Source organism: Dermacentor silvarum, chromosome 6 (assembly GCF_013339745.2).
Source record: "Dermacentor silvarum isolate Dsil-2018 chromosome 6, BIME_Dsil_1.4, whole genome shotgun sequence".
NCBI classification, from domain to species: domain Eukaryota; kingdom Metazoa; phylum Arthropoda; class Arachnida; order Ixodida; family Ixodidae; genus Dermacentor; species Dermacentor silvarum.
In genome coordinates, this window is record NC_051159.1 from 62,212,605 (window position 1) to 62,500,962 (window position 288,358).

At 47.2% G+C, this 288,358-nt stretch overlaps 1 protein-coding gene across 2 annotated transcripts; it reads right to left on the reverse strand.

Moving 5' to 3' along the window:
• Positions 1–83,751: 83,751 nt before the first annotated feature.
• LOC119455525 (uncharacterized) lies at positions 83,752–215,101 on the reverse strand. Of its 2 annotated transcripts, none has more exons than XM_037716925.2 (6): positions 214,496–215,101; positions 117,970–118,119; positions 98,457–98,523; positions 95,627–95,710; positions 91,943–92,051; positions 83,752–87,527 (listed from the first exon to the last, which is right to left on the reverse strand). In XM_037716925.2, exons 1-6 carry the CDS (start codon positions 214,734–214,736, stop codon positions 87,228–87,230), a joined length of 951 nt encoding a protein of 316 aa, XP_037572853.1. In that variant the 5' UTR covers positions 214,737–215,101; the 3' UTR covers positions 83,752–87,227. The 2 variants fall into 2 exon arrangements, with proteins under 2 accessions (XP_037572853.1, XP_037572855.1); XM_037716927.2 differs by lacking the exon at positions 214,496–215,101 and adding an exon at positions 126,848–127,273.
• Between the last annotated feature and the right edge of the window lie 73,257 nt (positions 215,102–288,358).

Consider the following 288,358-nt stretch of genomic DNA (forward strand, 5'->3'; position numbering starts at 1 on the left):
CATTACTCCGTATAGCTCTCTACAAATTTGCTATCGCAATTGATGCTTCGCCTTTGAGGTGAAACTGCGCCAACTTTTTTTTTAACACAGCAATGTCAGGACATTGGACTCTTTTAAAAAATGTGGTTGATCCCTCTTATATAGGAATCGGTATAGAACACGAAAGTGAAACGTGTCTTCACAGAAGTAGTGTAATGTTTATTGCACATTGATATATAATGTCTATTGGTGTTTTGTGGCTAAAGCGCCCTTAGGCGTTGATGCACCCACGCTGACGCCTGGTGGCACGTCTCCTCCATCACGACTACCAACGTCGATGACCATGAGCAACCGTCGTGCATATGGAAGCTGCACTACGCTGCACACGCTAGCACAACGCGAAAGACGAAGCACGTAACTGACACACTAATACAACGCGCAAGACAAAGCACGTAACTGAATCGTCACCGAGTCAAATCAGCGCGTACAGCGCGTCGTAATTGCAGCCTCCGCGATCAACTTCAGAAACATTTTCAGAGCTAATTGCGGAGGCCACGCTCCGCTGTGCTGAGTACGGTGAACGCCACCTAGTAGTGCTTCTGCGAGAACGCGTTGGTAGTGCTTCTTGATGCCAGCGTCCCTTCGAATGCTGGCATCGAGGCGTCGTAGTGCTGAGACCACCGAAGCGTTCACTGTCGGTGCGCGTTAGTGTCATAATGCAGTACTTCTCTTTTCTGCTCGTAGGCGGCGGCACCGCCCCGAGCAAGAGCGCGGGTACACGGAGTAGTGTTAGATATATAAGGCGCGTCTGTGTAGCTCTCTGCAAATGCGTTTGTGGCGCAATGGGTTAAACGCTCGGCAATCTATCGTCGCGGACCAAGAGGTCGTGGGTTCGATTTCCAAATTTTGCATGTTTGTGGAACTTTTTCTTCTGGTTTCTTTCTTTGTATTATGTTCGTGTATGTTCGTGTGACGTATTTCCGTGACGGAAATACGTCAGTGAAGTCTTGGTGGACCCCGGCATAAAACACTTTCGTGTTAAAAGTTGTCGCAGTTTCACCCGAAAGGCGAAGCATCAATTGCGATAGCAACTTAGTAGATAGCTATACGGAGTAAGGATAGTAGTTTTATCCGCTGTACAAACTTGGACATGCAGCAGCACCGGCAACATACAACACACAGGGCCGTCTGCTGTGCCTCAACAACCTCGTCGAGAGTGTTGTGGACTCCCAGTACGTGGCCACCGCGCATCGCTGGCACGGATACGAGAGGGCAAAGCTGGAAGCGCTGATGCGCAAGAGCATCAAAAAGGTGCTCGGCATCTCCATGGCCGCCAGCACGGAGAAGCTCATGCTTGCACAGCTTTCGTAAAAAATTGTCGCAATTTCACCCGAAAGGCAAAGCATCAAATGCGATAGCAAATAAGTAGAGAGCTATACGGAGTAAGGATAGTAGTTTTATTAGCTGTATAAACTTCGACATGCAGCAGCACCAGCAACGCGCAGAACTGTTGTCGACGCTGTCGGCGTTTTGCCCGCGTTCGCACCGAACGCGAGCGGCGTTGGTGACTGTTGTCGGTACCTCTGGGGGCGGCTCGGAGGTTTTCGACGAGATCAGAATGGGACACTCGTCGAGCAGCGTCGGAAATCTTACCCACCTTCTCGCCTCGCAACGTTTTTATATAAATACGCATTTGGTGCTGCAGCTAAACGTCGCCTCTCCTCCCTCCCTCCCGCCCGCCCGTCCCCCCACGGCCTTTCGGGCGACGGAAGAAGTCGCGTTTGCTCTCTCTCTCTCTCTCTCTCTCTATATATATATATATATGGTGATTGTAAAGGAGGAAAGAGACGCTTAATTCTGCAGCCCTTCAGGGAGCACAGCGCAGAACGCGCGTTTGCTCTCCGACGTGCGTTCGCTCCCCGTGAAAGCGCGCGTCCTTCGCCCCCTTTCACTCGCACATACAGCGTCCGGAGCGCGGCGACGATTTCATCGCCGTCGACGTCATACGGAACCTCACGTCGACGGCGACGACGACGACGACGCCGGCAAAAATCCGCTTTGTAGTGTCCATATTGACACAATGATGTGGGGCTCACGCACAGCGGGACGGCGCGCGCAAAGGTCGGCGCCATGAAAGACGACGAAGCGCGTAGGCTGCACGTTCTTCTGCTGGCCCGCCATTAAAGAGAAGCATCTATTTTTCAAGACTCCGTCTTCGATCTACGTTACAATATAATTGCTATCGCAATAAAAGATACGTCGCAGGTACGCTGGCTTGTCCAAACAGGCTTGTCTACGTTAATTTTTGGCCCACAAACCTATCAAAGCTCTTTGTACATTGTATTCTGCAAAAGTAGGTTAAAAGGTGGAAGTCAACGAAGAAGTTCTTATAAGTTCTGCATGCTCCGCTTAATTTTCACATTTGTCGACAATATAATTGCAGAATTGTAACAATATACTCTTGAGAGATGAGCAAAGCTGTGAAAGATATCTAATGCAGAGAAGCAGAAGGCACGCTGTTTCTTTTTTATTTCCATCATCTTTTGAATTTTTGTTTCGTTTACACAGTGGGAGCATACCTTTAATTCGCACCCAACTCCGATGTCGCCTATTCAAAGTGATGTAAAACGCAGGAACGCTTTTCTGAGATAACCACTGGGCCGATTTTAATGAAATTTGTTGTATTTGCGAGAGACAGTGAAATTCTGGTGACTGTTTGAGGGTAATTTCACTTTAGGGCCTGAATTCTTTAAAAACACCAATTTTCAAAAATTGGTTAATTTCAAAGAATAGAAGCAGGAAGTTTACAAATTCGCACCTATGCACTATAACCTGGATCTATTGCATGAAGTTTTGCATGAAGTTCTGCGTGAAGTTCTGCGTGAAGTTCTGCAACCTCCATGAAGTTCTGTAACCTGCATCCATTGGATCATATTCAAAGCGGACAAATTTGATATATCAATTTATATCTTACGTGAATTTGTTACATTGGCTACAAGAAATTTGAAAAAGTCCTACTCACATGTTAGTGGCGTATGTAAGAGCCTTATATATTGCATCAATTTTGCCCGCTTTATATTTACTATTAGATGCAGTTCACAAATTTGTGATATCATCTTTAAATGCTGAGTAAGAGAGTTGTGAACTTGGTAGTTTTGTTTTCTGAATTTTTGCGATTTTCAGCAATTTATGTTAAACAATTAGTGGCCTATATCGAAGATATGTTTCCAACAGTCACTAGAGTATAACGTTGTATTTTTAATATAACAAACCTCACCAAACTTGCAGCAGGGGTTGTCTAGAAAAACGATTTAATTCTCCTTTCCCATGTGTTTAGATAGAAGCGCCCGAGCTAAAACTTCCTCTTAATAGTGTCATTTTGCTTCGAAAGTTTCTTATCCTCATTTGTTGAAATATTTGACACAGAAGCTGTTAAAGTGGAGGCCCACAACGGTTTTCGTGCAGCGACGATAAAGGCCGACGGCGGTGAAAGACAACGGGGGTATCAAATGTCGATCAAACATCAGCCAGCAGTGAAACCAGCGTCGTAGGAAAGCCACCTGGATAGCAGAAAGCTTGTGCAGTTTTCTTTATGACTGGATACTACTAAGGCCAACTGCCATAGAATTTAGTGGTAATGTTGCCGTTTAAGCCGCGATGACATGCCTTCACAACTTTGTCCCGCCGGGCTTGGCAAAGGAAAGTTCAGCTCTAGGATCATTACTTCATAAAGCAGATGCTTACGCGCCTTGGGGTCGTAGCCCCGAAGCTGGCGTATGACCAGGGCGTCGGTGACAATAATGCTCAGCCGGATGCCGGCGTTGATCAGCACTCAGAACGCCTAGCAACGCAGCCCTAGAAGGCCGTCGGAACGCGCAGTAAGACGCCGCTGCCGGAAAAGCCGGCGCAGTACACAGTAAAATGCGCTGGATATAACGCAGACTATAGAAGTATTGAGCTCTGGTACAGTGAAGCATGTGAAAATTCTCGGATACAGCGAAACAATTATCTCGTTCCAACAGCAAATAGCCCTTTAATACGATTGGCGCTTGCTTCACGTAGTGTAGCACATTTGTGCGAGAGCGTAGTTCAGTGCATAGTTCAGGTCATAGCTCAGGGTCTCAAGCGTTCTGAGTTAGGGGGAAGAGAGAGAGGGAGACGTTCTTTAACGGGGTGTTTGGCGATAACTCTAGCATGGCTACCCCAGAGCCCCATATATCCCTTGCAGTCATGGTGCACACATTTGTGTATATGCGACTTTTAAAACGAAGTCTATTCCACCCAGACTCACGACGTTCTGTACTTAGCATAATACAAAGGCAAGGAAAAAGTTCCACAACATGCAAAATTGGAAATCGCCACGTCTTCACCGCCGAAAAGCGACAGCATTTGACGAGATTTATATATCTAAAACTCCTCCGTGGACCCGCGCTACCCGCGCTCTTGCTCGGGGCGTGCCGCCGCTAGCGTTTGCGCGCTAAGAAAAGAGAAGTTACAAGACAGCTGGTAGCGAAATTCGAAGGGACGCTAGTACCAACGCCACTTAGGTGGCGTTTATCTTCACCATACTCAGGCCGTGTAAATCTGAAAATGTTCGTAAATCAGCTGCAATTACGACGCTACGCGATGAACTACGATTCAGTTAGTGCTTTGTGCTTTGGTCTGCGCGTTGTATTAGTGTGTCAGTTAGTGCTCGTCTTTGCGTTGTGCTAGCGTTCTATTTCATTTCTGTCTTGCGGCAAGGAAAAAAAGTCGCAGTTTCACCCGAAAAGCGAAGCATGAATTGTGTTAGCAAATTACAAGACAGCTGTACGAAATTAGTAGTTTTATCGGCCGTGTAAATTCGTAAACAATCACCTACTAACTAAACTGACAAGCATGGTGTCACGCGCGCACAAGCAAACATGAACACATCTCACTCGATGACCGCGGAAACTCGCTGTCAAAACGCTGGAGTGAGGAAGCGCTGCAGCAGCAGCAGCAGCAGCGAGTGAATTGACGTTCGTGCTGCGTCTCGCATCAACGCAACTAAGCCGCGAAAAGACAGCGCACAGCGGACTGTGTCCCCGACGCAGATCGCTTTCAAGATAGAGGCCGCGCGGCCGCGCCTTAGGCAGCAGCCGCAGAGTAGAATGCCAGCCCCTTCCCTCCCCTCCCCCCGCTGCCTTGCGCGCGACGGAAAACGGCACGCTTCCTGCTCGCTCTCCTCCCTTGCGCGCGCGAGATTGAGCCATCGTCGACTCACCCTCGCACGCTTTCACTCGCACATACAGCATACGGCGCCCGGCGACGATGTTATCGCCCTTGGACTTTATACGAAACATCGGAACTGTGTCCATATACGGAACTATGTCCATATAATTGCTATCGCAATAAAATACACTGACATTATTAAGCTTCGTATAAATTGAACCCTCTGCTTACCTGTGGTGGTTCCATTTCACTTCATTGTGGTGGTGAGTACTGGTACGTGCTACCGTTTTAACGAAGCCACTACCATGTTTGACGTGCTGTTTGACGTACCGCGATTCGTCACCAATTGCGGAAGGTTGTTTTTCTTTTTTCCTCGCAATTGCAACAGCCAATAATTAACTTGTGCACATCTGCTTCGCGACGGATAATCGAATTACGCAACTTCGAGGCATTTATCGACATTCAGTCACAGTTCGTTACTAAAGCGGACATCATATCATTGGTTTTCAGTGCTTTTCAGTGAAAAACGCGCCTGCGTGTGCAGCCGTTCGGTTATAGTTCACTCAGCGTCGCGACGTTAATTGCAACTTTGTGCGAATCGTTTCTATTTAGGATAACACCGGATCCTGCAAATCTCAACTGCAATATTTTGTCTTGTGAAACAGGCAGCTAAATCAGATGCGCCCTAGCTGAGTAAAAATTCCTATTATCAGTCTTTTTTTTTTTTTTTTTTTGCTCTATCTGATACCTATTGACCCCGTAACTATAGTATCATGGCAGAATTTCTTGAACGCGCGAGAAATCACCTTAAATATCCCCTTTTAATGTAACCATTCCAAACATGCGCGCCAAATAGAGCGCGGCTTTTTGGCATAGTATTTGTTTACAAAACATGTCTGCTAAAAAAAAGGAAATTGGAAATGGCGGTCACAAGCCGCTGACGCTCGTGCCCGCCGGCCTAGGTCCAGTGCTCGCAAGTCACACAATTACCGTGCCTAGCCAAAAGCTGGACGCTCGCCGCACAAACCATTCTTTCCTCTTTCACTTTCCTTTCCGCTCCTCATTCTACAAGGAATAATGAGCGTAGTCGGCTGTTCTCGATTCTGTCAAAATACTTCCCGTCCTTCGTACTTTTCACATTCTCTAACCTGTTATCCCTTCGTCTCAGGCGTTTGGGCAAGGGGATCACAATGCAGCTTCCACTAGTGCACCAACCAACGCATCAGCAATACCACGTGACCCCTATCACCAATTCTCGTGGCACATAGATGCCTCGTATAAACGAATCCTAAGCCAAGAAATGTGGCGCTCGTTTTCCAATTTGTCACATTAAAGGATGTTGTAGTTCCCGATTTGTTACATGTTCGAAGAGTTGAAATGTCATACTGTGATTCAGGATTTGGCAGCTATCTAACAGGGCAAGAAGATGCGGGACATAAATGTTATGTCAGTTGTCCTGCGACTATTCTTTTCCTTAATTAATAAGCTCGAAGAGCCACTTACTGGACATAACAAAGTGTCGAAACCGTTGTATTCATTAATAAATTGCGAATAAAATTGAAAAGCAGGGAACCAAGTCCTGCAATTAATTTTCTATGACACCGCTCCGTCTTGAAGCAGTGACTTAAGTTGGTTCCAATTTTTTCAATGAACTCTTCGCATATTGCGTAGAACTTTAATCAAGTTGCATGCGTTACTACTCACTTTCATTTCACGTCGTTGCTTTCATTTCCCGTTTCATTGTTTTCCGTTGAACTCTTCGGTTGGAGTTTGATGTATTCATTTTATTGCAGCTGGTTCTTTGTCAACATGTCGCTCTGTGTACCTTTTTGCATCTTCTTTGACATTTCCCTTCGACCTTTGACAAGATGAGTGTAGGCTGATCGCAAAATTGAAGCTCGAAATGCTTGACCCATTTTCTGATAAATTTGTGCGCAGGCGCGCTTAACCTTGTGCAAGGAGGTGAGATTTCGTTACCACAATTACAACTGCGGTTATCATTAATCACCATTAGTGCACAAAGTAACAAGTCACATATTACCCCTATTCTTACGTATTTCTCTTACAAATAAAAGTACCTGACAAATAGTCAGTACTTCCTTATGTTAACAGCGTAGCTAATCAACGTGAGAAATTTCAAGCATCAGGTATTGGTTAACCTGCACACTTGTCATGATGTCACACGGGACCATGCACACAATGGGTCAGCCGATTCGGCGGTCAACCACATTCCCGTAGGAGACGGCTGACAATGTCGCGTCATCTGGTTGCGACAAATGAGAACATGATCCACTCGTCATGGCCTACGAGATTGCCAGCGCTTCGCAGGTATGCGAGCGCCTTAGATCTCGAAGTCCGTGCGCTCGTACTCCTATTCTCCGGCGATGGCGCTCTGCAATTTCAGATTTTAGCTTGCATGTAGGGTGTAGGCTCCCTATCAGATTTCATAGCGCTGGAGAGTGAATTAAAGCTAGTTGCGAAAGCGTCAAGGAACTTGACCAAAGGTGACGTCAGCGCTGCCGCTACACCACAGCTGCTATCAAGCAAATTTTGTAATATTTCTTTTAGAATTTTAACAATCCAATACCATCATATCTAAGGCTCATTTTGTTGCTCCCCGTTTTAGAAGTACGCCGACTATAACGGTCACGTTTTCTTCTCTACCGGAACGTCATTTTGAGTTCACCGAGAGTTGAATTGCACATAGGTCCGCCGTTATGTTCCAACTATGCAGTGAAGCCACTCCTCGCGCGCGCAGGAGCCAAATGTCGTGCGGAGTTGGTTCGTTTTTCTCTCTGATGGTCGCGAGCTACAAGCGGAAATTGTTCGCAAGCGCTGAGCAAGATGGCACTATTTAATGCAGGCTGCGCTCGAACCATTGGCGTAGCCGGAGGGGGGTAGGGTTCCAACCCCCCGAAATTTTTAGTTTGTATGTACTTATATACATGCACATATACAAACATACGCACGAACGTACATATAAGAGGTAGGACTCCCCCCCCCCCCCCCCCCCCCGCCCCTAATATAAAATTCTGACTACACCCGTGACTCGAACAGCCCAAAAGTTCGCGTGCAAATGCGCAGTACCTTGCCACAAAAAGCGGGGCAATGCTTTTCAGCATGTACATGAAGTTTTCTCGTCCTGGCCGGAAGGCAAGAAATGTAAGGTGGACAATTATGTAAGCGCATTTTGGCTGCCGAAACCAGCCGATTAATGATCGTCGCCAAGAGAACTATCGTGTCTGCAGCTATGTCAGTGACCGTTAACACAGCGTCATTTATCACTAATCGTCGTTCACAGCAGCTGCATGTTACGATATATGCGGTGCAGACAGGTAGATTTAAAGGCATTTCAAATGTTCCATTGTACACATTTTATGCAAAGCTTACTTTTACGATTCATTGATACCGCAGACTTAAACAGCTGCTTCGTAGCAGCAAATCTGCAAGTAGAGAAATATTCAAGATGAAAGAACTTCTAGAAAAAATTATTTCGTACAAGGGAATGGATGACCACTGTCTGCTGGCAGCAGGGCCAAAGGGCTGGTTCTTGTAGCCTAGGGTAGCATAAATCAAAGGAACTAGAAATGTAACAAGCTATTAAGAGTAACAAGAGCTTTTTTTTATTCCACTAATAGCATCATGATGGCAAACTTGCAAATTATTCACACATTGCAGACCATAATATGACAACACATTTTTCTTGATCTCTTCGTACTAGTCAGAGCAGAGGAACCAGTATTTGAAGACACTGTATCAAGTCAATAACATCACTAAAGCAGAGAGAGAGAGATAAGTGTAATGATATGAAATCCAGAGAGGTCGGCCTGAGGTATATTCCTCTAGCCAGCTACTCAGCGTTGGGGGTAGGAGAAGAGGGAAAGAAAGAGGGAAGAAAGAGGTGCATGATGGGTGACGATGACGACAGGTAGGAACACGTAAAACATATTGCAAGCAATCTGGTATACTCAAAGCCTACAGTCCACGCCCGTACGTCTAGTAACGCCTGGATGGCCTTAAAACTCGATTGAGCGTCTGGCCAAGGGCCTAAAATAACGTCCTCCGACAACAGTGGGCCGTCGAGACGCGTAAGGGCATTGTTCAACTTTAGACGCTCTTCCACGTACTTTGGGCAGTAACAAAGCACGTGACCTATAGTCTCATTGACATTGCACAACTCACAGTCTGGAGAGTCGGTGCGTCGCATGAGGTGCACGTATCCGCGCGTAAATGCTACTCCCAGCCTTAGTCTGTGCAGAAGACTGGCACAGCTGCGTTGAATTTTAAGTTTTGGCCTAAATTTCATGGTAGTCCAATCTCTGCAGTCGTCTGTGTCGATTATCCGGATTATCCGGATTATCCGATTATCCCAGTGCTTTTCTGTCGATTTTCGGATGACACTGGAGAGAAGGCAGATGGCGTCCACTCTTTTGACAAAGAAATTGCAAGCAGTGACTCTGGTTCTTCGAGTGCTATCTTCACTTCGGTATCGGCCAGTTCGTTGCTGTGTATACCACAGTGATTGGGAAGCCACTGAAATGTGATGTGGTGGCCGTTCTCTTGTGCTAAAGTGTATAGCTCAGTCGTTTGAAGAGCCAAGACTCTGTAAGCGCTTTCTTTCAATACCCCTCTAAGCAGTTGCATAGCCGATTTTGCGTCACTGAAGACTGTCCATACTTGAGGAGGCTGTTGCGAAATATATTGAACGGCCTCTCTGATTGCCACTAGTTTCGTAGATGTTGTAGTCGTCTTCTTACACAGCTGAAACCGTCGAATGACTTGATGCGCAGCCACGACGAAAGCCGACGAAAGCAGGCACGACGACACTTTCACCGAGGAGCTATATTTTTTCGACGTATATTCAAGTGTTAAATGTCTGCATGAGGCCGATGGTAGGTATTCGCGATTTTTTAGAAAATCCGGGAATAGATAGACGTACCCGTATTTTGGACATTACCCATGAGGGCATACGGGGAAGGTCAGCAGGGACAAAGTATAATGGTATGGCGCATTGTTGGCATTTGATGGCTCTTGAAAAAGTGAAGTCCGGCCGTATGTCGGGAAGCATCGATAAGGGGTGGCGTCCATGACGGCACAGCAGTCGCAGGAATGCTCGAAGAGGTTTCGCATCGTAGATAGACAGATAAAGAGGTGACGCGAGCCTCCTGAATTGTTTCATAGGTTGAGGTGCAAAGTGGAACGCCTAAACATGTTTTGAGCATCTGTGCAGGGCACTTTCCAGCGTACGCAAACATGACCGGTTCATACTGGATAAAATTGGCAGGATATACCGAATGTAGCTGACGTAGAGAGCCTGGTACAGCCGCAGTAGCGAATGCTCAGATGGACCCCACTTCATACCACCCAGAAAGCGAAAAACTTGAGCAAGTCCAGTTATTTTTTTTTCTTTAACATTGCCACATGCTTACACCATGAAACACCGTGGTCAATGACAACGCCGAGGTATCTGTGGTGGGTAACATATGGAATAGCATTGCCATTGATCATAATTGGATACCAACACATAAGTTTCCGTGTGAACGCTATCACAGTGCACTCATCTGAGGCCAGTTTCAGTCCTTGGCATTGCAGGTACTGATACGTTAAAGAAACAGCTTGCTGCAACCTTGCACGAATTTGTGGTCGCGTGACTGCGGACGCCCATATGCATATGTCATCGGCGTAGGTAGTGATGCGTACTCTGTCAGGAATAATTTCCGCAAGGCCAATAAGGGCAACATTGAAAAAAGTCGGGCTGAGCACTCTTCCTTGAGGCACTCCACGGACCACAACGTGTCTTCTCATTTCGCTATCATTTATGGACATGAAGACTGTGCGACCATCTAGGTAATTTTCAATACAAATGTAGAGACGGCCGCCGATGCCCAAATTACTGAGGGCATCACGAATGCTTCGTGCAGTACATTGTCATAGGCTCCTTTTATGTCTAAGAAAACTGCTCCTACAAGTCGGTGTCGCCTTTTTTCGTGTTCGATCGTGGACACGAGATCAATGACCCTATTTATTGCAGAACGTCCACGTCTAAATCCGGTCATCATTTCATGATAAAGCTCACTCTTTTCCATGGACCATTCTAGTCTAGTGACCACCATCAGTTCCATCACCTTACCGACACAGCTAGCTAAAGCTACTGGCCGGTAAGATGACATTTCGTAAGGCGATTTTCCTGGCTTTAGGAGGGCCACCAAACGGCTGGTTGTTCACTGCTTCGGGACGGTACTGGATAACCACGTGGCGTTATAGTACGACAGCAGGACTTTCGACCTTCCACACCAAGGTGGCACAGAGCAGTATATGAAATACCGTCAGGTCCAGGTGCAGAGGATCGTCTCGAAGCAGCAAGTGCAGCGTCCAATTGCAGCATCGTGAAAGGAATGTCAAGACGAGCATCATTAGGAGGGGGCGCGGGTCGATCCAATGTTAGACATGTTGAAATATCGGTACGGGTGACTTTCTTACAGAAGTCTTCGGCGACCTGCATTTCCGTCAGAGATTGGTGAAGTGCTAGAGCACGGAAAGGATGTTTTTGCTGAGGAGGGCCACGAAGGCTTCGTACAATCTGCCAGATCCTAGAAAGTGGCTTTCGAGGATCCAGAGACGAACCGAAGGCCCTCCACCGTTGTTTTCCCATTTTATGAAGGTGACACCGTATTTTTCGTTGAACTCGTTGATATAAGACAAGATCTAATGAAGATTTAGTTCGCCTAACCTTCCTTTCCGCTCTACGAAGAATCGCGCGGAGCCGTTCATATTCAATATCAATCGCCGTTGGGGATGTAGGTGCACTGATAAACTTTGTTGTCTTCTGCAGTGACGATACGATAATGTATTCTATATCAGATGGTGAAGTGATGTCTCCGCAATACTCTTCGACACATGTAGAGAATGTGGACCAATCAGTGTAGCGTACAGCAGATCCAGTTGATCGCACAAACCACTTCATCTGCACATATGTTGGTATATGATTGCTCCCACGCGTTCCTGTGTCCCAGCACTAACTGACAGAGGGCAGGAGGCTCTGAGATACAATGTTGAGGTCTAAGCAACTTGCGTAGGAAGTACCGCGGATCTAAGTGGGAGACCCATCATTGATGACAGTCCGACCTTCATGTCTATGAATTCCATCAAGTTCACACCCCGACAGTTCATTGCTGCACTTCCCCAGTAATGATGGTGAGCATTGAAGTCTCCAATAACAACATGAGGGCCTGGGGAACCTTGTAACACAGTGGATAGGTTAGGAGAGGTGAAGTCTTTGTCTAGGAGGTATGTAGACGCCGATGATCGAAAGCGCATGCAGCTTACGTTTTAGTGTCACACACAGATATACATTGCTGTCATGTGGAGTGGTCGTGTGCCGAACAAACGTCATGTCGCTGCGTATACATATTAACACTTTGCTGTTGTGTCCATCTTCACGTGACCAGAGCTTAATGCATCCGGAAAGGCGAAATTCCGACGTGAGATCTGGCTTGCATATTACGATCACTGGGAAGCCGTATTTGAAAACCCGTTGCCTAAAATCAGACATGCGGCCGCTTAGACCTCGAGCATTCCATTGCTTCATAACCGAATGATGCATCTTCTGTTCCAATGTCCAGTGTCTTATCGTGAGAGCCATGATTGCCACACTTAAGGATACCGCCACGGCACTCGCCTTGTCAGGAGGGCGCCGAGGTTCTCCGTCCCCCATTCCGGAGGACGACGTCTTCGGAGAAGCTCCTTATATCCAGAAGTCGCAGAACTTTGAAGAACCTCAGAACAAGGACGTTCTTTCCGCACTTCTTCGTCTTCTACATTAAACTCCACTAAATCAGGGTTTCGCCACAAAGCTTTGCGACCTGTCGCATCAGAGACAAGGAAGATTTACGCTATTCAACAATGCATACAGTCAACTCCTGCCCACAGAAAGTAGCTTGGTTTGGTTTGGTTTGGTGCCTGTAGATATAGCACAACCCACTACGGGGGATTGGCCATGAATCGGGCGGCAGTGGGAAGAAAAATGAAGGATACCTAAATGGGATTTTATTACTTAAGAATGGAGGTAATCAATGAATTATAATCGTTAATATTAATTTTCATGCTATAGCATCTTAAAATTTGAAGCAAATATTTTTGTTGTCTTTAAAAAAAATTAGCATGGCAGTCTCTTTGTTTCCTTTACAAAATTAAATATGGCATCACATACGTTCCTATTACAGTGTCCTAGTGCCGACGCCCCCAGAGATAGAATGATAGGTAACGTAATGTTCAATCCAAGTTGGCGAAGGGGACCTTCTAGAAGTCGTTTTCTATGCATGATGAACCTACGACACTCTATAAAGAAATGATCCATAGTTTCGGGTTCATTGCAATAAAAGCATTGAGGGGAAGGCGCCAAACCAGACCTATGGGTATAGAAATTAAGCCTTGGTATTCGGCAACGCATTCTAGTAAACGACACCTCAAATTTTCTTGTTGAACACCATCTGCTGTGCCAAGGAAACCTAAGGTGCTGAAAATCGGTGTTATTGAGTACACATGATTTGGCCTGTTCTTCTTGGACAGAAAATTTTTTAAATCTCGCAGAAGTGACGTATGCCGAAGGTCTTAGGATCCTCAGTACCGGGCCGTTAAGAGATGCCGCTGCTAGTGCGTCTGCAGATTCGTTTAAAGTGAGCCCCACGTGCCCAGGCACCCATACCAGATGGATAAGGCGTAAATGGTGGGGGATGGATGAGTGAAATTCACGGAGAATGATAGATGAATTGGGCACTGATAAAGGGAGCAAACAGACAAGGAGTCGGTTAAGATTACGGCTGAAGTAATAGATGTGGGAAGTTTTCGTAGAGCTAGGATGAGCGCTAATAACTCCGCCTGAAATATTGGCGTAAAGTCGGGTAATCGAAGGGAGAAAGACCAATTTAAGGATGCCGAAAAAATTCCCACACCTGCCTTCTCTTCACTGACAGAAGCATCTGTGGCTATTACTGCATTTATTTGGAGGTTCTCGAGGTGGTCATCTAGCAAACTTTTCAGGTATCGAATAGGCAGGAGTTTAGCGTTATTAGGAAATATATCATCGAATTCAACGCTTACTGTCGCAGTAGGGAAATTTTGAAAATCCACATCACGGATTGATATTTCTAATGGCTCTAATAGTTTCTGCACAAAAACTACCTGGGGGCAATGCAGTCTGGACCATTGATTCTCAAAGAATGCAGCCGGTTCTCTAATGAACATATAGAAGGAGCGTCTCTGGGGAGAAGCATATATGTTCAGTAACGTTTGGACTGTCAGTATACGAAAACGAGTTTGAAGAGAAGGCAGGTGAGTTTCATGATAAAGAATATTATTCGCTACATATTTTGGAAGGCCGAGACATAGACGTAGTGATTCGCGTTCTAAAAGAACCAGAGGGCGTAATTTATAAATAGGACCTCCAGAAAATAACACGCATCCAAACTCTAGAATGGGGCGGACATACATACAATAAATCATCAGCAAGGTCTCTCTGCGCATTCCAAAACGATTGCTGCTGACTCGTCTTAATAAACCAACTGCGCGTGCTCCTTTAGATGCGATGTATTCTATGTGTGTCTTCCAATTAAGCTTTTATGTAAATCATTCCCAAATATTTTAAAGATTGCACCTGTGGAATAATCTCCTGGCCATACGACAGTGTTATTCGGATAGTAAAAGTTAAGGGAAAAACAATGATTGCACTTTTGCTGACATTTAGCGACATTTGTATTCCTTTTAGCCAAATTTCAATCTGATTCAAATACAATTGCAAGGTTTTACATAAGCTATGAATATCATTTGATACTGAGAAAAATGCGATATCATCAGCGTATACGTATACCTGTACGTCATGATGTGTCGGGATGTGATTTAGTAAAATATTAAATAATACGGGGGAAAGTACTGCACCTTGAGGAACGCCCCTTGTCTGTTTGTAAATGCGAGAAGACACACCGTTTTGATAGCAATAAAATGTGCGTCCGCTTAGAAAATTTTGAATCCATGCAATTATGTACTGTGGGAGACTCACACTTTCGAGTCTGTTGATTAAGATACTGTGATCGACACTGTCATACGCCTTCGCAATTTCTAATGTGACTAAGGCAGCGTACTGGTTGTTGCGGCGAGCGAGTTGAATTCGACTCTCCAAGTCAACATGAGCACACCAAATTGAGCAGCCGGGCCTGAATCCTATTTGAGAATCACTTAATATTTGGTTCTCGCCTATCCACCTATCGATGTGACCATACAGAACTCTCTCGATTAACTTTACGAGATTTGAGGTCAGAGAAATAGGTCTAATGTTATCTATTGTATATCCATCACCCGGTTTTTTGAGTAATGGAATTATTTTGACAACCTTCCAGTTTGGATGAATCCATGCATTTTTAATCGAGAAATTTATAAGATTAAGCAAATCCTGGGGTGATAATTCGAATAATAGTTTTATCATTGCTGTAGTTATGCCATCAGGACCTGGGGCTGAAGCTGGCAGCATGTTTACCACTCTCATTAATTCTTCTAATGTGACTGCTATGTAATCATTAGCTGTTTCAGACGCCGGTATATGATAGGGGCGAAGTGATGTGAATCGACGCTCTAAGCCTTTTGCAATCTCCTCCAGTGATTGTACCAATTCAGTGGAAGTTAAACTAACAGACTCTACATTTATTGGGGCTGAAACAATCTTTTTAGACCGTACAAACCTAAATAGGGCTTTTAGGTAGCGTTCGGCTTCAGACGCTTCTCTTTCTTTTTTTTTCTTTTTTATTGCAGGCCATGCTCATCTGGTATTTTGTGAATTGGTCCTGCGTAAAAGCAGTTTCAGTGAAAAGTAAGTACAGCCGCAGAAACATGTGTAATATTCAACAGCTGTGCTTTGTCTGATACCTTGCAGAATCCCGCGAGTCTTGTAAATATAAAACGAACGAAGTAGTACTGATGACAACCATCTCTATGTCTATGCATGACCCTCCATCCCAACATGAAAATGCTGGACATTAAAGTCAATTTACTATAACACAGCGCTTATGAAACATACAGGCAGCATTTTACATTCCTCATTTCAAGTAAGGCCGATCGAACAAGCAAGATATTGCGGGCGGTAAATGCTGTAGCTATCACAGCATTCTCATAAGCGCGAGTTCCGAGGATTTCACTTACTACAAAACAATGAACACTAGTACATCAATCAGCGTTACATTGAAAATCAACACCGACAAAAAATAAAATAACGAGAGGAGAGAAAAACGAAGGTGCAGCGGGCAAATTGTATCTGCTAGTATTTACTCTGTTTTTAACACACTGTTTTCTAGATCCGCATAGTCAGAACAATCGTACACGCAACACAGCGAATTGGGAAAGTTGGTAGGTGAACATTCTAGGCCTATATGTGCAGTGCGACATATACGTGTCGTTCATTCTTTGTCCCGTGCCTGATATTATTTTATATTAGTTTCGAGACATTATTTCCCAAAGTGCAGGCCAAAATACAAATGACGTTCCAGTTACTCTTGCGCTTCAATGTATAAAAAAGCATTTTGGTAAAAAAGTAAGTGGAACAACAGTGCATTTTTACGGCGAGTTTGACGGCGCATATCTCCAAACTGGTGTCATCCTGGAAATTCATTCTAAGTGGATACGTCTGACAAGCTCACCGGCTACAATGCGTAAATTGCAATATTGGTCGTAAAGTAGTTAACGAAGAAGTTAATTACTGAGTTTTTGTTAATTATTTGAAGATGTGTTTCGATTTCTCGTGCTACTAATGTCCACCTCAACGAATAACCCAGCTCATTGATAAGAATTATTCTACCCGCCACAGGCGATTTCTAAAAGTTCCGTAAAACTTAAAAATGAACACCCTGTATACTCGCATGCTAAGGGACCTTGTTGGACCAAATTGTACGGCAAAGGTAAATGCATTCGCACCGGTGGAAAAATATCCGCACATGCAATGGATCAGATCACTGATTTTCCCATGGGAGCAACAAAGATTTCGTTCTCTTATTGCTTATACACTAGAGTTGATTAGACCTCGAGAAGGTGAGGTTGACACATGCAGTACAATCATTAACTGAAAAAATTTATCTATTACAGCGATGATGTATATGGCTAGCGATTCGTTCGTCCGTCGCCTGTACGAACGAAACTATCATCAGCAGCAATGGCTCGAGCATCGTTACCTTATGAGCCATTGCTTAAGGCGATATGAGCCATTCATTGTCTTACATAACGGACAAATTTCAGTTTGAAGCAACTTAATTTTGAATAATCACAAGCGGCAATGCGACAACGGCGGACTGCGGGCATACCGTCAGTGACGTCATTTTCTGCGTCGCTGCCGAAGGTGTGTGTAACCTCATTAAGAAACACAAAGACGTTACCAATAATTGAGAAAGTCTTTAATGTACCATCGGGAGTAACCCAGTGATAAACACTGGGGCCGCATGTTTTAGCTTCACTGGTTAACCATCTTCACGGAGTGCTTGGGCGGTGACTTTTAGTTACAGGCCGGGCCTGGTCATGTACCCGCGGGCCCTAGCTAAGCTTAGTAAAGAACGCCCGGGCCGAGCCCGGGCCCGGGCTGGACTAGGTCATGTACGTCCGGGCCGGACCCGGACTTGGTACCACGAGCCCGGGCTGGGCTCGGGCCTCATAAAGCGGGCCCAGGCCGAAAAACTAGGCCCGTGCATAGCTCTATCCCAAACTGGGTTCTGAAAACGGTATTTTCACCCGCCGCAGTGGCTTAGCAGCTGTGGTGCTGCACTGCTAAGCACGAGGTCGTGGGGTTCCAATCCCGGCTTCATGTCGATGGCAGCGACATGCAAAAACGCCTGTTTCCTATGCGTTGATTCGGGGCACGTTAAAGATCCCCTGGTGATCAAAATTAGTTCCCCACTACGGCTTGCCTTATACTAAAATCGTGGTTTTGGCACGTAGGCCCACAGAATTCTATTCGAATTTCAACGGCATGTTATTCCTCCACGGGGGCGGGGGCTAAAACTAATTCCAGCCCATCACCCCTTTGGATGATTTTTACATTAGAGTTCAAATTAAAAAAAATAACATGACCACATCCTGACTTCGTATGTTCACTTCATTAATCGTGCTATGGATTGTCGCTACAATCATCGCGAGACGGTGGAGAAGCAGATCTCTTAGGAAAAAGAAATAATGGAAGGAGGGGGGGGGGGCTTTGGGAAGGCAGATAGAGTTTCCCAAAAACAGATAGTTTGGGAACCCCTGGCTTAGAGTATGCAAGCTGCTGGCGTGTGCGATTTGTACAGTTTTCTACCTATGCCTGGTAAATCGGACATATGGCACTCATACATTTGTGTAGTTAGTTTAACAGACGCCCGTTTTCTGTCCGTGATGACTGCAATCTAGATAGTTCCGCAAAAGGCATTGTGTGCTGGGCATTATTGGCTCAGGCGCTTAAACCAGCACCAAAAGGCGCGATTCACGTGCCAACGAACGAACATACGCGTATATGTTCGTTCGTTCGTGACGAGCTGTTGTTGAGCGTAACCTGGATAGCGAATCCACGAATACACTTATGGAAATTATAGTCGTCTTCATGCCGCTTCGTCGAGGATCGTCTCGCTCGGGTGACCATAGTACCAACTTCCCTGCATTGCCTTGTACTGCGTCTTCCCTGCATCACTGCTGGTTATACAGTGAAGACGCAAAGCGAGGGAAGGTTTTTGGGGATAGCACTTAGGAACTAATAGGCAGAACCTGTCGGTTCGTTCGTCCCTTCTCAGCAAGCCACAATTCAGCGTATATACTATACATAGTGTATCCGGATTGAATGCGAGGAGGTTAAACAAGCAGGAGCCACCTCGCCAATGCTCCTGTCGCTAGAGTTCATCTCTCCATCTCCTCAGCATTGCTCCGTACGGCGTCTTACCTGCATCATTTCAGTCTAGGTAGTGAAGACATGTGTGACAAAAGGTGGGATGCTTCCATGGACAGCAGTAGAGTCAGGGAGACGGCCCCGAATGTATTGGTTAGGTGGTCCGCTCGCAACAATCACGACTTCTTGGAAGATGCTGTACTCTGTGCGCATGCGCGTATTCTCGGTAATATCAACGCTCAGCGCCGTCGTAAATTACAACTTGTAAGGCGGCGAGACATTGAAAAGTCGATGCTCATGCGATACTGTTATAGACCAGATTTTGTTTTGTTTTGTTTTTTTACTCTGGCCCACCCGTTTAGAGCTAGCTCACTTAATCGCGATCCCCATCGTCATCTGTCGGCGAAGCCCGCGCTGCACTGCAGGTTTAATGACGTCGCCACTGACGACAAAGCAATGGCGAGCGAACACGAGAGACAAGCATGAGATAAATAAATACTCAGTGCTATAGGGGCTCTTATTTTATTCTTCCGCACCTTGCCGCTGTCCCTGGCCAAATATGGTTCCCCGTATAGAATCGCTGCAAATTTCGGTCTGTAGTATTCGAAGGCTGCCAGAAGTTCGCCCGTGGCATGAATAAAGCCGCAGTTAGAGCCGGATCTCGTCTTTTCAGTGGGGCTTTACCGCCGTGCCCATATAATTCCGTCGCTTTAATATGCCCAATCTATATATTAAATAATACATCGTTCGATTATCAAACTTTCCAGATGGTTATGAGAGGCACCGTAGTGATGGTGGGGAAAGGAGGAGGGGAGAGTGCGCTCCGGATCAATTTTGACCACCTGGGGTTCTTCAACGTCCACCAGATTCAAGCTACAAGAGCGTTGCCTCTTGTAGGCGGGCAAGATTGCACTCGGTCATGCAAACCTTAGGCACAGCGAAAGTGTCAATCCTCAAGTCTTACTGGCTGCTATGGCTAGGTATTAACTTTGTTTACCTTAACTACACATGTGGGGAAGTTATTCTCAAGCGATCGTTTTCGGAGGTACCTTCCCTTTCGTGACATTTCACGTGACTAGCGCTCGACGCGTCGGCGCCTACGAGCGACAGCGTTCTTGGCATGCCATAAACGCAGACAGGCAGGCAGGAGCCGTGTCTGTGTCGGGCGTAGCGAGCGCGCACCTCTAGGCAACGCGAGGAGACATCATCACTAGTGCTTCGGCGCATGCGCGGCTAGGCAACGCGGGTGCGCTGCCTCGTTGGTGCTGCTACAATTTCTTTCTCTCTCTATCTCGCTCTCATTTTCTCTTTCCCTCTCCCGAGCATTGCGCGCGCCGCATGCATCCTCTCATTTCCTCTCCTTAATGTCCCATGTCAAGGCAACAGGTGCACGGCACGGAGAGGAAGCGTGGCACACGCCGCTCCGCGAGGTGGTTGCTAGGCAACGCAGTGACGTCATAACTCGGCGAAGTTTTGCAACACTAGGCGCCACTTTTTACGGTTAGCTAGAACAGCTTCGCTGTTAAAAAGGGGGCGGAGAGGGAGGGGGGTTGCCAGTTTCGCCCGAAGGGTGAATCAATGATCACGATAAAAAGGTTTAGAGTAGCGCATGAACTCCTTAGACGGTATTCACACTTTACGCGGGCGTGACAAGGGAAGGTGCGACGTGTTGGCGTGACGCAACATGCAGAGCAACTCCCTGATGAGCATAAGAAACAGTGCCCTGGTAGTGGCCAGGCCTCTCATAACGCCGGTAAGGTGAGCGCCGCCACCGCCTGTTGCGTTACAGACGTCGCACCTCGAAAGCCACTTGCGCCCGGCCAACGCAACCTATATAACTTCTTCAGGCCTTCCTCCAAGCGACCTGACATGAGCACGTCGCGGCATGCTGGCGGCCCGCTTGCTTCAGCCATCTTCTTAACGCAGGAAATTTATAGGCCGTTGAGCGCGATATGTAGAAATTCTGATAAAGCGTTTTTTTTTAGAGCGCAGCTTTTATGCGCCCGTTCCTCCGTCGATGTCGGCGGCGTAAACGAGCGAACGAGCACAACAGCGAATGACGAAACAGCGAACACGGAGCGCAGCGGGGAATGAAAGGCGGTGATAGCGGAGAAAGCCCGAAGAGGAAAGTGGAGAGGAGGGTGCACCGGAACCAAGAGGCGGAAAGCGGAGGAGGCGGGCATGGCGAAAGCGTGAGAAGAAAAGTGTAGTATCGCGCAAGACGTGTCAGCGACGATTGCTGAGATGGCGCCAAAGTAACACGCATCGTCTGTTCACTTCTTTATTTATTTATTTATTTATTTATTTATTTATTATTTATTTATTTATTTATTTATTTACCAGAGTACCCACAGCGCCTTCAATAGGCATTACAGGGAGGGGGGGGGGTTACATAAAAGAAAAAAGAACATAATATAGACAACATAGGATAAAACACCACAACATGTTCATGACTATGCTATTACATCATGAAGCGACTGTACGAACATATCTTTTGAAGTAATTTTCACAACATCACGTGGTAACGCATTCCATTCTCGAGTTGTATTGGTGAAAAAGGACTTACGAAACACGTTAAGTTTACATTAAGTTTCTTTCACTTTGAGTTCGTGATCAGCTCTCATAGAAACGTTGTCGGCCATTTGTAAATAGTTCAAGCGATCGATAGCAGTTTTTGAATGAAAAATATAATAGAACAGTCTTAATCTATGAATTAAACGTCGTTCTTGCAGCATGTCCCCACCCAATTTTCTTTTCGGCCTCTGTTACACTAAAATGTGTTATTTAATTTTTAAATATAAAGCGTACAGCCCGTGTGGGAACTAAAACAAGGAAGCGATGAGCAGGCACCCGGATTTTTTTTGCCGCACATTCGCATTGGACACTGATCTCGAACCCAGCTGCAAGCGTTAGACGGCGCTGCCTTGCTCCACAAAGCCCCGGCGGCGCGTTCTAGACAAGGCTGCTCACCTCTGTACGGCTCAAAGTTCACAATGTACACACACAATAGGTAACTGTAAAACGTATTGTATAATTCCCATTGTCGCAAGGACGAACGTGCACAAATCCAAATAAGAGCTAAGCGCTGTGCAAAATCTTGGATAAAATGCACGTAGTACCCCAGAGTTCAAAACAGAATAACAAAAGACCAGTCTTCAACAAGAGCGCTCGATCACTGGCCTTTTGTTCGAGCTTTCACTTCAAACACAACGTTCAAGCTCATTATTTTCTTTGCACAAGCTGTTCAAGCTTCCATTCATTCGCACGTGTGACATTTCAGCAAAACATGGTACGACGTATGTGCTACCAGTTTAACTAGTTTTCCTTGGTTCTTTACCTTAACGAAATTCACGCGCAGTCTGCCTGCAGTATATTTTTGAGAACCACATCCTCTTATATAAACCAAAATGACCACAAACTGAGAGACATATTTTGTACAACCGAGCTTTCAATTCGTAATTATTAGCGAGCGTCATCGTGAAGCACGGCATCTATATTATGTAACAACTAAGACTTCTTTACGTGGCGTTAACGTACCATGCGTACAACTTCCGCTGAAACGTGCGATGACGGGCAATGTAAATCAAGCGCGTCAGGATGTAACGATTCGCAAATCACTGCACTATACGCCGTCTTTCAGTAAGAACGTCAAGCCATAGAATGCAAAGCTACAGCGCACGCACGCATGCGAACTGCCAGTTAGGACCACTGTCATGGCCGTTACGCTTTTAATATGACGCTTGCGTTTTAAAGCACCACGTTTCGGACACTGTAATTAAATCGAGCAACACGATAGAGTACTGGAATTACTATTTGACTGAAGAAAGACTCTTACCTTCGTGCACTGTCCGACGTAAGCACCAAGTTCTTTCGAAGAACAGAGCAGATCCTGTTGCCTCTTGTGCTCTTGTGTTTCGCAGATCAAGGAAAAACTGCACCCCCTTCTGAGCCCGGTTATGTAGAGAACAGTCTGGCACCCACAAATTGCTCGGCGCCGCGCGTTTCGATCTTCTATGGCACATAGAAATCGTTCCATCACACTATATAATATCGACCGTGGAAAGCCATTTTGAAAACGCAGCAAGCGAAACGCGGGTGTGGCACTGTCGGGCTCCAGCCGCGAACTGACAATCGGTAGGAAGTGACGTGAACATTCAGTACGCATGCTCGAAACGTTATCAAGGAATCGTTGTCTGAGTGCAGAACGTGTTGGGATGATAGCAGCATGGCGGCAGCGCTTGTGCGCGACGTTTTGAGAAGTGTGTTCATTTCCAACTTAAAGTGTCTGTATAACTTCCGAAGGATACTAGACCATCTAACTAGCACTAGCACGCGTGATTAATATTATGGCACAGTATGCAACTTAGCGTCATTAAGTGTGTTCCGTAAGCTCTCTGCTGTTTGTGTACACAGAATCATGCTATTTATGGGGGCCTGTGGCTGCGTCAAGCTGTCGATTTCGGCAACCTTATCTTTTGCCGGTCTCCAGCATCATGCATGTTGATCATGACGCAAAATAAAATTATTATTATTAATAGTAGTAGTAGTAGTAGTAGTAGTAGTAGTAGTAGTAGTAGTAGTAGTAGTAGTAGCAGTAATTATTATGCGCTACCTTAAAGCACACGAGCTGCAGTAGGAAACAAAAATTATTCATTCAAGATATTCATTCAAATTATTCATTCAAATTATTCATAAAAAATTCAATTTTGAAAGCGCACTCACTGCGCTTTCGGAACGCAAGTTTACCGTAACACCGAATGCGCGCGCACTTTTGAAACGTCCTTCTGGGGGCCCTTGGATGACAAAGCGGATCTTGAAACGTTTAAAGCCAAAAAATATTGGGGTCATAAGTGGAGGGATGGCAGATTCAATAAATGCTATTTAGAACAGTTCAAAATACAGTGGAATAAATGTGCCGCTATTATTAGATCACGTAAAAGATAATTATAAACGCAGCTAATTATGCACATATATTATACAGTTATAGGGAAACAACGTAAACGAATCGTCTTTCCCGGCAATATTAACAAAGACACAGTAGAACAATTTTGTTCTATTTTGTTTACATATTTTGTTACGCACTTATTTTGTTTACTTTTTGTCTTTACCGGCCAAGTTTAGTGACAGTGACAATATATCTTTCTTTCAGAGTCCTGTATCCTAACACTTTTGCCATGTATACTTTGACCTTGAGTACCTTGTGGCGACAGTAAGTAATATGTTAACGTCTAAACCCTCCGGAGAAGCTGGTATTACTGCTTCACCTGATTAAGAGAACTTGGATATTTTAGGGACGCTTTTATGTAACTTGCTTAATAATTCTTGGAACTGCTCTAGATATCCGTCCCCGCTAAATGTTGCTTGGGTTGTCCCTATTTTCAAGGACGCAGATCGCACTAACCCTTGTAACTACAGACCAATATCCGGGCTCAATATCAGTAATGCAATTTCCGAAAAGATTCTCGCCAATCAATTCTATCGACCCTTTTCGCGACGATCCCGTGGGCGCTGCCATGTTTGATCACGTGGTGACGCGTCCATTGCTTGCCTCAACTGCCTCCGTTGCCTCCTTGTTTACAATGGAAGTGTATGACGCCGGCGCGGCTTAGAAAACCTCTGTTTTCGGAGATATCGTCGATGGTGACTAGGTGGACGACACGAAGCTTTGATCACAGCTTCAGAGAACATGCAAAAGCGCTTTCGGAGCTGATTAATCTATGTCCAAACGGCGCAAGCAGCGTATATGGTGCTTGTTCTAAAAGCGGGGCTAAATATGTATTACAAGCTATCCAAACATTCCGCTCATGAATTGAATCAGGATTAGTGTGTTTTGCTCGTTGTACTTTATTTGGCAAATATTTTGAAGCAGCGGCTTGTCAGTTTCTGACTCAGTGAAGTTCCTCGGTGCGACCAATATCTGATTATTTTCTGCCTAATCGCTCGCGGGTGTGCTCAGTTCCGATAGATTTGTTCTTGCTGCGCACAAGGCTTGAAACATAGCTGTTTTGTACATTGTAATACCTTATAGCAAATATATATTACAGCTAGTAACTCGCTTACTCTTGTGGACCATCACGAAACATTCAGCTTCGACCATTCGTGCGCCATCGGTGTAGTCCGTCATTTATTGTGCGTATACAGTGTGCACATATTCAAGTGTGCGCTCATTCACTTATTCTTAATACGTCGGTGATAGAGTGAGCGTAAGTTTTCCTGCCATTTGGGACAGATGTGTATAGATAACGTGCGCGAAACTTACTATGACAGGAAGCGGCGCTACTCCCTTTGTCATTGTTTAACGAGTGGTACTCACTCTTGCCGACGTTCTGGGGATGAAGCCCTTTCTTTGAAGGTTAGCCATACAAAGCTAGCGGATGAGCAAATTTCTGTATCCTCAAGGAAAGCCGTACGTACATCACGGAGTACCGGTAGCACGTTCGGACAGTTGCAGCAGCGGTCCGCGAACTTGGCCACGCAGATTCATTCTATTCCTTAACATGCCAGTCACTATTTCTGCAGCCAAGTATTGCGCACGTCTTCAATCCACATGATGCAATCTAGCATGATTGGAGCACAGCGTGTTAGCGAAAACTCAGTTGAATTTCCGACAGCTGATCGCACAGAAGCAAGGTAGAAGCGGTAATGGTTTCGTATTCGTGCGCAGTCGCTGAGGAGAGGTATGGCGCCGCCGTGAGCGCCATCTCGTTTCTCTAAAACAAACTGCTCCGCGAAAAGGGTCAATAAATTTATTGATAAGTATCAGGTTATGTGCCCGCAGCAATATGGCTTTCTTCCGTGTTATTCTACTTCGAAAGCAGTGTTAACCTTAACTTCCATAATTAATGCTTCTTTGCAAAATAATAGGCCTGTTGGAGTCATTATTTTGGAGTTAAATAACGCCTTCGACATGGTTCATCACACTATAAATCTTAATAAATTAAAGCATTGTGGTTTCCTTGGGACCGCGTTTGATATTCTGACCAGTTACCTATGCAACCACGTACAAGTAGTCAGTATGAACAATATTGCATCACCCAAGAACCTGAGCACTGGGGTCCCGCGAGGATCTGTCATCGGGCCAGTATTAATTTCTTTGTATATTAACGAATTATTGGTAATACTAAGGTCAAGTAAAGCCCTTGAGTATCCCGATGATACTTCCATTGTAGTTACAGCCGACAACGTCTAAGATGTAGAAGCTAAGGCAAACGGAGAGTTTAAAATGTCTATCAATAGTTTTTTAATCAACAGACTTACACTTAACGTTAAAAAGACTAAATATGTTGTATATCGCACAAGTAGCAAGTCCCTGCCTGCAAAATCTTTACAGTTTATTACACAACATTCCATTATATGAAGTTGCTTCATTTCTATACCTCGGGATGTTCTTTGATAACAACCTGTACTGAAGAAAGCAAATAAGCGCAGTCTGTACAAATCTGGCATTGGTTTGCTAATCACTCTCGCAAACATGGCATTATTTTTATATAAACACTCTGCATACTTTATATTTTGGATTCTTCCACGGTCATCTAACGTATTGTAAGGAATCTGGAGGTGCGCCTTACAAAGCTGATCTTGAACAAATCCGCCAACTAAAGGAACGAGCGTTGAGAATAATAATTAACTCAATGTTTAATGAACCTAGTCGTGCTTTGTTTAGTAGAATGAATGTATTGCCTTATGATATGATACGATAGCTTTTTTTTTTCTTTTTATTCGCTTGGGTTGCCACTTGGCATCACTTCGGGATGAAAATAAATATAAGCATCGAGGCCCGTTTCATGCAGATACTGCAGTAGTGACTTATAGAATGTGTTGCCCATAATCCACCGCTCACAGTCTTCAGGTTGGCAACTGCTCATTTTCACCTCTCATTCCCCCGTGTGTCTGCTCCCTTCGCCACAATCTATCTCGCGGGGTGAAAGTTTCTCTCAGAAGACTTCGGGCCGGTGCGACCCTTGCACCAGCCATGACTTGCTCTTGAGGTCAACTTGCTCTTGAGGTAATGTGAACATAATATCCAGCTGTCCGAAGTGCTCCACTCCTGCGTCTGCAGCAGACACCCGCCAGCTACTTTGGACGTGCCCTGGGAGAAAGACAACTCGTGATAATACCCCCGCCGCGGTGGCATAACCGCTATGGTTTTGCGCTGCTACTCACGAGGTCGCGGGATCAAATCCCGGCCGTTGCAACCGCATTTCGATGGGGGCGAAATGCAAAAACGCCTGTGTTTCGTGCATCTTTAAGATGCCCTTGTGGCTAAAAAAAAATTAATCCGCAGTCCCCCACTATGGCGTGCCTCATAATCACATCGTGGTTTTAACGTGTAAAACTCCAGAAATTCAATTCACCTCGTGAAAGTGTACTTAGAGGTGTGATACACGAATTAAAATGGCCTCATGTGTTTTTAGTGTTGCCAAAACTACCCTGCCGTTTCATCTTTTTACTCATGCTCTCGTACGACCAGAAACCGAACGTTCAGAAATTTTAACGTTCCTCCTACTAAGAATGTTTACGGTCAGCGTATGACTTCAATTTACTGGGTCTAAGGTTTGGAGTAAACTACCGGTAAAAATAATACTGGCGAAGAACTTTTCTTCAGTGCCTAAAAAATACTTTCTTGGGCTAAATAAACTTCCTAATGTTATTGCTCATGATGCTTCTATTGTAATTTAAACACGTTAACCATTAAACGTTTTAAAAACGCACACTGTAATTCGTAGGAATGAAAACGTACTCATAAGACTTTCTTACTACTGCTAATGAAATGATTACATTGACCGGTAATATGATGCTTTGATATTTTAAGAGCTATCTCCAAGTGATATTTTATCTTCGCTTGTTTAACGCGTACCTACGAATTACCTAAAATGTGACATAACTTTCGTTGCATTTCTTTACCATTCGACCAGTTTCAACGTGAAGTGAAAGTAACACGTGTATGCACGTGGTGTATTTACTTGTCATGCAATTATCATGTAACCATATTGCGTAACTTTAGTACCAGCATTTTCCCGACCGTTACGCTACCACTGCACCCACAACTAGGCTTTGGCTACGGGTCCAATCAGTTTTAGAAATTTTGAATGTTTTAAGTCTCCAAAGTAAAAAAGAAAAGAAACAAAGAAAGAAAAAAACTTGGCACAAGTAAATCATCTTACACCACATCACAATAAAGAAAAAATACTCAACAGCACAATAAACCGAGACGGCATGTAATCACAAGGACAAGTGAAATAATTTAAAGCGAACAACGCATTTACTCGCGCCTATAAAATTGCGCGCTCCATGGTTGGAACTGCGTCATTCTCACCACGAAAATGTGCAGACAATTAACTCTTAAATATCCGCTCCTACACAGGTAAGGCGTCATATTTGCAATACATACAGTGATTTTCACTAGTTCTGCCTAGTGAAAAACTAGTCATAGCACACAGGCCCACGCGTCAGGTTCACAGTAAAGTGAACGCAGCTATAGTTCCACTCGGCATGCAAAACATTGTCTCATAACAAGCTCCAAAACGCAGAAGAATAGGAAACACGAAGTTCACAAAAAACGCGAAGTTCGCTGATGTGAGGCCACAGTTCGTAGAACCCACGAAAATAAAGAATAAGACAATATTTCAAAATCATATACGATTCTTATTGCATCCGGCACCAGCGCCCAATTTCTGAACGCCACACAAATGCACTAAAACGTTCAGTACTCGGTTCGCGTTTTACAGATTTCCGCGCTTGTAGTTGGGAGCGTCTTTTGAGCGCAGTAATAATTGCAAGAAAAAATGACGTAACAAAAAAAAAAAAAGAAGTCAACGCGTTTCCCGTTTTGCAAGCAGCATCGTCCGTTGAACACACAAGCCCGATTAAGCCGTCAAATTGTGTAACCGTGGTTGTCGCCGAAATAAACGCAGCGCTGGCTCGGGTTCATCGTCGAATCTCGGGGACAGGCGAAGGCGTTCGCAAATTGGGGAGAGTTCCTGAACAGCGCGTTGCAGTCGACCGAGCCGGGGGGCTTGGAACCGGGCGCCCGGCACATCATGCGGCACGCGGTGAGGAAGAAGACGCTCTCCTCACTGTGCCTCCGGCTAATCGGTCGTCTTCGCTCCTGCACCTCGCTGGCAGCGTCCTCGGCGAACGCCGAGTAGGCCACGTTGAGCGCCGCGAAGTAGGTAGCCCGGGTGTCGTTCCTCAGCACCGCGAAGCAGCGGCGATCGGTGCGGTTACCGCTGGCCTCCGGTGCGTCAAGCGTGGCGCTAGCCTTGGCCAGGACTGCGACGTGAGCTCGGCCCAGAGCCTTGAGCGTCTCCGCCACGAAAAGGAAGCCCAGGCCGCCGTAGAACATGGCCGGCGTGCCGTGGGGATAGTACAGCGGGTGGGCCAGGGCGCTGACGGCGACGGCGAGCTCGTTCGCGACGGGGTCGTAGGTGACGGGCGAGGACGACAGCAGCCGGTGCATGCCGCTCGACTTCGCGGTGGAAAGGCGTGTCCGCGACGCGACGCAGGCAGCGGTGGCACTCGGTCCATTGCCGGACGAACGAGTCGCTCCTCCTGGGACAGCAGCGGTAGGCGTCCTCGACCTCGTCCTCGCTGTAGTACCGACCGGGAGGCCAGATCCGGACCTGCATGGACTGGTACCTGGCCAGCGCAGCGCGCTTCGTCCCAGGCTCGAGCTGCGAGGCGTTGAGCGCCGACACGACTTTCTCCATCAGGCTGCCAAGGGCGAAGTTGAGGCGGCTGATGTCGCTCGGAGATATGGCGAGCTCGATGTGAACGGCAGCTAGCAGCGGCCTGTGTGCCAGGTTACGTGTCTCAGTATTTAGTGTCAAAGCCATAAAATCAACATTGCAAAGTACGACGTACACATTCTGGCATATATGCTATTATGTAAGCTTATGTAAGGAATCGCACATAAGTAGTGCGATTCCTACGATAGTCCAATGTTAGGTGTTCCATGGTAACATGGCACCGCTTGTAACGGTTCAGACGGTCAGAGTCGCTTATTGTCTAGATCATATGAACTGCGTTACAAGTGTTTTGACATCTGTTGGCATGATATTGGCGCTCAATAATGAGGAAGTCTCCGAATGTATATCCTCCTCAATCAAGTCGCATTTCATATTTACTAGATACTGCTACGTGCTACATGTAATTTGGTAGAGATCAGAATCAGAGCCCCGGGCTGCACCGCTTGAGAGGGGTGCCTCAGCCGTCCTTCATTTATTCTGTCAGGCAGGGAATACGCTTATTAATGCTTCACGTGTAAACCAAGTACTTGAATCATGCTGTTATTTACATACCGTTGCGTCTTTGTAAGCGTGATAGTAACAGGACGTTCTGTCGGTACGCTATATCAGATTGTTTATATTTTTTTCAGCAGACTGAGTTGTAAGTCAGTGTTCGTGTGCTCCTTTTTTTACCTTCTGTTCCATCTCGTAGCACAGTTAGTATCAATGCGTCCTTACCAACTCGCCCACCTATCAACCCTATTAGCGAACAATATAGTTTCTGAACAGATATGCACAGTTGATGTTTTTAATAATAGCATTAAATATACGCAAAATTTACACAGAGCGTAAGACGTGAGCCAAGGATCCTACCTGTAGACCTCCTCCACGTACATGGCGCAGTAAACGGGCACATAAGCCGCAGAGTACGTCTTGCCCCAGTGGACGATCTGCAATGGCGTCCTTTCGAGCACCAAGAAGTACATCTGGACAAACTGCCAGGAAAAGTGGTGAATGAGCTGCTGGTCGTCGTATGTGTTGAAAAGCAGACTGATGGCGTCGAGCAGGGAGCTGTCGCTAAAGACTTGTTCACTGTAGGACTGGAAGGACTCTCCGGACAGGTATTTCTTGAGGTGTCGCAGCCACTCGGACGACGTTATTCTCCCCCTGTGGTTCCCGACTCGCCCGATGGGAAGGACCGTAGCGAACTGCGCGTTTTTCGTCCGGACGTCAGTGAGCACCTTGATTATGTACGTCTGCTGGGCGGCGCTTGCTCGTACTTGCGACGAGGGCGGAACAGACGTGGTGTCTCCGTAAAGAGCCCTGTAGTGACTCATCCAGTATTCGACGTAGCTGTCCCGTTGCATCACGTAGCGGTGGTTCATGGCGAACAGCGACAGCACGTCACCGTCACCGGTCTCGATGTAGAGCCTCGCACCTCGAGACGCATCCTTCCTGATCTGGAAGCTGAGCCAGAAGGTCATCTGCCACCTAAAGGCCAGATCGACAAGGACTCCCAGCGCGCTGACCCGGCTCGGAGATCTTTCGGGCCAACCTAGGTTCAGCTCTTTGAGGAAGGCCACGAACAGGGTAGCATCGAGCACCGTGGCATTGTCGCGTTCTTTCACGCAGGCTTCGTACATCAGCAGCGGTCTCTCGGCCACCTTGTCCTCGTCGACCGCGCGTCGCAGGAGGGGTGGCAAGTTGCCGATCCAGTTGACCGCCATCTCGCCGAGAGCCGTGGCGCCCAGTTCGGCGTACGTCTGCGACGGCGTCCAGCTGGAGCAAACGTGGCCGTTGAAGTCCTTGCACGGGCTGAAGGCGTCGTTTAAGTTGTAGTCGAGGTAGAGCGCGTGCAGGCGGCAGTCGTCCGTGACGCAAAGCAGACTCCTCGCCCGGCGACTGGGAGGCGTCGAGCGAAAAGCGTGGAAGAGCGCAAGCAGGGTCACGACCGCGGCCAGGACCACGCACGCAGTCACGGTAGCCCGCTTCAGCCTCGACGAGACGACGTCGTCTAGGTACGAGTCACGGCTGATTGGGTTCTTATCCTGCAGAAAAGCAGTAACACCTTCTCAGAGATCCCTTCGTCTTAGTATTATACGAGTGGCTACTACTGTGTCATGTGGGTTTATATTTTCATTTTTTTTTCTTTTTATTTAATGCATACACATCAGACCCTCCAAGGGTACATACTGGATAGCGTAATTTTCTTGTTTCGATGCATATACCTTCGACAAACATCATTCCCATGACCGGATGTGATCGTGATTTCGCTATGATAAACAAAGTTCCACTAAAGAACAGTTTGATTACCTTAAATCACGTGCTGCAATTTGTGGACTGAAGCAAACTACCATTGAAGTACTTTTTTTTTCAACGGCGAGAAACAGACGCCCCACAAAGAATGGTCTCCCACACAAGTGCTATGTGAGGGCGGTTTCGTGTCGTCGAAAAGAATGTACAGCAAGCCATACCAACTCTGGCTATAACGCTACCAACTTCGGCTAACGCTAAAACCGTACCAACGCTACAGCCTTGTGGCACAGCGGGAGCTCTCGGAGGCATCGAAAGGCTTTACAACAAGATCTTTGACAGTATTACGTTCGGCCAGTTGGGTTTGAACCTATTATACACTACAACCATACTGCAAGGTTCGCGCACTCAAACCAGAGTTCGCAATGGTTATAGTGTGCGATACATCTTCTTATTCTCTGGTTTTTGACATTTGTTTACTACGACTTCTTGTGGAAGTCAGAAGTGAGATTATGCCGGGATCCGGTACTTGAACAGTAACTAATTGTGGGTTAAAGATGCACGTACGATACTTCCTACGTTTCGGCCAGGGTCCAGCCTGCGTCAGGAAATTCCCTGATGAAAGCCGGAGATGTGTGTGTGTGTGTGTGTGCGTGCGTGCGTGCGTGCGTGCGTGTGTGCGTGTGCGCGTGTGCGTGTGTGTGTGTGTGTGTGTGTGTGTGTGTGTGTGTGTGTGTGTGTGTGTGTGTGTGTGTGTGTGTGTGTGTGTGTGTGTGTGTGTGTGTGTGTGTGTGTGTGTGAAGGAAGTATTTCTTCGGATCCGGTGTTTACTAAATCAAAACAATTGCAGGCGCACGTAGCAAAGCAAAACCATTGCTTCGACAATGCTGCCGGGGTCCAGCCTTCATCACTGTTGATGAAGGACGAACCCCGACCGAAACGTCGACATTAATTAAGTGTTTGTTTTTCTACGAGCGCCGGCATTTCTTTTAATATATATATATATATATATATATATATATATATATATACAGAGAGAGAGAGAGAGCTTTGTCGATGCCTGTCATACACCCTCACTGTGTCACTTTTTCACTTGTTTTAGTGCTGTGACCAAGCATCACACTGACCTTTCTTTGCCGAGTATTAGGAAGTTTATCACAACTTTATCATGGGTGCTCACGATGGGAAGCGCTGTGTCGTGTGGATAACTAGCGGCAATGGCTTTGGGCGAAGCAGCAAACATTAGACAGTTTGTTTATATACCTTAGTGGACGCCTAACATTTATTTGTGTCGTATTCTGTGCACTGTGAGCAGCAACGGTGACATATACACTGTAAGCTTCATACTTTAATGCTGAGGCCTGCTGAGGCTTTGCGCTGTCTCATGAGTACTCTTCCTACACCCTTGTAAGCGACCGACCGGTGCCTCCTTGGTGTAATCGAAGCAGAGTGGGCTCACGAAGTATAAAAAGTAGAACGTTGACAGTATACACTTAAGCAAAAAAAAACTTTAAATAATTTTTCCACGGATCACAAAATCATCTTCTTCTGCATAAAACGAGCAGCCTTTGAAATGAAGCATGCATTCTCAAGAGAAAAAAATGCAGATTCTTACGTACTGGAGCCCTTGCTAGTTATTTCTTCATGCGTATCCTGGTTATGACCGCGGTCCATGTTTATCACCTATACCGAGATAGTCCAGTATTTGGACGCCAACCCATCTAGCGAGGAAGGCACACGATTTATATGTGGGGCGTGCTTGTGTTCATTTTATTTAGGTTTATTCCTTGCCAGACCCAAGTGCGGCGAGCACTAGCTACTTCTTAACACATGAGCAATGCGATAGAATACCTGCCTACTACGGGAATCAAGAATTTCACAGCTACCTTGGTTCTCCACAAGTAGAAAGTTACCTATCAAGAAAGGGGTCAGGCAGGGAGACACAATCTCGCCAATGCTATTCCCTGCATGCTTAGAAGAAGTATTCAAGCTCTTAGACTGGGAAGGCTTAGGGGTGAGGATCAACGGCGAATATCTCAGCAACCTTCGGTTTGCAGATGACACTGTCCTATTCAGCAACAATGGAGACGAATTACAGTAAATTATTGAGGACCTTAATAGAGAAAGTGTAAGAATTGGGTTGAAGATGAATATGCACAAGACAAAGATAATGCTCAATAGCCTGGCAAGGGAACAATTCAGGATCGCCAGTCAGCCTCTAGAGTCTGTAAAGGAGTACGTTTATCTAGGTCAATTACTCACAGGGGACCCTGATCACGAGAAAGAAATTTACAGAAGAATAAAATTGGGTTGGAGTGCATACGGCAGGCATTGCCAAATCCTGATTGGGAGCTTACCACTGTCGTTGAAAAGAAAAATGTACAATCATTGCATTTTACCGGTGCTAACATATGGGGCAGAAACTTGGAGGTTGACAAAGAAGTTAAGGACCGCACAAAGAGCGATGGAACGAAAAATCTTAGGACTAACGTTAAGAGACAGGAAGAGAGCGGCGTGGATCAGAGAACAAACGGGGATAGCCGATATTTTAGTTGACATTAAGCGGAAGAAATGGAGCTGGGCAGGCCATGTAATGCGTAGGATGGATAACCGGTGGACCATTAGGGTTACAGAATGGATACCAAGAGAAGGGAAGCACAGTCGAGGTCGGCAGAAAACCAGATGGGATGATGAAGTTAGGAAATTTCCAAAAATTTGCAATTTTAAAAGTTTGGAATACGCTAGCACAAGACAGGGATGATTGGAGATCACAGGGAGAGGCCTTAGTCCTGCAGTGGACATAAAATATAGGCTGATGATGATGATGACGGGATTCGAGCGTTGAAATACAGGTTAAACACTACGTGTCTGCTTTCTGTGCCATTCCAGCTTGCGCTCCTGCTATAGCAACGCTATATAAGGAAGACAAGAAAACATTCGTGCCCAACTTGCCTTCATTCTCGCCATACTCGTCGACGAGCCAGCCGGGCGCCCAGAAAGTCCAGGGTAGGGGAACGCCATCTTCATGCCTTTGGGAAGGAAGAACTTCTTCCTGAAGGCCTCCCTGCTGAGCCGCTCCCTACGGGGCGGATGCTCGGACATCACGAGCGTGTTGTAGAGGTTCTGAAGCTGGTCGCGAGTGGGCGTCAGCGCGCCCCTGCGCTCCCGCGAGCCGGCCAACTTGCGCAGGGACTCCGAACTGTAGCTCGGAAATGCCACCGGGTACCGGGGCCTGGACGTCCTCGCCCTTCTGACCGGACACATCTCCGGCAGCTGCGAATCCTGCGACTCCCGCGCGGGGCTGAGCACAGACCGGCTTGAGTGAACTGAAGGCGGCTCGACGTCGTTTTCTAAATCGTTGGGCGGGAAGTGCGCGTCCTCACTGTTGCACTTGTGAGACTCCACCAGCTCCACCACTGCTCCCTGGACCCGTGCAGGTGGACGCACTTCAGCGGGAACGTCGGATGGCGCTGATGTCGCAGCGTCCGCCGCTGTGCAGAGTGCCGCGTTGTCCTGGACTTGCTGTCCTGGGTCCTTGCGAGTAACGCCCTCTGCTCCGCTGCTGCGTCGGCTATGCTCCCGCAGTTTTCCGTCAAAGGCGGATAGCGGCTGCTCATGCGGCGACGCCGAATCTGACGCGGGAAGGGCCGCACCTCTGTTCGCGCCTTCATCGCCGCTGTTCCGCGCGCCGTTCTGCGAATCCCGTCGGTCACGCCCGGACGGCAGCTTTGGGAGCGGCAGCTCGGACGGAAAGTCGAACTCCGACGACGAGAACGTTCGTTCCCTCCATGCTTTGGAGTTCTTGCCGCGACGACGCGGGACGTCCGCAGCGGGACGGGACGCGAGAGGCGAAGGAACAGCCGCCGCCACTTCTCTTTCCACTTCGCATGGGCGCTTTTCGGGGAGGTCCCGCACGTATGCCACGATTGGCTTAAGTCGGCGAAGACTGACGGCGGCCCGCGTTTCCTTAACTGCGCTTCCGCCAGGCTGCGGCTCAGCGATGTCCTTGGGAGATGGGTGGACCTGTGTCCCGACGATGGGCGCCTCTTCCCGAGATTTCCTTGCGCCTTGGTGCTGGCGTTCTAAGGGCCCGACACTTGGTTTTCCGGCAGAAACAGGTGCACTGGCCTTGCGTTCCATATCACGTTCTCTTTCGTGATGGATCTCCGCGTCCGGTTGGGCGTCCGAACCCAGCGAGAGATCTTCTTCTTTCTCACTATATTGCTCGGGCTCCTGAGGGAGCTCGCGCTGGTCCTGATGCTGAATACAGCAGGAAATCAATTTGCAGACATCAGTTACTTGATTGTCGATAATACCGCTCATTGAATTCTAATGAAAGGAAAATAAGTTTGTGCTAGTCGGAACAATAGAGCAGCAGCGCACCAGGCAGCCTGTAGAAAATCTAGAAGTTTAAAACGAAGGAAGGCGCTACGATGAGGGCCATAGAAAAGAAAGAAAAAAGATAATGAGCGGAAGCGGGACGTCAGAAGTAACTTATTTTGTGCTCATGGCTCTCTCTCTCTCTCTCTCTCTCTTGCATGTGTTCTTGTTTTCCACAGCTCTAAACCCATCCAGAGGCGAACACAAAGGACAGCACTAAAGATTGTATTGCTCACTAATCGAGAAACATGCACCCTGAATACAACAGAGAAAGGAGGCGAGCGAGAGTGCAAGCTCTACGTAAGGCCTACGAAGGACCAAAACAAGAAGTCAGATACACCGACGCGGCAAAGTACAATAACAGAGCGGCCAACGCTATCAGCGTGATCAACGGCCAAGGACAAGAAGTAGCAGCGGCCTCGGTAATCACTCCAGACATCGACTGCGCGGAAGAAACGGCGATTGCCCTGGCGGCCACTACGGGCAAGCGAGAGGAAGATCACCTCACAGTCATCATGGCTCACAAACAGCATGTAGAAATTACCAAAAGCGCCGCATTTCCAAACAAGCCCTGAGCATCCTAGAAAAACTGGACAATTTTCAAGAACTGTACATTGTCTGGGCCCTGGGACACGAGTCCCTGGCGGTAATGTAGTGGCTAACGCCGCTCCCTGAGATCACATTCTCCGGGCTATCCCACCGGGTTCACGACCCCGGTAGACCATCATGATAGCGTCCCGAAAAGATACGCCGATATGCTGAGTCATTACAGACTGGGTTGGAGGATCTACCCACCCCCGCATCCCAAGCTGACAAGAGAAGAGGCGGTGATCTTCCGAAATATACAGACCGGCACATTCCCGCATGGCACCCTGCTACACGGCATGTATCCTACGAGCTATACTCACAAATGCGCCTTCTGCCCTGTGCCCAATACCCTCCACCACATGGTATAGGAATGTCAACAAAACCCATCGATACCACCCATCACCGGACCAACCGTCGAGCAGTGGGAGGCCCAGCTGAAAAGCCCGAGTCCTGAAGACCAGCATCACCTGGTGAGCAGGGCCAAGCTATCGGCTCAGGCCCACGGCATCCTGGACTAGGGACGCCGCCCACCTCGGACGATTCCACGGTCTGCTCATTTCTCTAAATAAAGTTTCTTCCTCCTCCTCCTCACTAATCGGTTCTGCTGGCCCAAATAACACATACTACTGGAATTCCGGTTGTGCAGTCTCGTTAAGCAATACCTTACTGCTCTCTGGTCTTACGTCAGCGTGGTAAATATTATCTCATTCTTCTAAGCATTCAAACCTCTCCCCCTACCCCTCCCCCCTCCCGACAGAAAAAGAAAAGAACCTATGTGAACCACAAGCCACCCTTCTCCTGCTGCTTTTTTTAGATATTATCATTTAATAATAATTTAGTCTTTTGAGTTTTATTATAGCTATTTTCGTCAATTTCGTGCCCGGCATCACATTCCGGGAGTCGTTTTAACTTGTCCTTTGTGCAGATAGGTTTTTTTTTTTTTTTTTTTTTTTTTGGGGGGGGGGGGGGGGGGGCTCACGAGGATTTCGACGGGAATTTATGGCGCAGGCTTCTTTCCCAAGCGTATAACCGCTGAAGGAAGCCGAGTGCCAGGCCGAGGTACACTTTTGCCCATTTGAACAAGTGGATGCGCGGCGACGGTGGGAATCGAACCCACCACCTCCCGTAGCCGAGGTGGCCGCTCTACAACAAGGCCATGGCCTGAAGTAAGAGCTAATAGCCGGTATGTGACCTTTCATGGTAGAAATAGGAGTTGTCTTCTTTGCTACAGCGGGGTCCTGGGAGAACGCTTCGCCGCTCTGATTGCCATCATATGGTAAAGTTTAAAAATACATGTAGCAGAAACCATCGAAGATGATTGTCAAAGTCAGCAATAGCTTTCTTGTGTAACCTGCTCTGGCATATCCCCAAGCCATCCATAAATTCATCATCCTCACCAGCCATCTTTATGTCCACTGCAGGACGAAGACCTCTTCCAGCGGTCTCCAATTAACCCTATTTTGCGCTAGCTTATTCCAAGTTACATCTGCAACTTTCCCGATTTCATCACACCACAGAATTCTCTGGGGATCATCGACTGCACTTACCCTCCCTTGACCTCTGTTCTGTAACTTCATTAAACCACCGGTTATCAGTCTGCTCTATAACTCTAATAAACCACCGGTTATCTGCCTTGTGCATAACATCGCCTACCGATTTCAATTTATCGCTCTTAAAGTCAACTACTGGGTGTACCAAAATAAACCGACCCCAAAGCAAGGGACGAACACTTGAACTGTGAGGTGATATTATTACGCGAAACATCGTTCGTCTGGCGTCATTTGCTCAACTTCAGTTGTTCAGTATGTCCAGTAGTACGAGTAGAGACCTGCAAGAGACAGAGGAACCCACTTAAGAAGACTGTCATCTTTTATCTAAACTACTTGTCATCTTACAGTTCATTTGTTCTTCCCTTGCTTTGAGTTTGGTTTATCTCGGGCCGCCCTTTAGAATAACGGGTATACTCCATTTCCATCTTTAATCCAGACCTCTGTCTTCCTTTCTTTAAACGCTACGCCTAACATATTTCGTTCCATCACTCGAGCGTGGTCCTTAACTTCCTTTCAAGTTTCTTGGTTAACGTACTGTGATCCCAAATTCTGCTCCATATGTTAGTACCGGTGGACTGCAATGATTGTAATATTTTCTTGTCAAAGATAGCGGTAAGCTGCCTGTCATGATTAGGTAATGCCTGCCGTAGGCACCTCAACTAATTTTTTAGTCTTCCGTAAATATCCTTCTCACGATCAGGGTCACCTGCTAGTAATTGACCTAGGTAAACATACTCTTCCACAGACTCTAGAGGCCGTGAATCCAAGAATCACGAAACCTTATCGGCACATCAGCAGATACACGAAGTGACAATCTCGCTGCAAGCCACAGTCTCAATTGATAGCACGACATGCGCAGTATATCTAGTAATCAGAGCACCCCAGTTGAAACTACTTATTAGACTTATTAATGCGTCAGCATTCTTAGGGTACGTCACGCACTTTTAGGACGCTATCTATCTATTTATCTATCAATCTATCTATCCATCTATCTATCTATCTATCTATCTATCTCTCTATCTATCTATCTATCTTTGTATCAAACAGTTTTCCGGCCAACGTGGCTCACTCTGGAGTCAATGGTCGAATGGTAAGAGCATTGGGCTGCTGTGCTGAGTGCGCATGGTTCCCTTATCAGCATTCATTTATTATTTTCATAAGGGAACAGGATTCAAAACCATCCTTTCGAGCCAACTTAAATCGCCGAGTATATGTCAATGCGTAAATATGTGCTACTCTACAACAAACCTATTACCCGCCGACATGGGCCACTGTAGATGCGGGATAGGATATTCGCCGCTCTTTAATTAAACTCTTTGACGACGACTTGGAGCACTCGGTATGTGCCAGCCGGTCTGTGCTGGTCTTCAATTTACCTCTTTGATGCCAACTTGTGTCACAGGGTATGTGGCAGTCAGTGTGTGCCGCTCTACAATAACAGAAGAGATACACTATATAGTCTACATTTATCCGATGCTGTGCGGAATCGAAACCGCGTCACACGGTTTCCTCAAGGAGAGCAACCCGACGCTTTGGCAGGCACTTTGGCTTTGGCACTTGCGTTCGACGACGTCAGTTTAAATATAAGTTAGCTAAGTCGTTTCATGGCCTATAGTTGGTGAGGCATCTTCTAGTGTGTTTCAAGGATATGAAGGAAGCTCCAAGAATACAACTATTAGATCTTTAAGGTATAGTTGCCGAGAATGTTTGCTATACTATATGCCGGGTAAATCTGCAGCCTAAGCAGAGCAAGCGGGGGAGGTTTTTAAAGATGAGGTACGTTAGTATATAGTTCCTTCGTACGTTTGGTTTCAGTGACTGTTACCCGATACGACATTTCGCTCTAATGTTTCAATGCAGTTATGCGGCCCGTTTCATTGCATTGCGATAGCAATTATGGGAAGACGACACTAGATGCTTTCGCGATATTTTGCTTAGGGTGCCTTCATACGAATGACTACGAACAGCGCTCGGGCGCGCGTGTAGGAATGTTCCCTGGAAGTCCAGTCACGATATCGACGGCGAATGCGCGGCCCCCGTGGGGAAGATTAGAAGGTGTCCGGAGACGCGAGAGACCTGCAGTGCGTTTTGCTGCAAAGACGACAAAGCCGAGTGGACGCACCGTCACGCTATGCCAACCAGTTCTGCATTGGAGCCACGGTAGCCTTCCACAACTGGCATAGAGCCACGACTGCTCTGAGGCGCGAGTCTGGTATCCAGACGCCAGACGCGAGCTTCTGATAGGCTGTGTACAAGCGTCGTGACTGTAAAAATTGTGCAGATGCGACGCAACGTGGGAATCGATGGTATGCAAAGGATTTCGCAGGTACCATTGCTCTCAACGTAAGGATCGTAACAGCGCAAACAAGACACGGACAAAAGGAAAGAAAATTGATAACACGGCGCCGTGTTGTCGATTTTTCTTCCTTTTGTCCGTTCTTGTTTACGCTGTTACGATCATTACGATGAATTCCAGCCAACTAGCCCAACTTGCCGTCTTGTTCCATTGCTCTCCATATGAGCTGCAACACGACTAACACCCGTTAGTTCTTTGAATAATAAAGATGACACGTGTCACTTTTCTTGTAAGCAGGGTGCTACTAGTAATCGGAACGACGTTCTGCAATTTTTTTTTTTTTTTTTTTTGTGTGTGTGTAGGCACTGCCATGCGGCTACTGTATGGCGGCATGGCTGCGCCTACACAAAATCAAAACGGACTCTCGTGCTGCAACTCATATTGAGCGAGACAGTACCTGACTATCCAGCATTGTTTGGGGTTCCGCAAAGCGAGACCAGGTTGACCACACACCGTATTTGTGCAAATTGAGTTCTTGTGTCTGAGTCGCAAGCGTACGCTTGTGTAACGACAGCAGCCCGACGACGACCACATCGAGGGCGATTGTCACACGGCAACAGCATGGTTTCTACGCCGTCCGTTCGACGCGAGCATACGAGTGACTGCTGGGTTCTAAGTAGCTAGTGGACGAGCGTATACAAGCGACAGAAAGATTAATTGTGACGACATCAGTGACTAGATTCTTTAAATATGGCTGCGGCTTAGCTCATTTAACCCTGGATATGCAAAGCGAAAGCTTGGTTTATAGCCTGGCTAAGTCTTGCTTTCGCTTAGTTAACCTTTGATTTAGCTGTAATTATTATACTGAGGTATACACTCATCGTTAAGCCAGGTATAAATTATAAGCTGACAAGTCGAAGCGTTCTGCGAGCGGAACGGCTCGCTCTTCCTCAGTCTCCGACGCTAGCTTCGTGCGCTTGGCATTCCGGACCCTCTTCAGTGAAGCAGCCTGCCGGGCGATATCCGCGGGGTGGTCAGACGCCACTTGCAGACGACGGCTCAAAGCCAACCGCTCCCGCGCAACGCTCAGAGAAGACGGCCCGGCCTCACTCTCATCCATGGCCAAGCTCGCACTGGCTATGCGAGCGCGGCGCTCCTCTTAGCCAGGCGCGCTGCGAGTCACGTGGTCAGGTGGCAACCCATCTGCCGAGAGGGCATGCGCCAAGCCAGCGGCAGCGGCGGCGGAGATCGGCGTGGCGAGTCACGTGATGCGTTGCCAAGGCTACGGCGCAGACTCTGCGGTCAATGAAGGTCAATTTGCTGGAGACGGCTAAGACGGCGAAACTCGGCTCGACTAGGTTACTAAAGCATTCGCTTTAAAATTGTAGGTAAGGCTATGCCCTGTGGTGAAAAGTTAAAACGACGACGGCATTTGTACTCCCCGAACGTTTTACGTTGGGGGATTATGAAGTCGGTACAACGTCGCACAGTTTCTACGTAGCAAAAGCTGCTAGGAGGCAGGTACTGGTGAAGGTGGCCCGGCCTTATAGATAGTGCAGTCTAACACGCCGCCTCAAAGCGCGCACTTTCACAAGGAAATAGACGAGAAAGTGGGCCGAGGTGCCCGCGCCGAGTGCTTCAAAGAGCTAATGATGGAGGCCAGAAGTCATAGCGCACCCGAAACAAGACGAAAGGTCAACTTCAAAGAGCTAGCTGGCTTTAGAACAAACGACGTATGCTTGCGATCGTGGCACTATCATTTGCCACCATCATTTACACAGGCGCACATGGAATTGATTCCAGTCAGATGACCCGTCCAAGCTTATTTCTGTCCCTGCGTACCGACCAATCAGTTTGACGAATGTTCATTATAAAATATATACAATGACACTCGCTGGAAAGTTACGAAGCGTAATCACGGATATTCGGGGGTCACACTAAACTTGCAGAATTAAGGGTCGCACAATAGGCACCTAAATACATGTCACTCGCAGCGTGCTTGAGTGTTGCCACGCTTTCCGAGATAGGGTGGCAATGCTGCGGCTCGACTCGGAAGCGACCTTCGGCTGAGATTCGCACCATTATTATTATTTTTTTGAGCTTCTCAAGCACGTTTACGTGGCCTCCGTTCTCGCGTTTGAATCGCGAGACACACGCTCTAGACTAGCCGTGGACAGGGCTGACCCCTCTCACCGTTACTCTTCGTGATGTATCCTGTACCTGTCTGCTTGAAATTGGTGGCTAATTATTCGTCACGTAACGAAGCAATACGAGGTTTTCGGTTACAGGCGTGTGCGATTAATGTCCTATCCTATCCAGATGACGTCAAGGTATTCTGCAGAAACCAGGAAAGCCCGAGCCATGTTGTCAAGGTTCCGGCGTCGTCTTTCCCACAATCTGGCAGCGTTATCAACTGGGCCAAGTGCGAAGGCAAGTGGCAAGCTTGCTGTTTCCGATAGCATAAAGTGGACAGCTGAGCCCAACGAGTATTTGCGGGTGCCGTTGCAACGTTACCCGCCTAAGCTTTCCGCTTTCCATCCTTAAATCTCCATTAAAGGTGGATACACACGCGAGGGCAAAATCCAGCCTGCTCCGCAAGCCAAACAGTCACGTGATCACTTGAATCCGGCGCAGCCGAGTTAGGTCGCATTCCCACAGCCGGAGCGCCGTTTGCGGAATCCGCGTGCTTACTCTCGACTCCAACGCTTATTAGCAGCTGCGCGTTTGCATACTCGGCGTGCTCTATATTCCATAGCGCTGTGAATCCCCCAACAAGAGCCAAAAAATTGACGGTTGCCTCGTCTATTAGCGTTTTCTTGTGCACTTCACTCATGTTGAGGTCACGCAGGCTGCGCGGTCTGAGTAAATAGAAATGCGCGCGCAACCATGACTCGCATTTCTCGCTGCACTACAGCAAAAGCACGTGCGGTCACTGCTGCGCAACAACACAAGTGGCTTCAACCCGACAACATGCCATCGTAGCCACGCCAATCTGTCCAATGTGGACAGATTTGACGCTGACTACGCTAAATTGACGTCAGACGACCGCCAAACGGACGGATGGAAATACCGGCGAGCATTTTCAATCCGGAGCGCGAGCGGAGGAAGCCGGACTATAGGCGAGAGCGGCACGTTTTACTGACGCGCGCGTCACGTGATACACCATCCGCTGCGAAAATTCCTCCTCCGCCCGGTCGTGTGAATGCACCTTAAAGGACTACCTATTTGAATAAAAAAAGTGACTGCTAAATAATTTGACATCGTCTATGAATGTTGGCGCCTACTTCTTCAAATTTATCACGATGACATGTTATACCGTGGTATTAATTTTTTTTAGCGAAGCTTTATTGGCTCACTGCGTGTCGGGGTCGGCGTACGCGGAAAACTATCAGCATTGGCTCGAGCGTCGTCGTCTTCCGCAGCTGGCTTGTTGGTGCCCCTCGGGTTGCGCTCGTGCTCATGCCCGGCTGCTCCCGTGTTCGTCGTCGTCGTCTTCTTCCGCAGCTGGCTCCGTAGCCGCTCATCAGTCCAGCGTAGAATTTCACTTCTCTTCTGTCGTCGTAATAGGGAGGCCGCGTTTACGGGGGTATGAGCCGTTGCTTAAGGGGGTATGAGCCATGCATTGTCTTACGTGACGGGCAGATTTAATTTTGAAGCAATTTAATTTCGAATAATCGCAAGCGGCATTGGTGGGCGAGTACTGCTAGCCATGCACGTCGCTGAGCAAACTCGAGACATCGAACACAAGCGACAACAGCGACGAGCAGTGAATCGTACGACGCAACGGAATGAAAAGTTGCACGAAAGGGAAACAAAAGTAGAAGGAAAGGGAAGGACAAGTAGTAGGAAAGGTAGTACTTGTCAAAGTAGTAGGTCAGGTACACGCACGACAAGTTCCGATTACCCCAATTTTCTCGACAGGGGAAGGGCTAGTGATTTTTTTTTAATTTTGTGTGTTTTATTTTGTATTTTTTGTACTCCATTTATTTTGTAACTTGTTTTTATTATATGAGTATGCATAAAATCAGTGTACTCATTTTGTTTTTCATCTGCTTATTAATTTTTCACTTATGCATTGTTAGGTTCGCTTTATTTCTCGATTTGCAATTTATCGTAAGGGGTCCCACCTGCAGTTTTAGTTTGGGACCCCTTCCTGTATACAACTGTTTCTGTACTAATTTACTTATCAATCAAATTAAATTGAATTGAATTGAATTGCAGCAAGGATTACTGGAATGAGGAAACTGAAAAGGCTAAAGATCACATGTTCGTGAGAGCGACGCTGTGCAGCCTGTTCCTGGTAACTAGGTTTTGCAGATGCTGTGTATGTCGCGGTTTTAATCTACAGTAAACCCGCCTTGTACTCTCGGCTTTTATATGGGCTTCGGTTTGGGAGCGCACCAGTAACAGTTACCTGTTCAAGAGTGCCAAGGCAGGTCGGTTGGGACTCCCCAATTTGTGGGTGAAAGAAAGTAGTGAGAAAACACCAAGACAAAGGAGAACTACACAGGACAAGGGCTGGGCTTCTACTTTGTCTTCGTGTTTTTCCGCTGGTTTCTTTCACCCAATGATATGAACCAACTCGCCCGGCAAACAACGTTACTGAAATTGCCAATTTAATTAATCAAATTGCCTCTCGCTGACTCTTCCTAAGGAGCCAAAACAACGCATTTTTGCGAACAGGTATGCAGATGCGACTGCAAAACACGTCGCAAGAGTTCATTATCTCGTCATGCGATACAATGGCCAGAAATGTCACTGGGTATTTACATGAAATTGTGCCCTCTTTTCACGTTCTCAAAATGCTTTTGCAAAACCTAGCGTCGGTGTACCACTAGCGCCTGCATAAAGATCTCGTTGTTGGGCTATTGCCAGCATCGCTGTATACATATCTATTCTACACTGTGAATGTCGAGGACACGACGTTTTAAACGAGTAAAGCAAATGGCACTCAAATCAATGACAAAGAACTTTTTCTTTAAATTACGTACCGGTACGCTTCTAGTCAAAGCTTGGATGCAGATTAAGGGCTCCTTTGCGCCTTGGACAGTCAAGTGCATCATGCGCAATAAACTGGGAACAATAGAACACGCATTCATAGATTTCTGGATGCAATATTTTATTGGGACAATCTTCAGCGCACACTTAAAAAAATCACCGCCCAAGCACGCCGTACAGATGGTTAACCAGTGAAGCTAAAACGTGCGGTCCCAGTGTTTATCACTGGGTTAATCCTGACGGTACAATAAAGTCTTTCTCAATTATTGGTTACGTGTTTGTGTTTCTTAATGAGGTTACACACACATTCAGCTGCGATGGAGGGAACGACGTCACTGATAGTATATGCCCGCAGTCCGCCGTTGTCGTATTGCCGCTTGCGATTCTTCAAAATTAAATTGCTTCAAAATTAAATCTATCCGCCCCTTAAGACAATGAATGGCTCATACCCCCTTAGGCAATGGCTCATGCCCCCGTAAAGGATTCCCGTCCCCCAAAGTATGGAAGCCAACCAGACGCATTTCTGGTTAATATTCCTGCCTTCTCTTTCTCTCCTCCTCCTCCACCTCCTCCCGTAAAGGAGGCCTCCCCATTACGACAACAGAAAAGTGAAATTCTACGCTGGAATGATGAGCGGCAACGGATGTAGCTGTGGTACAAGACGACGACGACGAACGCGGGAGCAATGGCACGAGTGCGTTCGCGCGGTTGCACTGAGGTGCGCCAACGTGGCCACCTATATACGGAAGAATACCACGACGCTCGAGCCATTGCTGATGATGATAGTTTCTGCGTACGGGCGCCAGACAGACGAATCGGCTAGCCAATATATATACAGCTTTGCTTTAAAAAGGACTTACCATAACACCTCACGGAATTCGATTCTTACCTTTAGACAACGAAGACGGCGTCCCCTACGACATTGCCATGGCCATGGCCATCGGCCTTCACAGCCTCTGGAAAAAAGTTTACCGTAGTTGAACGTGGTTAAACCAAGCTTGTCGAGCAATATCACGGCATTGCTTGCTTTGTTAAAGGACACAGACGCTGCTCGGCGCCGTCAGCAACTACCGCATCTACAATTGCACCCCAAGACAACACACGGACGCTGCTCGGCGCGGCAGTATACCAGCGAGCGAATTGTCCTTCATGCTCCGTCTCGCCTAAACGCTGATTAATTAGCGTCGATTTGAATCGAAACATCGGATTTTCTGCGACACGGGGCCCTTGAAGCTATCGCGTTAAAACCACGAAACAGTAATCCTGAAGATGACAAGAAAATTTATTGAACCATAGGCACGCGTACAACTGTGGTATGAACGTAGAGCACAATATAACGTATCGCACATACAGCACACTGTACTTGATATAAACAAAACAGATGAGCAAACAAACCAGTAAATGTTGTCTGTCTGACCCGGGCTTTGCCACACATAAAAAAAAAAAAAACATTCGGCGGCCCTTCCGCTCGGTGAAGATGGATGATAAGCGAAGCTTGTCCCTTTGCATACCTAACCGTCCCCCTTTGACATCCACTTTATGTTTACTGGAATGTCCCCTTGTTCTTCATCCTTCATTAGAATCTCTTCATTCATTCATACTTGTGTCGCTGTTCGTCGGAGCGGATCACACTGGCGAGGGACAAGTTGTTGTCGAACCACAAACGCTTGCGTTCGATGTCTCGAGTTTGCTCGGCGGCGTGGTTAGCAGCATCCGCCCGCCCATTGCCATCTGCGATTCTTCAAAATTAAATTGCTTCAAAAGTAAATCTATCCGCCCCTTAAGACAATGAATGGCTCATACCCCCTTAAGCAATGGACCAAACCTCCGTAAACGCGGCCTCCCCATTACGACGAAAGAAGAGAAGTGAAATTCTACGCTGGAATGATGAGTGGCAACGGATCCAGCTGTGAAAAAAGACGACGACGACGAACGCGGCAGCAATGGCACGAGCGCCACTGAGGGGCGCCAACGTTGCCATCTGTGGAAGCATGGAGGAAGGAAACAAAGAGGTTTCCTTCCTCCATGTGTGAAGAATACGACGATGCTCGAGCCATTTCTGGTGATGATATTTTTTTGCGTACACGGACGCCACCGTAATCTGTGCCTTATAACAAGCTTCGCTTGAAAAAAAATTGGCTGTGGCTTAACTCAGTCATGCCTGTGTGTGCGTAGCGAGAGGTACGGTTATGCCAAAGTCTTTCGCAAACGGCGCACGCAAATCCAAACGGATTGTCTGTAAAGTCCGTTTGGAACATGCGCGTCGCACTTGAACTTTCAGCCAGCTGAATCACATGGCCCGTCACACGGCGAGCCTTCACGTCATCCAACTGCGTTGTATCGGCGACTATAGGCGCGGCTCTCTCCGAGCTGCTTCAGTCTGCCGTCTCTGTTCGATACGCTGGGCACGTTCTTCTTCTGTCCCTGCAGCTCGTTGCCTCCTCCTGGCTTCATTCCGTCGTTGATCCGCGGCCCTGGCACGAGATGCCGAACTAGACGACGAACCATCCTCATCGGAATGCACTCGCCTGGCCGCTTCATACTTACGACGCTTCTCGAGGCGTGCGGCTCGTCTTCCTCCGTCTTCCTCCGCACCGGGCCCGGATGGAATCTCCAATAAATTCCTCCACAACTTAGACGAACACTCAGTTGTGCTTCTCACCGAGGAAGTCAATAAAATCTGGGAAACGGACCTCGATACCGACTACTGGAAGACAGCCTCAGTGGTACTCATCCCGAAACCAGGCAAACTTATTGCGCCGGAGAACATGCGGCCCATCTCGCTCACGTCCTGCGTGGGCAAGGTGGCCTAACATGCCATTCACAGCCGTATATCTAGGCACATAGGAACTAATGAGTGCAAGGAAGAAGTGCGCCGTGCAGAGCTCAGCAGCCGGATCGCCAGCGCTACTGAAGTGGGGCTCGGGCTCGACGCTGTTCTGGTGCGCCTGGCAAAACCTACGCTGCTGTGTCTTCCTGTCGGCGTCCTTCGTGTCGTCCACAGCCGTGCCAGACTTCCTTGTCATAATTTGTGGAGGTTTGCTGGATCTCCTGTCATCCTGGAATTGCGCAGCCGGATCCTCCATGCCATCATGACCTCCGCAAGCGCCACGAGCTTACCACCACCTGCTCTCCAGTCCTCCGTATGCACCGGCACACTCCGTCAGCGGGGCCCTCCCATCTTTAGCGACACTGACGACCACGACGTTGATGACTGGCTTTCATCATACGAATGCGTCAGTCTTAACAACAAATGGGATGACATCCCGAAATTGACCACCGTCCCTTTTCACCTCACCGGAATTACCCACTTGTGATTTCGCAACCACGAAAGCGAAGTCCCAAGCTGGACTGTGTTCAAGACAAAGTTCAGCGAGGTCTTCGGCCGCCCTGCTGTTCAAAAGCTTCGTGCCAAACAGCGTCTGCAGTCGCGCTCTCAGCAACCTTGTGAGACCTTTACCAGTTACATCGAAGATGTCCTCGATCTGTGCAAACACGTCGATGCATCCATGACTGAGGGCAATAAAATCAAGCATTTACTGAAGGGCATCGACGAGGAAGATTTTCAGATGCTGATTTCAAAGAGCCCCTTAACTGTTGCCAAGTTATTGAACTATGCCAAAGCTATGACGAGCTCCGCCGTCAACGCCTCCTCACCCGTCGTCCTGTTCCCCATCAGGAATGATGGGGAACATCAAGTAGCAACGAAGTCCGTTGCTACTTGAAGGAGTAGCAACGGACTTCGGCGGCGAACGCGCACTTCGCAACCGTTCGCACAGGTGGCAGACAAATAGCTAGGAGGTTTACATGCAAACTTGCATGAAGGCTTGCTACGACGAAACGCGACAAAACACCACCACCGACTTTAGCTGGTGGTGGTGAAAACTTTAGTACCTAAAGCTTCAGGCGCCACAAAGCTCTCGCGCGAGAGCACGTGCGTCTCAATTGAAGCGCTATAACAGTTGGCGTTCGTAGACGAATACGCCCAGCAACTGGGTTGAGCGAGAGAACGTGCCCTTAGCGAAGAAAGCCCGAGTGCAAAAACGGCAAAAGCACTTATGAAAGCTAATCGATTTAAAGCGGGAGAAATTTGACGCTTGTTCGGCTATGGCTCCCCTACATTCGACACGCATGGGCAAGAAATGTACTTGCACCTCTGTTAGCACAGCAAAAAAAATTGGCTCAGGTTTAACCCTTGTAAACCTAGTTATCACGAGCGAAAGGTCTGTTTGGCTTGATTTTGCAAAGACTATGCACACAGTGTTTCATTAATGCACGCTTCCGCGCTTGGTAAGCGTCTATGTAACGTGCTAATCTGTCCTTCCTTTGCTCCGGTGTTCCAGCAGCCAACTTTGCCTTTGCTTGAGATTTCGCAGCCTGCCGTATAGCTATATCTACTGAATGATTGGATTCAGCCTGTCCCTTGCGCTGAAGCGCACGCACAGACGGCCCAGCAGGCGCGCCATCGATGGAGAGACTGAGCAACGAAGCGCCGGCGAAGCAGCCATGAAACCCTCGCCTAGTCATGTGGTATGGCATCGACGAAGCTCCGGGCGAGCGCAGCTGCGATGCCTCTCCGCAGCGGATCACGTGCCGTGACGTCACACCTGCCACACTTCCGCTCCGGCGGCTCGCGCTCCGGCAGCTCAAGGTCATTGCGACGCGATGAATGAATGAGCTTGCGAGACATTGCGTAGTAGAGCTTTCGCTCTAATACCCAACGCCTTTGACCACGGCAGAATGTGCCCGACTCCAAAGAGAGCGCAAGCGCAGCAGACCCTACCACCGACAAGTCCGGCGGGCTCAAGCGGCGCAGGGCATTCTCGAGCGCCACCGATAGGGTTGTCACTTCTTTAACCTCGTGTGCAAACACCCTCTGCAAATCAAACGTGCCCACTACAAATAATAGAGCGAGCACGACAACAAAACTTGCAGGACGCTTAAGGGTCGCCTTTCCAGAGTGGAACGCGATAGCATTAAAAGATGTCTGACTTATTCTGACGCTTCCCGGCAACAGCAGCTTATGTAACCGTAATGTTTACCTGCAAACGCTGGCGACGAACGCTATGCATGAAGGCGAGCTTTCTGGTTCTTCTTTATTTCTATCCCCCGCATGGCGGGCGCCGCCACTGCCGAGGCGAGCGCCATCCGGATGGTGTTGCAAGGAACCCAGCGGGGTGCTTGCTTGTGCTTGAAGTTTGGGTTTGAGTTTCCGCGTAATAGAATTATGTTTTCTCCTATATTCAAAATTACATTCCGACGCTTTCATGTCTGTAGGTTGTAAGTCGTACTTTATGGATTTTCTGGCGAATTTTACCTCTGAAATTCAATTAGTTCAGTAACGCCTATGGGCCACGCGGAATGCCTGCATCGTTCGTATGTGTGGTTCGGGATGATTTTTCTGTAACGGACAACGCTGCCGATGCCGACCCCGGATTTTCTGCAACACGGAGCCCTTAACGATATCGCGTTAACAAGGGTGCAAGTACATCATGTCGACGTCAGCTTATTTTCTGCAAGAGAGACCTTTCCTGAGAGGCTCACATCCGTGATGTCTACAAAGCTTAACCTGATCCGCCAAACTTGCTCGCTGTGTTAGATGAACTTACATGTTAGAGGAAGTTGTAAATTCCTCCGTTTCTTTTCTTTATTGATGTGAGTGTACTTGTTTAAAGAACGTCACTTGAACGGAAATATCACTATCATTGCGAATGTTTTGCCACTGAAGTTGTACAGGCAACACAGAGCAAAACTTCAGTGGCGATTTAGCGGTAAATGCGAGAGGAATGCATTAGCATTTCGTCGCACCTTATTGAAGTCTCGGAACCATGATGTAAACAACGTTTAAATCAGATCATATTTCGACGATCGGCGAGTGGGTGCTCGCCGCTATCATTGTGTTGTGTGTTACCTGTTTTGGTGGGCACAAGTTTGCCCAATAAAGTTAGCTTCCTCACTTGCGTTAGGCCGATGTGGTTCTTCACCGTAACAACAACGTGACAATATATAAGGGAACCGAGGGGCCTGTTTTATTTATCACATCATAGGAAGACAACAAACAAAGACACCAAGGACAGCATAGCGGAAATTACTCGTACTTACTAAGTGAATTAAAGAAACGATAAATAAATGTAAATGAAAGCGGATGAAAAAACACCTTCCTGCAGGTGGGGAACGATCCCACGTGTTCGCATTACGCGTGCGATGCTCTTACCAATTGAGCTACCGCAGCGTCGTTTTCCCATCCCCTTTCTAGGGTATTTATGTTTTACTACTAAAACTAAACCTGGGAGTGTTAGCCAGCGCCACCACTCTCCAAACTTGGCGGCGGATGTGGAACATCCTTTCTGCCGCAGGCGTCACGTGTACGTGATATTTTTGGGTGAATGCAACTGGTCCCACAAATTCTACCTGAAACGCGTCCGATGCTCTTACCAATTGAGCTACCGCGGCGCCGTCCCCATCGCTCGTCGGCCCATAAGGCTGTAAGGGCACTTTTGTGCTTCTTGAGGGCGACTGGCTTGTGCAAACTCCTTTGACTTAGTGATTTCCTCTGCACGCGTGCGTGAATTCACCGAGTTCTTCACTTTCTCTATTTTTCATCTTTCTATTCCCTTTTTCCCGTCCCCCTCTATGGGGCAGCCAATCAAACCCTCTACTGGTTAACATCCCTGCCTTCTACTTTTCTTTATATTCCTCCCTGGTACAAGTCGACCACAGCATTAAGCAGCGAAACATAACCGCAATGATACTTGCATTTAATGCGTTAAACTGGTATTGAATACAATTCGTCTGTGAAGTATAATAATATTTTTTTTTCTAAACGCAGTTGAACCATTGCTAGTCAGCACTACCATAAGTTTCTCAAGGTGACACCGTGTCTGCACTCCACCGTCAGTGCATTGGTCAGAAGTGCAGCATTGCACTATACTGTCAAAAAACAACAAAATGCATACACACACAGAGAAGTCATAACGTAGTAGGCACACCAAAATTGGCACTAATAGCTGAAAGGAAATTGACGGATAACAAAATCGCACGAATACTTGCAGCCGGAAGCTGGTAAAATTACATTACTTAGGTAACTTGGCAAAATAATATGAAAAGCTGCTTCGGATGACTACCAGGTAAAAGTTCGCCACGTAGAACCCACATTCAACTTGGCAAGCTCCATCCTATTTTGATGACTCATTCATGCCTAAGCCTTGTTGGTGCTAAAACCTTTAACGCCGCTTTTATCTTTTTTTCTTCCTATCTTTTCTCTTTATTTCTTTCTTTCTTTTTTGTGTTATTCTATGTATCGTTGTTGCCATGTAATGGTCGTCTGGGCCCACTGAAGTAGAGCTCCAAGTCGGGCTAGTTGGTTGACATGCATGGTATAATTTTTTATGTGCGCACGTCTTGTCTGCCTCGTCCTTGTCAGTGTGTGTTAGCGCAGTTAAAAAATTATACCATGCGTCTGGGCCCAGTCAAGCTGCGATCGCGTATTTTAGCCCAGCGGTCAATCCATGGATATGTCTGAGGACGATTCTGATTGATAGATTAGTTTCCAACATTACTTAAGCCTTTCCTTGCTCATCGAATGAACCATAATTGCCTACGCTTCCTAATTCTGCTTTCGCCTTTCTTCAAAATTTAAAGCTCTCAGCACAACGTATCAACCAGCTGCGCGTGTGTCTGCACGCTTTATTCCATTTGCGAGCTGCGCGTAAAAACACGTGGTATAGGTCGGAGCGGAAACAGTGAGTTTCACACAGCACGAATACCGAAAGTCATACGATACGATGCATGCTTTTGGACCGAGCCTCTCCCAGGCCTTTTATCTTTTTTTCTTCCTATCTTTTCTCTTTCTTTCTTTCTTTCTTTCTTTTTTGTGTTATTCTATGTATCGTTGTTGCCATGTAATGGTCGTCTGGGCCCAGTCAAGCTTCCATCGTACAAAACGGATTTTAAATAGGTTACACTCACCTTCTTAGGAATTGGTCATAAAAAAATGTGAGGAATATCTGTTCACGCAGCCCGTCATGGTTGCTTGTTCGCAAGCAAAAATTAAAATTAGTGGGCTATGAGAGCCGACGTAGTGAAGGACTTTGGGTGAATTTTTCGGGCCTGTGAGTTGTTATTCGCTGAGAACTTGAAGCACGGCACACCAGTGTTTTTGCATCCCATTCCCTGCAGAATGCAGCCGCCGCCGCCACGCACCGAGCTCTCGACCTGACACTCAGCATCATAACCCATTACTACGAAGCCACAGCTTCTTCGTTTTTATTGCGATAGCAATTATATGGACACTACAAAGCAGATTTCTGCCGTCGTCGTCGCCGTTGCCGTCGCCGTGAGGTTCCGTATGACGTCAAAGGCGATGAAATTGTCGCCGCGCGCCGAACGCTGTATGTGCGAGTGAAAGGGACGAGAGACGCGCGCTTTCACGGGGAGTGAACGCACGGCGGAGAACGAACGCGCGTTCTGCGCCGTGCTTCTTTAAGGGCTGCACAATTAAGCGCCTCTTTCCTCCTTTACAATCACCACATATGTAGAGCAAACGCGACTTCTTCAGGCACGCGAAAGGCTGTGGCGGGGAGGAGGGGGGGGATGGAAGGGAGGTGACGTTTAGCTGCGGCACAAAGTGCCTATTTATATAAAAATGTGGTTGATCCCTCTTATATAGGAATCGGTATAGAACACGAAAGTGAAACGTGTCTTCACAGAAGTAGTGTAATGTTTATTGCACATTGATATATAATGTCTATTGGTGTTTTGTGGCTAAAGCGCCCTTAGGCGTTGATGCACCCACGCTGACGCCTGGTGGCACGTCTCCTCCATCACGACTACCAACGTCGATGACCATGAGCAACCGTCGTGCATATGGAAGCTGCACTACGCTGCACACGCTAGCACAACGCGAAAGACGAAGCACGTAACTGACACACTAATACAACGCGCAAGACAAAGCACGTAACTGAATCGTCACCGAGTCAAATCAGCGCGTACAGCGCGTCGTAATTGCAGCCTCCGCGATCAACTTCAGAAACATTTTCAGAGCTAATTGCGGAGGCCACGCTCCGCTGTGCTGAGTACGGTGAACGCCACCTAGGTGGCGTTGGTAGTGCTTCTTGATGCCAGCGTCCCTTCGAATGCTGGCATCGAGGCGTCGTAGTGCTGAGACCACCGAAGCGTTCACTGTCGGTGCGCGTTAGTGTCATAATGCAGTACTCCTCTTTTCTGCTCGTAGGCGGCGGCACCGCCCCGAGCAAGAGCGCGGGTACACGGAGGAGTGTTAGATTTATAAGGCGCGTCTGTGTAGCTCTCTGCAAATGCGTTTGTGGCGCAATGGGTTAAACGCTCGGCGATCTATCGTCGCGGACCGAGAGGTCGTGGGTTCGATTTCCAAATTTTGCATGTTTGTGGAACTTTTTCTTCTGGTTTATTTCTTTGTATTATGTTCTATGACGTATTTCCGTGACGGAAATACGTCAGTGAAGTCTTGGTGGACCCCGGCATAAAACACTTTCGTGTTAAAAAGTTGTCGCAGTTTCACCTGAAAGGCGAAGCATCAATTGCGATAGCAAATTTGTAGAGAGCTATACGGAGTAATGATAGTGGCTTTATCAGCTGTGTACACTTGGACATGCAGCAGCACCGGCAACACGCCGAACTGTTGTCGACGCCGTCGGCGTTTTGCCCGCGTTCGCACAAAATGCGTCTGATATAAATAGGCACTTGGTGCCGCAGCTAAACGTCGCCTTCCTTCCCTCCCCCTCCCCCCACGGCCTTTCGCGCGTCGGAAGAAGGCGCGTTTGCTCTACATATATGGTGATTGTAAAGGAGGAAAGAGACGCCTACTTCTGCAGCCCTTAAGGGCTCACGGCGCAGAACGCGCGTTTGTTCTCCGCCGTGGGTTCACTCCCCGTGAAATCGCGCGTCCCTCGCGCCCTTTCACTCGCACATACAGCGTTCGGTGGCGCGCGGCGATGATTTCATCCCCATTGACGTCATACGGAACCTCACGGCGACGGCGACGGCGACGCCGACGGCAGAAATCTGCTTTTGAGTATCCATATAATTGCTATCGCAATAAAACGTTGTGAGGCGAGAAGGTGGTGAAGACTTCCGACGCTTCTCGACGAGTGTCCCGTTCTGATCTCGTCGAAAACCTCCGAGCCGCCCCCAGAGGCTCCAGCAACAGTCACCAACGCCGCGCGCGTTTTGTGCGAACGCGGGCAAAACGCCGACGGCGTCGACAACAGTTCTGTATGTTGCCAGTGCTGCTGCATGTCCAAGTTTGTACAGCTGATAAAACTACTATCCTTACTCCGTAAAGCTCTCTACAAATTTGCTATCGCAAATGATGCTTCGCCTTTCGGGTGAAACTGCGACAACTTTTTATCTTTTCCTTCCTTTTTTTTACTTTATTGAGGCATGAAGTCACCATGATCGGCATTTTAAAGTGCTAGTAGTAATGATTTTATTGAAGAAGCTGAAATCTCTATTGGGCCCTCTTTCGAGATGTGGACCCCCACGACAGCCGAGAACCAGGCCAGGGGACATCTCTACCCATGAGAAAAACCGGTGGTTTCCCGGCGGCACCGGGATTTGAACTCGGTACCATTTTTTTTTGAAGAAGAAGAAGAAAATGGCACTTATGTAAAGTGCTAGTCCACAGAAACACGCAAAGTATATGCAGGGTGATTCACTTAACTTGGACGAAACTACAAAAATATGCAAACCAAGGTCATGTTGCTTGCCGTAGCTTTGAGATAATCCGGTTATTCAAGCGAAGCTTATTTATTTATTTATTTATTTATTTATTTATTTATTTATTTATTTATTTATTTATTTATTTATTTATTTATTTATTTACATACTCTAGCTTGCTCCAGCGCAGTAACGCTAAACAAACCAGCTGCTCTCAGAGCTGCACAGGTGGTCGGAACGCGCTCTTGCTTGGCGCGCGCTCGAGCCACTGCTCCCGCGTTCGTCGTCGTCCTTAGCTTCCATAGCTGGCTGCGTTGCCGCTAATTATTCCAGCGTAGAATTTCACTTCTCTGCTGTCGTCATAATGTGGAGGCCGCGTTGGGGGTTTGAGCCATTGCTTACAGGGGTTGTGAGCCATTCACTGTCTTAACGAGAAGAAAGGGAACCGTTGGGCCCGATTTTTATTAATCATACGAAGCCAACAAACAATGACACCAAGGACAACATAGGGGTTGTCATAGGGGTTGTCCCTTTGTTTTCCTTGGTGTCATTGTTTGCAGGCTTCTTATGATATGATTCAGTGTCTTACGTAACTGACAGATTCAATTTTGAAGAAATTTCGTTAAAATCCATCCACAATGAACGCCCTCGGGAAAGGGCTCGACGTCGACGTGCCGATTCTAGCGCGAGGGCTTCCGAAACCCAGGCGAAACATCAGCGAAGAGCCGCGGACACCGAGTTGAGAGAGCGCGATGTTGAGGCCAAATGTCAGCGTCGTCTTGCCTTCCAGAAAGCCGACAACGGTGGTGCACGCCTCGGCAACGCTAGCGCCAACTTCCCCGGTGCGACGGCCAGGTTTCAACGCGAGTTTCTCAACCGGAACTTCGGAGCCAGCAGCAGTGCCTGCGACCGGTCGTGGTTCGAGCACAGCGTGGTACTCGTCAGTGCAATTCGTTTGGAGTAACACCGAAGAAACACAAGACAAGCTTCGCTTACCCACCTTTTCTCGACAGGGGAAGGGCTACAATTTTTAATGCATTCCACCTAATTACATAATTAGTTTTAATTAGTTAATCGACTTATCGATTATTTTAATTAGATGAAAGGTGTTAAGTTGAAAATTGTAGAGCAACATGCGAAACTCCGGATACAGCTTTAGGCTGCTCAATACGTGCTACATAAAAGTGTTTTTCCGAGCGTGAAAGAATCCCGTGAATATACGCAAAATTGACGCGCGACTGGCCGCGCGACTGGCCGCTCGAGGCTCTTTGCTCCGATACATCTGGCGATACATGTAGGCGCGACGTGCGCCGATTACTTTGTAACAGTGGTTAGCGGGAGAACAACGGTCCCTGGATGAAGATAAACAATGTACTCGTGTAAATATCAATAATTTCCGTGTGGAGTGTATTTAGACAAAGTTGTGAATTAGAGCACCGCTCTTAGGCGCCCATTCCTACGTTAAGAGTCGGCGTTGTCCCTCGGCGTAACCGAGCGAACGAGCACAGCGAAGAATGAAAGAGCGGCCGCGGAGCGCAGCGCGCGATGAAAGACGGCGACAACGAAGGGATCGCGATGAGGAAAGCGGAGGAGGAGGGTATGGCGAAAGTGCGAGAAGAAAAGCGTAGTGCTGCCTCTGCGGCGACGACCGCTACGAGATGGCGCCAGAGTAGCGCGCCGTCGTCTGTTCACCGATGGCGTGCGGCCAGCGTGTCCAACGACGCCATATATGGAAATAAAGCACTGTATGAACGGAGGTCTTTCCGCGGCGACTGCTATCAATCGTGTCCTATCACGCGCTTGCTCGTGATCTCCCGATTAGCGAGGCAGTCGCGCCACACTTCGCTCCGTTTGCAACGTGCCGCACGAGACAGATTGTCCAAGCCAGCCAATATATCGCAAAATTAAAACACGTATAGAGCTGCACTCAAATTTTGCATAAGAGCGTATCTTAATCGTCGGTGAATTTTTTTTCTTTCAACCCGTGCACAAAGTTTTTCACTTATGATGACTTTTATTATGTGATAACTATGTATGTTACAGTTACATGCCAATAATATCGTCTTCTGCCGCCGAATGTTCTGTTGCGACGTACTACACGGACGCAACTGTGTATGCAGAGGCGACCGGGCAGCGCTATCAAAGGAGGTACGCACCGGCAGTCGTGAACGTGATCTGCCAGCAGCAAATAAACGCATCGGCCACGGCAGGATCCCCCACCTCGGCCGAAATATTAGCAGTGGCGATCGCAATTGCTCACGCGGAGCGTTTGCAAAGGGACTCGGTCGTGGTCACGGACTCGCAGGAGACATGTCGCATGTTTCTTAAGGGGCACGTGACTGCGGCTAGCCTCGCGATAATCCCCAAATCCTTCAACCACTGTCATCGCTTACTCTGGTGCCCGGGCCACGCGGGGGTACAGGGGAACGAAAAGGCTAACGCGTTAGCTCGAGGGTTTACTAACCGAGTGACGGCGACCTCTTCTAACCCCAACCACTCGCACTATGTCTCACAAAATTCCACCAATTTAAAGGGACACTAAAGAGAAACAGGAAGTTCAGCGGGAATAAAAGAGGGACCTTCAGGAATGCATGCAGTTTTTGTTAGGTGCAAAAATATAAGTTATTAGCGGAAAATTTCGTAAACAAAGACCAAATATCTCTTCCTCAATTTCTCCCACCCCAGATTTGGCGCTGAAGCAGTGTCGTCATAACTGATTTCATTTGTCTCAGCGAACCAGAGGGCGCTATGATACGTCACCGCTTGCGTAAACGGCCGAGGCGCTGGCTGCATCATGGCTGCATGGCCGCTGCGTTTGCGTTCGCCGCGATGGATACCGTTGCTGCCGCTGAACCTTGCAACGAAGAGCTCTCCAGGGAAGTAGGACTGCATTTCAGCGTTATTCAGCGAAACGGAGCGCGAAATTATCCTCTGTGCTCGAGCGGTAGGTGTTTCCGCGTGCGATGGCGGTCAGCCACCGGCCGCGCCGGCGGAAAGCAGAGCCTCGTTTTCGTCGACGGGGCGAGGCGTCTGGTCCGTCAGGCGACGATGTTCCCGGCAGAACAAGCGTAAAAAGTTGCGCGCGTACTCGGTATGTTTTTTTTTAAGATAGTCTTTCTTGGGGAACTTAAACGCTGAAAATTTGGTCTGTCTGTCTGTCTGTCTGTCACTCGATTCAGCCACCCGGCCAAAGTTGGACCACTTGCTTACCGCCCACACTACTTAAACTGGTACGGCTGTTCATACTTGTGAACGTTATCGATCACAAAGTAAATATTACGCATATCTGAGGCGCAACATCACTAGGTAAGTATTAGGAGGTGTGTTCCTTTAATAGAAAATACATAGATACGTAACTCTAAAGACCCTAGTTTCTTAAGCTGCGCTGAAAATGCCATGCTATGCGCGCCGACGAACGACGTTCCCCGACTGCGCGCCGACGAGCGCCCTCTGCCATGGAGGAAGGAAACCCTCTGCACAAGCTCATGTTTCCCGATGTATTGCCAGATGGCGTCCATGTCTTCTTCTTCTTTCTGGGGTTTTACGTGCCAAAACCAGTTCTGATTATGAGGCACGCCGTAGTGGAGGGCTCCGGATTAATTTCGACCACCTGGGGTTCTTTAACGTGCACTACAACGCAAGCACACGGGCGTTTTTGCATTTCGCCTCCATCGAAATGCGGCCGCCGGGGCCGGGATTCGATCCCGCGACCTCGTGCTCAGCAGCGCAACGCCTTAGCTGACTGAGCCACCCCGGCGGGTCGTCCATGTCTCAAGCAGCGCCTCCTCAATTTTATCAATGCCAGCCAGATGCGGCCGATTCAACATAAAGGAAGCGCTGTCTGAGGCAGGGCAAAACATAAATAGCCGCTTGATGAAATAATGCGCTAAAATCAAGTCTGTTCAAACAAACCTTCATGCCAGGACGGAAATGGTACGAGAACAGCATCACGGGTGGCCGCGGATCAGACCAGCACTCATGTAGTACGGCCGGCAGAAGGCTATCGTCTTTCGACGACATTTGCAGCGAAGCACGCAGATACGCGGCAAATTTTTTTCGTGGCTTTATTTGATGACATTCAGCACTCACCGAGCCGCCAGGTTGCTGCTTAGAGGGTTTGATGAAGGCCGCATTGACGGAACAGCTGCTCGAAAAAGGACTGACCTCTGGGGCACGCCAAGATACTTTCCGAGGGCAGGGTTATATACATAATCCGAGGGCGAGAAATGCAGAGAGCACACCATCGGTTTCTCTTGCTCTTTTGCCGTTTTATCATCGGCAGAGCACTGAGCCATTGCGAACGCCGGGGCTCATCGCGTGGCACCACATGAAAGGACACAATCGCGTCAACACTGCCTCTGAGCAAGCACCCTTGGGCCTTTTATACAACACCCACGAGGCATTTTCTGGCTGTTTCTCGCGAAGTCAACGTTTTTCGAGCTACGCAACACGCAACCAAACACTGCAACACTGTAGAGCGGAACAGGCGCGTGCGATGATGCATGGAGCAAAAACGAAACTACGAAACTATCTCGAACGGATGTAGTGCCATGCCATTTTTTCATATTTATTCAATTTTGCGCTAAACTTGTACTTTCTCGTTTGAAACGGCTTAAAAAGTTGGCAAATGCGGTTTATGTAGGTTTAAGGTGTATTTCATTTTGTGTTTTATTAACAGCGATAAATCGCTCTCGACCAATCGCGACCGGGCTGCGTTTGTGATCTGTGACGTCACGAACGTGTAATGCGGGAAATACGAAGGGGCGTCAGCACATATCCTTCAGTTTTTCGTTTTTTTCTCGCTGATTAAACCTCTGTTTGCAGTAAGAACGGTATGACTGTGATCGTGAAAGGATTAATCTGCCATTTAAGCTCAACTTCCAGTTTCTCTTTAGTGTCCCTTTAAATGCCAAAGACATGCTTGCTCATCAGCGTGGAGTCCGCAGAAAATACCCGCCGCCTCACCAACAACTTAGCGGGGAAGAGGCCGCCGATTGGCGTAAAATACAGACTGGGGTATTCCCTCGTTTAAAATTGCTAAACGCCATGTATCCCACTTGTTATAAGGCCAACTGTCCTTGGTGCGGTGGCATACCTACCCTAATACATATAACCTGGGAGTGCGCTAAGCACCCTCATAGACCAAATACCAGTAACACAATGGAGCAGTGGGAGGCACAGCTCGCCCGCTCCGACCTGGAAAGACAAAAGTCGTTAATTAGCGAGGTCCGGCAGGTGGTAGAGGCTGGTGGGGCCCTGGACTGAAAGGCTCCGACCACCCCTCCTTAATATCTTTTCCATTCCAATAAAGTTTCTATTAAAGTTTCTATTTCCGCTGGGATTATTTATCTCATTCTTCGTTAAATCTCCGTTAAGTAGCCACGTGTGTGAGGTGGCCATGTCCCCTCCATCTATCTAAATAGCTACGTGCTTTTCAATATAAATTCAATATATGTGACGAGGTTTATTGGAGTCGTCGAACAATGGCCGGAGACACAGCGGCAGCAACGATGGCTCAGCTGCACGAGCGAACTGGCCGCGTGACACGCGATGGCGACGGCGCTTTCTAGCATGCCGATCGTCTTCTGGTCCTGGGCACGCGATGGCGACGGACCTTTCTAGAGTCGTTCTTGTTCCTTACATATATAATGTAAGCCCACCCTGTCCAAATTGCCACGTGTTTTTTTTTTGTCTTTTTTTTTATTTTGCACACGTCCGTTCTATCATGGTTCCACGTCACAAAAAAAGAAGGAAAAAAATGCCGGGCAGATTGTATGGCAGCCTCTATTATGCCAGAATACTTTGACCTAATTCCACTATCTTCATCGTCTGTACTAGGCTCACGGAGGTGAAGTAAGGGAAACCTCCTGTGAATCGAGGTAGCCATGTGAAAACGGAGAGAGTTATACTGCTCAGTTAGTGGGAAAAAAAAAGAAAGAAAAACAAGGAAAAGAGCGTGTAGCTTAGCGCGTAAAACATAAACAAAAGGATGAACACGGTGGCACACGGGGGCGCAAATATCAACTTTTTATTGCCGTGAAGAACCTGATCTTATTTATACCTTATCACAAATAGCATTGCGCATGACAACAATGGCAGAACCACAACCAACGAAAGAACGTCATCACACACGTGTCGTGCGATTGAGATACGCTTATTTCTTTAGCTGATCAAGTGAGAGAGGCAATGATGATAGTGGCCATTTGTCTTTTAGACGTGTGATACAGTGGGCCTCAATTACGAAACATGTCATTTCATTATATATATATATATATATATATATATATATATTTTTTTTTTCGCAATGACCATGCAATTCTCAAACTTTGGTCTGCAACCGCAATCATCACATTGCTAGACGTTTATCTTTGATCTAAGAAGGTGGTTAAAGGTTTCCGGTTCGTTGACAATTTTTTTGTTTATTTTAGAGCGCGACCTGCCAGATTTTATTTCTGTTTATTTATTTTTATTTATTTCAGACATACTGCCAATCCCAACGGGGATTTTAGCAGGAAGGGCATACATGTAATAAGTAGATTACGCAGGTGTAAAAAAGGTTGAACATGTCACAAATATAAATTGGGAGTAATTACAAAAGGGTGTAGATGCGCGTACAATGATTTAACAAGCACATAGATTATAACATGTATAATGAATGAAGCAATTAACAGGGGAGTTACAAAGTGCGCGCCAAGATAGAAACGCACGTAGTGAATGAATATGTCATACAGGATTTAATCAATGTATTTATACAAAGGAAACGGTAAGGTTAGAACGCTACAAATAGTTTATATTTGGGAAATACGTAGGTAGTTTTCAAGGAGTGATAGGAATGTAACTTGATTATAACAAGTAGTTATATAAGTAGGCAGACTATTCCATTCCCTTATCGCCTGCGGGAAAAAAGGAAAACTTAAAGCAGTTTGTTTTGAACCGGTATCCCTGAATAAAATGGGGGTGTTTATTACGTGAGGGTCTAGTTTCTGAGTTAGTTAGGTATTTGGTGCTATCAATACGAAGTGCATTGTGAAAAAGTTGAAACATCATTTTCAGGCGTGCGAGTTTGGCACGATTTCGGAGGGTTAGCATTCCGGCTTTTTCCATTAGTTCGGTGGGGGAATCAGATGTGCGGTGTTTGTTAAAAATAAACCTTACCGCTTTTCTTTGCACGCTCTCTAGTTTATTGATTAAGTTATTTGTAGATGGGAACCAGACGGTGTTAGCGTATTCAAGTACTGGTCTAACAAATGTGTTATAGGCTAGAAGCTTTGTTGGATGCGATGCTGAATGGAGGCGCCTTTTCAGGAAGAATAGCCGTCGTAATGCAGATGAAGTTACGTGATTTACGTGCGCCCCCCACCTCAGGTCATCTGATATGATTAGCCCGAGATACTTGTGTTCTTTAACTGGGGTTAGTTGGGTGCTGCCGAGTGTGTAAGAAAAGTCTGATATAGTGTTTTTCCTGGTTATTCTGAGCAAAGCTGATTTACCTATACTTAATGTCATTTGCCATTCCATGCACCATTGTGATACTAATTTTAGGTCGTTTTCGAGGGTTAGGTGGTCATTGGGACAGCTTATTTCTTGATATACTATGCAGTCATCAGCAAAAAGCCTAATATTAGTATTAATAGATGCGGGTAGATCATTAATAAAAATAAGAAATAAAATTGGGGCCAGGACACTACCCTGAGGCACACCTGATGTAACTTGGGTTATTTCAGATTTTTGGCAATTAATTTCGACAAACTGTGTACGGTTTGTTAGGTAAGCACTGATCCAGTCACTAATTGGTCCTTTACCTAATATTGATTCAGTTTTTATAATTAATTTTTATGGGATATTCGATCAAATGCTTTGGAAAAGTCAAGTAAAATTAGATCTATTTGTTTTTGGTAGTCAATTGCTTGTGATACTTCGTGTATTAAATCGGTTAATTAAGTTACTGTAGAAAGACCTGCGCGGCAACCATGCTGGAATGGTGATTGATTTTTTTTTTCTCGGAGTAGGTAGTAATGTGTTTAAGGATGATGTGCTCAAGCAATTTGCATGTTGTACTGGTTAGTGAAATAGGACGGTAATTGGAAGCGTCTGTTTTGTTCCCTCCTTTGTGAATTGGGATTACCTTAGCCATTTTCCGTTCGCTTGGGAGGGAATATGTTGTTAAAGATTTATTAAATATTAGGAATAAATATTTGGCCATCCATTCAGCATACCTCCTTAAGAATTCATTAGGTATGTCTTCAGGTCCAGCTTTCTTTTTGCAGTCTAGTTTTAGCAATAAATTAAGGATACCTGCCTCATTTAGGGAGATGGTATCTATTCTATCCGAACTATGTGAGTAAACATGGCATGGGATTGTATCGTCGTTAGTGAAAATTGATTTAAAATAGTTATTCATTAAGTTTGCTCTTTCATTACTTTCTTCTCGAGACATAGTATTGCCACTTTGGCTTTTAGGGCTAAGATAGTTCCAAAATTTTTGTGGTGAATTTTTTAAGGAAATTAGTTAGCGTATTAGAGAGATAGAAGGTTTTTGCGGCCTTTATTTTTGATTTCATAGAAGTGATTGCTGAAGTAAGGGATAGGCGAGTTTGGAAGTTAGGTTTCTTTTTTAACAATTTTCTGAGTCGTTTAACTTTGCGTTTGGCATGTATGATTTCGTGGTTTATCTAAGGGTTGTGCTTTTTTGTTCGTTTTATTTTAGTAGGGATGTAACTCCGGATACAAAAGAATATGATGATTTTAAATCTCTGCCAGACCAATTCGATGTCTGAACCAGATTTGTTAGCAATCTGTTCAAATGAACAAAATTCACATGAAAGGTGAGCGACAACGCTAGAATCATCGGCATTTTTAAAATCAAGATAAGTAACAAGTGATTTGAAATTTGCTAGACGGTCATGGAATGGGATCGAACATAGCACTACCTTATGGTCTGAGATACCATCTAGTAGTTGGACATCGACTTTATCTGGAGGAAAATTATCGGTCAAAAATACTAAGTCAAGTACGTTCGCGGAACTACCTTGCACACGAGTAGGTTGTGTTACAATTTGGTAAAGGTTTAGGGTTAACATAATATCGAAGATTATATCAGACGAGGTGGAGTGATGTAGCATCGTATGCCAGTTGATATCTGGGAGATTGAAATCTCCTAGAAGTATTAGTCTATTTCCAGTGGCGTAGCGACACAGGTATGTGTGCAATGATGTTAAAACGTCAATGTTTGATGAAGGACTTCGATACACGCAGCCGACTACGACATGGCTGGAAGAAAGGTGAATTCTTGCAGAAAACTGCTTCAACCCCTTCAACGTCGGGAAGGAGCGTGACCGAAATGTCTTTATTTATTAGGATAGCTACGCCTCCTCCTCGCGTTTTCCTATCTTTACGTAAGATGGCGTAGTTTGGCGGTGATATCTCGAAGTCCTCAACATCACTTGACAGCCATGTTTCTGTTAGGGCGATAAAGTCTGGGCCAAAGCTGAGCATAAAAGATTCCAGCCAGTTTAGTTTTTGACGGATGCCGCGAGCATTTATGTTCGCAAATTTTATTTTGTACGTTAGCGGTTGCATGGACGCAAGGTCCGCGGTTCTGCTTAGGCGTGTTTTTTTTTTTTTTTTTTTTTTTTTTTTTTTTTTTTTTTTTTTTTTTGGTGGGAACTCCGGAAAGCCGGTCGAATGCAGTGTGATTCCTCATCCCAGCTCAATAAAGCATCGTTAACTTTTAGTTTGTTGTATACCAGAGAAATCTTGTCACCGGATGCTTTCTTTACTTTAGCTGCTTTCCACGGGTTCCTTCTGATTACGCGAACCCGGGGTGAAAAGTCTTCTCCGATTGCGAAGGGTGATCCCTTAAGTTTGGAGCAATTTTTGAGTATCTTATTTTTGTCACGGAAATGTAACAGTTTCAATATCACAGGCCGCACCTTGTTTGTGGTCGCTTTACCCAACCTACGAATTCGCTCTATGGCTACCGGCTCAAGCTTAAGTACATTACGTAATATTTTTTCGTTAATTTCAACGTCAAAATCTTTTTGGTTTTCCCTGTCGTCCTCTGAATATCCGTAGACGATTAGGTTAGAACGTCTAGAGCGGTTGTCTAACTCGTCTAACCTTCGTTCCAGAGCTGTTACGGACTCTTGCAATTTGCCAAAAATATTCATACATGAGGAATTTTTTTTTCATCAAGGAATGTCATTTGGTCTAGTTTAGTTTCGATGGAAGCGAGCCGAGTATTTGTTATTTCTTTGACGTCGTCAGCGAGTTGCTGGATTTGTTTAGAAATAAGGGATAATTCCGGCCCGGGGTTAGTTTCTACATCCCCACAAAGCAATAACAACTTATAGAGGTGAGGTAACACTCGGCAGATCATTTCACACAGTAGCCATGGGCACGGCAGCAAGATCAAGCAGGGGTTATTCGAGCGGATACATGTACCGAAGCGTTTGCTTACCTGTACGATGTAGACAAACGGATTAGTATGCTGCATGTCAGCACTGCTGCCGTGCCCTATGGTCCGTGGAAAGTTGCGTCCGCTTTTTAAGCTGCACAGGATGGATTCCTGTAGCGCCGCCGGTGATCCAACGTAACGGCCGTCCACCGCGCTGATTGTCGACGATGTAGGTGGCATATTCCAATTTTCCTTGGTGTCGATTCGCATCTGCGCAGTCGATGTGTCAGACGCCAGGCCGGTCATCGGTTGCATGGCATAGATCAAGGCTTGCTGATCCGGAGCATCGTAGTCTACTGGTATCAGCAGCAGGGTGGCGACGATCTGTACGATGTAGACAAACGGATTAGCATGCTGCATGTCAGCACTGCTGCCGTGCCCTATCATGACATATGACCGACAGATTTAAGTGGAGAATCGGCAAACGTTCTTGCAATTTCTAAGAAATGCTGGAACCCCTTACAAATCACTCATGAGCTTCCCAGTGGAGAGCATCCATTTTCCTGATATCAGGTTGGTTTTTAAAGAAATCCACATATGCTGAGGCTGTGAACCTCGACAAATAACTATTTCTCCCTTTCAAATCAGCCCATTCGAAAGTAATAAAAAATGGGCAATCGCCAATCTTTGTCTCAAGAATGTCCTGGAGAAATCTTGCCCACACCTAATGAGCCAAAGTTTCTGCAAGCAAACTTCACTTCTTTCAGAAGCAGATTAAGCTAGCCATGGAGCTAGATAAACACTCGAATCTCGGCTGTGCGACATATGCCGATGACATCACGCTTTGGATTCACCAGGGGCCCTACGGGGACAAGCAAGACACGCTTCAAAAGGCTATAGATGCAGTCGTGGAATACACGAGGGCGGCGGACATGGCGTGCGCACCCGAGAAATCAGAACTGATTCGGGTGCGTGCGAAATACGCAAGAAAGAAGGACTGGGTGCCAATCATTCTCACTCTCGACGGGACGCCGATTCGAGAAGTGGAGACACTCAGAATATTGGGGATGTGGAAAGAGCAGAACGCTGGAACAACACACACCTTTCAAAAACTAAAGGCGGTCACAGGAAACGTTGCCAGGATGATACGGAGAGTGGCAAGAAGCAGAGATGGCCTAACTGAAGGAGAGACCATCAGCCTGGTCTACGCATTCGTAATCAGCCGGATCACATACGCCCTTCCGTATCAAGCTTTGACGAACCAAAAGATACTACAGGCAAACACGATAATCAGAAAAGCCTTCAAAGCCGCCCTTGGTCTTCCCGAATGCGCTAGCCCAGAGAGGTTCGAGGGACTAGGCCTGCACAATACTTTTGACGAGTACGCAGCCGCGACGTTATATGCTCAGAAAGAACGACTTTGTTCTTCAACTCAGGGCAGGGAAGTATTGGCGAGGTTAGGCTTTACACTGAGGCCCCAGTATTGAGGAGAAGAGACGGCACAGATAGACCGCAATGTTTGATCGCCCATCGCGGTGGCCCCAATTCCCAAGAACATGCACCCCAAGTACCATCCCGGACGACGCAGAGCAAGGCCAAAGACTCTTCACAAACGTTTCGGCATGGGACCAGGAGTGTATTACACGGATGCTAGTCGAACCAGCTTCGACACGTTCACCGTAGTCTCTAAGTATCAGAACAACGTTACAACGGCATCCTTAATCTAAGCACACGGGTGTTTTCGCTTTTCGCCCCCATCGAAATGCGAATCCCGGCCACGGCGGCCGCATTTCGATGGGGGCGAAATGCGAAAACACCCGTGTGCCTAGATTTAGGTGCGCGTTAAAGAACCCCAGGTGGTCCAAATTTCCGGAGTCCCGCACTACGGCGTGCCTCATAATCAGATCGTGGTTTTGGCACGTAAAACTCCATATTTTTTTTTTAAACAGCTCCTAGGCTTGCGTGGCAGAGGCTGCAGCCATCGCCTTGGCCATTCAGGACGCCGAGCGCCAAACCAATTCGGCTGTCATATTATCCGACTCACAAGCAACTTGCCGCCTGTTTCTAAATGGGATGGCACCCCAGTCAATCATCAAAATGTTGGGCAATCGACTAGAGGGGCACCACACTATCATATGGTGTCCAGCACATGAGGGACTGGCAGGGAACGCGAGGGCAGACCGTATTGCTCGATGATTAAACGTCCGAGCAACGGCAGGGCCCAGCGACCACCTTCCATCGAATTCTCGTGACATACTTTTACAGCAAAGGCAGCAACGGAGACGTTTTGAACATCCTCACTCGAATTTGAACAGCCAACAGGAGAGGTATTTGCGTCGTATTCAGTTGAACAGCCAACAGGAGAGGGATTGGCGTCGTATTCAGACGAATACATACCCCAACCTGCACCACCTACACAGAATACACCCCACGAAGTTCATTGACGAGTGCCCATGGTGCACAGAAATACCCACACTAAAACATATCACATGGGAGTGTCTCAAGAGGCCTCCGCACATAGACAGCCCAATAATACTGAAACATCCACTCATGAGCAGTGGGAGGCATGGCTTGCGGACGAGGGCTGGGAGAGCCAATTGGCTCTTCTGGACCTAGCCCAGCGAGCCGCTCGTGCCAGTGGAGCCCTGGAATAGGGGCCCCAACCAGCGTGCCTTCTTTTATTTATTTATTTTCAATAAAGTTTTTACTCACTCACTCACTCGCTCACTCACTCACTCACTCACTCACTTACCCGAGGCACCTGATAGTGTGCATAGTGGAGAAACTTAGGAATATTAGGATATCCCGCTACACCATGCATTCCACCTCCCAATAGATGGAGGAAGGAAAAATAAAATTCACTGTAGTTCCATACGGTCATTAACATATGTAAAATCTGCCCGACCCTCGTCCAATCCCCGTGAGTGGGTATGTTGCAAATACGTTAAGGTCATCATCATTATAGGCAAAAAATAATAATGAAATGACACGTCTCATAACTGAGGCCCGCTGCATCACAAGTCTAAAGGACAAATGCGCAAGTATGGCCTCTTTCAATTAATTGCGGGGTTTTACGTGCCAAAACCACGAACTTAATATGAGGCACGCCGTAGTGGGGGACTCCGGAATAATTTGGACCACCTGGGGTTCTTCAACGCGCACCTAAATCTAAGTACACGGGTGTTTTCGCATTTCGACCTCATCGAAATGCGGCCGCCGAGGCCGGGATTCGATCCCGTGACCTCGTGCTTAGCAGCCAAACACCATAGCTATTGCGCAACCACGGCGAGTGAGTATGGCCTCTATCACTTTATCAGCTAAGGAAATAGCGTATCTTATTCGCACGACATGTTTGTGTTGGCGTTCTTTCGTTGCGGTTCTGCCTTTGTTGCAAAGCACAATGTTGTTTGTGAAGGTATAAATAAGGCCATGTTCGTCTCGGCAATGAAATGCTGATAGTTTGCAGCCTATGTGTGTCACCCCTGTGCCTTCTTTTTGTCTGTGTTTTACGCATAAGGCTAACGCTCATAATGGCAAAGCGACAAGCTCAAGTGGAAACCTCATTGAAGGAAAAGAGCATGCTTTTGCGTTGGTTATGGCGCCAGGCTCAAAGGCTCCGTTTTTTCAATAAACCAGAAAACTCCCGCTCATCTTCCTTTCGGCGATCCTAAACTTCGGGGCCGGAGCACATTCAAGCTCTGTAATCGTAATGCCCGGGAAGCGCGGAGCACGAAAATTCTCAAAAAAGCGAGTGTCGTCCGCTTCCTTCTTAAGTTCTAGCAGCTGCCCAACTTTCTGACCGCGGCCACGGCCAGGGCCGAACGATGAAGCCAGAGAAATTAAGGAAACCGGGAGAGGGGGAACTGGGGCGGGGGGGGGGGGGGGCGGAGAGGGGAGGAACAACCCGCGATGTGGTTTCTTCGCTCCCGCACCCACTTGCCACCGCTCATTTGCATTGCATAAATCACGTCGCGAGAACACGGCGGGCGCACACTTCAAAGGCAGCCACGTTCCCCAGCCCCTACTCCGTGAACAGTATGCGGCTCTTGCTTGCTTGCTTGCTTGCTTGCTTAGGACGACTTGCTCCAGAAGGCGTGTCCAAGGGCTGCCTAATTATCGTGGCCGCCAAGGAAAGTGCCCGCCGCACACGGATTCCGACACGAACGAGGGGAGAACGCTGAGAGAGCAGCCATGCGAGTCCCGGCTGAGAATGGGGGGGAGCTGGTGTTTGGCTGGAGAAAGTGGGGGTGTACAGAAAGTAGGAGTGAAGTCGGTTGTGGTGGGGTGGCTGCGGCGAGAGACATGAACGCTTCGACCGGGCGGTCGCTTCCTCGCTCGCTCTCGTCACGTGAACTCTTTTATCGCCCACGCTCCATCAATCGAGTGGCGCGGCGACGGCAAGACAACCGAGCGCGCGCGCTTCGTCTCGCCTCCCCCCTCTCTGCGTCGATGCCCGATTTCGAATTCAGCGAGGCGGACAACAAGCCGAAAGCCCCCGCGGTTGCGGACTGCGACGACCGCAACTTTCCCCACCGCGCGGCGCCTTTGCCGTCGGTGCATGGTAAAGCAGCGGCTATGAAGCAGCGCAGCTGATGCTAATCCGAACGCAGGTCGTTACCATTGTCGCGCTCGGTTGAAGACTTGAGGAGCGTCGAACTCTGGTTTCTAGCCCAGCCTTCGGTCCGTGTCTCTTGCTTTGGCTCGTTTCCTTGATTTAGTCCCCCCATGACGGGGTGTTGGGCGCGTGCTTCACTCGAACGAGTTGTGGGCGCATAAGGCCTCGGTGAATCGCGTCATCTTCCTTCTGGACGGGCTTCTAGAAGAACAACAAGGAACTTGGCTGAGGGGCATTTCCCCTGTATCCTTAGTGGTCCGTGGCTTCTTTATATATATATATATATATATATATATATATATATATATATATATATATATATATATATATAAACGAGAAAAGAGCAACACAACAAATAATACACAGCGACAATTGTGGAACAAAGACGTGCCCAGCTGGAGGTTGCTCACTCACTGCACGTCAATTGGCGGCGCAGCAAGGGAGGGAGAGGGTACAGAGTGGGGCGGAGACTACCACGGTGATCAGAGGTCGTATAAAAAGATGTCTCGCACCCGCGTCGAGAGGAAAAGAAAAGTGTTGCCGCCAACCACGACTGCGCTGCACGAGGCAGTGCTCACCTGAGGCAGGCCTTACAGGCTGCTCACTCCGTTGGACTTCGGCATGGGCAGAAGACGAGTGTGGACCGTCGTGGTGACGCTGGCGCTCCTACTGGCGTTGAGGAGGCGCGATGGGACCACGGCCGCTTTCGAGATGCTGCGGCTCAAGAAGCTCGCCAAGTTGGCCATCATCGGCAGGGCGCTGGCACCCCAGATCGTTCCGATACCTGTGCCTTACGGTGGACACGCACCGGCTTACTACCCACATCACCCGCCGCCGCCGCCACCGCCTCCGCCACCGCAGCACTACCCGATGCATTATCACCCACCGGCGCACCACGGTCATCCCGTGGCCGTTCCTGTTCCCGTGCCTGTGCCCGTTCACCACCACCACCACATAGTGACCCACTCAGCGGGACACACAACGCACTTGACACAGGATGGAGGCTGGTGAGACGTTCCTTTTTCGGCAGAAGATGCTGTCGCATGCACGCTACGACCGTGTAAGCTGGACTTCACACGTTCCGTGTCATCAAAGACGACGACGGGTTTTTTGGCGACTCTTGTGCAGGAGCGTCACGGGAGGTTCCTGTTCGTTAACTGGTAGCCTCGTGTGCTGGTAACTCGGGCCACGTGTGCACAATGACTTTAGTTTTATCACTTCGAAGACGTGGTAAGCATACGTGGTCAGTTAGATCAAAAGTTCTTCTTAATAGACTTCACGATGGAGACTCAACAGTAGACTTCCTAAACGTGAACTGTCATGAACAACGCTTGCAACGTTTACAGGTAATTTAGGGTCTGTGGAGTAGATTGCATCTGCACGCGAAACCTTAACAAAAGCTTTCTCGGATAGCTTGTACCGTAGTTGTGATGACGTTGTCCTTTTTTTTTTCTTTTTTTTCCTTTGTGTGTGTGTGTGTGTTTTAGCATGCTGCTCAAGTTGAGGTGGTGACGAGAGAAAAGTAGCCGGGGTTTAATGCGAAGTGTAAAAACAAGAACGAATGGAAGCTTGCTTCTATTGTTCATAAAGACTTCATACGCCACAAAGTGCCTATTCGTGTTATTTGATGTTTGAATGCCCGCACCAACTGTACAAAGAGCACTTGTACGGAAATTTCGTGATTTAATAAATCTTATTACGTTGCAATACGGATTTGTTTGCTGTCTTTTACTCATTGCTATATAGAATTCCTTACATTAGATAAGTATACACACAGTAGCACCTGTACAAAGATGTTAGTGTCCAAATGTGGACGTTTTAGTGTTCTTTAAGACTTTGTACTAGTCACTCATTCCCCTCCTCAAGCCGCGATACACTGTAAGCCAGTAAATCATGGACTTATACTTTATGCGATTCAGTCATTCATGTGAGATTCTATATTTTCTTGCGATTTTATATGCGGAAAGTGGCTGGATGATGTTTTCAACTTCTATGTTCTAAAACCAACAGAGTCCATTAAGTATGCAAGGGCTCTGCTAATAATATTAAATAAAGAACGCTGTCACAGGTTGCTAAAACACTCTACGTTATAACGAAATCCTCACATAGGAGAGGAGAACTTAAAGGGAAAGAAAATAGATAGAATGCACTTGCGTCACGGCCAGGAATTCTGAGATCCTGGTCGGCCATTACGGAGGACCACCAACAAATCGGCAGTGAACGAGCGTAATTGATTTCTACTGTCGCTATCGTCGGCCATGGTTCTCTGCGCAGTATTTGGATGTGCGAACCGCAGCAAAATGGCGAAGATACAGGAGTTGGCGAACACAAACCTCTTCCGCCTGCCAACGGTCGTAAACAAACAGTGGAAGCGCATGAAGACGCTTAGCGCAAAGCAGCGCGGTTTGGGGCTATAGCAGGCACGACAATCTCAACCTCGACAGTGCCGACATCCAAGTGCGCGACGCCCGTTTCGTGTCAAGTGAGCTCGAAAACATATTTTGCTGATTGCAATGCCAAGACACAGCGCAAGAACAGCACAATTTATATTCGTAAGCAGGCCGTCAAATCTGTGGGAGCAGACGAATCCAGATTGGGCGCCAACGCTTCTGTTGGGATACAGAGCACGTCATCAAGGCCCTGCGCGCTACGACCATGCGAAAAGACGATGCTTGGAGAAAAATGAGTCCGAGGCTGACGCGGTGGCAGCCAAGAAGTCGATTAGCACTTCGAGAGCGGTGACGCATTCGAATGCCAGCCCCCACAGGGAAACGTTGTTAGCCTTACCTCTCCTTCCTTCCTGCACCCATTTTCTTGACAGGCTCTTGAGACTTGGCCCAACCGCTTGTAAAGTAGTTGTGCGACCCAAGGGACTTAAACGCCTCCATTTCCTCCAGTGCTATGAAGCTCGAAGAGTAGTCAAGGTAGTTCATGATGTCTCCGTGTGTCACTTTGGTTAAGCGTTGACGTCCGTCGTCGTGTCGATGCCCGGTCGCAGGACGTATGGGTCGACACCGTCGCACATTCACCTCTTCGTATCGAGCGCGCGCCGATCCAATTAACTGAGAGTAATGCTCCACGATGCTCCAAGAGCGATGGAACGAAAAATATTAGGCCTAACGTTAAGAGACAGGAAGATAACGGCGTGGATCAGAGAGCAAATGGGGATAGCCGATATTCTAGTAGACATTAAGAGGGGAAAATGGAGCTGGGCAGCCCATGTAATGCGTAGTATGGATAACAGGTGGTCAATTAGAGTTACAGAATGGATACCAAGAGAAGGGAAGCGCAGTAGAGGACGGCAGAAACAGAAAACTAGGCGGGGTGATGAAGTGAGGAAATTTGCAGGCGCAAGTTGGAATCAGCTAGCGCTAGACAGTGGTAATCGGAGATCGCAGGGAGAGGCCTTCGTTCTGCTGTGGACATAAATATAGGCTGATGATGATGATGATGATGAATGCTCAGCGTTAAACGGCCCTCCTGTAGGAGAGGGCGGGATTACACCTTATAATTAAGCCGCAAAATCTCCAAAAACACTGATTCAGCACTCAGGTGAACGGCGCTACACAAAGCGAAGCAAACAGTTGTGTTATGTCTTCTAACATGAACTGTTGTTTGGTAAACAATTTATTACTTGAAAAGCACGGCCGCGCTCAAGTGCCAATGAGAAATCACGCAAAGGATGTGCGGTCGTCAGGCGTGGCCAACTACGACACAAACGCGAGTGGCTTAACAAATTGAACCTCTAATATTGCCGCAGTATCGGTAAGGGGAGGGGGGGGGTGGGGGGGGGGGGGGGAGGGCGGTCCTGTCGTCACGTGCAAGCTATGTAGTGTTGTTCGCGAGCCCTTTTCTCCAGTGCTGACTGCTACTGAGAAAGCCGGCTGTCCTCTCCAGTTCATCCATGGGTGACCCGAGCAAGGGTCACGGTCCCACAGTCGAGGCACGGCACAGGAACGCCTCAAGCCGTCCCGATGCAGGACCACCGCAGCCGTCGGGCCATGGCGCTCAGCGGAGTCGCAGTCCGTGGTGCACACTCTAACCGTAAATCGGAGCCCCGCCGCTCGTTGGGCAAACGATCGCTGCCGCCGCTGCCCGTGTCCCCCGCGGTGGTTCGCGCCAGCCGCACGGATGTACGACCCGTACCGACCAGGGCATTCCTCCCGCAGGCCGCGGTTTCGGTTACAGAAGTCACCAACGTCGACGTCTGTGCCGCTGTCTTCGCATACAATCACAGGCGTCGCGTCGCTCAGCCCGGCATATGTATATTCAAGAATTACCGCTCATAGAAGCGGATTGAAGTATCTAAATTTCGAATACATATAGTCTCCCAGTAGCGCACCCAGGATCTTTGCCAGAGGGGGGTTGACAGTTTGCCAATACCATCTAAACAACACTAATTTCGATTTCTTCACGGGACATTGTAAAAAAAAAAAAATGCGCTTTTTGCGAGTGTGCAGACGATTGCACGTCTTACATCTTAGTTGCAGTACTCAAATGCGTAAGGAAAGAAAAGGGGTTAAACAAAAGAGGGGGTTAAGTCGGCCTTAGGGGGGTTCCAACCGCCGAATCCCCCCCCCGTCGGTGCACCACTGCTTGATTTGTCTTGCGCATTAGAAATACGTAATTCGGTTTCCATTAAACCATTGTTAAATGAAGCACTCTGTGTTTCTTCTTCTGTGCGACTTGTCTTAAGTTTTTGCGCTAAGCACTAAAAAAGGTGTTTGTCTCCTCGTTTTCTTTGTCTCCGTCCCTTAATTGCGCTGCTCCCAACCATAAATGAAGACACTGGCACAGCCAACGCACATGTGTAAAGTTGTGCAAATAGTTTTTGGGACCAAATCGAGTACGAATAGAATAGCGCCAAAAGCAAATCCAATCAAATATTGAATGCTTTTCGAATAGTTTACGAATAGTATACAGCCTTCTCGCCACAAACAATTTTGACATGCTGGTATGAATCTCGCTATCAATTACACTCGGCGCTCTTTGGAGCATACGTGGTCATGAATTATCATATAAAGTTTAGAAAGGCAGCCGTGCTGGTCACTGTATACATTTGCGACCAAATCAGAAACGCGTGCCGTTTGCGGCGACAGCAGAGTGAAAAAAAATAACACGCTTTCTCTAGTTCGAATCGTCGCGTCAAATGGCACCACATTAACATCAAGTATGTTGCAAAGAAATGTACTCATATTTCATCCTATAACAGGTCACAGATGCTGCATCTATAAAACACACACTGCTGAATGCCATATCTAAGCAACATTTTATTGGAAATTATCGCGTTTAATAGGAAAAGTCTGTCTGTCTGAGCGGCACAACGTGCTATAGTATGTTATATCCACTGTGGATGAGATAAATGTTATCGCACTTTCGCTTCAATGTCATGTTTGACCATGTGCAGTCAACGACGTCAAGTATTCTATAACTATTTGAAAGATATTCGGATTTTCGAATAGTCACTATTTGATTCGAGAACCAAATCAATATAGGACTATATTCGATTCGTTATTCGAAAGCTTTGAATATCAGCACACCTCCTACAAATGGTGAAACCTAAGTGAAGCTTTCTAGAAGCGGGTAATAAAGCTCTGTGCAACAGTTTATCTTCTGTACACGCCTATTGTAGCATAGTGACTATGTGCCTGCCCAGGAAGAAGGCACGACGTAGAGACCCCTCACCACGCGACCCTCGTGACCCCAGACTTGCAATGTTTCCGGGATTGGCTAACTGTGCTACGACACAGTCTCCAAGGTCAAATCTCCATCAAATCTGTGTCTCCAGTCTACACAGTCTCCAGGGACACAGTCTCCATGGTCAGAAAAACTTAACACGTCGAGAAAACGACCAAGCAGATGTGCCAAATCTCGGGGAAAATTGGATGGAAACCTTCACTTTCATAAACTAATTGTGCGCTTGGACACTTATATTTGTTGCAGTGAGCACATTTAGGTAGCATTTGTATGTTTTTTTTCACTGCGCCGTAGAGAACAAAGCTGGCGCCGCCATATCTGTAGGGTTAGTACAGATGGGGTTAGATATGTGCCGGTTCATTATGTCAGTGGCTGTTCAGCATAGAAGCCATTCTTCAAGATAGCAGCAGCAGCCACGGTCTGCAGAGTGGTGGAACGTTCGCCTCAAAAGCTTCGCTCTAAAATATGCAAGGTAGAAACGAGCACGCAAGCCAATAGACCGATCCCACCAGCTAGTTTCACGACGCCACCGCTGTCGCGGTGCATGCCGGTACTTGTAGTCATCCGGCCGCTCCAGCCGCCCGGAGTGCCTGTCCGTTCTGTTTCCGAACGACTTTTGGCAATTTTTATGGTTCGTGTAGAGCCATCGTGCGATGGGAGGATTGACCTACTGCATTCCTGGCTGGTACAGAGGTCCAACACACATGTCTAGAACACGCTCCTGAAGGCAAATGCAGCCATCAAGGCTCGAGCCGACCACCAGGTCGAGACAAATCAATGGAAACTGTAAATTTAGTCACGCAACCTCCCATACAGCCGCTTTTGCGCCATATATCATCTTCAGACATCGCCAGTGCAGTCCTGTGAACGTGGTTTGCGCGTTCTAGAGATGTGTGTTGACCTCTGTAGAACAACCACACAAGGGACAAAGGCTTCGGATTCTATGTGTTTCCTAAAGAGCGAAAGCTTCGAGAGATGTGGATCCAACGCATTAAAAAGTGGTACTGGTAATACGCAACGTGAGGATATGGGGACGAATAGCGGCCGCATTTCGATCGGGGCAAAATGCGAAAAGACCCGTGCACTCAGATTTCCCGGAATTTATAGATTTGTTGATTATCGTTTAGCTATTGATTGGCTATCGCAAGATATTGGCCACGTATTTGGGCTAGGCTAAGAACTACCAAGTTATCCCCAGCATTTTCCGGAATTTTATTGATTATTGATCCGGCCGCTATTGATTGATTATTGATTAGCTATTGATTGGCTATCGCAAGGTATTGGCCACGTATTTGGGCTAGGCTAAGCACTACCAAGTCATCCAAAGCATTTCCCGAAATTTATTGATTATTGATCGATTGGCTACTGATTCGCTATCGATTGGGTATCGAAAGGTATTGGCAACGTATTTGGGCTAGGCTAAGAATTACCAAGTCATCCCCAGCATTTTCCAGAATTTATTGATTATTGATCGATTATTGATTAGCTATCGATGACTTGGCAATGATTGGCTATCGGCGTTCTACTTAAGTTTAAGTTTACTTAAGAACTTCTAAACTTCTAGATATCGCTGTTACCGAAGTCTGCAAGTCGTGCGCGAAACCCATATAGGTAAGTAGGGAACGAGAGTTTTGGCGCCGCATTTCAAACCTGTCTCCAACAGGTATACAAATCCTGTTATGTCCGTCGTAAAGCAAACATAACATTGAAGTCACCGAGATGCACGTGCGCAAAAATAGTAACGCAAAACGACGGCGTATATCAGCATGTACTACATACAAAGCTCGAACAAATACGATACTCAACGCGTAATCAGCGGGTAACAACTGAAATGAAAGAGCAGCAGGTACTTTTCAACGTTCGCCTCGCATGCTGCAATGAACAGCCGATGTCATTTTTAAAAAATACATGACGAATGTTTCTCGGTGGTGGAGTCGCAGAGATGACTGGGAAGCTCGTGCGCAGTACTCAACGAGCGCGGACTGCGGTGGTGTGGTTGACCAGTTGACTACAACCAAGATGGTGGCAGTGCTACTTCCGGAAAACCGGCACATGCACAGATTGGTTGGTGGGATCGGTCTATTCGCAGCATGCCGTTAAGAAAACAAGTACATTGCAGCATGTCGGACACTGTATAATTTATTTGAGGACATACAGGGAGACAAATGTGGATATTTGTCACGAGCTAGCAAAAAAAAAAAGACAGCAGACTTCTGCGACCATGTGGAATTGCAATCCAATTTCCTGCGAAGCTGTTTCTCTCGAGCAATGGCAATAATTTCAGTAGCCTGTAATTTGATCACATACTTTAATACGCTGCCTCTATATGATAGTTTGAAACCTTGCCAGCATATAACGCTTTCGAGCACTTGTTAAAGAATTTTTGGAAAGGCAGGAAATCATCCACACATATTTTACTTTTCGAGAACATTGGCCATAATGTTCCTGGCGGAAAGCGAGAGTAATGAGTCTTTCATGTAGTTTATGTTTAGGCCCAGCCATACATGTATCCGATAAATATAGCATAACAATTCCTCAACCTCTCTAAGGATGATATTAAGTACGGGCTCTGTATTCGCATCTGATAGGCCTTGCGTGGTGTACCACAAACTCCATTTTCAGGATTTTCATTCATTTATTCACAAGCTTCATTCTGGATTCTCTGGATCTGCGAGTCTTGTTTTCTTCCTGCTCACGTTAACAATTCCATGTTTCTGATGTTTCTAGGCAGGTTCGCGCTACTGTGTATATTTACATGCGCTTTGATTCAAGCACCTCTTTAACACAGGAATTTGATCACAGTGTGATGGCGCTGCCATAGGTAGTGATGGGCATATAAGAACACAGTTTACAGAGAACAATTGCAAATATGGCAGCTTCATGGCAGTTTTCAGCATGCTAAGTGTTTGCCGTGATGGATTCACTACACAAAATATAGTCTGGAATCTACCATCAATGCACTGGGGTAGCTGTGTTGTCATAAATGGCAATTGCACCCCCGTGGTTACATAAAGTACTAAAGCTTGAGCGAAATAAAGACCATTTTTGTACTTCCCCCTTCCTGCATCGAGAAGAGCTGCTGAAGAAACTTGCATAGAAACTACTGTCACATTTCCCTATTATGTATGTTAATGAACTGTATTTAAAAAAAAATTGACTATGGAGGTTGTCCTCCATTCATAAAGTCCCATTGTGTTCCCAGTTGGCAAATATACTGGTCACTTTGGACTCAGTTACCCACAGCATTAAGTGGTTTCCCAAGAAAGAATTTGATGAGAATGGCTTGTGAACTTTTTTGCCAACCATCCACGTGTTAAGGGGACGTTTTTGTAAAGCCTTTGTATAAAAAACCCTGCTACTTCACTTCGATATGTCCAGGTTTTAATAAGCCACAATGTTATCAATTGTTCTTCCTTAAATGGCGCAAGAAATCAGAGCACCGGCAAAATACCGTTGCAGTGCTCTCACATAAATAATTTATGTGAGGAGTTGAGCAGGTGAGCCTCAGTCAACGATACAATGACAGCATAAGCACTGTTCCTTCCCTAGACACAGGGCTCGTGCACTTGTTAAGCATTTGGCCCAGCATGAAAGTGCTACCACCTTCGGTGAATCGGTTGTCTGCTTGAGCAATGTGGTAGAAAACTGATCATGTAGAAATGAGCAACGAGCTATATCCAGCAATATGCAAGACATTTGATTTTGTTTCCATAGCAACAATCTATATTCTACAATGTGTTAGACATGCTGATGCTTTTAGTTCCAGTGTTTTCTCATCATACTTCACCATCCTTGCTTCAATTAAAGCGTTAGGACACACCATAATTATTGTTTGGATTCACGAGGCTTCTGGGAAATAAATTAGACACGCTGATTCTTTTAGTTCCAGCGTTTTCTCATCCTACTTCACTATCCTTGCTTCAATTAAAGCATTAGGACACACCATAATTTTTGTTTGGATTGACGAGGCTTTCGAGAAACACCAGGAAAAAAAACCAATTCTCTCTTCATGTACATACACGATGTTCAAAGATTAGCATTTAAGTCATAGTGCATGCAGGTACTACAGCAGAGACCTCATGATGTGATGTGCAGGTAACAGTGAATATGCCGTTTGTTCTTTTGACATTACAACAGGTTCCTTGTGAAAAGCGTAAGCCTCAGTTTTTGTCTTTCTCACTATAGTTGATCAGTCTGCACAGACATTGGATGCATGGATCTCCATTATCATTGATGTTGGCAAGGTCGTGGTTGCTTTGCCTCACACTATGGTACAGCTTATATGCATCTACAGTTAAACCCTGGATATAACGAAATTGACAAATTCTCGGAAAACTTCGTTATAAAGAGGATTTCGTTATATGCAGGTTCGGCACGAAAATGCGAAAAAAAAGAACGCTTACCGTATTGACTCGAGTCTAACGCGCGCCCGTTTTCCGTGACCAAAAGAGAGGAAAAAAATCCTAGACAGTACCGCGCACCTCATGCTTTCATACAGAAATACATTTATCGCTCAAGATTTCTTCCAATACACTAAAGTTGCGATGAACAAAAAAGTCCCAGTTTCGCCCGAAAGGCGAAGCATCGATTGCGACAGCAAATTAGCAGACAGCTATATGAAGTAAGGATAGTAGGTTTATCGGCCGTATAAACTTGCAAACATTCGCTGTTTAACTACATTGGTAGACTAATGCCTAAGCACACATACTACAGCACATGGTCGAAGCTACGGGAGCTAGGCTCGAAATGCGTAGGAGGTGGCCATATTGAAATGCCGATGGTGATATGGTAGCGCAAATTTAGGGTCGTATTCTATTCTAACGCGCAGGCAATTTTTGGACCCGTTTTATCGGAAAAAAGTGCGCGTTAGATTCAAGTAAGACCTTAAATTTGCGCTACCACATCGGCATTGTAGTATGGGCAGGTTTGAAGGGAGGGGGAAAAGTCAAGCCCGCGGCGGCACGATCGCCGGGTCGAGGGATGCAGGCCAGCCTCGCGCAAGCACGCACACGTGCGCTCCCTCTCGCCTCGCAGTCGCCGTGAATTTGAGCGCGCCAAGCGCGCCGCCGCCGCTTTGCTTTCCGTCGCGGCGGAGAAGGTGCTTCCGGTGGCTGCTTGCGCAAAAATGACAAAATTTGGGTCGAAATCTCTAGGTTGTCGGCGGGAAAAATTCGTTATTTCGAGGGGGTCTCCTGCTGCCATTTCGTTACGTAGAGGTCTCAAATACATGTGCTTCTATGGAGTAACGGCGGGGAATAGAAAAACTTCGTTATATCCAGGAATTCGTTATATGGAGGTTCGTTATAAGCAGGTTTAACTGTACTTTATGGGGAAAATACTGTTACAGTGCCTTCAAAATGCCCAAAAGTTGATGCATTTAGAAGCTGTGTTTATACATGCGGGAAGCTGTGAAAATTCTTGTCCTTTAAACACTGCGATTGCATGTCTATTGCATTTGGGTTGTTGAGAATTGCATGCAAGGAGAGCTCAGGTAAAGGGTGTTATTAGAAATGTTGCATACCTTAGACGAAAAATTTTTAATGAATAATTGAAAACAACTTACCTGTGTAAGAAATATATTTTCAAGATGACTACATAAATTTAAAAAAACAAGATAATGTGATGGAAATTATGTTCCCTGCTGATTAAAACTCTTTCACAAGCCTAGGTAGAAACCTGGCGATGATGTTTCAAATGTCAAAGAAAAAAAGTATCCTAGCAAAAACTCTGAAAAATGTGAAAAATTTTCAGTTCCTATAAATACATAAGCACTATCCTGATCCTGGCTGCACAAACCTGAAAGAAGCTGCAATATCCACAGACCAGCAGATAGGTGCAGCAGACATTAACATGAGTGAAATTTAAATAATTTTTTTACTTTTAAATAAAACATCCTGATACTACATCTGGTAGGCCTTTCCTGATATCCAAAGGGCACAGCTAACTGTGCTGGAAATTCTGTACGCTATCCGGCTGAAAGAAAACACGAAGCGGGAAAACAGGAAAATAATTAAGTGGAACCATTTCAAAATGCCATGTGATTTTGCTTCATAGCCAGTAACTGCATCGTGTCCCAAATAAAATGTATTGATGTTACACAATTTGTGACCTTGGAAAAAGCAAGACTTTTTTTTCCCCATGAAACCTTTGTCCTTCCCTAGAAGTAGTACGCAGTATTTATTAGCTGTTTTGTTAGAAATATGCAAAATTATTCATTACCACATTCCTTCAAAATATCATACTTAATACATACTACATTTAAGAACACTGAAATTATGGCCATACTTGGCTTTGCAGCATTTGTGGAAATTTCAAATCCTCCAAAATGATTTCTCTTAGTCTATTCGCTGAGGTGTTGGCCATCTGCAGACTGCCCCACGTGTGACAAAGAGGTAAGGCTAAATCTGTGCTAACATTAAAAAAAAGTCTAACTACCCGTGGTAAAATACATCATACTTCACAATGGTGCATACATGAAATAAATTACGCAAGTAAACGCATAAACACTTGCAAAGAGAACTTTGTTTACTTATTGGAAGCATAAAACAAGCAATACAGGTGTGTGCGCAAGTGCAAGTTCGTCTAGTGCCCAACGACGCAAGCAGGGTTTTCAAGAATAGCACGGGCAGACTTGGAGGCAACCACTGGACACTACGCAACTTTCAAACCACATAAGTTGTTCACAGGGGCCGAAGAAATAGTTGGTTATACACACTCCGAAACGCTGTGTTGTGAATGAAGATCGGAAGAAATTGCCATTCGTAACTGTCAACTTTTCTGGCACATTACATCTCTAATAAATATTTACACATCCTGTTAACATACTGCAAGCCTTTGCAACCACAAATCTGCTTTGACGTTTTTCTTCACAGATACCTACAGTTAAAAATTTTCAAATGAAGTGCAGTGCATGTTGCTTTACATGACCATGCCTTTTCAAGAAAACATGAAAAATAAGGAACATTTATCAGCACATACACAAAAGAAATAACATGGAACATAGTGTCCCATAAAGAAAATGAAATGGTGTTCTCAGGCTTGTGCTGGCTTACAAAAACAAATAAAAATATTCTACCAGACTGCAATGAAAACAATTATTAAAAAGGCTACGTGGAGAGATCTAACCAGTAAAAGAAACATTCTGGCAAATACACGTGGTTCGCATTTCTCAAAACATAAATTTTTGCTGTGGCAACAAACTGTAAAGCAATGTGAATGGGATACCTTCATTAAACTTAAAAGAAGCGAGACCTAGCTTTGAAATGCTGGCCAGCCCAAAACATAGTCCAACGAACTTGTTGAACTATATAAATCGTCACATTTTATACAACTTTTGAAATGTTAGCAATGTCGTGTCCAGACCGCTTGAATTCAAATACATTTTGCATATACAAGCAGCATGTGGTAAACAGGCTTTCTCAAGAAGACAATTGGTAGCTTGGCAATAGACTGGCTCAGAGTGCCTACTAAGGGGCTGTCCTCTTCAATGCCATTCTTTCACTCAATGTCAACGGCATTCCACAACAATGGCAACAGTATATGTTGATACAGACCATTACAGCTCACCACTCAAGCAGCAAGCTACTGATAGCATTCAGGGGGAAGAAAGCATTGCCTAAAACCAGCTAAAGCAGACACATAACATCATCATCTATAAGTATTTACTGCATGTATAGCTATTTATATATATCATGTTTATTCTGAGAGCATCAGGAAAGAAATCACCGCACCCGCGAACGACTTGTGTTATGCTAGAATGGCTCATTGAAATAGTCTCCCAGTGTGATTCCTGTTAGAAAGTTGACATGCCTAATATAAATTACTGGCTACAAGATAAGCTACACACACTCAAGGCAGTCTTTCTGTGGTATCCCAGAGCCGCAGTACACCTGGTGCCAGCCACTTAGAGTGGTTTGGAGAAATGTGGCTTATACCAGACATCTCTTATGAGTTTGGCAGTCCCAACATTAGAGAATCATTGCTTGGAAACTTGTCTCACCATATGTCCTCTCAAAAGCCCAGCTTGACTGTTTGTGGAAGGTGAATATGGCATACATTATATCATGCTGCACATTTATTTGCCTGATTGCCATAAAACAAAAGTCGGCACTTAAAAGAAAAAAGTATAATATTTTTTAGCATTTGATTCTAGCAGTTACCATGTATTCAAAGAAATGCTACATTCAGCAGAAGGCCACATTTAAACTGTCAACACATGTGCAACTAATGGCAACTAATGTGTGTGATCACATTATTTGCATTTCTCGCCAAGAGTAGAAAAAAATATTCAGCAACACGAGATTTATTGTTAAAAAGGGGTATTCCCTAAAAAAAGGGCAAACCATTACCTTAAGAAATGTCCTCTAAAAGGTGCATTTGATGCATATGTATACACCTGATGGTATGCTTTAAATTTCATGAAGTAAGCAAGAACATATTCGACTAAAAGTTAAAATACAACTGATGTTTCTACTCTACAACACGTGCATTATCATACAGAAATGAACATTACAGGTTCTTCAGCCATTGTTCAGTCAATAATAAATTTTCATTACGGTCATTGCTTTTTAAATATTAGGCACCGCTCTCTCAAACAATACTGATAGACAAACTGCTTAGATGGAATTTCATAGTTGCTTTCAGCTGTTTTCCTTTCCAACAAGGCAAACCAATGGATTAAAAAATGACAGTGACAAAGGCTAGCAGAATGAATGGCCTGAATATATTCTGCCAATTTCTATATCACTGACTCATTTTAGGGCAGAGAGTATCAGTTTCCTTTTCATTGTGACACTCAGACTACAACCTGTAGGCAGAATGCTGACTTCACAAACTTAATCGACTAATGTTGATGCATTCTTCTTGAAGCAAGAGTTTACATGTTCAATCAATATTAAAATAAAGTCCACGGGGATGGCAATCTGCTATTTGAAATTCAATTTTTTTGTAACAAAATAAGGAATATTCATGAAGCATATATGCTTCTGGAAATAGGAAATATTACATTCGCTGTAATGCCTTTTTTAAACTAACTGCTCAAATGGCAGCATCAAATAAATAAATACAAAAAATTCACCATTGATTTTGTGTACACTATGCTTCCATATTGCAGCATAATCAATATGCTTATATCACCATTCCATATTAAAGAGTTTGTGTCAGATGAGTCCTGACAGCATTGCACAGTTGAGAGACAGTATCCTATCTTCACAGCATACTTTCGTTAAGCTAAATGTTACCACACAGTTCTATCATACTGCCAACCTCTTCAGTTTGACATGGTCACGTTACGATGGTCACAGCGAAGCGATATCCATAGGACAATGTGCATACTCAGGAACTATTCAGCACTGTTAATGGTACTCTAGCAGACTTATTCTGCAAACGAGACACAAATGAAACGCCTTAGTTCTCATCAAAAACATACATCACAAACAAACAGTCAAACAAACAAACAGGAAGGCAGAGTACGCGTTATCGCACGAAACGTGCAGTCATCCATGACTCGATGAGTCAACGCATAAGCTGCCATTTTTGCTTCGCCTGACCATTGCAGCACAGAATTGGCCATGCTTCCCACAGTGGCCACATGGGTATGACTGGAAGGCATCTCAAGAGACTGTCCAGGTGTCTCTGAAACGCGAAAAGTCACTGTACACGATCCCCACAAGCCCTCTTCGACCATGTGTATATGTTGTGGTGGTGGTAGAATAGTTGGGCTTGACTGGAGGCATGTCACCCTTCATCACCATCGCCCTTCCACGCACACCTCCTTTAGCACTGTGTTCGCTGGAGCCTTGGGTGGGGGCAAGTGAATGGGGCACTCTCACAGATATCCTCTATCCTCGGCGCATCTCGCGGCTGGTAGAATTGAGCAGCCAGTAAGCTGACACTGCTCTGCAGTCTTTTTCGTTTTACGATGTAAAAACTGCCGCCTACTTTTTGTCACCCCAGGGAGCGGTGCCATGCCCTGTCAGCTCACGGGTCAGTCTTGCCAGGTGAGTCTACAGGAGACGAGGAGTAGAAGGACGGCTGTGTAGTGTAGAGTGGCGCACCCACAACGGGCAAGCCACCAACGCCGTTGCAGTAGGAGGACCCCGATGATGTCTGGGGCCGAGATGAAGAAGGGCCCTGCGAAGATTGTGCTGTGCGGGGCCTTTCTGCTCTCTCGCGCTGCATGAAGTTGGTGGCAGCCTCAAGGAAGTTCATGGTAGCCTTCATGATCTCAGCCTCCTCCTGGGCCCGCTTTTTCTCCAGCTCAAGTGTCTCCTCCTCCACCTGTGCATGGAACCATATAACTTTGACAACAGCTTGTATCTCTACGGAAAATAGGCTTCACAATTGAGAAAGTAGGGTAATTAAACAATTACGGAGCACTGCAAGCATACTGAAGTTAAGCCAGACCATTGACAGCTCGGCAAGGGCACCAAAAGCAATTCAGTGAGCTACAGGAAGCCATTCTACTGACATTTACGGCGTATTTGCATCTAGAAGAGAAGCCACATCGATACTACACAAGTATTCTTGTCATATTTCTGCAGACAATAGCTTAACACCTGGCCAAACTGTGATGAAATTATGAAAATAACATTCTACCAAAGTGAGTGTTTTCCTTTTAAGTTTTAAGCCAGTTTTATGTTCGGTCACCTTTTTTGTATCTGGAAGTGGGAAACTTCATGAATGCTTGTTTGCATAGGTTTTATTGCGATAACAATTATATGGACACTCCAGGTAAATCCTTGCCGTCACCGTGATGTTCCGTATAGACGCTTCGGTACACAAGGTCAATACTACATTATTAAAACACCAAAGTTGGTCTGACCAGGTTTTGTGGTCGTGACTGCAATATTACTCAGAATTTTTTTTACCAATTGCAAACTGCAAAGAACAGTCATGAATCATTTCATTCACAGCATATGCCTTTTACCTTAAATCCTTTAGCTCAGAAAATTAAAAATTGCAAAAACAATATTGGTGCTAAGGTTCTGAAAGTGATGTAGTTTTACTGGCACCAGCACCAATGCTCTTTATGGGCACTGCAGTAGCGCCAGCACGATGCCATTACCGGATGTACAAGGCATGCTAAAGCTTCTAAGGGTGCGAGAAATTTTGGCCTTAAAACTCTTTATGTCACTATATAGCAAGATAGCAATTATAGAGATGCCCAAGGCGCATTCACGCTGTCGTCGTGCTGTCCCGCTGACAGCGCATGCGCGGATCACGCGCGGAGAAGTAGAGGGTCTCCAGATATGCTGAAAGCGTTTTACAAGAAAAACGACGGAACAAGGCGGACGCACTGTGAACGCGCTCAATGACCTCTGCGGAGGAGCAAGGACAATGGTATGCTTTTCGCTGCTGGCATGAACGCTGTGCGCACGCACGCTATGTAGTGACTAACGTTACTGCTGAACTCCTGTGTGTATGCCTCTGGTCTGTGTATGCTCTGGTCTGTGCAGTAAACATGAATCAAGCATTATTTACTATTTCTTTGGGCGCTGATGAACGCCAAAGGTTGCTGTCGGTGTCATCTCATGCACCGTCGAGGTGCAATGCCTACAACGCCAGTGGCGGCGCTCATCTCGCCAGCTTAGTGAGATGCCTGGTAGCTGCCAGGGCTTTGTTCCTTCTTTGTAGCAGAAGTTGCCTTGCGCGTTCTGTTGTGTCAACATGTTGCACCTGTGTATGATTAGAACACCGTCCGAGGAGTTCAAGCGTAATGTCAAACTTTGCCACCACTGTGAATGCTTTGCCCCTTTGGGCAAAACTGCGAGACAAATATTTGAACATGTTAACACTAGTGTTTTTCGTTTCACCTATCCCTGTAAGTGGGTGCCTGACTAGCCATTTCAGATTTTACTACATTACATCCGTCGTTTTAACATACCACCATGCCCTCTCTGCAAAGGCCATAAGGTGGTGGACTGCAGAATATTTCATGCTAACTTGCAACGCGACCACTGCCATTACAGTAAAAGCTGGTCTTATCAAACTTTGCTAAATCGAGTTATCACTTGGAATAATTTCCCAGCATTGTAAAGCTCCGGTGATAATACATAACAAAGTGGATGGCTATATCGAAATAAAACCCTATCCTCACTTGATGACGAAACTCCCCAGAACACCATCAGACTTTATAAGTTGGCTTGCCCATGAGAATTACATACTACCACACTCCACATGGATAGGGAAAAAAAGAAAGGCGAAAGCTTGCACTAGGCCGCGCAAAGCTGAAGACACAGCGAAGCTGGCCGATTGATTGTGTCTCTTGGTTGTAGCTAGGTTATCTCTCTCTATTCTTTCTCTCTCTATTTATTTCTTTCTCTATTTCTTTTTCTGTCTATCTCTCCTTCTTCCTCTTTCTCTCTCTCGCTCTCATTTTCTCTTTCTCTCTCCCAAAGGAAGTTGGTTCCCATAAATGCACGTTCTGCAAGCGTGGGTATATTGGGGGTGAGGACTTACGGAGTCGCCATCTGTCGGAAGCGCCTCGCTTGCATAGTGAGGGATAACGCGGCGCACTCCTCATAGGTATGGCCCCTGTCGGCGCTCAATGTTAACACCACACAGGAGCCCTCCTGGCCATTTCTGTAAGTACTCTCCAAACGAGGGAAGTTTCTCACTGTCAAAATAATAATCTTGGGCAAACAGAAAGCGCAGAATAGTTTAGAGCCACCGTCTCTTCACTGAATCCGTGCAGTGAACTCCCATTGCGCGCGGTCGCCACGATGGAGTCCACCGAACCAGTTTCTTGCATGAAAAGTAGGCAATCGTTGAGAGCGAACTATGAGAAATATGTTCTTATAGTGTGCTGTCTGTATAAGCAAATGGAGCATATCAGAATGAAGCCTCCATGCAGCGATCGCACGGGGTCGCAGCAATGGACTACGCGTGTGCGTGCATGTCCGCGCACAATGTTTCGCTTTCGCTGCGAGCTCATTTTCGCAGTGTGCCGTGAGCTTTAGACCGCAGCATATGAACATTTGACAGTACACAAGCAACCATTGTTGCGTGGACGCTATCAGAGCTGTTAAAAAATTATTTCGTTATAACTAGGGACTTCGACGCTACACGGCCACTCGAGATGTGCCATCGCGACAATTCATTTTTTAAGTTTGCTTCTAAATTCTTGGTTGTTTTAATATCGTTATTTCTCAAGTTGCGTCACACTGTATGTTTATCGATCTTCGCAGCGAGGAATTTCCCGCTGCTTATTTTTGTTAATCCAGCACATTAATTGTTTGGTGCTACCGAACACTAACATGAGCATATGCCATGGCTTTTTTGAATGTGCTTCGAACCCTTCCCTTTCCATTCTGGAGAACTTGCCAGTATCTAGCGTCAAGTTCATAGACCAAATCTTCATGACATTAACCTGGCAGCGCGGGCGGACGAGCTTCTCAGTGCGCGCTTTCTGCCACTTACCAAACATTGCAGCCCCAACGCCGTAGCAGAAATGTTTCAAGCGGAAGTGCTTGCTACACACCTGAGTTTTAGTCAATGGCTGCTTGCCGGTTCTAAGTTTCGCAATCCAAGCTACACGCAGCTTCTTGGCCTGCGGGTACGTGTGAAGGCTGACACTGGGCTCCGTTGCGTAAATGCCCGGCACTGCGGTACCGAGCTATAGCCTACCATGTTGGACGCCTTCAAAGGCAGCCACTACATATTATAGTGCTTTCAAGTCTCGTTAAGCAGACACCCCGAAGCGGGAACACATCCGTACTTTTTTTCAATTCAATTCAAGTTTATTCCATTTTTCTTGAGATATACAAAAAAATGAAGGAGGCCTGAACAAAAAGTGAAACTCTGTTCACTTGTCTGAACCGTACCGTACCGCAGGTGAGACTAAAGTTTCATTTTCAGCTTGCTTCGGCGCTTCCAAAGCAGACGACGCAGCTGCTGTGTCCACGTGATCCCTCATACCACGTCACGCCGACGGTGGCGCCAGCTTTTCCATTGGTGGAGCTCGCCCCCAAAAGCACAGTGGTTATGACGCTTGCCTTCGGACCGAGTGTACCCGGGTTCGAATCCTGCCCTGTCAAGAACGTTGATTTTGTTTTATTTATTTATTTCTCTCGGGCGGCGAGTGCAGACACGCCAGGATGCGTCATGGCGCATGCGCCGTAGCGCGCAGCTGGCCGGAGCTCGGCGAAGCCGTGTCTGTGTGGCGTCACCTGGTTGCCATGGCTACCGCACGGCAGTTTCTTGCCACACGCACAAATGACGGCTACCATAAAGCTTATATTACAAATACATACAGCACTAACTGCGAACTCTTACGTTCCTTCTAGTATTGGCTGCAGAAGAAATCAAAGGTTACGGTCCCAGTGGTATGTGGCTGGATTTCTGTGGGAGCCAAATATACGTCCAGCACTTCACTTCTCACACCTAAATGTAGCTTTGGAGTGCTAATATCAGACTTACGATCTGACATTTCCAGACTCGAATGAACTGACAGTGTATAATGTGTATGTTATGGTAATGCGGTGAAAATAATTTTCGGAGCCTTCTTCATTCGACGACAGACAAGTACAGGTTCCTCCTCAAGCGTGGAATGAAAGGGTTTGAAACAAAAATACTTCTTGCGGGTCCTGTATACCTTCCCTAGTATTAATAAAGCTGAATGGCTCCCATGTTAGAAAAGGGAAGCACACTTTCAGCACAGGCTTGGCTTCCTGAAGCCGAAGCAGCAGGTGTACCTTCAAGATTCTTCGGAGGAGGTCCAACTCGTCGTCCTTGCGTTTCTTCCGAGGATCCTGGTCACACTCTTCCTCGGTGTCATCTCGCGACTTGCGCTTGTTGTTGCATCTGCAGTGAAGTACAAAGAAACGCATTTACAACACTCCACTCTGATCTCTTAAGGGCTGCCACGTCTCCATTTGAAACATAGCACCAATGCATGACACAGCTGAAGCAATCTTTCTCCTGTGTATAAAAAGGCACGACAAAGGATGATTACGTTAAGCTAGAGCTATAAATTACACTTATGGAATACCAGAAACACGCAGCAATGAATAACGGGCTCTAAGTTCCTGCGGTAGCTTCTTGCGACATTATTAGATTTAGACAGCTTATGTTCGGAACTAGTTTATAGTTTATTGATAGAAGATTGGATTGCGTTATAAAGAAATAATAGACTACGCGTAGTGAGTTTTGGGAACTTTTTCCACACAAAAGCGGGCCGAAATGCACTGGAATCCGTGGCGTAATACTAAAGTGCTGGCGCTACAGTTCAGGTGCAAAATTCAAAGTAAATTTCACCATTCATAGCCTTTGTTAGTAAACAATCTATTTACGGTATATAAATGCTACTCGAGATTTGGATAAAGTAACTCCCCAGACTAATATAACTTAATGATGTTCATGCTTTTACAAGGCATCTCAGGCGATGTCCAGTGCATGAATCCTTTCACGCATCTACAATCAATGTAAGTTTTATAGAGACACAAAAAGAAGAAGAAAGTGCAGTGACAGTTGCGACAGCCGTGTATAACTTGTGACCACCATGTTGCACATCTTGTTTGCTGCAGCACCAGCAAGAAACCAATGGATTCTGAACCTCCGTTCACTTCAATTGACGTGCTCACTGAACTGCCACATGTGATAAAATTTTGCCTTCGACGACGGCACCCCTCTGTGCCAGTGTGCAGCTTTAGAACTTGAAACACGAACCGCTCCCCTTACTATTAAGTCAAGAGCAAGACGGTAAACTTTCTATATAAGCTCATTTTTCCACCTATGCTCCAACAAAAAGACCTTGTCAACACAGAGTACACACACATAACTTAAGGTACTTGCAAATTCTCATGTACCAGAATTCATTGAAATGTCTCTTGCCTGTATACATTATACAAAACTGTTCTTATACTAAAATTTGTATGCATGTAGCTTGAACCAAAAGAAATAGGGAAAGAAAAAGGAAAAAGAAAACGCATGAATAACCAAGTTGTCAAGTAGACTGGTCTAGTGAAACTTCGTTTAGACCTCTTTCAGTACTGTCTCATACAGTATACACCTCGTCGCCTAGATGGTGCCGCTAATATGCCCGTCTGGCAACGACCTCGAAACTACAAAACACGATCCCGGGGACCCAGGTCGCAGCGGTGGGGAGGAGCAAACGGTAGTCGGCGTGTGCATTCTATACTATTTCCGAAGCCAAATTTAAAGCTAAAAAGTAGGCTCCTTTTCTTTAAACTTTCGTTTACCACTAGAATACAGGCATATTATTCCCTGAGATATGGGCCTATGTGTTAGCTCCGAACGATATTCGTACAAAGATGACCCGCGTGCCGAGTACGCAGCAGCAGCCTCTTATGTTCACGTACAACTCGAAAGCAAAAATGTGAGCCTCCTTGATTAACACACAAGCGCAGCCGTCTCCTTGCGCACCTCTATTTGGACGACGCTACGTGGTCAAGAAGCCATAACGTAGCTGAACCAAGCCGAAAGCATTGCACGGTTTAGGGTGGAATGTAGTGTTGTCTTGAATTTATAAATGCTGTTAGTTCATAGCTCACTACTGGTAGCTGCTACGCATCATTGGGACCGCGTCTGATGCAAACTTCCCCAACCGCCTTTCTCGTATACATAAAAAAAAAAAAGAATTCTAGATAAATTTATACAAAGTATAAAGCAGTTCACAGTGTCCCATTAAACCAAAGCACACAAACAATTACTCCATGTTCTCAATTAATACATAGGCGTAGGAGATACGGGAATCTAGAGTGTAGTGAAAAAAAGAAGCGACTGGTATGAGAAATTTACAGCTGGAATGTTCCAGGCTATATTCTCTCTCGGATCGTGGAGATTATAATTCAGTAGACTTCACGTACATAATAATTCTCCAGTATGATTGTTTGTTTTTGTTAAACTCAAAGAAACGCAGTGTGTGTAAGTACAACAGAGATTCTTTTCCAAATGATAGATGGTTCCCTGCAGAGCATGTTTCACTGCAGTGGCTGAATGCGCAGCAGACACGCAGGTCATTGTAGTAGAGACTGTTCCAAGGTGAAATAATTACTTTACTTCGAAAACCAGATTCACAAGGTCATTGCAATGGCCTTACTTGTCTAATTAATGTAATCCAGCTTGAATGTTATGAGATGAAAGAACACCCATTGCAATGGTACTAACCAAAGCAAATGTTACAAATTCGAAGTATAGTTTCATGTTCTGATGTAATAGTGTGATGGTGTATCGAACCTACATACTCTTTGTGAAGGTGACTACCACGAGAACGCGTGGGTCATTTTCGGAGTTGCCCACAGTGCAAGCACAGTACGCAGGCCTTCTGTATGGAGCACTTGTACTTCCTACGTGCCTGCTGAACCAAAGCAGGGTCATAATGGCATTCCAATCGAACATAATAGGTGTCCTAAATTTTAAATATTTTTATTCTTTCATTATTCTAGACTGATCATGTATTAACGTAACGAGTACTGTATTGTTCAATAATTAAACATGGATCATTTGTGGATATCAGGACTTGACCATTTTTACTGCCAACAAAGATAAATTTCTTTCTATCCGCTTACACTAAATGACATCACCAAAATTTTCGAAACTAGCTATTCACAGGTCGTATTTAAGAAGCAGAATATTGTCATGTTGGTGAACACAGTAGCAACAACTGTGAATGACATAACTCTTTACTGGGCGAAGTTGTGCCCAGCAAGACAAGTAACACTCAGGCACAACGACAGCGACGAGCAATGTCAGCGAGCGTCGAAAATCTGATCTGGGGGTCAAGCGCGTTGGCTTTTATACATAACTCGTCGAAGGTTCCAGTGTAATTGCTGTGCCAGCGTGCCTTCCAGAAAATGCTACATAATTCGGGTCGCACATACAATCAGATTACACAAGGCTCGATGACAACAGACAAAAGATAGAATCAATGATAACCTTCGAGTAATTTCCGAATCATGCAGGCGCGCCTTGCTCTAAGCGATAACTTTAAGTTTTTGGCAGGCGAAATGCAGTCCCGAAGAAAAGGATAAATAAGTACATCTGTCAATATGAAGTTCGATCCTGGCAAACAATGATTAATGATGTCAAGAGCAACAACTGACGCACAAGAAGTTCTGCAAAAGGAAAACATGTTCACTGACAGATGTGAAGGCCCCACAAGCACAGAAAATAAACACAAAGTATGGACAAAAGAATACATGAGCAATCCAGCTGCCAAGTTTACAAAGCAAAAGTACACACAGGCATTATTGCTCATAGCATAATCAGCAACGCTAAGCCAGAACAATCGTATCTGACATTTCAGTTCCATAGCAATGCAAGTGTATAAGTGTAGCATAAACCCAGCGCTTTCTTCATAATTGCATCGAAAACACAAAGGCAAGACAGTTTAAGGGCGATTCGGATTGAGAACTCACTTGTCATTCTCGTAGCATATGCTGACCTCTGGCTCTAGAGTGATGTCTTCGATGGGCTCTCTCTTTGGTGCGATGGGAAGCCTACTGCAAGGATGCATGAGAAGGCAGCAAATTAAGACCAGAAAGCAGTAGGCAATGCATCATAAAAATTAAAAAATCTACTCTTCCTAGCAAACCTTAAGCTACTGCTCATGACACTAGAAACGTAATGAGAGAGGCCTTAGTGTGAACAGATCAATATTGAGCACTTGCACCAACAATTTAGGCCTTTCTCCAGAAGTTCATGCTTTTTGCCGACATATATTGAATTACCGATGCACATGGAAGTAAATATACTGCTTGTGCATGCTCACCACGTAACCAATGCCAAAAAAAAACAGATCAGCAGAAGTGTATACATATCTTCGTGTCTTTAGAGAAGAAGTCCATATACAAGGTATGCTAAATCAACACGAAACCGACACTTGTAACAGCCAACCATGCTTCTTAAACCAAGACAGAGTAAGCACATTCATTTAACACTTAGTGCAGTGCCTTACGGCCCCAGGATGGCACTGATATGTGATAGAAGCCAGGGTTTCCCGGAAGATTACAGAGATGGCAGGGCAGGGAGTACACTCTCGGGGGTCGGAGCCATCTGGCCAGTGTAAATGGGGACCTCCGGTTGGCTCGTTGGCGTTGGCATGGACCAGTTCATTCCCCTCAACCCTTTTGTGGCCAGGAGTCCATCGTATCTGCACAATCTCCGGGTGTGCGTCTGGGTGTCATTTTAGGCTTGTATGTAGATCCTGTGGCAGATTGTTATCCCACAAGACTCTGCTTGATGCTCGGCTATCTGTACTGATCAGGATATGCTGTGTCGGGTAAAAAAGTAAGCACATGACTTCAGGGGTAGCTAAGAGCTCCGCTTGTGATGTGGAGGGGAATTCAGCATGAATGTTCAGGTATATGCACTGATTGTTTGCAATGACACATGTCTGTGTCATGTAATGCGTAGGATGGATAACCGGTGGACCATTAGGGTTACAGAATGGATACCAAGAGAAGGGAAGCGCAGTCGAGGACGGCAGAAAGTCAGGTGGGATGATGAGGTTAGGAAATTCGCAGGCACAAGTTGGAATACGCTAGCGCAAGACAGGGGCAATTGGAGATCGCAGGGAGAGGCCTTCGTCCTGCAGTGGACCTAAATATAGACTGATGATGATGATGATGATGTCTGTGTCAGACATCTGTCGCCCTCAGTGTCGGTGTAATACGTCGTTATTACTTGAGAGGAAGCTGTCGTCAGTGCCAGTCTCTTCAAACAGTTGGGGGTTCATGTTTTAAGAATCTGTTGGAATTCTATGGGTACTGTATCCCAGGGTGGCACTGGTACACTCAATGACCATTTTTCCAGACGCCCGATTTTTCGGACATGCCCGATAGTTTGGACACCTTCGCGGCACCGTCACGTGCCCCATAGAGTCAATGTATAAGAACGTCCGAAATTTCGGACGCACAAAAATCTTCACCATCCGATTTTCCGGACTTTTTGCCATGACCGCAGAAGCCTACCACCGACGCCATTTTGATTATCTCGCCGCCGCCAACCGGCGCTATCGCAGGCAGATGCGCTGGCAAGCCGTATAGCCACCGCCGCGGCAACGCTAGGCCTAGCTGCTTCGACGTTCGCTACCAAGCTTCTTTCTGTTCGGTGCAGTGTTTTTCATTTAAACAATTCACCGCTGTTAGCAATGGCGCTGACTCCGCGTTTGTAATACTTGCCAATGGTTTCGATGCTCGGAAAACACGGCGCGTTACCTAATACCGGTTCCCTAAAGTCAGTTTCGCCTCAGTACAGAATTGATATGCGGTGAAGCAAACCAAGAGTGGAAAGGGGGCAATTATCACGGGACACGGTATATATTCCACAAGTACACCCGGCGTGCACCCGCCGTCTCCTTCGTAGTACGAGTACCAGAACTCCAGAACATCCTACGAGTACCGATACGCCTAATAAGTGTACTGCCATGTCTTCAGAGCTATTTCGGACGTGCCTGTGGCGATTTAAGCCTTTGGGGGTAGTAAAAGGCGTGCATTCATTTTTTCGGCCTGCCCGACTTTTTCGGACGTTCTTGCGGTCCCTAGGGAGTCCGAAAAATCAGACGTTGACTGTACTAGAATAAGAGGAAAGTGATGTGTGCGTGCGCACAGGTCTCATAGAATGGCTCAGCCTTGATTACAGGTCTGGAGCCAGCTCATTCGAGCTTGGAGGTACATAGTGCTTGCTCCTCTCTTCTCGATCATTGCTTCCAGTGGCACGTTAGCGGCAAAGTGTGGTACTTGTGTGTTGGTGAGATCAAAACATGACAGTTGATATATATCCTTGACGAGATTCTGGGATTTTCCTTATGTGGTCCTCATGTGCCCTGTGATACCATCGGGAGATGCATGACAGCGTGTAGCAATTACTTTGGATTTGATTTGTCTGTTTCTGGTGCCATACATTCCATTTCCCATTGTCTTGTAGCCGGAAAGCGAGTACACGAGTAAGCCTTCCCCTTGGTATGGGTTAGTCATTTAGTGCCAAATCTTATTAGTTCTCTTTCTTGGTTGACTAGAAGCCCCCTTTTGTCCGTTACAACTATATATTCAGCCTTTTATAGAGAGCATGCAAGACCAAACTTCGATGCGTAGTCGCGGATGATATCCATGCCCTGTTGTACGGTAAGCCATTACTCTGGCGGAAAAGCTTCGTTGCACCTCAGAGAGATATCATCAGCTAAGATACTGTGCTGTGAATGAGCAACCTGCTCAAGTTGAGGGTTTGCCACTTTGGGTGGAAACTTACTTGATCGGCTGCAGGTTTTGGAACTGCAAGTCACCAGCCCGGAACTCTGGGAACTCAATCTCCGGCTCTGCAAGGGTAACAAAAAATATACCTAATTATTTTGCGCCCGTGTTTCTAATACGAGTGGTTCACAACCAGCCCCACCTACTATCTTATATTAGCATCACCTAGTGTGCAACGTGCCGGCGGTTAGACCAAGTTTGTCGCGTGTTTTCACGCTACCTGCTAAGAATTCTTAAGAAAGCACTAACGCATATTTTCGGACTTGTGATAACTCCAGAACGCGATTTTCGCGCGATAATACTGACACTCAGCAACTATGAAAATTGTAAGATACTTATAAGATGTTTTAATTGATACTGAACTTGGTATTGAAATGTTGGACCTGAAATCATCGACACTTTCGCGACGTTAAGACACCGAGCGAAATTGCTGAAGTGCCGTAGCAATAACGTTATGTATGAGCGCGTTGCTCATTAAAAAAAAAATTTAGAAAGCTGAAAAATAACGTGTGGTGCACGATTATGGCTACGCTCACATGTGGCAGCTGCAGCCATCACTGGAACGAAGCGAACCAGTGTATGTTCACGTCACGACGGATCCACCAGACGGGTAACAAAACTGAAACTATTATGGCACGTACACACTAGCGGCAAAACGCGCGCGGCGCGCCGCCGGCGGCAAAACGCAGAAAAGGCAGGGCGGCCACACGAACCGGCGATGATGATAAGTGGTTCTTGAGGGAAAGGGAAAGGTTGGCGCTATCTTCTGCAGCCCTTGGGGGAGCACGGCTCAGCGCCAGTCGGCGCGCCGCTGCGGCAATCACGTGACAGACTAGACTCCTCTCCCCTTCTCGAACTATCCGGGAGCAGACGCGTGCAGATGATAGTGCGAAACGAGAAACAAGCGGTCGGGCGGGTCGCATGGCACCATTTCCCGCGCGCGCGTCACGGAAACGGGCCGCTCTCATTGGTCTCCTTCATCCGCGGCACGCGGCAAACCGCAAAAAATCGGTCCAGGAGCGATCCATGCCGCGGCAAGATAAACCCGTTTCGCGGCTGCTTTCGCGGCGCGCGTCTTGCCGCCAGCGGCGCGCCGCGCGCGTTTTGCCGCTAGTGTGTACGTGGCATTACAGCAAAGCTGTTTTGGGCTAGTTTTCAGGAGATCACGTCCGTGTACACCAGAAGTAGGCAACAATTTTGTGGCGTCTCGTTTACTTGGTATATACCATGAATACATGACTGATAGGTCATGACAAATAGATGATAGGTCAAATCACGTGTGGCGCATACCCGCATTAGTATGAGCCAGGGACATACGGGTATGAGGCAGGGACAAGAAAGAAAGGAAAAGAAGGAAGGAAGGAAATAAAGAAAGAGAGAAACAAATACGGAAGGTAAGAAAGAAATCACGTGTGGCTAATACCCGCGTTGGATATGTGGGTATGAGCCGCCGAAAGCAGGAGCGGGAGAGATCTCGTCAGCGTCGCGTCAAAGTCTCGACAGAAGATCGAGCCCGCGATGCGGAGCGCATTGCGGGCGGACTTGGCGCAGCAAGCGCACTACTTGGCCATCGCGTCGGGAGAAAATAAGACGCCAGTGTCCTTGCTCTTTGACGAACATGCCGAAGACGCTCAATATAGTCAACAATGATAATACATATAAATTCACTATATCAATATTCACTACAGCAGACCCACCATAGTCACAGCTTCGCTGGCTTCCATCTTCACAGTAGTGGAAGGGCTCTGAAATTTTTTTAGAAGCAAGCATTATAGTGAATTATTTACCGTGTACGTTTTGACGCTTGCCAGTATCCATTATATGATTTAGAGGCCTTCAGCCTTCATTTATCGCGACAAAACAAATAGTAAATGTCATATTATTATACTCCTTTAGGTGGCCCATCGCATGATTTAGCGCTCTAGAGAGGTTTGAGGAAGTTCTTTTTGAGGAATGGCCGCTGATTGCACATTCGTGAGTCTACAAGACAGCGGACCGACGCCCTTGAAAGTTGGCTATTTCCACCTTGTAATTACTGTCCAAAGATAACACAGCCTCAGGAAGCGTCTTTCTTTGTCAGCCCGAGGATATTTCAAGCCTGCCTTGTCAGACAAGGGTCTGCTACGCCCCCTTTCGTAGACATCTGCTAGCCTGTCTTCGAACCTTTCGTTCGAGCGTAATCTATACAGCTACTACTACAACAGTAGACGTCTGTTAATTCGACTCCGGTTAATTCAATTATTCGGTTAATTCGATTTCGACTGAAGGTCCCGGTCAGCGTCTATACATTTCTATAGGCCCAAACCCGTTATTTCGACCTCAAAATTAGTCTTCACCGGATAATTCGAACTTGACTGGTCAGCTTCGTAGCAATACAGACTTGTTATGCGGTGAAGCATACCAAGGATGGAAAGTGGCCACTGTCACGGGTCATAGTGCGCGTTTCTTAATTATACCCGCGCGCACTCGCCGTGCACCGAGAAGCGGAGAAAAACAATCTGTGTTTTGGGAAAGCTAGCGAAATCTATGGCGTTAATGTGAATAAAAAAAATTCTAGTAGACGTTTAAAGCCAGAAAAATAGCGGGAGCCTTTCTAAAACTATGAACGCCTACCGGTAAACTTAATAGGCGTATAGGTGCTCGCACTGTGACCGGAGACGGCGCATGTGCGCGTGTAAATTAAGAAACACCTGCTATGCCCCGAAACAGTGGCACCCTTCCCCGCATGGTATGCTTTACCGCATAAACGGGATTGTATTGTGCCGAAGCTAACTTTAAAGGCAAGCACTGCGTGTTTCGGCGTTTTTTTCAGCCTTTGTTTAATCCGGCCCACCTCATAACTCAACCTGTTTTGTCGATCCCGTCAGGATCGCATTAACAGAAGTCAACTGTACTACCACTGTTGCTACTGCATGCTACTACTGCTACTACTACTAAACATAATTGAATATACTATGTAACTATAAACATAACCATCGCAACACTTGGGACGATGTTGCTAAAGCGGCAACATGTGCAATACCTTGAAAACTCGTTTTTTTTTTCAACCTTGCTTAGTTTATGCTCTTCCTTTTTCGTACTCTTTGAATACACTCGCGGTGGTGGCGTTCTGTTGATATACTCCAAGTCGCAGGTTTAATTCCAGACCACGGCGACTGCATTACTAAAGCGTGGAAGGTATACGATGATCCGTGTGCCGGTAAAATGGAAATACGCAAAAGAGCGCAGCTTATAGCACCACGACTGGCAGACGCACAACGAAGCAATTCATTTACACTCTTCTTTAACTCCGCTCTACGTTACCTGAATATGCGACATTGCTTAAATTACAATATTTTTCTTACTATTACGCGAGAAGCTGTAGCCATCAACTTTATTGGTGAGTAAATATTTGAACTTCAGACTTTATTTGTATCAAGAGACAGTTATTCACATGATGCGGAATGCCCCCCCCCCCAAAAAAAAAAGTAAAAAAAGAGCCATCCTTCAAGCTTCCTCGTTCACTCTTTCCTTTTGTTTGAAGTGAAACTAAAAGCAACCTATTTTACTTTCACTTTTAAATATAGCAAGCTGATGCCGTGATGAAAGAAAGCTCAGCTCTCCTCGGAAAGGAGCGCCAAAAAGCGTGTATACAGAGCAGCATATGCATACTATACTGTCCCGGAAGCAGCGGGAAAAACTCAAATAAAAAAAGAATGAAATGCAATCGCGGAGAACCGGAAACGAGCAAAAAAGAGAGGAAAAGAGCAGAATTCGAGGGGAGAGGGCGCGCTGCGTAACAAGAAAGACAAAGGCGGCGAGAGAGACTCATTTGGGAGGCGGCGGGGTGTCGCGGTCCAGCTGCCCATCCCGCATCGACCACACTCGCCGCAAGCCGAGGCCGTCCAGAGCGCTAATTGGCGAGCAATTATCGAGCCCGAGATCGCGGTGCGGCCCGATCGAAGGCGATCGAATGAAGCGAGGGGGTAAGTCTCGGGGGGGGGGGGGGGGGGGGTATCGCGGCAGGCCGCGCTGCTCGGAGCCTCTCTATGCGAGCAGCAGCAGCAGCAGCAGTTTCAGCAAGTGTACTCCATTCTTTCTCGGCGCTCTTTAATGCTAACGGATCGCCCTCTACGCGCTGCGGTTTGAATCGGCGAGAGCGAGGCAAATACGTACCCCGGAATCAAGACAGCGTTCAATCCCTCTCTTTCCTAACTCCTTTCTTTCTTTCTTTCTTTCTTTCTTTCTTCTTTCTTTCTTTCTTTCTTTTGTAGCTGTCATGAGAGACCGAACGGTCAAGAAGACTCAAAGCACGTCCCGCTTTACTTTTTTTTCGTTTCTTTTATAGTCCAGTACAATGAAATGTGCCACAAAATTTTTCCTTTATTTTTACCCGTATGTTCTTTCCATTCTTGCACGTTGACATTTGGCGCAGAATGTTAGAGAGATTTCATAAAAGTTGCGCGTAAATTTTCGATACAGCGGCGTCTTTCGTAACATGCTGTGTTACGCGAGTCCAAGAAATTGTGCTCCTCAAAACACGGAGAAACGTTACAGTTCGTAGGAAACAATTCCGCCTTACTGAACCAGAGGGCGCCTTCGTCTGCAGGAATATGATCGAATAATTGATTGATTGATTGATTGGGTTTAATGTCCCAAATCAACACTTGTGCTATGAGAGGCGCCGAAATGGACGGCTCGGGATTAACTTTTGACGACCTGGGTTCTTTAACGGTGGTATCGCACTATTTAGCAGTGCTATCGTATTTAGCAGCATCTCGGTGGTATTTGTAGCAGTGGTATAAGAGCTATAAGATGTACTGCAAATTTACCTAATAATGAGCACACTAAAAAGTTGCTTGTACAACATATTTCTCCTGTACATCAACTATATAACAATAGATTATTACTGTGTTATAAAACGTCCATCGAGCACAATAATACATACATAGCTGACCTTGCAAACCTACACGCAAATAAAAGTATACCGCGCACAAGAAACAAATAATTATGGTTTGTATCAACCCTACGAGTTAACTATTATAAAGAATCTTTATCCTATACCCTTCCGCATTTATTAAATCAGTTACACCAAAAATCATTTTACCCGCGTTCTGTTACTCAAACAATGAAAGCAGACTTTTCTTATCGACAATGTCTTAATGATATGTATCAGATATCTATTATTTGTGCGATCTCGTAAACTATATTGTACTTTAATTTATATTATTATCATTCCAGTTGTGTTAGGGGAGGTTCTTTCATTTTTTCTCTATTCTGGCATGTATTTCCTGCTTGTATTTTTTCTTTATTCAAAAGCAATTATTATATGCTCTATGCTATATGTGCAATGTATCAGTTGCGCATCTTTATGTACCCTGCCATGCTAAGAAATTAGGGGGCAGGGACCTCTGTCAAGCCGTACTCACGGCTTTTAGTCCCACCTCCTCCTCTCTCAAAAGGAAATAAACTTTGATTCGATTTAATTTGATCAGATATCGTATGTTAGGAATATATCTGTACTCGCTTCTGGAGCATCGAAATTTACGCTATAGCATCACAAGGCTCTATACTGCTTCACAGCACACGCGTCGAAGAAAAATAACGTTATTTACGGTGCGCATTTCTTCTGCGGACACCTTTGCAGTCAATCAACAAGCTGTCGACGACGCCAGCGCCGCGACCAGAACAGCGCCTGGCGCACCGTCAGCGTACGGGAAAGCCTTCGCAGCGTTAGAGGAACATTCGGCTTCCACGAGCAACAACACGGTAGAACCACACCGCTCGTGCAGCCCCATGCAACAAATTGTCGAATCTATTCGAGAGTACAGAGCCGCATTGCGAGAGCTCGCCATGCCCTGCTGCTTCCCTTCTCTCGAGGACTCACTGCGGGATCAATTTCTGGAAGGCGTCGACTACCGACACCTACGCGACCGTTTACTGCTAAGAGGTCGTGCCCTCAAGAGACGCAAAAAAAAAAAAAAAAAAAAAAAAACCGAAATGAGGGTGGCGACGCCGGCTGTGGTGTTCCCGCATCAACTTGCCGTGAAATCAGGGATTTTAAAAACAGCGTTTCATTTGGTCTACATAATCGTTTATCGTCAATGAAGGATTAAATCGCGTTCTACAGGAACAAAATGCTCAACATCCCATCTTTTGTGAACTTTTGCAGCACCGAAACGACCTAAGTGCGCGAAAATTATTCGAAATCTTTGACGTTACGTTGAAATACCAGCACTGAGATTTCGGTGTGCAAGTTAAAAAAAAAAAAGAATTAAATATGACCATGATTTCTTCCGGTAACGATTAACATTTTTTGTTATCAAGTAAATGAAAATAAGGTCCTTGGACGAATAATTGCAGTCTAAGCAGATACACTGCTGCTTTACAGCTCCTGCCACAGTACCATACTTGGCAGTGGTATTCTGTGCCTCCCCGCTCCAATGACATCCCGGATATAAGCGAATGTAATAGGCTGGTGTACTTATACGAGGGTTACACTTTTTTAGACACTCCTTTCTTAGGGCATGTTCGGGTGGTCGTTTGAGAGCGCTCTGGATGTGGTGAAGAGCAGCTTTAAACCTATGTCACGAGATCAACCATGCATGGAAGTCATGATCCTGCTTTCTTATCCTTTGAGCCCGCTTATGCTACCAGCAACGCTTTGTTGCCCTTTTACATGAGCTTTGCAGCGCTGACAGAGCGCTCTGAAACGACCACCCGAATATGTCATTAAGTTGGTGACACGGTGACAGCATATGAATGCAACAGACGCTTCACACCCTCAGAACCGCGTTGCATCTGCAGTCAGTACCATGCCGCTGCGAAAAACAGTTTGTGAAAGACACCAATATCCGAAAACGTTCTCCTCCGCCGTGACTTAGTAACGTCAAAGACTGGGCCGGTTGGTTCTGCATGATTCAAAATACGAGGGACGGCCATAAAATTCGTATTATTGCCACGAAGATTAAGCGGTTAGACTCGTGTGAGAGTTTAATATGAGAGCGCACTCGAGTTAAGCTGGTGCACTATTTTTTCAACAGTTATCAGCAAGCACTACAGCGTCCACCTGCGCATCAATTTGTCGTTCAGCATCGAGATACGCGTCAGCCGCTCCTTTCCTCATCGCCGTGGCTTCTTGGACCGCATTGAAATCGCCCGCGCCATTTCACAACAGTGCTATAAGCTAGACAACAGGTGGTATCCAAAACCCGATGTTTATGACGTGTTTCCGGCTCCCACAACCGCTACCGCCGCACGCAACCACACATCCTTTAAATACGAATTTTTAATCAGCACTGAAGCGTGGATTTGGAGACGGCTTATTGTCACCGGGCATCGCCACTAGCTCAGCATGGATATCATTGGCATTATAGGTCGCTTGATATGCAGAAAACGGAACACTTCTCGCGCTTCAACCAACTTTCCCGACAAACAATCAATGCAATTTTTGTTTTGATGCCATAGGGGTATTCCGTGGTACTACCCACAACGAAATTGTTTACACTCTGCTAGAACAAGAGACACGTGCGCGTATTCTGATGCATATCGTGCACAGCTGTTTCACATTTATGGTACCAACAACGCAAACTTTATGAGCACCACCCGTATTACAGCGAGATTTGGGCCGATAACCTAATCGAAGAGCAGACAAGGACAAGCGCTGTCGTTCTCTGCTCTTCGTTTCATGTCGTCGTTTCAAGTCGCGCCAGTACATATACCGACTCTGACATGACATCAAGGAAATAAGCAAGCCTCATTGGATGGCGCATCGAAACCGGCACGTCATCTTTACCATTCCTCTACCCCGTAAAAGTGCACAGCGCAGCTTGAAAAGCTTCAGGCTCCGCAGATCAAATAGCGGTCCACATAAAAACTGTTAAGCGGCACCGACATGAAGAATAGGCGAACAGACCGATTACATCGAGCAGAACAGTATAGCGAGAGGTGACTAATCTGCTAAGAATTCAACCGTTCCTTCTTTCTTTTCTTTTTTCTTGCAGAACAATTCACGCACCAAGTATAGTGAGCGGTATAAATCAAACGAGACAGGTCAAACGTCAGCTCTATTGCTTATAGAGTGAGCACCTATTTTGAACACCCTATACATCACATACTACAATTCATTTGCTAAGCACACACACACACACACTTGTCGGTATCTCTTTACGTCGCTTACGCACGTGAACATTTCCGTAGAAATCACGCAAGCAACGCGACACAAACGAAAGATCTGTTTACATATTCATGTTGTGACGAACATGAACGCACGCACACAGGCGCACAACGTGGTATACGACAAGCACCGCTTTGCGCGTCACATTCTGTGACAAGTGTTGAACGATGTGAAGCTTTGTTTCGCGATTTCGTGGCGCTCAAGCGGAAGCTCAGAAGTATGCCCTGACACTCAATACTGAGAGAAGGAGTAGGTGGAGGAATGTTTGTTTTCTGCAGGTGGAACCTATAGCCTTGCAAAAGTTGCAGGCCACTTTACCGCCCGATCGAGCGCCACTTGTAAAGTACGGTGGGGTCACAAGCCCGTCATATTCCATCTGGTAACACAAGGAGCCCTGGCGACACAAGGGAATACAAACGGTGACGATGGTTTTGAACCTGAGCGCAGCAGGCAACGCGCCATCCCTTCCACGTCGATCCACACGGCTCGCCTTTCACGCTCTCTCTTTCACGGATGAGTTTGACGAGGAGCCGAGGCACATATCTCTAAAGTATTCAGTTCTGTCGAGGGAACACGGGGGAACACGATGTGACTAAGAAGGCGCCCTTGATTTTGCAAAGACCAATTAAGTCTATGGGCAGCGTGTAGACTTTATTATGTACTGTTTCACCTTCCCTTTATTTTTTTTCTTCATTGGACGAAGAAGTGTTACATAGGGCATGGACTTATAGAAAGATCAAATATCATTGCACAGTTTTAACGTGAAAGAATATTTGTTGCATTAATTGTCTGAAGAGATGACAAGACCTCAGACCCCGAGTTCTAAACACTCTTCCGTAGCGTGACCTGCAGTGGCCGGCCCTATAGTGTACGTGACCTGTACTGTGTTTGTTCTGCTTCATTCTCTCATGTTTGCCACCTTAATCTTTCTTTCCTAACCTCTTTCTTTTTGTATTCCATTTCTATGTTTCTGTCTCCTCCTTTCTGAAGATTAGGCAGGCGTTGCGCCCGTTCCAGTGGCAGTTGCCAGCCAGCTCCTCGCTTTCCCTTTCCTGTCAAGCGTATACGTGTTTTCTAAACAAATAATGACAGTAATCGAACGGCCCTTTTCAATGAACGTGTATTTATTGCCATGTGAAATATACAGACGTTCATTAAGCAAAATTGGCCAAAAAATGGATATCTCTCGGTGTACTACTAGCGGTCCTGGATGTTGACAGTTTGTTGCTTCCAGAATATATATATATAGTCGTCAAAAAGTGTAAGATCATAAGCACATGAAATATCTACAGACGTCGTAGGTGAACGTCTATAGACCTTCCACAGACTGTGCAAACACATTTGTGTAACGATGACGCGGTGGAACACAAGGCGGAGGCGAATACTTTCGTTTGCACGATCACACTCCAGTTAGTTAGACGCGCATCATATGTGGCTTCCAGTCAAACAACACCCTATTGCAAAGGGATAAGCAGGGATACAATATGGCGGTCGCCATGACACCGTACAGATGGCACAGTGAAACGCTGCACGCTATCCCGATCAGATATATCGCTAGCGCCATTCTGGCGTTGTGAATCGATGGTGAGCTTGTGCGATTAGACCAAGAATGTGCTAAGCACATCCCACACCGCATTGGCTCCTCATATTAACTCTCGGCAGCAAGGGAGAGCGGCTGCCTACGTCTGCTTGTTTGCTATAACAGATTGGTTTCTTTCGTCGAAGAACTTTGAATATTAATAACGTCTTACGAAAAACTCGAACGGGAGGTCGAAGAAAGCGAAAGAGACAGTGGAAGGGCACACGCAGCTTAAGGCGAGTTTAAATCGTAGCGCGATACAGGACGCAACAGCGGCCTGTAAACGCCACTGCAGAGAATGTCAAAAGACACAAGCACAGATGCACGCGACGCCATGATGCAACAGGAAAAAAGTAGATAACGACAGAGCAGCTGCGACATGCAACGCTGAGCTGCGAGCTCCGCCGCGAAATACTATAGGCTCCCCAAGTACTGACGCACGAACGTCATAATTTTGAAATATTTAGAGAAAAGTTTTTTTTTTCATTATTTTTATTTCTTTTTATCAAGCGGTGATTCGCGGATCTCCACGGCATGAAAAACAAGATGAAAAAGCACGGGTTTGGGCGCGTAGATGGCTCTTGTATACCTGAATTATTTCCAGTCTTGTAAGAACGCGTGGCCTTGCAGCCTCAGACGACCACGACCCTAGTCATCCATGTGCTTATAAAACAGCTTGTAGCGTCCCTCTTCAGCACTGTATTTGCATACTGAGTTGATCTAAGCAAAATTTGGCGGCTGTAAGCGTTGACAAAAGGCAAGATTTATGGGTAGTAAACATGAATTTTTCGATGATTGCGCCTGATGTCGTTCAGAAAGAACCTTGAAGCTTCCTTGTTGTTGTTGTTCGTGCTTCAATTCGGGTATGTTCGGCATGTTCTAGGCACACGAAGACAGGTATATAAGAAAGCATGGCACGCACCTAAGCAGCGTCAAAATAATTTCTAAAGTAAAAGGTTGAGCTTCTCTTTTTTATGACAGAATTTCTTTACAAGAAACGACGAAAAACATCGAGGAGGCTTTCAAGGACTCTTTTAACCACGCCTTTCTTCTTTTCTAGCACTTCTGTGATTACACTGATACCCACCACGTAGACCTTATGTCCACGGCTTCCTGTCTGTGAAATACAATGTCGTGAGTTCGCCTCCCGTCCCCGGAGATGGCATTCCTACGAGCGCGTTAAAGAACCCCCGGCATTGAATAGTGAACCCAGTACCCCCTTACAGCCCTCAGTGCGTCTCTCTCACGTCAAACCCCATCAATCATAACGGAAACAGTCGACGATGAAGAGCGAGCGGTCAATGCTGAAAAAGGCGATCACTTCAAGCATATACGTCTACTTCACCAGCGAGTTCAGCGGCAGTGAGCAATAGGGTGGCAACGCTCAGAGCAGTGAAGTCCCCGGGGGAACGAACGGAGAGGAAAGATTGCAAAGCAGATCGTTTCGTAAACGACGTCTGCGTGCAGGGCTGCCTTCATACAGCACTGCAGCATTCCGTTATGGAGTGCATGGCGGCATCCTTCCGGTTTGTTGGCAGCATTGATAGCACAAGCAACTACGCGATATGGTTGCACGGAGTCGAGTGTCGTCGGACAAAACTAGGCGAGCCACAGTCGCGCAGCGACACCACATACACCTTAGTGCACACAGGTTTCTCATCTAGCCCGCCCGGAATCATGCTTGGAGACCAGTGCAGACCGCTGTGAAGCAGCGCGACCGCAGTAGGCGCGAAGCGAGCTCCTTTGAACATGTTCTGCATTTACTGAATCCTATACGTGGAGCATCTAATATTGATAAATGTGGCCTTCGACTGATGGGGTTTATCGTCCAAAGGTAACGCGTGGTCTTTCGGAGAAATTGAAGCGCAGGACTCCTCCGGCTTCTTTGTATTTCTTTCCCCCCCCTTTTTTTTTCTTTTTTTTTAACAGGACGCTGTCAACCGGGTGCATCTTTCTTTTTCAAAACTCATATCTCCGTTTCGACGCTGTCTCCTTTTTTTTTCATTTTATTAAATATCATATTTGCCATCACGACCTGATGATGGTCACAGCCGGGAAGATACTACAGCGAGGACCCACGGCGACGCCACGAATTCCATGCCGTGGAGATCCGCGAATCACCGTTTGATAAAAAGAAAGAAAAAGAAAAAAAAATAACTTTCGTCTAAAGATTCACTGATTATGGCATTCCGCTAACAATCATGATCTCGCGTGTTCGTTTCGCTGCAACAGCGACCGCTGCAAAATTTTATCCCTTCCAAAATGCAGGATGCACGTTGCACACCACCACACGAATGCGCGCATCAACACTCATGCGCAAAAGGTTAAATGCCACAACAGCCACTCGATCTCTACTGTGACAGCAAACAAACAAGAAAACCTTCCTGCTTAAACTATCTGCTTCGTTTCGCGGAAATCACAGAGCACTGATCTCCGGCAGCAGAAAATGTAGAGTAACACGTTTGAGCTAAGGCGTGACGTTCCCATGTCGCGGTACTTGCGGGCTATTTCCTTGATTTGTCGATACTGCAGAGAAGCGCAAGTTTTGGTTCACTTGTATTATCAGTTGCAGAAAGGAGGGGGGGGGGGGAGAGAGAAAGTGGATTTAATGCAAATATTGAAATTTATGCGAAGCGAAGCTTTAGTGAAGTGGGTAATTAAATTCTGTTGATGCGATGACCACAATTGTGTTTACTTTCGTGCTATACAAAGTGTAATCTCATGCATTGTGAAGTGCGGTGTCCCACGGGGCAGCGTTTTATCGCCGCTTCTGTTGTAACAAAGTACTCGCCGCGCTTCCAAGTCCCTTGCCTCGAGACAGTGACTTCCCTGTGAGCGTAGCTATCTATGCAGATGATATTTCTCTGTGGATAGGCGGCCCTTCGCACATTGGCCCACGGCTTCGTGCAAGCTTGCAAAGAGCTCTGAACGCGACTTCGGAGTACTTGAGTGAAGTTGGCCTGCAGATATCACGTGCTAAGTGGGCTGCAATAGCTTACCACCCTAAACAACGCGCTAGTCGAACAATAAGCCGACTGTAACTTGACGAAACACCGATAAGCTGGGTGCGACAACACCGTTATTTGGGCTTAATTGTGGATGATCGCATCTCTTGGCAACCTGCCGTTAAACTTGTATGACACAAATCGCAATCCATCCTTAAGTATGCGGCCGCCTTGACTGCTAGAGGTGCTGGCTGTGACCAAACAACGACTCTGCAGGTGTACCACTCATCTGTACTCTCAGGCATGATGTATGCGTTACCAGTCCTGAACATCCCACCTAGTTTGATGGCCCAACTGGAACGAGATCATTGCCTCGTGAGGTGCAATCTCTTCCATTACTCACTGAAGCACATCAGTTACCTGCGAGGCTACAAGCAGACCAGAGAGCTCTATATCACATTGAGCGTCTGTATACCACGCATCGAATGGTCAAATGCTCCTTGATCATCTGATTCCCCCGCCTGTTTTCTCGCATTGGAAAATGGCGGCATTATTTATGAACATTACTGATATTTCTGAAAATGCTGCTTCAGTTACGCCTTCGCCTCCGAAAGGTATCACCAAACACGTATTCCCAATTTACCTAAAAATCCCTGACATACACAAAAAGTCTGATATGCCTGTTTCGGCCATATTCCAATTGACTCAGCCATACATGTTTGACAGATTTCCAGATTACCTTCAAGTATTTACAGATGCATCTGTACACAGCGATGGTCAAGGCGCCTCTGTAGCTTTCTTCTGCCCTTATACGTATATTTAATATACCCCGTCCAGCCCCGTGAACAACTGCGGAGCTAGCAGCAATTAATGTTGCACTGAAATACGTGCAAGAGAAGTTAACCACATCGAATATTGTCATATTTATGGACTCCCGCGCTGCACTTAGCAGATTACAACGCAGTCAGGCTGATTAATGCCCAATTCTGCGCAGCATTGCTGACTCTGCCAACAAAATTTTATCACGTGGGGTATCTCTCGTTGCTCAATGGATACGTTCACACGTAGGGATCGCCGGAAATGAAGAGGCTGATCGGCTGGCTTCAACTTGCACTCAAAACGACTGTGCTTGCCCTGAAATTTTGTGCAAGCTTGATGACGCTCGCCTGCTGATTCGTCGCCACCTACTCAAGCAGCATCCAGACCAGCGCTTCGCAAATGGAACGTTCCCGCCGCGTGTTCGCGGTCGTCGGGCTAGCGGGCTAGAGCGCAACTACTGAAACTAAGCGTTGGCTGTGTGAACGTGTGCGAACGTTTATACAGACAAGGACGTGTGGCCAGTCCATCGTGTACGTCTTCCGGTTGCTGCGAGACACTTCAGCACCTGATATTGGAGTGTCCCGCTTTCAGTGCGCAACGCATATCGCTAGTGAGGGACTATCATCTCCTTGGCCTGCGGTGTGCGACACTAGACGAATGTTTGTACCCCAGTGGTTGTGCGTCTCGACGTGATCAAGCTCATCGCGCTCTCCTTACTTTTCTAGAAGCAACGAACTTATGTTCACATTTGTAACTTGGAGACTGTTGCTGTATGTGACCTGTACTGTGTGTTCTACTTTATTTTTTGAGATTTGTCATCTTGCTCTTTCTTTCCTCTTTCCTTCCCTTCTTACTATCTCCCATTTCTATATTTCTATCTCCTCCCTTCTAAAGAGTAAGCAGGCGTTTTGCCCCTTCCGGTGGCAGTTGCCAGCTTTCCCTTTCCTGTGAAATGTAGTATATGTTTTCAAATCAATAATAATAATAATAATAATAATAATAATAATAATAATAATAATAATAATAATAATAATAATAATAATAATAATGTCACAAGTTTAATATCATGCATTTTTTACGTTTATGCACTGCACTACTCACACGCTTTCCCGAAATGCGAAATGCGCAAGCTATGCCGAAGACAAAAAAGTTTCACAAAAAAAAAGAATAGCCGCGATCCGCGTGCGCGCGCGTGTGAGTGTGTGTGTGCATGTGGTGTGTGTGTGTGTGCGTGTGTGCGTGTCCCGATAAGTGTCATCAGCACAATGCCGATGAGTGTTAACTGGAACATCAGTGCTTATCGTCACATCTTTTGAGGATGAACGTGGGGATGAGTCCAGTACGTATTTCAGCAAAATTTATATTCTGTATATTACTGCTCAACTACGACTCGCCAATTGCATGGGATATGCGCTCTAAATGGACAGCTACAACGTTTTGTCAGTGAAATTTTGTTATCTAGCTATAATGGCAAGGCAACTTGTCCTGCAAGTAGTGCCAGCCTCTTCAAGTAATCCAGCTGATAACAGATAAATCGGCCTAGGAATGTTATATGCAGAGCTCTTGCAACTCTTACAATATATATACACACACGCATGGACGAGAAAAAAAGATACCGAGCGGCCCGATTTTTTCTTTTTGTCGGAACATAAGTGAACTATGACCCGAAGGACATCATAGGGGAAGTCCTTATGATCTATCTACCTATCTAGTGTATATATATATATATATATATATATATATATATATATATATATATATATCCAGGAAAGATAGCAAATAATGGCACCAAGGGCTGCATAGGGGAAATTATCTGCAGATCTTAATTGAATTAAAGATATGATAAATAAATGGATTGATAATGGACGAAAAAAAAAACTGGCCGCAGGTTATAATCGGGCCTAATCGAAACAGCCGTAGCCGAGCGAGATTTAGAATTAGCACCACCATCTGTACATCTATAAACATGACTGCAGCCAGCTAGCTGTCAGTGGGCAGGATGAGGTAGCTGTTCCGGAACATCGCGAATAAATGCGCGTGGCGCTAAGAGCCTCGCAGAGACAACAAACCTGCTGGCCGCATTTCATCGGCGTACGTGGCTCATAAAATAAACGTACGTTTAAACCCAATCTACAGTCGTTGCGAGTAGGCATAATGAAGCTCCCCCTGACGAAAAAAAAAAATGGAAATGTTTCCTGTCTTTTTTTTTTTTTTTCATGTCGCAACGCAAACGTACTGCACAATGGCAACTAGTGATGTGACAACTGTCTCGATCACAGGAGCTGGGTTTAATCACGCCAAGCTCCTCCCCGATATTGTACAAAGCATAAAACTGCTGCATCTGCAACTGGCACTGAAGCCTTCCGTTAAGCCTCCCGCGTCAGCGGCTACTACAACAATTTCATAGTGAAAGTAGTGCTCATGTGAAAAAGAAGTTTGAAAAAAGAAAAAAAAAAGAACTGCCCATTGAACGGGATTAGTTTTGACTACCTGGAATTCTTAACGTGCACCTAAATCAAAGTACACGAAAAGCTTTCTTTCTTTCTTTCTTTCTTTCTTTCTTTCTTTCTTTCTTTCTTTCTTCTTTTTTTTCTTTTTCCTTGTTTTTTGCATTTCGCCCACATAGAAAGAAACAAAGGAAAGGCAGCGAGGCTAACCAAGCACAAAAAAGCCCGGTTTGCTACCCTGCACGAGGGGAAAAAGGTATTTAAAAAGATACGAAGGGTGAAAAGTGAGTGTGGCTGCCCCATCGAAATGCGGTCAGTGATAGAACCGGCGACCTCGAGCTCAATAGCGCAACGTCATATAATAGCCACTAAGCTACCGCGGAGGCTGAGAGAATGAAGAGCAATGGCGGCCGAGCAATAAACGAACTCTCTGTTCTTGTCTGACTCTTTTTTTTTTTTTCGCGACTGAGCATTGCACTGTGACAATAGTGGAGATAAAGTTCCGGCCTTCGTTACAGATAGCCGGCTCACTCTTTTTTTTTTTTTTTTCTGTCTCTTTTGCAAGCCCCCTGTCTGTGAAGAAGCTCCGATACACTGCAGCGCTGCAGACAGGTGTGACATGGCTCTGTGCCGCTCCGCCCAAGCAACCGTGAGACATAACTATTGCACTCATCGTGATGGTCACCTGATCGGTGCCTCGATTAACAATTCTCGGGACCGATAGCGCTGGCGAATCGCCAGTTGAACGTCGAAGAGTCTGTCGCCAGTCAGTGAGTTGCGCTTACAAGTCAGACTTGCTCGTAAGTGAGCAGCACGACAGTAGAGGGACCACGGATTCGAAATATAATGGTGCTGTGACGAAATCTTTCAAAATATAATAACGCCACAGCGTTAAGGGCCCCGTGTCGCTGAAAATCCGGCGTCGGCGTAAGCGCCGGCATCGTTGGCGGAAATAATCATGGCCGAACCCATCATCCCAACCACCCCGACCGGGCAGGCCCTTCGCGTAGAGCAAGGCGTTAGTGAACAAAAATTGAATTTCTAAAAGCAAAATCCGTCAGAAAAACCATAAAGTAGGACTTAACCACAACCTACAGACGTGATAGCGTCGGATTGTAATGTGAATATGTGAAAAAAAAAAAAAAAAGCCTGATAAGCAGCCTGGGATCTTTGAATGCTATCGCGTTCCACTCTTAAAGGCGAAGCTTAAGCGTCCTCCAAAATTTTCAACAATGGTTTTCCTACGCTACGTCTTGCTGCGAAAATTTTCCTGCACGTAATTATGGAGCCTGTGTTCCGGATCGAGTGCAATGAGAGAGGGGAAATGCGGTCCGTGAGTCCAGGTGATCAAATATGGCGGCCGATTGGAAGGGAGACCCACAAACCGTCGATGGCGTTCTCGAACGGCTTGCAGCCCGGGGATTACTCAAAGAAAGTGATGTCGGTCTGCCCCCCGCATTGGCGCTGGACAGAACGGACACCTCGAAGGAACGCCAGTACATCCCCATTGTGTGCGCATGGGTGAGACTACAGCCGCACTGTTTCAAGACAGATTCGTTTAAAATATAAGGAACGCGTCAGAATGATTCGAATGCGTGACGGGGGCGAGGTTGAGTAAGGGCCGCATGGCAATGCCCACTCGACGGCGCGTCGGTTGCCGTAACTAAAAGCTCCCGCAGCTTCTTACCAGCAGGGCTGAAGATAGAACTTGCCCCGTACCGGGGTCCTTCTGCCCCCACTTCGCCTCTGAAATAGAGGCTTGTCGGTTGGCGTCTTCTTAAAGATTAAGTGCTAATTGTTCTAGTAATGTAAATGGTACGCTACTTAGAAAACGAAACCTGATTGTTCCCGACGAATTTATTACATATGACTGAACATTGATGGCCTGAAATCTAACAAAATTTGCCGAGACATTCAAGCTGCATTCCAAAACCTGTAGCACAAGGAAACACGTCGACCAGTAAGTAATTCGTGGGCAGGGTGAAGATGTTTATTTTTCTTCACTCGAACATAATGTTTAATCGCGCCCCTCCTAAGATGGCGGCGGTCCGTCTTCACTTTCGGAACGTCATTTACCCTCCAGCATTCCCCCCCCCCCCCCCCCCCCATTTTTTTTAAGCGTCGATGACAAACTGAGAATTACAGGGTTGTATGTACACTGTCCAATTCCGACGCAATTCGCACAGATTTGGCAGCCAATTAGGTTCACTTATTTGCAGGACGTCAAGCGGTTTAAAATGCTTAAAACAGCTGTTTTCTCCGTACAGAGCAGTCTCTGTGGCCCTGGCTTCAGGGTAAAACATGAACGTCTAGGTAAAATTTTATGGGTGATCTTGATATCACTTCTAAGCTATCTCTTCTCTTCTTCTTAGCTTCTTCTTAGCTCGAAACAACTAGCTTTTGTTTTACAATTAGCCTAGCATCTAGTTTAGCAGAGCAAAATCATTAATCTGTGACCGGACTCCAGCTGGCTCGGTTCTCTTTCAGAAGTGGAGGGCAGGTGCGCTACATTTTTTTTTTTTTTTTTTTTGTGGGAGGAGCTTGTTTGAAACTCTTATATTGTGACCGACTATAGAACGCAGTTGGTCAAAAAAAAAAAGCAAGAAGAAACAAAGAATGAAAAGACGTGGTATTTGTTTAATTAAATGGGAAACAAGAAGGAGCATCTGCAATAGTAAAGTGCCGGAAAAATAGCAGCCAACCGGACGTTATTCTCGTTAACCTCCCTGCCTTCTGTCTTTCCTCCTCCTCCCTTAGCATGGCATGAGGGTTGGTAAGCCACAACAGATTCATGAACGAAAGACGGGTGTCGAAGACGCCCAGACGTTCTCACCATGACGTCATGAATTTTGACAGCGTCTACTATAGGATCTAGTTAGCTCTTACTCTGCGGAGAAAAAAAAAAAAAAAAACTACACTCCGCTAGAAAGCGGAATGTAGAACAGCAGGCTTGATATAGGGGATTATCGAAAAATGTTCATGAGGCTAAACGCTCCAAGTAGGAGAAACTACCTTGAAATTTCCGACGTAACGTCGCAGTGTCAGCGATTACTTGTCTGCGCGAAATTCGAAAGAAAATGAGCTTTTCTTCATTTTCGGCACCAAATAATCAACCATTTTTTGCACTAAAAGAATGAAAGTATGGCTTGTGAACACTAGTTTGCTAGCCTGAACATGATCCTAGCGGTGCTCTTTTTTGCGCCGTGTTCAAGCACGTGACATGTATTTTCATTATTTCTGTGACCACAGGGGCCCGCCCGGTATGGCATCGAACACGTTGTTTGTCTCGAGCTTTTATTTTCGGCGAACGTACATTTTAGAGACCGTCACACGACTTGCCCTCGCAAGAAGTCTCCTAGCCGCACACTGTACTACAAGAACACAACTCTATTTGCCTGTGCTGCGCATATTATGCTTACTATGTGCATACCATAGCTCCCTCGAACCATAAATCAATGAATCAATCAACTCACTTCCCATTTGACAGCGATCACTGCGGGCAAGCATGCCATATCAGAGAGAGAAAGAGAGAGAGAGGGGGGGGGGGGCGCTTCGGGCACACTCACCGTCGTAATGCATACTGCCATTCTCGGTCCGGCTGATTCTGCTCTCGGAGGTGCGCTCGTCGTCGTAGTAGTTGTTCCACGAGTGCGGCACCGGCCTCTTGCCCAAGATGGCGTGCAGCTTCTGCCAGTGGGGCCATTCCACCGGGTAACCTGCAGAGGCAGCGAAGCTGCGGTCAGGCTCGTCCATAACACCGCAGACACGTACGCGCGGGATAACACAGTGTGGGGACACAAAGCAGCAGACCTCCGCCGCACACAACGGCCGATGCCGCCTGTGCTTTCATCGTCTACGGAGATAAGGCGGCACCGGTTGACACTGCCGCTGCTGACTCGAACATCAGCGGCACAGCAGGGTGAAAACGAAACTATAGATGTGTGCGGGGAACCGTAGAGAGCGAGAAAAATAACACTGAAATTAGTCGGAATCCCATAAATTTGCACTATGAAACTTTAAGCCGTGCCAAGGGGGGGGGGGGGGGGGGGGGGGCATACGAAACTTGACGCGACGTCGTATCGCGCACAGATAATCAGCCAGTAGCTGCGCGAAGATAAGATGGCACTTGTGAGCTCCCACAGGAAGCTTATCGAAAGCGTGTGGCCCATCAGGTGCTCGCTGCAGGCTTGCGGTTTCATCTCCACAACGCCTGTCACCGAGTCAAGTCGAAATGCGTGATCAGAGTACAGAGCCACGAGAGTCACAATTCTAATGCTCCAAGTGCGTCTATTCTAATATTCTAAGCGCTGGTCCTCCAGAATATGAACAGCGCCATAGCAACTCGGCTATCGCAGCGGGTTGATTACACACTTGCCAGAGGGAAAGATTCGCACGCTCGCCCCACTCACGTGTTCCCATTCGCCTCCGGAGACTCGAATACAGCTAAGCGACATAATCGCTTTTCGAGCTGACTTTTACGGTGTACTGGTAGGTTACGAACGTGACAGGCAATCTAATTGAAATACACAGTTAGATGTCATAAGCTGCATTTCCTGTACGTAGAAGAAGTAACCATTTCCTCGTGCTTGTTGTGATAAAAACGGCGTTTCGTTGCTTAAACGTAGTTCCATCTTCATCGTTGACGATGAAGATGAAAGTACGTGTAGTACATTGCCATGTTGCGGCTGCTCAAGCCCCTCGACACACAAGGGGCGGTGACGCGTGCATGGAGGGGCTTCAGGATTTTCACGCAAACTCGAGGAGTTCGAAACGCGCTTCAAGGTTGCTTCCGCCACGACCGCTACTGCTTCTGCCGTCTGTGACAACAAATAGGTATAGATCAATCAAGCGTCAAATTTCTCGAAAGCGGATGAAAATAATACGAGTAAACCACTTCCGCTCAGTTCCACATCCACCAGACTTCACATCCAGGATGAATATTTTAAATTAAGGCTTCCGAGTTTATCTTCAAAAAGAAATGGAGGGTAATGTGCAATACAATACACAAGGAGTCTTAGAGGTTAGCAATGGACCGCAACGTGCAATCAGCCAGATTGTTAACAATATCACGCAAGCGCCGGCCCTTCTGAAGGTCGGCGCCTCGTAGTTAGGTTAGGTTAGGTTACGTTTGGTTAGGTTAGGCGCTCAACGCAAACGCCCGTGAGGGTGCCATCTACTGTGCCATTCACTCCAGAAGAACACATGGCTTGGCGGAGTTATCGGCTCGGTCCCGCTTGTAAAAAACGGCGTGAAGCCGAACACATGACCAAGTAAGACGAGACATCTGCGATGACCTTCCTTTCTTTTTCCCCCTATAACTGACACTGCGCATGCGCCAGGGAAGAAATAAAGAAAGGGGTTTATCAGCACGCGCGAGGTATTGTCATGAATTCCTGCGAACGGCGGGGCCTCACGGATAACAAAAGTAGGGCGTGTGCCTTTCTAACGGGAAGAGCGTCGCAGAGAACGCATGCACCGATGAGTGTTCTGCGAACGTGCGCTTACTATCTGGTCGCTTTTCGCCGTTATAAGGCGCTGACACGCGGTGCGGTCGACGCTGGAACCGATATTGTTGAAAATCTCGCTGTACAGGTCACCGGTTTCTCCGCTTGTTCTATTGGCATTTATAATCCGTATAATACACAGCCGGCAACGCCAGCAAGGCTAGACAGACTTCTCTCGCTGTTCACATCCGCGACCAAAAAATAGTGCGTCGCACGAAAGAAAGAAAAAGAGAAAAATACTAGGCACGCGCCACGTGATTCGATGTAAAATTAAGTCTTGTACTATTGCGTCGTAAAATATGACGTATTTATCAGATGAAAGGCGTCGCAGATCTAAACCTATTTACCACCAACGAGCGAAGTGACATGTTTCTGCAACCACAGGCCACCGCGCACCACCTACGCTCGCGGCCATCAACATAGTACGTCACCTACTAGAAACGCAAATATGCACAAGTAATGTGTGACTTGACGTAAAGTTGCGTTCGCAAGTATTCATATTATTATAGCTATATATTAATAGGACTATCTATTAAGAGTCTGAGCAACCACGGCATGCCTTTCATCGCTGCGAGCAGGTGTTATAGCTGGTCCACTATTTCTTGCTCGTGCAGCAGACGCGCGTTTCTCGTCCTTCATAGTGTTTTCGTGAGAACGCAGTTATCAATCATATTTTTGCGCGAAAGGATTCTTGACTGCAATGGAATACGGCAAGCACGATATGACGTACAATGAAAAGTAAGAAGCAACCGTTTGAAGTGTGAAACGTTCTCTGTGCCGCGACAGCTGAGTCGTCAAGCGACTGGCTTCCCAACACAAACAACCTCATACCCAGAAGCAGTAACAGGTATATTTTGAAATTGTGTTTTGTGTTTGGCCTTTCTGCACACAGGTCGCCCACATCATGTTTTCTGCCCAGCCTTGATCACTAGAATGGCACTAGAATGGCATAAGCTTGAGGATGAATAATGTACCCCAGTAGTTCTATATTCTCAGATCGGGATAGACGAGCAATTCATGTAGGTCGTTGTGGAGAGTTAATTCGACGGAGGCATACAGATGCATGTACCTTAAATAACACCATAAAAGAACCCCGAAACTGCCTACAGCTTCGAACTTGGAATTTCGAAGACTCAAGTGAAGCAGCACGAACGTGAGTTTGCTGAAATGTTCACTCATCCTACGCCCTCGCGAAACGGAGGATTTAAATCGGACACGAGGCTAAATGCCTGACAATAAATATTGTTCACCGAAGCGCCACATGCGTCATTTGTAAGCCATCACGACAGCTGTTCGCAGGCATTCTGTAAAAAAAAAAAAAAAAAAAGAAAAGAAAAAAAGAAAAAAGAAAAAAAAAAAAAGCCGCACCCAGAAATAGGCCTCGGAACGGCAGCCCCCATCTGGGCCCGTATTTACGAGGAACTTCTTACGTTAGAGATCTCAGGGAATCGCGATAGCGGACATACATTTACAATGGCGGCCGCCAACGATGAATGCCACTCCCGAACAAAACAGCATTGTGAATTGGGCCCTTGCTGCTTCATTCTTTGATTATGCGCGTCCTATCTCAAGTATACCATGAATGTAATCTGGCGCGACGACAATTCAGTGACAGTTGGCGCTAGAGCAAAGGAGGAAGCGAATATTTACGTGGCTGCGCAAATATAACATTCTGTGCAGCTGTCGTCATTGTCGTATTGTACAGCCCACGCACTACGTCGCGTACATGGCAGCGCCTACATGTACCCTGCATCATGATGCAGAAAGAACGCAACGAAAGCTCAGGAATTCCCGCCGTCATCGACGGGCTCTTGAGTGGCGCGCCAGCGAATCAGGGTATTCAAAATACATTTTTTACGCTAGGATTGTTTCGTAAGAGTGAATTCCAGCCAAACCTGATGGTGGACATGTTAGGGGGACGGCCCCTAAGAGCACTTACGCACGAAACACTTCTGTGAATAGGGCCCCAGATCCCGTCTCACGAAGTATATAGTTCTTACGCTTCGTAAGAACAAATTTCTGTCAATGGTGTTTAGTGAGCGTGGCCTGTATTCACAAAAAGGCCGTTCGCTAGAAGCGTTCGTAAATTAATAGCGAAGGCGGTTGGCCAATGGCAAAGAGCCGTTACGAACGAAAAGCTTTGAGATTCGTCCTCGTGTTATTAGTCAAGGCGACCAGCTGATGATAAATTGTTCTTGGCAACGCAAATGTTCATGAAAAGGGCCTCTGTCATGGCTAAAAGCAAGCGAATTACGGGATGCAGACTGCGATATATCTTTCAATGCTCTAATATATCGCCACGCACAGAGGGTCAGTCTAACTTCCATTCATCCTTCGGTGTACTAAAGAAAAAAAAAAACCTCGCAGATTCGCCCGAAAGGCTAAGCATCGGCTGCGATAGTAAATTAGTAGACAGCTATGCAGGGCAGTAGTTTAATGGGCCGTATAAAGTTGTAAGCATTCGCTTACTAACTCAATAGGCAAACACGGTGTCACGCGCGCACAGGTAAACATGAACACATCTCGCTCGGCGACCGCGGAAACTCGATCGCTGTGAAAACGCCGGAGTGAGAAAGCGCGCCAGCAGCAGCGGGCAAGCTGACCTTCGCGCTCTCTCTGGTATCGCTTCAACGCGAACTAAACGTCGAAAGCACAGAGCATACGAAGCTACCGGCACTCAGCGCATGCACTTTGTCCCCATCGCAAATCGCTTTGAAGATGAGGCCCGCGCGGGCGCGCACTTTCACCCAGCATCGCAGATCGCTTTCAAGATACGGCGCCCGCGCGGCCGCGCTGTGAGCAGGAGCCAATGTAGCAGATCGCATACCCTCCCCTCCCTCTCCATCACCTCGCCCCCGTGCCTCGCGCGCGAAAAAAGACCGCGCGCTTCCGGTCTGCCTTCTCCCTAGCGTGCGCTACAGTGAGCCGCGATTGCCGGCTCACCATCGTACGCTTTCTGAAAACTCGCACACAGCGTACGGCGCGCGGCGACGATTTTATCGCCGCGCGCCGATTTTTGGACTTTATACGGAACCTCACGGCGACGGCGACGCCAGAAATGCGCTTGGAGTGTCCATATAACTGCTATCGCAATAATATATATTTTTGTGAGACGTAACGTGATTAGTCGTTATGAGCAGCGGGGATACTTATCCCTGACTACAGTTTTTACCTGTACTGGCATTGTTTTCGGTGTCTACTTATATGACAATATATATTTATGTTAAGATGGCTCGCCATATGACATTGCGATTATGAAGATACCTGTGCAAGTGAGTTCTAGCACCTTAAAAATTAATAATTACGTTCAATGAAAAGCCTACGAAAGTCAATTGTTCTGTGTTCACGATAAATATTTACGACGCGTTAGGCTATCGGGTGTATGAAATTGAAGTGCCACAGCTCAAACTCAATTGTGTGTACTGTGTTCATTTTCGTAGACAACACGGCATGGCAGTTTTTCCGTATGTATCATGTGACTAGCTATTTTGTAGTATATTAGTGATATGTGTTGCTATATAACTGTTAATATTCATTATTGTACATTACTGACCTTCATGTGCAGTTTGTAATATGTGCTGCGACAAGCTAATGGACTGCTTTATCGAGCTTATCAGAACGAATAAATATGTATACGTCTCTGACCTTAAGCTGCTATGCAACATATATACTTTTTACTTCGTATTGTCAATGTATTGCCGCCCTTCTACAAGGGGCTTGAGTACCATGTCAAGCACATCTTGTTCCCATGTTCTCTTGAATAATGAAGGAATAGTAAAATTTAGGCATGCCACCTTCACAATCACGTTCACATCATGGTTGGCCGGCTCGCATAAGAGTTTAAGAGGGTTCTGTAGTAATGCAGGACGTCTACTACATTGGCACTTTCGAAATCCTAGATTTTCTTCCAGCTTTTACCTGATTGTTTTTATGAAAATTCTCCGGCAGCCTGTGGCACTGGAGGTTAAGGATCAAGGAGAAAAAAAGAATAGTGGCTTATATAGCTTGCCAAGTTAAGATGCTTGACCGTATTTTTTTATTTTTCTTTACTTACTACCACTAAGCACTACAGCAGGTGGGATGCTCATCAGACTTAACTGAATCATGCGTTTCACAACCATTCCAACCACCCGGCCAGGCTCACACTCACAGAACCATCAAACGACACCATTATTTGCGAATTGCGTAGGTTCCTTTGAGAGCTGCGCTTCAATCTGGCTAACCACTAGCTTCGCGATAACCAGTGTAAGCCCCACTTCCCCAATTTAATTAAACCATCTTGAGGGCCCTTTGTCTTTTACTTGAAATCTGCGGAACAGACTAATTCCTTGGAAATCCAGATTTTCCCGGATGGTAGATACCCTGCAACGTTGCTCTGATTGCCTCTACTTCTGGGGACTGTGACGGGGACCGCATGCTTTCTGTGTCGGCGATAAACCTAATTCGAAGCGTTTTACTTGCTAACTTTTTTTGTTGTGTTATTTTCGATTTCCCATGACGTTTCATCTCCGCATATATATATATATATATATATATATATATATATATCGTTGTTTTCGTGCTTATGGCCCTTAAAGCACTTTCGAATACAACCACATTCTCGACTCCCTCATAACGGTTTTGCATTATTTCTTACAGGAAAGTCGTCATATATACACGAAAGTTACCTATTCTAAATACAGGGCGGTGTTGAGTTTAGCGATGATTCGCGATGCCGCCAGGAATGGGAAGGGCAAAGTTGTGAGGACAAGGCTTGCAGGAAATTTGCCAAGAATGTCACCAAAAGGTGCTAATAAATCATGTTCACAGCGCAGCTTGCAAACGAATGCTAGTCACAGTTACAGCTGTTCGGACAGAAGTGAATTAATAATATTTCGTCTTCCTCCTTTTATCCCTATGATAAATCGCTATTACTGTCAGTGTTTTAATGTAGGCGGAGGAAGAAGGGTGGGGAAACACAGGGAGGTTAGCCGGTAAAATATGGTCTTGCAACCCTGTGTTGAGGAAATGGGCTCAAGGGAATGAAATGCTGTAAAAGGATGGCACAAAGATAAAGGGAGAGAGGGAGAGAAGGGTGCGTGCACAAACGAGACGTAACTCGCTACAACTCAAAATGTTTACACACTCCCCACGCCCTTCAGCAGCGCACCGAAGCGTTTGATATCAAGTCTTCTGGGTTGAAGACAATCAAGACGAGACGAACCAGCCGTAGACAATGAGTTCCATCAATGGACCATTGCCAAAGTGGTCCCCAAGGTAACGAACCGCGCATTGGGTAAAGCTTAATATAGCCTGCGCTGTCAGCACAGGTATAATATTCCTCGTTGCCACTACAGAACGTATGTCGTCGTCATTTCGCCATATCTGTTAGCAGCGAAACGCACCTGTGTTCCGGTGTATACAATCGACTCTTGCCTGAGGTGTGGCATTATAGCTGACAGCGTGAAATGACCAAACGGAGAAACGAAGAAAGGATCATAGCGCGTATGACGCCTGCCTGCATATATAAATCAAGTACCGTGTTTACTCGTGTATTGCGCCCGCCCTCCTAATCGGCCAGCAGTGGTACCATTTATTTACATAGCAGCCCGAGCGCAGTTCGAGACTAATAGCCTGGATCGTGTAGGGCCCGCTTCCGGTAAAAAATTTAAAACATGCGGGCGTTACACGAGTAAATACGGCATATACGCACAGAGATCCCGCAGATACCGGAGCATTGAATACTTTCTTGGAACGTTTGGTTCAGAAGCCATGGTCTTGAGCGCTCGACTTGAACAATTGTGAAAAAAAAAAAAAAACAATCGATGATTGATACACGAAGCTTCGTACGTTTCAAACAATATTCTCACGCAATGAGAGACGTCGTTCATCGGAGGCATCGAATGAGCTCTGGCTGCAGCCTTCCGATACGGCAACCACATCATGGAACTATTTACGACACGTTTCTGGGGTGCCGTCACCTGGAGTCAGTCGATGCGTCTACTTCACGCTGTGAAGTGCATGCGTTCTAGTCCAGGTCGAGACATTTACCATCTTATTGATAGTCGAATCAGATACCACATGTTACACAGTTCGGTATCTACGAGGGCAATGCTAGCACCCAGGCTGCATCATGGAGCTGCTGGCATTTCCTTAACGCTCCCCTAAAGCCGGACCACATAAAAGCGAAACATACGGCGGAAATGGGCAACACGTGGTCTGGGAGTTAACATGAATAGGAAACCTGCATGCACGAGCGCTTTTAAGTTCCTGCCTAATATACAGTTCCTACAAAACTTGCTAGAACTATGTAGGTAGTGTCTACCGGAGCTTCAAGCATGGCGGTTCCGCAAGCATCGGGATGATGGGCGTACGTGGATTTGTCTAAAGATTTGTCTTTTTGCCTTCAAACGGCTTCGCAACAGTGCAAATTGATCATTCTCAACAAAAAACTGAGTTATAAATGCAACAATTCCTATTGATTATACATGCGCGGAGAGACTCATTCCTGTGTTTCGAAAACTTTGGTTGCTTTGGAATTTACAACGACAAAGCGTAATAAATGACGTCACAAGAACGTCTGAAGCCACATAGCACGAAGATTAGACAAATCCATGTACTATAGCTATCGTTCCCACGGTAGACTAACGATCGCAGCGCCCGAGACCCCTCTAGCAATTTTTTGTAGGAAACCCTGTGCTGCTAGTATCCCCGGATGCGACGGCCGCCGCTGCACGAACGGAAGCGAACCCGAGACATCGCCACTGAGCGGCGCAACGTCACAGCCGCTCGGCCCCGGCGGCATGTAAACAAGGAAAGAGAGAGAGAAGGAAGGAAGGAAAGGAGGAAAACGGCGACATGAACGCAACTTCTGAAAGAGGGCGGTGCGCGCGTCTCAGCGTGTGAACACCGCGTTGCAGGCAAGCGAGCTTAACAGGACGGGTAGAGAGGTGCAACAGACCTTTCGCGCATCCTTGCTGTGGTGCATTGTGCATCATCGCAGGAGGCCCGAGGCTCATCGCTGGGCCGGCAAACACGACGACGCAGGTGACGAGACGCAACTCGCGTACCGTGTGACAAGCCTCGGGGACCCGTTTCACGGGAATACGGGTACACGAATGCTCAAGACACGGGCTTCGTCGTCCACATGTCGACGTGGGAGCAACGTTTGCAGTCGGATCGCGTCGGCATGCCAAGCAGGCGGCGGCGGCGGCTTGAAGATGGCGAGCTAAGCCGAAGCACACTCTGGGCTCGAACTAACGGGAGAGGCGTTCTCTGGCTTTGAAGAGGGAAGGCGGTCGGGGTTGGGGAGAGTGAGGTTGCGACGCCGAGGGCGGCTACAGGTTCGTCGCGTCGAGATCCGTGGATCGGCGACGCCAAACTTTTCGCGCGATGCTGCTGCGCCTGCTGCTGCTGCTGCTGCTTCATGCGCAGGTGTACGTTCTCGCGCGCACGTTGCGAACTAGGAGGGAGAGCGAAAAAGAAGACAAAGAGAAAGACGAAGTCGAGAGCCGCGCGCCGCTATGAAAGTGAGAAAAACATCGCATGTGTCGATTGTTTCCGCGGGCCTGCAGCAGCAGCGTGGCGCGCGTCTACAGCACGTCTAGTTTTGACTATATTCTTTTGTCGATGCAAGGGTATCCGTCTTACGGCACAACGCCGATCTTTCAAGAGAGACGTCAAGGGCGGGGAAAAATATAAATGCTTGGAAGGAACGGGGAAGGGGCGTACGGGAGAGAGAGGTGCGGCTGCACATGCTGCTGCTGTATACCAACTGCTGTGACCCGAGGAGGATTTCTTACAAATAGGCGGCTCTTTTGTTCACACTCTCCGTGAACGTATATTTTTATAGTATATATCTCAAGGGCAAGGTGTCCAATTCCGCTTATTGTGAGCGGATTCGGATCCGTTGTTCTAACCCCCTAGAGAAAGAGATGGAGAGAAATGGAGGGGGGGGGGGGGGGCAGGGATGTTAAACAAAGTTTTCTGGTTTGTGTACTTCTGGTTGCTACTCAGGTACCACGGATGTTTCTACGAATCTCTGTATAGTCGTATTGTGACGAGACACTATGGCTCGATAGCAACTGGGTTCAATCCCGCGATATGCCCAATATCTACATTGCGATTTCTCCGGCAACCTCACCTGTGCCTCTCAGTTCCTGAGATTGTTAAGAAGGCAGACTTGTCACCGCTAGTCCTGAAGCAGTTGTCTCTGCTTCTCCTAAACGAGTTGTAAGCCGACTGCATACACATTTACACGGACGGTTCCACAATTTCAACAGCTCTACCGGAACAGTGTGTTGTTCCAGCGGACACAGTCTCTTCGCAGTTCTCTCATATTACAACGTCGACAGCAGCAGTACTTGCGGCTCCCTGATGTGCAATCGATTACGTGCTCCAGCAGCCACGAAATCGTTCGGCCACTCTCCGCGATTCGAAATCCGCCCAACAAACTCTGCAGTTTGCCCTATACGTCATGGGTTACACGAGCAGCTAGTGCATACGAAATAAGGCACGCTCACCACCAAGCGCTCGAGAAAGGGCACGACATTCTATTTCAATGATTGCCGAGCCGCTGCGGAACTGTCGGTAACGAAAGTGCAGATAAAGCTGCGCGCTCGGCTTATCAAAAAAATTGTCGCAGTTTCACCTGAAAGGCGAAGCATCAATTGCGATAGAAAATTTGTAGAGAGCTATACGGAGTAATGATATTAGCTTTATCAGCTGTATAAATTTGGACATGCAGCAGCACCGGCAACACGCAGAACTGTTGTCGACGCCGTCGGCGTTTTGCCCGCGTTCACTCAAAATGCGTGCGGCGTTGGTGACTGTTGCCGGAGCCTCTGATATAAATAGGCACTTGGTGCCGCAGCTAAACGTCGCCTCCCTTCCCTCCCCCCCCTCCCCCACGGCCTCTCGCGCGTCGGAAGAAGGCGCGTTTGCTCTACATATATGGTGATTGTAAAGGAGGAAAGAGACGCCTACTTCTGCAGCCCTTAAGCGAGCACGGCGCAGAACGCGTGTTTGTTCTCCGCCGTGCGTTCACTCCCCGTGAAAGCGCGCGCCCCTCGCGCCCTTTCACTCGCAGATAAAGCGTTCGGGTCTCAAGGGCTGCAGAAGATAGCGCCAACCTTTCCCTTTCCCTCAAGAACCACTTATCATCATCATCTGGCGCTGAGCCGTGCTCCCTCAAGGGCTGCAGAAGATAGCGCCAACCTTTCCCTTTCCCTCAAGAACCACTTATCATCATCGGCGACGATTTCATCTCTATTGACGTCATACGGAACCTCACGGCGACGGCGACGACGACGCCGACGGCAGAAATCTGCTTTTGAGTGTCCATATAATTGCTATCGCAATAAAACATCAGCGGGTGCCTACACCACTTTCGGGAACGGACGCTCCGCGACAACTTCAATCACTTGCCCGCCACATCACACTTCTACGATAGAATCCACCGAGTTTAACCAACTCACATTTATATTATCTCGATCCCAACTTGCGACTTGCCAACCGGACTCTCCCGTCGCGAAACAACTGTGTTGCGTCGCATTTACGAATGCCAATTCATTGCTTCTAGGTTTGGCCAACAGCGCCGCGTGTAATTTGTGCGTCCGCGGCAAGGCAATATAGAGCACCTTCTGTGCCACTGCCCATCATTTGACGCTCAACGATGTGCTCTACATGCCACACTCAGCCGATTGGATAATAGACCGCTCTCAGTGGAAAAGGTCCTGGGACCATGGTCTATGCATTCTTGCGTGCAGAAGGCCACAAAAGCCCCATTGCGCTTTTTGAAGGCGACTGGTCTGGTCGAACGCTTGCGACAGCTTATATAGCGAACATTTCTTTGCGAGTGTGTTCACAATGACGGCCTCTTTCTTCTTCTTTTTTAATATTTCCCTCTTATATATATATATATATATATATATATATATATATATATATATTCTTCCTCCCCTATAGTGTAGGGTAACCAACCGGGCACGTCCTTCGTTGACGGCCCTACCTATCGCTCTTCGTTTCTCTCTCTATGTAAATAGTCGCTTCTCGCGTCTTATATAGTTCTATTTGTTCGGTCTCCTATGTCTGTAAACAAAATTTAATTCGATGTATGCGTTCTAGAGACAGCCAGCCTCCTCGCTTTGTACTTCTCTTCAGGCTGCCCGCGCAGGCACGCCCGGATAAAATCGCCATTCTCTGCACAAAACTTATTATCGCCACAACTTGGCTGAAGGCCCCGTGCTATAAGGAACGGCCGCGCGACCACTTTCCGAGCATTTTCCTTTGTGCATTTGAAGATATGAAGCAACCCTCGAAACGCTATATTGTAAATACTGGGTATCGTGCACATTACGGGCTCGAACTCCTCTATTGCTAAGACGAAAACTTCGTATTCGTCTTAGCAAATACGCGGAAACGTCACACCTCTTGCTTCCAGAAGAACACGTGTTCTCCCTCGCACCATAACACATGCGTACGTGCTTGAACGTCTATTGGAAATAAAGCATCACGCGTTACGATGTCAGTTCGCCCGATTTCGTCTTAGTTTGAATAATTAGTTTATCTTGACGCATGCGCACTACCGTTAGCTTATTACCGCGGTATCGGAGACACGGACAGCAATCGCAGCGCAGATCGCGGCGACATCTCGTGACGCCATCACTATACACGGTCGCTGTAGTAACGTCAAGCAAAACCTGATGGCGTCGTTGTATACCGAGCACCAAGTTTATCTATGTTTAGTTTATCTTGTACGGCTTGATTCTCCATGCTGTTATGATCGGCTTGGAACTGCACCTGTCAAATGTGGGAATCAAGCTCGAGCGCCTTTCCCATGACGAGATAATCCTCTTTCATCCCCGAGAGAGCCTCTGACCTCTACGGAGCAGACGAAAACGGCGAGCTACCAAGGAGGAGGACCCGAGGGAGAGGAGGTCGTCAACTCGACCACCCGACAAAGTTCCGACACTTCCACAAGTTCCCCGCAGGAGTCATCGGCAGGTTATGATCTTCCTGGAATCTGTATCTCTCCAATGTGGGAAGCAAGCCCCAGTGCTTTTCCCGTGACGAGATAATCCCCTTCATCCCAGAGAGAGCGTCTCACCTCTACGGAGCAGACGAAAACGGCGAGCTACCAAGAAGGAGGACCCGAGGGAGAGGAGGTCGTCAACTTGACCACCGGAGAGAGGACCTGCTAGTAGAGCTAGGTTAAAAAAGCGCAAGAGCACAAACTCAGTGCTTCAAAACCTCCCCGCGCCTTGCGTTTCTGAACAGAACAAATCTTTTAGGAAATAAAACAGAGGAAGTATCTAAAGAAACTACGACTGCTGCGCATTCAAGCCTGTCGAAAGCTCCCCTTGTCAGGAACTAACCCTCCGTGGCAGGCCTTGTGGTGAAGCCCCTTAAGGTTCTTTAACGTGCACCTAAATACAACAGCGCTTTTTTTTTTTCTTTTTTTTTTTGCGTTTAGCCCCCCACGTGAACGCAGCAGCCGCGACTGGAAATCGAACCCGTGACATCACGTTCAGCAGCAGAACGACATAGCCAATGTGCTACCGAGGCAGGTGAATCTATAGACACGTTCCATATACACACACATTGACTGTTAAGCACAGATGCGTTTCACCCGCAGCGGTGACTTAGACGCTATGGGGTTGCGCTGCTAATCACGAGGTCGCGGGATCAAATCCCGGCCGCAGCAACCGCATTTCGAAGGGGGCGAAATAGCAGAAACGCCCATGTCCCGCGCATTGGTGACACGTTAACGATCCCCTGGTGGTCAAAATTAATCCGGAGTCCCCCACTACGGCGTGCCTCATAATCAAATCGTGGTATTGGCACGTAAAACGCCAGAATTCAATTCAACAAATGTGTTTCATTGCCGCAGCGTTTTTCATACAAGCTCGTGTTATCGTTATTGATATTACCTCGTGATATCACCTCATGCTATCGTTATTGTTACCATGTTTGCGGACAAGCCGGCGAAAATAGTTTCCGACATTTCGAAAATTTCATCCAAATAGGTCACTCACTCAACTGGTACCTTCTGTTTCGAAGGTGCTCTGTTTTCTATGGCATAGCCGAATGTTTCGTTCGAAAGTACGGCCTGGCCTTTACCGACAGTGCGACCGACGCAGCACGTACGCAGCCGCAGTGCCAGGCCGAAATGCCGCTGTGCTCGGCCGAAGACCCTTTCTTTTACGCGACCTTTTGTTTTAAGTTCCTTCACACTCCTTTCCGACTCCCGCTCTTCTCCGACGCATTACTGCTATCAGCTGGGCGTAGCCTCATGACCTCGACGTTATTGAATGCTTTGGCTTTTTTTTTTTTTTCAGGCCCGCAGCGACTCACCAGATGCGACGACGCGTTCTCTGGCATATGCAACGTTCAAGTAGTTCTCACTTCGCAGCGAAAAGCTGAGCGAAGGAATATAGAAGACAAAAGCGCCCTAGAGAAAAATTTTAAAAAGGGATAACGTCAGCGGAGCTCGTGCAGGCTTTGAGTGTACTTTGAGTGAGCAGAAGCGATCTTCTCGGAATGCCGGGCAGCCATAGATCACGAGCGGAAGACAGCAAAGTGCAGCATTAAACTTCGAGAAGGTTGTTCCCTTTTCCTCCAAGCTGTTTCCGAGGCTGTCGAGTAAGTGCAAATGTCGGGAATAACGATGCGGTCGCCATGCATCGTACCTTCCGTTCTACCCTTCCCAGCAGGCACGGCTTCGCGGTAAAGTTCGGCTATAGTTTCGAGTAATGCGGGAATTCGACCAACAACAACATATTCTATAACACAGGGGCTTAGGGCGAACCACGACTAGTAAAGTCGGGCATTCCGACAGCGCAGTCCTCCTTATGAATAGAATTTACGAACTTTTTGGGGTGGGGGGAATGAAATGGGCAAACGTATAGCATCGGATTAACCACTTCACGAAAGTTTCGCTTCGCACAGATTCGAAGATGTACGCAGGATCTGCATTTTTTTTTCTTGTTGTTGTTCAAAGAGGGCAAATCGTCTGCCCTTGAGATTCGTTCCCTTTCTGCTTTCTTAGTTTGAATCGCCAATCGGATGACGTTCTCGCAAATGCACGACGCTCACGTAAGCAGGGCCGGTATTTTGTAGCGATGCGTTATGCTTTATTCTATACTAGTCTTATCATCCCCCGCTCACAGCTGGCTGATCCCGTTGATAACGTGAGCGGACCGTCGCTCTGACCACTGACCAAGCGCGAAAAGGCATTATCATCGGATAGGCATCGATCCAAAATACCGGCCCAGAAAAGCATTTGCCATCTGTTTTCGATCCCAGGCCACGCGGTTCCTTCTTAGGCGCATGCATGTAACGAACCATTTCTCAAAAGAGGGCAGTTTGAAGGGTTACAGAATCGTTTCGTCTCAAGAAACAGTATCTGGCCCTCCAGGATACGATTTATGCACATTGGTTTCTTAAATTAAAAAAAAGAAGGAGGAGGCACTAAGTCCACGCCAGGTAATTGCAGTTTGACGTCATCATCATCATCACGCAGCTGAGAATGTCGTACATTCCGGCAACCCAAAGAGAGAATGAAGATCCTCATTGAACAATTAATTAGTCCGGTGTTTGATGGCTGCAGGACAGCCCTGATATGGAATAAGAGGGCGTCATAGAAGCTGAGAGAGTTACTAGGGCGATCACCCCGATAACGTTCGTATCTTCTAGACCTGCGCCCACTCGCAGACGTCTATATCAGAGCTTCCCTGTCGAGAATACTTCGCCATATGCGCCCCACAACGCTCTGGAGTCGGCTCACTATCTGTTTTGCCGTCTCTGCGATTTAAAGAAGGTGTGTGTGTGTGTGTGTGTGTGTGTGTGTGTGTGTGTGTGTGTGTGTGTGTGTGTGTGTGTGTGTGTGTGTGTGTGTGTGTGTGTGTGTGTGTTGTGTGTGGTGTGTGTGTGTGTGTGTGTGTGTGTGTGTGTGTGTGTGTGTGTGTGTGTGTGTGTGTGTGTGTGTGTGTGTGTGTGTGTGTGTGTGTGTGTGTGTGTGTGTGTGTGTGTGTGTGTGTGTGTGTGTGTGTGTGTGTGTGTGTGTGTGTGTGTGTGTGTGTGTGTGTGTGTGTGTGTGTGTGTGTGTGTGTGTGTGTGTGTGTGTGTGTGTGTGTGTGTGTGTGTGTGTGTGTGTGTGTGTGTGTGTGTGTGTGTGTGCGTTTTCATGGTTAGACATAAAGCACTGCTCCGCTGTAAAACAGTCACAGGTTTGTCGTGAGATTTCCTTCCGAGCTTCGTTCAACAATTTTTTTTTATCCTCATTACATTTCGGTTCATAATCTGCCACGGTGGCACATCATCAGTCCTAGATAACGCGTAGCGTCACGTGACCTCACCGCGCCACCATGGCAGACTAATTATGGCACTTGTGATTTCACGGTCTCTCGTCCGTTGCGATCTGACTCCTATCTGAACTGCTATCTGAACTCTTATTTGAATGCTAGAGACGTACAACCAAACGATCTACACAGCGCCAAGACGCTCAGAGAAGCTCCCACTTTCACGCTCGGACAAATCACCCTTCCTCTGATTGCTTGCTCCGGGAAATCTCCCTGGGGCAACCCCCAAGCCTTTACATTATAAAAGAATGATGTCCGTTCGTACAGCACGCAACACACGTAGTCAGCATGATAATCAAATGCACACGATCTTGTCCTGCAGTCGGTTGCGTAGTGCGTCATAGAGTCAAAACGAAACGCCACCGGTTAAAGCCCAAATTATGCACAGAGGTCAACACACTTCTCTAGAACGCGCAAACCACGTTCTCAGGACTGCGCTGCCTATATCTGTAGATGACATGCGGCAGAAACTCGGCTGGATGCGAGGTTGCGTGACTACATCTGCAATTTCCATTGACTTATCTCGACTTGGTGGTCGACTCAAGCTTTGGTATACGCTGCTCTGGCCCTCAGGAGTGTGTTCTACACAAGTGCATTGACCTCTCTACGATTACTCAAAACGATTTGACGGCCTAACCGGCTGTAAAAACATGCCCTAACCCCCTAAGCTCGGCGTCTGTTGAATGAATTATGCCACGGTCTCACACCCACGGGCGAATGCTAGAGGGGAAATACGCGATCAAGCACGTGCTCTGTTGTTCACTGTCTCTCTTTAACTTTTCATTTTCATCTTCCTGCGCTTCATTCCGGCCTGTGCGGTGCCCTCCCGAGTTCCAGTCTTTAGTTAAGGTAGCAGTAACCTTAGAAATAGCCCTCGAGGGGGGAAAAAAAGAAAGAGAAAACAAAAACTTTACGCACAGCTCGAACCCGGCCGCAGCTACAACTCCGCGGCAGCGATATATGCATCGCGTCGGCACAGATGCGGGTTCTGCGTCGCGGATGCCACCGCCAGCACGCAGCTGACGCGCTATACCCGCATCAGGGCATGGCCAGTTCAGGGCTACCACATTTCTCTTTTCGGGCAAACACGGCCACGTGCGCGAGATTCACCGCTCGAGGCGGCCCACTTTTGAAGAGCCGGGCGCGTGTGCAGCCAAGGAGAGCGCGGCGCGCCGCAGAAGCTCACTGCGCTGGGCGGGCTTTCATCGCTGAATGAACGCGATTGGGGACAAAGCGAGGCGAGAAGGGATGCACAAAGAGAAAGAGAAAAGGAGAAGACAACAAGAGAGAAAAAAAAAAAAGGAACTAAGAGTAGCACGAAGCCGCACAGGCGCACAATCCCTCACGCCGCCTCGATTCCCTGTGCAACAACTGGCAGTGAACGAAATGACAAAAAAGAAAAAAAAAAAAAAGAAAGAAAAAATTACGACGCCACTGCGAGCGGATACCCAATATGGGACGTTGCGACATTGGACCTAAAGTGTTCAACAGCCAGAAGTCATTTCTGTTCTCTTTCTCCCTTTATTTTTTTTTTCTAACCGCCCCCGACCGATCGATCTACGTACACGCAAAGTTGGAACAGCTTCGACTGAGAGCAATCTGAAGGTTATTGCCTGCACGAAGAGACTGCAGAGCGCCAGTGTGGTATCGCATGGCAACGGCTCACGCTCTCGAAATGATGAATGGTGGAGGGCGTAAGGAACCTCCACAATTCACAAAAGGTCCTCTCCGAGACAAACCTCGCAACAAAATGGTGCATAAACGAACTGTCGAGAGAGCTCTGGTGCCACATATCAGTGCTGTCGTGTCACCATACGTGCTTGCGATATGGTGGTAGCAGTTTATCCTAGAGTCCAGCCACGTGAGATACCCTCTTTCCCTCCTCTCTCTCTGTCTCTCTTCTTTGTGCAGGGTAAATGACGTTAGCTGAAGCGCTCGTCCTGTTGTCGTAGAAGCCAATCAGTTCGCTTAAGAATATTACTCACTCTCTTTCTATCTCTTTCTATGTTGTTTCTATCTATCTGATTAATCAACGGACCGGGTTATAGCTGAATTCTGGGCGCATTGTAAGCATCCGCGGGTTTCAGAACTAGGGCGAGAAAAGTCCGAGCTATGCAAGAGAGCACGTGTTCTAGCACGTGTTACATGTGCGGGCTAGGCCGCAGCGAAAACGAGCGATAAGACGTCGACCAGCGAAAGACGAGCGTTTATTGCCAGCAAGATTACTTAAAGAAAACGTGGCGGGAGAGAATCAAGAAAGCAAAGTGTTTCAGCGAACACTTTGCGGAGAAATGCATCGACGTTCGAGTTCCTTTTGCGCTTCAATGCATAAAACGACGCTTTGTTAAGAAAGTAACTGGAACGCCAACGCATTTCTCCGCGAAGTTCGGGAATTAATCCCTCCAAACCGGTGCCATTCTGAGAATTTGTTCCAAGTGGATCCGCCTTGCGAACTCCACGGCTAGAATTTGTATATTGCAATATGGGCAAACAATTAGTTACAAACTTAATTCGTGATTTTTTTTAATTAGCGGATTACGCATTTCTATTTTTTTGAGCAAGTAATGTCCGCCTCTTCGAGTAGACCAGCTCACGAACTAGAATTGTGCTATCTGCCACACGCATCCTTGAAAAAAAAATTTTGAAAGTGTTCGCTGAAACACCCGGTAGTTCGAAACAGAGCCGCGCGAGGGAGCGCGCTGACTGCGGCCTTCGCAGCGCGGGGGAAAAACCAACGCGGGCAGCCGCCTGGCGCGCGCAGCAGCTTCTCGAGTGGACAGGGAAGGGAGCGTGGAGTGGAGGAGTCGCGGATCGATGCAACGCGGAACCGCCGCTGCCTCTGGAAGAAGAGACGCGCGGGACGCTCTCCAGCGAGCTCTTCGCTTCTTCCGGACTGCGCCTTCTTCCGGTTCCGCACAGCGCGGAAGCGGCGCGGCCAAAGCGGAAGACGCCACCGCCGCGCAGGGTTGGCCGCGCAGCCGAGCTTTTCCCTCCCGCTTCTGCACTTGCTTCGATCGCGGCGCCTCCCAACACCTCCTTCATTTTTCTCTACGAAGCCACCCCCCCCCCTCCCCCCTCTTCGCGCCATCTCGGTCTCACTCCACTCGTCACCGCGCGGACACCGCTCCTCTCAGGAAGTCGACCCCTCTCGTCTTCTCGGTGCTGCTGCTACTGCTGCTGCTGCTGGTGGTTTCGATTTTATGTCGCGCTAGCGGCAGCGTGCGAGCCGGTCGTGCTCTCTCAACTGTGCGGGCTTTTTTTCACGCGCCTTCTTTTTCTGCTTTCTTCTTTCGCTCCTCTTGTCCTGCGGGAGACCAATTATGCGGTTGCGCCGGAAGCGGAGGAAAAAACGAAGGGGAAAAGAAAAAAAAACAAGGCGAAGAAAGGAGCCCTGGTTGTGCGAGGCCTCTTCTTCGATATCTGACGAGCCGCTTGGGCTAGTCCTTTGTGCGGTGCTCCGTGTTAAGAGACCGAGCCAACTTCTGTGCCCGGAGTGAAACCAAGCGTTTTACATTTGATTTCGAGTACAAGCGGAGCTCTGTTTTCTGCCTTTGTTTTTGTTTTTTATGTCCATCTTGCGCTGGCTTTTTTTAGAGGTTGTCATTCCGGCTGTGGCATAAAGGTGTTACGCTGAAACTCATTTCCATATATATATATATATATATATATATATATATATATATATATATATAGAGAGAGAGAGAGAGAGAGAGAGAGAGAGCCTCAACATGATGTACATTACTGCCGCTGCAACCAGGAAGCTCCCATGCCAATATGGCCCTGCCGAAGGAAGTTGCACTTCCGAAGCTGTTGGCAAATACAAAGTAAACAGCGCCCCATTGTGCCTTGAAGTTTCAACTAGAAGCTGACCCATTAGAGTCCTCTTCGCACTATATATATATGCCATATCACCCAAAAAGATCACGTGCTCGTGACGCCTGCGGCAGAAAAGATGTTCCACACCCGCCCCTAGGTTTGCGAGTGTTGGCGCTGGCTAACACTCCCAGGGTTAGTTCTAGTTCTACAACACAACTACCGCAGAAAGCGGATGGGAAAACGGCTCCGCGGTAGCTCAATGGTGAGAGCATCGCATGCGTAATGCGAAGACGTGGGATCGTTTCCCACCTGCGGACAGTTGTTTTTTCATCCGTTTTCATTTCCATTAATTTATAATTATTGCGATAGTTGCGACACTTCAACGGGATTTCTGCCGTCGCCGTCACCGTGAGGTTCCATATAGATTCCAAGGGCGATAAAATCGTCGCCGCGCGCCGTATGCGCGAGTAAAAGCGCGCAGCGCGCGAGGGACGCGCGCTATCACGGAGAGCCAACGCACGGCGGAAAGCAAACGCGATTGTCGCCCAAAAGGCCGTGGGGGTATGGGGGGGAGGGAGGCGGGGCGACGCTGAGCTACGGCACCAAATGCTTATCTTGCAACCCAGCGCAAGGAGAACTGGCAACGCAACCTCCCACGCGAAAGCAAAAAAAAAAAAAAAAAAGCGGGGAGGCAGCGCGGGAGGGACGGGGGGAGCAGCTTCTACTCTGCCAACAAATACGCTTGCACTGGCTGTGGTGGCCGTCGCCTGCACCGTCTCTATATCTCCACCACGGCCGGGCTCGACTGGCGCGCGCACTCGCTTCTTCAGAAGCGAGCGAGCGCGCGCGCAAGTCGAGCCCGGCCGTGTCTCCACACGGCTCTGACCTTTATGCGCTGTCCATTCGCCGCTCAGTTTCCGTTGAAGCGATAGACCGCACGATTCTTCGCCCGCTGCAGCGGCCGCGCCAGCGTTTTGACAGTCGTTGTCTGCGGTCATTCAGTGTGATATATTCATGTTTGCTGTGCGCGATGACACCACGCTTGTCAATTCAGTTAGAAAGCGAATGTGTCCAAGTTTATGCGGCCGATAAAACTACTCTACTATCCCTACTCCGAATAGCTCTCTACCAATTTGCTATTGCAATTGATGCTTCGCCTTTCGGGCGAAACTGCGACATTTTTTTCTTTAATTTAATTAGTAAGTACAAGTAATTTCCCCTATGTTGTCCTTGGTGTCATTGTTTGTTGGCTTCTTGTGATATTAATAAAAATCGGTCCCCTCGGTTCCCTTTCTTCGCGGTCATATATATATATATATATATATATATATATATATATATATATATATAGTGCTGAACGTTGTTGATGCATTCCTGCTTGTTACATTTTCCCGGCCCTTACGTTCTGAAACAAAAGTCCCGTTGTTTAATTTCCATAGGATTATGTGCGTTACCCATCTGTACTCCCCGGTTGCTACACGCAAAACCTACGACGACGCATCACCGACGCGGCAGCGCCTATGTTGACCGCCGCTCGTAGTCGCTGAAAACGGTCACTTTGCAGAACCTACCATCGTCGTCCGTCGCCTATCTGAACACAGCTCAGGATGAAGCCCAATGCCAAAGAGGAGGTAAACGAAAGCACAAGGGGTCACCCACACCCATTTTGCCGAACGCTGTCTTGTGGCCTGCGATATCTTGGGCCGTTACTTCGATTTACAAAGCTGCAAAACTAAAAAAGAGCCTTGAGTGCTCTAAAAGAGTACGTTAGTATCGAACATTTGATCCAAGCGCCGGATGGAAATTACACATTTTATTGAGCAACTTCACGGCTACGAACTCCAAAATTGTGTTAAGCGCCGTACCTAACCATAAGGCAGTGATAACGAGCTTTACAGAGAGGGTTTTCAATAGTTTATTGGCTTCCTAATTCAACTTGAAGAATGTTTTGGGTGAGAGTATCTTTCTCCTCTTCATTGGTGCTTGCGCAAGCATTATCGGATGTTACGTTTCTTGGATCATTAAATTCTTTTACCACGTGTCGCCTAGGAAACTTTTCAACGTGGTTTCACTCTACACAGTATAAGTACCATACTGTACGAAGCAATGAAGTCTTCGGGAAGCGATGTTGAGCTTAACGCTGTTATATCCTCCTGAGACACCTTGAGCATTAGACTGCTTACCGCCTTATATACTTCTCAAAATTAACTAGAACGCTCCACACATACACCCAGCATATGATCTAAGATGCACTGCGGAAACGGTGTGGAAGTGCTTTAATCATATTCTTGCCGCCAGCTTTCGAGAAAATTGACACTAATTTGAGATAGACTATTGCATCGTCACAGGCTACGAAAAGTCACAAACACGAAATGCGTTTCAAATACCGCGGAATCAGATGAAAATCCAGGATGCAGCGTCAACGTGCCAACCCAACACACGATGCTGCATCTTCAACTGTATGCCGATGAAAGAAAAATCAGTTCTTCCAATATCAGGCATGAGGAGGCGGTTACTTTGTACACGTATTTGGAGGTACTGCTTCTGGCATCTGACAATGAAAATTAAACAATGATTTTTTTTCTCGTTCGTACCATACCAGCCGGTAATAAAAACCGACTCGAAAAGCGACAACGTCCGTGAGCTGTCTTCAGGTCTCAGAATGATATAACTCTTCAAGGTTTAATCATTCATACACTTCAATCAATCTTATTGGTAATTTAAAACGGTAAGGTGATCATACAAGTTTCAAAATTTCAAGGTCATAACCGCCAGAAAAGTTGCAACACAGTGCTCTGCAAGCATTAGCACACTTTCTCGAAAAATCGACTGCGACGGTACAATATTCTGTGCAACTAGGATATGAAATCTACATTTGGCCTATGACATCACCGTTCTTTTTCATGGTGATGCAGAGATCTTACCATCCACCAAGCCTACAAACACGCCGCATGCGACCAATGCACTTACTGAACGTACAAAGCTAAGGGTAGCGAACCTGTGACCAAGAGCGACCATCAAACAAAGTTTTGTCACATTCACGTACATGACAATCACTGCGCCACTTATATGGGCATGTTACGTCGAAAGCTTTTTATTATTTTTTTTTACTGGTGTCACGTGCTTTTTGCTTCAATTTCACGATGTCAAATTTTAGGACAGTCAGCGCTTGCGGTGTATCTACGCCTTTGTTTTCAGTGCGTTGTTATTATTACGTAAAACCCCAGAAAGAGGAAAAAAAGATGCGCTGTTATTATTAGCCATGTCAAATTCTCGACATTCATGGGTTGCGTAACTACAATATGTAAATTTTTCTCCGCGCGCACGCCACATATATTAAGGGGAACTGCGGGCTAATTTTGCGTGCACATAACGTATACATGGCCAGTGAGCGCGCAAGAACGACACGCACCTCACTGATCGACATGTAACTGATCGACGTGTCTATCGATCGACATGTCGATCGACAACCTTCGCGCAAAAAGAAAGGATTCAACGCGAATGACTCAAACGACGCGTCACACAGTGCACATTGTACACCGTCTTTTGTTTACCGCATCAACGTTTTACAATACGAACAGAATGCCGAACGCATTCAACACTAAGCCTTCAGAAAGGAATTGGCCGCACGCATAGAGCGCACTGTGTGAAAATGCAAGCGTCAGCCCGGGGTGATGACCGCGCTGCGAGCTGAGGAATGCATCTGACGCAGCATTCATGTGGCATTCATTCGCATTCGTGTCCAGTTGCCGACTTGACCTTTCCAACACAACGACGTCAGCCGTCGTTATTTAGCCCAAAAAGCAAAGCAGAAGCGGCGTACGTTTCACGAATGGTACCTTGAAGACTGACTTCCGCTTTCTTTAATTCTTTTCTAATAAGTTTTGTACATATAAAGTATTAACGAGATTTACCTACATGAGCTTTCGCCGCGTATGCTAAAGGTTTTGAGTTGCTTTGTTATGAAGTCAATCGCATCGGATTGGGAGGATATTACTGCGTGTGACCACTGCGGCGATGAGGAAACTACAGAATACATTCTTTGTCATTGTCCCCAATACAGCGCACGCAGTCACTCGCGACCGCGCTCGCGCGTCTTGACGACCGGCCGCTTTCGGAGCCGACAGTCCTGGAACGCCGACCAATACAGTCGTCACACCACAAGGCAGTCTTGAAAATTTTTACGTTCGAGTGGCCTATTGGAGAGACGTCCATTCTCAATGGACGTTCACAACCTTCCCTATACTTTTTTTTTTTTCGTTTCTTTGATTTTTTTTTCTCTCCGCTGTTCCTTCCGTCTTTCATTTCCCTTTACCTTTCCCCCAGTGCAAGGTAGCAAACCAGAATCTCCGGTTAACCTCCCTTCCTTCCCCATCCCGTTATATATATATATATATATATATATATATATATATATATATATATATATATATATCATCAGCCTATATTTATGTCCACTGCAGGACGAAGGCCTCTCCCTGCGATCTCCAATTACTCCTGTCTTGTGCTAGCGTACTCCAACTTGCGCCTGCGAATTTCCTAACTTCATCATCCCACCTGACTTTCTGCCGTCCTCGACTGCGTTTCCCTTCTCTTGGTATCCATTCTGTAACCCTAATGGTCCACCGGTTATCCATCCTACGCATTACATGGCCTGCCCAGCTCCATTTCTTCCGCTTAATGTCAACTAGAATATCGTCTACCCCCGTTTGTTCTCTGATCCGCTCTCTTCCTGTCTCTTAACGTTACTCCTAAGATTTTTCGTTCCATCGCTCTTTGTGCGGTCCTTAACTTGTTCTCGAGCTTCTTTGTTAACCTCCAAGTTTCTGCCCCATATGTTAGCACCGGTAGAATGCAATGATTGTACACTTTTCTTTTCAACGACAGTGGTAAGCTCCCAGTCAGGATTTGGCAATGCCTGCCGTATGCACTCCAACCCAATTTTATTCTTCTGTAAATTTCTTTCTCATGATCAGGGTCCCCTGTGAGTAACTGACCCAGATAAACGTACTCCTTTACAGACTCTAGAGGCTGACTGGCGATCCTGAATTCTTGTTCCCTTGCTAGGCTATTGAACATTATCATTGAACGTTATATATATATATATATATATATATATATATATATATATATATATCAGTCGTCTTAGGCGACGCAGTAGGCAGCGCACGAATTATTTCGCAAAAAAACAGAAGTCTCTTCCTCGAAAACCGGCATTGTGTTGCGACGAAGCTAAGCGATAGACGTGAAAAAATAAGAGAAGTCCATTAGAGTTCACTCGTACTGCCTAAATCTACGTTTCTCTAAGCTACATTCAATGCACTGCCCGGTGCGAAAACGTATACAAACCAGAAATTACGCAATAAGTCAGATTTTCTCCTCCACCTATGAATGTAACCTGAAATTGACGATGCATGCAGTCCAAGATAAAGATTCACGATTGTATTGCACTTACTACTACACTGACGGAAAAACTGAAGACTTTTCAAAAGGCCGGGTGCCACCATGTCCGGCGCGATGACGTAGTTTCAGAACCACGGTAAAAAAAAAAGGGGGGGGGGGGAAGAAAAGAAAACGTCGATGAGCCACGCAAGCGTGAACAATGACACATCCTGTTGATTTAATCGGATTCCTCGGCGCGCGACAGTTGCAGCGAACTTCTTGTTCGTAGCCCAGTGGCAGCGGCGCGTGTTTGGGCGCTATAACTGTCAGCTCTTCATATTTACCTAGCTCCAGCTCAAAGCATTCGCAATGTTTTCTGCGACGGCACGCAGCGTGTTCATCTTGGCAAGGCATAACACGGACCAGTTTTCTTTGGGGGCCCATGCAGACGCTCTCGAAACCCCCGACAGCGCACGTGTTTGACCTCTGCTACGTAAACAATAGAAGGGCAGTCCGGTGCATCTGGCGCTGTACAAATGACAATGGTTCCTGTCACCGAAAAAAAGATCAAGCATGGAACGAACAAAGGCTACGTCTGTTCCATATGAATGTGCATATTGGGCAACCAGAGAAACGGAGACAAAGTCATCCGGCGTTTTGAAAATAATAGGATCGGATTTTTTAAATCTTTCTTTTTTAGCTGTCGAGGCAGCGATCGTTTGAGTTTGTCACGGCAGCAAGCAGACGGCAAGAGTAAGTGGCCTTGAAAATGAAATCCAAGTCATGCCCATAACGTGTAGCCGCGTGTTCGAAGATAATAGATATTCCTAACCATAGTGCCGTGGTACGCTAATCCCGGTTTCGAAAAATTCATTGCTCCCTGGAAAGCCGAAGTCGTCGCTGTCTCTACCAGGAATTGCTATCGGAGACCAGACTACATTGTTGACGACAAAGAACGACAACTACTGAGCGGTCCGTAGGTAATGCTCGGTCACTGATTAAAAATAATCTGAGTGGCCCGTATAATGTTTGCCCTCGAGTGTACAGCGCGCTGGATTGTTAAAGCGAACAACAAATTTGGCGTTTCCAACTAAGTGCAGCTCAGATCTCCGCAATAATTTTCTTTCATTAGAGGTCTTCCTAACGCGTTACATTTAACACTTTTTTTTCCCCTGTGATGTTGATAACATGTTGAAGTCATGTTGACTCGGATACTAAGTGTTCTTATTAACAGTCGACAGTACTGTACGCTCGGGTCAGTGTTTAGCGGTCAGTTTTAGTGGATGTTGGAAAGAGACAGGACCCACGCGCATGGTGTAGTCTACACGTATGTCATGCGAAGCTTTAATGAAGCGGTTGAATAGAAGCTACACAACTAACGGCGATGCGTACGATTTTGTATACTTTCACCATATCAAACACGTGATCACGTGCAAATATGCCGTTCAGGTTTTATGCAGGCATTTTTTTGTTCCTTTATTACGAACAGACATGCGCTTATTCGCACTACCTTGGTGGTTAGCATACACGGTTTATATGAGCCCGCTTGCTGGTGTATGCATTCGGAGCACATACAAGCTTGGCATACCTTCGCATGCCTATCAAGGAATTTATCCGGCGAGAAACGGAATTGCAACGAAAATGTAGTCATGGTTGCTCTCTCTTTCTCTCTCGACGTGCTGCATATACTAGAGGTTTTGAACTCTTAAAGAGCATGGACGTCTTCTACTACGTCAAACGTGCGCCTGCTGTTTATCAGCTGCGACGTATGCGAACCTTGGTCGCGAAAAAAAAACATGACACATCACTAGTAAAGCAAACTTACAAACACGAAGAAACCCCGAGGGAAAGAATGCTAAAGCATACTGCAGACGTACTTTCAGCCCGCAGCCCTTTGCATAAAGAAAAAAAGAAATCTCGCTGCAGGCGCGTTCCAGCCCCCATCTCTGAAGTGCAGCACTGAAACGGTACCGGACATCATGCAATGAGCGAACTTTCAATCTTACTCTCAAGAGAAAAACAAATACCGCCTACTCGTTGCGCGCACATTCCTGACAGAACACTCAGTTTACCTGTATACGCACTTGCGTCCGTGTTGGCATTTGTGCCCCATGTGGATCGGTGCGCCAGATGCGTAAGATACCCGTGTGACTGCTCTTTCGTTCACGGCATTCATTCCGGATCATTCAAAACAGCTTCTCCTTTGCCCTTCACCTTCACGTTATCGGCCAGGGCTGTCGCTTCCTGGAAGCATGACTTATGTCGAGGGGGTCAATGGCTGCGATGATGACCGGCAAATTCACGAATCGTGCGCTGCCATGCCCGCCACTGCGCAGCTGAAATGTCACACGCGCACCCCGGTAGTTTCATGTGTTTTACTTTCTACCATTGCGGAACTCACATGCATAATCGGCATAGAATACTTTCCGTGGAAATCTAAGAAATTCTAAAAATCTAAGAGCTAAGTAATTTAAGTTACCAGACTGCATGCGGAAACCTTTTCGCTAAGGTTGCTGAACTAAACTATAGGCACATATTAAGCGTGACACGAGACGGTTACACTTGATGAATTTATGCTGTCAATCAGAAATGCGCATATCCGCCCCAATAGATCAGCCAAAGGTTACATGCACTCCCTGTTATTAGGCACCCATTGCCCTTCAGTTTTTTTTTTTTTTTTCTGTCACTGAATGGGCTCTGCGGAGCAGTTTAATCGTACTCAAGAAGGTGACTTCAGACGTGATGGAAATACGATAGCACCACGGCGAATGTGACAAAGGGTTATGTGGCTCCACTGGCAACGTTGAAAGCACAGCTCATAATGTCAATCGGGTTAGCACATGAACGGGCAAGCAAATATGAAACTGCTCAAAATGTTTATATTTGCTATTATAATGTTCGGGTTTATAACATTCGAATCGAGTTCAAACGTGTTTCCCGCAATGTCTTTTATCGATAATGTCACTGCACATTCCCCAACGGTAATATTAAAGGTTCAATACTTAAGCGAAATCTACAATTCCCTTCTGAAATTATGGTATCATCATCATCAGCCTATATTTTATGTCCACTGCAGGACGAAGGCCTCTCCCTGCGATGATCTCCAATTACGCCTCTCTTGCGCTAGCGTATTGCAACTTGCGCCTACAAATTTCCCAACTTCATCACCTCATCTGGTTTTCTGCCGACCTCGACTGCGCTTCCCTTCTCTTGGTATCCACTCTGTAACTCCGAATCCATTCACGACTCTGAAATTATGGTATAGGTTACTTTTATCCAAGAGTGGGGGGTTGCCACGAAACGGCGTAAAGTCGAAAGACGGGTGATGAGCTTACTCTGAAATTCTCGCACTAGCTGCGTGTCCCGAAACATCGCAGATTTTGAGATCGTCTGACCAATACTACTTCAACAGTTCTTAATAGTGAGATATAGAAATACAGTCGATTTAAAATAAACTAACGCTGCTATTGGCGACTCCTCCTGCAGCAATCTGACGGAGGATACTGATTAGAATGACCAGTTACAATGTACGTATTTGTCAACTGACAATGAATGGTGTTTCAAAAAGTGGGACGCATATGTTCCATTGGCCCTCTAGCGTCCCTATGAAACATTATTACTAACCACTTCCCAAGTGAACCAGAACATATTGTGTGCGTGTGGGATAAGTAAATGAGGCGCTTAGAAAATGTTTCCACTTAATTACACTTCTGTACAACAAGCCGTTTACTTTTAGAAAGTGAGACTCATTTGTCCCAATGGCTTCGAAAATCTAAATAATTAATTTTATGTAACCACCGCGCTCGTAAAACGGATCGAGCACGATAGACGAAGTGGCACAGCGGAGGCCACAAACAAAATGTTTGTGCACAGTTTTCGACAGAGCCACTTAAAAGCAGAGACACTTTTAGTCACTAAAAATATTCAACGTATTGTGCAAGAACAAGCATTTACACGTAGCACGTACGCATGGACAACCTGTAACGTTGATTTCATGTAATTTTTCAGAAACATCGGATGGCTATTTATAAAATTTGCACGTAGAACTTACGGTTTCGTGAAAGGATGAGTTTGCAGGCGCCTAAGCTAGATGGCGCCACCACACTGAGGGAAGCTCGGGATCGCGTTGGTTACGCGTCTCGCCCGAATCTCACGTTGTCGTCTGTGCCTGCGCAGTGTAGCAACACGGCGGCGCCCTTTCGGTTGCTGATTTCTATGCATGGGCACTATGGGGAGCTTTTCCTGAGCTGGTTCCGTTAACTATATGTCATATTGTCCTACAAATGATACAGTACGAGAAAATGGGGTACATCCTTGACGTCGTCGGCTATGAAGTTTGTTTGCCCCGCGAAGCTAATTAGCCATTTCTTTACCGCGGCACAAACGCCAAGAAAGCCTTGAAAGAACGGGCTATCAGTCTAGCGTGTTCCGAGCGTTTCCTGCGAGAGCGTCGTTGAAGCATCGCGACAAAAACCTTTACAAAATGAGATAATCAAGAAGAATACAATTTTCTATATCCGAAACTTTGCTTAGTGCCAAACTGTTGTACGATGTACTTTGTGCATTACGAGTTGCTTCGCCGACCTACAGACCGAGCGACGGACTGACCAGTTGGGTGATTGATTGATTGATTGATTGACTGATTTATTGTTAGGTTGACTGATTGATTGTTCTTTACGAGAAAAGACTACACCTAATCTCTGATGAACGCTATATCTTGAAAGACAACCGAAAAATCTGCCCATGTGGCACTCGATGATACGCAATGATACGCACACGGATTTCAGACCACGGGCATTGCTGCATTAATTCACCATTTCAAAATCAAACCCTCGGTCACTGGCTCACGGTACTTGACGAGCCGTATGGACATGCTAGATTCTGCTCGTAAAGGTTTTCTCCTGTCATCCATTTACCAGGACGGAAGAACCACAGAGTGAACCGTAGGAAAAGACAAGAAAATTTTGTAGCTTCGTATCTATCTATCTATCTATCTATCTATCTATCTATCTATCTATCTATCTATCTATCTATCTATCTATCTATCTATCTATCTATCTATCTATCTATCTATCTATCTATCTATCTATCTATCTATCTATCGAGTTCAAACGAGTTTCCTGCAATGTCTTTTATCGATAATCTCACTGGCCATTCCACAACGGTAATATTAAAGGTTCAATACACAATAGAAGCACGTAAATCTGTCGGCGAATTGTGATAGCGATTACATTGTAAGGGAACGAGGCCAGTAAATGAAATATAGTTCTTAGAATCGAGAGGCTCTGCGATTTCGGCCCCAAATGAGCATCTCCAAGATAGCTCTATAAGTGCTGTTAATGAATGGACCGGCGTAAAGCGTAAAACATCCTCTTTGTCTGGTGAACAGACGTTCTCAACCCACGCCAATCGGGCACGCGCAAAAGCTTTACGAGGAGGAGTGGGACGCGTGCGATGACGCGACCAACACGCGGGATATACTTGGCTCAGCGCTGCGATCGCGGGACGGTACACGTGTGCATATACGCAAAAGCTTGACGTCACGAAGGCACGACTTTGCTCGCGCGCCTTGGAACGCTCTAGATGTGATTCACCCAGTGTTTAACGAAAAACGTGGCATGCTCAGTTGAACACATGCAGTAATTATGCGTCACATGGACAAGAAGGTGTGCTATGAGCGTAAGAAAATTTCGACGCTGAGAGTGCCAACGCGGCTTGCAATGACGTGAGGTATTGGAACTTGCATACAGCAGCAAGAAAAGGCGTGTTTTTCTCTCTGCTCAAATCATGCAAGGAACTTATGAGTGCCCAATTCATCTATCATTCTCCGAGAATTTCATTCATCCATCCCCCAACATTTGCGCCTAGTCCATTTGCGCCTCATCCACACTAAACACTGGATGAATCACATCTAGAGCGTTCCAAGGCGCGCGAGCAAGTGGGGCAAGGAACCCGCTGTAGAAAGTGCTGACACTTTTTCCAACAATAGAAAAATGGATGTGCCGGCGGAGTCTGCTCTAGCTTTCGCTCGACGAGCTCAAGCGATTTCTAGCCTTTAAATGAAGAGTTGGAATGCAGTTGTAGAAACTCTACGACATGCGTAAAAACCCAACGTGAAAGAACGACACGTAGCACGTAGAAATGTTGAGAAACACTAATAAAGTACTCTAATTTGATACCACCGTTGGTCTCGGAATGCCAGACTTGACGTCATCGACTTTACCGTGACGTCACGAGGCAGAGCTAAATTTACTGATGCCGCATAGCAATATAAGGCTAGTTGTGATGACGTCACCCATTACAAAAGGCTAACTACAGTGCGGCGCGCGCATTTCCTTGGCTGCGCTCGTGTGTCTCAGCGCTCGCAGCATTGACGTGAGCCAGCACGTGACCTTCGAGGTGACAACGGCGGTGTCAGCGTATTGCAGCGCAACCGCTTCCCGAGTACCAAAACCTAAATGGTTTGTAGAAAACAATCTTACAGGAAAGTATTTATGGCGCTCTGACGCTTGCCACTATATTTTTCCCCGGGAATTGAATGTCTCGAACCTTCACTTACCAAAAAGAAGAAAGAGGAAAGCGAGGCAGGAGCCGGAAATGTCGTGTCAAGAACTCCTTCAAAAATTCTCGGCGCGACGCGTACGATTAGAAACAAAGGCAAAATGTGAGCGCGAAGCGGTGCGCTCATCAAGGGTAATGTGCAGTATAAGTGCTACAACTGATAGCAGCATCGTGAAGCCCCCAGTACGATTAAATGAGCTTGCGTCGCAGCACACCCGCAAAACAAAGGCAAATAATAAAATTAAAATAATAATTAAAAAAGCCGGCAGATCCCACGCCCTGTGGGAATCGATGTTATGCGAAGCAGTGTCCGGGGAGCCTACCAAGTTAACGAAACCACCATGAGAGCACCAAGACGTAGGCGGCTCTTTCATGACCTGCATGACACGCATCTCATGACATTCATGTCATGAGTCCTCAGGAGTCAATTTAGCTACACTTAAGAGACCTTAAGGCGAAAGCCTTAGTCATGCTCGTGACTACGACTTCGACCATCAACCTTCAGCCTTTCCTTCACTTAGTACCACATCCGAACCCATTCTATTGGTTTTCGAGTGTTATTCTTTTTTTCACTGAGTAATTGTCATTCTTGCTTAGTCATGGTCATGACTATGACTTCTACCGCCATCCTGTATTGTTTCCGTCACTGAGTACCCACGTCCGATCGCACTCCAGTGGTTTTGAGTGTTAATCTTTTTTCGCTGAGTCATTGTCATTTTTGCTGAGTCATGCTCATGACTATGACTTCTACCAGCATCCTGTAGTGTTACCTTCACTTAGTACCCACGTCCGAACCCATTTCATCGGTTTTTGAGTGTTAATATTTTTCGCTGAGTCATTGTCATTAGCTACATGTCACGCACGTCATGACATTTATGTCATGACCTATCACTTATGTTCATCATACACTCCTGTCACACTATGCCAATTCTGGTACCTACCAAGTTAACGAAACGACCATGAGAGCACCATGACGTAGGCGGCTGTTTCATGACCTACATGACACGCATGTCATGGTATTCATGTCATGACATAACATTTATGTTCCTCATATGCTCTAGTCATAGTATGCCAATTTTGGTACATACCAAGTTAACTAAACGACGATGAGAGCACAACGACGTAGGCGGATAGATAGATAGATAGATAGATAGATAGATGGATAGATAGATAGATAGATAGATAGATAGATAGATAGATAGATAGATAGATAGATAGATAGATAGATAGATAGATTCATAGATAGATACTGTCAAAGTAGCAAATGTTCGCCAAGAAATGCTTCGCATTTAAAACAGATAAAAGGTTGGCAGAATATCTGTGCCGGGTTTGCCAATGAACAAACGCATGCCACCGCAGTGTACTGGTGTGCTCATTTGTCCATTACTTCCATTAAAGCCGTGATCTTTCACTCGATTGTGCCCTTGTGCTTAAATGTGGCTAGTACCAATCACGTCTTCGATTTACTTGTGGCGAAGCGTGAATACAGGCATTATTAACAAGTATCTACAGCGCGAAACCTCCCGCGCAGGAATTCTCACGAAATGAGTTCCCTGAGCGGTATCACTGAGAAAATTCTATGGGCCCTTCTTTTGTCACTTAAAAAACAACAAGGAAAATTATTTTGCACGGCGTACTCGTTCTACAGCTTATATCACGCTGGGCTGCGAAATACTGCAATAGGGAGGTGCCTCTATGGATTTTCTTGAACCGTGCCGACATTGTGAAGGAGCTTGGATTGTAAGGGCTCCGATGAGCCAACGATGAGCGCTTACTCATTTGCATTCAACGCTCCCGTAATCCCGCACACAGCGTTTTTCTCATGTCTCTCTTCGTTTATCATTAAGCGACACTATAGACATATATAAAGATTGGCTGAATTGTTAAATTACACTTCTAAAATGCGATAAATATCGGTACAACTGTAACCTAAGGGGAAAAAAAAAACAGGAAACCGAAACGCGCAAGGCGACGCCACCGGCAAGTTCGCGCACTATAGCCTCGTGACGTACCGCACAATGATCCGTGACGTAACGGATCAATGAATTGTCCGTCGACAAGCAAGGGCTACACCGCTTTCTAAAGGAACCAAATACTGAACGCAACGAACTCGGAGAAGATTGTGCGGCACAAAAACGACCCGAACACACGTTTTGAAATCCGTGATGTCACACTTGTGCACCGACGCTTCGGTTTCGCCGCACTGTCCCTCGTCCCTAGTTCAGAAGGCTTCCAGCGCCTACGCAATACGCGTCGACAAACACAGTATCAAAATACGCCGGTGTTTTTAAGCTATGCACGCTTTATGAGAGAGATAGGCAAAGAGGTAAGTATACTGTAAGAACGACTGCAAGTCGGAATGAATTTGTAGTAAGTGATGCGCAAAATAAACGACACAAGCAAGGAATTCCTTGTCATTGCGTGTAGTTGCGTTCCTTTTGCGCATCAGTTATAATGAGAGAGAGATAAGAAGGAGAGGAAGTGAGAGCAACCAATGTCACGCCCGGTTGGCTACCCTACACGTGAAGGGGAAAGATGGAAATAAGGTAAGAACGAGCGTCAGTGTGCACTCGCGGGAATATCATTTCACCAATGCAGCCGTTCTCGCCCTGCATAAGTGTATATCTCGTATTAATTCAGCGGCTTCAAAATCATTTGAAAGTAAAGCCGCACAACGAGAAATTTCTATACTTCTGCGCATTAACCGAAATTTAGGATTACCCAAGTTCCAAATTATCGCGTGTCTGTAATCGTAACCGTCCTTGTCACCTCCTGAACCCCTTCTATTCGGTAACTACCGGCACAACGTCGAGCTTCACGTCACAAGCAGAACAGCGTTTGGCTGCCAGACACCCAGCCTCCGAGGTCGCGGACGCATCCTTCGCTTTTTCACTGTACCAGATGCGACAGACCGTGAATTCGGCACGACAGGGCAGCAGACACGTCTGGCGCTGCCCGCCAGGACTGTAGCTACGCGCTCCGTGTCAGACGCTTCTATAGCTAAGACAGCTCATCAAGGGCACAGCATCCTGCTGATCCTTTCCAAACGTTCGAGCCCGCGATTGTACCCCGAAACTCGCACACCAAGTGCCGCACGCCACCTACCGTCTAAGCACGCTCAGTAACGACGAAAGCCAACGCGTGAAATGTGGGGCATGTCCGAAGGTAAGGGAATGCCCGGCGGCGACGGGCGGCGCGTCAGACTTGACAAAGCCGTCGGGCGGCAACGCAGACACGACGGCGCGGGAGACGACGGCTGAAAAAGTGACGAGGGGAAGAGGCAACCGCACGCTCTCGAGCACTGTGGGGCTCTCGAGCGACCTCGCGCAAGGCGGCGGCCTGGCAACAGCGCCGCTCGGAGAAACACCGATAGATAGATAGCTAGAGCTGGGCGATGCGCGAGGAAGCGGAGGGCCGAACCATCGTGCGGTTGGGTCGTCGTCGCCGCTTCACAATGGGTCGTGCAGTGACAAAGGCCGCAGAAACCGCGAGAGAGGGCAGAGGAGCGGCTGGGTAAACACAGCGGCGGTGCGACTGGCCGGGCAGGAATGGCGGCGACCCGTCCAGCCAGCCAGCGAACGTCTGGCGCAGCCCGCCAGGACTGTAGCTACGCGCTCCGTTTTACTAATACGGCGCAGCGTAGTGCAAACTATAGAGCCGTTCGTCAGCCCCATAGTATCCGCAAGAGCCGTAGTGGCGTCAGGAATCGGGCTTCGAGGACTGCACGTCCATCTTCTCCGGGTTGGGAGCATTCACTAAAGCTTCGGTAGCTTAACAGGAAGGAAGAAGCGAGTGCCACGAGGGTCATGGAGAACAGCTTCGTGAGCCATAGCTGTCGACCCATATTTCAGGAAGCCCGGATACGGACACTCAATTGCCAACAATCGGGTCAACGAGAGCGTACGAGTGCATTTGCGTTCTTTCGCGACATACTCGCAGCTGCACCGTGCCCAAGGCGATGCCGAGCGAACGTTACAAAATGCAAGGATGTCTTCGTGAACTGAGTAAGCACATTAGTGCGCCGTTACGGAGTTCCTCAGCCGAACGTTCCCTCGCTCTTTTACCGGCCAAGTTGTCTGTAAAGTGAATACCACGCGCACTGCCGGAGACATTTTCCGCATTCTTTCAACACATGCCAATTGGCCTGATTTAGCGAGATTCCCGGTTATCAACTCGAGACAGAGGCAGAGTTCTCTAACGTATGTTGCTTTTCGACTATGCTACGGTAGCGTCCGCGTGCCGCCATTTTGGGTGGTAAACATCGCAATTACATATATGTAACAACTAAATGCGCGGTACTACAGTAAAATTCGTATGCATAGTCTTGCAGTTGTACGAATGCGTTGGGTGTTTCATGACCGTGTTGATGCGGTCATGAAGTTGATGTCACTCGCACAAGCACGCACACAGAGAGACACACACACAAAAGGCTGAGCGACTGTTCGTGCACCAGCCGAAGATGGCGGCATCCGCGAATCGGAATTAAGAATAGTCTTATAATCAACGATCAAAATGAGGCGCGCTGACTCCTGCTGCGCAGTCTAACGACCCGTCTCCAGTCTGGTAGCTTCCCTGGTGCTGCACGGATCTAAGAAAGACGCGAGGCGGCGACGGCTGGCTTGGGAGATGCCCAGCTGCATCGGCGGCGGCGGTGCGAGGCCAGGCGTCGCTTGGCTGCGGCAGCCGTCTCTCAGACGAGCGAGAAAGGGTAGGTGGGGGGGAAGCGCTTGTCTCTAGGCAGGTGGCCGACGTCGCCGTGTTTTCTTTTCGTGTTCGCTTGCGTCGCGATAAGGCCCTCCTCGCCGCTTGTCTCGCAACCGCCCTTTCCCACCCAGTCATAACAGAAGGTCGTCCGGCCGCCGTCTAGAAGCGGCCATTGCCGCAGCAGCTGAGCGAGAAACCGAGCCTCGCGCGATGTCTCGTTCAGAGAACGCTTCATTCAGAACGAGGCGTTGGGTTCGAGGGACGCGAAGATGTCGGCTCCGGGCGTTTCGAAGCATGGGGGCGAAATTCTTACAATATCTACACTATACCCCCGCCGCTTTCACGACACGATGGGCTTTCGGAAAGGAAAAAGCCGGGATAATGAAACGATTCTATTTCAATTATTTTCCTCTCCGCGCTTCGTAAGTGGTCCGAGCAGCGCTCTGCCGACGTTGTCACAAGGATCGAGCGATCGTGAAGCGGTGTGTGATAAGGAACGAATAAAATCGAGACGAAAGGAATCCTTCCGTTAGACCGGCCCAGGCATATCTCTCTCTTTTTTTTTTTTTTTCACTAAGTAATGAAAGGGAAACGTACGTTTCTCGACGTGTAATTTTAGGACAATATTTTTTTTACCTTTCGCTTGAATCTTGGATCGAATATTCGATTAAAGATTGCACGGTGGTCTATCTCAAATAATCGATTCGGAAATGTCAGTATTCGAACGCCCTTAGTTTGTATGCACATAACCGGTTCGTCTAACAGTATCGAACAATAAAGAGTGCAGGATTGAGCCTAGCCCGTCTTTCCTCTTTCTGTTTCCCGCTGTGCTTGCGTACCACTTTAGCGCAACCTTTGTCACATAATGTCGCACCGACTACCCCCACCAATTTACTATACTGAAGTACATGTCCCTTCGTTCTACGTCGATCTGCGTCTTTCCTTGAGCACGATGGGCCAACTACTTCAGCAGCGAGTCTTATTAGGCGAGTGGAGATTGGGAATGTATAGATACCGTAATCTATACCGTATATTTGCCCATGGCAAAGCACCGCCTGCGCGTTAACGCCTCGAAAACGCTGCTAACGTCCTTGCGGGCCACGAGCCTTAACGAAACATAGTAAATGGTGAATAGTAAAAACCAGTCAAAAGACGAAGGACAGAGAAGAGACGTGGCACACAGTGGCAAACCAGTCTTTTGACTGGTTTTTACTATTCAGTATGTACCAACTGACCCAGACTGCTACTCTACTGCAATAGTAAATGATGTAATATGTGCGTGCATGTGACTGTATGTACTGTTAAAAGTTTATCACTATATATATCATAATCATCACCCAGCACCTGGAGTAGCAGGTCAGGCGAATACCCAGGCTAACATCTCCAGCATCACATTAAAGCATGTTTCTCTCTCTCTCACACACACACACCCACACAAGCACGCACACGTACAACGGAGAACTAAACGAAAGGAGAGGGCACTGCAGCGCGCGTCTTGAACGCGAACGGCGAAGTAGTTCTGATATCTTCTGGTTTCCTTGACTCTTGCTCTTTTTTTTTTTTTTCTCAGCACAATGGCGCTTACTTAATAAGGGGCTGGCCATGCTTTGCTCCAAAAAACGCTCATTGTGTCATCCGAAGGCCTACAAAGTGTATCACTTTGTGTGTGACGCCTTTAGTCTTGCTCTTCATTGAAAATGGCACATGAATTTCCCATTATATACAATTGTATTCACCTACGTCATCGTTACGCGGCCGAAAGTTCAGATCTCTCGACTTGCACAAGCGTGCACAGCTGGGCACAATCTTTCACCATTATCCCATCACACACGACGCTTGCAGCACACCCTGTCATACATGTTACGAACCGTTCACTCACTTTTAAACGCACCGTGAATGACTGAATAAACGACACGGCTCATTAGGTGCAGGAACATGGTCATGGCCTTAACAATCACCTTGCGGACCCGCAATGCTCACTCTTTCTCTGAACCTAGCTCTAACTCCTCTTTCTCTTCTATCTTACCCCCACTCTGTCCTCCCTGTGCGAAAATCTATATCCTCCAGCGGGTAACGTGTGCCGTAAGTTGAGAAGCAACTAGCCTGAAGAGTATATGAACTATTGATCAATGAATGAATTGCAGTTGTCGCTTTCGCAGTATCTACATTAAACGGGCCTCGAAGTCTACATACAATATAATTCCGAATTTATGCCACGTGGCAAAAACTCTGAAGACAAAGAGACTGGTTAAACCCTGAGCGGCTTGTTCCCGCAGAGCCCGCAGACACCGAGCACATAGTGCTTCAAATAAGGAAATTCCATGAAGGTATCTTAATTATGTCTGCGAACTAGAGGCCCCAGGTGGTCAAAATTAATCCGGAGCCCTCAACTACGGCATGCCTCGTAATCAGAGCTGGTTTTGGCACGTAAAACCCCAGAAAGAAGAAGAAGAATCGAACTAGAGGCATTACATTGATTTGCATTGCCTTCGCCATAGATTTCGATCACAAGCAACTTTATGGAATGTCTCATTTGGAACTACTCATTTTAGATTCAACCTGGTCATTCGTTTCCCTCAAAAAATTGATTTACCGTAGTTACACTATCAGCGTACGGCTACGATTCGACATACCGAGAAACTTTAAACGCGTGAGCGAAGCGACTGCTCAATGCAAGCATGCCGCAAAACGTGGGTGACTTATCGGCAGTAATGCTCATTAACAATGTGTTATCGGCATTCTAAACTTTGTTTTTTTTTTGCAATTTTTGGCACCAATCAAATAGTTGGCCACAAAGTCACAGACACATAACATCACATAAGGAAATATTATGACAAATTGCATTGCGGTAGGCTAATATGTGAAGACAGAAAATTCACTAAGAAAAACTTACGCGAATGAAACTAACGATCTCTCCCGTGCTAACTTAACCGCAACGGCGGTGTGAGGACAAAGGGATAGCCTAGACGAAACCCACGTACCACATAGCATTCACGCCCAGTAAACTCATATACTCAAGTGGTATTAGATATGGATGTTACAAGCTGCATGTTTCCTTTAATAGGTCACATTACTTATATGAAATTCTAGATAGAAATTTCCACGATTGTATTGCAACTCATTCTATAGTGTATAAGGGTGGTATAGTCACCACACGCAATAAGGGGCTTTGATATCTTTTGTGAGATGCCTGCTTACGAAGGTTAAGGGACGTGCGGTTTGCTTTAGTAAAAGTGCGATGAGTTCCCCTCGAATAACCCTTCATTGTACGGTACAATGCTGGATATCACACACCCGTATCCCTCCAACGCTCGGGCGCATTTCCCGACGCCCTCTCGGTCGGCTACGGACGCAATAATAGAGGTAAACGTATTCGCACTAAAAAGACGCGAACGTCATCACTGTGAAGGGCCCTCACCTCCGGTCATACATGCACATGCGTAATCGCGTGCGGATCCGACGCATGTAAAGGCGTGCACTGAACAATCCGCGGTGCTGCTGAACACGCTGCTGAACAATGTGAATCCTGGCAGAAAATAGAGCACAACGTTCTGCGAAAACAAAGCCCGCAGAAGAAATCGCAGCCGTTACACGCCACCGTCAGCCCCTTATGTACGACACTGCTAAAGCGACGGCGATATACGCACAAAAGTCGTGAATATGATTGGTTCCCTGCAAATAATGAACAGTTCTTAGAAAGCGAAATAGTGCAAGAACCGACGAGACAAGGTGAACGCACGCACGTGGTCACTGCCAGCTCCATTTGTTGTGAAGCACGCACTCACGTAATACCTAGGAGGAAACCCTGATGGATAATATCCAGGCGAAATCTAAAGAAAGATTATTAGAAGAGAAGCGGGAAGCAACTATTACACCTAATGTGGCCCACCTTAACCCAGTCCAAAAAAAAAAAAAATTAGAACGTGTTCACATTTACTTCTGGTCAAGGCAACTGCATTCACAGCAAAAGAACAATTCGAACTGATGTTTGAGATCACAGAAATTATAGAGTGTAGTAAGTCATTAACTAGTAACTGCTTCTCGGTACGAACCACAGCCGAGACTTCGCTGCAGCGTATAAAAGCGCTACTACAGGCATGGCGTTCAAGTTTTCCGCCTTACAATGAGAAATTTGAGGTATACATATAAGCGTATCAAAAATATATACGCTGCATATGCTGTATACGCTGAAGGTGTACACGTATATGCGTCCAACCAGAATGCCTTTTCAACACGCTCCCCATGGCATTGTTAAAGGGACACTATAAAGCATAACACTAAATCAGTTTAGATGGATAAAGCGTTCTTTGAAAACTCTGTTGTAGTTAATTTAGAAATAATAGCTTGATTATTAGAAGAAGAAAAAATGGTCAAAGTTCTAGCTTTCGAATATCGCGCCGAATCCCCAACGGGGGTACGTCACCGTGACGTCACGGATTTCAAAGTAATTTCTCGTGGTTAGACCGCGTTGGCTCAGGCAAAAATTTCCAGAAACTCGGTTTGTTCACACTTTGGCTCCTTTGAAACACAATGTAGCATATCTTTACCGCTAAAGAATTACCTAAGCCCTAGAAGACGCTGTCAAAGTCCGTGACGTCACAGCGATCTGGTGCGGGAACTTCAAGGAGGCGTCGCTATGGTGCACCCGTCTTTTGTTATTGCGCTTTTTCTGGCTTACCAAGCGTCGTATGGCGGCAAGAGTGGCGTTTTTTACATTGTAGAAGGGTAATTTACTGATACAGTAGAATTCAATTTTTCCCTTTATTGTCCCTTTAAGACCGGGTCTCAGTGATACTTTCAGTGATGTACTTTCAGCGCAGGGATGTCGCCGACCCGATAAGACAAGTTTCGGTGGAGACCAAGGGGGCTACAACTTCGGAGACTCGTGCACAGGAAACGCGGGGCTACACTTTTTTTTTTTTTTTACCGTCATAAGTTCAACCAGAGCATCGTCAAAAGTACAACACGGCGACTGTGAAAAATGCGAACACGGCCATGGAGGCGACGGCGGAAGCCCGAATATATCAGGTATACTTCCTCGAGCAACGTGAAAACGAAGCATCAGAACTGCTTCCAAGAGGTGGTGTATTGGCTAAACACACCGCATAGCGGTTGATCAACAGCGGTCGAACATGAAATGTCGCTGGGGCCAACGTTTACACGAAAAGGGCACTTGTCTTCGTCAGTGGAGCTTGACGCACATGTGATGAACGAGACTACATTGCTCAGCGGGAAAGGCCACACGTTGCGTCAGATTGGAATACACGCAACGCGAGTAATCGTTGCTGAAAGGCGAATTCGAGGCTCCCTCTCAACACTGCATACACCCCGAACTTCAAGAACGTTGTGGCGAGGTTCGACGGTATCACAGTCATTAAATAAAATCGGGATTCAAGATTTTGCTACGTGCAGCCGCAGATGCTCGTTGCTATAACTAGAAACGCTACAGAAGCAATGAGACTCACTTGAAAGAAGAAAAACAAGAAAGAGAGAAAAAAATTTACTCGTGCGATTTACAGCTATATCGACCGCGAGCTTCGGCTGCATAGAGGATTGCTTCGACCTTTCCATCTTACCACAACGAACAGGGTATTGCTACAGGTCGATGCTGCACGCAGCTTCCATCGTGTACTTCGTTCCTGATCTTTTCGTTACGTTTAATCACAACGATAATCACAGTTACAGGTGCGAACGGCAGCAGGCCGTTTTTACTCGTTGTTTAAGCGTGGCTCTAATATGCAGCGCCACACCAGTGCTGTAAAACGTATACCGTCACCGTCATACTCGACCCGCGGACACGCCTTAAGCGCATTTTTGCTTTTCCTTGAGAAAGAAAAGATGCTGGAGCTTCCTGGTTCGGGTGCCTTGAATGCACTATAGCAGCTCAATGCGTCTTCCTTGCAAAATATTCGATGTTTACTCCATAGAATGCTTGTTGAAGGCACTATATATTTGTCTTCATTGTTAGGATTATGTATCACGGCTGCTTTGCATTATGCGTCAGGACTTGTCTTTTTTATTATTATTATTATTATTATTATTATTATTATTATTATTATTATTATTATTATTATTATTATTATTTATTTTGTAATTTTCCGTTGTTTTTCTTTTCAAGTAACCCCACGGGCAGATAAAAGATTCAGCCAAACCACAACAACATTACTGATCGCAGGCCAAAGACGAATGAGGCCTTTTGAGGACTCGTCAATGTCATTCCTTTGTATTTTCGTTTTGCTTCTATTGGCTTTAAACAATTCTCTACCGTTCTACAAGAAGCAAACAAGCAGGTTACGTTAAGGGAGTTCATCTATCGATATGACCAGCTCCTAAGCTATAGAGGTCGTCATCAAGGTAAAGAGTGCAGTGACAACGCTCTCATTTCGTTCCAAGCAACGCATAAAAATTTACGCACTCGTTATGACGACAATAACTGCCGAATCAGAGCGTACAATGACATCGGAAGAGGAGCGCAACTATCTACTGTCTAACAACAATGGAAAAAGAAAACAGGCAATAAATAATACTAGTAATAACAACAAGCATGTAGGGCTGACCAGTGATTAGCGCGATACCTCAGTGTTACTTACATAGTCTCACAGGCCGATGACGTACGAGTGAATTGGCGAAATGTTTTGACATACGACCTATGATCGAGCGATGCCTTCCTGCTAGCTCTCTTAGCCTTCTAGCGAAGCGCGGTATTGCGAAGCGCGGTGTTGCGAAGCGTGCCATGGCGACTGGCCCTCTCAGCCACCTCACCCACAGCTCGCATACACACCCTGTAACCCTGTAATGCCCAACTTGTATATGCTGCGCTGGCGACTTAAACGCTCTCATGAACACGTTATTGGTGTATTGGGGCGAGTTTCCAGTTTGGGGTGGTTCAGCAAACCTATTACTGAATAATTAATTACTACACTAATTAGATTTTAACTCGGAAATCATTTCACCGATTCATTTTGTACAAAGGTACTCACCGTAGCCATAAATAAAGGTCAACACGTTGTTCTAACTTACCTAGATGTGGAAATGTGTTTGCTCTTAATCTCTCTCTCCCCTTTTTCCTTCCCCCAGTGTAGGGTAGCCAACCGGGCTCAGTCCTGGTTAACCTCCCTCCCTTTCATTAAATCATTTTTTTTCTCTCTCTCTCTCTGTGTTTGGGCATTACAGATCTACGAACACAGTCAGTGGCTGCCTTGTAGAAACACGCAATAGCGGAAGCAGTAACGGCTTCATTAGCGTGAAAGTCAGAGAGCCCTTCCTTCTTACTGTGATCGTTCTGGCTAAGAACTCGCACTTGCCCCGGGCTGTGCTGTGCTGGACACGGTCAAAGTTCGCGACGTTGCCGATATCTTCAATGGCGGCGTTTCGAGCCAACGAGAGAGGCCTTAGCAACCCTTTGAGCCAATCAGAACTGACAAGATGGCGGATTGCACAACATGGCGGAGTTCGACAGTGTTCATGGATAGCACACCCCCGGTGCCTCGCGAGAAGACGGATGTTATTGGTTTCCCGTCCACACTGTACGTACGAATTCGCAGAGAAGTTTAGCGCTCCGAGCATCGAAAAATAGCACGCAGGAAAAGAGGCCGACGGCTCATTTGCCCCACCCGCAAATTCGCGATTGCAAAATCTCGCGCAAGATCGCGCCATGTCAAGTAGGCTTACCGCGATCGCGGTGCGCGAAAAGAAGTCAAACGCTGGGGCCAGAACAAGGCACGAGCTGTGAAGACCCCAGCACGAAACTATCACCGTGCGCCGGCGTGTTTAAAAAGGAACAGACGCGCCGCGCTGGATGCCGCCTCGGCTCGCCTTGTACAAGCAAGCAGCCCTCAAGAGAGGCGCCGCCGCCGCCGCCTGGCGAGCGTAAATCTCGCGTGATTTAGTGCTCGCCGGGCACCCCACGATGGCTCGCACCGGCCGCGCGTTGGAAAGAAAGGCGCGGCCAGCCTGTTCCTCGAGGGCCGTCGCGAACGCGAAAGACAGAGGCAGCCGCCCGGGGCCACTACAGAGGCGGTAGGTCCTTTACTACCGTCTCAACTACCGTCTTCCGGCAACGGTCGGCGTCCCGTGCTGGCTGGCTCACCGAATGGGAAAAAAATATTTTGTTAATTACAACTAACAGTTGTTTGCGTACTAGAAATTGTGTTTAATTAATATGTAGAAATAACAACGAAAAGCAGAACGAAAATGGGCGAAAAGAGAACTTTCCCGCAGGTGGGAACGGAACCCAGATGTTCTGCATTCGCGAGCGGTGCTTTCCCACTCAAATGGCCACGGCGGTCATTCTTATTCAGGTGTTTCTTGGGTATTCGTGTATGTGTCCAACATTAGCTCCGGGTATGTTAGCCAGCGACATACACAGCCGTGGCGTCAAAAAAAAAAAAAAAGAATGTAAGAAAGGCGGCGCCTTTCTGTGCAGGATGCTGCCCAGCAAGAGAGGAATAGGTCGAAGCCCGTACAAGTGAAGGTGTGTCCAGGACAGCAAAAGGAGCATGGAGGTGATGTCGAAAGAACTCGTCCCTGGTACAGTTGTCTCGGTATACAGACAAGAAGTAACCCCGATTCTGACAACCGCACAGACATAAAGACAGGATGGGGCAACAATGTTGTCTAGCTTTAGCGCCAGCCCGTATCTTCGCGGTTGTCTGCGTTGGTGCAAGAAGCTTAATGCTTTCCTTGCCGTAGCACCCGGAGCAGTAGCTGTGCGGCGCAGTTGCGGCACAGTGCGCCTTCATATGCGCGCGAAACTGTGCTATCTCTCTCTCTCTCTCTCTACATCTATATATCCCCTTTCCCCAATGCAGGGTAGCAAACTGGACGTGCGTCTTGGTTAATCTTCCAGCCTTTCCTCTCTTCTGTTTCTCTCTCTATTTATTATCGCCAGAAGGGTAATCCACTAACACAGCTCAACCTACCTTTCTCTTTAACGGCTCCTTAATGCTTTTCGTTACGTCCGTTTAACTTCCGTCTCTTCAGGAGTACTATCGAAAACGCCCTGCAAACGTAGTTGCCTTATAGTTACCTTGCAAACTCGCGCTGACGGAAGCCTTCAATGAACTCGCCCAAATAGCCACAACGGGTGCTCTAGGGCGCGATCTTGTACGCGTTCCAAAATGGAACGGAGGCGTTCCGTTCCATCGAGCCGCACACGATTGGTCAATTTGAACGTCGCGGCTGAAACTGACCAATCGTATGCGGCTCGATGGAACGGCCCTCCGTTCCATTTTGGAACGCGTACAAGATCGCGCCCCTAGTTTCTTTGTTCTTGTACACTGGGTGCAGATTAGAGCACTGCACGGGCTCGGGCTTACCCGAAAGCCCAGGCCCGGGCCGGGCCGGGCCGGGCCGGGTAGGGCAGTTTTTTTCACGGGCTCGGGCCGGGCTCGGGCACGGCATGTGCTTTTTCACCCGGGCCCGGGCAGGGCTCGGGTATTTTGACGCGGGCCAGGGCCGGGCTCGGACTTTCTGGTGGTGCATGTAACGTGCAGCGAATTATCCTCGCGCGTCTCGACTGAAAAACCTGTTGCCCCGGCGCAGCTGCAAGCTAGCAGTGCTACTCGTGTGTACTTCCCTTGTCTTCTTCCGTCGTATTTTGCGCTGTTTGAACAGAATGTAAAAGTTCAGAAAGACCAAAGTCCCCTCAAACCAAAGGATGCCATTGTATTCCTTATCTAAATCAATGTAATTAAGGCTTTCGGCGCGGTGCAAGCGCGTTCGCGACTTGCTGATTCTTCAAAGGCGATTTAGTGAAACGATGACTGGTAAGACAAGATAATTCGTCACGCGGCTGAAAGTGGCACTGCGTCCATACATGATTGCACGCATGTTCTCAACCGGCCGCCTACTAGCAGCGCATTACGCTGCACCATAGAGGAACGAAAAGCTTTTTTTCTCCATTTACTACATCCATGCGCTGCACTCACTACCGGTCGTGGCTGCGCTTCGGCTAGGGTGTACTAGAATACGGTTGAGTGGGACGAGCGACTGGGGCGGCGCATGGTTCGCAGTCAGGCGCCCGACGTAGAAAAATACTGTGGCGGCGCTGCAATAGAAGTGGATTGGGCCGCATCAAGATCGCACCGTTGGAAACTGCTGGCGATACTGCTCGGCAGGGTCATTCGTACTACTTCGCGCGCTGGTATTTGCGTTCAGACCGCTCAAATGGTGTTCATAATTGCATATGACATGTATGTATGCCTTAAGAGTCAATTGCTTTCATTCTCTTCTTTATTTTATTTTTTAATGCCGCTCCGTGATCCTTTTCGGTCTCGGGCCGGGTTCGGGCCGGGCTTGGGCCGGGCTCGGGCCTAAGGTAAAGGGGTGGCGGGCCGGGCCGGGCGGATAACGTAGATTTTTTTTTTCCGGGCCCGGGCCGGGAATAGCCATAAAAAGTTTGGTCGGGCTCGGCCGGGCCGCCCAACGTAAAAACGGGCCCGGGCCGGGCTCGGGCTGAAAAAATCGGCCTGTGCAGTGCTCTAATCCAGACGCCGACAACACGTGCCAGTTGCAAGCTGCGCGACGCCAGCAAGCATGTTCACAGCAGTCGCCAGTGAGCGCAGAATCCTCAGCCCGTCAACGAGCTAACGTAACTTTAACAGCGCGAGCTTGTCACGCGAACAATGCCCAGCCAAGGCATTGCTGTGGCCTAATTTCCGGGCCAACCAATACACCGCGATGATGAATGCGTCTCTGCTGGCGATCAATTAGGGCTCCGCAATAATGAGTAGTGGTCATGACAGCTTCTGAAGCGACAGATGCCTAACAATGACTAAGAGTCACTCGGAAATAAAGTCTTCTCTCTCTCTCTCTCTCTTTCTCTCTGCTCAGACAGCGTTCTGGCCTCGCCTAGTGTCCCGCATTTTCTACATTTAAGAAGCCCGCACCTCAAAACTGAAACCTTCATGATCACCTGCTGTATAGAAAACGGTGATGCGGACGAAACATCGCAATAAATAAATGCTTCATCCTTGTCTCTCTCGGCCTCTTTCTGAGGCGCGAGAAATGAAAAGATTTCGACTCCAAGCCCGTCGCGCTAAGCCCTAGCTGGAATTCATCCGCCACGCTCTTTAGCAGCGCGACCGACGATAAGCTGGTGTCAACGGCTCCGCGTGGGCGCATGTGACATCGTTCGCTGACATCTCCGTGTCGGCCGCCAAGGCTAAGTCGATGCCGGAGCATGCGGCGAGCAGGCATAGCAAGCAATGAGAATAAAACAGGAATTTTCTTTTTTTGGATATAACGAAGAACTCGCTCGAGAATCGCCTTCAACCTTGTTCATGAAAGGTGTTAAACTCCTTTGGTGTGCACTCACCTGAATGTGAGTGCACACGCGATGAAACGTTAGATATCCAGAAGTGAAAGTGAAGCTCGACATTTCTGATAGAGTGGTACATGTTATATGTACGGCAAAAGAAAAGAAATTCATAAATGTCACCCAAACAAACAAACAAACAAACAAACAAACAAACAAACAAATAAATAAATAAATAAATAAATAAATAAATAAATAAATAAATAAATAAATAGTAGCGGAAGATAAAATTCGTCCCGCACCCGGGATCAGATTGATGTAGCTTCCGCGTCTGCTGCCATTGTTCTAAATAATAAATCGAATGTTAGAGTCTGGCACTGCTGAACACATGTACTGAGATGATATACACCTTCCACACTTAATACCACATCATCATCATCATCACCATCATAATCATCATCCTCAACATCGCGTCAGCGTGATCTCCCGCGTTAAGCCCGGACGAATGTGAACCTTGGCTCCACGGAGATTTTTTTTTTTTTTTTTTCAGCAAGGCTGCACTTCGATCTGGACGGTAAACATGCGTCAGTGTCTGCGGCCGTACCAAGATCACTATACAGAGGCAGGCTCATGATCATCATCATATTTCGTGTCATTCGCAGGACGAAAACTAGACTCTCGGGGATCGCCAATTTAGCCTGTCTTGCGCCAGCCAGCTCTGCACTATACACCTGCCTATTTCCCGACGTCCTCACGAAGCATTATTCTTGGTCGTCCACGACCGCATTTTCCTTCTCCTGGTATCGGTTGTGTTACGCGGATATGCCACCGGTTAACTGATCGGTTATTACGCGACCTGCCCAACACCACTTCCTCCTTCTAACCTCACATAGAAAATCCGCTGTAACCCACATAATATGCACATTTCTAGAATAGCCATAACATTACATACTTGGATTCTTTTTTCTTCCTTTTTTTTTGGGGGGGGGGGGGAGGGGGGGAAGCAAACGTACAACAGATTTACATCCACTCAATCTGCCGATTTAACGCGCGCCACAACATGCAGGAGGACGACACACCACCATTGCATATGTCACTATTTGGTTTAATGTTCAAAACGCCATTCGTGATGAAGGAACGTTCGTAAGAAGCAACATCCTGGCCAATCGCGACAGCGAAATAAATAGTACAGTGCAAGTACCGGCTAATGATAAGCTGATTTCATGCACTAAAAGCATCTTCAGTGAAGTTATGCATTCTTGGCGCCCTATCCTCCACGCATATAGCCGACATCGCGGTCAACATGGCCGCTCAGTATGGCGTTCTGCTGCTGCAGTGAGTCCGAAGTTACAGGTTCGACTCCCGGTCGCTGCGGCCACGCTCATTCCGTTGGGTGCAGAAACACTCGTGTAGCTTGCTTTGGGAGCATGTTAAAAGAAAAAAAAAAAGAAATAAAGCACCTGTTAATCGAAACTATGCAGCACCAGGTATCAATCAAACATCTTCGTCTGAACGCCCTCACCGGTATCGAACAGTAATTCCATAAGCGACGAAATAGACTCGAACTGACTCGCCCTGTATACCGCCTAATGGCCGGCGCATTCATCGGGGCGCAAAGCACTAAGGTAAGCAAGCTTATGTTGGTGCGTTTGCGCATGCACTACAAGGCATTGCATGCTGCTGATGTATGCTCTTTCCTTTAAATCAGAAGCTTCGTATCGCTTGGAAACTTATACCCACGTGCCTTTTTCTGGGCTTTCGTTGCTAGCGTTTCAAAAATTAAAATTCTGTGATTTTACGAGTCAAAACCACGGCCTGATTATGAGGCACGCCGGGGGGCTCCGGATTAACTAAATTCCCTGTGGTCGTTTACCATGCAAACACCCAAATCTAAGCACACGAGCGGTTTTCTTTCTTTTTCTCAGCTGTGCGAAGTCATGGCCACTACAGCGGAACCCGGATATATCGAATCTGAAGGGTATCGCAAAAAAAATTCGATATAAAGATATATTGATATATCAAATAAACATTTTATGCAAAAATGTTCACGGGGATTTTAATGCTCTTCTTTATACACAATAATTCGTTATATGCGGGTTCGTTATATCCGGGTTCGACTGTACAACCTACCGCGGAGGGTACTATAGCGTTCTGGGTTCGGCTTAAGCGAGATACGTGTTGGCGCGCGGTGGTGGTGAGGTGTGATTATTAAGGGCACAACTAACTCGTAATATCATTGCGGCTTCCTCTTCACCGCACGCACCAGAAAACGGAGAGCCCCGGAACGTACTCGTACACGTCGTCTTCAGCAGAGAGTTAATGTCTTCGACGCTTTTCTTGCAGCGCCTTTGACGAGTCCTTAATGCAATCCGGATGGTCTTTAGTGTCGTCATGTGAGCTCGCTGCGTACTCTTTGACGGGCATTTCGCGCGGTGCTTAGTGGACGTTGATTGCCGCTTTTCGTTGCTCTTCTTGCGGCCCGGAACGTTAGCCTTCTTTCGTACGCGCTATACATCGCGTGTGGGAAAAACCACGTGGTCGAAATGCGAAGCGCGCTTTAAGCCTTGTCGGGTGTTTCTGAGAAGCAACAACTATAGATAATTATTATGGCACCCCGTGGACGTCATGGAACGTTTGACGGAACTCACTTGCGATGAGCGACGGCGAAGGAATCCTAAACGATTGAAAATAGTAGGTACTCGTTTCATAAACCACTTGCGTTGGTATACCAGAGGCTCGTTAATTGCGTAGGCGCGCGTTTTTGCCGGCTTCGCGACCAAAATATACATACTCAGAAAACGGTATCAATGCGACGGGAAACGTTGTAATGAACGTTAGCGGAAACATTGACGATTGCATTGAGGAAACCTAAAACGGAAAGAAAAATACAGAAAAAAAAAGAAAAAATGCGTTTTCAAACTTTCACTCACGCAAAATAAGCACGCGTTGTATACGGCAGAAAGACATTGCGGCGGTTCAAAGCTGAAAGCTAAATTATTGCGTAATATTTTCTGTGTATCACGTTACGGCCGCTAACGCTGCGAGTTAACTATGGAGGAGGAGGGGGGGGGGGGGGGAGGAAGTGTACTTAGGCTTTTTTCGCAAAGAAATAATAATTCAGGCATGAAAGAAACTTATGGCATATTCGAGTAGTCGTTTCAGACCGCTCTGGCCGTGCTACAAAAGCGGCGAAAAACAACTTTAAAGCTGTATTACGACAATAACCGGGCATGGAAGGGATGATCCTCCTCCGTCATCATCAGAGGAACCCGTTTATGCAAACGGTAACGCTTAGTAACTGTTTTACATGACCTTTGCAGCGCTACCACAGCGCCCCAGCACGACCACCCGAATATGTAATTAGAAAAACGATAAGCAAGAGGAGGGAGTATATCTTTGGCTTATCTGAGTGGCACAGTGACGCCGCCTGCCACCAGGCATTTCATGGCACGAATGCGAGCCCTGTGTCGATTGGATAATAACTGGACAACCCGTAGCGGTGGATCAGTGGCTACGGGGTTCTTCTGCTGCGCACAAGGTCGTGGGTTCGATGTTTCGGCCTCGAATAGGCCCTATTACGACAAGGGCGGAGTGCAAAAAAAAAAAAAAAAAAAACGCTCATCTATATACACAGCTTCGTAAGCGCATTTAAGAACCACAGGTGGTCGAAATAAATCCGAAGCCTCGGAGCCTCTCGTGGCTTTGGGACGTCAAGCCTTTATCAATCAATACGACAAAGGCGCAGAGGGGGTCGAGCGCGGGATCCGAATCGCCTCGTTTGGTACACTCACCTAGCGTGACAACCTTTACAGATATGCGCATTGTTTATCGTTTAGAGGCAACAGCTGCGCTGTTCCTAGAAAATTCTGGTTGTTTAAAGGTAGCAGCTGCGGTGATAATAGTACCCAGCCGCGATGGTTTTTATGCATTAGATATTCTCTGCTGAGTCTCTAAAGGTAAATAAAGCCTCTTGACGTAAATTTGGCACGAGCAAATAGCTTATCGATTATAACTATACGGCGCGAGGCGACGCGCGATAACATTTATAGGAGCTTGTCTGGCGTCGCAAGTTGCCTATAAATTCCTGTTGCGATTATTTTTTTTTTCACTTCGACTGATGTTACCAGCTAGACTGCAAAACAACTGCAACGTCAGCATCGGCGTTGGTGGGGCCATTATTCAATAAACGGCCAAGGCCTTTAGAAACTCTCCACGCGACCCACGGCCCCATTTTGTTGTTGACCCACGACAACAAAATAACTCAGCCGGGAACTCACTGCAACGACTGCTAGAACAGCTATACATAGCGCGTGCGCGCGGGAAGTTTTGGGAACGGACTCAAAAGGCGAAAGCTTGTACTAGGCCGCGCAAAGTTCAAGACACAGCGAAGCTGGCCGACTGATGGCGTCTCCTGGTTGTATCTATAGGTTGAACTTGGCTAGGTCGAGGTTTAAACTTGGTTGTAGCTAGGCCTGTACTCGTGTAGCTAGGTTGAACTTGGTAGTAGCTAGATTCGGCCTTGGTTGCGCATGAGTTGAGCTTGGATGCTAGCAGCTCTGCAAGTGTGGGTGTATAGCGTAGTGGGTATGACGCTCGCCTTCGGACGGTGAGTACCCGGGTTGAAATCCCGCCTCGCCAAGAAAGTTTAAATTTTTCTCGCTCTTTATTTCTGTATTTCGTTCTCTCTCTCATATATATATATATATATATATATATATATATATATATCCTTTCTCTTTATATCTCGCTCTCATTTTCTCTTTCTCTCTCCCAAAGGAAATTGTGTTGCAATCGCTATTACAATGGAACCATATGGTTCTCATAAATGCACGTTCTGCAAGCGTGGGTGTATAGCGCAGTGGTTATGACGCTCGCCTTCAGACCGTGGGTACCCTGGTTCGAATCCTGCCTTGCCAAGAACGTTCATTTTGTTTTATTTATTTCTCTCGGGCGGCGAGCGCAGACGCGCCGTGATGACGTCACGGCGCATGCGCAGTAGAGCGCAGCTGGCGGGAGCTCGGCGGAGCCGTGTCTGTGTGGCGTCGCCTGGTTGCCATGGCTACGACGCGGCAAATTCTTGATACGAACCACAAATTACGGCTGGCTTAAACAGCTTTGCAGTTAAAAACGAGCACTGCCCCTATTAAACTGTCTCAGAACGCGGAAGGCGGTGTACTCCGAGGCATATTTGGGCAGTCTATCATTCAGTAGTAGTGCATGACAGCTTCAGTCTCGGGCTACGGGGCTGAACGTCGACGCTCATCAGCCATGCGCCATGACATGCTGCAGGCGTCGGCTCTGGATCGCTGAAACCGAAGAGCGATAGGCTCAATTGAATGATGAACAGGTGGCCACATCTCGACTAAACTGATGGTTCCTACAGTCCAGCGCCTAATGGTTCAGGTGCACGTCCCGAGCGAGGCAGTTACGGAGTCGGTGGCAGATGGCTAACGATCACCTGTCAAGGTTTTCCTGGTGCGCACGTTTCAAACGTAGTGCGCGCGTTGTCGGGCCGTACTCGTACTTCTGTCACGAAGCAATAACAGTCGCCACTGTCGCAGGCGCCTCTTCGCTCAAGTGCCGAGTGTTCGGTGCTCCACTGCGTGAAATGCCGTTGAACGCTCAGAGGCACATGGCACTCTCGACACACCGCCATGTAGTGAATAAAGAACGAGAGTGGGCGGTGGTGGCTCCACCTGTGCGACGGACACTGTAACAGTCTCGCTGAAACTGAACAGCTACGCCACACGTACAAGCAAACGATCTTAGTTATTTGAAGACAACGACGTTGACCCGCAGACTGCAGATATGTCACGCGTTGCAGCTTCATGCGTGCCAAGGTTACTCCAGCATTTTTCTTGCTCTTTGATACACCACTGCTTACCCTCATTAAGGCTTGTAGACAGCATAATTGGTCTTCGACATCCGAGTAAGTTGAGTCACACTGGCTACCGAAAGACAACACAAGTCGGAGATGGAACAAGGCACGAAACCGACTACGCACTTTGTATTGTGCTTTGTTGTCTCCCACTGGCGTTGTTTTCGAGTAACTTCTCAAGAGAACCTTCTGTACTTTATTTCTCGATGTGCCAACTGCTCAATCGATACTTAGGTCACTAAACAGACAAGCACTACAAACACTAAAATCAACGCGTTTCATTTTTGCTTAACTTCAAGAAAAGGTTCCAAGAAGTCAAGGAGGGACATATTTTGATGTGACCGCGAAGTCAACTTTGTGGACTCAACATTCTAGAGACGAACCGCTTTATTAAGTAGGCCTCAGTACGGAGGATCAAAGTCGCAGGACAGGTCGATACCGCACCGCTGTTGAAGCGAGGCCAACGAGACCAACATATGTTGTGGCGCCAGCCTCTGCTGACAGGTAATCGGGTCGACCACGCGCGTTGGCCGTCACAAATCAAACGCGTTCGCAGAACCGAGAGAACCGGAAACGCTCACGTCTACTCTCTCTTTCCACCCCGGGTTGTGATCTCACTTAGGAACCACGTGCCAGTGGCTTCCGCTGAAGAACAAAAGCGTCGACCTTCGTGCGAGGGAAATAAATAACTAAAGGGCGTCGAACCGCTCTTCTTTTGTTTCCGACATCCGTGTCTGGTGGGCGCTTAATATAGGCAACCCGCAGGCAGCGTTTTTCCGCCAAATTAGAAGCGGTCAATGAAGCGACACCTACGGCTGAAGAGGAGAGGAAAGGGAGAGGGAGAAGTGCCCCCTTCCTCGTTCGGGGCTAGTTCAAAGCTTTCTCATTCCCAGAAGGTACCGGAAGAACACAGACATAGAGAGAAACGAAAGAAAAGATAAACAACCAAACAAAACCGTCGAACTCTGAAAACGCCCGCAACGACGCGGAAGCCGCACACAAAAGAAACCTCGGCGCAAGCCCCCTCAGGCGATGCGCTGCGGATGCCGCCAGGGGGCATCGAGAGGCAGCTAATATCGACCGGGCAAGAATTTCGTAAGACCTGCGCTAACGTCCCCCCCCCCCCTCTCTCTCTCTCCTCATCCTCCCTCGCCGCCCACGCACCTCCGCCATGCCCCCGTGTGCTTCACCTTCTTCCGCCCTGCGCTTTAATCTCCATCCCCGTCGACGACTGCTCTTGTTTCTTGCGGGCTCGCTTCCGGGTTCGCGCCCTCAGCCCCCACCCGCATCGAGCACTCCTCGCCTCCCTGCCGGCTCACTGCACCGCACGGCTTCCGCCATCCGAGCACAGCCCCACCGTTCAATATATTTTTTTTCCCCTCCATTCAGGGCCCATGAATGGAAAGCCACTCGCGTGCTCTGGTCGGTTGAGTAATCAGGCACGCGCCCTCTCTCTCTCTCTCTCTTTCTCCTGACGTCAGAGGCAGGTGTATGTGTGTGTGCTCGCGTTTTTCTTGCTGTTCGGACACCTGTGGACAGTGCACGTGTATACGCCACCGTGTGAGAAAAGTGCGCGGCTCAGTCGGTCGATATTATTGGTGCCAGGGACATTTGGAGAGAAAAACGCGGCGCCGGATTCTGAAAGACGTCCGTATAAGAACAGTAAAAATCGCCTCGCGATTCGTCGCTGCGTAGGCTTCCGTTTTCCCTGGCGTCGGACGTGATTGTGGAACGACTGGCGACTGCGGAACGTGATTGGCAGATTCATTAACGCCGGTTATAATCGCGACATCAGGCTGCGTAAGGGAAGCAACAAAATTAAACTAGCCAGCAGAACAGTTTTAACACGCACTGAGAGCCTCTGAGGAGCATGCGTAAAAGCAAAGCAATGCCACTTCCTTTTTTTTTTTTTTTTTTTTTTTTCGGGACGCTGGGAACCAGCATTGAAACTTCGAGCTAAAGCGGACGTTGATACAGGCGCGAGTCTCTTATCGCTCAAAACGTGCTATTTCCGTGGCCTTCCTACCTGATAGCGTCATATATGCCTTAGCTGCGCAGTGAAGTAGCCGTAAGGCCTCCTCGCCAACGCTGGTTCCCCGTGGTGCGAATGCGCACACAAGACAACGGTTAAATCAAAGTCATCACGTCAGACACAAAACGAAATCTGAGGAAAAGCCGCCCGCGTACACCATTGACGACTGACGGCGTTCCCACATGACATCACGCCTCGGGGCACGCACACTTTCTGTTATCTGTAAGCGGTGATGGGAGTGCGCAAATACTTCCAACGCCAAGAGCTTGAAAGCAGCAACAGCTTCGGACTCGCCTGGCGTTTCATGCCCGATCTTTACGACGACTGCCCACGAGGCTGTTATCAGCTGCTTCGTGCTGGCCGCTATAGACCGTTGGCTGTACGCCAGTGGTTTGGCGCGTTAGTACTGTCGCATTGTACTACCGACCGCAAGAGTTAACGAAACCTGCTGACGCCCCACGTTTCACTGTTGTGCATGTAGAAGGTCATAGAAAAACTGCCTGCATATAGCACGCCTCCTTCCCCTTGGTCCAGTAGGATTGCTTCGATATAGTACGTGTCCATTAGAATATATTTTTTCTCCCCAGTGAACTCTTATCGCATTGACCGGCGACGCGTACTGAAGCATCAAAAGTGTTTCTCGTGAGTATAACCTGAGCCGAGTCGCCTACGGTCCGCGCCGCCTTTTACGATGGTTTATATACCTTCCGCTTCGGAATGGACCGACAGCCCTGCCTGCAATGAGCGCTTTAGTGGGGGGAGGTCGTTGACCGTCCGTGTTTTACATCGTTGTCCTCGTTACAGTGTTCGGCAGGGACTGGCCCACTCCCCAACCACATTGATCCGCCTGGACAACCGGTTATCGTCGGAACAAAAGATATTCGAAGCTTGCCTTAGCACTTGCCGCCATGACAGGAAGCGACAACCACACTGCTGGGCACTTTTTACTTAATTTTAGGTTAGCAGGCCTATGCGCAAGTTGTACACTACCCTACACAAGCACGTTGTAGTGTGGGACGCTACAACGTGCCTTCTTCGGCGTGTTTGTGGATTTCGCTATATACTTGACTTACCAACCCAGCACCGTCGTCGCGAGCTTGTGTTTTCTATCACCTTTCCTCCTGCCTTTCCAAAATGCAGGTTAGAAGACGGAACACACTCGTCAGGCTAAACTCCGTGATGATGATGATCGTGATTGATGATTTCTAACGGAATCCCCATTGAAACGTGGCGGCGACAAATAGTCGCCTAACCTGCTTTAGATAATCAAGTCTTACTACGCCTATATCGCCCCTTTAACACTTTGCCTATATCTATTTTATGATATTTCCCTACATTAGAATCTCTATCCCTAATTTGCAAAATTACATATACCTGTAAGAACCCCGGCTCTATCTGTTCCCTGCATTTTCTCTTTTTTTTCTGTCGATACCCTTAAACGTCGATTGTTTATCTCGACTGCTCACTATTTAGCACTCCCATCAGCTTTGAATCCCAGGATCCTGACGTTCCCTACGATTCTGACGGGGTGCATATCTTATCATTCTATTAAAATTTGCTGTGTCGTTTCTGGAATTTTGCTGCATTTAGCCTGCTTGAGTCACCGAGCCTCCCTTCCTAGCAGTCACCCTCTGGTGGAGGATGCTGCAATGGATAGCACTAGCTGTGCACCACTGTACCGCACCAAACTACCATATCTTATCTGAGGGCACCCAACATCGCCCCGGATGTTAGCAGCAATCTTCTGGCGAGCTGCAAAACCACGAAGCCCGTCTCTTTCGCCCCTCATGACATATAGATGTTGGCAACCCTTGAGGCTGGCGCGAGAATTCAAAAAAGCCTCGCCTGATAAGCCAGCAGCAACATCTACGCTGATTAGCGAAATCGTAGACGCGTAAGAGTTCAGTGAATGGTGTTTCTGCGAGCTGTACATGCTTCGAGAAAAGAGGAGAGAGAACAGAGAAGGAAAGGAAAGGAAGTCAACCAGGCGCGTGTCCGGTTTGCTACCCTATGCAGGTAAATCTACCGTGCGCTCACCCAGTCTAAACGAGTACGCGTCTCCTGGTCTAGATGCCAGATTTGTGTCATTTATTGGACGACGGTTTATTTCCTCGTGCTTGTACTGTCGTCTTGATAACTGCGCGTTAGCGCTACGAAAATGGCGCGTGGGAAACGCGCACATTGTCTTACGGATGCCAGGCAATGTTTGAAAGGACAGCCATCGTGAGGCTTTTTCGATCCCAGCTGGTGCACAAAAACAGCGACAACACCGCCGTAAAAAGGGAAAAAAAAGTGAGCTGTTGTGTGTATCGATCGATGGGCTCTGTATGTGCTATTGTCCTTATACGAGGATGGTATGTGAAGGCTTCCACGCCGCTTTTTCTTCTTTTCTTTTTTTTTTCTGTTTTCGTAGCACCGCTGCAGGGATTAACAAAGCAGTTTCTGCACACAACTCGCTTGTGAACTTATTCCTTTGAAACTACGTCGCTAAATGAGAGCCAGACTATTAACACATACCCAGAGGGCGCCACGTTACTTCGACCCTATCCCCTTCTAATTGTACCTCAGAAAAGATATGATTGTTCCTCAGAAGAAATATCACGAAGCCAGTGCAATGTCTCGAACAAAATGATGACACACGCTCATTGATCGTGTTAGGCAGACTGACATCATTTTCGAAAAAACGGTGGGCTTTTACTTAGCGAAGAGCGTCCGAATGTTCATGTTCACGAGGAGTCGGAATGTTTACGCCAATGCAGAAGGCGCTACGTTACACATAAATGCGAAATTCCGAAATACAAAAGATTACGTTCACGCCCAATAACGCCACGCGAAGAATATCGAAGGTATTAGGTCAAATAAAGCCTCTCAACTGCCACAGTCACAGCTCGACATATAGGTGCGAGAACTGCAACGCCAGCGCAGCTAACGCCGTATCACAGCCGTATTCCCCCATGGAACGATAAGATGAGAAAACCAGGTGCGCGGTATCTGGAACGTTAAAAAGGCAAATCCGGTACCTTAAGCCAACCAAATCCGCCTATTACCGACCACCCGTGGTGCGAACAGACAGACGGCAACGCAAGATGCATCTTGTGCACGCATAAAAATCGTGCCTGGCGGTTCCCTTCAAAGGGCCCGTCTAGATGGCTTTCGTGAGGCCTAATGTGTAATTAATATCGCGGTTGCCCGCTAATGACGTTCGTGCTCAGGTCAACACCACTAAAAGGGAGCCGGTTCCTGTTGTACAGTCGCACGATGTAGAGAGAGGTGGAGGGGGGGGGGGGGGGGGTGAAAACGAATGGTGCGCTCAACCGGCGTGCGAAACAACGAATGCAGTCGGCACTGCGTTTTACCAATCGCTACCCACGGCGTTGACTGATGCGAGGAGATGCCGCACACGGCTACTGCACGCGCTGTGTTTGAAGGTGGCGGGTTGAATTCAATTCAATTTTTATTCGACATTAAGTGTAGAATGTAATTACAGGAGCTGATTCAAACCGTAGCCAGAGGCTAGTAACAGGTCCAAAATAGAAGCGCAGCTGTACACGTAAGTACTGATACACGCACGTACATTGAGAGCAATTATAAGGAAGCTCTACGCCATGTCAACCACAGTTTATATTGATTAAAGGAGCGTACTTAAAATCGGTCGTTGAGCGTCGCGTGCTAAAGCCGCATGCAACGAAAACGCGTTACACTATTACCGCTTATATCTTTGCCACCGCACTAACCATGCGCCTTACTACCATATATAATGCGCAAACACCGTCTGTAGCATGCACAAGACGCTTCACGTACCCTTCTGCCACTGCGAGCCTGATACACCTTACCCGACTTTTTATGACAATGTTATTTCAATCCTGAAAAGATTTCAAGCGATTCGCAGAGCCAAAGCGGATTCACTCAAAGTTTATGATTACAACTCGTAGCAGAGTTGACCGAACCCGACGAGTGCGGTGTTTAACAAGAACTTCATGGCGAATTTCGGCTCGACTGGCCTCGATTATGTCGGGCTCATGCTAGCACCTCGCGTGAACCGTTCAGGCAGTCTAGTCAAACGAAAGCTGAAATCTGGCTCTCCTGGAGCGAGAAAAATTTGGAGGACGCTTAAGCTTCGCCTTTAAGAGTGGCACGCGATAGCATTCAAAGATCCCTGGCTGCTTATCAGGCTTTTTTTTTTTTTTCGTATATTCAAATTACAATCCGACGCTATCACGTCTGTAGGTTGGGGTTCAGTCGTACTTTGCGATTTTTCTGACGGATTTTACTTTGAGAAATTCAATTTTTGTTCACTAACGCATTGCGCCACGCGAAGGGCCTGCCCGGTGAGCGTGGTTCGGGATGATGTGGTTCGGCATGATTATTTCCGCCAACGACGCCAGCGCTTGCGCCGACACCGACGCCGGATTTTCTGCGAGACTGGGCCCTTAACGGTATCGCGTTAAAATGCGAAGAAAATATGAGTAAGGTCAGGCTATATTTTTTTATAAAGTCAGCACAGTACTCACAGGGAGGCATCAATAACCGCGCCTTCATCAGATAAACACCCGCAAAAGAACGTGAATTCACGCGGAAACGCTCGAGCTCGCGCTATATATAGGCGATGTAAGCGTCAGATGTTACTTTTGCTTTATTTCTTCGAAGAACTTACGTCCAGCTGCGCGCCAAACTGCTTCGATTCACATTGTTGCATCTTCAACGAGGCTGCGGCTAAAGGAACGATGCGACTCGCGGACACAGTTTCCAACAAGAATTGCTAGAGAGAACTCTAGCTGGCGCTAGTTTATAATACGGGATATGCGAGCACAACAAGCTCCACAAGCTCCACCTAGATAGCACAGGCATACGCACTCCGATCTATGACGTCCTGCCACCTGGCCCGAAATTTCCAAAGCCAAGGCTGGCGTGACGAAAGCGGTGACGTCAAAAGCACTGTTGCTTACGCGGAAGCATCCCCATTAGATTCTATGGCAGTCGGGCCACGTATAGCATGACGTCATGGATCGGAGTGCGTAGGCCTTGTGCTATCTAGGTGCTGTTGGCACAACGGTCACAGCCAACACGGGGATCATATAGGCAGTACGCGGATTTGCCTAAACTTCGTACTTGTGGTTTCAGACGACTTTGCGACTTCGCAAACTAATCTGTCTGTTTTCTTTCAACAGAATATTGCGTTACGAATGCAACAAGTACCAATGATTACGCGTGTACGAACAGAATTACCGCTCTTCCGTGCTTAAAAATTCATGATCTCTTTGAAATTTAGAAAGGTAGAGCAGGAGAAATAACGCCGCAAGAACACCCGAAGCCAGAAGAACGAAGATTAGACAAATCCATGTGTAGCCCGTCGTTGGCATGGGAGCTGAACGATTGCAGCGCCCGAGTTCCCCCTAGCGACTTTTGTGGCAAACTGCATGTGGCTACGAACCCATCCACCGCGCGTAATCCGCAGGAGTACGTTCCTCACAGACACAGCTTGTTTCAAACGGACGCTCAAAAGAAACAGTTTAGTGTGCAGCACTAAGAAAATACGTAATTTCAAATGGCATCTTAATCTTGGCCACAGTCTCAGTGCTGATCTTGGCTACGCGTCTCACAGTTTGACGCGGTAATCTGGCACACTGCAGTTTGCGCAGCAGCAGCTGTATACACGAGTAGCGGGGCTATACTTAGAGAAGAGCCTCGGGGTACACCTTCGGTTCGACGCAAAACACGCCCAACCACCTCGAAACTATACCTCACTGTATCTTCAATTAGCGCTTTGCAAGTGCTCGTTAAAATGAATTAATTTCTGGCGTTTTACGCGTCAATACCACGATACGATTACGAGGCATGCCGTAGTGGAAGGGGGGGAGGAATGCGGATAAATTCTGACCACTTGAGGTTGTTTTAACATGCACCCAATGCACAATACAACAAGAAAGCTTGCTGCCGTCTCAGATGCACTGTTTGTCACCACCAGGAGGGTAGGCCTCGTCAGGCACACACAGCCTTTAGCCTCCCTCCTGATGTGGCGATGTATGTTTGGATGCTGTATGTGAAAAGTGAATCCCGCAATACACTTTCCGACTTTTTGCATTTCTCCCCCGTCGAAATGCGGGGTCGGGAATCGAAGCAGCTACCTCGGGCTTAGAAAGCACAACGTCACAGCCGCTAAGCCACCACGGCGGGTTGCAAGTTCTCGTATTATTGTTTGTTAAGGGTTGGGGAGGGTGACATCTCCGGCTGTGAACACGCGTAACTGTCGCGATCAAAGCGTACAGCTATAAACTATTCTGAGGCGGAAGCGAAAACGTGCCGCGTTCCCAGATGTCCTTCATTCCAAGTGCTGAGCAAACAACCCTGCTAAGCTTCAATAAACTGACGAGAGCTGGCGTTTTCCGAGCATCGCGAGGACGATTCCTGTATTAGCACTTGCTTCGTATATACGTCGATACGTCCAAACGTACTCAAGTTTCAATCTCATAAGGTACACTTTAGTAAACGTAAGGTGAACGCTTGGGCTAGTTGGTAAGTCATCGTGAATATATATACTTACAGCACAACGCGAAACATGGACACACACACACACCACTGACCTTTTTTTCTCTCTCTCTCTCTCTCTCTCTCTCTTTCCGTTTCACTATGCGCAGCAAGCACATTCAGTAAAGTACACAGGTGAGGCTTCTCGCCCCTGGAAGCTATAGCCACCCGCAATGATGCAAGTTTAAACACAACTGCGAAGTTGGTGAGAAGCAAGGTCCTCGGGTATACCTAGCGCACGAACTCTCCCAGATTGTTTCTACTATAAACACGTATTAGGTTGATAGCATATAGGTCCGCAGCGTCGACTTCCCACAACCCCCCCGCCATACGCACAACGGTATACAGAAGCGGAACATGGAATGCAAAAAGGGGGCAAGTACAAGTGCGAGAAACAGAAGGTTAACAAAACACACGATGCAGCTGCTTCGGCTATAGCGCTCTCGTAGACTCCGTACGCGCAGGCGTGTGTGACGCGCACGCGGACTGCATACAGCGCGCCAGCATACGTCAAGATCTACATGCGTGCGCGCGAGTGTGCGGATAAAGCTGCCTGCCTGCGAGTTCCACACGCGCGTGCGATAGCGTAGCGGCAGCTAGCCGTTTTACAAACGAGGCATAATGCGACACATGCGCGTCGCGCAGCACGTGGAACTCTTGTTCAGCGCAGAAACGCGATTTTGTCTGACGTCATGATGTGACCGTTGTCTCATAGTTGCTCGCCTACCCTGCGCGTCGCGCTGCGGTTTCGCGCGATAAGTTGTGCGTAGCAGAGTCCGCCTGGTTATAATGTGTGTCATGTCATTGTTGGCGTCCTGGTTCCCGGAGCGTTCGTCTAATTGAACAGTGATTTCCGTGCGCTGGGCGCTTCGCGTATTTCTTTCTTTCCTCGGCATTTTCTTCGTGCCCCTTTGACGAACCCGCACACACAGTTGAAAATTTTGCAGTGAAATACTGGACCCCTATTTACAAAACTGTTCTTACGCTTGATCTGGTTGTAAAAGCAGATATCAGCCAACAGTGACGTGGGATATATCATTTGTTTGGTCGGCCAATAGAAAAGCGCGCTTCAGAAAGAAAAGCATTGTGAATTAGACCCTTCGTTCTTACTTGACTCGCCGTAGAGTTTACTCGGCTGATTCTTGCTGTCGTTGACTCATACAGAAAAGGAAGTCGTTTTCTTTTCTATTCAATGGGGTTAAATCGAAGAATGCCCCGTTTTCTTCTTAACATTTTGTGACTCGACTTTCATAATGGTCTTTTATTACATGCGTGTTTCTCATGGGGGTATCCTCGCGACGATATCTGCTCCGTGTTACTCAGCTCGTTGCCAACCTTTGGTCCACAACAGCGCCTAAAATTAGGTATAAGCAGGACATCAACCGGCACCAGCAGGAGCCAACAATATTCCGCTACTATCCACGCTCTCGTGCAGTCTAACTAAGCGCTCTTAAGTAGCAAGCGACCACACTTTCAAGAATGTTTAAGTAACCACGTCGCTAGAGTTTCGTCCAGATCACTCGTACAGTTTCATGCATCGCATTCAGGGAGAGAGACGGCTGCCGTCGTGTGCTCTCCTCCACTCACCAGCGGAAGGCGAATAGCAGGAAACCGTTTCTAGCTTATTTCGGGCGAAGAGAAATGCGCCACCTGTGAACGCTGTCGCATACAGTAATTACCGTGATGCGAAGAAGAATGCGAAACGTTGTACTGTCGCATCCATGCAAACGCGGCTATAAACTTCCCGTGCATCTTCCCGCGTGCGCGCAACTAGTGATCCTTCTCTCTGCACCTTTTTTCTCCACGTTCCTCTCTGCATCCCCTTACCCCAGTGCAGGGTAGCAAACTGCACGTGCGTTTGGTATAACCTTAACTTCTGTTGCTTTTCCTCCCCCTTGGCTTGCGGAGAGCTGCAGCTCGACTCCCTCGGAACCTCGGTATAGCAAGACGAATAAGGCGGCACTCGCGGGTGATTTCTACTTTTTCGAGGCGGTCTTTGTTAGCGGCAACGCAATGGCGGCGCATAACTACGCCATGCAGCAAGGATCTCCAATGACGCTCCTGCGCGGACAGTGGCCCCAGCGTTCCCGTGCAGCCGCTTCCCGAAGGCCTTCATCAAACTACTACATAAGTATACAACAAAATGGTCAATCGGGCTAGTTGGGTGATTTGCATCTTGAAAACGTTTTAAGCACAGCGATAGAGAGTACACAGTACATCGTTGCGCGTAAAACGTTTTCAAGATGATATATCGAGTGTTCTGGTCTTAATCACACGGCCTTAACACACACCGAAGATGAAACGAGTTTCCTTAGCAGCGACGAGCTTCGCGTCTACATGCCATGCGCAGAAAGACAAGCTCTCTCTCTCTCTCTCTCTCTTTTGACACGCTAAATATTTGCTAGAGTTCCACCTTCCTACCTTCACTCGCTTCGCAGGCACCACTAAGTTAAAAAAATCAGCGAGGACTGTCGTCTTTCTAAGTGGCAAGTGTTTTGCAGCATCAACTGTGAAGGTTGGCTATATAGCGCCGTTAATATACCGCTAATGCCCGCCAATGAGGACACCCGTGTTTTTTAGGGAGTTGCAAGTTGCGGCAGCCGGTGGGAGAGAGAGAGAAAAAAAAAAGGAAACTCAATCCGCCTCAACAAGGTGTCACGTGGGCAGTCTAGTCACGACCAGGGCACATCGCGCGAGGCCAATACGCCACCCGCTGAAGCTTCAGCCACACCGACTCGCGTTTTTTTTATGCGTTTCAGGAAGCGTCAGCGTACAGCCTCGGAACCCATCGCGTCTCACTTCGCCAGCGTTTACACTACCTTGTCGAAAATGAATCAACTCCGATTCACTCGTGGCAGGCGATTCTATGCCTCGTATCTGGCTGGCTCTGATTCCGAGAGCGCGAGCGGTGGCGGCAGCCATTGGGTCCCTGGACTAAAGGCCCCAAACACATAAATCCTGTCGCTTTAGAATACAGTTTCTGCTCTTTTTTTCCTCTTCGATTCACTCGCTTGCATCGGCGTCGATCGACACGAGTATGGCACTTCGCCGGCAGTTTATCGCAGCCACGTGAAGGAGGCTCCACAGCTTTATTACATTCCTCCGCGTGCTCGTAAACAACGACCGCAGACGTCACGAGCGCGTTGCTGCTTACGTGTGGTAAGGGTGGAGCGCCTCACACGTGGCACTGAGCTCCTTGCGATGACATCTTTCGATTTCCTTACGAACGAAATGACAACTGCGAAGAACGGTGCGACGATTGAGAAACAATCTATAACGAGAAATGGGAAGCGGCCTTTCTTCTGCTCCTTGTTTTCTTCGGTTCCCTGCCGATAACCAGAATTGTTCTTCATTACAAAAGGGAACAGTTATCAATCTTGCTTTCTTGCACCTTCGACACGGTGTTTGGCGACGATCGAGGGCTCAGATTTTTCGACGCCTTCTTGGAAAGTGGTGACATAACCCCCGTATCGGAGAACGTTCCTAAAGATCAACACTCCTCCCCGACTTGGGAAAGTTGGCGGCAGTGCCGCACGTCGACAAGCGATCACTGCGCTACGCAGACACTCCACGACAAGATTTTAAAAGCGTCGCGTCTTCTTTCAGTGGAGGCGCGGCACTCTGCTCAACTTATTAGAGTGGAGGAAGAGCTAGGAGTCAACTATAGGGGCAAGACAGCCACAGTTTCGCGAGTAGGGGGCGCAACGCAAGCGTATAAATTTAGCGTGCCTGTCTGAGACGCGAAAAGGTTGCCTACGTCCTGCGCCGTGCGCATTTCGACTACGCAGGATCTTTACGTATACCTACAGCTCCTACGCACGTGAAACTACAACTGTCTCCACTGTCTCCTTAGCGATTCTGTTCTGTTATATATGAGATGCTGTGGAGAGACAAGAATATAGAGTAGTACCTCGGTTGCCCCATTTCTGTAGGTTATACAGCAAAAGATAAAGAAATAAGTAACAATTACACAATAAATAAATGAAGAAAAAAAGACATTGGCCGCCATCTCGCCCTACGAACGTGAATGTCCAGCGAAGCTGTATCAAACACCACATATGGTCGAGTATTATATTCACGCCGTTCTTCTGGTGTCTAATTTTCGTGGTCTACCCATGGCAGTCTTAGAATGAACTGAATGAGTTGCTAGATGGGTGTCCCTTTTATATAATAAGCATGGTGACGTCACTAAGCATATATATATATATATATATATATATATATGCTGTATGCTTGATTGCAAACAAGGATACGCCATTTGCCTTCAACTGTTAACCTGGAGTTTTGTGTTTACGCCACGAAATTTTCCGGCCGACGAGAGGTATGCAGCTTCGTTGTAAAAACAAAGCGACAATAAACCTATACGAAAGACAATGCCCGGACGGATCGGTCTCATCGGCGTCTGTCCGTTTCTGTTGGCGTCAGCACTTCACGTTTACACAAAGTTACGCGATCCCAGGTGAAGCTGAAGAATCATCACCACCACCATCATAATCATGATCATCAGCCTATTATTTGTGACCACTGCAGGACAAAGGCCTCTGCCAGCGATATCCAATTAGTCCTGCGCCATCTGATTCCAACTCCCCCCCCCCCCCCCCCCGCGCCTACACATTTCCTAACTTCATTCCCCCACACCTAATTTTCTGCCGTCCTCGACTGCGCTTCCCTTTCCTTGACCGACAAGACGAAGAACACGCCGGCGCATTCAACATCCCCCTGCGTCTCCAAATTTTTACGGTCTGCACTTAAACGGCCGAAACTGTTAGACTCGGGGCCTCCTCGGTGCACGCCCTCAGCAGCGCGTGAAGTGAACAAAGCGGGTGGGCGCACCTGTTGGCCCGAGGGACGCATGTACCCGTCAGCGGCGCCATTTCCTGAAGGTCGTCCTTTCCTGTCGCTGTTACCCACTTCAGCGCCCACAGTCCGGCTATACATATACACTTTCCGAAAACCGGCCTTGTCGCCCGCGTGACGGATATACATCAAACCTCGATATAACGAACCTAGATTTAACAAAATTCGCGATATAACGAACTATGTTTATTTCCCGACCTTAGTTCCATTGAATTACCGAATCATCTAATTAGCGAAATTCGCGATATAACGAAGTTTTTCTCAGCAAGTAAAACTTCGTTATATCGAGGTTCGACTAAAGACCTCATCAAGCAAGCCTCTCGCGTTGTTTTCGTGTCGTATATATATATATATATATATATATATATATATATATATATATATATATATATATGTCACTCCCCCAGATTTCGAGCACATCCCATTACGCAGGGGCACCTGTTCTAAATATTAGCTGCGAAAGGGATGCGACGATTAGTCGCTGAGAGGGTCTACCTTGGGCAAGAAGCAGAATGGGAATGAAAGAAGTAACAAAATAACCAAACGATACCGACACAAGTCCGCGAATTACGAAGGAAGTCGCGGCCATTGGAGGCCCGTATCAGAGTACGTGTACGCTTGAGCCGTCGCTTGACGATATCTCCAGAAAGTAGTTCGTACTATGGCTAATAAGCGGAGAAACACACAATATGAACTCACGAATAACAGTATAAGTCAACCCTCGCAACCCACACACAGTATAGGGTCCTCCGCTTTCGAGTAAAACCCGACAATTCGCGATTTTTGCACCCCGAACAAGTAAGTGTCATCGAAATCGGGTTAAACCCAATTTCTCCGCAACATTTGCCCATTTGTAAAGAATAATGTTAAATGCAGATGTTACAAAACCAATGAACACAACGCAAAACTGACATACATAATATATTTAGCGCTTGCAGGCCTTGAATGAACAGAAGCTTGTTACCGCGTTTATATGAGAGCGACAATGGCACATCGCATCGCATTTCCCGCGCGTCGCATGCGTGTAAACGGCGGCAATGCGCTACGAAGCGAATTAACGCAGCGCTGACGTTGCCCTGCATTGCGAACAGTAGCTGTGACGTCGAGATGACGCTCACTCAACTACGTTACGTTAAAAAAAATAACGGGAGTAAACTGGCATGGTTGGTATTCCATTATTTATGTTGCAAGAGCGCATGGCGCGAACCAGTAAAGACAGGACGACAGCAGACAAGGACCAAAGGGCCGACAAGTATAAGATGAATACGGAAATGCTCAAAATACGTTTGATAATGCACGCCAACGCGAGCTTCGTAAGAGAAGGAAAATAATCTCACCTGTTGCGAAGCATGCCCGTGTGCGCTACAATATACTTTTTTTACTTGTTAAATAAAGAGCAGACAACAAAAACAAGGAATTGCCAAACACGGCCCTATTTATAGTTTTCGCATAAGTGGCTTGTCTTAAAGGCATAAATAATGCCTACCTATGAGGATTTGTATAAATGAGTTCGACACATGACTTGGGTGCAGACTCTCTTTTCCATTACATGTTCCTGTGAGTGGTTCTTGCATGTTTAAATACGTTCGTTCCCAAAGAGAGACCATTATGTGTGTTGATAGTTTGTGAGAGTTGCCACAAAAATACCTAACTATGGGCTGCCAGACACACAATGCCCAATTTTCTCTCCGGTCTTCTTCTTTATAAATAACACTCAATTTTTAACCTCGAATTAAATAAAATACTTAATCACTCGCCCAACTATTAGTTGTTCTTGTATAAAAATTCTCGGGTGCCAACTCTATTTTTCGTCGCGAGAAACAGACAAAACCGAGCAATGTTACGAGGGTGCCTTCAAACGGGACTAGGAGGTCTGCACCATGAGAATCACGCCACTCCTTTGTCTAACGTGTTACTTCAGAGCTGTGCGCATAAAAAACAAAAAAAAAAACCAATAAAACGATAAAGATTGTAGCATCCTGTCCGCTCAAGCAACGGTAAGCGAGCACGTACTGCCGGTGGTCGGGCACTTGCACGTATACGGTCAAAGGACAGCCTTGATAAGAGCACAGCCGTGCGGCGAACGTTACGAGGAGTCACAATAAAGTTAGCAGGGAAAACGCCGCAGAGGAGCTCCGAGTGGACGACATTGGCCAACACACGAACGCTGTGGCAATACAGCCATACAACCAACCGAGCGATAGATGGATCGCCCGGTTGGTTCTCAGAAACCTAATATCCGTTGCGAAGCAGCACTCACAGGCAGCCAGACTTGTCAAAACCATGTGCGCGCGGACAATTTTCTATGGCAAAGATAGGAAAGCTGCGGAGCCAACGCGGGCGGGCACAAGAGCGCCACCTGAAAAAAGTCCCAAATTATTTTAACCCTTTCGGTGTCAAAGGGTGTTTCGAAGGGGACGCGCCCCCAGTGTCGTTTTTTTTTTTTTTTTATTCTCAGATATTATAAAATGAACAGAACGGTTTATTTTTCAAAAAATGACACGAATAATGGAGAATGCACTCTTAGTGTGGTCCTAGATAGAGAGTGGAGAACGTACGGGTAGGTCAGTGACACTGGAAGGGTTAAACTGGGGAAGAGAAAACACACAAAAAAAATCTTATTTAAAATGGCGAAATAGGACAAAATAAACCACTAAGCGATGAATTTGACTTATTTTTCGGCTCTTCTCTGCCGCGTTCGAGTAAATGCATGACCGTCGCACGTGGAAGCTACGCATGGTCATTGAGGTCTCAGTACCTGCAGTGCCAAGGACTGCAACGGGCCACAGATAAGTGCAGCTGCGATAGCGTTCACACGGAAGCTTATGCGTCGGCACCCAATTAATATCAAAGACAATGTCATTCCATATCTGACCCCTCACAGCTACCTCGGCGTTGTCATTGACCGCGGAGTCTCGTGGTCGAAGCATGTCGTAATGGTAAAGAGAACTTTAACTGAACTCGCTCAACATTCTCACTTCTTGGCCGGTACGAAGTGATGCCTGTCTGAGCACTCGGATAATCCGGCTGTGCTTTACGTCATCTACATTCGGTGCAGCCTGTCAATTATATCAAGTACGAGCGTCATGTTTGCGTACGCTGGGAAGAGGTCTGGCACGGACGCTCACAACATGTCTAGGGGCTCCGCGTTGCAGCGCAACTTGTGATACAATTCAGGAAGCCCTGTGCCCCCCCCCCCCTATCTACGATGCGAACCTCTTCGAGTATTCCTGCGGCTGCTATTATCGATACTTACCGACAAACGGCCTGACATGACTTTTTTTCGTGAGTCATTAAATGCCAGGAATCCGCCATACCAGTCACACATTGCGCCCTGCTGATCTTCCAAATCTGTCCCCACGGGTCATGTCCAAAATTCATGTATCTGTCTCTATTCCTGGTATTTACAAAAAAAAAATCGCGAATACGTATGGCGGGCCTCAGACGTCTAACATTTCAATATATGTCGAAATAATATGGCTCCTCGGTGAATGTGATTGCGTACACAGACGGGTCGGTCTTGGCGTATGCGACAGCTGCGGCTTTCGTTGTGCCTACACATCAACTTATTCGACGGTTTCGTCTAAGTAACAAGACAACACCAACATCCACGAAACCAGTGGCAATCAGAGAGGCAGTTCTTGATATTTCGCGACTGCCTCCTCAAGCATCCACAGTTTTCAGTGACGGGAAATCGGCTCTGCAGCTACTTATAGTTGTAATGCAAGAAAGCTCTTACAGAGTGTTGGCTCTTCAAGCTGCCAAGCTATTTACCCTAGCGGTAGTGAACGGCCACCACATTACATTTAAATTGATTCCCAGTCACTGTAGTGCACATGGCAACGACCTGGCCGATTCCGAAGCGGAGAAGGCGCTCGAAGACCCAGAGCCACTGCTTGCAATTCCTTTTTCAAGAGCGGATGCCAACTGCTTTCTCTCGAGTATCACTCGAAAAGAGACAGAAAAGCGCTCGAACCATCGGCAAAATCACAGACGACTCCAGAGATAGGACCCTAACATGAAATTTAGGCTAGCCCCAAAAATTCAGCGCAGCTGGGTCAATCTTCTGCCCAGAGTAAAGGCTGGGGGTGGCTTTTACGCGGGTGGGTACGTGCACTTCATGCGACGCACAAAGTCTCCAGACTGTGAGCTGTGCCTTCTGCATGAGACTACAGGACATGTGCTGTGTGACGTGAAAGAGGGACAGAAGTTCAGTTATCATTGTGCGAGCCTCGACAGCCCACTGTCGTCTAAGGACATTACTCTAGGCCCTTGGCAAGACATTAAATCCAGTTTTCAGGCCACACAGCCTTACCCAACTTTTTACAAATGTACGGGTCTGGACTGCAAAGTTTGAGTAGACCTAATTGCTTACTATATGATTTGGATTTCCCTTCTTTCGTTCCCTCCTCTTTGTCCCCGTGATCTTTGTGTTCCCCTTTCCCATTCCCCCGTTGTAGGGTAGCCAACCGGACGTTATTCTGGTTAACCTCCCTGCCTTCTGCATTCTCTTTCCTCCTCCTTGGATTCTCCTCCTGTGGTCATCTTCACGCATCATGCTCTTCTTGTTTCCCTACTTTTTTTCCTCTTTCCCTTCCCTCAGCGCAGACTAGATGGCTAGAGGAATGTACCTCAGGCCGACCTCTGCATTTCGTATCATATATATATATATATATATATATATATATATATATATATATATATTGTTTACTTTCTAATGTAATATGGTCATCTTCTCTTGATAAACCATTGTATCCCGGCCACGGCGGCCGCATTTCGATGGGGCGAAATGCGAAAACACCCGTGTACTTCGTTTTAAGTGCACGTAAAGAACCCCAGGTGGTCTAAATTTCCGGGGTCCCGCACTACGGCGTGCCTCATAATCAGATCGTGGATTTGGCACGTAAAACCCCATAATATAATATAATCTTGATAAACCTCAGGCTCTCAAGCTTTCCCTAAGATATCAAGATATATAACGTCACGTGGAATCTGTTCATAATTTTTGTGAGGCGTCACAACACGTCCTTCAGTCTTGCGTCCTCTGTGATTTGGAGGACTTCAGTTTGCGATAAGGGAAGTCTACTACGAATTTCACGAATGTTATACACGACCATTTCGCTGAACTTGGTATCGTGCCCTGAAGGTGGGTGGCTACAGATAAACGAACAGCGGAGCCAAATACAGGGAAGCCCCGTATCGCTGTCCACACAATCGCGCCTCCCAGTACGCAGAACTGCTGCAACCACGACACTGCTCGCGTTTCATTTGTTCTCTGCGGACACCGATATGACGACACTCCGCTCTCTTATCTCGCCTCCCGATATCGTACAAGTACGTGCACAGCCAGTGAGTAAATACACTTTTGTTTTAGCCGCCGCTATACGCTCTAAAGACTTACAGTACAAAAAAGAAAAAGAAGTGAAAGGAAAGAAAGGTAAAAAAGAAAAAAAAAAGAAAGAAAGAAAGGAAAACCTGAACCACCCGCCCAGCGTCCTTGCTCGTTGTGCAGCTTCTTAATCACTAAGCTGCCCCAGCGCGCCCACCTCGCCATTATGTTGAAGTGCAGACACTGAAAACTGAAACTTCTGCCCTGCACGCGGCGCGTGTTAGACTAAAGTGGAATATTTCTTCTGACGATTATTCTGAGCCCGCGCACGAGGTAGGCATTGTCTTCGCCTATATGACACATTCGCACGCGTTTCTGATTGGAACGGCCGACAGACACACTTCGTAACACTTGCGGCCGTGACCTGATCGCGCTTTTTCTTTCCGCCTGCATAGGTTATAGCAGCAGCGAAAACTAATGACAACGTTTTGAGACAGAACACGAGGCCATGGGTTCTAATCCCAGCCACGGTGGCCGCATTTCGATGGCGCCTGAATGCATGACCCGTCGCGAGCTTCAGATGCAGCTCTAAAATGCCCAGGTGCTCAAACGTCGTCAGTTTATCAGCGCGTTCAAGCTGCGCACGAGGGCGACAGACAAGAGACCACCCTAGCGGACAACGAGCGAAGAAATAAAACTTATGGTCTGGAGCACTTCATCTTGTCCGTATCCCGTTGCGAAGGTTATAATTATAGCGCACATACGAACGAGCCCAAGTATTCCGATGACTGCAAATTTCATTCCTATGACAACGGGCGCCTTCAGTTGTGTCTTATCTGAACCTCCAAGACCGCTCCATCTTAAAAAACTTTTTTCTTCTTTCTCCATATCTCTGCTCTGCAATTATCTTTCAACTAGGACGTTGCGACTCTCTAACATGAGTTTGTTTCTCGGATGATTGTCCACGGCCTAAATTCAGACAACTGTTGTCGCCTTGGCTCACGAGCAATGTTCGTGGTTGGCCCCCGATTGCGAGCGACTTCTCAAAATGCTATTTTTAAAGCTTTTCTTTATTATTATAATGCAGTCAACTTAACGAACACTGTCTGACCCTAGAGAAAAAAGAATTATTTCGCAGAACTGATCGCAAACCGCGGAGGTTTGCCGTTACACGTGAACAAGACATTTCACAGACAAATTCGTATGAATACCCTCCCTTTGAGACAACGGTCGATTCGGATACATCCGGCCTCAAGTCATCGTAGTTTGCACCGGCTTCAGTCAAATTTCACAGCGCCGTGAATGAGCTTTCGCCCGACCCTGTGACGGCGCTCCTGTCGCGAGTCCTATGCTCCTACAGTCCTACGGTCTAGCGGCGAAGTACTACAAGAGGATTGATTGATTGATTGATTGATTGATTGATTGATTGATCGGAGTTAACCTCAACGCAGCACTCGGGATATGGGAGACAACCGTAGCGGAGGGCTACAGATGAATTAAGTACAGCTAAACAAGCATTTTTACATTTTGCCTTCGCGGGAATGGTAAATGAAACAGTTCGAAGCATACGCTGGGCATTCGCAACTGCGGAGCGAAACACATTAAGTGGGAGAGTTCTCTATGACATCAAAGACTGCGTAGGACTACACAGTCTGTGTCAAAGTCTGGCCAAGAGCGGATTCGGAAATTACCGTTGGCATTTGATCGCTAAGGCCCCGACACGTGCAGATGGACGCTGGAAATGTCCGAGAAGCCTTGGTTGACGTCCTGCGACTATATATGGCGAGCCCTCTCCTGCTCTAGCTGGTCCAGCCAATCGGAGCGCGCTTCCGGGTGACAATAATCCCCGGGATCAAAATGAAAATATACGGCCCTAGTTTATTGCCAAGAGCCGCAGAATGGAACATACCGAGTACCAAGTTAAGCGAAAAGTAAGTAACGCTAGGCGCACGTGCGAAAAATATGCAGACAGCGGCTACGATCTGTCACGCAATCCCGCAGCGCAGGTGCGAGTCTAAATCAGAAGCATCGAGAAGTGTGTTGCGCTAGCGGACAGTTCACAGAATCGGCCAAAACCCCTCAAGTTCGGACAAAAAAAGCGAGAGCAAAGAGTTGCCTCACATAAAAGAATCGAGCTGTCAGTCCAGTCCAAAATAACGCAATAATGTGTGCTCGGCAACTCCAGGCCGCTAAAGGACGCACAAGGTCCTCGGCGTCTTGGGAACGTGCAAACGCATAATTAGAGATGACATACCTACAATGCTAACCCCCCCCCCCCCCCCCCACACACACACACACATGTACACAGAGACAGAGAGTGAGAGAGAAAGAGAGAGAGAGAGAGAGGCCTACTACGTTGCGACGGGGCAACCGCCTTTGAGACCACATGAAAACCTTCAAATCGGCCACCAAATGGTCAGCGCGTGCACCCGTTAAGCGAGAATTAGAGGGACAATCTTGAACCGCATGTCCCAACAAGCGCATCCGGCCCAGCCAGAAAATAGGAGCGCGCCCCTGAAGAAAATGTGCCCCCTTTTCAATAAACCCCGCAATTCATTTTTTTATCCGCGTTCGCCATTGCGATAAAGGTATGGCGGTGCTGGCATCCTCGCAAGCTGCTTTTTTTAAACCTCGGCGAAACACCGCAGCCTGTTCCTACGCATGTTTCGCATATCCTCCCGTCGCATCCTCCCCTTACCGTTCACACATCCGTCGCTACTGATATGTGAGAACAGCGGGCCGGAATCGAACGCCGATCGTCGACCTTCGCCGTTTAAAGCGACCTCAATGTGATACGAGACAGGTGACGAAGGCGCCCTCCTCCCTCTCCGTCCGGGGTCGATCATTTCCTGCTTCCTGCCTGAGCTTCGCTCCGAGCGAGCGCTTCATTCGCTTTTATTTATATCCATTATTTTCTTCCCTCTCCCGCGAGCCAGCGAAAGCGGGGAAGTGCCTCTTGCGAAACGGGATGTTTACGCTTAGGGAAAGCGCATCTAGCTTCGCATGTGGCTGCATGTGTGAGGCCAAAAAAATCGATAATTAGACGGCATACGAAGGACGCAAAATGACCAGATTCAACGGCGCGAAGCTACACTTATTACCTTTGCAGACGTGACGTGTATTATTATTACTATTACGCTAAGTAAGTGCCTCAAACACACACTATATAAAGCAATGAAAAGAAACTGACCTGTATTAAGTGCTCTTGGATACCCTTGCAAAAGTCGTTATAAAAGCAATATTGTGTTTTGATTGAATTTTGCTGCGTTCCATGGAATTTCAATCGAAAGTCAATTGAATGTCGTGCATGGTTTTTATAACGGATCATACTAAAGCAGTCACTGTTAACCGGAGACGAAGCTACGACGAAGAACACATATTTTTTGCCTTTAGTTGCCACCGAAGCAAGGGTCACAGAACATGGCAGAGAAACAAACGAGAAAATACAACCGCCGTTTGTTTATTTCAAACGCCGTGTCGCTTGTGCTCGGCACTGAACGATTACCCCATCGACCGCAGCCACCAAAATCGCACACATGTTCACGCTACCCGCAAATCAATTCAATCGATTCCTGCCGGTCATGCTTTACTACACGGCCGGTCAAGTTTTCCGTTGGCCCCCTCATGCTCCAATGGAAGCCTGCGCCTTACCTGTGCGCGTACTTTTGATCGCGAAATTGTGCACTTCCCTCCCGATTCGTTGCTCTCTCTCCACTTTTACGCTCGTTCTCCAAGCGAAGCTCTGCTGCATTCGGATCGAGATTTGCCAATCACTATTTGGAATCTCTGCAACGTTACCAGCCGTGATGGCACAGAGACACTGGCGTTGCCCTGGTAAGCCCGAGGGCACGGCATCAAATCCCAGCCAAACATTAAAATTACCCCCCATTCCGGGGTTTCACGTGCCAAACCAAGATGTGATTATCAGGCACGCCGTAGTGAGGGACTCCGGATTCGTCGTTGACCACCTGGTTTTCTTTTTTTTTTTTTTAACGTGCATCCAATGCACAGCACACGGACGTTTTTGTATTCCGCCACCATCGAAATCCCGGCCACGGAGGCCGCATTTCGATGGGGGCGGAATGCAAAAACGCTGGTGTACCAAATTTCCTTCAATTTGAAATTTACTTAATTTTTTCTTCATCGTTCTCGTCTTTGTACTACGCCATCTTCTGTGCTTCCGTCTTTATATTATCACCCACGACAATGTCTCCGGCCTGTTCGCACTATGAGACCGCTGCAGGAGCATCACTTCTCTCAATCACGAGGTATTAATATTAGAAAGCGGAAGAAAAAAGCCCTACTGCTATCATTCGCGACATTAACATTAACTTTGCGTGTTCTATAATTAAGATCTCTTTCACTTTTACCACCGCACTCGGTTTGCACGAGAAACGGGACAATATAAGGCCTGCGTATCCTGTCTTAATAAAAAAACACTGGCGCTTTCTTTGCTAGTATTTCTTTTATTTCGTGTCTAGACGTTACGTAGCATGCATCAATGGAGTTCCTCCAGATGGGAGGCCCAATACAGGCCTTCGTTTCAGTGCTCGGTGAGCTCTCTCTATGGCTTCTCCGAAACAATCCAGCCCCGTGCGACTGTGAACGCGTTGGGCCGGGCGTGAAAGACCCGAAAAAGAAAGCAAGAAAGAAAAGAAAGAACGCCGTCTGCGATATCAGCCCACACTGAGAGCCAGCTGCATCGACGCTCGTTACTCGCAATAAGAATTCTACAACCTTCGCGACGTAAGAACAACGGCGCTCTAGTGAACCTCATTATTTTTCTTTCTTTCTTTTTTTTCCGCCGCCAGCTTTCCCCGTGTGTTATGTATACGCTTGTTCTTGCTTACTTTTCAACCATAGCCTCCCCGACGGTCCCCCTTTTTAATATGGCAGAGACGGATCGTGACGCCGGGAGTGTCTGCCACCGGTCTGTCGTGCCACTTAAATGCTTACGAGAAGTGAAAAAAGAAAGAAAAAGGAAAAGTGGTAGAAGCGTTCTCCCAAGAACTCTTTTCTCCGCGCTTTTCCAGCGCGGGCGGCGTCGGCGCGGTCTCTCTAAAGTGTACCGTTGTCAAGGCAGTTTGCTTGCATTACCGGTATAGGAAAGATAAAACCACAACTGCCAGGTCGACTACAAAGGCCGCACGCACAACAGCTGCACACACTAGTTTATTTTTTGTCTCCGCCTTGTGCCGTCATTCTTCCTGGTCTCGCCGGCAGCCGCCGCAGTCCTCCTCTCTCGCTTCCGACATGACAGACGGCCAATTAATCATCAGCTGTTCGGCGACCGTCGCTGTGGGCGCAGTGTGAAGCATGCTTTTAGGCGCACAAACTTTATAGCGTCAAGCTGTATGTGTGTGTTGCGTGTGTGTGTTGTAGGGATTCTCGTGGCAGTCGATATTCTTTATTCGTCGATCATGAGAGTGCGAGCCGCGCGTGCGCCGACATGGCTTGATCCGCGCGCGACAGCTAACAGGTGCGTACGGGCAGGTTCAGCGATTCCCGCGCCCGCACAGGTTTTCTTTAATATTTTTTTTTTTTGCTTATTCTCTCCGTATTTTACTATTTATCCCGGCGGGAAGTGCAGCGTCCGCATCAAGTGCACAGGCACGGGAAGTCAACGCGGGTGAATCGAGCGACTGCTGGCTGACGAGAAGAGCGTCTAGACGTCCTGACTGCAAGCGTAACCTGAGAGCCTTCCCTTTCACTATTCCTTTGTTAATGCGAGATCTTTACAACTGTGACCCCGCTGTCAGCAGAATGCCGTGGCAGAAAAACGGCACACAAATTACGTCAGCTTCATCTAATAAAAAAAGTGGCCACGGTATGGATTCGAACCTCTGCCCTATACCGCCACTGCTACCGCCCCGTAGCCGAGCGCGCTAACCACTGCGCCATCGTTGCAAGTGAACCGCCGTTGCAACAGGCGACAGTGATGCATATTTTTGCACATGTGCACGTGGTTGCAGCTCTGCTTGGCGGGCGATTCACGAGATAGCAGAGCGAGCGGCTGTGAAGCGAGCACGGCGAGCTGTAGCCAATCGCGCTGCCTTTCGCGTTGTCGGGGACCCGCCGTCGCCGGAGCCCATGGCCGATGACGATTAAGATGCAACGCGCTTCGGGTACCAGTTGGACGACGACACCCCCCTCCCCCTCCTCCTTTTCCCCAGAGTAGGAGGTGGAGTTCGCCTACGAACTTCATGAATAAATGTAGTAGTGTCAACACCACGGTGCCTGCCACTCGGGAAAAGTACTGTCATCGTGCTGAAAGACGGTGTCATCGAGAAAGAACACTCAACGCAATGTGCGTGAAACACTGCTTTGATGAGAACTCCGCAAATAAAACTCAGCTGAGAGATCGCAATATTTTCTTGCCTGCTTGACTACTTACTTATTTGAATGCGAATAAAAGAAATCTCCCTGCAAGGTGACAAAACTCGTTGAATAATGTTTCACGTAATATGTTAAACGATCGTCCCGCAAGCCCCTGTTCCTTCGATACTATTGCTAGTACAGTCTCTCCCGGTGACACGTGGCTTTTTCTCAAATGTACTTGGGTCTCAAACGATCGGAACAAACCAGCTGACCTGGTTTTACTTCGTATCCTTGCTATACAGTCGGGACATTTACTGGAGCGCAGCGTCAGACACCTACCGACGTCATGTTCGGAGAATTCCAGCGCTTTGTCTGCGTGAGCTAGCTCGAGCCCACGGGTGCCTCGTAAGTGAACTGCCGACGGTCCGGTTGTCCGCTGATTATCATTTGCCCTGTAAGCGCGGTGACGCTGCACGAGTTTAAATGCCTGCCCGCGGTCTCTGTTTCACGTGGCAAAGTACTCGACGGAAGTGACTAACGGACCGGTAGACCGCGTAGTACGCAGCTTATCTCAGGAGGCAGGTTAAGCTAGAGAACGCACCCGTCTCACCTGTCGATTTGTCAAGGCTAGTTCAGTGTTTCATAGGCGACACAGTACGACGGGCCGACACAAACTTGTGCGCCCCGGGCAGCATCCTTTTTTTTTTTCTTTCTTTCCACAATAGAACAATGTCCACCGAACAATGGAAACTTGGCGCGTGAGATACCAAGCAAGCACGCACTGCTAAAGAGAGCACAGTGCTGCAGTTCTAGGGCGCAAAGGTGAGTTTGGTTCAGTTGGTCCTCCATAATGCGAAATGGAGTAGTGCGGAAAAGGCGTACTAGACAGAACATGCATACCACGACAACACACCGCGCCAACTTCCGCTTGCACCGCATCTTCGGGTGGCTACATACAACGAATAGGAACACTATGTCTTGCAAGCTTTGAGTCTATGTAGGTGTCGAGCTACTTGCGCTACGCATGCCAGAAAAAAAAAAAAAAAAAGAGCTCATAGAAACAAAAAGAAATAACCGAGCAACCACGTAACGTAAATATCCGAGATCATCCGAGAGCAAATACCAGAGATCCGAGAGCCGCGTAACGTAAATATCGAGATCATGAACACATCATCGTTTATTTCTTCGCTGAAATACGCACCGCGGCTAAACGTAGTAACGACTTACGGCTTAAGTTATAGCACCACAGTTCTGACCATTTAGTCTGAAAGCCGAATAGGGCTTGGAGGTCAAATGCTATAAATAATGCCGAGCGCATACGCTGTTCCAAAAACATACAGGTGCCGGAGTATAGGCCCTTCACGACAGCACGAATGTGTCGAACTCTCCTCTCGCTGTGGACGCATTCATAAATTACAGCTTTTGTGCAACTTGTGCAGAAGGCTACTTGCTTAATACTCTTTATATGTCTTAATTTAATCATCGTCATCCTTAGATAAGTGCCGGACAAAGGCATCTCCGAAGGAACATCTATAATAACTCCTATCCTGCGTCAGGCTAATCCATTCCATACCTTTAAGCTTCTTAACCTCGTCGCTCTAGATATTGCCTCGTCCCTCTAGACAGCGCGTTTCGCTTTCCTTGGCATCCATTCTGTGCCTTTAAAAGAGCAACGGTTATCTGCTCTGCGCATTGCATTACCGATCTGGACAAGCGATTTTCTTTTTTGTTAATCTTACCTAGAATATAAGCACGCGTGCTTCTTCTTTCAACCATAGTGTCGTCTTTGTGTGCTTTAATCACAAACCTTTTCGTTGTAAGTATTGTTTGCCATTACCTTCGATAATGATGCGTCCGACATCGCGATTGGCTGGCATTTTCTCTTATGTACAATTTTAGCGCAAGTACTCGATGTGGATACGGGCCCGGGTCTCTAATTCAATAATCTGTGTAGAAACCGATCCGTGAGATCACATACAAACGGCGAACCTTGAACGAATAACGGAATCGGTCGCAACGGTATCCAGCTGAAAGATAGTTTGACTTCGGCTGAAAGCTTAGGATAAGAAACCTCGCCTGGCGGCCACAACCACAGTGTACGGCAGCAAAGGAGGAAGAGAGTGAGAGAAAGAGAAGCCTCCATACGCTGCTTCCCGAGCCAATAGAGCGAATGGTTCGTAGACCCAACCTCGCTTCTCCTGCATTCCTAGACCACCCTAACTAGCCCAAACCCAAATAACACAACGCCCGCCGCACCCAGCACGCAAGCTCGGCCCACGAGCAAGCGCAGCAGTTCATGCCGTGCGCTTGCACCATAAGGAACTCCATCCGAAACGCCGCCACACAGCGAATGTCATTGCATGCAAAAACGCGAGCCCGAATAAAAACGCAGTCGTAGAGCCACGAATCAAGCGCCGCGCGCAGACTGCTAACGACCGTGCGCACATGCACGTTAACCACGAGGCCATAATGACGGAAAATAATGCGAGACTCGGCCCTGTAGCTAGATAGTCGTCGTGAGACGCGAGGAGGGACAGAACGAGAGAGAGAGAGAGAGAGAGAGTGCGAAGCTAGCAGCGTGTTCTGTGAGCTGCGCAGAGCGGAAGGAGTGTGTATAGCTAGGTCTCCCCATTTTCTTTTTACTTCTCCTCTGATGGACGCGCACGTTACGACACTGCCGACCAAACACCATTATCGTCATTACTATCATTATTATTCTGACCGAGTAGAAGAAAAGCGCGGCGGCTAGGAAAGAAGAAACACGGCGGCCCCCGTGCGCAGCTGCGTTAGGGAGTGCGCGCCGCGCGTAACAGTATACGTTTAAGTCGGCGAGCCATCAGCTTTCGCCGGCCGGCCGTTCGGAGAAAGGACGCGCATGCATGCACGCTCGTTGCAGCAGGAGATATGTGCGGCTGAGAATCGTGACTGGGCTCGGAGCCACGCCGTGCGAAAGCCCTCGGCGTCCCCTTTTCCTTCGGTTCATTCTTTTTCTCTCTCTCTCTCGCCTTTTCTTTTTCTGCTGTCCTCCTATCGCGCGTTTCTTTTATACGTTGCTCATCTTTTTGTTAGTGTTGCTGGTCTTGTTTCTGAGCGTACAGTCGATCGTTCTACGCTCCCTTCGCGGGAGGGTGCGAGAAAAACCCGGAAGCCCGCAAAGAAGAAAAAGGTAACGGTGTACTTCACGCGGCGGTCTCGAAGTGTGCACAATGTACATATATATACGCCACACGGGTTCCTGGTCCACCATGCAGTTTATTATTTCATTTTTGTTTGTTTCTCTTTTTCCTTTTTACTATCACAGCGGTATTTCGGTCGTCGTTATATTCAACATTACAATTTACAAAGAAAATTACAAGGAAAAAAAAAAAAGAATGCACCAGTCTGTTTGATGGTTTCAACGTTGTCGCTCCGTGACATAGCAGAGTCCATGGTTCTGCTCCCATGAAGCAGACTCCACTCCTGACTTGAGTCTTGTGCAATACCAAAAGGCAGAGGACCCAACGTAAGCCTCTGTGGTAAGTTGTGCCTCTTGGTGCTGAGCAATTCCTTTTTAGCGGTAGACACCGGATATGGACATACAGTGATAGAGGATAAATGAGCGGTTTCTTGCGGCCAGTAATGTAAGCAGCGTATGCAACGCACGTTGTTGAGATGCTCAATATACTGTAAGTGTTTCGGTGGACTCGGCAGTCCCATGCTTTCGATCCTGTCGATATCGCTAAGACAGAGACGTCGAACACACACACACACACACACACACACACACACACACACACACACACACACACACACACACACACACACACACACACACACACACACACACACACACACACACACCACTATCTCTTTTTCCTTTCTTATTTTAGTAGGATAGATGATAAGCTGCGAAAACCCTGCGTGAAATGACACCGGTGGCATCACCACTGGAAAATGGCGACAATCAGCTTGAAGGAAAAAAAAAAAAAGCCTAGAAGAAAAAAAATTAAAACGCGTCCTTACACTTTCTCTCTTTCAAATAACAATAACTAGCATTTATGTTTTTGAAATGTTTGAAGAAGCAAGCATAGGAAACACGAACACAACAGGAAGAAAAGGCCAACACAAACGCCTACTATAAACTGAAAGGTCACACTGCACAGGAAAAGAATAAGCAAAACACCACATAACTGCGCATGCTCAGTTGCGAAGACTGCGCCAACCCGCCAACGTGGCCTCAACCTGGGCGGTATTTTGTAGCGATGCCTTTCCGGTGCTAATGCCTTTTCGCGCTTACCGCGCTTTGTCAGTCGTCAGAGCGACGGTCCGCACGCGTTATCAACGGGATCATCCGGCTGTGAGCGGTGGATGATAAGACTAGTATAGAATAAGTCATAAGGCATCGCTACAAAATACCGGCCCTAAGTTTGCGTTGACCTCTATTTCTCCCGTGTCCCTACCTTCTACCCCGGCGTTTTGCAACCCCACGAATCGTTATCAAATTACCTCGGCTTTCTGTCGATGGCTTTCACCAGCATTCATTAGATTGCGTTGGACAGGCATCTACTCGCGACAGAACGACTCATACCGCATACCACCACCGCAAGATGTCCGAACACTAGCTGGCTTACGGTATTTCAATAAGCGGTGAGGTAACTAGAGTTAATTCCGATACTAAATGAACAGACAAGACGTTACGGTAAGTTTCGTGGTAGTCAAGCCACGGATTTAAGCGACCCTGCCTGAGTTATGTCGCGTTCTCTTCCACCGCTATTTCTTCCTTTCTGTTGTTTTCCCATTGGTTAGTCGCTGGAGTTTATTTACGATAAGAGAGATAGCCGGCCCTGTGGTGGCCTATTTCCTCAAGATCCCAACAACACCGGGTGAATCGAAATGGAACACAGTCACCCTGGTTTACAGTTTGGCTATGTGACGCGCGCAAGATATATGAAGCAATGGTGACAGGATGTTCTATCAGCCTCCCGTAAAACGTGAACACGCAAAGTGCAGCCTATTTACCAGCTGCTATATACGCCATTCGACATGATTACAGGCACAAGCTCGACGAGGAAGCGTGACGAACAAAGTAGCAGCAAGGGCTACAACGAAGCCGCATTTCCTGTAAAGCTATAACGACCTGCACTCGCCACGAGAACAACTTTAAGCTTCTAAGTTGTATAACGTTCGCGAGGTGTTTCGCTCAAATTACATGTATACATTCGGTGACGTTACACTTCACGAAAACAAAACCTGAATAGGCGTACTAGTTTGGTCAGATTGCCTCTACACGACGGGAACGAAAGAGAAACATCCTTTTCTTGAAATTCGTGACCGAACCGTAAGTGCTCATACTGCAGTGATGTCACTGTATTTCGTATATTCCGGTCTTCCTTGAGCCAGGAAAAGGCTACAAAAGTTGCCAGGTTCAAATGTAGTCACCTTTCAATGGATCCTCTAACGCTCTAATGGATCTAGAACGCCCGCCTCGGCTGCGGGAGGCTGTGGGTTCAATTCCCGCCGCCGCCGGGCACCCACTGGTTCAAAAGGGTACAAGCGTACCCCGGCCTGGCGTTCGGCTTCCTTCAGGGGTGATACGCTTGGGAAAGGAGCCTGCGCCCTGAATTCCCGTCGAAACCAACGTAGCTACACTAAGTCTAACGACTTAGTGTAGCTACGGGCAGTTTGTAATTCTTCCCCTACTAGAGATCCTGGGGCCGAATTCACAAAGCATATTTTTTCGTAAGTTCTCTTTGCTTTTGGCCTGCTGCTTTCGCTAATAATATTTCCAGCATTGGGATTGGCTGAATTTTATCTTTCGACCAATTCTAGCGTAAGAGAGAGAGATTCAACTTTTATTCGTGCCAGAAATTCACGAGGGCAGACGCAGCCTCTCTCCGCCTAGCAGACGGCCGAGATCCCCTGGGTCTCAGCGGCTGCCTCGGCTAGCTGGATGGCCCAGACCTGGTCTTGCTGGTCTGAGCTGGGCAGCAGGCTCTCCCACTGCTGCCTGTTTTGAATTTTGCGGCCCTCGAAAGGAGCCGCCTTCGAGCATGCCCATAGAATATGTGGCAGATCCGCCCTACCTTTACATAATTTGCATTGATCGTTGTATTGTCCTGGATAGAATCTGACGCAGGCCACCGGGTTTGGATAGATGTTTGTTTGCAGGAGGCGCCAAGCCACCGCCTGTTTCCTGGTTAGCGCGGGATGAGCTGGTGGGTACCGGGCCCTTCCCAGCCGATAGTAATCGGTTATTTCTTTGTAGCTGACCATGCGGTCTCCTCGCGTAAGAATTTTGTTGTGCTCACGGGCCCCAGTGCAAGCGATCTCTCGATCAATGCGCATTTCGCTGTGCTATTACTATCGTACCCAGTAAGTCATGACACGGCTCGTACAAACGGTGCGATGTGGCAAAACGTGGACTGAGGATGTACTAGTTCAAGATTTGCCCTAACGTAGGTCTCTAAAATAATCGCCACCGAGGTGCTCCCCTACATTCCCTCGTTGCCACAAAAAGAACGGAATGACGGGCAAGGCTCATACTCGGCCCCACATAGGACGACTCCGCATAATAGAACAACCGAAACAATACTAGGTTCACAATTGCCGAAGAAGAGCTATTCTCGGACCGTGCATCGAATATTCGAGTCGACATAGATAGGACCTTGCACCCGGATACCTCGGCGGACTGCCGATGTCTCAACGCCCGTACAGTTAACGCACGTACGTGAAACGTCAGGCGTTCCTTTATGCGTTCCTCATTTCTTGACACAAACCTGACCACTTATTTTTCGCTTTTTCCGTCTTATCGTACACGACCTCACTTCTATTGTGTCGCGAAGAATGGTTGTTTTACGTGGTTATATCAGGTTTGACGAGATAAGACTTGCTCCCTCTTGCTGAACGAACAGACCCTCGCGCGAGTGCAAATATTCCCACAGGAGGCTTTTGACAGCGTCATTTCCAGTGTCCGCGCCGACCTTACATGTCCGATAGTCGTTTTCGAACCAGGTTCCCCACAAATTAAATCCCGCTGATCTAATTATGAGGCCACGGACGCAGCGTTAGCCACGTCGTATATCAACAGTTTACTTACAAAAAGTGAGTGCGCGCATCTTCTAGCTGACGATGAAGATGGAAGTCACGGGACGCGTTCGTCGCCGAAATTCACTAAGCGCCTGTCATCGTACTGTGGCGCAGAAGCGAATTTCTACAAGGTCGAGCATGTCGCGGTGTCTTGAGTGAACGCGTTTTAACGCTGGATAGAAGTTCCGCTTGCTCTGAAAGGTCCACTATGGCGGCTGACGGAAGCGACCGTCACTTAACTGTGCAGCGCGTCTCTCGTACGCCGTAATGCGCCATTCTGCCTAGCCGGCTCAAAAAAGCTTCGCGTACACCAATTTCCACAGTGCGTGGGATGTGCATAATTTTGCATGCGCTAGCAGTAGGAGTGTCAAAGTGAAAAAAAACAAAAACAAAAGTGCATTTGCGTGAAGCGTAGCGAATCCTGTCGTACGTTATAGAAGTATACACAGAGGAAGGGAGACCTTGCTCTCCGAAATGAGAGCAAGAAAGTGTTGCTGGCAGAACTGCACGCAATCGCTCATAGTAAAAGGTGGTTTCAGCCAACTCGGGCCAATAGGCCACTGGAAATCCACATGTGCGTCACGAGTATGGAAACGACTTACATTGGTCTTCCTGAGCAACTCAAGTATTTTCTAGTATGAGCTTAGGTAAGCTATCAACAATGATTAATTAACGAACTTTTAAAGTATCGCTTCAAACGCAAAATATTCGACGGGGAAGTTGTAAAACCACCAGCATCCCCCGCTCCCGCCTTCCTATTGAGATATATATAGGCGAACCCGGATATATCGAATCCGAAGGGGATCCCAAAAAAGTTCGATATATAGTAGTATATAGTAGTAAACGTTTATTCCATGAAGGGGATTGAAGGTTGAGTGGGTGGGGCCCTCAATCCAGGGCTCCACTGGCCTTAGCGGCTCGCCGGGCTTGGTCGAGGAGAGCCAGTTGGCTCTCCCGTTCCGTGCTAGCAAGCCAGGTCTCCCACTGCCTGTTTCTGGGTATTTGCCCTAATTTGGGGGAATTGATATTTAGGGGCCGCGAATTGCACTCCCACGTAATGTGGGCAAGAGTGGGCCGCTCTCCACACCATGGACAGATGTCCGCGTATTGTGTGGGGCTTATATGGTGCTGTCGGTATAGATTTGTGTACGTGTTCGTTTGTAGTCGGCGCCAGTCACGAGCCTGTTCCCCGGTAAGGTCCGGGTGCGGATTACTAAATTTTTGGCGGTCACGTCGCTGGTTTTCCAAGATGTCACGTGAGCTTCTTAGAGGTTCGTCGATAGGACTCGTCGGCGCTCGGATGTGAAATACGCGAGCTAGCCGATCCGCCCTTTCGTTTCCCTCCAGTCCCGTGTGTGCTGGGCAGCACACAATGGTACGATATTCTTGTAAGCATTGTCCCAAAATGTTTAAGGCCGCCTTGGGGATGTTTCCAGTTAAATAGAGGCGGCAGGCTACTTGGGAGTCTGTGAGTACCGAGGCTGACTCTCCTCTCCGGTCTTTATCCTTGATGGCTAGGGCGATTGCTACCGCCTCCGCCGTACTGGCTGAGTTTGCTTTGGTAGAGGCTGCTACGGTCGATCGTTGGCTTACAGCCGCTAGGCAGTATCTGTTATTTTGTATTTTAGCTACGTCCGTGTAGATCGTTCCGGGATGCGAGCCGAAGAGCTTTTGTAGATTCTTAGCCCTTGCCTGCCTTCTAGGTTGATGATATTTAGGATTCATGTTTTTTTTTTTTTTTTTGGTATTGAAGAAACTATTATTCGATTCCGTATTTCTCGGGGCATTGGGGTGGTTTCCTCGTTTAGGTACTGGGGTCGTAGGGGATACCCTAAGCGCTCGAGCAGGGCCCTGCCTGTTGGGGTGATATTGAGCCTTCGATATATAGGTATTTCGACATATAAATAAAAACTTTATACAACAAATTTAAGGGAATTTTACTGCTGTTCGTTATAGACAATAATTCGTTATATATGGGTTCGATATATTCGGGTTCGACGGTGTAGGTATTTCGATATATAAAATAAAAAGTTTATACAACAATTTTCAAGGGGACTTTACAGCTGTTTCTTATACACAATATTTCGTTATATGTGGGGTCGCTATATATTCGGGTTTGACTGTATATACAAATACATATATTTTTTTGTGATGATAGCTGCTGTGGTTAAAATTTTTTTCCCGGCTGCAAAGGAACCACGCGAGCTCAAAAAAAAAAAAAAAAAACTGCCACGTAACTGGGCGCTTGCACGCAGCGACATCAATGAGCTTAAACATGTTACCAACAAAATTATCACTGCTGCGCACAAGCCCAGTAAACTGACACACTGATTAGGCTGCAAGTAAAAATGATAGGCGAAGGCCACACCTGTCGTCTTCGATACATCGCCATCCACCGCCGAAACTCCCTCCGCCTTTACGCTACCTGTCAACAGCGGAAACGCTGACATAGCTTCAAGAATTGCGATGCGTTAATTCTCGCATACCCCATGGCTCCATTTGCTTTCATTGCTAGAACGGATAATATATCTCGGCCAAAGCGTAAGCCAATACCATTGCATTCGATCAATCTTCATAGCTTACGGCCTGTTCGTGTCTTCAGTCTGCGAGAAGCACCGATCATTCGTTCGTCGCACGCTTGATGGCGCTAAAGTTGCTGCGCGCTAACGTCTCTACACGTGGTGTTTATATATATATATATATATATATATATATATATATATATATGTGTCGCGTAATTTATTTGAGGCCGCGAGAAATTAAAGCCACAACAGCTACATCATCACGGAAAGAACCTATTTGGATATTTCTCCACAAACTCTACAACTTCTCCGTTGAAGGCTTTGCGATTAAATAAATACCTTCGAACTTGGTTAATTATTAATTAATTACCAAATCTCAACGTAAAGAAATGCTTTGAGTTGCTCAAAAGGACAGTCAACGATACTAAGTAGGTTGCATTCCCGTATCGCAGACGTGGATTTTTTAAAAAGTCTTGGCACGAGATAGCTGAAACATCCTGTATATTAGATGGCACCTGAAGGTCGGCCAGCTAGCAGACAGGAATGGGAGATGAAAGTGAATGATAGAGAGAAGTGATCTTGCAAAGGCAAACTGAATTTAAAAATAAAAAAAGTATTCACAAAATATTTACAGTTGCGACTTAGCCGAGCGTTACTACTAGCTCGCACGTTTGTTTTGCCATGGAACCCAATACGAGTACAATCGCAGCTGTCAGACTAGTGTCGAAGTGACGATGACTAAGTAGTACTGCAGAACAAAAAAAAAAAAAAAAAAAGATTCGCAAATTCTGCCCCGCTTGCAAGAACGAAATCGTATAGCCTCGTTTGTATATAACGTCTTTTTTTACCGAATGAGGTGGATTCCCTGATAGCTGCGCTTATCGCGTGGGTTGGTAGCGAGATGCTCTTCTAGGAACGTAATTTGACTTTTGAGAAAGCATTGCGGGCGAAAGTGCACCGCGAAAGAATGTCGTCGGAAGGACAAATGCAAGCTGCGCGTTTGCCAGCAGCGCAGCTAATACCGTGCGGCTACTACACTGCGGCTGCGTCGGCGCTACAGTTTCAGCGTCATCGCGAGGAAGCACCCCAAGTCCACAGCGAAGGTTTTAAGCTCGAAGAATCGCACGAGCAGTAAACAGTTACTGACGGCTAGACGCAAAGTACGAGAACACAGAGAAACAGACGAACGGTACATTTTTCTTTCTTCTGCTCCCACAGCAGCGCCGAAACATTAGCGACTTGCACCAACTTTCCGTGATTCTGAACAGCGCTGCATCAATAAGTAAAGCTCCCATGAATATGGCGGGAGAAATTCTGCCACAAATACGACCATCAATATAAGAGTTTAGGCGATATCTTTTGTCTAGCAGAGTGCGATTTGTTTGCCAACTGACAGCTTACAGCTTAGTAAAGTAGCACGTAACGCGTAAGCCATATAACTGGTTCTCTATTAGATAATGGGTACTAGGTGAGCGAATCGCAGTCGAGAACTGCTGAGAACTAAGCACCAGTGCGTTGAAATTATTATATTTGTAGGCATACGATGGGGTCCCTGGCGCAAGACATGGGTAATTTGAAATCGCTTGTGGAGAGGCCTTTGTCCTGCAGTAGACAATAAGGGATGATGATGATGATGATGATGATGATGATGATGATGATGATGATGCACCTTAGTGCTGCTAATGCCAAGCTTCTCGGCGCTGCCCAAAGAATGTGGGAGGTACCCAGCTCGCCGAATTGTACCGCCCAGGTGAGACCCTGATTCCGTATTCCATTGACCGACACCCTTGGAAGGTGGGAAAGTGTTCTTGCGTTACATCCACTACCTTGCAGTCCACAGGAGCACACTAACGCCCCGAGTTAAGGCGTCAGGGTCCACGTCGTGTAGAGGCCTCAAGACAAGTCAATGCTTTGCAATTTGTTTTGTTGCTGCCAGACGAACACGCAAACATTTGCTACATTAATTACACACGATGAGAGTAACACAACCAGAGCTATCGGGCACAGAATTAAGAAATATCACCGCTTCCTGCATGAACTGCATTAGGTTACGTGCAGAAAAACTCGTAATAAGGAAACGGGTAGCATAATGGCACCCTAAACAAATTAAGCCTTAGAGAGCTGGTCCCTTATGTTGCTGTAGCAGAGTAAAACAAATAAGTGAGGAAAGTGGTAAAAGTTCAAAGCAATATCATATCGTGCACGCAAGAAAGTATATACAATCACATATGTTAACTTCGCAAAACGTAGAATGTGTTGCGATTGCGTTACTTGAATTGATTACACAGCAGCGTGCTTTGGATTCCGCAAGTGATGTCTATGTCACGTAAATCAATCGTAATATTCGTATATTAGGAGCGTCATCCTACATCCCGGATAGTTTTTCTTTTTAGCTGCCTGCTTTGTTAGCATCACGAATACGAGTGTAAATGTGGTGTTGCCGACGTCCCTGCTCAGGCGTGTCAGGGGGCTTTTGCCAAACAGCCTCGAGATAAAGAGCACTATTTACACAGAGTGTTGTCCATAGAGTGGAACATATAAGCGTTTATTATTATTATTATTATTATTATTATTATTATTATTATTATTATTATTATTATTATTATTATTATTACCACCACCACCACCACCACCAAGGCTCAGTAAGGCGACGCCCTGCGACCGCAGATTTCGCCATGCAGGAAGTAGTGGGGAGGCCACTGCCGGCGCTGCATTCGAGATTACTTTGCAAACGGACGAAGACAACTTCACGTTAGCGTCATCTAGAGGAAGGTCACGCTCGCGCGTCACAAACGGGCATGCCTATGCGACTGCAAAGCATTAGCTGTGAAACCTTGGAAGAGCAAGGAAAAAAAAAAAAAGAACCAGCTGGTGGAGGGAAAGAAGCATCATCGTCGTCGTGGTAAACAAAACAGGAAAGAAGTGTATCACGCACATGGTCGCCATCGTCCCGGCTTGAGATAAATCACATGCGCACACGCACCTGTCTACAGCGAAATGGTGAACATACACTCGCCGACTACAGCGCTTTTTCTTTTTTGCATAATGTCGCTGCTTCGCTGCTGTAAGAAAAAAAAAAAAAAAAGAAAGGACAATCGTAGAATTTCATCTTCGCATACTGTCAAGTTCATGTTCTCGTTTCTTTTGGGACCTGGATTCTGGGATCCAGCAACAGAGATGCTTGCTGTGTCTTCCACGAAAATTCTGTCTATTCCAGCTGGTTACTCCCATAAATATGTCTATTTTTTTATTGCGATAGCAATTATATGGGCACTCCAAGCAGACTTCTGCCGTCGGCGTCGCCGTGAGGTTCCGTATGAAGTCCAACGGAGATGGAATTGTCACCGCGCGCCGTATGCTGTATGTGCGAGTGAAAGCGCGCGTGCCTCGCGAGGCGCTTTCAAGGGGAGCGAATGCACGGCGGTGAGCAAACGCGACTTCTGCCGTCGCGCGAAAGGCCGCGGGAGGACGGGAAGGAGGGGAGGCAACGTTTAGCTGCGGCACCAAATGCGTATTTATATAAAAACATTGCGAGGCGAGAAGTTGGTAAAGACTTCCGACGCTGCTCGACGAGTGTCCCGTTCTGATCCTCGTCGAAAACCTCCGAGCCGCCGCCAAAGGCACCGGCAACAGTCACCAACGCCGCGTGCGTTCGGTGCGAACTCGGGCAAAACGCCGACGGCGTCGACAACAGTTCTGGGCGTTGTTGGTGCTGCTACAAATACATGCAAGACAGTACATGCGTCAATATGAGCAGATTATATCTGCATTTGGCTAACCGGATAGCAGCACAAGCACCTGGAAATGATGGCTCTAAGGACAGTAGTGTCTCCACAAGCCTACCTCTCATCGGTAGGATTACCCATCTCGGCAGACAAGTCCCGTTTTTATCTGATAAAACTACTATCCTTACTCCGTATAGCTCTCTACTAATTTACTATCGCAACTGATGCTTCGCCTTTCGGGTGAAACTACGAGATGTTTTTTTTTTTTTTCGTGCTTTTCATATATTGCATCCCGATTCATGTTCCTTTCGGTGCTGTTCTTTGCACGTTAGCATTATCTTTCACGTTTACATACTCGTTACTTACTTGTTTACTCTTCATCAGTCCTAGAATTTTAACAGCTGCTGCCACTCTGAATACTCCGCCCGATTCTTGGTCAATCCAACATACTGGCTATGCACCTATGGACCATACAATAATTTGGCAACCGGCCACGGTAGCCCAGTTGCTATGACAGTCATGCTGCTGAGCACGGTGTCGTGGGTTCGATTAAGGCTCATTCACACTATAGCCAACACGACACCGATTAGATAACGACAAGACACCGACGCCGACCATCGGCCGGCCAGTCGACAGACTGTGTCGCTGAGAAGTACTGTCACACTAGGCCGACAACGCCGCCGACGCGAGTGATGACAGCGAGTCGTCGCAGTGTGACAGGCTTTCGTGACGCCAACAAAACCAGTCTGCCGACCGTCGTCTGCGGCCAGTCGTCGCGAGATCGGTCGCAGAGCGAAAACATCGCACCGACAACGCCACCGCCGAAGCAGCTACGCTTGCATATATGCTTAATCGCGCTCAAAATGAATGGAAACATGCTTTTGTTTAAATGAACCATCGCCAGCATGCGTCAGCTGGCTGTATATAGCTACGGGCACTGCGCGCGTTCGGCGCAAACGCGGGCAGAGCCCACGCGAATTGCGCGGGCCGTAGCTCTGTCTCAATCTCTCAGTGCGTTGCCTCGTTGTTGCTGCTACAATTTCCTGCAGTGAACGCGCAAAATGATCAGAACATGTAGCCGCACGAGACGTATTCGTATCAAGCGTCTGTAGAGTTCAGCGTCCTCGAGAGCCAATTCCCGCGTGAGCTTTTTCGTACGCTCCCTGCGTCTTCCTTTGTTGCAACCACGGAGACACCCAGCAACTCCTTGGCGATTTTTACAGGCGGTTGTTCAAAGGCCTCTAAACACACGAACGCTGCCGTAGCGACGGCTGCAATTTGAGACCGAAATCGGTATCGCGTTGGCTAGGTGTGAATGAGCCTTTAGTGGCCACGACGGACGCATTTCGACGGGGCCAAAATACAAACACGCTCGAATACATGGATTTAGATGCGCGTTAAAGAACTGCTTGTGGTAAAAATTAATTCGGAGCCCTTCCTTACGGCGTCCCTCATAAAGCCGCTGCGCAGTTCTGGATCGGTAAACCACATGATATATATATATATATATATATATATATATATATATATATATATATCTTCGCTAGCAACATGCTACTGAAACAAATATAAAAGATGAGAAACCATAACACAAGATTCGAGAACTTGACGCTGTAATTACTGGCTTATGCGTCGCAGTGTTTCGTTCCATTTCTTTCCAGATGAACCCGTTCCAACAAGTGCAGTGCAGAATGAACCGCAATCTATTGTTGGTCTTTCATAAGCGCCTAAGACACGAAGCATGCGAGAACGTATATACCCTCCCGGCATTCTGCAGCGCGTCATACATAACACGTGCCGTGGCTTGCGCAAGCAGCCGCTTTGCGATCTCCAATCTCGCAATGAAGCAGCTTCCTAGTGAAGGTCTCTCTTTGTTATTGTTGCTGGCAGCGTTGTTCTGGCGGTAGTACATCTTGACGTGCATTGTGAACGGCATCGCCCTCGAGGCCTTTTCGTAAAGCCGACAGACAAAAAGAATACTAATAAAGCGAATAGAGCTGGACACAAGGCACAAAAACAGCTCGAGGCACACCCACATGACGAAGAAAGAAGAGGGAGAGAGGGAAAGAGCGAGCTCTGATCTTGCTGTATTCGATGAATAAACAAACGATGCTACATACCAGTACATACTCTGCTTCACTACGGCAGTGAAAAAAAAAAAAAAATACGCTAGCATGGCAGAGAAACAACAAAGTGGTACCACCCTTCACCCGCCAACACCTTGCATTAAAAAAGAAAACAGAAAAGAACCAAGGGGACAGCGCGCGTTACTTCTACAGCTTGTTAAGTTTCGACGTCACGCCACGGCTGACACAATCGGTCTTCAGTCTGTTGAGACTTGTCCGGCACTCTTGAGCACTGGAGAACGAGATCCTATACCTAACCGTAGGCCTTCTCAGAAACGAAGGTTCCCCAAGGACTTCAATATAGGGGGACGATTACAGGTCTAGTTACCCATGGGGTGGCTTCGAAACTTTCGAGAAACGCTGTACACATTTTGGGAGCAGAGTATGATTCTATGCCATGAAATTACTGAACTCTTTACATGACCAAACATACACTTTTTTTTTTTTTTAGGGGGGGGGGGGGGGTGGAAGCGGTAAAAACTCTGGGCGACGTTTATATACGGGAAAACAAGGAAACGACAACAAGGAAATAAAAACAAGAACGGCCATCTTTCTGATAAAACGACGACATGTCACTATTCAAGTAGGAACATAAATGCACTATCATGTCATGCTAAAGGTGCTTCGCACTTGGGTTTAAGTGGTACAGAAAATTCGCGGAAGCAGGAAGTATCAATTTGCAGTATCGGGAGCTGTTGCGGTATCCTGAATAGTGAAGTTGTCAAGTTAATCGGTCAAAAACGACGCCGGAACGCGAACAGTTTTGTAGGTCCGGCGTTTATACGTTTCAAACACTACTCACCCTCGAAATATTATTCGTTATGTAATTGCCTTGATTGCGCTACTGTGTCAAGAACGTGTGCGGAGGAAGACTGCAGCTGACACATGAATGCTCAATGATCAAAAAGCCGTACGTATGAGTAACACAAAATAAAATACCGTACAATCACAGCTTCACTTATTTGAAATATGACGTAACTGAGTGTGTTTCAGACAACGCGGCACCGAAGCCCTTGCAGTTAGAGTTAGAACTACCAGGAGGCAAGTTCGCCCCGGAAATGCCTGTTGTGTCATCGGTAATTATTCGCAGATGTTAAGCAAGCAGTGCAACAAACGAGTTGCGAAAGAGTAGGATGACTGAAAAATAGACAACGTTGCTCAAAGCACTTGCGTTACACTCGACTAAAGTTGCAGCATGCGCTACCGCCATTAGACACAACACCCGCAAAATCAACATCACGCCGAATACGTTGACGGGCCTGCGCATTGCACGATAAAGTAACAGGCGGACGCCAACATCACGCCTGGCTCGACGGTGAGTCACCTAAGTGTATAACGTCGGGACTATCAAAATCGGCAGACGGTTAGACGACGCAATCCTCAATTTCACAGTGACCCGCTCCGTCTTAACATGACCCATCAAAGCAAGGAGGCACAACTTGGATTGATTGTGGCGAACAGCAAGTGCCAGGCGGCCAAATATGAGCGCACGGAGCGCCCGGCAACACTGCCAACAGTGGAGACGGATACCGGAAATCGCCAACACTGCACCGACAAGACAGCCGCCCGCGGTCGGCCGGAGCCAGAGCGCTACCACGGAGGAGCGCGAGCCCGAGCCCACTAGCGCAGGAAGGAAGGAAGAGCCGAGGAGGAGGAGAAGGTGAAAACCGGAAGACTTCCGGCTGCACACAGCAGCGAGCGACGCCGGTGGCGCCGCGAACACTCCGACGCCCCCTGCAAAGCGCGGGCGGCCCGGCTGGCGCCTTTGCAAATCAAAACATTGCCGCCTGGCTGACTTCAGCCAGCGTGCTATCGATCGGGCCAGAGACACCCCGAGCGACCGAGGCCGTTCCGTGTTGTGGTGTGTGCCCTCTCACTCGGCTGCCTAACGTTTTCCACTACAAGCCTGCCTTTGCTTTTCTTTCGCACCCTCTCCGCAACCCCTCTTTCCTTCTTTTTTTTTTTTCTTTCATTTCAATCTGACGCGCGCTCGGTGCGTACCCGAAGGGTTAACCCGGAAACCGCGCTCCTCTCGCTGAGCTCCCAATGGAGAAAAATTAAGAGCCAGGGCGGGAAACATCCCGCGCGCGCGCGCGTCGCTTCGCGTTCCGTCATGCGGACCGGGGTGGGCGTGGAAGGTAACAGTACTCACCGGCGCTGTAGATCCTGCGAAACTTGAAGTACGTCGCCTTGAGGTTGTTAATCTTCGTCTTGCAGTCGATGGACGAGCGCTCGTATCCGTGCATGCGCAGCTTGTTGGCGATCATCTCCCAGATGACCGAGTGTCGGTAGGCCGAGTCGAACTTCTTCTGCGTCTCCGGGTCACTCCACAGCGTGATGAGCGCGTCGCTTTCGGCGACGCTGAAATTCTTGGACCGCCGCACCAGCTCCATATTGGATCGCCGCGGCGGCTCGGCGACGTCGCCCGCAGTGAGCACCAGGGCGGCGCCGCAGTCGCTTGGCCTCGCCTCCGCCGCCACCACCACCCCCCGACGACGTCGACGATAGTCACAGGCAAGACGCAGCAGCGTCGGCGGCCATTGGCGCACTCACACGCGCACACACACACTAGCAGCAAGAGAGACCGCGCGAGCGCCGCGCTCAAACGACGCCGCCGCCGACGACAGCGCCCGGTGTTTGCTGCTGCTGCCGCCGCCGCTTCGCTCTTCGAACGCCGCACTCGCAGCAGGCGACGCTCTCCGCGTGGCTCTTCCTTTCGCCCTGTCGCAGCTAGCAGCGCAGCGCCGACGGTTGCCGCCGCACGCAACAGCCCCGTTTAATTATCATTAGGAGCGGATGCAGTGCGCCTGCGCGCACGTTAACGACGTTCAAGGCAATGGTTGCCATGGCGACGCCGCTTCTCCCGCGCGCCCTCTGCCTCCCTCTGCTCCCTCAGTGCAGCCGGCACTGCGCCGCACTCTCTCTTTTTCCCTTGCTCTCTTCTGGGCCGGAGAAAGAGAAGGAAGCAGGGTTCCTCCTCGCTCTCTATTTATTACTATTATTATCGACCAGACGCGACTAGACGATAAGGAGGAGACCGGCGCTGCTGGCGTCCTGTGAGCGTCGGCCGCTACCCGCGGCCGTGCTGCGCTGCTCCTCGCGCACGCGGTCATGGCTGCAGCAGTCGGCGGCGAGGGAGGCCCTTTCAATCCGCTCTCGCGGCTGCCGCCGGAATGATGGCTTTCTTCCACCCCCCTACCCTCCACACCCGGCAGCCCGACCGGCTGATGATCCTTCTTCACGGAAACCGCAGTGACACGCCGCTGGACTCGCCGCCGAGCTCCCTTGCTCCTGCCCTTCCCTCCTTCACTTTTTTTCCTTCTCTCGGCCACCGCATGTGTTCGGAGCGCTAGGCCGGGGCCTGGCACTGGAAAAAGAAAGAAGCATGCTGCCCGCCCCGCCCGCTTCTTCACCGTCGTCATCGTCTCGGCTGACGCCCATTCAGGCTTTGCTGTGCGTATGCCGTCGAGCAGAGAGAACTAAAAGAAAAAAAAATAGTAATAAACAAAACGTGGCTGCCGACGCAGGGAGGTGGCTTAACCAAGGGCCTCCGCTACCACTAGCGAGCCGCAAGACACCCTACCCCGTTCTCTGAACCACGCTCTCCGACGACTATTATCCTGCCTTCCGCAAGGCTTCCCCACTACCTTCTTGAAACGTTCGGTACTTTCTTTTGCTTTCAGAATTCTTTACCGCGGCCCTTTCCACGGGGCGAGCAAACCACCCGTCCTTGCTAGTTCTCGGTTGTTCCCATTGTTCTTGCTGGGCACGCGCTTTGACGCTGCGCTGAGGAGGGGGTGAGACGAGAGCGGGGGGGGGGGGGGGGGGGGAGGCAAGAAAGCCAGTGCAATGACCACTGTAATCTGTGCGGCCCGCGCAGCCTCGCTCTCGGTACTCGGCTCAGATCGATCACGCCTTGGTCGGTTGTGAAGGAAGAGGAGTGCGCCTCCCCGAGCTCTCTGTCTACTTCCGCCTGTGCGTTGGGGGAGGGGGGGGGGGGGGGGGCGGTTGCTGCGTTTTTCTCTTCCGGTTTCATATGTCATCGCGCGTGCTCCCGAGAGCTCTGGCGCTCCTGGCAGAGGCAATAGCGCGTGCCGAGAGGTAACGAGAGCGGCTCAGAATTCAAGAGGAGTAGTAGTGCAAAATAGAAAAAAAAGGGAGGAGCGGCAATTAGAACGCCCCGTCAAGAAAGTGAGATTTCTCCCACACGTGGTTGTCTTACGAAGGACGCGTGTCCATGGAGTGATTTCTTAGTGCAAGGCGCCGTGATTTCTAGCGTTAAGCAAAGGCTGTATGGAAGAAATCAAGCAGGCGGGAAATACGTTGACCCAACGATTGGTGTATGCCGAAGCCGCATTTTATTGCGGCACTTGCTTGTGCAGTTTTGTAGGCGCCTTAATAAAGCGCTCGGGACCTCCCAAATTATTCCTTATACAGGTCGCTTCGTTGTAAACGCCGCGCACCCTACCACTCGCAATAGAGCAAGCTAGGCACGTTTAGAAAACCAATGCCTTTATTTACCGTAAACTCAAGAAATTGTTTATTAATTATGTCGCTATTTTTCCTCTACTCATTCCTGTCTGGTAGAATGTGTGACTGCAGTCGCCGCTATGGCACAGAGGTGCAAGGCATGCTCAGCGGTGAAATACGGGAGTTACATAGCTACTGCGATGTCCAGACCTTCCCACACGGTCAACTAGCGAGCAGAAGAAATTATGCACGGTTAGTCATAGGCGTAACCTGATTAACAACAAGAAATCAATCAAAGAAAATTATACAAACACAAGCAGGTATGAACAATTTCTTACAATTAACAAGGAGGTAGCGCGTTCACATGTGGAAATGAATGTTCCTGAAACAGAAGTATATCATGGATGTTTTAGTTACTATTACTGTGCAAACAATTTCAAGTGCAATGAATGAATCAAGGCCACTCAATTCTCTTGTTGCTAAGAGAAAAAAAGAATATCTGTAGCAGTTGGTATGGAAACAGTGTTCGGCAAGTTTCCCGTGGAATGTGTCTCGGAATTAGAGATGTAGTTGGAAGCTGCAGTGTTCAGCAGGCCATGAGTGAGCTAGTACATGTACTTAAGGCGTGATGATATGTGGCTCTGTTTAGGAGTGTTTGTATAGCTGCAGCTCTCATTAGCGCAGTGGGCGAGTCAATTGGTCTCTATTTGTTGAAAATCTATCTTACTGCTTTCCTCTGTATACCTTCAATCATATCGATTTCTTGGTTAGTGAAAGGAAACAAGAGAATATCCGCGTATTCCAAAAGCGACCTGACGAATATCTTGTAGGCTGACAGTTTAGTTTCCATTGGAGCAAGTCGAAGACTGCGTCTAATGAAGAGTAGACGTTTTAGTGTTGTTGAGGTTAGTGTGTCAACAGGGGCCTTCTATGCCAGGTCATGGGTTTTCGCCAAACATAGATATTTATGCTCAGTAATCGCCGATAGCTCTGTGCCGTTAATACTATATGGAACTTTTATGTTGTCCTTTTTTCTGGTTATAACTAGAAGGGTAAATTTCATGGCATTGAGCGTCATTTGCCACTCTGGGTAGCAGCTCGAAATAGTTTAGAAGTAATTTCTGAAAAGATAACTGATCGTCTGGAGTTTCAATCACATATAAAGAATACAATCATCCGCAAACAGCCTGACGTTAACGTTAAGGTTAGCAGCGAGATCATTAACAAAAATGAAGAAAATAACTGGCACTAAAACTCAACCTTGTTTAACGCCAAACAGTAATTGTACTGTATTGAGACTCCACCGTTTATTTCCACAAATTTTGTGTCGCTAGATAAACAGCCGAGGATCCATTCTATCATTGGAGTAGCGCATAAAGTTGTTTTAAGTTTCTTGAATAACCTACTGGGAGTTATCTCGTCCAGTACATTGGAATAATATAGGAATATTGAATAAATCTGCGTCTAGGTTGGCCTGTTTCCTCTTGACTAATTTCACTCTTTCTCTCTTCAAGGGTGAAAGCAGACCAATTCAGACTGGTGCTCGCAAACAAATATGCAGCTTTAGAACAGGAAGATGAAGATAACATAGAGCTAATGAATGAAACCGTAACTAGGCTGATCTCAGAAGCAGCAGTTGAAGTGGGAGGTAAGGCACCAAAGCAACCTGTAGGGAAGCTCTCCCAAGAAACGAAGGACCTAATAAAGAAACGACAGAAGATGAAAATGTCCAACTCAAGAGATCAGATAGAATTCGCTGAACTGTCAAAACTGATCAACAAGAAGAAAGTAAGGGATATTCGAAATTATAACGTGGGAAAAATTGAGGAAGCCGTAAAATATGGACGCAGCATGAAATCAGTAAAAAGAAAACTAGGCATAGGACAAGGCAAGATGTATGCACTGAAAGATAAGCATGGTAATATCATCAGCAATTTCGATGACATAGTAAAAGCAGCAGAAGAATTCTATACTGACCTGTACAGTAGCCAAAACAGCCAAGCTACTTTCATTCGAAATAGTGATGAACCGGATACAGAAGCTCCTTCTATAACTAGCGATGAAGTTAGAAGGGCCTTGAAATACATGACCAGGGGAAAAGCGCCTGGAGAAGATGGAATAACAGTAGATTTAGTCAAAGATGGAGGAGATATCATGCTTGAAAAGCTTGCGGCCCTTTATACGCAATGCCTCACAACTTCAAGTGGACCAGAGAGCTGGAAGAACGCCAACATTATACTTATCCATAAGAAGGGAGACGTTAAAGAATTGAAGAATTACAGACCCATCTTGCTTTCAGTATTGTATAAAATATCCACCAAGATAATTTCCAATAGAATCAAGACAACACTTGACTTCAGTCAACCAAGAGAACAGGCTGGTTTCAGGAAGGGATATTCTACGATGGACCATATCCATGTCATCAATCAGGTAATCGAGAAATCTGCGGAGTACAATCAACCTCTCTATATGGCTTTCATAGATTATGAAAAGGCATTCGATTCAGTAGAGATACCAGCAGTCATAGAGGCATTGCGTAATCAAGGAGTAGAGGAGGCATACGTGAATATCTTAGCTAATATCTACAAGGATTCCACAGCTACCTTGGTTCTCCACAAGAAAAGTAGAAATATACCTATCAAGAAAGGGGTCAGGCAAGGAGACACAATCTCTCCAATGCTATTCACTGCATGCTTAGAAGAAGTATTCAAGCTCTTAGACTGGGAAGGATTAGGAGTGAGGATCGACGGCGAATATCTCAGCAACCTTCAGTTTGCAGATGACATTGTCCTATTGAGCAACAATGGAGAGGAATTACAACAAATGATTGAGGACCTTCATCGAGAAAGTGCAAGAATTGGGTTGAAGATGAATATGCAGAAGACAAAGATAATGTTCAATAGCCTGGCAAGGGAACAAGAATTCAGGATCGCCAGTCAGCCTCTAGAGTCTGTAAAGGAATATGTTTATCTAGGTCGATTACTCACAGGGGACCCTGATCATGAGAAAGAAATTTACAGAAGAATAAAATTGGGTTGGAGTGCATACGGCAGGCATTGCCAAATCCTGACTGGGATCTTACCACTGTCGTTGGAAAGAAAAGTGTACAATCATTGCATACTAGCGGTGCTAACATATGGGGCAGAAACTTGGAGGTTAACAAAGAAGCTCGAGAACAAGTTAAGGACCGCACAAAGAGCGATGGAACGAAAAATCCTAGGAGTAACGTTAAGAGACAGGAAGAGAGCGGTATGGATCAGAGAACAAACGGGGGTAGACGATATTCTAGTTGACATTAAGCGGAAGAAATGGAGCTGGGCAGGCCATGTAATGCGTAGGATGGATAACCGATGGACCATTAGGGTTACAGAATGGATACCAAGAGAAGGGAAGCGCAGTCGAGGACGGCAGAAAGTCAGGTGGGATGATGAGATTAGGAAATTCGCAGGTGCAAGTTGGAATACGCTAGCGCAAGACAGGGGTAATTGGAGATCGCAGGGAGAGGCCTTCGTCCTGCAGTGGACATAAATATAGGCTGATGATGATGATGATGATGATGATGATTGAATAAATCTGTTTCTGGTTGTCAATAATAAACGATAATTCATGTATTAGTTCCAGTAATTGTGTCACCGTCGAGAGGCCACGATGAAAGCCGTGTTAAAAAGGTGATCAGATTTTTCCTGACTCAGGATAGGCTGTGATGAGCTTAAGGATGATGTGTTATAATACTTTAAATACAGTGCATGTAATCTGGATTGGTTTGATATTAGAAATGTCATTTTTGTTTCCAGTTATGTACTGGGATCATGTTTTTTTTTTTCATTCCTCAGGGGGCAGGGGGGGGGGGGGGGGCATACATGTATAATTATTTGTTATCAACGTCATCATTTATTTTACCCGCAAGGTTCTTTTGCAGGGCTTTACTTAAGGACGAGAGGAGAAATAATACAAAAGACATGCCATAGAACGAATGCAGTTTTTAACAGAATAGGCAGCCATTTTGCAAAGTACGAGGCGAGAACAACAAAGCGCAAAATTTCGATCCTTAATATTGGGTATAGTAATAGCAGTAGTGAGAAATTAAAGCAAACAGAAACTGCCAGTACATAAAGTAGGAGGAGAAAAAGAGAGAAAGAAACCCAGACAGATATGTAAATTTAAAACACTGATTAGCAGTAATTAACATATTGACAGTCAACCAGACAATGAAATACAAAGGCTACACATTGAAGAACTAAATTACAATCATTTTTACCCGACAATGTTCGCATCTGTAACAGCAGCCCCAAAAATAAAAGAGAAAGTGCTAGACAATAATCAAGCAGCGCTATAAATTAAGAAACAAAAAGTGCTGCTAAAGACTTTCTAAATTTAGCTGGGTCACGCTCGAGAACGGCAGCTTCGGGAAGACTGTTCCATTCTTCGATGACTATAGGAAGGAGTGATTTATTGGAAATAGCAGTGCGCCATGCAGATGAGGAAAGTTGTATATCACTTGTTGAACCGGGCTGAGTTATGCGATTTTCCGTCAGTCTGCTAAAGGGGTTAGCCCTAGAGATTATTTAATATGAGAAACACTAGGACTTTTTATTAAATATTATATTATATTATTACGGATAATATTATTTATTATTACTAAGTATTATATATATAACTATTTAGCTACCCACTCGGCGTGACGTATAAGCAACATGGTTTGGTATGCTGTTGTGCCCCCGTTCTTCCTTGGAATATTAGTTTAATAAAATGTAAATGCCAGGTTTCGTTATTGTTAATTATTGAATTTGCACGCTCTTGTGTGCAACTACATGCGGCATCTTACCGTTATCTTCGCTAAAGACGGTCTTAAATTACTTGTTTAAAAAAATTGCAGCAGCAAGATTTTCTTAGGTATAGCCGAGTTCTCGACCACATTTTTTTTTTTTATTAATATAGCTCCAAAATTTCTGCGGGAGGTTCAGATGGATATTGTTAAATGTGTTACCAAGGAAGCTGCTCTTGGCAGCTATTTATAGTCTTCAACTTAATTAAGGCGTTCGTAAGATCATTTCTTGTCGCAGCGCTGTTGGCTTTTGAGCGATTTTCGAAATTGCTTTACTTTTCTAAATTAGCGCGTATTAGCGCGTATTGCAGGATCAAAGGCTTATATTTTTCAGTCTTTTCAGCTTTAGTACGAGTGCATTCTGAAATGCAGAGCATTCTAACAGTTTTGAATTTTAACCACAAGGAGGCAATGCCTGCGCAATTCCGACGTGAAAATGTCTCAAAGAAAGTAAGTTCAAGTGCAAGTTCATCAAGGTCCTATTTGGATAGATAACTGATAGTGAATTCGACAAGTGGGGCAGAAAACTCGCGCAAATGCGGTTTGCAACGTGTCCAGCGCAGGTAAGTTTGGTTACGATGACATTGCTCTATTCATGTCTCCGTAATAAAATGTTATTAATGCCATGTGGTTGTCAATATCTGCTCTAATAACGTCGATGCTTCTTTTCAAATCGATATACCTGGCGTTTATTTTAATGCGGAAAGCTGTTTCGTTTAAGCTGTATATAGGCCTCTGCTGTTTTTACTTATATGCTACGTGAATGTAAGCGGACATTAGCAGTAAGAAAACTTCCAACAATAATTTCGCTAATGAGCCAAAATATTCTAATTACCTTTTTTAATGACTCACTCTAGGGCACACGTTGTAATTGCGAAATTTTAAGCAGCTGAGTAGTGAAGTCATGTCTGCTTAGCAGAAATCCTAAGATTAGCATCACTTTTAGATACGCGACCTTAGAACATGCTATGAAATACATTGGCGTTCCAGCTAACAGTTTCGCAAAAGCATGCCTCTAACAGTTTGGGAACAATTTAACTGGAACGCAGAGGCATATTTAACAGGTTTTGTGGAGGGATATCTCGAGTACAAGTCAAGTCTTGTACAAAGTACGAAGCACAAGTACAAAGTGGTACAAGTCTCCGGATTTGTCCTAAGCAGAATGCATGACTCAAGTACCCCTCGACTTCAATTTTGAAACTATGCATGTAGCCTAAACGGTAGTGATCAAAAAGCTATCTGGCATATTTCACTGAATTATGCTTGATATTTTTATTGCTGCTAATATCCACCGAGCTACATAGTGTGTCTGCCATAACGGTAGGAGCCGTAATACGTTTTTTTTTCCTGATTTTTTTTTCTAGTGTTGGGCACAAAAAACTAAACACCGGGTGTACTTTTGCTATGTTAATTATCCGCTATATTTTTCTAGCAACGCAATAAATACCGCCTGTGATAGCAGCCTACGCTTAGCTTGTTCCGGCGGCTGGCCAGTGTTGGTAACCTACTGAGAAAGTTGTTAATTATAACAAATTTTGAGTCACCTAAACCACAACTGGCTCAGAGCGGAGCGAGACAAGCTCAACGCTCTCATCCGCAAAGTAGTCAAAAGGGCTCTCGGGCTACCCATTAGGACCCATACCCGAAGATCTCCTCAAGCTGGGGGTACACAACACCGCCGAGGAGATTGCCGAAGCCCAAGAACGCGCGCAACTCGCTCGCCTGACCACCACAGCGGCAGGTAAACGCATCCTCGAAGAGCTGGGTTACCCTCCTGCGGTATCTTCGAGGGTCAGTACCCCGATCCCTAGGTGCATTCGAGACAAGTTCGAAGTGGCCCCCGTGCCTCGAAATGTCCATCCCGTGCACAACGAGGGCAGACGCAAGGCGAGAGCAGGAGGAATTCTCGAACAGATCAAGCAACAAGGCACCAGAGCACGCTTCGTCGACGCCGCGGAGTACAGCGATGGAAAGACCTTTGCCGTCGTCGTGGTCGACTCCAGCGGCAAGCTTTCCAATAGCGCTTCAATTCGCACTTCAGACCCTGAAGTCGCCGAGCAAGCTGCCACCGCCCTCGCCCTGCTAGACGGTCGTGGGTCTGAGATCTATACCGATTCCAAAGCGGCAGTTAGGGCTTTTCAGAAGGGTCGCATCGCCGACCAAGCTGCTCGTCTTCTTAGCGTCTCCAATCCGGATGCTCTCACGCATCATTCGATTCACTGGTTTCCCGCTCACGTAGGGTCGGTAGAGGGTGCTCCCCCGAACCTCAATGAGTCTGCTCACGAGACTGCGCGCGACCTCACCGACCGCGCTTCCTCTTTAAGGAAAGCCGACACCCTCCCCCCTACGGCCACAGGGATGCTCCCGCTACTCAAAAGGAGGTTAAGAAATTCTTCTACATGTCTAGAAGGGACTTTCCGCCCCCTCACCTCGAAATGTATAGGGCGCAAGCTGTTTCTCTTAGACTTTTACAGACCGGCACATATCCGTGTCTGGCCATTCTGCACGAAGTTTACCCTGACGTATATCGCGACGACGCCTGCCCATCCTGCGGGCAGACCCCCACTCTAGCACACATGCTCTGGGAGTGCGGGTCGAGATGCCCCAAGTTCAACAAGGAGGAGTGGGACTCGCGTCTGCGTAGCCCCGCTCTATACAAGCAAATCCTGGCTGTCTCCATGGCGTGCCCGCGACCGGCCCGGTGGGCTAGACTTGCTGGTCCCGACGTGGGACTAGCCGGGTGCGCGACGAGTTGGCGTCCTCACCGGACCTCCAATAAAAGTTATTTGACTCACTCACTCACCTAAGCCACACCTTTCACTTATCTAAGTCTTAGCGTCGATTCAAGTGTTTTCTTTTTCTTTTTTTTAGTGACGTAAATATTCAGCTAATTGGCCTGGTAATATTACTCAGTGGAGTTTGGCTAAATTTAATGCTTCGCCTCCATTTTATCCCAAGTGGGGGGGGGGGGGGGGGGGGGCATGCGCCTCCATTTGTTGCTCCTTCCAAAACATATCGAAGAAAGAGAGAGTGACATTTATTATAAGAGAAACCCTGATAGGTCGGCCAGCTACTCAGCGTTAGTGTAGAAAGGGGAAAAAGGAGAAACATGCCGAAGAGATTATTAGTGAGCTATCAGAGAGCACCAAGCTGCCTTTCTAGGCAATGCAATATCTTAACACCTGGCACTCTTCTAGAAAGTCGGTGGTTGTCTTCTGTTTAAGAATTCCGATAGTTTACTCACCACTGCGAGGGGCAATTTAAAGCTACAGTGCAAAATGTAACCAGGAAGGCCTCTAGTAACAATTATAACAAAAATAGAAACTTTCGAGCCACGCGTCGTCATCACTTAGCGACTTTTCGCAAGAACTGGACTGCGTTGTGCCGCAAACTGGCGACGTTGTCTGACAAAAGGTTACCAACGCGGAACAGAACTATCCCTACGCCCTCTTTACCATACAATCCCCCTTTCCCTACGCCAAGCCTGAGGTCCCTCCCTATTGAAACTAAAGAAACAAAAATTGTCTGCGGACACGCAGTAGTATTGTTTGACCGTCTTCTTCTTCTCAGTTTGCGAATATTAGGAATATTATACTGCGGATCCACCGAGCAATTATTTCCAGCATTTCCGAAAAGTTTTCAACTAGACGATGAAGACGGCATTCTTTCGAGGCTCGAACGATTGAAAATACGCGTATTCTTGAGCGTTGCGCAATAGATGAATGAAATTAATCTTTATCGTAATCTTTATAATCACTAAAATAAACAACAATGGCACCGGTAACGGGCATGCAACACCTTTTATCGCAGTTGTGGAATTCATCTGGTACTATAGAGTCTATGTTGTCATTAATCTTTGACCTCTAGTGAAGACGAATGCCCGGCGCTGCAGCCACATCGCCAGTCATCCGGGAAGCGCGAGCTCGAGATTGCCTGAGCTGCTCTGGTTGAGACACGCTGCGAACGCTGCCTGCTGCTCTCTTGTCCTGCGTTCGCATTAGATTCTGGTGGAGGTGTTGCGGTTTCCCCCAACCTGGAATTACGCACCCGAACTATGCCGTCCGTCATGCCTGACGACCCCAGCCCGACATCCTCACCGGTTACTCCAGCCATCGTATGTGCCGGTGCCCAGCGTCAGCGGGATCCTGAAATCTTCAGCGGCACCGATGAGAAAGACGTTGAAGATTGGCTGGAATCGTCCTTGGGCCGCACGTCAACTGTTTGTCATCGCATCGACATGGGTACTAGTGCGCTACTGCGACAAAGACCATATTGTGTATCCGCGACAAAGCGCCATGTCATCGACGACCAAGTAGCTGACATGCTGAAGCGCGGCGTCATTCAGCCTTCGGATAGCCCCTGGACATCTCCCGTTGTTCTTGTTAAGAAGAAGGACGGATAGATTCGATTCTGTGTCGATTACCGTCGTCTTAACAAAATAACTCGTAAAGATGTTTACCCTCTTCCGAGAATTTACGACGCCCTTGACTGTCTCCAAGGCGCGGAATTCTTCTCTTCTATCGACTTACGCAGCGGCTATTGGCAAGTCCCCACGGCACCCGAAGACCAACCTAAAACGGCCTTTGTAACACCAGATGGCCTATATGAATTTCGTGTCATGCCTTTCGGGCTTTGCAACGCCCCAGCAACATTTGAGCGTATGATGGACAACCTTTTGCGTGGTCTCAAGTGGAAAACGTGCCTGTGCTACTTAGATGATGTGGTTATTTTTCGCCCGATTTTCCCACCCATCTCTGTAGGCTGGAGGAAGTGTTACAGTGCCTAACTGCCGCCGGCCTTCAGCTCAACCTGAAGAAATGCCACTTTGGCGCAAGTCAGCTCACCATCCTTGGCCATGTCGTATCTAAACACGGTATTCTTCCTGACGCCACCAAGCTCCGTGCAGTTGCTGATTTTCCCAAACCTTCCTCCATACGCGAACTTCGCAGCTTCCTTGGCCTCTGTTCTTACTTTCGCCGCTTCATTCGGAATTTTGCGTCCATCACCGCTCCCTTGAATCAGCTTCTACGGAGCGACTTGAACAATTACGCCTGGTCCCCTGCCTGTGACGATGCCTTCCAAGAGTTGCGTCGTCTATTAACATCGCCGCCTATACTGCGTCACTTCGACCCGAGTGCTCCGATCGAAGTACACACCGACGCCAGCGGTGTTGGGCTCGGCGCTGTGCTCGCGCAGCGCAAATTTGGGTTCGACGAGTACGTCGTAAGCCGCACCCTCACCAAAGCAGAGACGAATTATTCCGTTACGGAGAAGGAATGTTTGGCCATAATCTGGGCACTTGGTAAATTTCGACCCTACCTCTATGGCCGCCCCTTTGACGTAATTACAGACCACCATGCACTTTGTTGGCTGTCCACATTGAAGGACCCCTCAGGTCGATTAGCTCGCTGGGCTTTGCGGTTGCAAGATTTCGACGTGCGCGTTGTCTACAGGTCTGGCCGCCGCCACACCATCGCCGACGCGCTTTCCCGTTCGCCCGTGTCAACCGAAAGCGATGCCTGCCTCTCTGCCGTTGGCCAAGCACTTTCGTTCCCAGCAGGCTGCGACATGGCTTCGGAGCAACGCAAGGATGCCTGGATTAGTGCTCTTATCCGCTTCCTTTCAAACCCATCGACTGTTCCTCCACCTTCTCGAGCTTTGCGCCGTCAAGCTTCGCACTTCGAAATGCGGGGTGGACTTCTCTATCGCCGGAATTACGTCTCTGACGTCCGCAAGTGGCTGCTCGTCATACCGCGACATCTTCGTGGTGAAATATGTTCTGCCTTCCACACTGACCCGCAGGTGTGCACACGCGGGTGTCTTCAAGACGTACACCCGGCTTCGCTCCAGGTTTTATTGGCGTGGCATGTACACCTTTGTGTGCAAGTACATTCGGTCGTGCCCTCAGTACCAACGCCGCAAGGTTCCTGCTCAGCATGTCTCTGGTCCACTCCAGCCAATCCCGTGTCCTACCAGGCCCTTCGATCGCATTGGGATTGACCTGTATGGACCCCTTCCGAGCACGGCTTATGGAAACCGCTGGATAGTCGTCGCCATCGACCACTTGACGCGATACGCAGAAACAGCCGCTCTGCCTGCTGCCACAGCTCGTGATATCGCATCCTTCCTACTGAAAAACTTTATTCTCCGTCACGGTGCACCTCGCGAACTTTTGAGCGATAGAGGACGTGTGTTCCTCTCCGAAGTCGTAAACGCGCTCCTTATTGAATGTCGCATCGTTCATCGCACCACCACCGCCTACCATCCTCAAACTAATGGTCTGACGGAAAGATTTAACCGCACTCTTGGCGACATGCTCTCCAAATACGTCGCCTCTGATCACACTGATTGGGACCTCATTCTGCCATTCATCACGTTCGCCTACAACACTGCACCACAGGCGACCACAATCTTTTCCCCATTCTTCCTCTTGTATGGCCGCGAACCTTCGACTACCCTCGACACCACTCTTCCGTACAGACCCGATTCATCCGAATGTACACCCATCTCTGAAGTTGCCCGCCGCGCCGAGGAATGCCGTCAGCTCGTCCGTCCTTTTACAGCCGTCGACCAATGGCAACAAAAATCTCGACGTGACGATGATCATCCGCATTGTCACTTTCTTCCGGACTCCCTTGTGTGGCTTTGAGTTTCTGCCGTTCCTGCTGGCCTCTCATCCAAGCTTGTATCCAAGTATCAAGGACCCTACCGTGTTGTAACGCAGACATCGCCTGTGAACTATATTGTCGAGCCTGTCATGACACCTACGGATCAACGCTGTCGTGGACGTGAAACCGTCCACGTACAACGCCTGAAGCCGTGTTACGACCCCATGATTCTATGTTCGCCATGAGTCGCCAGGATGGCTCCTTTTCCGATGGGGAGTGATTGTAGCGAAGACGAATGCCCGGCGCTGCAGCCACATCGCCAGTCATCCGGGAAGCGCGAGCTGGAGATTGCCTGAGCTGCTCTGGTTGAGACACGCTGCGAACGCTGGCTGCTGCTCTCTTGTCCTGCGTTCGCATTAGATTCCAACAAAAAAGTTTTGGATGCACCTTAGTGAACAAAGTAACCGGTAATCAAACACTGCCGCTCAGCGCAATCCCCCGCAGCGCTCTTCTCATTTTTCGTTCCCATACTGCTCTAGAAGCTGTGTCGCTATGCCTACTAGTGTGGCCAACCGCTTTTTCAAGAAGAGCCTACGCTGCAGCCGAAAAAAGAACCGTACGTCAACCTGCGCTGCCTTCGCTTTGTCCCTATACACACCTGAGCTCGTCCAGTCCACTTGTTTGTTTCTGAGTGTGTGTGCATTAGATTCGCTTTGAAAACGTGAATACAAGCTCCAGCAAGCAACAGGCGCGCCTCAACGCATTCATTGACAACCCTAAATGCGTCTGGCCCAACGCCCAAATACTTTCCTACTTGACTTCAATTAAGAGGAAATGTTAACAGCCAATAACAATTGGTAAAAGTAAGTCAATGAGCGAAATATATTTTTAAAGAACACGCAGTTTCGTCCGAAAGGCGAAGCATTGATTGCTAAAGCAAATTATTAGGGAGCTATACAAAGTAAGGCTAATAGATTTCATCTGCTGTATAAACTGCCGTAAACATTCGTTTACTTACTAAATTAGCAAGCATGGTGGAACGCGCGTACAGGCAAACATGAACGCATCTCACGTAATGGGCAAGCACACTCGCTGTCAAAACTCGTGATGAAGAACGGCAGCAGCGGCAAGAGAATTTGCCATTCGGGCTGCCTCTTTCACGTGCGACGGTTTGACATTTAACCAAACACGGAAGGGAGAAAAGCAGAAAAAGAGTCAAGCCAGCTTTAATATTCAGTGGTGTAAATTATATTATTTCCATTGGTCGGCGCACTCACACACGAGCACGCTGACTCATGCTAGCTCCACACTCATTTGTACAGGCATAATATAGAGTTTTAGGGAGTGACGAATGGTGTAAGTGGAAAGGGACACGAACGGGGGTGACTGCCAGTGAGTTATAGTGGACGTGTATGAACATGAGTCAGTGCCGGTTAAAGTCACTGCGAACGAAAGTCTACGACGGTGATCTTGAGCTGACTTGATTGACTGTCGGCGAGTGCGAGCGGACGTGAGTATTTATGTTAGAGAGTGCCCGTAAATGAGAATGGAAGCGACTATGAATGTGAGTGAGTGTTTGTGAGTGTAAATGGACGTGATAGTAACGTGAGCGCAGACGAATGTGAGTACACATGAGCATATGAGTGAGTATATAGCCAGCGAATACATTAGTGAGTGAGTATGAGCCAGCATCGGCTTATTCTGACTAGCTATGCGTGTTTCCTGCCGTAAATAGGGTGTTTCTGTTTTCTCATGCCCAGCTGTAGCCATCGAGGTCGAGAATGAGAATGTGCATCTTTTTTTTTCTTTTTTTTCAGGCGAGTTTTCATTCATTGCAACTGGAAGTTGCCTGCAAGTACACCGCGTTGCCGGCCAATCCAGTGTCCGGGTACTTCTTGGAAGGTGCCGAAGGGACCATACCTCTGCGCAAGATGGAATAGCTGCACGAGGTATAAGGCAAAAACGCAATACTGATCTCTTCTCAATGAAGAATAATATAACTGAGCAACGCTGTTCTTGGGTCAGGAAGCGCCATCCAGTTGTACGCGTTTTTCAGGCAGGAAACAAAGCGGACAGCTTCCGTATTGCAACCATTTGCAGACTGAAAGTAGTAGTTTTCAGATTTACAAGCTCCTCATCTGACCACATATTCATTCGCGAACGGCATTACATGCATTGAAATATGCCTTTAAATGAGAGCTTTGTAAATATTATCAATAAGCGTCTCTCTCTCTCTCTATTTTGTTTTAGTAACACGTTTTAGTAACAGTTTTAGTAACGCTAACTTAATGTTTACCTTGTTCAAAAATAAATTCTAGATATTCGGTTTGTTGTTTGGAAGTTGTTTTTCTCGAACATCCGTATTCGATTCGTAAGCTTCACTTTTCGAACACTCCCACATTTAAAGTTTCTATAACCTCGCATCACAGTGCCACACGGTGCCGTATCACAGGCTATGTACTCGTATCACACACAGTGCCCCAAGAATGAGGTCAAGAACATTTCGCTTTAAAGCCGCCATTTGTGGTCCGTAGTGCATCGGCACGCTTCGATAAAGACAGGTTTCTTTCAATGGCGACACCTAAATATTGCTGCTACTTCAGCGCAGATCGGATACGACGTCACTGACTTCCTTGTAAATTCAAGTGCGGCACATTTCTCTCTCGACAGTTGCAGGCCTTGATGGTGCAAGTACTTTGACGTTCAGGTTGTGACCCAGTGATCCAGGTCTTGCCCGCATCGTCCGCAACATGTATAGAGTAGAGGCTGAGTACCGCGCTCCTATACTCAATACCCCAATTCGAATCCTCGTCTAGGCCATTGCATTGTTCAGCTTAAAGTTGCGCTTGAATCTCACAAAAGAGAAAGAAAGAAAAAGAAAACGAGAAAGAGCCAGTGGGGCTATTACTAGCCCAGATGCAACCGAAATACACTCCCTCGCAGAACAGAAACTTGCTTTTCAGGTGCAGTATTGGCAACTAGCGCACTCGTGAATCTCACAACTAGCCCATGAAGCCTGCAGTTCCCAGCATTTTCAGGGCACCTGATCAAGGCGGTGGTCATGCCCACGACGCCGCATAGGGGGCTAACAATCTCTGAATTCATATTCGATTCGAGAGGTCACTATACGAAATTGTCGAATACTGGCTTATTACAAATGTATAATAATGCCTAACGACACTTATTGGAGCCGCGAGGGAGAGGGAAATATGCAAGTGAGGGCTGTTCCAAGTGCGTTTGCAGGAGAACTGCGGTTGCTGCTCAGGACCACCATTGGCTAAGCAAGGGCATGGGTCATATTACTTGTGCTCAATACTTTCGAACTATTCAATAAGGATGAATTCTTTTAGGCAGCCTAAATTTTAATTTATGTCTCGACCCATTATTAGGCCAGTATCAGGATGTTTGCATCTCATTAAAAAATGCATGGTGCTATAATATGACACTCTTCTTTCTTGAACGAACACAAACAACCTGGTGACGTCGTGCTGTTCACTTGTCACATTTGTGCTATTACCATGGCTCCCCGAATAAATAAAAGGAGTTATTTCTCATGCACATGATCCTTAATTGTCCCTGTTACAAAGTGTATTATATGCATGTGTCAAATAATGTACATAAGATTCATTTTTTTTCTCAATGCGCAAACTTCTCATTTCCCTTTGTTTAAAAATGAAAAAAAAAAGTTTGATATTCGATCCGGTAGTTGGAGGTCGTTTATCTCAAATATTATTATTCGATTCAATTTTGTAACTGCACTATTGGAACACCCCTAGTTAAAACTAGATATAACGGTGGTTGATCATGGGCGACTTCAATTCAAACGTGGGAAAAAGCTGGCTATTGACCAGGCATTTTAAAACTGTGACATGGACTCTACGAGTAGTAGAGTTTGCGGAATGGAATCGATTGCGGATAATGGATACTGTGCTGTTATCGCCTGCCTGTGTTCGGCGTGTGACGTCACGACAGATAGCTGGGCGACAACTGCGTGTGCCAAGCTGCATTACCACGTGACGGGCCCCAGAGTGTATATTAACGGCCAGCGTAATAAACAGGGCTTCTTTCCTTTCGTCACCTAGAGCACAGCTCGTCAACTGTTTTCTTCCGGCACGCAGACGCTTCGCGCTCGTATGGAGTGTCGCCACAAATATCTCCTTCCGAAAGTACAATAGCAGGAAGTGCAGCTGGAAAAGCCAGAATGGCGAAACAATAAGTGATATAGCTTTCACACTTCTCACTGACCACAGCATTCTGCAGGATTGTTAGGTACGGTAAAAGGCAGGGGTCACAACTTAGAAAGGCCCAAGATTGGCCTCAATTTGTAGAGCGCAAGAGGAAAATTAGTCACGCATAAGCAGGGCACTTTAGTAGCAGTCCGGGAACAGGCAGATGGATTCAGGTTAGTGCTCGCGGACAAATGTGAGGATTTGAACAGGAGGTTTAAGATAGCATAAAAAAAGTTGGCTGAGGTTTAATTCTTGTAAATCTAGTTATCAGGAGCGAAAGGTCTGTTTGCCTTGGTCTTGCAAAGACTATGCACGCAGTGTTTCATTAATGCACGCTTCCGCGCTTGGTAAGCTTCTCTATAACGTGATATTCTGGCCTCCCTTTGCTCCGGTGTTGCAGCAGCCAACTTTGCCTTTGCTTGAGATTTCGCAGCCTGCCGTCTTGCTATATCTACTGGATGGTCGGATTCCGCCTGTCGCTTGCGCTGAAGAGCACGCACAGATGGCCCAGCCGGCGCGCCATCCATGGTGAGACTGAGCGACCAAGCGCCGGCGAAGCAGCTGTTAAACCCTCACCTAGTCACGTGTTACCGCAGTGGCGAGGCTCCGAGCGAGCGCAGCTGCGACGCCTCTCCGCAGCGGATCACGTGGCGTGACGTCACACCTGGCCCACTTGCGCTCCGGCGGCCATGAGGTCATGAATGACCTTGCGAGACATGGCGTAGTAGAGCTTTCGCTCTAATAATAAAGGATACATTAACTAAAATGATTTCAGAGGCTGCAATCGAAGTTGGACGTAAGGCACCCTGACAGCAAGCAGGCAACCGAGAGGAAAGTGAAGGAAAGGCTGGGCGGTCAACCAACGGCATTTCCGGTTTGCTATCTAATGCAGGGATGAAAAGAAGCAGGCAAACTCTATCAAGTAACAGATGTCCTAATAAAGTAAGAACAAAGCACGAAAGTGTCGAAACTCCAGAGATCAGATAGAATGGGTTGAACTGTCAAAGCTGGTCAACAAAAACAAGATAAGTGGCACTGGAAATTATAACTTCAGGAAGATTGAAGAAGTCATAAAAAATGAAGGTAGTGTAAAATCAGTACGGAGGAACCTTGACATTGGAATGAACCAGATCCATGCAGTCAAAGATAAGGAGGACAATGCCATCTACAACTTGGAGGTTAACAAATCAGCTTGACAGGAAGCTAAGTACCGTGCAACGAGCGATGGAGCGAAAAATGACAGGCGGAACCAACACCTCTGTTGAAGTGGAACGTCACGGGAAAGGAGACAGCCGATATTCCGGTGGAGGTTAAAGGGATGAAATGGAGTTGGACAGGCTACAAAATGCGCAGAACGGATAACCGCTGATTTACGTGAGTTGCGGGATGGGTATACCAAGGAAAGGAAAACGTAGCAAGGACGGCAGAGAAGTATACGTGGTGTAATAAAATCACAAAATCTGAAAGCGTAGGTTGGGTGGACTAACGATACGGTGATGATGATGATAGCGATGGTGATCTCAGATGTCCACATGCATTCAACATCCACGTACGCGTTGATGCTGACGGTGTCAAAGATCTCAGCTCCGAGCCCAGTGAGTATGACGCTGAAAAAATATGATTGCACTTTGACCTTGACAAAAAGACCGAGAATGAAGACGGGACCCTGTGGAACGCCACGGGCAATTTGGTTTCTTCCCGTTTGATCGGCCATCTGCGGACCACACAAAAATGGTACGTCCACTAAGGTATCAGATGATCCGCGCGTACAGTCGGCCACGTAAATCAATGTCTTCAAGCACATGAGGAATGGCCTCATGAAGGGCGCCATCGTAAGAGTCTTCATAAGATTCCTGATAGTTCAACAAGGAGGAGGAGGAAAAAATTAGGAAGGAATGGTACGGCGGTTAACGAGACGCACGTCCGGTTTGACACCCAACGGAGGGGGGGGGGGGGTTAAGGGATAAACAGAAGAAAAGAGGGGGAAGGAAGAAGATACTATCGAACTGAAATAGTTCAAGAAAGTGTACTAAAGCGCACATAGCTATGGGCAGCCATTTTTCTACTGAGCGCATGCTACATATTTCTTTCAGGTGACTCTAGCCTTCTCGCTGCACAGGATATGGTGATGAACCAACAGCTTGCGGTGGTTATGGTAATTTTTTGAGCAGTGAGAATGAAGGTGATTTACGCTTTCATCAGCCTTTTGACAAGAGGGAACAGAGGTGCGAGTCGTTTCTAAACTGTAGAGTAAAGGCATAGGACATGCCGTGCCAAGCCGTACTCCATGCATTTTTTCAACCCAGCGGCTTACCTTCGTTACGCAAGTATTCGGTATGAAGGGGTGCATCTAATGTATTGTGGAGCTTTCTATGTCATTAACAAAGTTTTCCTAGTGATTAATCCAAGCAGTTTGTTTTAAAAAGAAAAAAAAAACGCACATCACCCGCAGTGAAACGCACCAACGATGACACACGATATCGCGAACCAAGGCATTTGTAGCGACGTTCCCCATATAATGCTGCCGCCACTTAAAATTCACAAAAAAGAAACTTTGTCAATCCTACACGTAACGATGTTAGGAGAAAGACTCCGCATTCCTGCTCAACACGAAATGTGAATTTCTCGGCCGAGAAAAAAAAAAAAAAAAAAAAAAACAGAATAAGTCTTGGGTTTCATAGGTCAAAACCGCATATGATTGTGAGGCGTGCCGTAGAGTCAGATTCCGGATTAATTTCGACAATCTGGGTGTCTTTAACGTGTACCCAATGCACGGTACACGGCAGTGGCGCACCAAGGGGTGGGGGGGAGAGGGGTTGTAACGCCCCCCCCCCCCCCCCCCCCCCTACGGCCGAGTTAAGCCCCCCACGTGCCCGAGCCCCACCAGTCGAACGTGTACCTTCAGCGCTCAGTTCACGTTGTCATTACATCAGGAGGTGGCTTGAGGTCGAATTTTCCAGCTTAACAAAAACACTCTATCACTGCCTTGTATTTATTTATTCACTCTTACATTACTTTGCGGAAAACGCTGAAGACAATAAATGTCGTCATCATCCTTGGTGTTATTATTAGGATACTTAGTAGGCATTTTATTTGCTGTTGGATTCCTCTGGCTAAAGCAAGGAAATTGCATATTATTCAAAGTGCTTGTCCCCCCCCCCCACCCCCCAGAAAACAAAAATGTACCCCCCTGGCAGAGATCCTGAGTGCGCTACTGGTACACGGGCGTTTTTGCATTTCGCCCCCATCGACATGCGGTGCCAACGCTGGTAACAAGCATGCATGCCACTACACCCAACAGGTTAGTGTGAGCAAAAGAGAGAAATACACGAGAGCATCAATGTACACGTTGGATCTGAAATAAACCTTCCAAGTTTAGCCGATTGGTAATGCACAAGATAGTTGTAAACGGCGAACAAGGCATCCAGCCAACAAATACAGCTAGCGCCCTCTGTTGCGTTCGAACTGAAATGTCGAAATGGGTTGAGCAGCGCGTGTTTTGAATGCGGTGGCGAGTGCTCACTTAGAAGAGCGATAAGTAATGAAATGCTGCCAGGATCGAAACTTAGAGGAATACAAAAATACGGGATAGTACTTAACGGAGATTTCAGGATAGTTAGAAACCCAGCTTCGAAACTGTGCATGTTACGTCACTTTCCTTAAAACAAACCTGCAAGAACTTTCTACAGCACAAATGTTTGATCTTGTTCCGTTCCCAGGATTTTAGGCAGGTAACAGCAATACACTGGGGTCAGAAATGGAGGTTAATAGATGAATACATTCCAGAGAAGAACAAGCAAAACCATACTCCCACAGGCGCTTGCACTAGAGTGAAACCTGGCGCTTCACTTTTTCGAGCCCAAGGGGTGTTCGAGCGGTGAAATGTCCACATCAAATCGAATAAGATTATTCGAAAATCACGACCAGCGAATATAAGAATCGAATATCGAATATTCAATATATTAGTAATTTCTAAATGAATACAAGATATGAAGCCTGCGCGCAGTCAGTTGAATAAAACGCAATGAAGCTTGTATTCATTGACACGCGGACGTAATACCATTCACATTTAGACGTATGGGCTACTGAGAAGGTTTCCAGTGTAAGTAGTTTATGTTAAATGGGGTACCATAGCAATTCCAGTAATGAAGCAAAGGAAAAGCATGTTAGCAGGTGGACGTACAGTGGTGTGTTCGCTGATGGAGAGATGTCTGATACTACACTACCGTATATATTGTTTGGAAAGGATGCAAACATGCTAGGACTGGATAAATAATAATACCGATATAGATAGTCTTTGTTCAAAGGCACAAAATAACGAGGTTTTGCTTCTCGTAGTGTAGTGTCCAAAGTATTTATTTATTTCTTTTATTTATATACCCTCAAAACCCAGAGGGCGTTCTTTACTCTCAAAAAGTATTGCGGCTCAGTAGTGCGTTTCTTTCGGAGTCTCTTTATCTTACGTTTGAAATGAATAATTTCGCGACTAATTCACGGGCTCTTACGATTCGTTCTTACTTTTCTTGCCGGACCAAATTTTTCACTACAAGAACGAATGACATTCTTAAACTGCATCCATAAGCTATGAACATCATCGACATGTAATATCCACATCCAGTGCTTTCTATAAATAATCAATGACTGATGTATCATCACTGAGATCAAAATTCTTAACGGTTAACACTTCACATTTCGAACTGCTCGTACAGGCTGTAGATAACAAAAAGAAAGTAACAACTTATGGTCAGAGATTCCAGATTCAACCGAACTGGCACCACCAAAAAACACTTCACTAACAAAAAATAAATAAATAAACAAATAAATAAAAGAAATAAGACGCAAGATAGCGCTCTCTCTCATTCTATCACTTACAATTTGCTCAACATTATATTGCGAGTTTGATATCAAGTATAATGTCAGTATTTTCACCTGATACCATACACTAATTCTGTCCAATAAATTTTTGGCAGGTTAATGTCCCCTGTTATTATCATGTTACCGATGTTTAAAGTGGTCATGTGATCGTAGAGTTTAGGAAGAAACAATTCCTCAGCATTAGGCGCCCGGTGAACCGCACAAAGTAATAAGGAGAAGGCACATATTTCAAGTGCTCATTAACAGGCTTTCATGCTCTTATATTTGGCGGAATAGTTTAACAACTGTAGATTAAAAAAAAGGTGATAAATTGACTGTTTCAAATTACAGACCTGTGTTAATTACATGCGCATGCTCAAAGTTGATAGAACATGTAGTTGCAGGTGAAACAAGATTGTTTTTAGGCAATAAAGTTATATTATCGCCTTTTCAGCATGGTTTTAGAAAAGGTAAATCGACCACTGCTCAATTATTAACTACTATTCATAATTTTTCCTGGGTGTTGGACCATGCTGGGCAAATAGACGTATTATTTTTAGATTTCGAGTAAGTCTTTGATAAAGTGTCGCACGGGAAACTTCTTTTTAAGCTTGAATCCATAGGTATTTCGAAGTATATTATTAAATAGGTAGAGGCCTATCTAAAGAATAGGCGACAATTCATTAAAATTGAAGGCTGTGCTTCTAACATCCTTTCTGTAACCTCCGGTGTACCACGGGGAAGTGTTTTGGGGCCACTGCTCTTTTTGATTTACATAAATTATTTAACCGCAGTAGTGTCTAACACTGTAACTATTCAACTATTCGCAGATGACTGTACTATTTGTAAGGAAGAGTTGTCTGATGAAGACCACGGGCAGCATTCCTTGCTGTCAGTTGAACGGTGGGGTGGTGTCGGGAATTGCATATGGAAATAAATGTTGATATATCTGTGATTTTAAGGATTACACGTAAAAAAAACAGCCTAGCGCTCTTACCTATAACCTTAATAACTGCGAAATCAGTCAGGTAAGTAAATATAAGTATCTGGGTGTTACTCTCACCAGTAGCCTCTCCTGGTCGACAGACATAAAGGAAGTTTGTTCTTCTGCTTTCATCAAGTTGTGCTTCTTAAGGAGAAAACTTAGCAAGGTACCTAGCAAAGTTAAGTTGTTGGCGTATACTACATACATTAGGACTTAGTTGGAATATGCGTCAGCAATATGGGATCCCCGCACTGAAAAGGAAATCCACTACTTGGAAAAGGTACAGAGAAAAGCAGTACGATTTATTTATGCAAAGTATAAAAGATGCAATTCTTCTACCAAACTAATGGTTGACAATCACATTCCAACCTTAGAAAAGCGCCCGTATACAACTTAATCGAATACAAATTATTCACAATGTTTTGACAGGCACATACGACGTTGGTACTCTATCATATATAAAACCCGTTACTACACGAAAGAAACGTTATACACAGAAACTTTGCCAAAACAAATCCGTTCAAAAACGACTTTTTCCCACGGACTATTACTAATTGGAATGCACTTCCTCATTCGATTTTCGACGCCACTGATTTATTGCTGCAGTAGTCCGCAAGCTTACTGCGTAGTTTTGCTGTGTTTTTTATTTATATCAAAGTGTCTATTCCTGTCATTGTATTCACAGTTTTTGTGGTTGGTCTACTACATCAGTTTCTATTGTTGAGTGTTTTTGCGATGGAACATGCTCCTCTTTTTCGTGCTTTAGTTGGAAAAATTGCCGTGTATGTTCATTCACTCCTGCTTGGGCCTACTAGCCCGAAGTATAAATAAATAAATAAATAAATAAATAAATAAATAAATAAATAAATAAATAAATAAATAAATAAATAAATAAATAAATAAATAAATAAATAAATAAATAAATAAATAAATAAATAAATAAATAAATAAATAAATACGGGAGGTTATGTTTTCTGAGAAAAAGACTGGAGGGTGCTAAATGCGATGTGAGACTAACTGCTTACAAAACTTTTGTAAGACCAGTTCTTCAGTACGCGTCAGTGGTAAGGAGCCCTCACCAAAATTATTTGAAGGAACATTTAGAAAAAAAATCAGAGGGGGGTACGTGGTGCGCTTTATAAGCTCCCGATATCGAAGGACTGATTCAGTCACAGAAATGCTCCGTTCTTCCTAACCTGGTCCTGTTAGAAATGCGTAGACAAAAAAAAAATCTTTTGAAGCTTTTATTCCAAATACTCCAAGGCGAAATAAATATTACGAAAGAAACATAAATACTGGCACGTGGCAAAGGGAACCCGAGAACTAATCATCATCGGCCAATCCGAGCTTACAACGCTCACACTGTTACGTTCAAGCATTCCTTCTTCCCCAACGTGATTGAAATGTGGATTATGTTACCGATGTGTGTTGTGGAACATGCTGACCTCTGTAAATTCGAACAAACTGTGGATGACTATTTGTACGAGTTTGCCGCTTGATGCGGATGTATTCTGCATTTCTAAATATTGTACATTTTCTTTATTTCTTCATAACCCTCTCTGTAAGGACCCTCGAAAGAGGGTTGGCAGTATTGTTAAATAGTTAAGGAACAAATTCGTATACGGGATGCCTGAGAGATCCAGTTTTACTGGATCTCTCAGGAGCCAATCACGACCGATAAATTCGATCCGGATCAGGCTTGATTGTGATCAAAAGTGCGCCGTGTGAAACCCGTATACGAGAATTAAAAAAACAAAAAAACAAAACATGCGCAGAATGTCGCAGCAGCAATGCGCAAACAGCTCTAAAATGGCACCCTTCGTCGTACTTGTGGTGCTGTGTCCTATTCGGAGTATCAGTAGCTAAATCTTAACCTGAACTCGTAGACAGAAAGAGATCTCTCTTCGCCCTCAGGTGCTCAGAGACGTCGATAAAATATTTTTCATTTAATGGGTAATAACACCCTTAAACCAGGTCTCCCTGCTTCGTCGCCTTGCACTTCATGTTTCGTGACTTGATATGTGCCTCCAGTTGCCGTTGATCCATGGAAGTCACCCTGTGTTCATATACTGCAGAAAACAGCTGCTTTTCATTAACCATGGCAGGATTTTATGGCCGATGTTAGAGCCTACCAAAAAGCTTGCGTGGTTGCAGTTTGTCAGCTTGTGCTGATTTGCCAAATAAGTACAACTTCTAATCAATTGGGTCGGAATCTAAGCAAGGTATGTTGAACAGACACACGGCACTCCCGGTAAGCGCTCCAGTGCTTGTCAGGTGTGGATGTTGCGATGAAGTAAATCCTGGAGAAAAAGAAAACAGTGCTTCTAGCGTTACGCGCCTTCCTTATAGCCACGTAGATAAAGTGCAGTTGGCCTAATGCCGATGAGCCCTCGGCAGATAATTGCAATGTCGGTAAGTATATATGCCTTTTTCATGTTACACTGCCGTAGGCAAATCACCATATATCTCGCCAAAGCAACGTAAGGGCTGATCTAAGAAGCATTTTAACGGATATCAAACGCGATGACATTGCTATAGGCCAAGAGCAGAGCTGAAGCCGAACGCAGTGTCTTTTCTATAAACCACGAGAGGGGTAGCATTTAAATATACTGTCGCAGTCAGTGCACTCCGGCGCATTACCACCCTGTACCGCAGCTTCTTGACAAACCGGCGCTTCCTTGCAGAAAAGCAAGCTTTACGTAATATCTGCGAGTTGGCTGGCGCCTCAAAGGACAAAGTCAATTACCTCGTAAAGGAGCGCTACAAGCATAACTACTTTTATTCTGGTCAGGCAGGCGTACTCTTTAATTCGAAGCATTCGTTGTCCCATTTCATACATTTTGCAAGATAGGCTCATGTCTCGCATAGTTTCTAACCTCTTTATTAAAAAAGAAATCCGTAGTTGACAGCGGTACGGAGTTGGAGCTGGCCTTCAGCACAGCAGGTCGATGCTTTAACCATTGGGCCGCAATCGAACGCATACCTCTCTCGCGCCGTAGCCAACTGGCTCTTAGAGACATTTGACGCGTGAGGCATATGCTAGTTTTTCGCATCCTTCTCTCGTGACAGAGGGAAGGACGCCACGTTAGTCTGCAGCGCCCTCGGGATCGGCTCACATTCCAGAGTATTTTCCTCACAGCAGCTAATGCTGCGTGGAAGATGTGCGACATTGCACTCTCGTCATGATCGGCCAGGGTCGAACAGCTTCTAACGTTAACTTTCCGCAGTACGAATGCCGTCGTTTTTTTACCCATACCACAAGGCATAGACAGTGGTACGTGCGATTGTCGCAGATGATTTAGTCACAGTTGCCTTCACAATCCGTGTTTATTTCGCTTACTGCCTTCCATTGTTTATAAAGAACCAAGCATTCGGATGTTGGAAAGTCGTGTCGAACGTCCGGAATGGAAATCATGCCAGCGCTGTAATACGGTCGTCATCAACGTCGCCATCATCTTGCTGCTGTTGTCACACACACGCTGGCCCCATGTAGCAATCTGGCACCGCCTGATGATGCTTTGGAGAACCTCAAAGGATGCTGGATAGCAAGCTACCGGCAAAATACTTACATTATATCTATTCCAATGCTGCTGGAGATCAGTATATTTTTTTAGCCAATGCAATTGGGCCGTGCTCGATACCAAGAGAAGGGAAGCGCAGTCGAGGAGGGCAAAAAGCTAGGTGAAGTGATGAAGTTAGTAAATTTTGCAGGCGCAAGTTGGAATCAGCTAGCGCAAGACAGGAGTAATTGGAGATCACAGGGAGAGGCCTTCGTCCTGCAATGGACATAAATATAGGCTGATGATGATGGTGATTGGGCCGTGGCGGTCACTGACTGTACCGGGATTTGCTTTGACAGCACTTCATCATTTCTTTGCTAGTAGCAACCTAATTTTCTTTGATTGATATTTGTTGCTTCCCTTGCGAATGATTTTTGCACTTGCTCCAGGTGAAATTTGTGGGGATCGAGGTGCCTTCCTGCGCCTCGTCCCCCAGCTCGCGCGTGGCGCTTAGCTCGATCCCCGGGAACCGCCGCCGTAACGGCAACATGGCGGACACGGCTAGCGCGCCGGACTTACTTTCCCGCGCAAACCGTGCTTCTCCCCCCCGGAATTGGACTTGCCCCGCGAGACACGTCACCGGGACGCGCCCTGATTGGCCTCCCACGCGGCGGCCCCCGGGCACCCTCTCCACCCGAGCTCTCGTCCGCTGAGCGCTTCCTCGCCGCGGCAAAAGCTCACAGGCTCGCTACGAGGTGGTTACATCAGACCTTTGTTCTCGCGACTCCTCGTTATCGCGCTTGGCGGACCGCTACCCGGTTAGCCCTAGCGCAGCGGGCGCGCGTACTCGATCGGTCTTGCGGCGAGCCTTGGCCCGTAAGCGCCGTGACTGTAGCACTGAGCTGTACCTTGGGTGAATAAACCCGTGTTTGTTGGCGATCTGACTCCGGAGCCTTCCCTGCGCCGTGTCGGAGAGTCGACGAACCCTGCCGTAGCGCCTTTGTGCGTTGCGGAGTGGAGGAGCGTCGTGCCCTTTCCTGACCGTCGCTCGTAGGGGAAGCCTTGTGCAAACCCATCTCCACATAACTGGCGCCCAACGTGGTTTCGGCATGGCATCAGAGCAGGCCCCTTCACGGCCCTCGTTCCTGCCTGACCCCCTGGCTGCGGACTTATCGTCCTTCGGAGCGAACGACACCGATAGCACGAGGTAGGTTCGCCTTCGCGACCCTATGATTTCGGCCACCGGGAGCGATCCCTTCCTTGGAGCGCCCTAGGTGATGTCGACAGCTCGGATGTGTACGCTAGTCCTATATAGCCACGCCAGTTACGGGTTTTATCAACTGTTTGAGACGCGCGGGGAGCAGGTGCCTACTAGCCCCTCCGGCGTGCTGTCTCCGCTCGCTGGCCTTTGTCCCGAGCTCAGTTGTGCCCAACGTGCCGCATCGGAGCCACCCTGCTTAGATGCGCGCACGCATACGCCCGCTGGCCCACCTTTGTCCCGAGCGCCTTTCTCGGACGAATACGCCGCGGTGCAACCTTCCCGCTACGCCGTAGGCGCGAGCTCGCTCGCTGGCCTTCCTTTGTCCCGAGCGCAGTTCGGTGTCCCGTGCGCCGCAGCTGAGCCTCCCTGCCTCGCTGTTGGTGCAAATTGCTCGCTGGCCTCTCCTTGTCCCGAGCGCAGCTGGGAAGCAATGTCGAGCGCGAGCCACCCCGCTCAGCCGACAAAGTCGCCGCGTTTTCCGCCTACCGCTTGTCTCACGCGCATCCGAGCGATATTTTCGACGTGCGTGAGTCACCCCGCTCCGCTGTCGATCCGTCTGCCGGTCATGTGAGGCCTCATGCGCCTGTCGGAGCGGCAGCCCAGCTCTTCTCTTTGCCGTTTACTGGCCCCATTCGGTCGGTCGTGCATTGAGCGGACCACCTGTCCGTTGGTCCTTTTTGCTCTCCGGAAGTTGGCGTTAGCGTACGTGCCGTTTGCCGTGGAGACGTACAATCCGGCTTAAGCGCTTGTGCGAGCCATCGGACCACCTCGCGCGCTGGGCGTTGACATGGTAGTGGTATACCTTGTTCTGCGCTACCGGAAATGGAGTTCAAACGTGGTGGCGGACGCCTTGTCGCGAGCCCCCGTTTCGGCGTTTGATCCTTCGGTCCGCCACTCCAGTGAGCATTCGCATCAAGTAGAAGCCGGAGCCTCAGTCTCCAATGGCTCAAAAGGCGCGAACCTCATGCACTTAGTAGAGACCGGAGCAATGGCTCGAAAGGCGCGACCCCCGACGGCGAAGCGATCCTCGGATTGCCAGCCCCGGGAGAGGACGTTTACCTGGTGGATCCCGTTACCTCATCGGGTATTGTCTTCAGCAGGCAAGAGCTGCTAAAGGCTCAGCAGAGCGATCCATTTTGTAAATAGCAATCGTTGACGGGCTCAAAGAGCCGAGCTCCCAAGAGGAGCGGGGCGGCAAAGCCGCCGGGCGCACCCGGACAGCTGGTATTGCTGTTGGCGCCGAGTGCCACGCAGCTTGTATTGTTGCGGGCACGTGGGATCCGTATCTGCTTAAGCAGAACGACCCGTTTTGTAAATAGAAATCTTGACAGGCTCCAAGAGCCGAGCTCCCAAGAGGAGTGGGGCGGCAAAGCCGCCGGGCGTACCCGGACAGCTAGTATTGCTGCGGGCACGTTGGATACGTATCTGCTTGACGCCGATAAAGCTCTCCTGAGCTATATCCCATCTGAGGAGGCTCCCCAGGAGTCTTTCAAGGTGGTGATAACCCGCAGTCTAAGGAAAGCCACCCTGAGCTATTTCCACGACTCGCGGGTGGCCGGACATGCGAGTGGCCTTAAGACCTTCCAAAAGTTGTGCCACTCCGCTACCTGGCCAGGCATGAAGCGTGACGCTCTTCACTACGCCCGCTCATGCCGTGTGTGCCAATGTATGAAGCCTCGCGCGGGCAAACCCCCCGGGCTCATGCAGCCAATCGACAGCCAGCTACCCTGGCAAGTCGCGGCCTGTGACATTATGGGACCTTTTCCCAGAAGCCGGCGAGGCTACGTTTTTCTCCTGGCTGTCACAGATCACTTCACAAAATGGGCTGAACGTTTTCCCATTCGGAAGTTAAGGGCACGCGCAATCTGGGACAAGTTGACCGAGGTCTTTAACCGCTTTGGCTTTCCGGCGGAGCTGATAACGGACAACGCGTCCTACTTCACGGCCAAGATGTTCGTGGATGCGTGTGCTGCCTTTGGCATTAAGCACCGCAAGACAACCACGTATCACCCACAGGCCAACCCGACAGAACGGATTAACCGGAACCTTAAGCCCTTGCTCGCGGCCTTTGCCCAGCAACATAGGGATTGGGATGTCTGTCTTAACGAGATAGGCTTCTCCTTGCGGTCCACGGTGAACCGTTCGACTGGGTACACGCCCGCTTTCCTCAACTTCGGGAGAGAGCTGCCAAACCCCATGGACCGCGTTCTGCGGACCGGCAGCAGGGCGTGCGCCACGAAAGCCGGCCTTTCCGGCTACGCGGCGGAACTGCGCTCACGGATGGACGCGGCCCTTGACCTGGCCCGTTCCAATCTGGCAAAAGCGCGAGCTGGACAAAAAGCCCAGTACGACCGGTCACATAGGGACGTGCACTATGGTGTCGGCGATCTCGTCCTCAGACGCAACCATGTCTTGAGTGACGCCGCCAAAGGCATCTCTGCCTCCCTGTTGGCCAAATGGTTGGGCCCGTACCGAGTGGAGACCAAAATGTCCCCTCTGGTATACAAGCTGGCTGACTCACAAGGGAGACCAGTCGGCGGTCCAGTTCACGTCTCGGACCTCAAACCTTTCGTTGCCCGTAGCAACGACTGGGGAGAGGGGGAGGCGGTCAACGAACCGCAGGCAAACCGTGATACGGCTGGCCCCAGGCCACGCCACCGGTACAACCTACGGAAACGCACCTAGGCAGGTTTTCTCCCACCAGCTGGTAGCCGGACTTTATTCCCTACCACGCCGATGAAAGGAGAGACACAGCTACGGTGCGAAGGCGCACGTTGAAGTGGTGACAGGCCCTTTTGGCCTAATATACCCTCTCGTACTCACCCGCCTTCTGACGCGCCTAGTCAGCTTTCTCCCACTAGCAGGTAGCTGGACTTCATTCCCTACCATGCCGGTGAATGGAGAAATGTAGCTACGGTGCAAGGGCGCACATCGAAGCGGTGACAGACTCATGTGGCCTAATATACCCTCTTATGTGTTGCCCAAGCCTCAGCCCGGCAAACGCCCCTTTTTGGGCTGTCAGCCAGGCGGGCAACTTCCTTGGCACGCCGGCTATGCCGGGGGGCGTTCCTGTCCTTCACCTTGCGTCGTCCAGTCTGCTCCCTGCGCCTGGCTCCACTGTGCCACCAGTCTTGCTGACCACGATGCCGGCTATCCCTGGCCCTACCATGTCAGCCTGTTGCCGACCTCATGGCTTGCTGCTCCTGGTCCTTCCGCCATGAATGACTCCTGCCTCTGGGGGCCACGAACCCATGCCAGCCTTGCCTCCTGCTGCCTAGGCTGCCGCTAATTGTGGCTGGTCCCCAATCAGGCGCTGACCTCTGGCCGAGGAGGGTCACTCCGGCTGCCGCTGCTGACCTGACTGCCGGTTATCCCGGCCTGCTGTTCCTGCGCAATCCGGGGAGTCCAGTGACTTCTGTGGTGGCTGCTGCGCCAAAATGGCAGCCACGCCTCGCGCGTTCCTGGCTGCTCCAGTCCGGCGGACCTCGAGTGTTGCTGGCTGAACCATGGTGCTGCCCTGCCCTGTCCTGCCTGGGCTGCTGACTCTTCCACCTGGCAGGGGGTCCTTCCAGTGTGCGGAACTTTGGTGGCCAAGGCAAACCCCTGGCTTTGGGTCAATAGAAGCGACGTCTTCACCTTTTTGGACTGCTGTGGCCCTTTCTCCCTGTCCTGGTCCTGAGGAAGACGACGACACCCTCTTGGACTTTGCCCCGTTGGCTTAACCCTCTTTGGCTGAGTCAACCTTGCCACTTGGCCTCGGTCAGCCACTTAGGAGGCTGGCCTCGGTCTTTAGGAGGGGGGAATGTGGGGATCGAGGTGCCTTCCCGCGCCTCGTCCCCCAGCTCGCGCGTGGCGCTTAGCTCGATCCCCGGGAACCGCCGCCGTAACGGCAACATGGCGGACACGGCTAGCGCGCCGGACTTACTTTCCCGCGCAAACCGTGCTTCTCCCCCCCCCCCCCCCCCGGAATTGGACTTGCCCCGCGAGACACGTCACCGGGACGCGCCCTGATTGGCCTCCCACGCGGCGGCCCCCGGGCACCCTCTCCACCCGAGCTCTCGTCCGCTGAGCGCTTCCTCGCCGCGGCAAAAGCTCACAGGCTCGCTACGAGGTGGTTACATCAGACCTTTGTTCTCGCGACTCCTCGTTATCGCGCTTGGCGGACCGCTACCCGGTTAGCCCTAGCGCAGCGGGCGCGCGTACTCGATCGGTCTTGCGGCGAGCCTTGGCCCGTAAGCGCCGTGACTGTAGCACTGAGCTGTACCTTGGGTGAATAAACCCGTGTTTGTTGGCGATCTGACTCCGGAGCCTTCCCTGCGCCGTGTCGGAGAGTCGACGAACCCTGCCGTAGCGCCTTTGTGCGTTGCGGAGTGGAGGAGCGTCGTGCCCTTTCCTGACCGTCGCTCGTAGGGTAAGCCTTGTGCAAACCCATCTCCACAAATTGGAGAATATGACATTCACGTGTGCATGTTCAGAGTAGTCCACATTTAGGGAAAACGCCTCATTAGTATTGAAGATCCGACAGCAGCTAATCTTTAGCATAAAATTTAGAAAACTATTCTTTCACTTATCGACATTATCATTGGGCGTCGTATAAGATACTTTTCCCGTGAAGTAAAATGCACGTTTAAGTTATACCAGCTTGATTACTATGTATACCAAGAGTGTTTCATTGCAAAATGTTACAGGCCTTCCTTACTTTATGCGTGTGTATATATATCGACGCCAATTTGTCTAATTTCATGTTTAAATTTCTTTGGGTGTACGTGGCGGCTTAGCACGTTTGTGTCTTTCTAGAATGTTTATGCATGCTATATGGGGACAAGGGGTTGCCCTTATAAACGCGAATATCATTATTTGCCGGTTGCTATTACACCGACCCAGTGGCCCAAGTTGTCTTCTTGCTTGGCTCACTAGGTATGTGCTCCGGATTGTGACGCCGTCATGGTCGTTGCATCGTCGTCTTTCCCCAGCTACGTCATCCGACTCTCTTCATGCCATCGGCGTGAGCCGTCGTCATTGCACAGTGGTATTCATACCGGTATCATGATGCCGCCGCCGTCACGCTGTCGTTTCGATATCGTCATCAGTTCACTGACGTTATGCCGTTGTTGTCGTCCCATCGTGGTAATACCATCGTCTTCATCCCAGCTTCTTCATCTGGTCGTCGCCATACTGCCGTCGTCTCACCGTGGTCGTCATCTCATTGATCTCATGCCATAGTCGTCGTCGTCGTCATCACGCTAATGTCTTTACACCATAGTCACAACTTAAGAATCGACATCTCATTGTCGTTATAACGCCTTTGTAGTCCCATCGACATCATTCCTTCTTCGTCCTTTCATACTCACTGCCGTCGGCGTCGTACCATCCTAGTCGTGCCGCATAGCTCATGGCTCATCTTGGCAGGCGAGTGCCATAGCAAAGTGGGACAATGTCAGAGTATGTGGCATGTAGCCGGAGCAAAGAAAGTCTCAGAGTTACCCCTACACGTGTTAAACGAACGTCACTTCAGGAATGCGGTCTGTCGCTAGACTGCTAGAATTCTATTCGCATTGCCGCTGACAGTTATCACGAGATGAGATCTGCAGTAATTTGTTTATTAATTGTGTCTTCTGATAAATGGCTCTATTGTGTTTTGTCTTCCAATTAGCGTAAAGTTATCAAAGAACAACGTCAAAAAGCGCCGTTTCCTTAGCGTGCCATGCAAAGCAAGCAGTGAAACACAATACGAAAACATGTGCGTTTCTTCCCTGGACACGAACGCGATGGTTATACGGTGATAGATGGGAACTGTTTTCAGTTCTGCTGCTATATTCTTAGGATGAGCGCTTCTAGCTTCAACAGCGGACGCTCAAAGTCGTGGGTGATCCCGGCGGAATGCCTCTCGGGCTGACTGATGCGGAATGTAGGACGGGAAGGAAGAAGTTTGGCATGCGACTCTGCTTATTTTGGCAACACGTGCAGAGGAGGCAGGCCTCCGCAAACTATCCGTCTGTAGTGGAGCCACACACGTGATGCAAAGCAAAGAAAATGTACACGCATGGTTCACATATGACGACAACTATCTGTAGAAATTTCAAAGGAAGCCATAGGGTGGCTTGGAGTGAAGCCCACTTCCAGTTTTCTGCCAGACTGTTTCCTTCCTACTGCGTAAAAAGCTTTCGCAAAATATTTTTAATTCTCTGAAAATGCTTATTGTCGATGTATTTTGCGCACTTAGATAGAAAACAAATTTTTTTCGGCTACATATATGCGCCGTCATTAAAGAGTTATGAATGCACGCCTAGTGTGAAAATTTCCTCTTACTCAAATTGAAGTGAGCTGAAACTTTGGCGGTAAATTTGCCCCCAAAGAATAGAAAAAAAAAAACATGCTCATATGACCTAAAGTACAACGGGCCACTGTTCTACCTTGTTTTTTTTTGAAATTCAACAATAGAGCTTCTCTCTTTCACTCTATGTTTTTCCAATCCGTTGGCGCTCTTCTGATTTGAGAATGCAATAACTAGCCCGTGTATATACTATTTAAAACTAGGGTTGTTTGTCAGACTTTTGTTCAATACAAAAAGGATAAGTTCCAGAAGCAGCAGTGCTGCAAACCCAACCAGTTCTTGTCGGCCTAGTTCAAATCAGCTGGAGAGGCTCACAGCGAACTAAATAACACCAATATCATTGGTGATCTTCACAACATTAATAAAAAAAAACATTGAAGCTGTTGAAGAGGGCAAGAGGTGTGAAGACCAAAGGGGAACACCTCGGAAACCGTTTGCAAATGACATTGCCCTATTTAACATAGCTGGACATCAATTTGTACAAATGTTTCAATGAACTTAACCAATGAAGTCAAATTGAGGGTGTGGGGATTATTATGTGGTACACTTAGATAATATTCAAGAGCCAGGCAAGCAAGCCAAAATTTGTGACTGGTGGCCAATTAGTCACATTGGACCGAGGTCATAAAAATAACTTTATTGAAAAATAAAACTGACTTGGAGCGGGCACGGCAGGAATTACCAAGTCATGGCTGGCAGCTTATCTATATCATTGAAACGAAAAGTGTAAAAGCAATGGATTTACCGGTACTAACACATGGGACAGAAATTCGGAGGTTAACAAAAAAAAGAAAAAAAAAAGACGTTCGGTAAGATGTGAAGGATCGCAAAGAAACTCGCTAAGAATTAAGGACTGTGCAATGAGCTATTGAACAAAAAAATTCATATAAGCGTAACTGCAATACAGGAAGACTGCCGTGAATCATTATAATCATAAGAATCATTATATCATCACTCCACCACATAATTATCTGTTGTCCTAGACTGCGCTTTTCTTCTCTTGGCCATGGTGTCGAAACGAAAAGTGCTCGGGTTCGGTTTAGGTTCGGGTCCAGGCTTCTGAAGATCTCAGTATTTGGTTCAGGCTCAGCTGTGAAGCAAAAAGTAATGGTTCTAACCGGTTCGAACTGGTTCATACGAGTTCACGATGGTTCGGCTTTAAAGTTAATAAATTGCTTTAGAAAACGCCGTTCTGTAACTTATTTGAAGGAAAGACAGTTTATTTTAACTTTTACTTTGAAAGTGTACGTGACGCGAACCAATATAGGAGGTCTATCTCAAAAGTTCATGCAGTGAGTCAGCCAAAAAGTATGAGACTCAAGCAGGAGAAAAAGTGCGGTAAATGGCACCAGCGGCGGCGGCAGAAGAGGTTACAAACAAAGAAAACAAACAAGCAACCAAACAAACAAGCAAACAAGCAATTGGGAGTCTCCCTGTCATAAATGTGAAAATTCAATATTGTGATTATATTTTTAAGCTTGTCGAAAGACTAATAAGCGTTCAGTGTATTTAAACATAAAGGACTTACTTTCTACACAAAATTATTTTTGAATATGTTTTTATTGTCAAGGCTGCTAGGCATTCTGAAGATTACTTTGAAAAACATAACTGAGAAAAGTAGTCAGACGACGGCGCCTGCTTGAGAGGAACATGGAGCCATGAAATTTGAGTCCTTAGCTCCAATAGCAAACGGTTCGTTGGGACGGCCTCTAAACGGTCTGTAGATACGTCATTGCATCAGCACTTGAGCATACGTATGAGGTCTCAAATAAAGTTCATGCAGTGAGTCATCAAAAAAATTACCAGCCCATCCTCTGTGAAGAACATGAGGGTGAGCGAAGCTTGTCGTGTGTGTATCTGATCTTCGTCCGGGTAAGGTAAAGTTCGCGACATGTCACGGTAATAAAACATAAGCGTTTATTAAATGTATACATCGACGGAAGGAAACGTAAAAAGCAACGGAAGGTAAATATGCACGCAAGGGAAACAAAAGTAGAAGGAGAGGGAACGAAAAGTAGTAGGAAAAGGAAGGGAAAGTAGGTCAAGTACACACACGACAAACCTTTGCTTACCCCCATTTTCTTGACACGGGCAGGGCTGGTGATTTTCTTTCTCTCTTTATTTCTTGGTCTCTTCAGTTATTTATTTCTTTCTCTCGCTCTTTCTCTCTCTTTCTATCTTTCCCCCTCTCTTTCTTTTTCTCTCTCTGTCTGTGTTTCTTTATCTTTCTTTCTCTCTCTTTCTTTTTTATGTATGGTATGTGCCATTGAGCTTGGACCCTTTCTGCACTATCGCCAGGATCGGCCCACTTTTCAGCGTGACACCACCACCACCGCCGACACTTGTGAGTCTATAAAACTTCGCTTAAAAAGTGAGAGAGGGTGCAGTGGTGCCGCTCGAAAAAAGCCCGCGGGGCTCTCTAACTTGTAAATGCGCCACCCGTCTACCGCTCATAGCCCATAGGCTCTGTGACCGCCTTACTTAACCTTCACCCTCTTCTTTCTTCTTTATGTCCTCTTTCCAGAAGGCGCTCAGCCGTGAGCTGTAAATGGTTAAAAATAGCACCTCTTGCTCTTTGCAATCACCCTCCCTCTTTAGTATGTGCCGGAATGCTCTTTCATAAGGCAGAATTTTATGCGTGCACTTTTATTGCAACCAAATAGAGAACGATGCGCAGACGAAACACAGGATCTGCACCAAATGTCTTGTGAAATTGGGCGAGCATAGAGCAGAAATTGAACAAATGTTGCAAGGCTACTATATGCTCCCCACAGAAATTTCGGAAATGAAGAAAGGTTCCCGCCAAAATGGTGCTGAAGCTGCTGACTCCTGAGCAAAAGAGGCGACAAAAATAACGTTGCATTGATTGAAAAACTTCAGACGACAGCGATAAATTCTTGCAGAAATTAGTCCTCGGCCACGAAACATGTGCCAATAACCTGTGCCTGAATGGGAAAGTGCCAAGGTACGTAGCTTTCAGCTTGGAAGTCCTGAAGCATATGAATTATAATGTGCGCGACATGCGACCAAACTATTCGAAAGAAGGGCCCGCAATTCTCCACCATGATAAAGGCCCTGCACACTCTGCACTTATGGTGCGTGTTTATGACGTACAATTCCATAGCTGTACTGAAGCACCTCCGTTTTTGCCGGATTTAGCCCCCTGAATTCTTTTTTGTTCCTCGAATGCAAGTGGGTGCTCCGAGGTGACATTTCGGCGTTGTGGTACAAATTCAAAGTCCAACAACACCACTGCTGAATCGCTTAGCAGAACAGGACTACCAAGGGTGCTTCCAGCAAAGGAATAATAACAATAATTTTTGTTAGTATCCAATCGCAGCACACGAGAATGCACCTGACAAAGCCAAACAATGACTTCAGGATTAGTACCTGCCAGCTGAAGACAGGAGAACGCAATCACTGAAAATTGTTAGATAACAGGTTTAAATGCAAATAAGTTCAAAAACTTACTTTTTTTTTCCCAGCTTTGAGGCTATTCATGGAAACCATCATGACAGGCAAGTTAATAAAAAGGAGCAGAATGTAATATTCACAAATACGCTTCTTGTAACTGCTGCGTACATGAAGAAGAACAAAACGTTAATCAGAACGCAGCTCTCGATCAGGCCCATAAGCAAGGCAAATCCATTTTGTCCAGATGTGCTTTAATACAATTGCTCTTTTAACCAATGAACCAAACCCAAACATCTTCAGGTACGAAAATATTCTGATGATGGTTGTTGTGCTGTGTTGCGAAAGTCGACGTCCGTGGGGCCATCAAGGGTTCCATGTATGGTGCCGTGCCAGGTGCCGAGAGGAGGAGATATCCAGGGAGATTAGAAAACTGTTTTATATACACTGTACATGGTATTTTACAAGAAGGGCTCCAGAATATTGGAGCCGTCTACGTGCTAACATCTCTGCATGTGGTAGCGTTTACATCTCCGAGCGTTCTCCATGGTCGAGCATGCTCTACATCGTCAAGCCTGCTCTACATGGTCAAACCTCCAGCGTCACCACAACACTCAAGTCCCCTGTTTTATCCCTTACGTTTCCCTCTTTCACTCGACGAGGGAATACACTTTAGTTCTTTTAGCCAATGACAGTCTTGGATCAGGTGGCCATATCCCGCACGTGATGTGTCGTCGTTTCCCGCCGGGCTCCGCCTCCAATCTTGCTAGGTCGCCCCCGAACACAGGCAGCGGTTGACACCTTGGGAACCGAACGTTGATGTCGTTCCCCCGGGATTGCCAGACACGGGCCCCTTTCAAGATTCGCCTCTCCATAGCGGTCAGTTCGCGGAACCAGGTAGGGCGGTGGCTGTCTCGAAAGGCAGCAGTCGGCGTAGCGTCGTCGTGGTTCGGGTGGCGCTGGTAATTCACGGGACCGCACCAAGGGGCGACGCTGCCGTTTAGCACGCATGAGTAGCCCGGAGACCAACTGCTAATCCCTCAGTCCCAGGTGACAATTCTCGGCCGCGAGAAAGGGGCGCCAGGTTGGCGCGTCTGAGTCGGCGCCGGCCTCCTGTGTCCCGAAGGACCGCCAGACACAACAGCTGGTCATGCATTACAAATTTCAACATGCTTTGGTGGCACATAAAGCCACGAAAGCCTTGTTGTACTATTTAAAGTCGACAGGTCTTGGCGACCGTCTGTAGACTTCGTGCGAAGTTTCAAATGTGCGCGAAACTGTGCTCTATTTCCTTTCTCTCTCTTTTCATCCCTATACCCCCTTTCCCTAGTGCAGGGTAGCAAACCGGACGTGCGTCTGGTTAGCCTCCCTTTCTTTGCTCTCTTCTATTTCTCTCTCACTCTCTCAACATGCTTTGGAGAACAGTGAACCTTATTTTGCCAAGTCTTGGAATACAAGTAAATTAATTAGATACCAAACCACCACACACTGTATGCGAAAGAGTATGCTATCAGCCTTCATATTTGCAGTGGACCCAGTAACTATGGAGTACAAAAGACAAACAATTTTAACACGAGAGTGTTAAGGGCCCCGTGTCGCAGAAAATCCAGTGTTGGTGTCGGCTTCGGCATTAAGCATCGGCATCTGGCGGAAATAATCGTGCCGAACCCCATCCTCCCGAACCACCCCGACCACGCGTGGCGCAAGGCGTTAGTGAACAAAAATTGAATTTCTTAAAGTAAAATTCGTCAGAAAAATCGTATAAAGTACAACTTAACCACAACCTACAGGCGTCATAGCGTCGGATTGTAATTTGAATATACGAGAAAAAAGCTGGCAGATCCCACGCCCTGTGGGCATCGATGTTATGCGAAGCAGTGTGCGGGGAGTCTACCAAGTTAACGAAACGACCACGAGAGCACCAAGACGTAGGCGGCTCTTTCATCACCTACGTGACACGCATGTCATGACATTCATGTCATGAGTCCTCAGGAGTCCCCTTAGCTACACTGATGAGACCTTAAGGGGAAAGCCTTAGTCATGTTCATGACTATGACTTCAACCATCAACCTTTAGTGTTTCCTTCACTTTGTACCCACGCCAGAACCCATTTCAGTGGTTTTTTAGTGTTATTATTGTTTCGCTGAGTCACTGACATTTTTTCTGAGTCATGGTCACGACTATGACTTCTACCACAATTCTTTAGTGTTTCCCTCACTTAGTACCGACGTCCGAACCCATTTCAGTGGTTTTTGAGTGTTAATGTTTTTCTCGCTGAGTCATTGGCATTCTTGCTCAGTCATGATCATGAGTCTCATGACTATGACTTCTACCATTATCCTTTAGTGTTTCCTTCACTTAGTATCCACGTCATAACCCACTTTAGTGCCTTTTGAGTGTTATTCTTCTTTGCTGAGTCACGCTCATGACTATGACTGGTACCAGCACCCTGTAGTGTTTCCTTCACTTAGTACCCCCATTCGAACCCATTTCAGTGGTTTTTGAGTGTTAATATATGTTTCGCTGAGTCATTGTCATGACCTACATGACATGCATGTCATGACAATTATGTCATGACCTATCACATATGTTCGTCAGACACTCCTATCATATTAACCTACCACCTACCACGTTAACGAAACGACCATGAGAGCACCATGACGTAGGCGGCTGTTTCATGACCTACATGACACGCATGTCAGGATATTCATGTCATGACTTATCATTTATGTTCGTCATATGCTCTTGTCATAGAATGCCAATTTTGGTACAGGCCATGTTAACGAAACGACCGTGAGAGCACAATGACGTAGGCGACTAGATAGATAGATAGATGATAGATACTGCCAAAGTAGCAAATGTACGCCAAGAAATGCTTCGCATTTAAAAGCCTGCTCAGCAGCCAGGGATCTATGAATGCTACCGCGCTCCACTCTTAAAGGCGAAGCTTAAGCGTCCTCCAATTCTGATGGTGTTTCGGTGTACTTTGGTTCTGGTCAACATTGAGGGGAATGTTGAAAAACGAGCCTTTCTAAATTTTGGACATGCGCACGCCTCGGGGCAACAGCAAACAATTCATAAAATAATAAAAAGAAAGTCCTAGGGCCTTCACATTTTGATTTAAGACAGTTTAAATTGCTCCTGTAAAAATATCCTCTCAGCAATGCATTTGTGTTTAAAAGTGAAGCCGACTTAACGTGGATCAGTGTAAGCTTGGTATTTGTAAGCTGGCTTTCCCACGTTCCTTGTTGCAGTGTTCCAAATTTTTTTTCTAGTTGTGTCACACTAAAAATTTGTTGCAGTTCAAAATACAAGTTTATTGCTTTATCACCGCTTGCACAAAAACTAACAAGTCTCACAACTGAGTTGAGGTACTTGAAGTTATTTGACTTTTGCCTGTAACGTATGTAACGTTTGCAAACTGCGGGAGGCTTTCAGCCTTTGTCTAAAGTTTCTCCTCTGACGTGCCCTATAGCCGAGAGTCCACAGCGCCTTCTGAACTGCTTGTTGAACCGCTTCGGAACGGTTCCTCCAATTAGTTTCAGTTGGGGCTCGGTTCCGAAAACGCGGGAAAATAACGGTTCTGTTCAGTTCCGTTTGAGCTGAAAAGAGCGGTTCAGCGCCGGTTGTCGGTACAATTTCGGTTCGGTTAGACATCCTGCTTTTGGCACCCTTTCTGCACTTCCGATAGGATATTGGTTATCCGCCCTACACATTGAATGATCGACCTGCAATACTCCATTTATTTCCTCCTAATCTTGTCTAGAATATCGGCTGCCCTCGCTTGCTTTCTAATATGCACAGTTGAGACACCTGGCGCAAGACAAGGGCAACTGAATAACTGTGCCAGACCGTGCTGTAGTGGGTAATATATAGAGGATGAAGTTTTAAGTAAACTAGGCACACAAAGCCTCATTTTAAGTAGCATAGGGGCCGAAATAGGCCGAGGAAATTGTTCACTAGCCGCGACTTGTCTTCAACGAATGTTCGCTGCCGATTTTTATGATGCAGAAAAATAATTGTCGCAGTTTCACCCGAAAGGCGAAGCATCAATTGCGATAGCAAATTAATAGAAAGCTATACAGAGTAAGGATAGTAGTTTTGTCAGCTGTATAAACGTGGACATGCAGCAGCACCATGCAACGCGCAGAACTGTTATCGACGCCGTCGGCGTTTTGCCCGCGTTCGCACCGAACGCGCGCGGCTTTGGTGACTGTCGCCGGTGCCTCGGAGGGTGGCTCGGAGGTTTTCGACGAGATCAGAACGGGACACTCGTCGAGCCGCGTCGGAAGTCTTTACCAGCTTCTGGCCTCGCAACGCTCTTATATAAATAGGTATTTGGGGCCGCAGCTAAACGTCGCCTCCCCTCCCTCCTGCCCCCCCCCCCCCCCCCCAACCGGCCTTTCGCGCGACGGAAGAAGTCGCGTTTACTCTCTATATATGGTGATTGTAAAGGAAGAAAGAGACGCTTAATTCTGCAGCCCTTCAGGCAGCACGGCGCAGAACGAGCGTTTGTTCTCCGCCGTGCGTTCGTTTCCCGTGAAAGCGCGCGTCCCTCGCGCCCTTTCACTCGCACATACAGCGTCCGGCGCGCCACGACGATTTCATCGCCGTTGACGTCATACAGAACCTCACGGCGACGGCGAAAACAACGGCAGAAATCCTCTTTGAGTGTCCATGCTATCCCAATAATAAATGAAAGTAGAAATACATAAAAGATAATGGAAACGAAAAGGACAATTCTGAAAAGAAAGTTTGAAATAAGCAAACGCTAGGGTGAATTGACAGCAGAAAGACAGAGAAAAGCGGAAACAATGCGTGAAATTTAATAAAATTAATTATACAATACGACACAGATTTTGTGCCTAGGAAAAGCCACAAGGTTTAATTATACCGCAGGTAATCTAACTAAATAAGTACAGCATAAAAAAGATACAAAGGCTGAAGGAAAGCTGCATGCACAAAAATATGCTTGGGCATGATATTTTCACAAAACAAAGGACACGGAAAGTTGCTAAAGACAAGCTCTTATCTGTCGCCAAAGGTAATTAGGTAAATCGAAAATCAGAAGTTCAGTGCTGCAAGTACAAGGGGAAAAAAGACTGTACAATAAAGATAAAAACGTAAGGGAATGTGAATAAAGAAAAAAAAAAAACAAGCGATTCATGCAAAATACCTGTAAATACAATGCACCAACACATTAAGGGTACGAGAAGAAGTAAAAAGAAAGAGCCGTTGAAACATTATAAGTATTATCAGAGAAGCTGAAAATGTACTAAAGCACACGGCGAAAGACAGCACGTACGTATACCGAGAAAAACCAGCATACGATAATGCTAGTTTATAGAAACTAGCCCCCCCCCCCCCCCCCCCCCCCCCCCCGAATACAGAGACTTGTGTCAGGAAGCTAGCAAGACTGATGACTGTTGAGCCACCACAGATCAGTGCGTGTTGCTTTGGCGTTACAACCTATTTACACTAGATGACATTATAGTGTGAAGTGCAAGCTCAAATATTTTGGATGTGGCACTCAGGAGTGAAATCGGCCTGCAGTTGGAGACACCTGATTTGGAGCCAGACTTAAATACAGGGAAAACACGAGAAGCCTTAGAATTCTGTGGAGAGGTGGAAGAAGTTAGACAGTTCTTGAAAATAGATGCAAATATTGGTGCAAATATGTTGCCGTCAGCTTTTAAGATGACCGAGGGAATGCCACCTGAACCACAAGACAATGAGCGTTTAACACGTCAGATGACCCATGGATGAACAACACTCATCGAACAACACTACTAGGTATCGTAACTGAAGCCTGCTGCTGACAGGTACCATCGTTGATATCAGAAAATTTATACATAAAAAAATATAACGAGCAGCATTAGTCAGCAACCGCTGAGCCTTCTACACCATTTCAATCAAGCCGACGAAAAGACACTCCGCGTTTACTGGAGCGATTCCGGATATTTAACATGATTCTTAGTAGCGCAAAAACTCGAAATAAAAGATAACAGTGAGAGGCGAGAGCCCCAACTCACCCAAGAAGAAGTTAATCTGAAGTTATACATTCCGGATATATTTCCATTTATCAGCACACCGTTCAGAGGCCCTCTTTTCCAGGACCGCTATATACAAATCGTGATCTCGCTTGCAGAAAGGTACATACGTAGGGCGGTACATATCGTGCAAACTCCGACTAGCCCTTTGACATAATCACCGCATGTTGATGATGACAATGACTTGCATATTTGGCCCATAAGCACAAAGGCAGATCGGCCAAGGAGTGGGTGGTACATATCGTAGCAACAACAACTGTCTCTTTGATATAATCACCGCATGTTGATGATGACAATGACTTGCATACTTTGCCACATACCCACAAAGGGAGATTTGCCAAGGAGTGGGTGGTACATATCGTGCCAACGACAATTAGCTCTTTGGGATAATCACCGCATGTTGATGATGACAATGACTTGCATACTTTGCCACATACCCACAAAGGGAGATGGCCAAGGAGTGGGCGATACATATCGTAGCAACAACAACTGGCTCTTTGATATAATCACCGCATGTTGATGATGAGAATGACTTGCATATTTGGCCCATAACCACAAACAGGGGCGGATCCAGGTTTTTTCTGAGGGGGGGGGGTCAGCTTCTGTCAATGATGATGATGATGATGATAGTAGCTTTTTTATTTACCGAAATTTACCGTTTTTCCTCACGATAAAACCGTGTTTTATACGGCTAAAGCAACACCTGTAGCCCTCCGTGGTGGCTCAGTCAGCTCAGGCGTTGAGCACAAGATCGCGGGATCAAATACCGGCCGCAGCGGCCGCATTTCGATGGAGGCGAAATGCAAAAACGCCCGTGTTCTTGCGTTGTAGTGCAGGTTAAAGAACCCCAGGTGGTCAAAATTAATCCGGAGCCTTCCACTACGGCGTGCCTCATAATCAGAACTGGTTTTGGCACGTAAAACCCCAGAAAGAGGAAGAAGACCTGTAGCGAAGCCAGGTATCGGTTTCTCCGAGCTTATAGGAAAAGGACGTTACCCAATACAGCCATGTGCTTGGCGGCTGCGCCTGATAATACAGGGTGTTAAAAACTAAGCTTTATGGTTTTCTTAAAGTTAGGCACTGGGAGGCATGCGACGACCACCTGTGCAAATAAGTTATGTGGCTAAGGGGGCACAAAGTGAGATGATAATTATCGCTGTGAGCAGCCCAATTAACTAAAATTTAACAATTATTTTTTGTTGACTAGAGTAAGTGGGTATGTTTGTATTGAAAACTTAGAGACAGTCGAGTTTCTACACAGTATCAGTCGGAAGAATTATTCTAGCGTGTCCGTGCTCCGAGATATCAGACTGCAAATTTCAATTGTCGTACTGCGCAGAATAATCGAGAATAAAGACGCGACAATTCTCATGAATTGCCGTGAATGATCATGAAGCTCAGTGGCCACTTCTGTGGAGGGATGGCGGTGCCATCTTCTCTCTTGAGTCGTGGTGGTGTGTTGACTAGAGGAACGTTCTTGAATACGGGCGTCACGGTCCGCTCCAACGCAGCAACCACTACGCTGGTTGTTTACGATATGCGAATCACCGCGTATGAAGACTCACGACGCCACCTAGAAGAAAAAAAATGTCACAGTTTCGCCCTAAGGGCGAAGCAATGAATGGCAACACAGCAATGTCATACGTAGGTGAGCGGCTTTGGTAGCAACAACACGCGCTGTTGTCGAGCCATCGGCGTTTTGCCCGCGTTAGCTCAAAATGTGCGGCGTTTGTTTTGCTGGAGCCTCTGATATAAATAGGCGGTGCGAGCTAAACGTCGCCTCCCTTCCCTCCCCTCCCCCACGGCCTCTCGCGCGTCCGAAGAAGGCGCGTTTGCTCTACATATATGGTGATTGTAAAGGAGAAAAGAGACGCCTACTTCTGCAGCCCTTAAGCGAGCGCGCAGAACGCGGGCCTGCGTCTTCATGTTTTGTTTCCCACGCGACGTCATCCTTTTACACAAGGCGCGCATCTGCTCCCGTTTCTCTAACCACGCGACGCCATCCTAGGCCCGCGCGCTGGCGTTGGCCGCTGACGTCACGCTCCCCCACTTTGCAGCCGCGACTCGAGGCTACGCCCCGCTCCGCGAGAACGCCCACTCAGATAAACGGATCCGGTGGGCCTGAGCCTCCTATGCTTAATGTACGACAATAAAACTGCGAAGTTGCCATGAAAAACTTGTAGCGTACGAACGGTACTGTGCTCGTACTGGATATTGTCAACGTGTAACTGTGATCACAATGAGTGCTACAGTTAAAAAAAGTTGCCTATGCGTAGTCCTTAGTTTAGCTGTTAGTTGTTATTATTTATATATGAACACTTCAGCAAGAGATCTCTTTCATTAAGCAGGTTGGTCACGGAACCGATGACAGCCAATGAGGCAACCGTTGACACCCCAAGGGGAAACTAAGTTAATCAGGCGCGAAGGCGCTCGAGCGGACCTCGGCGTGTTTGGCAAAAGGGACGTCCCCTCGTTCATTCGACGCCACCGACGGGACGAGTAAGGCACGGCAGGTGCCAGGAGGTCCAAGGTGTTCATGAGAAAAAATAATTATGGCAACTTCGCGACACCACACTCCTACGGAATACAACTAAGCTTGTGAGCGAGTAAGCTTTACTTCTACATGGCTGATACCACTGGTACTCGCGAAAAATACTTTTGAAGAATGCTGGTGGCCATATTTTTTTGCGACAGGGCCATCCCCCTGTCAGCGAGGGGGCGATGCAGAAATCTGAGGGGGGGGGGGGTCAGGACATCCGGACATCCCCCCTGGATCTGCGCCTGACCACAAAGGCAGGTCGGCCAAGGAGTGGGTGGTACATATCGTAGCAACAACAACTGGCTCTTTGATATAATCACCGCATGTTGATGATGACAATGACTTGCATACTTTGCCACATACCCACAAAGGGAGATTTGCCACAAAGGGAGATTTGCCAAGGAGTGGGTGGTACATATCGTGCCAACGACAATTAGCTCTTTGATATAATCACCGCATGTTGATGATGACAATGACTTAATTGCATATTTTGCCACATACCCACAAAGGGAGATGGCCCAGGAGTGGGCGGTACATATCGTAGCAACAACTGGTTCTTTGATATAATCACCGCATGTTGATGATGACAATGACTTGCATATTTTGCCACATACCCACAAAGGGAGATCGGCCAAGGAGTGGCCGGTACATATCGTAGCAACTAGATCTTTGATATAATCACCGCATGTTGATGATGACAATGATTTAAACACTTTGCCACATACCCACAAAGGGAGATTGGCCAAGGAGTGGGTGGTACTTATCTTGCCAACGACAATTGACGACATTGTCATTATCAACATGTTGATGATGACAATGACTTACATACTTTGCCACATACCCACAAAGGGAAATTGGCCAAGACGCGGGCAATACATGAGCGTGTTCTCGGATGGTCACTTTCGGCGATACCACTTTCAGTGCTCGCATATTAGCTGGTTCAGCAAAACCGGAATGTACTGATTGGCTGATTGAGCACCACGTCACGCGAAAGCGATAGTAGGGCTTAAAATGATCGCCCGAGAAAACGTCGCCATATCGTGCCAACGCTAACACGATAATAGATATTACACATATTACAGCGAAGCGGTGGTCCTCTCGTTGGTCGGAAACTTTCGTGGCGTGAACAGGAGAGACGCTGTGAGCGTCGAAGTGAGCGGACGCACTCACATCGGCTCCGTCGTCGAATGACCACCACAGCGGCCAAAATCATCGGACCACCACGGAATTTGACGCAGAGGCATCAGAAGACGCCAGGAACTCGCTGATACCAAGATTTTGGCAAGGCAAGTCCTGGTTTTCCCAAAATTTCCATCTTTCGCCTGACCACGCTGAACCACCACGCCAGCACTGCCGGCTGGAGGGGAACGCGGGGCCCCGGGAGCCCGTACGCGGTCTAACCGCTACGAGGTGAAGTGAAAACCATCGGACAAAGGCCCGGACCACCCAGTGATCGTTATGGACACGGACCACGAAAACGAAGACCAAATGGAGGATGCCTCGGGCGTCGAAGAGGATTTCCTATTGCCTGACGGGGTGATCAACGGGGGATCCGCCACCGACGCCGGGAACAGCGCCAAAGAAGGTCAGTGGAAAATCGCTCTATCGTTACGAACGCGAAAGCAGCTCAAAAGGCAGGCGCGAGACGCCCAAATCGCCGACGAGGAGAAAAACCTGAGCCACGAGGGGCAGCTACGGCTAGCGCGGCGACAAGGCGTAGAAAAAGATAACATGGCGTCCTCTGTCAGCGTGGCGAGGCACGGCGCACATGCGCAGGAAAACTATAGGGGACGCTCCGACAAGGATTTCGTAAAACCACCTGTGCAGAACGGCACTATGCTTGGAAGCAAGGCTGAAAGGAGCCGCCCGCGCCGCCGCCCGCCGCCCCTCCCGCGCAACGACATGAAAATCGTGATACGGCCAAAGCCTGGGCTCGCCGTAAAGGATCTGCAAACCCATCAAGTGGCTCGAGCGATCTCACAAGCCAGCGGAAGCCCGCAAGAGTGCCGAGGAGAAGATTTCCTCCTGCGACTGAGGCCGGGGTCCAATATCATAGTGGTCAGTACACCCTATGAAAGGACTGCCGAACTGGTCATGAAGATTACGAGCCTGAATATCCAAGGCAAGCAACACCCAGTAAATGCCTACATATCGACTCCCGAACACCTCCTCAAGGGAGTTATCCACGGCATCGACGAAGGGACGACCGAAGACGAGCTGATGGCAAACCTGCGAGTCCGCACTCAGGGCGTCAAAATAATGCACGCCCGCATGTTCGGCAAGACCAGGACCGCAATCATCCTGTTCGACGGCCCGATTGTTCCTCGGTACGTCTACTATTATGGAGGAGAGATCCCCTGCCGAATCTATCAGCCAACTCGCCAGTTCTGCTACACGTGTCGAAATGCGGGACATCGGGCCGATGTTTGCCCGGAACCCACAGTCAAGGCCTGCAAGAACTGCAACTTACAAAATCCAGAGGAAGGACACAAGTGTGAACCCGAGTGTGCCCTGTGCGGGGGGGTTCATGTGACCGCCGCTCCCGAGTGTCGCAACAAACTTAAGCGTGTGCCACCACGAGGCCGACCACCTACTCAACCGACAAAGAAGACTACCAAACATCAAAGCCGCCCCAAGACGGAAAACATTCCGAAGAAGCGGTGGCTGAGCTCTGACCGCGACGGCTCCTCATCGCCAGAGAGATCCCGTTCCCGCTCTAAATCTGGGTCCAGGACGAGGTCCGGCTCCAGAGGCAACAAGCAACCCGAGACCAAGCCACAACAACAAAAGAAGAAGAAAGAAGCCAACAGTAACGAGGTGAGCTGGGCAGCAGTAGCCTCCCACCATAAACCACAACCAAACACAACACAATTCACTAAGCTTGAACGCGAGCTTGAGCTCATGCGAATAAGACTAAGCGATTTGGAAAGGGAGAATGCACAGCTAAAGAAGCAGCAATCCCAACCCCAAAGCCCACAACAACAGCCAGCCGCTCCATCTAAACGGCCTAGACCGCAGGAGGAGACACAGGAACTAACGGAAGCCCAAAAGAAGCAAATTCAGGATATGCTCATCCAAATACTGCCACGTATTACAGAGCAAGTCACGACACAACTAAGAAAACAAATGCAAGACCTAGAAACTAGGTTCGATCAGAAACTACAGGCTTACCAGATCGAAATAAGTAAGACGATCCGCAAACAAACCACAGGAAGCACAATCAGAGAACGAGCCGAGAAGCCATACAGTAGACCGGGGCTCGCGGCTATGTCCCAAGAAAGCAACCATGGCTAGACGTAAGAACGCGAACAAAGAAAACTTTGAAATATGGCAGTGTAACTGCCGGGGGTACCGCCGCAAAAAGGGACTATTAACACAACTGGTGGCCGCTCAACAAACCCCGCCGGGAATAATAGCCCTTCAAGAGGTTGGTACCCAACCCACTCTCCAAGGATACGAAGTGTACACCACAAACGACAACGATTGGAAAATAGCTACACTCGTACAAAAGTCAATCACTGCAATTCGGCACGACCCCATCGCTGAAGTAGAGATCTCCCATCTCATCGTGGAACTCGTATACAAAGGCAATAGAAAGAAGAGCGCCTTCGTACTAAATATCTATAGTCCCCCTAGCCGAAGGAAGGCAGATTTCAGTAAACTACTAAAGGAGACTGTCCACCTTGCTAAGGGTAGCCTGCTAGTAATTGTAGGCGACTTCAATGCGAAAGATCCTAGCTGGGGTTACCCTAAACAAGACATTAAGGGCAGGAACATCCTGGACCAGATCGACCAGCTAGACATGAGGCTAATAACTGACCCAGCCATACCTACACGGATGGGTAACAGTATAAATAGAGACACAACCCCGGATCTTACCATAGTCAAGAACTGTGACAGGGTGGAATGGACAAATACACTCGACAATCTAGGCAGTGATCACTTTATCGTGAGCACCGTCATCCCAACTGGGAAGATACGGCGGCAGATTGGAACGGCAAAAATAACAGATTGGCACGGGTTTCGAGAAGCACAAACTTCCACTTCCAATGAAATTACCGACTTAGATAAGTGGTGCGAAGAGATCCGTAACCAGAAACAAAAATTCACCAAAGAAATCGCAAGAACTAACGAGACCCCCGAAGTAGACCCACACTTACTCCACCTGTGGGAAGCTAGAAGGAGCCTCACGAAAAGATGGAAGAAACAGAAGCATAATCGGAAACTTAAACTCAGAATTGCAGAGATTACCCGCACAGCCGAGGAGTACGCGAACCAGCTAGTGACAACAAACTGGGAAAAATTCTGTGACTCCCTGGATGGTACCCTGGGCACAGCCAAAACATGGCGAATCCTCAGGGCAATTATAGACCCACAAAAAACCAAAGGCGAATGCCAAAAGTCCCTGGAAAGGCTACTACACACCCTCCCAGGAACAAACGAAGACATCATTAAGGCTCTACACCTCAAATGTTACGGGGACTTTACCCCTATACCCCCATATGAAGAAAATTACAATGGAACCCCAAACCCAGAGCTAGACGAGCCCATCACGGTTGCAGAAGTCAGAGCGGCTATAGCAAGCTCGACACGCAACACGGCAGCCGTTGTGGATCGTATAACTAACGCCGTCATCAGAAACATGAGCGACGCAGCCGTAGTTGCTCTCACAAAATTCGTAAATGACCACTGGTTCAAGGGAACCGTACCGGAACAGTGGAAGCATGCGAAAGTAATCATGATACCCAAGCCCGGAAAGAAACTGGCGATAGAAAACTTGAGACCAATCTCGCTTACATCCTGCTTAGGAAAGATCTTTGAGCGAGTAGTAAACGTCAGACTACAACAGTACCTGGAAGAGAGTGGGCAGGTTCCGGATACCATGTACGGTTTCCGAGCTAAGCTCTCAACCCAAGACATCCTCCTCCAACTAAAGGAAGAGGTACTCACTAACATTCCGAATGCAGGCGAACACGTTATCCTAGCCATAGATATCAAAGGGGCTTTTGACAACGTGAGCCACCAAGGAATCTTGGAAGGACTAGCAAACACCAACTGCGGTGAGCGAACGTACAATTACGTACGAAGCTTCCTAAGCCAAAGGACAGCAGAGCTAAAGCTGGGAGAGATCGAAACTGCAACCTTCCACCCCCCGAACAAGGGGACTCCTCAGGGAGCGGTAATCTCACCCACTCTTTTCAATATCGCCATGATTGGCCTGGCCAGAAAACTCCAAGACATCCAGGGTATCAGACATGCTTTTTACGCGGATGACATCACGATATGGACAACCAAGGGCTCCTTGGCCGATAAGAATGAACAGCTCCAAACAGCAGCCACTACAATAGAGCAATATGCCCGCCAAATAGGACTCCAGTGCTCACCCGACAAATCAGAAATCATAAGAATATGGAAAGGGAAAGGAAACCGAGCGGTACCCACGGACCCAAACCTACGCATAGAAGTCAAAATCGATGGACGCAACATACCCGAGAAAACGACTGTACGGATTCTAGGGATGTGGCTCCAATCCAATCACAGATGTCAACATGCCCTCGCCCTCCTCAAAACAACGGCCCAACAAATCGCCCGAATGATAGCGCGAGTCACAAGCAGAAGAAGGGGCATGAAGGAGGGAGACACACTCCGCCTAGTAAGGAGCCTAGTAGTCAGCAGGGTAACATACAGTCTACCCTACTACAACCTAACTAAAGCGGAGAAGGAAAAAGCAGATGTAATCATAAAAATGGCGTACAAAACTGCCCTACGCCTACCAAAGAACACTCCAAATGAGAAACTTCTGGCCCTAGGACTTCATAACACCTTTGAAGAACTAGCCGAAGCTCAACTCATCTCGCAGAAAAACCGGCTCCTCCAAACACCCACAGGCAGGAGCGTGCTTGAGAGACTTGGTTACAATGCCCAACTCCAAGCCCACAAACAAACACAAGAAATACCGCGCACCATCAGGAGCTGGTACCAGGTAACCCCGCTTCCCAAAAACATGGACCCGAACCTCCACCCCGGCAGGAGGCAGGCAAGGGCCCAATACATCGAAAGGAAATTCGGCTTCATGAATGCAGCACGATTTACCGACGCCGCACTCTACACAGGCAACGCTAAGAAAGCAGTAGCAGTGGTGACTGACTGCAGAGGAATCAATAACCTCCAGCGGGTCGATATCCCCCAGCTCCATCACGGAAGCGGAGGAAGTCGCCATCGCACTCGCTATCCAAGAGGGAAGGAAATCAATGAAATCGCTGACAATCCTAACAGATTCGCAAACAGCATGCAGGAATTTCCAAAGAGGAAGGGTTGGTACGAACGCACACCGAATTCTCACCAAACTCAAAGAAGAATGCCAAAAAGAATTTATCCAAACGATTACATGGGTACCGGGACACGAAGGGATCACAGGGAATCTACATGCGGATAGAGCAGCCCGAGGATACGCTAACTACCGGGCCCTCAACACATCCGCTGTAGAGGAGCTAACGCCCATCGATCCCGATTACTCGACTATATTAAACTACTATAGAGGGAATCGTATGCTCTACCCACCGCCCCACAGAAAACTAAAGACTGAAGAGGCCACCGATCTGCGTAGGCTACAGACAGGCACCTTCGTCAGCTTACATATACTACACAAGATACACCCCTCAGCCTTTAGAGACATGTGCCCATGGTGCGGGTCAACACCAACCCTGTACCACATAACATGGGAGTGTACATCACACAACATCGAACCTCACATACCAAATCCAAATAGAGATCAGTGGGAGGCACTGCTGGCCAGCTCAGACCTAGAGGACCAGATCCTCCTGGTCAGAAGAGCTAACAGGCTTGCGGAAGCCAGCGGAGCCCTGAAATAGGGGCCCCGACCATAGATATGCCTCGCATGAGGCCAGCTGAATAATTTATTTTACCATAAAGTTTATTCACTCACTCACTCACACTGGCGTGAACACAAATCTCCAAACCCCATACCAGCTGTGCGACAGCTTCACCGAGCTGTGGGGAGAGAGCTGAGAGAGAGTGGAAGCAGAGTATTTAAAAATAGCATCTGCAGCATCGCGAATGCGAGGTGGAGAGGAGGAGTGAAGTAATGCGGTAGTAGGACGCGTAGAGCTGCTGCCGACGCGGATCGCGTTTCTCCGCGTTCGCGCCGAACACGCCTGGTGTCCGTGAGTGCAGCCGATGTCTCTGGCGGCGGCTCGGCAGTTTTCGACCGGACAACTCGACACTAGTTGCTTCCGAAAGACTGAAGCCAGAGCTAGGGAAGCTGAAACCAAGCGTAGCAGAACAGAACATCCCCAAGTTTAGATTGAGGAAAGCCGAGAGTTCGCGTAGGCGAAGAAATGAAGATCCGGAGGCTTGTAAACCTGGCCGGTTGATTTCATCGCGATACTACGCAGAACATCGCGGTGAAATCCTTAGCGCAAGGAAAGTAAGTGTGTGGTTTGCCACTACTGCACTAGGCTTACCCCAGCTCCGCTGGTCTCTGTGTTTACGGTAGCAGAGCCGCGCATAATGTTTACCCTCGTTGGTCGGAAAATGTCGTGGCCCAAACACAAAACTACAGGTTACCAATTGACGGAAAACGGCATAGCTTTTTTTGCAATCAGACATACAGTATATATATATAGTTACGCGTCACCACGCTTTCATATTTAAAAGGGAGACCTGTCTAGCAGCTCATTCAGTTAATTTTCAGACTGCCATGGGTAGACCACAGATATTAAAGACGCCAGAAGAACAGCATGAATAGAATGCTTGACCATGTGTAGTGTTTGATACAGCTTCGCTGGACATTCACATTCGCAGGGCGGAATGGCGGCCAATTTTTTATAGCACATACCCACAACGGGGGAATGAATGAATTCTGGGGTCTTACGTGCCAAAAACACGACTTGAGAGGCACGCCATAGTGGGGGACTCCAGATTAATTATGACCCCCAGGGGATCTTTAACGCGCCTCCAATGCACGAGACAAGGGCGCTTTTTGCGTTTCGCCCCCATCGAAGCCCACAATGGGGGATCGGCCAAGACGCGGCCGGTACATTTAATATAAATACAAAAAAAAAAAAAACACAACGCGATGTAGATTGCTGACATTGTGCAACACGGGTACACGAGTGCACATGCACGCGCCAGTTTCCTTTACTTCAAAGACGCATGCATGAAATGGGCAAATTTAAAGCATTTCATTAGTCGCTTCACGAAAACTTGGCTTTACAAAGATTCCTACATGTGCGTTGGATCTGATATTTTTTTTAGTAATTTTTCCCTGTATTAGGCAAGTGTAGGATATACTGCCTTCTCTCCAAACAGAATGCAGTAATGAGTGGGAACCCGATTGTGTGTATCTTCATTCGTCGTTCACCGTATCGTTCACAATGTTTTCTTTGCGACGTGCCCACGTCAACTTGCCGAAATGGCAGCTCGCTCATTACATTGTTGTATTTAAGGTGAACAATACAAAGATATTTCGGAACCTACTAACAGGAGGGTGATAAGAGGGGGGCATATTTTTACCATTGTAACCAGTTATCACTTCGGTAAATCCACGCTACAACCCCCCCCCCCCCCCCCTCTTTAGTTGCAGGGTTTCTAAGAAACATTAACAAGAACATAAAGCTACCTGACTCCGCAAAAGAAAGTTTTAATTTCCCTGGAGTTTCTTTAGCCTCAGTGACTAACTGTTTGGCGAATAACTGCTCGACTCAATCGAGACAGTGGCTCGGATTGTTTCGCGACTCACAATATTATTTCTTAAAAAATATTTTTGGCTTATTGAGTTTAAACCGTCATCATCTGTGCCAAAAAGAAAGGATCTGGGATTGTTGGGTGTAAGAGGAGCTAACATTAAGGTCGCTTTCATTACAGAAAAGAAAAACGAGGAAGTGCTTGCATAAATAATAACTGCAATATTAGTATAAGAACTACACAAAGACAATTAGCCTTACGTACTTGGACACCGGCAATTGTTACCCAATAAGTTTAAACGGGTCAAAGCAATTGGCGGAAGCATGTACTACGTCGAAGTTCCTCGCACCACTGAAAACGGTTCAAGGGAAAACTACAGAATAAGTCAATGACCCAACGACATAAGTGAAGTTAGAGGCAAAGCATCACTGATAATTTCTGGAGAGAAACAAACAAAACTACATACAGCTTTCTGAAGTCTGGTGCGTCGGTGGCTTTGAAATATTTATAGAACACTGCACGAACGTGTATTTTATTGCTACTCGTGAATAGTTCCAGCATTTCACCCTTAGTCACCATTAAGGCACCACGACAAACAGGCAGGCAGGCTATCAAGCCCAAAGCCAGGACAACCATTGGTTGAAATATTGTAGCAATATGTGTAGCCATCATTCGCCAGCCAAATTACTCGGTGGCTGCCATGGCCGTGCTTCCGGCATTTCCTCTGAGGGTCAGTGCATTTTGGCGTCTGAGCATTGCTGTCCGATCCTGACCCTTTTGTGAATTCTGAAAAAGAGAATGAGCGAAGTAGAAATGGCAGAAACTTTGCGGAAGCCGTGCAACCTACAAACTCACTGAAGGTAGGTGGTACAGAATAAAGATAAGCTTTGCAGTGTGACCTTGGATGCATGACCAGGCCCTGAAACCTATCAAGACGTTACTGTGACGAAAGACCCGGTAGAGCGCGTGCGAACATTCTGCCTCACCCAATGTGCGTGTGTACGCGTACTTGTACCATCGTGTTCTGTTGTGTTTTCAAAATATTCTGTCTCCCATCTCTGTTCCCATGTGCATGGTAGCCAGCTGGACATCTCCGTACACCTACGTTTACATGAAAACGATAAAGCCGGGTTGACTCAGCTTGTCGAGTGATAAATAGGTCGTTGGGTACATGTAAATACTAGCGATTCGGGTTGAGTCAGCGTCGAAACGAATTCTGTAGGGTCGCCTGCAAATGGGTGCGTTGACTCGTTCAACCCGGGTGGCAAGATCCATGTGGGCACGGTCGGGTCGGGATGGGTCAGCTCGACCTCTGACTCGACCCGCTCGTTTCGAGGTGATGTCAACGAACCTTTTGTGGTGGACCTATATGGCTTTACTCGGTGTTTTGGTGCGAATGGGTGTAGTAAGCGCGAAAGTATATATGAAACAATGTTTTACGGCACTCGCGCCACATAGAGCCAGAAAATGTGGTTTCTGTTCGTTGGTTCGTTCGATGGCCGACTCAGCGTGAAGCGCCCGGACCCTCATTTCGATAAGCCTCTTTTCTTCATCGTGTCACTGTTCAAAATTCTGCAATTTGGTCGTGAGAAACTTTACCACCTGTCCATGAACGGCCCGATGTATGACGCATGGCTCGTCAATGTCGAGGATACTAAACATAAGACAGTCATGCAGAACCGGCAAATCAATTCGCACGGGAATAGTAGGTGAAATCCACAGAGGAACCCATCCGCTCATCAAGGCGGCTGCTCGTAGCACATCTGCAAAAGAAGTGCACTACATTGGCGTACTTTTTCGCCCAGAGGCATGACGGTCTCAGTGTGGCTAACTTAATGCAGTGTTATGCTTCTGGTATGGCTTGCATGGAGACATGTAAGCAGCCATCTTTTACTTGCTCGGAACGAATGTGTCATATTCGGAAAGTAGACAGCACACACAGTTCATACAATTTCAGATATCCTGCCTTCTGCATATCGACGGTTAGCAACATGACTACTCCTCCGAGTTCAGCCATCATTGACACACGAAATATAACCAATATAACATTGACAAACATAATATTGACATAATATAGCTTATGTAGGCATTCATTCATTAAACATAACCTGGCCTCAACTCTTCTCACTTATTCGATAATATGTCCTAATTATCTCAGTATGAACCACTGACCTAGTTTCTTATTTGTACAGAAGCATATTTAATGTTTGCCTGTTTTTTGCTCGCCACTGCTATATATATATATATATATATATATATATATATATATATTCCGCTGATCCATTGTAAATCCTGTTGCATTGTATAAGATTTCTCATTTTCCCCCTCTTATTATATATGAAAACAGCGTGTTGTTGCCAATCTGTGATACAGCTTTCACTGTATAAAACGAAGCCACGCTACTTAGTGCCACTTCACGGGCTAGCTACCGGACGGCCGCTGGTTACCCTCTAAACTGACGTTAGTTGATTTGGCACACACAGGCACACGCACACGCACACACACACACACACTGTAACAAGGTAATGCACCCAGAATCACGGAAATGCTAGTTTGCCGTCACTCATAGATACTAAGATTAATTTTCGCATTCCACCTAATACGTAATTAGTCCTAATTAATTATTAAACTTCTCAAATATTATAATTACATTAAATGAGTCAATGAGAAAACTGTAGAGCAACATGAAACTCCCGATACTGCTTTCTATTGCTCAATACGTGCTACATAATAGCGTTTTTCCGAGCGTGAAAGAAGCCCGCGAATACACGCTAGTCATCCATGGACAAATAGGCTCTTAGTGGTACGCCTTATCGCGGATGAAAGTAGATTGCACTATGGCCTCTCTCAAGTTATTACTTAAAAAGCTATACTACCGGTTTGCGTCAATCCGGTGCAGACGTCTATAGCCAATTTTTAAACACGTTGTTTCAAAACGTCAACATTATTTTTTCTATGGTAAGTTGCAGTTTGTTGGCAGGTGCTGTGTTCACGCGGCAGTAAGATTATGGTCGGACTATGATCAGAAATTACTGTGTCATAAACAAAACAAGTGCTTGTTGATGTATCGAAATTGCAAAGTATGGAGTCAATTGACGTTGACGATGAGGAAGCGACCCTGGTAGGGGTCGAGTAACATTATGAAACCCATAGGAACTGATCAGGGTAAAGTATTCATGGTTTTTAATATTTATGGAGCAAACGTCTAAGTCCCCACATATTACTATTATTCTATGGGAGCTGGTCAAGTGAAGGAGTAACGCTTCAAAGAAAAACACAAATTTATCAGTATTTTGGTTAGGGGCACGATAGACAACAATGACTGCACCCGCAACTTTTACATCAAGGAAATCAAATTCATGAGAAAAAAGACTATAAAAACTGTGGGACAATAGAACACTTGATATCCTTGTTTGTCAACAGACCAACACCAGCACATCGCGTGCGAGATAGCCTCGGCCTTGAAAAGAATGAGGAGCCTTGTATATTTTCAATTTCACCAGGATTCAGCCATCTCTCAGATACAGCCACAAAGTCGAATTGAGATGAATTAGTGGCTAGAATGGAGCAGAAGTTATTGATATTTTTGTGCAAACTCCGTACATTGCACTGTACGAGCGAGTAAGACTGTTTACTGAGTGGTAACTGATGCAAAGCCATGTTAATAATTCTTAGCAGATCTTCAAAAGATCTTCCTCACTTTAAATATGTACGACGCTTGCATTCCATGATTTCCTAGCAAGAATTCTACCGTTTGCCACCCAAGTAATCTTTCATTTTTTTCCTTTTATGAATAAAATTTGTTTGGCTGCAGGAAACAAAATAGAATTTTGTTTTCTATCTATAGATGCTCGATGTAAACTGCTCCAGTGCCTCCAAGCCAAAGTCTGTCGGATGGCATGGCAAGGTAAGAACTTTATTTTGGACCAGAGAAACTATGGCTCTAGGGCAAAAGCCCCCAGGCTAAGTTGGTGGCTCCGCCCACGTGGGCACTGGTAGGCCAAAGGCTTTCCCGATGTCGTGAGCTCTCCGGACGACCAGGAGTTGATGTTGGAGGTTTTCGCTGGATATGCGCCGACTCCAGTCCTCCTCGCTGTTGAGATACGAAGCCCTTTGCTTGGGGCACAGCCAGAACATATGATCAAATAGACACAGAGTGTGTCCACAATTTTTACATTCCGCGGGAAAATCCTGGTCAATTTTGTTAAGCACAAAAGGTGTTGGATAAGATTTGGTTTGAATCATTCCTAATGTTACTTACTGCCTGAGCTCGGTTGAGCTTCTGATGGGTGGGAGGAAAAAACCTCCTGCCGTCCCTATAGTGTGAGGTGATCTCGTGAAAAGTACTAAGTGGGTCTTTGTAGGAGTCGCAGTCATCCTGGAGCAGTTCCTGATCTGATGCGTGGCATGTGAGATCTCGCACAGCAGAGTGAGCTCACTCGTTAGAATTGCGGCCATTGGGGTTGACCGAGGGGCCCTGATGAGCCCGAAACCAGACTAGGTGTGAGACTGGGTGCCAGTTCTTTCTTTTTGCCGCTTGCAATGCAGTATAACGAGCTGTGCGAGATGCGAACTTGATGATTACAATCGGCTTTTATTTGTTGCTAATTGGGACACGATGAATCACATCAATGTCTGCGCATGTCAGAGGAATTGCCAGTTTTTTTTCTAACTTGTACGCTTGCATCGGCTAGGCTTTTGTTAGCCTTTTTAGGCAGGCCCTTGATCTCGAGATTTTGTTGATGACTGTATTGTTTCAGTTCTGTAAGTTCTTTCATGATTTTAGTTCACAGTACAGATGTTTATTTTCGTTCTTCAAAAGTAATTGTTCCTGCTTTACTTTCTCGAGCACGATTTTGAATTCTTCAATGTGTGCGTTCATGAATCACAGCGAATTAAGCACTTCTTGCATTTCTGCGCACACTTTCGAGCTAGAAGCATCGAATATACTGCCGAAGTCAGCCAGAATTTTGGCGACTTCCTTGACTGTTGGCGGTGTTTTTTCAATTTGCACAGAACACGAACTCTGCAGGGCAGCCCAGACACTACGTTATCAAAGCTCAAGATACGTGATACGCACCTGCAACAGTGAAAAACCAAAGCACGAGCTCGGGAGGAAGCACACGTGTTTGGGCTGCCCGCAGTTATGCCAGGCCCGGGTAACGGAGCGTCCTTATATCCTGGGACAGACCAGTGGGTGTCGCTGCGCTACTATGACGCAAATGCTTTGTGCGAAATGCGCTATCGATGAACATGTAGGCGCCAACTTGATGAATTTCCAAGGGTCATTAAACAGCGGATAAAGGTTTCTGGAATAGTCAAAACCAATGCATGAGCAACTACTCGGGAGGAAGCACGCGTTCCTGGGCTGCCCGCATTTAAATGGTGCAGCGCGAAGCAGGACAGAAGGACACAGAAAAAGACGAGGACAGAAAGGGCTCCTCCTCGTCTTTTCTGTGTCCCTCTTTCCTGCTTCGCGCTGCACCACTTAACCTTACAGAAAACCAACTAGGCCAAACGACCACCCTCCTAAGCTGATTATAAGACTATAGAATTCTAGAGACGTTAGTATACTGAATCTAAAAGTCGCTTCCTCGCTGTGAATAAATCTTGGCCACAACTTTTTTGTTCAAAAATTAAGTGGACAGTGCATCAATTACAATGTGTAATATCACGTGAGATATAAGGAGAAAACGTTTGCCTTTGAAACGTTTTTGCTTCACTGTACCGATCACAAGTGAAAAGTGAAAAGTGAAAAAAAAAAGAACCTAGTTGAACAGTCGCGACACAGGCCGTACATTATTGTAAGTTTCTAGTGGGAGGACCACGACAAGCAGTCATAGAACGTGCCAAACCCGAAGTGAGAACAACTGTTGGTTGAAATATTGTAGCACGTGTTATAGCGTGTCATTGCAAGCCAAATTTTACGAAACAAACTTTCGCCCTTCTTTCCACGTTGCTGGTTCAGGTCAGTGCATTTTACTATCTCGGCGTCGATCTCGCATCCTGGCCTTATTGTGAATTCTGAAAGATGACATTAGGGAAGTTAATGGGGAAACACTTGCTCCAGCCTATTAAAACATGAATTCGCTGGTGATTGATTAACGATGGGGAATAAAAATTTTCCCACTGTTGAATAATTAAAGTAATTCATCTTCCACGGACCTTTTCATACTGTTTTGATTTATTGGCAAGTGTGCTGATATAACAAATGGAATGTATTTTAAGCGTTCTTTAATTTGTAAAACTCAAGTGTTTTAAGACATTTCCGACTGGAAACATTACCTTGCGGCCCGGTATCTTGAAATGTATATGCATTCAGGAACATGACTAGCAATAGAAACATGGCTAATTAGAACAGTGAAATCTAGAAACGATGCAGCATTTAACAAGTAAAACGAAGACATTCTACTTCTGTTATTGCCCCGGCCAAGATCTAGAGAACCACAACAAGATGTGCTTAATCAGTGTGACACTATGAAAGGCAACATGTGAGCTAGGTAGAAAATATTTGATTTAACGACGTTCTTTCATTTATGATTTTCTTGAAAAGCTGTTCAGTTGGAAATAGGCTAAAATTAAACTATGTTGTTGATTTCAAGCCCATTCGGCCACCTGTAATTCAATTTTAGGGGACCTGCCTTTTTGGAATACTAATGCAAGGCTGTGGTCAGGGCCCAATAATTCTGGTTTCCGCAAGGGGACGGCTGTCAAGCTTGACGAGCGTGGTGCAGAGGGCTTTTATCGGTGCTGATAAGACTCGGTTTTCAGGGAGGACTAACTGATTCAACTGAGTTACTCCTTGAGCGCGATTAAATCGTGACATTCAACATTTATTTTCCAAAAAACCATGCAGAAGGTAAAGGTACTCTAAACAAATATACTAAATCAAGCCAAAAATTACTGAAGTTTAACATTCGGCAGAACCCATCTCACGATAACTGTCGACGGTGATGCGTTTAGCATTCAATAATTATAGTGACACAACGTTTTGCCACCGTCCAAGTGAGTTATCCATGAGGCGTGTGCTGGAGCGCGTTCCTCTGTCGCTCTTCCCTTAGGACACTCGGCGCCATCTAGTGCCGTCGCCACGAAGCCTGCGCGTGGCCACTGAGAAACGTGGCGCGCTGGTGCGCGCGAACGCTGACAATTGTTCGCTCGCTTGCTGCGTGCCCTGTGGCACATAGGCAGTGACCTGATTTGCCGAGAGGTTCATTGAAGAGCTCACATAGACGGTGCATTTGTAGCGCTGCCTGCGGAAGCATCGGGTTGCTGTCCTTGAGGCGACCTCGTCACACGGGCTCGATTCTGCTCAGCATCGCACATTTAAGGGATCTTTTTCGTCATTGTGTAGCATCAAATTCCCAGTGGCACATACGAAGTTACCCAAGTTCGCGTGAAATAGTTTCATTGAACACCGGTGCCTACCCAATTCCGCATGTACGGTGAGTCACGTCGGCGGGAAAACTGTTACGCGCGCGCAAACCACACACACACACACACACACACACACACACACACACACACACACACACACACACACACACACACACACACACACACACACACCACACACACACACACACACACACACACACACACACACACACACACACACACACACACACACACACACACACACACACACACACACACACACACACACACACACACACACACACACACACACACACACACACACACACACACACACACACACACACACACACACACACACACACACACACACACACACACACACACACACACACACACACGTCTCAAGTCGTCTTTTCATCCATTTTCATTTCCCCTATCCATACAGTCAATTTATTCTACGTTCTTCTTGGATTCATTATCTGTTGGTCTCACAGGATAATACTTTGTTCCACACAAACTACTTATAACGAAGGCTCGACATCGTGAAAAGGTTTCCCGCCAGTCGTAATTTGTGGCCGCAGTAGGACGGTACCATGCATGGTAAGTGCCAATATTGCAAAACAAAATCCAGACATGTAAAACGACAGGGAATAAACTAACAGGAAAAAAAAAAACGCGTCCAAACACAAAAAACGAAACCTGCTCATCATCTGGTTACTTGTAGTACGTTTGCACAAAATTGACGCTATGTTGGGGTACTCTCTTCGTTCCCGACAGAAGGCAGTCAGAGCGTTCACGACAACCTTACTGCCTCACAAAAGAAACGAATGACTGTTATATTACACGTCGGTGTGCGCAGTATTCAAGACGTCCAAGCGCCATGGTTTCATTTCACCGAAAGAATCGTGCAATGTTCTTAATGGTGTTGCATGGACCGAAAGCACTACAACACCTAGAAAATCAGCGTGGTGCTACACGATTGCTCCGAGTAGAAGCAGCTATTTCTTCTTTGAATTTCCTTCGCTCTATAGAGAAGTATGAGTCGAGGCGAACATAGAATGTAATCACGCAGGCATCAAAAAAATGTGACAGTTTCGCCCTAAGGGCGAAGCAATGAATGCGATAGCAACACAGCAATGTCATACGAAGTAAGGTGAGCGGCTTTGGTAGCAATACGAATTGTAGTAAACATGAGCTGATTAAGTAAGCAGGTGTGCTGCGGCGTAAGTAGGCCGACATGAAGAGAGACTCGATGACCACGAGAAGGCGCGTGTGAAACGGTGGTGTTGATGAGAAGCGCTTCCCGTGGGCAGCGCGTGCGAAGGGACACACCTGTAGCGCTGCACTGCCGATCCGGGCAGCATTGCGTGTGTAGCGTGCGTTGGAAAATGTGGCCTGACTATTACGAACTGAATGAACAAGCGTGGTGTGAGCGCGCACAAACACGAAGAGATTACACTGAATGACAGCAGACAACGACTGTCAAAACGCTGGCAGCAAGCATACGCCGCAGCGGGCGAAGGTACGTGCGGTCTATCGCTTCAACGGAAACTGAGCTGCGAATGCACGGCGCTTAAAGGTCAGAGCCGTGTGGAGATAAGAGACTGGCTTCCCGCTTCCTTGCTTGCGCGTGGGAGAGATAAGAGACTGCGGACGAGCGACGAGCGCGGTTGTTGGCAGAGAAGTGCCCCCCCCCCCCCCCCCCCCCCCTCTGCTCCCTCCGGCGCTGGCTTTCCGCTGCCTTGCTTGCGCGTGGGAGATTGAGTGCGTTCGCTCTCCGTGATAGCGCGCGTCCCCGCACGCTTCCTCTCGGGCATACGGCGCGCGGCGAAGATTTTATCTATAGGGAACCTCACGGCGACGGCGACGGCGACGACGACGGCGACGCCGACGGCAGAAATCCGGTGCAAGTGTCCATATATTTGCTATCGCAATAAAAAGTTGTCGCAGTTTCACCTGAAAGGCGAAGCATCAATGCAGCAGCATTGGCAACACGCAGAACTGTTGTCGACGCCATCGGCGTTTTGCTCGCGTTCGCTCAAAATGCGTGCGGCGTTGGTGACTGTTGCCGGAGCCTCTGATATAAATAGGCACTTGGTGCCGCAGCTAAACGTCCCCTCCCTTCACTCCCCCCCCCCCCCCCCCCCCCCCATGGCCTTTCGTGCGTCAGAAGAAGGCGCGTTTGCTCTACATATATGGTGATTGTAAAGGAGAAAAGAGACGCCTACTTCTGCAGCCCTTAAGCGAGCACGGCGCAGAACGCGCGTTTGTTCTCCGCCGTGCGTTCACTCCCCGTGAAAGACGCGCCCCTCGCGCCCTTTCACTCGCACATACAGCGTTCGGCGCGGGGCGACGATTTCATCTCCAAATGACGTCATACGGAACCTCACGGCGACGGCGACGGCGACGCCAACGGCGGAAATCTGCTTTTGAGTGTCCATATAATTGCTATCGCAATAAAAGGATAACCACCGGGCTTACAGGGTTTTTAAAGACTAGCTGCGGTATTAACGCGATAGGGACCCCGTGTCGCGGAAAATCTGGCGCTGGCGTCCGCGGCCGGGAAAATCATCCCCAACCACGCAGGCTGTCCGATTATATTCAGGCATATCTATATGCCATGCCTTATTATATGACGTGTGGTATGTGGGGGTTATATTGCCACACCATTCTATCCCAATGTTGCTCACACCTTGTCTTACATTCCTGGCAAAGCTATTCGTCGGAATTTTGAGAATGACAATCCACGAGCAAATGTCACGAAACCAAACACCCACAGCGCCTGCCTTTTATGTTACACCTTCTCAGCCTGAAATATTAAAAAGTGCGAAACAAAAAAATTGTCCCAGTTTCACTCGCAAGGCGAAGCATCAATTGCGATAGCAAATTAGTCGAGAGCTATACGGAGTAAGGATAGTAGTTTTATCAGCTGTATAAACTTGGACATGCAGCAGCACCGGCAACACGCAGAACTGTTGTCGACGCCATCGACGTTGTGCCGGCGTTCGCACCGAACGCGCGCGGCGTTGGTGACTGTTGCCGGTGCCTCTGGGGGCGGCTTGGAGGTTTTCGACGAGATCAGAACGGGACACTCGTCGAGCAGCGTCAGTAAGTGTTTACCACCTTCACGCCTCGCAATGTTTTTTAAAAATATAAATAGGCATTTGGTGCCGCAGCTAAACGTCGCCTCCCCTCACTCCCCCCCCCCCCCCCCCCCTCGGCTTTTCGCGCGACGGAAGAGGTCGCGTTTGCTCTCTATATATGTTTATTGTAAGGGAGGAAAGAGACGCTTAATTCTGCAGCCCTTCAGGGAGCACGGCGCAGAACACGCGTTTGTTCTCCGCCGTGCGTTCGCTCCCCGTGAAAGCGCGCGTCCCTCGCGCCCTTTCACTCGCACATACAGCATACGGCGCGCGGCTACGATTTCATCGCCGTTGACGTCATGCGGAACCTCACGGCAACGGCGACGCCGACGGTGACGTCGATGGCAGAAATACGCTTTGAAGTGACCATCTAATTGCTATCGCAATTAAACGAAAACCTGAAAATGATGTAATTTTTTGACGTGGTTGTGCACTATCTCCGGGATCCGCCCACGCAAGAGTGCGCGTTTCTACCAGAAAGCGCGCCTTCGTGCATAGCGTTCGCCACCAGTGTTTGCCGATAACCATCATGGTGGCAAAAGCTGTATAGTTGCCGGGAAGCGTGAGAGGCAGTCAGGAATTTTTGAATGCTATCGCGTTCCACTTTTAAAATCGAAGCTTGAGCGTCCTCTACATTTAAAGAAAAATCACAGCATATCCACGAAGTGAATGATGATGAGTGGGCGCAGCACCAGGGTAAACCACAGCTATGGACGAGAGATAAAGAGAGCGCGCGTCGGGAATGAGAGAGAAAATTCCACCATCTACGCGTAGGGGAACCCTGAGTAGTATGCGAAGCAGCCATGGGGTCGACTCAAGGTAGTTTTATCAGCTGTATAAACTTGGACATGCAGCAGCACCAGCAACGCGCAGAACTGTTGTCGACGCCGTCGGCGTTTTGCCCGCGTTCGCACCGAACGCGCGCAAAGTGGAACCGGAACCGGAAGTGGAACCGGAACCGGAACGCTATCTAGTGAACACTTCATAAAACTACAGGTGGCTACATACTACTACTACTACTACTACTACTACTACTACAGAGGAGGGAACGACCCACACCCTAAGGAGCTTCGCCCCTAAAACGTGCTACACTTGATTAACTTTTATTGCGATATCAATTATATGGACACTCCGAGGTAGATTTCTGCCGTCGGCGTCGCCGTCGCCGTGAGGTTCCGTATGACGTCAATGGAAATGAAATCGTCGCCGCGCGCCGCGGAGTGAAAGGGTGCGAGGGACGCGCGCTTTCACGGGGAGTGAACCCACGGCGGAGAACAAACGCGCGTTCTGCGCCGTGCTCCCTTAAGGGCTGCAGAAGTAGGCGTCTCTTTCCTCCTTTACAATCACCAACGTCGCACGCATTTTGTGCGAACGCGGGCAAAACGCCGAAAGCGTCGAGAACAGTTCGGCGTGTTGCCGGTGCTGCTGCATGTCCAAGTTTATACAGCTGATAAAGCTACTATCATTACTGCGTATGCTCTCTACAAATTTGCTATCGCAATTGATGCTTCGCCTTTCAGGTGAAACTGCGACAACCTTTTTTTCCCCTAAACATTGAATTGTGAAACAAGCAACGTTATAGACAATTAGGTAGGCCTGATTCCCAAAGAAAAGAAAGCAACAAATATAGAAAGGAAAACCTTATAATAGCCATTGAACGTCGCCCTTACCTAATGCCGAAATTAGCAGCACTGTGAGGATCATTGCCTTCATCTTCCGTTTATCGTAAAATGGAACAAAACGTCGCAACGATATCTCATGCAGAATGCAGTGTACAATACCGGAACACTTGCGGCCCAGACGCAACTTGTGCGCTGTAGGCGTGTAGCGTGGTATGGGGCTTAGTTTGAGGAGAACATGCTCACGTTGTTATTTGCACGCAGGCATTTATAATGTGTACTTCGAAAGAACATGGTATAAGCGACCATGTTCGCTTATAATATGTTCATTCGTCAAATGTCGACACGACATTTCACGATCACGCACGTCCTGACATATATAGCAGCACTGAAGAAAGAAAGAAAAAAACTGCAGGGAATCATAAACATCAGAGATGGTGAAATGCTTGTTGCTTTTATTCTTCCAATAAGGAGGCGGTTCATGAACCTTCACAAGTTTCATTAAAGGTTGTGTCCTTTTAAGTTATTGCAGGAGTCTTTAATAAAAACGCGACCATTGAGCATAGCCTCCTAAGACCCCTTGTACAAACCAATTGCACATTGATTTCAACCTTTTTTTGAAAACTTCCACGCAAGTAATTGCGAAAAATATTCATTCTAGGGTATGAAGTACGGTGCATTTGTAAACGTGAAGATGTGGTTTACTCATATTCTTGTCATCCGCTTTCGGGAAATTTGACACTTAGTTGATTTGGACCTCTGCGTCGTGCCAGACGGCCGGAACCAACCATGCATGAGGTATGTTTCGAAATCACTGAGAATGCGTGAAAATACCGGACGCGGCAACAATATGGCAATATACTACACGTACTTCCTACTTCGTCCCTGCGTTCAAGCAATAAATGGCGTTTTGACCATAGCGAAATGAGAAGCTCATGGAGATAGTTATTGCTTCTTTCACGTACATAGTCATTCAGCTTTTGGCATCTAACCGCGGTAATTAACATAACAGTAGACATTAAAAACCACTTTGAAGAGCGATTATGTCCCATAGTTGTGTTCGGGTTTCAGGAACATATACGAACTTTTTTTAAGGGCGAGTGTCATGAGCACTTCATCGAAAAAGTAACGAACTTGCGTTTCACGCGTCACTGCTGTCAGCGCTACATTTGCGCGTAAGTGTGCATTGCTGAATGCTGCCAGAAGCTGACCGCGAAAGGCACGAACACAAAGAAAGGTTCGAAACACTTTTGAGGGTTGATTTCGCTGGTGATCAAATAGATTAATGTCGACTGAACAAAAACACCTGTGTACCATGCAAGTCCAAATTCCTCAAAATTGGATCAGAAGAAATATTGCAGAGGACGTCCGCTGAACTTCGGTATCTGCAAGAGAAAACGACTGCAGTCACGTAGACGATGGTTGCTATTGTTTCGCACCAGCTGCGTGCTGGCTTAAATCGAGGAGTGTGCGAAAAAATGCAACAAGAGCATTTCGTTGCTGCTTGTCGCAGGATATTAACTATGTAACTCCAACAAGCCCCTCCGACATGCGATTAAGAGCTTACTTGAGGAGGCAGCCGACGGCATATAGTATCAATCGCAGCTGGATTTGAGCTGCAGCACATATTTCCACCATCCGTGCAAACATTTAAGCATTCGGGAGGTTATCCAACGAAAGAATACTATCCAATTAGCATTCAAGATTGTGCATGGATAAGGGCTGTGGTTCGGCCATTGAGGTCATTGAAGATTTTCTAGAATTGAATATCTATTTATGTATCCACACACGACAATATCGCACTACAACCTATTTTCTCAAAATTCTTCAGAAACTTCTCAGAAGGGTTGTTAATTTCACGTACCGTAGAAGACATTATATGGCCTCTGTTATCACGGGTCGCGAAAACACCTGTATCTTCTTTTCTTGACGTCAAGTCTCAAAAATAGTTTCAGAGCACAGCTGTTCTATCTTGGTTGACCTATAATCATGGCACATGTGCGTGTACGTTCTCACACGTGTCTCCATGTGTCACGTATGTATGTAGCAGTGCCAGTAGATAAAATCTCATTTATAGTCATGGATCCGGTACCTTAGACTAATCTTGAAACGATAACTACAGCAGATTGACATACTTGCCTAGTTGAAGCTTCGCAATAACAGACTTACCTCTCAGAACTCATATCGCGAGAACCATTCAGAGATTGCGGCGAAATTCCTACCTAGTTACAAAGGTTGCACAAGCTTTGGCTGAGCATTGCGGTACAATTTCAGCTGAATTACAAAGGTACCATAAATTTCGGCAGATATTCTGATTGCCACTTTAGCCGACGGAGAGACTTCTGAACGTTCATAGCGGTGTTTATGCAAACTTCTGCAGATTTGACTGGCCTGTTAGGACCCCAGGTTGTATTTCAAAATGCTTGTTGGGTATTTACAAGTTTTCCACTCTTCTAACGCTGCATTTGATTCGTGACTAGTGAGGGCTTGCAAAAGTGTGCTACAATATTATTTAATTATCCATTTACTAGCTGATCCGGCCTTAATGTTTCGCGAGCACGTTACAAAGAGTGCGGCCAAGCCAAATCAAGGTGGCGCTCTATTATGGTCAAACTGGTCACATAGTAAACGTCGTAGAAGGCCACTCGTAGGTTTCGAATACTGGTCCTTATTACGTTCCTTTAGACACTCTCAACACGTAAAAAATTCCCGCTGCATTACACTCTGTGAAAGCGGATGTAGAGCGAAGCTAGTGCGGACGTTAGACAAGCACCCCCCCCCCCTCAACTTGCGTCAAGCGACGTACGTAACGTGCGCACCCGCGTGTGCGGAAGTGCAGCATACATCCTCATTCTTCTAGGCCGTCCGCCAAGCGAAAGTGTCTTATTGAGCTAAATTAGTGTTTAAAAGTAAACTGAGTGAGAAAATTCGTAATATACGACTTACACACAAGCTGAAAACATAATAGCTTCGGACTGTTATTCGAATATACGAGAAAACGTAAGTCTGCTATGTAGAAACTGAAAAACAAAGCCATTTTCCTGCTACCGTTCGAGGTCTGTCTGAGTGGCCGCGGCCGCTATATGCCGCTACCGTTATCACAGCATACCTACTCATTCTTTTAGGCCCTCCGCCTAGCGCAAGTGCGTTATCGAACTGATTTTCTCAAAGTCAAATGCGTCAGAAAATTCGCAAAGTACGATTTACACACAACCTACGCACATGATAGCATCACATTGTCATTCGATTATACGAGAAACCCTAATTATGTTAAACTGAAACATAATTCTGAAAACACAAACCCCTTTTCCAGATGTCGTTTGTTCGCTGAGCACGCCACGAAAAATCCCGACCAACTAGAGGCTAACAGCTTCGCCGTTAAAAACTCTGTTTGGCGCCGCATCGTCGCATAAGAATACACACGGCATAGTTCTCATTTCCTCTGAAGCCATGATAGAGGTTCATCATCATCATCATCATCATCATCATCATCATCATCATCATCATCATCATCATCATCATCATCTTCATCATACGCAACGGCGCAACTCCTACCACAGAAGAATAAAGAAGAACCGCCACTAGACTTTTTCGTCGGCGGACGAATGTTCCAGCGGACGTTCCTTTGCGCAGCTCGCCATCTCTCGGGGTTGAGGCCAAGGAATAAGTAGCTGCTGATTTATTATTCATAGTTAACTGTTTTGCTAGTGTTATAGTTGTTTAGAAATTGAATTTGGTTCTAATCAGACAGACGCCCTTTTCTTCACCAGGGCCAGGGGCTCTCCCCTGGTCCGCTTCTATTCCTCCGCAGGAGTTACCTGTGGATCTTTTTCTGCGCGACGGCGTCATGTCAGTTCCTGTGGCTCTAGTCCCAACTAATGACGGCATCATTCGAATGAAGAACCTGAAGGCGATTCAGGCAGAACTGCGATCGGCGACGGATCATTTCCAGAGCATCACTGAGGTCCGCCAGTTTGGCAGAAGGGGTATTATCTGATTTTCCCCACACCAGGCTTGTGTACAAGACCTCCTAAAGTGTTCGCTGTTTGCTTCAAATCCGGTGAGTGCATTTATTCCACCTCACTTGGCATGCGTGAAAGGTCTTATCCGTGGCGTCGATGTCAACATGACAGCAACTGAAATACTAGAGACATTTTCACCGGCAGGTGCAATTTGAGTTTATCGTTGTGGAAGTGTAGCCAACAAGATCAGGATTCCTACTGAGTCGGTCATAGTCACATTTGCTGGGACAACCCTACCGACAGAAATTAAAGCTTGGCCCTTAATCTACAGAGTGGAACGGCTAACCCCTCGTCCCATCCATTGTGTAAAGTGTTGGCGTTACGGACACACTATGAAGGATGTAGGTCTGCCCCCAGGTGCCGAGTTTGTGGTGAGGACCACAATTTTAGAGACTGTAAAAGCAAGAAAGAAAGGTGCTGCCTCTGCAATGGCGCGCACTGAGCTGATTATTCAAATTGCTCTGCAAAGGCTCGGGAAACGCAAATTCTAGAAATTGTTGAAAGAAGACGTTGTTCGCGTAGAGAAGCCATAGACGAAATTCAGGCAAGACACAGGGATATGCTGGGGTCACCGCCCGTCAGATAACGGCAACGGATGCATCTCTTTCACTTTCTATTGCTGATGCGGTCGAAAGGGCAATGGAAAAGGCCATAGAGCGCCTAGCTGCAAACCTTTGCGAGTCCTTCACGCAAATCCTGAATAATCAGATGGCACAGATATTTGGTACGACGACTGCTACGAGAATATCTTCTCTGACTACTGAGTGCCCACGGCCGTTAAGTGAAGAAGTATCTACAGCTCTCAATCTCACCTCTCAGGAGGTTCAAGTTGCATGTCCTTCTATCGATGCCAATGAGAGTCTCAGTGAAGGCATCAATGCCGCACAGGGATCAGCTGAAATGGACATAGATCCACGATCACTAAAACGATCTCGATCCCCTTTGACAAAGAAAACTACTTCTCTTATTCACTCAAAGTCGAAAAAAATGTGAAAGATAGCCTTACGAAGGAAGATTTCTTAAAAGACATCTTAAGTAAAGCAGTTTCTGAGTCAATTCTTTCGCAACAATACGATTCCTCAAAATTAATTGGAATTGCCCATCAATTCACTCTGCAGTAACAGATTCATTATACTTGTCCTCCTCAGATATAATAGCATTGCAAGAAACCTGGCTTTCAGTGCATCAGTCTTTTCAGTTACATAACTACAGATCTTTCCAACTGGACCGACCATCGAAAGGTGGAGGTTTAGCATTCTTTGTCACTAACAGAATTAGCCTCATGGCAAAGATTTCACATAAACATACCTCTCCTGAATGTGAAATCTTTGCCTTAGATATAACCTTATCAGGGTGCCAACCTTTCACTTTAGTAAATTGATACTTTCCTGCGCGTGTTCAAACCCCTCGCTATTTGGATTTCGCTATGACCTCATGGTATAAAGGCAAAATTCTTGTTGGAGATTTCCACTACCATCATACGTATTGGGGTTTTCGAACTGACCTATGAGGCAAACGATTGTGGGACTGGTCAATACACAACAGTCTCTCTTGTCTTAATAGTAGAACCCCTACATTTATTTGTGATCGGTCCCGCTCAGCCTATAAAATTTAAGTTTTGTAAGTTCGGCTATCACTAGTTCATCCTGGACAGCCTTGGACTGAGCCACAAACAGTGACCACTTTCCAATAAGGTTCGAAATTTCTTGCCCAATAATTCCATCATGCACTCAGGTCCGAGTGCTGGTGAATTATAATTAATTTACAACCGATCTAAATATACATTTCTTCCCATTCCGAAGAGAGCGAAGACACCAAAGCTAATAAACATTGTGCTGTAATCAAAAGGACCTACAAGGACGCGGAATTTAGTATTGAATCTGCGAAGAGCATCTCATAGCCCTTGGTGGAATTCAGACTGTTCGAGAGACCACCGTCGACGAAAGGCAGCTTGGAAGCAGCTTCTTTATAATCAGTCCCCGAAAAATTGGTCAGATTACAAATTTCACGCTGCTGTATTAAACGCACAGTTGCTCAAGCTAAAGAAGAATACGATAGGAATCACTATGATTTCCTCTC

Bases quoted from the DNA above. Each gene is read 5' to 3' on its own strand.
- LOC119455525 (XM_037716925.2), bottom strand. From the start codon at position 214,736: ATGGAGCTGGTGCGGCGGTCCAAGAATTTCAGCGTCGCCGAAAGCGAC. The intron at 95,711-98,456 runs GTAAGTTTCCAC...GCATCCTTGCAG, and splicing joins CAAAACCTGCAGCCGATCAA to TAGGCTTCCCATCGCACCAA. The intron at 92,052-95,626 runs GTGAGTTCTCAA...ACTTCACTGCAG, and splicing joins ATATGCTACGAGAATGACAA to ATGCAACAACAAGCGCAAGT.